This window comes from Mytilus galloprovincialis, chromosome 1 (genome assembly GCF_965363235.1).
Source record: "Mytilus galloprovincialis chromosome 1, xbMytGall1.hap1.1, whole genome shotgun sequence".
Taxonomy (NCBI): domain Eukaryota; kingdom Metazoa; phylum Mollusca; class Bivalvia; order Mytilida; family Mytilidae; genus Mytilus; species Mytilus galloprovincialis.
Window position 1 is genome coordinate 82,079,848 of NC_134838.1, and position 265,344 is coordinate 82,345,191.

General features: G+C 32.2%; 8 protein-coding genes and 4 long non-coding RNA genes across 14 annotated transcripts; 6 read left to right on the forward strand and 6 right to left on the reverse strand.

The window, feature by feature from the left end:
* Positions 1–686: 686 nt before the first annotated feature.
* On the forward strand, positions 687–61,106 carry LOC143085674 (uncharacterized). Its single transcript, XM_076262173.1, has 3 exons — positions 687–1,000; positions 58,087–58,177; positions 59,792–61,106. The coding sequence occupies exons 1-3, from the start codon at positions 808–810 to the stop codon at positions 60,189–60,191; spliced, it is 684 nt and encodes a 227-aa protein (XP_076118288.1). The 5' UTR covers positions 687–807; the 3' UTR covers positions 60,192–61,106.
* Positions 16,700–19,379, reverse strand: LOC143085683 (uncharacterized). Its single transcript, XR_012981401.1, has 2 exons — positions 18,496–19,379; positions 16,700–17,087 (listed from the first exon to the last, which is right to left on the reverse strand). It is a non-coding gene; the product is annotated as an uncharacterized LOC143085683 (long non-coding RNA).
* LOC143085690 (uncharacterized) lies at positions 46,666–48,672 on the forward strand. The gene is made up of 2 exons (XR_012981406.1): positions 46,666–47,100; positions 47,956–48,672. It is a non-coding gene; the product is annotated as an uncharacterized LOC143085690 (long non-coding RNA).
* Positions 61,107–83,696: 22,590 nt separating the features above from the next.
* On the forward strand, positions 83,697–86,156 carry LOC143047275 (uncharacterized). The gene is made up of 4 exons (XM_076220347.1): positions 83,697–83,806; positions 84,107–84,428; positions 85,022–85,308; positions 85,580–86,156. Exons 1-4 carry the CDS (start codon positions 83,795–83,797, stop codon positions 86,054–86,056), a joined length of 1,098 nt encoding a protein of 365 aa, XP_076076462.1. The 5' UTR covers positions 83,697–83,794; the 3' UTR covers positions 86,057–86,156.
* Positions 86,157–96,910: 10,754 nt separating this feature from the next.
* LOC143047368 (uncharacterized) lies at positions 96,911–99,595 on the reverse strand. The gene is made up of 3 exons (XR_012969544.1): positions 99,196–99,595; positions 98,210–98,331; positions 96,911–97,794 (listed from the first exon to the last, which is right to left on the reverse strand). It is a non-coding gene; the product is annotated as an uncharacterized LOC143047368 (long non-coding RNA).
* Positions 99,596–102,651: 3,056 nt separating this feature from the next.
* Positions 102,652–139,149, reverse strand: LOC143041844 (VWFA and cache domain-containing protein 1-like). The gene is made up of 24 exons (XM_076213947.1): positions 138,535–139,149; positions 134,321–134,451; positions 133,657–133,822; positions 132,831–132,957; positions 132,246–132,316; positions 131,605–131,820; positions 130,944–131,124; positions 130,209–130,370; positions 128,675–128,838; positions 127,543–127,698; positions 126,870–126,977; positions 126,057–126,177; positions 122,386–122,473; positions 121,122–121,205; positions 120,215–120,325; positions 119,445–119,538; positions 119,134–119,186; positions 116,863–116,971; positions 115,964–116,164; positions 111,244–111,406; positions 110,318–110,396; positions 109,287–109,742; positions 103,894–104,012; positions 102,652–103,205 (listed from the first exon to the last, which is right to left on the reverse strand). Exons 1-24 carry the CDS (start codon positions 139,045–139,047, stop codon positions 103,078–103,080), a joined length of 3,801 nt encoding a protein of 1,266 aa, XP_076070062.1. The 5' UTR covers positions 139,048–139,149; the 3' UTR covers positions 102,652–103,077.
* Positions 139,150–147,566: 8,417 nt separating this feature from the next.
* Positions 147,567–186,294, reverse strand: LOC143041851 (muskelin-like). 3 transcript variants are annotated; one of them, XM_076213969.1, is made up of 21 exons: positions 186,048–186,294; positions 182,698–182,767; positions 182,111–182,253; positions 179,167–179,255; positions 175,067–175,176; positions 174,220–174,357; positions 172,403–172,457; positions 171,634–171,708; positions 162,106–162,177; positions 161,398–161,510; positions 160,721–160,834; positions 159,993–160,150; positions 158,806–158,950; positions 157,103–157,232; positions 155,592–155,659; positions 155,266–155,342; positions 151,145–151,256; positions 150,466–150,543; positions 149,696–149,860; positions 148,953–149,013; positions 147,567–148,318 (listed from the first exon to the last, which is right to left on the reverse strand). In XM_076213969.1, the coding sequence occupies exons 1-21, from the start codon at positions 186,122–186,124 to the stop codon at positions 148,191–148,193; spliced, it is 2,178 nt and encodes a 725-aa protein (XP_076070084.1). In that variant the 5' UTR covers positions 186,125–186,294; the 3' UTR covers positions 147,567–148,190. The 3 variants fall into 3 exon arrangements, with proteins under 3 accessions (XP_076070084.1, XP_076070074.1, XP_076070092.1); XM_076213959.1 differs by having other exon boundaries at positions 157,013–157,232; positions 186,048–186,293; XM_076213977.1 differs by having other exon boundaries at positions 157,013–157,232; positions 186,078–186,174.
* Positions 167,513–170,632, forward strand: LOC143041871 (uncharacterized). Its single transcript, XM_076214004.1, has 4 exons — positions 167,513–168,257; positions 168,715–168,829; positions 169,330–169,431; positions 170,041–170,632. The coding sequence occupies exons 1-4, from the start codon at positions 167,615–167,617 to the stop codon at positions 170,579–170,581; spliced, it is 1,401 nt and encodes a 466-aa protein (XP_076070119.1). The 5' UTR covers positions 167,513–167,614; the 3' UTR covers positions 170,582–170,632.
* LOC143041865 (carnitine O-palmitoyltransferase 2, mitochondrial-like) lies at positions 186,293–206,476 on the forward strand. Its single transcript, XM_076213991.1, has 15 exons — positions 186,293–186,530; positions 188,664–188,713; positions 189,316–189,515; positions 190,461–190,520; positions 191,789–191,892; positions 192,456–192,589; positions 193,416–193,520; positions 194,872–194,969; positions 195,821–195,967; positions 196,577–196,697; positions 199,975–200,171; positions 201,397–201,566; positions 202,698–202,926; positions 203,523–203,711; positions 204,635–206,476. Exons 1-15 carry the CDS (start codon positions 186,465–186,467, stop codon positions 204,781–204,783), a joined length of 2,019 nt encoding a protein of 672 aa, XP_076070106.1. The 5' UTR covers positions 186,293–186,464; the 3' UTR covers positions 204,784–206,476.
* A 12,560-nt stretch (positions 206,477–219,036) lies between these two features.
* Positions 219,037–219,807, reverse strand: LOC143047424 (uncharacterized). Its single transcript, XR_012969551.1, has 2 exons — positions 219,707–219,807; positions 219,037–219,461 (listed from the first exon to the last, which is right to left on the reverse strand). It is a non-coding gene; the product is annotated as an uncharacterized LOC143047424 (long non-coding RNA).
* A 5,326-nt stretch (positions 219,808–225,133) lies between these two features.
* Positions 225,134–241,081, forward strand: LOC143041878 (histone-lysine N-methyltransferase SUV39H2-like). Its single transcript, XM_076214016.1, has 6 exons — positions 225,134–225,449; positions 228,363–228,439; positions 237,534–238,364; positions 239,107–239,259; positions 239,972–240,101; positions 240,569–241,081. Exons 1-6 carry the CDS (start codon positions 225,278–225,280, stop codon positions 240,943–240,945), a joined length of 1,740 nt encoding a protein of 579 aa, XP_076070131.1. The 5' UTR covers positions 225,134–225,277; the 3' UTR covers positions 240,946–241,081.
* A 19,162-nt stretch (positions 241,082–260,243) lies between these two features.
* On the reverse strand, positions 260,244–264,513 carry LOC143041888 (uncharacterized). Its single transcript, XM_076214026.1, has 3 exons — positions 264,379–264,513; positions 263,551–263,599; positions 260,244–260,946 (listed from the first exon to the last, which is right to left on the reverse strand). The coding sequence occupies exons 1-3, from the start codon at positions 264,442–264,444 to the stop codon at positions 260,399–260,401; spliced, it is 663 nt and encodes a 220-aa protein (XP_076070141.1). The 5' UTR covers positions 264,445–264,513; the 3' UTR covers positions 260,244–260,398.
* Positions 264,514–265,344: the final 831 nt, after the last annotated feature.

The window sequence follows — 265,344 nt, forward strand, 5'->3', positions numbered from 1 at the left end:
CTTTTTTTTTGTCTTTTCTATTTTTGCAATCACGTACTTTTTTATCAGGTGAATGTTGTCCATATTTCGCAATAGCCGTTTAATATATTCCTGGATATACACTTTGCAGTGTTTATGGAGACGCTCGGTTATTTTTGCAATTATTATACAGTTGCAATAATGTATAAACAGCAAATAATTACTGTAATCAAATTTAGGATGATAGGTCCTATCAAGTTATTGCTATTCAGTGTCAATAAACAGATACATATAGTTCAAGCAGAATATTTTCGGAAAATACAATTCTTTAAAATAAAGTTCCTTCACTTTAAGATTCAGGAAATAAAACTTCTTTTGACTGGTTATATTTGCAAATACCCCTGCTGAACTGCATAAATCTTTCTTATATAAGTATCAGAAAACTTGATAATGACTAAACATCAATGGAAGAGCGGCATTTTTATGATTTGACGTCATCTAAGTAGTTTGTTCAAATTGAATCCTAAATGATATTTTCATAAAAATACGGTGTTAATTTTATTTTTATCTACAAATTATATAGTACTGTTTGAAATGATATGTAGTTACGCAAAAATAATGGTTAGGGAATGGTTTTTAATCTTTCATTGATCGTCTTATTTCTATTGGCTTATAAAATCAGGTAAAAAAGATATTTAAACCACAACGGTTTTCATTTTTGTTTCAGGTATTCGGTACTTAAGTTTAAATATAATATCTGAAATTTAAAAGTCATAAATGCTGAAAATTTATTTTAATCTGTTTTACTGACTTGCATAATATAGGAAGTAAATATTTTCCGATTAAGAAATGAGTTGCACTTCAGTTTCAATATCTAATGGATACATTCAGTCAGCATTGAACTTATTCAACGTAAATGAAACAGTAACGTACGCATGTAATACGTTTTATACACTCTCCGGAAACGCTGTAGCTACGTGTAAAGATGTTAATGGCACGTGGTCAAGTACACCTTCATGTAAACTTGTCTTTTATGATAATGGTAAGTTCAAGAAGTTTATGTTTATTAGTTAATGTGAGAGATTTCGTGATTTCTGTTACCAATATGTAGCAGAAATATTTTATCGTCAATATGTTTACAAAAAATAAAAATTTAATAAAATTACGCCAGACGCGCGTATCGTCTAGATAATACTCATCAGTGACTCTCAGATCAAAACTTTTAGAAAGCCAAACAAGTATAAAGTTTAGAATAAAAGATTCTTTAATTGTTTTGTCGATTTGCAATTTTTTATGTCGCTTTATTTGAAACACTTACTGTTCATTTATCTGTCCAAAATCAGAAACCTGCAGATATATATAATTCGTCTGACTTTGTCTCTTTCATTGAAGAATAACTAACATTTTTTGAAAATTCATATTAACGTAGATTCTTTGAAAATTGCATACCATATGATACAGAGATAATTTCACAATCTTAAAGAGGTAGGGACAATTTGTCGGCAATTTGTTTCATTCGATAAGATAGGTAAATAATGTTTTAAATAGCCCGATAGATGCTATTTATAGTACATAAAAATACGTCACATCATTTATTTTCATACCTTGAACAGGTATTCCTACAAAAACAAGGCCATGACTATTGATTTTTTAATATTGATTTTATTTTATTATTAACATCCTTTATGCAAGGTGCCATACCATGTAACTTCTCAAGGAGCCAAATGATATCGAACTAATTCAAATCGTGATTTTCTCATTCTGAATATGTATATCTGTTACACAGTATTTGTCCTGGTCTTTTAAGGTTTTATCGTCTATAAGATTAGACAAGAAAATACATGTGCATGTATATATTTTAACCGCAGAACATCTTACATCAGTTGGTCATAGATCACCCTGTGTTACTACTTCATGTTGTATTGCCTTTTCTGTAATTTTAACAAATCGGCCTTTCGTTGTGATACAGATGCAACAGATTCTTGATGTTTTACCTACAATCACGATTTGTAGTGTAATTGATTTGTTCTGTTATGTTGTTTTATTTTTCTGATGAGTTATGTACCCGTGTATAGACGGTGGTAAAAATTTCAGTACTAGTATCTTTACAGTTTGTGATTTGGCGACAAAATTGTTGTTGACTGCATTTGTTACATATAATACCATGTTCAAAAAAGGTTTCGACGAAATGTGTTTTGTTGTTATGAAAATTGTATACAATGGCCTTATTTTAAGTTATGTGTATATTACACCCGTAACATGTAGGCTTAATTTCTATAGAATTAATTCTCGTGTTATTGGTTATGTACAGGCACCTACATCAGTTTGACGGCAGTTGTCCCTTGGATATATGTAATAACGTACACACATGAATAGAAAGTAATTCAAGAGTATGGACAGTCATAGGATTGCACACAATAAGCGATACATTGTTTTTTCTTTGATACACGTAAAATTATTTACTAGTACACTAACTGAATAGTCAAAATGAACCAAAATGACTCTATGAATCAAGCAAACAACCGAAAAAATATGATAGAAACTTTAAAATTTAATATAACAACACAAAAAAATGCAAAAGTTCTGAGCGAGGTTCGAACCCTTTCTTCAAAACCGTTATTTATTAGTAGTTCTGTGCTCTACTGGTGGAGCTACGGCGATTCTTATCATTATGACTCTTATTTAGAAACTATATTGGTACAATTTATCGATGTTACAATTTTTTCTTTAAAAAGTTGTTTTTTATGTAATAAGGACACACTAAACCAATTTCATTTTTGAAGTAAAAAGTAGTATGAATAACAACAGTCATAAAAAGCATTCTTTGGTTTGAAATGTCCTTCTTGGGGGATTCCCTGTTTTTTCCACATAAAAACACCCGAAAATCCGGATATTGGACTTTCATCCTTTTTTAGGGTTAAATTAACTATTGATCACACATATCATACTATATGTAAATCGAGATATTGATCAAAAAGCATTTTTATTTTTGGTTTTTATAGGAAAGTTTACTCTGTTGGCACTTTTTGAAATTGGCCCTTCTGTGAAAAAAATCCTCGGCATTATGGCCCTACCTCTTTAATTGTATAAATCGGCTTTTTATCAAGTAGATATTTACTAGTACATATATTCAACATTAGTACATACACGAAAGTTTGAAACAAAATGAACCCTAAATGCTTATTACAACTGCCTGTGTTTTGAAATCCACTGAGAGGTTACGAAATATTTCTAGTGCTGGTCATAAAGTAGTATATAATTGAGGATATGACAGACTAGCATAAGTGCATTTGTGTCACTTGGCATAGATTACCTTAGCTGAATTTGGCAAAACTTTTAGGAATTTTGGTCCTGAATGCTCTTCAACTTCGTACTTTATTTGGCCTTTTTAACTTTTTTGGATTCGAGCGTCACTGATGAGTCTTTTGTAGACGAAATGCGCGTCTGGCGTATATACAAAATTTGGTCCTGGTATCTATGATGAGTTTATCTATGATAGTCTTAATGGTGTGCGTTATTATCGATTGATGATGTTGGTGTGGGCTAGTTGAGGTACAGTAGATTCTTATCAACTATCAACTATCAGTGGTACAGTTGTATTGCTTGATGATACCCTTATGGTATTATGTTGTGCATTATTATTGATTGATGATTCTGGTATGGACAATCAGCGGTTTAGTAGATTCTTATCAATTAGTCGTTGCACAGTAGCTTCGATTGATGATATTTTTATGGACCAGCAATATTACAATAGTTTCCTATGATCTAGCAAGGATAATAATGTTTTAATGTATAATAACCTTAGAGATTAGCAGTGATATGAAGGTGTTCTCAGTTAATCATAAATTAAAAATACTCGCTTTATATTTTTCTTAAGTCCATTGAAATAACCAAACATGTGTATATACATTGAATATTTGACATAAGGAACATTAATAAGACGAATCTCAATACCATTATTGTGCTTTGAATGTGTAAGGAGTCGTCTCCTGCTGAATATTGCCAACACTATTCGATAAATTCGGGGGGATTTTAATGAGTACTTCCCTCAAATAAACAGATAAATGTGCTTGAATGTACATGTCTTCATGATGTGTCATACAGTGAAATATATGTATTACCCTTTCTCCATGGTATTTTCTTTTTTCTTTAAAATTTATCTAGTATTGCGGTATTTTTGCTAATACTTTTCTTTATATTTATTAGGGAATATTTTTATTGGAAGCATGTCTTCCCTGGTAAATTATGTATGCTTGAATATTTTATGAGCCTATGATTAATTGTATTTTTTAGAATGTATCTAATTGGAAAAGGGTGATGAAGCTATTTTACCTTCAGGGAAATGATGACAATGAAATTAAAAAAAAACCAGTACAATACATACAAATAAGATGTATAAAATATATAAGCTAGTTGTCAAATGGATTCTTGGAAATATGATTCTCAGTTGAATTTGTCGATTCATCTAAATCGTTAGATCAAACACTTTTCTCATATAACTATCGCAATTGAATGAATCTGCAGTGTATTCGATGTTAAATTCACTAAAATAATTCATTGGAACTTACCTTTTGCATTTTATCGGTATTTGATCTACTAATTAAAATACTGCTCTCCGTTAATTATTGAATATATCAACTGAATAATGAAAAGTACAAAAATAGATAATTAATTTGATTTAATTCATTGATGATTAATATAACTAGATACAATTTAATTTAAAGGTGGTTTTAAGGTTGTTTACGTTTTGTATTACTAAATGTATTCACTGGTATAATGCTATATAGGATCGTATCAAAGCCTATTTCAAACAACTAAGTGTAGATCAATAAATAAATTACAAAACCTTTCATGGTTGTTTAAACCTTGATTTGATGCGTTAGACCTTTTTATATGAGTTTAAACCAATTCATTTCAAATATTTTTAAATCTTTAGAGGGTAAATAATTGTGCTTATTAATCTTTTTCCGAAATAAATTTAGAAATGTAACCTCGTTGTTGACAGCATGAATACTGCTTCATAATATAAAATAGAATGTGGAAATGTGTTTTCCGGTTTATATACTAAGTCATATGAATATCCGGATATGTGAAGAATACGTCATTGAACAAGCAAATAGAAAGGAAAACAAAAAATTGTCTAAATAAGCTCTACAAAATATTTATTTCGTTTTGGATAATTATTTTATAAAACGTAACTAGAAAATGAAAAAGAAAATTTAAACACGTGGATGATATTGTTTTTTTACAAATTGATTTACTACAATTCTCATATTCGATGTTTAAAACTCTTAGTCGACTTCTTGTAAAGTAGGTAACACTTATTGATAAAAGAAGTGTTTTGTTTACTTTTTGCTTGATGATCTCATATTGATTTTTAACGCTTTGATTTTCTTTTTTATGTTTCGTCACAATATTTAGAAAAGTGTTTCAAACAAAGGTTGCTAAAGAAAAATACAAAATGAGTGTAATATTTTCTGGTTACATCGAATTTCTTTTTAACAAATCTATTCCATATGGAAGCTGTAAAATCTCTTTTTAAAAGTGCTGCAGTACCGAGCTTCATGTCTATAAAGCTCTTATCCTTACATTACGGTAGCATGTACATACAAAGGTACCTATAGATCCATACTTATGGAATTGACCAATATCGCAATATTAAAATGTATAGAGGATTTTCATTTGATGAATTATGATGTTAAAGTATATATACTTTTTATAATGCTAAGTATTTTGTAAATAAAACTATTTTGTTAAAAGATTAATATCACTACATTGTTAAATTTTATCATTAAACACCTAACTTCTCTTGTTTATTTAATTTATTTCGGACTAAAGGTTTTTAAGTTTATTAAAAGAAATTGAATATAGATTAAACATCTGTTTGATACAATCTCGCATGTGAAATATAAATTAATTCTAAATTAATTCTAAATTAATTCTAAATTAAACTAATATAAATACCATCATAATAAGCATCAAATACAAATGTAAATAAAGACATATTAATGTGTATTAATTTCATATTGGATCAAAGTGAACACTTTATTAGGGTTTGTGCTGTTTGAACTTTTATGTTTGCTGATAGGCCCTGCCAAGATGTTAACATATTAGTATATAATATGTCAGCCAAAGGACAATATTACGCTTAAAGCCCGATACTACATCTCTGAAGAGACATAAATTGTCGATATGAGAGTTTGGTACAGTAAAATTGCTACTGTTAAAAAAATAATGAGGATTTATACGTTTAACGAATGGAATAAAGTATCTACATTTATATATAAGAACTTTTAAATCTTTGTCCAGTGTGACTAACATAACCAAATCGATTACTAAATTTGGAAGCATGGTATAATCAAACTCGCAAAAGGCAAAACAAAAGCAATTAAATAATCGTGATATCAACAAAAAAAATACACTTAAAAATGTGAGTGAACGATAACCTTTGAAAGGTAAATGATAAACGAAAACTTTTGATAGGTAAATGGTAAACGATAACCTTTGACAGGTACATGATAAACGATAACCTTTGACAGGTACATGATAAACGATAACCTTTGACAGGTAAATAATAAACGATAACCTTTGACAGGTAAATGGTAGACATGTTCATAAAAATGATATCCATCCATAAAAATCTATAACATGTAAATGAATAATTTTAAAATCAACTTCTAAAACTCCACAAAGGACAAAAAATGTGGTAATCATTTAACAATGCATAGCTTTAGTACGTTTCTCGTAAATGATCACAATGTCAATTTAAGATCATATGTTAAGTAAATGATACAGATAGATACGATAAGTGTGATACGATAATTGTACCTAAACACATTTGAATTTTTAAACGCATGGCTTGCTCAGCTTTTTACAAAGTTATCTAAAATGTAACAGTCAAGTATTTATAAATATCACATTCTCGCATATGTATGGATAAAGGTGAAAATATAGTGATAGGTATGATATCTATAATACTAAAATTACGAGGTCCAATTTGTCAGCCGTCATCACGTAAAAACGACGAATCAAAGAATTCAACTTTATATATAACTAATATAGTACAAAGGTGTAGATTAAAAATTACACCACTCCAGGCCCTTTTGTTTTCCACGTAATTAATATTGCCAATAATGAAGAAGTTCCGGGTCGAGTCCGCTACCAATACCAATAGTATATCCACCTGTTACCTATTACCTTATCTGTACGTTCCGCATCTGACAGGCGTACCACCAAACGTTGTATTCAGGGTTAATATGCTATATACACGGATCATAACCACAGGGTTGACACTACTAAATTGTCAAATTGTTACCTATTGTAGTATTTTAATCAGTTAGACTTTCTAAGATAACAATACGAATACTAAAAATCTGGACTAAAAATAAGGCGTATAGGTACAGTTTTCAATTTGTTAGTGGGCATGACGTAAAACAGCGAGGCAAAGAATTCAACTTTACTTATAACTTATATAGGACAATGCTGTTGATTAAAAAATACTCCATTCCAGGACCTTTTGTTTTCCAAATAATTAATACTACCAATAATTGATAAGTTCCAGTTCGACGGATTCAAACAGAAAGATTTGAAAGCAGAGAAAACTGCGTATCTTATAATCGGCATGACTTTATCAGATGACAATACTAATATTAAAATAAGGCTTGCGCATAGTTATATACTTTAATTCAGTCACGGACCCGCGATATCACGGGTGTGTTCTAGTGTTATATATTACCGTAGCTGTGTTTGGCAATGCTCTTCAACTTCGTACTTAATTTGGGCTTTTGTTTTACTTTTTTTATTCGAGGGTCACTGTTGAGGCTTATGTATACGAAATGAGCATCTGGCGTACGAAATTTCAATTCTGATATGTTTGACGAGTTTATTTATAATTAGCATTTATTAGTCTATGCATACATATCAAAAATAAGTTAAGATAAAGAATACGAACTTCAAAGATTAAAACTATACCACCACACAAGAAAGGCGTACTTATATAACTTTAAACATATATCAGTATGTAGGTAATAATACATGAATAAATGTTTTCAGGATTTGAATTATGAATCCACCATTTTCTACATAAGAAAATGTCTGTACCAAGTCAGGAATATGACAATTGTTACCCCTTCGTTTGATGTGTTTGAGCTTTTGATTTAGATTAGGGACTTTCCTTTTAGAATTTTTCTCGGAATTCAGTATTTTTGTGATTTTACTTTTTTTTTGTCAAAACGTAATGGAACGTAGACTCTGAGGCAAACAATTAGGTTAATATGCTCGTACAAAGTACTAATGAAATGCAATCTGTTGATGCGAATGTCATACAGGTTTAGCGCTATAAAACCAGGTTCAATCCACCATTTTCTACATTTAAAAATGCTTGAACCAAGTCAGGAATATGACAGTTGTTGTCCATTCGTTTGGTGTGTTTTATCATTTGTTTTGGCCATTTGATTAGGGACTTTCCGTTTTGAATTTTCCTCGGAGTTCAATACTTTTGTGATTTTACTTTTTATAAAACATTCATGGAACTTGATGAATTCGAAATTTACAGACGAAATGTGTTTGTTTATCAAGCTGCGTGTAGTTTATACTTACATTTTCAAACAATCATTCATCATTTAATATTACAAGCATCGAGCTATATAACCATACCGATCATATGAAATCCAATTATAAAAAATCATGGGTTAAGAAGACGTTGAGGGAATTTTTAAGATTCCTACAGGATTATGGTGTAATATAACTAATAATAAGAATCTATTTCATTATTGTGCCACGTATTAATTGACAAACATATGCAATAACATTTGGTAAACTCATTATAGATATCCGGATTATTTTTTTTTGTTATGCCAGACGCGTGTTTCGTCTACAAAAGACTCATCAGTGACGCTCGAATCCCAAAAAGTTAAATAGGCCAAATAAAGTACGAAGTTGAAGAGTATTGAGGACCAAAATTTCTAAAACTTTTGCCAAATACAGCTAAGGTAATAAACGTACATAGAACAATCAATACCCAGCCATATACTTTGGCTTATGAGACACGTTGCACAAAATATATATACATGTTCTAAAAAATCCAATGATACTTTGAAATACTATATTTTTAAAACTAATAACTATCATGAGGTAAGAGTATTTTCAACATGATGAATAAAATTTATTTAAAAAATATTTTAAGATATTTTGTAAAAAATATTTACTTTCTAAAACTTCACACATATAAAACAAAATATGTGAAAAAGGTTACGTTAAGATATTGCGAAAAAAAATCAACTGATATGCATAATTTAGAAAAACAGAATGAATTCAAATAATTATTCACCGTTAAAACTTTAAGTAAACAATTTACGTCGAATGAAAAACGGCTAAAAAGTATGTAAACAATTTACGTCGCATAAAAACTAATACATATTAACTACTAATTTTAATTCGGCGCGGGACGTTTGCGCTTTTTCATACGACATTTGCGCTTTTTATTTTGGACACTTGCGCTTCAAATCATAGGACATTTGCGCCTTTTAAAAAAAGACGTTTGCGCTTTTGTAATATTTGATTTTTATGACTATCCTCCCCTTTTATCTGGGCTAGGGACCGGCAGGTTTGACCTTAAAGAGTTAAAGTTATATTTTTCCTTATGATTAAAAGTTTAAAAATAGCACATTTCATAGCACATTGATATATGTTTTAAAGTTTATATACAGCTAAAAGTTAACATTATAAAGACATAAAAACATGTGTAGTCATCACAGGTCAGTTTGGCTGGATAGCTGAAGCACAAGGAGTGAACAAATTTAGCTCTTGTTATCTGTTCTGATTGGTATTTCGCACACATTTCAAATAAATAATAAAGTTTCTTTTTCTCAATTCTAGACCGGGGTGCCTATTCATCAATGTAACGAATCTTAATGTAATTCACCGACTGTTGTTCAATGATATTCTTCAAAAAGATTTTTAAAATTGTATAGCAGGATGAGTCGAGTAGAACTGTTCATTATAGTGGGCATGGAAGGATTCTGGACATTTTATCGTACTAATGACAAATAAAAATTAAATCTATTAACGTAATGATTACTTCTCATTAAAATTACAAGTAGACGCCTATAGGTAAAAAGCGCAAATGTCCGGTCAAATTAATACAAGTGAATCAAGATTTAAAGCGCAAATGTCCATAATATTTGAAGCGCAAATGTCCTATCGTTTTACAGGTAAAAAAGCGCAAACGTCCTGTGCCCTTTTAATTGAACCTCTATTTCAAATTGACCTTGATGCCTTTCATGAATTTGACTAGTTCTAACGATTTTCAATTATAAGATTACTAGTATCAGATTAAACGAATAAAAGTAAATTTTAAATGTTTGTGCGTTATAACCTTATAATTAACATAACTGCTATCAGCCATGAGAAAAATAAGATTTCTATAAGGTATTTCGACATTTAAAAACTTCTGTCAAATCCTTGACATCGAGTTTGAAAAAAGTTGGTATCAAAACTTACAAAAAAATAATTTCGAACTTGTTGATAAGACAGTTTTAATATTTTCAGACGATTTTTTCACATTAAAAGTAAAAAAAAAAAAAAAAAAAAAATTGCAATAAACTCCATTTTATTAACTGATTAATTAACTACTAATTAGATTAACTGATTGATCTCATATCAGCTGTTGAAGCCTTTAAAGTCTTAAGAAACCTCAAATTAAAAAAAAAATATGCATATGTTTTTTATAACTAAATGGATAGTTTTCATTATACAACTTATGTACATATACTTTTTTCTGAGGAAAATTCTTTAGTTTGTCCACATTTAGGAGAAGTTTACTTATTTTTAATTGCTTCCTTGAAAGGAAGCAATTCGCCGACATATTTTCCGTATGCATAGTGACCCTCCTCGTAAAAATCAGGTGATCGCAATACGCATGGATCTGTCAATAAAATAAACAATTATCTAATTGTACATGTTAAACACGTGCTCAATTCCCATGTTTTTTTGTTATTTGTTTTCTATAAGGTGACAATCGGTAAACTTCGGCTTCAAAACACGACATTTAATGACCAGCCATATCTGTTAAATCATAACAGACAGAGAGAAAAAAAAATACGATTATACCATATATTTGCGTAAAAAATAAGAAAATCGTGTACAGATGACTAAGTTTATGATATGTACATGCATTGGTTTCAAGAATCAGATAAACTTTATTTTTCACCAATCACTCGTTTCATATGACTTTAACAATAGGTGTCAAAGTGTTTAAATCGCACCAATTAGTATATTACCTATACTACATGCAGAAATATTGTTTCTTGTTGAGCCCAAATCCAAATGGGTCGAAAAATATCCTGATGTTAGAGCAAGAAGCGATTCATTATAATATATTATCACCGAATCCAATACATCTATTGTTTATTCCTTAAAAAACAAATTACATGAGTCAAGTATTTCTCATTTGTAAAATCAATTTTAGAGGTCAACAAAATAATTAAAAGATTGTCTATTAACTGTTATTATATACCTATAATGAAGTGTTCGTGTTTCGAGTATATTTCAATTACAATGCAAGCAATACAAGGTTATAACTATTATCACAACTTTTGTAGTTGAACCTTGGTTATATGACTTATTAAACTGAACGGAAATATTAGAATTGGTCATACATATAAAATTGGTAGAACAGTATTTTTTAATCACTGTAAACTATTATGCTATATAGAGAAGTCAACTATCTTAGCTGTTGAACCATTTAACAATGTGAGTCAAAGTTTTTCAAATTGCACTATAGTTTTTTTAATAAAGAAAATGAATTTTAAAAAATACGACAATTATTTTTAATGTTGTTGTCCTGATATCTTATGGACTCTCATCACACGTTTCTCTTTAAATATTCATAAAAAGTGTACATTCGCATAGCCGAATATAATTTCTTTAAAAATTCCTACTCTATTTTTTTATAATCTGAAGAATTGTTATGCATACATAGCGTGACAAGTACGTCTTCTCAAGGTGTCTGAGACACTTTAAAAACTGCATCGTCATTTGTCCTGAGTTCATACAGTTTTATGATAATTATGCTATAAGTATAATGTTTCATAATATGCCTACTCATGAATATTTTACTTATAACATAAATGGTACCAATTTGTCTACACCAGATGCGCATTTCGACAATCAACAAATTATTTTAAAATCCAATGCTTATTAAAAGGATAAAAAGCTATAAACCAAAGAGGTCAAAAAAGATTAGCCAAAGCCGTGCAATGAATCAGAGCATTGCATGAGGGTGATACATTTCTAAATGTTAAACAATTTCGAAAATTTTGTAACAGCAAATTTTAATAACACAAAATCTTTATTTCCATGTCAGTACTAAAGTATTGGCTACTGGGCTGGTGATACCCTCGGGGACTATCAGTCCATCAGCAGAGGCATCGGCCCATTGGAAGGAATAACACAAACGGTACCAATTTTATATAGTAGCATACCCATTTCATACACTTTTCTTAATTAGATTCCCATGTCACAAACATACAAATCGTAAAAGAATGTAATTAAAAGCTGTAGCAATTATCTCCCGAACTATTAGTTGCTAGGGCAATGCCATCCATTTTGTAGTTATGTGCGAACTGCATAATTATTTGTTTATGTCTCCTTTCAGTTTAGAATACAAAAAAAAAATATTTTTCGCATAAAAAGTTTATGCTGATTTAGCCCTGCTTTGTACTAGACCGACACGCAGAGCCGAATTTTCAACATGATAATTCACATGGAAACAGTCCACATTACGACAAGCTAGACTAAGTATTCTACCTGGACACAGTATTCCGACTCCGTGCCGACCAGTCAATTCTTTTACCTTAATGCCGCTTGCTTAATAGCATTGACGAAACATTTTTTTGTCTAACTCGAGGTTCGAACCCATGACCTCCCGTGCTTGAAGCAAACACTGTTTCGTCTCCGAGGGTATCACCAGCCCAGTAGTCAGCACTTCGGTGTTGACATGAATATCAATTATGTGGTCATCTTTATAATAGTTATCAAAGGTACCAGGATTATAATTTAGTACGCCAGACGCGTATAAGTTTCCTGTTTACAAAACTTTGATTTTTTTTCCGAAAAACTAAGGATTTCCTTATCCCAGGAATAGATTACCTTAGCCGTATTTGGCACAACTTTTTGGAATTTTGGATCCTCAATGCTCTTCAACTTCGTACTTGTTTGGCTTTATAAATATTTTTGACATGAGCGTCCCTGATGAGTCTTATGTAGACGAAACGCGCGTCTGGCGTACTAAATTATAATCCTGGTACCTTTGATAACTAACCATGACAGCCACCGACGCGGTCAAGCTGAATAATAAGTTATTAAATTAAAATGCATATCGAGTAGGAAAATCTATTATATCATATTATCAAAATTTGTTTTAAATCATTTTATATCAAATTTTCTATTATATAAGTACGAAACCAGTGTTATTTGAGTTTTACTCGAACGAATTGTAAAAGATATACGATTGTAAATGAACAAAAATTTCGAAATTTACATTCATTGATAACTGAATAATACATAAACTTTATATCTATAAGTTGCCATCTTCGAAATATGGGATCCTATAGATATGTTCTCGTTATAGAATATTGCATGCCTGCATGCTTCTTTCTGCTTTTTTTAACTATTCACTGGATTCGACTAATAACCAGATTTTATTGTGATTAACAAGCCTTGTCACATGGAAAACTGCCAACAAAATGCAGGAATTTGCCCAAGTTGAAGGTTTGCAACGTTTAATTTATTAACGTTTCATAACATTCATGAAATAATTGCCATGTTACATAAGGCAATAATTTTGACAATAAAAAACCCAACACATTCAATGATAATTTCAATTTCAATGTCTGCAGTCGAAGAAAAAACTCAAATTGGTGACGTTTTTACTGAATAATTTAATTTAAGTGTACCGTTGTATAATATGAGTTTTAAATGACTTTTTAAATGACGTTTGTAAATAAAAGATACTTCACGACAGTACTTTGGTCGTGTGAGTTAGATAAATTGAAGTAGTTGGTATATTTAAACATTCAGTCAAGGTACCTACTTCGTAGACAGTAAATTTTAAGCCGCATATGCTTCTGTTTACTGTTTGAATTGTGACTTTAAAGGAACTGTCTGTCAGAATTTATTCGTGAAATCAATATATCTTTCGATCTTTAAAAAATCATTACCTGTTGCTATTTGTGAAACCCGATTGTTTTTTGAGAGACCAAAACTACATAAAATAAAGATGAAACAAACTTATACAAACAGTTTTAGATAAAAAGACGACAAATTGCATGATTGAAGATAGTCGTATTATACAGTAATGCTAAGTAGCGATACATGGTTGTATATGAACTTATGTGTCTATTATATCAGTTATACAATTAAAAAAAAAGACTTGGACTATGATACTTATCCATATTAGTATAACAGTCCCAGGAAAAGACAAGAATAATTGTATGCTTTAGATAGACACATCACCAGGTTAATTGATAAAAAAATCAATTTGAGTTTTTAAAATGTACGTGAATTAGGGTTTATTTAGAGAAAAAAATGTTTGTTTTCTGTGTCCATTACACATGTTTCTAAAATGATCTTATAAAACAAGAATTTATCAAAAATAAATGAATACGAATCGTTGGTAAAAAGGACAACACATGACAACGAAAACAGTTAAAAGTTGTTTTTTTTCTAAAAGGGTTGAACAATTACATGATTTATGAACTTGTTTATATAAGATTAAGCATTTACAACATGCCAATGTTGAAACACTACTTATTTCGTGGCACATAATATCCTCTATGATTATCAACCATGCAGTGGTATCACTCAGTGAAAATAAAATAACGTATGCTACATTTTTGTCCTAGTACCTGATATAACCTAAGTATTGGTAGTTTGTGTTTTTTGTCTTTATGTTAGTTTGTGTTTTTTTGTCTTTATGTTAGTTTGTGCTTTTTGTCTTTATGTTACTTGTACTTACAAACATTTATCTGGTGAATCAAGCCAATATAATTAACAATTGATTTTAACAGTCTACAATTTGGAGTTTAGTATGGCGTTCATAATCACTGAACTAGTACGGTGACAAATCAGGTAAATTTGAAAATTTTATGGACCGAAATACCTCACGGCTAATTTTGGTCTTATTTTGTAGATAAATATAATATCCTTTGATTAAGGCATGTCGTAGAGTGTCAAAGGTCAAAATGGGGGATTCGTATGTTCCATCAAATTTTTATATATCAAAACTTCTTAAGTTTTGATTGTTCTACTTTTTTGTGTAAAAAAAATACTATTGTTGATATATATATATATATAAGAAATGTAATATACTTTAACAGACTGTAAGATTGAAAAAAATGTCACATACATTTGAAAATCGCACAATTCACTCAATTTATATGATCATATGATATTAAAGTTTGGTGTCAAATAAAAGCTGATATATCGCTCTTTCATCTGTTACCAATTTTTTATCTGATATCTTCATTCCGGAATTTATTATAAGCGTTCCCATGTTTGAAAATGAAAAGAAAAAAATCCGAAAATCACACTTTAACGCGGTTTTACAGAACTGCACCGTGGGAAAACTCTACGACAGGGCTAAAATGAAAGTATAATGTTTACTCTATCTTCATGCGAATTTTCAGCCGTGAGGTATTTCGGTCCATTAAACTCTTTAAATAAGCGACTTTTTTCGATTTTTCACTCCACTATAGTATATATATTTGTTTAGGGGCCAGCTGAAGGACGCCTCCGAGTGCGGGAATTTCTCACTGCATTAAAGACCTGTTGGTGACCTTTTGCTGTTGTCTGTTTTATGGTCGGGTTGTTGTCTCTTTGACATAGTCCCCATTTCCATTCTCAATTTTAACTTTATTTTGTACTGTTACATCACTATCGATATGAGGTTAGAGGGAGGACTGAATGCTCACAAACCTGGAATTCAGCAGTTGTCTTGATTGCTGTCAGTCAAATTTGTTTAATCGTCGGGTTTCTGAATATACGATATTGGTTTTGCTCATTGTGTAAGGCTGTAGTTGACCCTATAGCTGTTTACATCCACATCATTCGGAGTCTTACGAATAATCGTCTCATTACCAATAGTAAATCATAGTTCCGTGAACACTGGACACTTTTAATTTGCAAAACACTCATTTGCAAATCCGCCGCCGCCTCAAACAAGAGCTACAATATCATGTATATAACCAAAATGTGCAGAATTACATGGGATTCAATAATTTCATTGGTTTTCTACAGTTACTTTCATATTTATTTTGCAATTTGAATTATAAAAACATGGGATTTTCAATATCCCATGGGACAGGGCAAAATCCCATGGGATTTACCATTATCCCATGGGATTTTGGTTAAATCCCATGGGATTTTTTTTTGTCCCATGGGATTATTGTAGTCCCATGGGATATTTGTTGTCCCATGGGACAAAAAAAATCCCATGGGATTTTTATTATCCCATGGGATTTTTAATATCCCATGGGACAAATTAAAATCCTATGGGATTCTAATTGTAAATATATAGATATAAATAAACAGTAATGTGTATGTTACAATGTATTCTATTTGGTAGTAAATTATTATAAGATGAATCTTTTTAATTGAATATCTTTTTTTCTTGGGAAATGTTAATTTAGCATATTGTTCTTTAACTGTTCAAAACTAAACTTTTAAACAACAAAGCAGATAATGTAAGTATCAATATATGTTTATTCATGAATTATAGAATACTTTCTTGAAACACAATTATTTGCCATTTGAAATCAATAAAAACTCTATTGTTAGGCTTAACATACTAGTAGCTATTTAAGTAAATCTATTTTTTCACAATATCCCTCAACACAAAACATTAATAGTTTCTTATCATCCAGCATTGTTTGATGGTATAGTCCACTTTTGGACATTCAGCACAGAACTTTGATATTATTGTGGTTTCAATATTTTTTTGAATTTAAAAGAACTTCAAATCATTGACTGAGTGATGAAAATAATAACTGATCCAACTTTTTTCTTTGAATTTATTCTGGTCTTGTTTCTATGTTTTCTCCATTTATTTTAGGTGGTGAATTTCAATCCTTCTGAAAAAGAACCAATAAAATCTAAAGTAATGGATTATACAAAATTGTTTTCATACATGTAGCAATAATATGATTTTCAATAAAAATAGCTATGCGGTATGGATTTTACTGATTGTTAAAGGTTGTCCAGTGTCATCAGTTGCTAACGGCCTACATCCTTTGGTCTCTGATGGAGGGTTGTCAAATTAGCAATATACCACATCTTCCTATTCTAATACCATATAACAATCAATTAATTTATTCTTCTTTATAAAATTTGGGTATTTTCCCAAGTTATATACATAATATATATATATACTGTAAATTCGGAATTAATGCAAGTTTTTTTTATTGCGAAAAATGCAACGGAGTTGTAAACGCAATAATTTAAACTCGTATTATGAAATATTTTATATGGATTAAACAGGATTTTTCAAAATTGTAAAATTTAAAATCGCATTTAAGTCTAAAATGACAGAATCGCAATAATAAATGCACGCAATAATTTATGAATTTTACAGTATAAAGATCAATGTTAAAAGTTAAAACTTTAGACAACTATAATAACATTCCATTATTCACAAGAATTTGCAATATATTATACAAAATGCAGACAACAGAAACAATATTTCTTTAAGCTTTTGAAGTTCAGACAGATTTCAATTTGTGTTTTATTTCAATGAAAAAATACCTTGAACATATTGGAAATTATAACATTGATACAAACAAAATATGTATGTTTTATCCTTTTTTTTTTGTATTGTTGGCTTGCTGTCTCATTTTAATATAAATTTAAACATACATCAATAATCTTCTTCTTTATTAAAAGTAAAAATGGGATATTTTTGATTTTGATATCCCAACACATTATAGTTCTATCACATAACTTATTACCAAGTTCAAAAACACCAATGTGTTTGATATTAATTTTAAGACATGTATAAATGTTCCAGACCATATCAGTATTCGGATCTTACTTTTATGGTCCAGAACTTACAGTCCCACCATATGTGTACAGTCAGACCATTTAAGTATACTTGTACTGTCTGGTACCAGCTCAACCAAACCTGTGTTTTTATTTTAACTGCAATTAAACTTTTTGTATTAATCTATTAAAGATTTCAGTTATGTTGATCTGTACTGTACATTTGTTTGTAATAAACTTGACCAACTTCTTAAAATTGGGCAGACTGTATGCGTACAGTCCAAATACTTGTTTGTTCTGGAACATAAACATGAATAACAAGCATTTGGCAGGATGTCATGCTAAAATCCCATTAATATTAGTACTAAATTTTGAGTATATACATGTAAATCCACAAGTTACTTACTGAAATTCATGGTGAACACTCACCAAAAACTTACAATTTAGAGGAAAGACTGGAAAGATGAATGCACTAACACTATCAAAACAGAGCATAAAACTTACCGAAAAACAAGATGTTTTACATTTATCCAGGAGCAGGATAATTGAAAAGTTGTTTTTTTCTTTCTCTGCTGTCCATCATATAACCTTTGAATTCATTCATGCAAAATATGAAAATCTGCAAAGGTAAGACCTAGAACCTCAACTTATCCACATTTTGAATTTTGAACTGCATACTTGTCCTTTTCATCTTGCTGACAACCTAAACATAAAAAAATGATAAAAACATAATTCTAGATTGAATTTGTGTTTTTATTTTTGTTGGTACATGTACAAACAATTTTCCCAACTTTAAAACGAAAACATCATCACCAAAGAGGAGGTCATACTAACCTCCGAAATATTTAAACAAACCGAAATTATTACTTGATTAAGATCTTGTCGTAAATTAATGGCATAGATACTCTTATTTTTGAAAACTTGATGTCTATTGCATACTTATATTCCTTTTTACGAGAGTATGCATATTAAGATGGACTCCATGGACTTTAATGTAAGCATGATTAATTTTACAGTCACTGACAGTTTTTCAGCTCTATGTGTACATTTTGAGAGAATCTTGCAATACTGTATATTCTGATATTCAGAACTTATTGTGAGGTTTTTATTAATACAACTGAAAGCTGTATCTCGTTTTCATTTCTGATACATATTTATGAGCTGAAGACCAGTGCCGAATTTTTCTCACTGCATTGAAGACCCATAGGTGACCTTCGGCCGTTGTCTGCTCTTTGATTGGGTTGTTGTCTCTTTGTCAAATTCCCAGTTTCCACTTCCCATTTTATATCATGTATGCTGATTTTTCTTAAATTACAATATTCAATCATGCAATTTTGTCTATTATTGAAAATACGATAAGCAAAAATAAATGCACAAAAAATTTAACATTGTTAGGCCAACTAAAATTAATTAGTAGATTTTCATCCAAATTTTTGAAAAAAATGGGGCGGGTGGGAGGATTTTATTTTTTAAATTTTATTTCATATGAAACCCTTTTGCATGTTTTGTGACGAGTTCTTCATATATGCAAGTGTAATAATATATCATGTATTGTTAAGGCCGTACAGTGACTTATAGTTGTTAATGTCTGTGTCATTTTGGTCTTTTGTGGATACATGTAGTTGTCTCATTGGCAATCATACCACATCTTCTTTTTTATATACACAAGTATGAGGAATCTTACATAATTTTTCCAATCCTTAAATGAATATATCTAATTGCGGCTTTAAAAACTTAAGAACAAAAACGTGTGAGAAATACTCTCTTCAGTTAGACTACCTACACCAAATGTATTTGGGTTTCTAAACAATGGTTTGTATTCCCATAAAATGAAGCATATGCATTGGTATGCAACACAATTATTATGAGTACAGAATAAAATGAAAACTCAGAGAGTGTTGAAAATAATAGGGTTGGTACTTTATATGCAAGATGAAAATGTAATTATTATGTAAAACATGAACTTTATAATAAAACAAAGTTGTTGTTTAATGACTCTTTTTGGGTGCATTGGGACATTTGCTGTTTGTCAACATAAAAAGACAGCCATGGGTGAAATCAAAGGGCTTGCATAAATAAAATGCATATGTTAGTCGACTTTTTAAATTCAATAAACGGTCATAAATCTGACAAGTTTGTGCTTGTGTTTCAATATCTTTAATCCAGTCATGTTTTCTGTATCAATGGTTTCCACGAATCTTGCGCTTTGGGTATCATTTACAGTTTAAATTTCCTGAGACAAAGTCATTGCATAAATGACAAAATTGTGTTTTGGTGATGATGTGTTTGTACATCTTACTTTACTGAACATTCTTGCTGCTTACAATTATCTCTATCTATAATGAACTTGGCCCAGTAGTAAAAAATGTTTGTAAAAATTTACAAATTTTATGAAAATTGTTAAAAATTGACTATAAAGGACAATAACTCCTTAGGGGGTCAATTGACCATTTCAGTCATGTTGACTTATTTGTAAATCTTACTTTGCTGTACATTATTGCTGTTCAAAGTTTATCTCTATCTATAATAATATTCAAGATAATAACCCAAAACAGTAAAATTTCCTTAAAATTACCAATTTAGGGGCAGCAACCCAACAACGGGTTGTCCGATTCATCCGAAATTTCAGGGCAGATAGATTTTGACCTGATAAACAATTCAACCCAATGTCAGATTGCTCTAAATGCTTTGGTTTTTGAGTTATAAGCCAAAAACTGCATTTTACCCCTATGTTTTATTTTTAGCTATGGCAGCCATCTTGGTTGGATGGCCAGGTCACCGGACACATTTTTTAATCTAGATACCCCAAAGATGATTGTGGCCAAGTTTGGATTAATTTGGCCCAGTAGTTTCAGAGAAGAAGATTTTTGTAAAAGATTACTAAGATTTACGAAAAATGGTTAAAAATTGACTATAAAGGGCAATAACTCCTAAAGGGGTCAACTGACCATTTCGGTTAAGTTCACTTATTTGTAAATCTTACTTTGCTGAACGTTATTGCTGTTTACAGTTTATCTCTATCTATAATAATATTCAAGATAATAACCAACAAGAGGCTCTCAAGAGCCTGAATCGCTCACCTGAATTTTTTTGGTTTAATCTCTCATCAATGATTATTTTGGCTTTTCAATTTATTTAAATGTTCTTTGAATCGTCCTATTTTCTTCAAAAGCAAAAAAAAATCATTTTCTCCTATGTTCTATTTTAGCCATAGGAGCTATGTTTCTTGACATACAAGGAAATGAAATATAAAATTTATACTAGATACTCTGAAACTCTGAAACTCATTTAGCCTAAGTTTGGCTGAAATTGATACAGCAGTTTCATAAGAGAAGATTTTTTAAAGTAAGTCAACATGGTGAACAAATTGTGAAAAAAGTCTTTAAAGGGCAATAACTCCTAAAGAGGTCAATTGACAATTTTGGTCAAAATGACTTATTTGTAGATCTTACTTTGCTGATCATATTTGCTGTTTACAGTTTATCTTTATCTATAATAATATTCAAGATAATGACCAAAAACTGCAAAATTTCCTTAAAATTACCAATTAAGTGGCAGCAACCCAACAATTGGATGTTTGATTCATCTGAAAATTTAAGGGCTGATTTGTTAGTCTTGTATGATTTTAAATTTTAGTTTCTTGTGTATAATTCGGAGTTTAGTATGACGTCCATTATCACTGTACTATTATGCATATTTTAGGGGCCAGCTGAAGGACACCTACGGGTGCGGGAATTCTCGCTACATTGAAGACCCATTGGTTGCCTTCGGCTGTTGTTTGCTCTATGGTCGGGTGGTTGTCGCTTTGACATATTCACCATTTCCTTTCTCAATTTTATTGACCTAATGAACATTTTTACTCCATGTCAGATTTGCTCTTAATGCTTTCGTTTTTGAGATATAAGCCAAAAACTGCATTTGACCCCTATGTTCTATTTTAAGTAACGGCGGCCATGTTTTTTGACGGATCAAAAATCAAAGCACACACTTTGTGCAGGATAATCTAAGGAACAACCATGCTAAGTTTTAACCAAATCCATTCAGTAGTTTCAGAGGAGAAGATTTTTTAAAGTTAGCAAATATGATGAACAAATTGTGAAAAATTGTCATTAAAGGACAATAACCCCTTAAGGGGTCAGGTGACAATTTTGGTCATATTAACATATTTGTAGATCTTACTTTGCTGATCTTTTTTGCTGTTTACAGTTTATCTTTATCCATAATAATATTCAAGATAATGACCAAAAACTGCAAAATTTCCTTAAAATTACCAATTAAGTGGCAGCAACCCAACAATGGTTTGTTTGATTCATCTGAAAATTTCAGGGCTGATAGATCTTGACCTAATGAACATTTTTACCCCATGTCAGATTTGCTCTAAATGCTTTCGTTTTTGAGATATAAGCCAAAAACTGCATTTGACCCCTATGTTCTATTTTAAGTAACGGCGGCCATGTTTTTTGACGGATCAAAAATCGAAGCGCACATTTTGTGCAGGATATACTAAGGAACAATCATATTAAGTTTCATTCAAATCCATTCAGCAGTTTCAGAGGAGAAGATGTTTGAAAAATTGTTAACGACGACGACGACGACGACGACGTCGACGACGACGACGACGACGGACGCCAAGTGATGAGAAAAGCTCACATGGCCTTTTAGGCCAGGTGAGCTAAAAACAGTACAATTTCCTTAAAATTACCAATTCAGGGGCAGCAACCCAACAACAGGTTGTCCGATTCATCTGAAAATTTCAGGACAGATAGATCTTGACCTGATTAACACTTTTACCGTTGTTAGATTTGCTCTAAATGCTTTGGTTTTTGAGTTATAAGCCAAAAACTGCATTTTACCCCTATGTTCTATTTTTAGCCATGGTGGCCATCTTGGTTGGTTGGCCGGGTCACGCCACACATTTTTTAAACAAGTTACCCCTATGATGATTGTGGCCAAGTTTAGTTTAATTTGGCCCAGTAGTTTCAGATAGAGAAGAAGATTTTTGTAAAAGATTACTAAGATTTACAAAAAAATGGTTAAAAATTAACTATAAAGGGCAATAACTCCTTCAGGGGTCAACTGACCATTTTGGTCATGCTGACTTATTTGTAAATCTTACTTTGCTGAACATTATTGCTGTTTACAGTTTATCTCTATCTATAATAATATTCAAGATAATAACCAAAAACAGCAAAATTTCCTTAAAATTACCAATTCAGGGGCAGCAACCCAACAACAGGTTGTCCGATTCATCTGAAAATTTCAGGACAGATAGATCTTGACCTGATTAACACTTTTACCGTGTTAGATTTGCTCTAAATGCTTTGGTTTTTGAGTTATAAGCCAAAAACTGCATTTTACCCCTATGTTCTATTTTTAGCCATGGCGGCCATCTTGGTTGGTTTGCCGGGTCACGCCACACATTTTTTAAACTAGATATCCCAAAGATGATTATGGCCAAGTTTGGATTAATTTGGCCCAGTAGTTTCAGAGGAGAAGATTTTTGTAAAAGATTACTAAGATTTACGAAAAATGGTTAAAAATTGACTATAAAGGTCAATAACTTCTTAAGGGGTCAACTGACCATTTTGGTCATGTTGACTTATTTGTAAATCTTATTTTGCTGAACATTATTGCTGTTTACAGTTTATCTCTCTCTATCTATAATAATATTCAAGATAATAGCCAAAAACAGCAAAAATTCCCAAAAATTACCAGTTATGGGGAAGCAACCCAATAACGGGTTGTCGCATTCATTTGAAAATTTGAGGGCAGATAGATCTTGACCTGATAAACAATTTTACCCCATGTCAGATTTGCTCTAAATGCTTTGTTTTTTGAGTTATAAGCCAAAAACTGCATTTTACCCCTATGTTCTATTTTTAGCCATGGCGGCCATCTTGGTTGGTTGGCCGGGTCATGCCACACATTTTTTAAACTAGATACCCCAATGATGATTGTAACCAAGTTTGGTGTAATTTGGCCCAGTAGTTTCAGAGGAGAAGATTTTTGTAAAAGTTAACGACGCCGGACGACGGACGACGACGCCGGACGCCGGACGCCAAGTGATGGGAAAAGCTCACTTGGCCCTTCGGGCCAGGTGAGCTAAAAAGTCCGCAGTTTTCCGTAATCACAGAAATTTGTGACATACCGCGATTTGCAGTCTTGGAAACAGCGTGTTTTTCGTAACACCAATATCTCACGTCATTCTCGTTATCAACCTTTACTCTCGGAAGAGGATGTTGTCATCATAGAGCAGCGGAAAGGTCGACTTAATCATTTTTGTTCAAAACCGAAATTTGAAACAGGAAGCTTTGAAGATGAAACGAAATTTTAACGGTTACCGGTAACGGGAATGAACGAAATCCGGAAATCGTAAATTTTATAAAATAAAAAAATTTGGGGCGGGACGATTTCAGAGGGGCGGGCGGGGATGAAAATCTATCAATTAATTTTAATTGGCCTTATATATATGTAAAAGACTTTTTTTTAAATTCAAAACAGTTGCCTACACTGTTAATTTCCTTGTTTGATTTCATATTTTTAAAGCCTTTATAGCTAGCTAGATGGTATGCCGGGGCGGATCCAGCCATTTTAAAAAGGGGGGTTCCCAACCCAAGACAAAGGGGATGATCCTATATTCATTTGATTTGTTTTATTGTCTCATACAAGAATATATATGGTTTGACGGTGGGGATCAGGAATCCTGAAATTTTTTCACCTAACCACTGGATGACAGGGGATCTCAACCATTTAAAAGTTTCTCAAACATGTGGGGGTGGGGGTGAACCCCATGGACTCTCCCTATATTTCCTTTGATTTGTTTTATTGTTCTATACAAGAATATATAAATATGGTTTAGGGGTGGGGATCTTGACCGTTTACAAGTTTTCAAACTAGAGGGGGTGGGACTTCACTTTTATTTTATTTCATTATTAATTTTATTGTCCCTGACAAGAATATATATGGTTTAGGGGTGGGGATCTGGATCGTTCACAAGATAATAGCACATTCTCAAATTGAACAGAGTGGGGTAACCCCCAAAGACCTCCTTTTAATTTCATTTGATTTGTTTTATCGTCCCATTCAAGAATAGATATGGTTTAGGGATGGGGATCTGGACCGTTTACAAGATAATAGTGTTGTGAACATTATTTCTAAACAACGTTGTACAGTTTCCCGGATTTTGCAAGCTGATGACGTTGATGAGGACTTTTGTTTTGGAGACGTTAGACACGGGGTGTGGTGAAGTAAGGACACGAAAAGAAAGGATTTTATAGTATGCTGTATTGAAGTGGTTTATAGAATATAGAGCTCCAGTGATTTAATACATCGGTCTGGCTTGTTATTATTCGTATATATTCAAATGAGCAATCCTTGGACATACTCTTAACTTTTCCGTCAGAAGAACTGTTCCATAGCATAGCATATATTTACGGACTTTATTCAGATTACCATTAAGTTTTCAGGAACTGTGACATTTTATACCGATTTGTGATCATAATTTTATATGTGTTAATTAAATCATCATTTTCTACAACTTTCTCCGTTATCTCAAATATTTGTAGCTGAACATTATAATTCTATTTTCGATATTTGTTTATGAAAAGAATCCACCGCTCGGACATTCCTCTTTTCATAACACTGGTGGCAGCGAACTTACCTACGTTTTGTGACAAGTAAATTGTGTTTTTAAATAAGATAAGAATAACGTTGGATTGAAGTATTTGAATACTGTATAGAAAGTTACCGTGTGCAGTATGAAGTGTGGATTTTACTGAAGCAAAAGACAACCGATTTTTTCAAAAAGAGGAGGAAATTGATATAAAAACAATGACAGATTCATATTCTCTTCAATTTGATGGAACAGGTTCATTTGAGGGATTTTGGATGCAGTTTTCAATTTATGCAGAACGTAATTGCTGGGACAATTATGACAAGGTTTGTTATTTTTTAATTGCATTGAGGAACCAAGCGTTAGAATACTCAGCACACTTGCCTATTGATATTCGTACTAATATTGAGAAACTGTATTCTTCTATGAAATGGCGATTTGGGGATAATGAAACACCCGGGATGTGCCGACTTAGACTGAGAAATGTGTCAAAATCGGAAGATGAATCTATTCAGGAATATGTTTGTAGAGTTGAGATTATGGTAAGGAAATCGTTTCCTGGAATAGACAATAATTTGTTGGTAAAGCTCACTACAGAATATGCTTTATCGGGATATACTGATTCCAGCGTAGCGTTGAATGTAATGATTAAGCAACCTGTCAACATTGGCGAGATTATAGAGGAAATGTATTGGCAGGAACTTTGTAAAGAGACTTTTCGTAAAGATACAGGGAATTCAAAACAACATGAAAATTTAAATAGTGACTTTTGTAAAAGAACGTGTGAAACCACGGATTTGCATTGTGTTTCGTCCATTAAGAAAGTGAGGACTTCTGTGAAGAAAATAAAGTGTTCAAAATGCAAAGAGAGAGGACATGTTAGACGGACATGCCCTAAAATAAAATTAATAGACCTGGTGACTGTTGGAAATCGTTTGAGGAAATGTATAAACAAACCAGAGATGAGAGACAAAGAACTGACATCTGGCAATATATTTAGTAAGGAATTGTGTTGTGCTAATGTAAAACGTTTGAAAGCATGTACTAAGAAATTCAAAATTCTTGATTCTAAACAGTCAGCCAATAGAATTAGGAGACATGGAGTTTGTTGTTTGTAGTATTACGATTATTATACATACGTGGTCTGATGACCTGTTATTTATTTCGAGGACGAAATTGTTTTAAAAAGGAGGGCAGTGTTGTGAACATTATTTCTAAACAACGTTGTACAGTTTCCCGGATTTTGCAAGCTGATGACGTTGATGAGGACTTTTGTTTTGGAGACGTTAGACACGGGGTGTGGTGAAGTAAGGACACGAAAAGAAAGGATTTTATAGTATGCTGTATTGAAGTGGTTTATAGAATATAGAGCTCCAGTGATTTAATACATCGGTCTGGCTTGTTATTATTCGTATATATTCAAATGAGCAATCCTTGGACATACTCTTAACTTTTCCGTCAGAAGAACTGTTCCATAGCATAGCATATATTTACGGACTTTATTCAGATTACCATTAAGTTTTCAGGAACTGTGACATTTTATACCGATTTGTGATCATAATTTTATATGTGTTAATTAAATCATCATTTTCTACAACTTTCTCCGTTATCTCAAATATTTGTAGCTGAACATTATAATTCTATTTTCGATATTTGTTTATGAAAAGAATCCACCGCTCGGACATTCCTCTTTTCATAACACTGGTGGCAGCGAACTTACCTACGTTTTGTGACAAGTAAATTGTGTTTTTAAATAAGATAAGAATAACGTTGGATTGAAGTATTTGAATACTGTATAGAAAGTTACCGTGTGCAGTATGAAGTGTGGATTTTACTGAAGCAAAAGACAACCGATTTTTTCAAAAAGAGGAGGAAATTGATATAAAAACAATGACAGATTCATATTCTCTTCAATTTGATGGAACAGGTTCATTTGAGGGATTTTGGATGCAGTTTTCAATTTATGCAGAACGTAATTGCTGGGACAATTATGACAAGGTTTGTTATTTTTTAATTGCATTGAGGAACCAAGCGTTAGAATACTCAGCACACTTGCCTATTGATATTCGTACTAATATTGAGAAACTGTATTCTTCTATGAAATGGCGATTTGGGGATAATGAAACACCCGGGATGTGCCGACTTAGACTGAGAAATGTGTCAAAATCGGAAGATGAATCTATTCAGGAATATGTTTGTAGAGTTGAGATTATGGTAAGGAAATCGTTTCCTGGAATAGACAATAATTTGTTGGTAAAGCTCACTACAGAATATGCTTTATCGGGATATACTGATTCCAGCGTAGCGTTGAATGTAATGATTAAGCAACCTGTCAACATTGGCGAGATTATAGAGGAAATGTATTGGCAGGAACTTTGTAAAGAGACTTTTCGTAAAGATACAGGGAATTCAAAACAACATGAAAATTTAAATAGTGACTTTTGTAAAAGAACGTGTGAAACCACGGATTTGCATTGTGTTTCGTCCATTAAGAAAGTGAGGACTTCTGTGAAGAAAATAAAGTGTTCAAAATGCAAAGAGAGAGGACATGTTAGACGGACATGCCCTAAAATAAAATTAATAGACCTGGTGACTGTTGGAAATCGTTTGAGGAAATGTATAAACAAACCAGAGATGAGAGACAAAGAACTGACATCTGGCAATATATTTAGTAAGGAATTGTGTTGTGCTAATGTAAAACGTTTGAAAGCATGTACTAAGAAATTCAAAATTCTTGATTCTAAACAGTCAGCCAATAGAATTAGGAGACATGGAGTTTGTTGTTTGTAGTATTACGATTATTATACATACGTGGTCTGATGACCTGTTATTTATTTCGAGGACGAAATTGTTTTAAAAAGGAGGGCAGTGTTGTGAACATTATTTCTAAACAACGTTGTACAGTTTCCCGGATTTTGCAAGCTGATGACGTTGATGAGGACTTTTGTTTTGGAGACGTTAGACACGGGGTGTGGTGAAGTAAGGACACGAAAAGAAAGGATTTTATAGTATGCTGTATTGAAGTGGTTTATAGAATATAGAGCTCCAGTGATTTAATACATCGGTCTGGCTTGTTATTATTCGTATATATTCAAATGAGCAATCCTTGGACATACTCTTAACTTTTCCGTCAGAAGAACTGTTCCATAGCATAGCATATATTTACGGACTTTATTCAGATTACCATTAAGTTTTCAGGAACTGTGACATTTTATACCGATTTGTGATCATAATTTTATATGTGTTAATTAAATCATCATTTTCTACAACTTTCTCCGTTATCTCAAATATTTGTAGCTGAACATTATAATTCTATTTTCGATATTTGTTTATGAAAAGAATCCACCGCTCGGACATTCCTCTTTTCATAACACTCTTCACCACACCCCGTGTCTAACGTCTCCAAAACAAAAGTCCTCATCAACGTCATCAGCTTGCAAAATCCGGGAAACTGTACAACGTTGTTTAGAAATAATGTTCACAACACTGCCCTCCTTTTTAAAACAATTTCGTCCTCGAAATAAATAACAGGTCATCAGACCACGTATGTATAATAATCGTAATACTACAAACAACAAACTCCATGTCTCCTAATTCTATTGGCTGACTGTTTAGAATCAAGAATTTTGAATTTCTTAGTACATGCTTTCAAACGTTTTACATTAGCACAACACAATTCCTTACTAAATATATTGCCAGATGTCAGTTCTTTGTCTCTCATCTCTGGTTTGTTTATACATTTCCTCAAACGATTTCCAACAGTCACCAGGTCTATTAATTTTATTTTAGGGCATGTCCGTCTAACATGTCCTCTCTCTTTGCATTTTGAACACTTTATTTTCTTCACAGAAGTTAGTGTTGTGAAACTGAAATGGTATTTGGTTAAACCTCGATATTTAATAATGATTTCTCATGAAATCTCATCCCTTAAGTATTATTTCTGTTTGCCCAATTTGTGTAAAGGTATGACAGACCTGGTAAAGCACATTTTAGTCTTGTTTAATTTATTAATCAACGTTTTTTGTAGAGTTTACTGTGTTGACACATTTTCCGCCAAACCGTAGTTCCATGTTTAGTGCAAGAGTTGTCGTTCTTTTCACAACAAAGAAGTTATTTCTGAAATACGGGATTTAATTCCGGGTGTGCTTATTGAAATATTGTTATTATGGAATAAAACTATTTATTGTATATAATTAATGGTCATGCATATTTGTCAGTGTAACGATCGCGTATACGAGATCCGCGAAATGTAAGTAATTACGGGAAATAGTCCGTGATATGACATCTTGGTTACAAACGTAAACAACTTGGTAAGTTGAAATTTAACTGTCCCAGAGATCGGATGTGTTTCGTTCTCCTAACCTATTTATTTCACGTTTGGCATTGTGAATTTATATAAGAAGTAAAGTTAAGCTATTTTAGCATTTATTTACACATCTTCAGGTATTAATTGTGTAAAGAGACGGTGAATTCCGTTACACATTGTATTTGACGGTGGCGTTTTTGCCGTGAAACTATTTTAGCCCAACCCTGGCCTAAGTTTGGAATTGTTCATTTTATTATTGAAACGTATATTTATCGCTATTTGTTATTTTTGTCTAAACACTGACATTATGCAGGTTCTTTGACTTGGTTTAAATTGTGTGAATTATATATTGACTTTGAAGAATTGAAATTAATATTCCTGCATAATAAATTATTTTATTTAGAACTCTTTGTTAATTTGCAGCCTTGTCTACTATTCCGCTCGGTAGTTACATTTTTACAACATTGGTGGCAGCGGTGTTATGAAAAGAGGAATGTCCGAGCGGTGGATTCTTTTCATAAACAAATATCGAAAATAGAATTATAATGTTCAGCTACAAATATTTGAGATAACGGAGAAAGTTGTAGAAAATGATGATTTAATTAACACATATAAAATTATGATCACAAATCGGTATAAAATGTCACAGTTCCTGAAAACTTAATGGTAATCTGAATAAAGTCCGTAAATATATGCTATGCTATGGAACAGTTCTTCTGACGGAAAAGTTAAGAGTATGTCCAAGGATTGCTCATTTGAATATATACGAATAATAACAAGCCAGACCGATGTATTAAATCACTGGAGCTCTATATTCTATAAACCACTTCAATACAGCATACTATAAAATCCTTTCTTTTCGTGTCCTTACTTCACCACACCCCGTGTCTAACGTCTCCAGGTTTGAGTATTAATTCAGAAATACTTGATTCCCGTTATTGTAGTGTTGAACCAGTCTTTATAGATGAAAGACAAATTATAGTTGCTAGGTCATTGGTTGATCCCTATAAGGAGACTATTCCTGTTAGAATAGTAAATGTAGAAAAGTATCCTATTAGAATTCGCAAAAACTATTTATTAGGTGAATTACATCCTGTTGAACAATTTGAGGTGTTCATTGACAACAATGCTGATGTTGAATTGTATGATTCGGTTTTATATAAAGATTTTTGTATTGGCATGAGTCAAGGGGACCTAATAGATACCCCAGTAATTCCTGAAAATTGGAGAAGTCCTAAAGTGTTGAGTACCAAAACTGATAGTTTTGAAATTGAGGCCGAAATTCCAAAACTACCAGATTTTCTTTCTGAACTCTATCAGAAAAGTTGCGAGAAAATTAGTGACCAAGAGCAAAAATTGAAATTAGCTAAAGTTCTATTGAAAAATCAGGGTGCTTTTGCAAAAGATAAGCTTGACTTGGGTTCTTGTTCCCTTATCAAACATAAAATAGATACTGCAGGGGCAGCACCAACAAGGCAACCTTTGAGACGTACACCTAAAAATTTTGAAGGAGAGGAAGAGGCATATTTGAAAGACCAATTGGAAAGGGGGGTCATTCAACCTTCTTCATCAGCCTGGAGGTCAAATATTTGTTTAGTTCGTAAGAAGGATGGGTCGGTAAGGTGGTGTATAGATTACAGAAAATTGAATGAGTCGACTATCAAGGATGCCTACCCGATTCCTAATATATCTATGTGCTTAGATTGTCTAGCCGGCGCTAGCATATTTTCAGTCATGGACCTTCAGTCTGGTTATTGGCAATTGGAAATGGCGCCAGAAGATCGACATAAGACTGCATTTATTACAAAATACGGTCTTTTTGAGTATACTAAAATGCCTTTTGGATTGTGTAATGCTCCTTCAACTTTTCAAAGATGTATGGAGTTAATTTTTCGAGGAATGCAATGGAAAACCCTTTTGATTTATTTGGATGATATCATAATTTATAGTTCAAATTTAGAAGACCATTTTAATAAATTAGATGAAGTTCTGGGCAGATTACAAAATGTTGGTTTAAAACTTAAACCTTCTAAGTGCGAGTTCATTAAAGATCAAGTTCTTTATTTAGGCCATACTGTTAGTAAAAATGGCATTAGTCCGAATCCAAAAATTGTTGAATCAGTTAGTAAATGGCAGGTTCCAAATTCAGTCAAGGAAGTCCAGCAATTTTTGGGTCTTTGTAATTACTATCGACAATTTGTTCACAAGTTTAGTGAAATAGCATCTCCTTTGAGTAGACTAACTAGGAAAGATGTTCCTTTTAATTGGTCAAGTGAATGTCAAAGTTCATTTGAAATAATACGCAAAGCTTTGTGTGAAGCTCCAATTTTAGCATATCCATTACCAGAAGGTCAGTTTATTTTGGATACTGATGCGTCTAATATTGGAATTGGGTCAGTACTTTCTCAAATTCAAAATGGAAAGGAAAAGGTGATTGCCTATGGGTCCAAAAAATTAGATAAACCACAACAACGGTATAGCGTGACCAGAAGAGAACTTTTAGCAGTCATAACATTCATACATCAGTTTCGCCATTACTTAGTAGGTCGAAAATTTTTGCTAAGGTCTGACCATGCATCCTTGAGATGGTTGTTTAACTTTAAAGATCCACAGGGGCAGTTGGCTCGTTGGCTTGAGACCCTTTCCCAGTATAATTTTGATATTCAACACAGACCAGGGGTTAAACACCAAAATGCTGACTCGCTTTCACGTCGTGAATATGACTTATCACTCTGTGATCATATTAAACAGGGTGTTAGAAATCCTGAATGTAAAAATTGCAAATCTATGGATGCTGAATGGGTAGATTTTAAAACTGATGTAGATAATGTCACTAATTTAAGTGATAACCCATTTGTTTCAAAAATTTGTGCTGTCACAAGAAGTCAAAATTCTAAGTTAATTGATTCAAATTGGCTTAGTGGGTACACTACAAAAGAATTGGAAAATTTTCAAAAAGAAGATAGTGATTTAGGGCCTGTACATAAATGGTTAGATAATAATTGTAAACCAAACAGAGATGAAATTGCTTCATACAGTCCACCAACAAGAAAATATTGGTTAAATTATGATCTTTTGATTACAAAAAATAATGTATTGTATCAGAAAAGATTGCAACCAACTGGTGAAAGTTATCAGTTATTAGTTCCCAAAGTCTTGAGGAAAGAGGTAATGACAAGTTGTCATAATACTATGTATTCTGCACATTTTGGTGTAAATAAAACTAAGGACAAAATTAAAAACTGTTTCCATTGGTACAAGATGGGAGAGGATATCCAATCACATGTAAACACTTGTTCTGTTTGCAATCGATTTAAGGCTTTAAATAGAAAACCTAAAGCGTCTTTACAGAGTTACACTGTGGGTTATCCATTGGACCGCGTTGCAATTGATGTTATTGGTCCTTTACCCCATACCCGTCAAAATAATAAATTTATATTAGTTATTGGAGACCATTTTACTAGATGGATGGAGGCGTTCCCACTTCCACACCAGCAAGCTGAAAAGGTTGCTGAGAAGCTTGTCCATGAATTTATTTCCCGTTTTGGTATTCCTTTGGAACTCCACTCCGATCAAGGGAGAAATTTTGAGAGTAAAATTTTTACAGAAGTTTGTAAATTATTGGAAATACATAAGACAAGATCTACGTCCTATAGACCTTGCTCTAATGGCATCATAGAGAGATTTAATGCCACGCTTGAGGGAATGATTAGAAGTTTTGTTAATAAAAATGCTAATGATTGGGATTTACATATTGGTATTTTAATGGCAGCCTATAGAAGTACTGTACATCCAGCTACAGGTTATTCCCCTAACATGCTAATGCTAGGCAGGGAGATTACTTTACCCCCTCAAATTATATTCCCTTTTCCAAATTGTAATGAATCAATGGAAGTTGAGACTTACGTGTCCAAGATGAGGTCAAAATTGGAGGAAATTTACCAATTAGCACGTGAACATCTCCGCTCATCTGCTGTACGACAGAAAAAAGATTACGACAGCCGTATATCCCAAAATCAATTTTGTAAAGGATCACTTGTTTACAAATTTAATAACATATTTAAAAAACTAAACGAAAGATGGTCTGGTCCATTTGTAATAGTAGATATTTTGAGTCCTGTACTTTATAAAATAAAAAATAGATACAAATCAGAGACTGTTCATCATGATAAGTTAAAGAAATATCAATCTGATGATGTTCCAGCCTGGGCTGTTGCTGTCCAGAAAGGAATGTAAGATGTCCAAGTCAAGGTACCTGCTGTCAATTATTTGTTCTCATTTCTTTCAAGTCTTTATTTTATTTCAGTAAAATGTCTGAAATTTATAATTGTAATTGGACTGACTGTTTGTACGAAGGAAATAAGAGGGATACAATTTGGCATATATTACTTAGCCATGTACAGGAAAACCAGGTACCATTCCATTGCAACATTTGTCACTTCCGGGGAAATACCAGAAGGAACATGGACAGACATATTCTATCTTATAAACCACACCTTGATAAATTGGAAGAACTTGGTATTCAGTCTAATAATAGCAACTGTATAATAAAATCTACAAACCCATATTTTGTGAAATTGGGCATTGACACATCATGTGATGCCACATACAAGGATCAATCATATATTGTTACAGAAGTTGTCGAATCAATCATAGAAATCAGGGAAGATAGCGGGGAATTTAATATAACAGATAATTCATGTCAGACTGAAGAAACATTTATAACCTTCAGAGAGCTTAAGGCTGAGGTAAATGTTATGAAAGGCAGTCACCAGGCTGAGCTTAATAGATTTGGGGACTATATCGCCCGTTTAGAGAATAGATTGAAAATGAAGGAAGAGGAGGTAAAGTTAGCGGAGAGAAAATTAAGGAAGGATGAAGAAGGAAGCAGGATACAATTAAAAGAAAAGGATGACTTGATTAGAAAACTAGAAAGAAAACTCAGACACAAGGATAATGAAGTGGAAGTTTTGAGGAGAAAACTAAGAGTGGACGAGTTTGATTCAGAGGAAGAAAAAGAAAATGAGAGGCCCAGGAAAAAGCTAAAAGGATATGTAGTAAAAAAATTGTTTTAGACAATATCTTGATTTTTATTTAAATGTCATATTTATGCATTTGTTACTGTTGTTGACAAAATTGGTTTCCGTAATCTTTACAAAAATTAGAAAATTAATTTTAAGATAATCTATAGATATTGAATGAAATTAGGTTTCATTTGGAGCTGTAATAATTTACCTTTTTTATTGATTCTTAATTTTGAATACCAATTTTGTCTTTACTTTGTCAAATATTTTAGTGTTTTAAAGGAGGTGAAGTCCTCAAACACTTTTCATTGTTATTGTGTATATATAGATTTTATGTGATGCTTAAAGGAGAAGAAGTTCTCAGCGTCAAACCTATTCAATGATATGTGGGTTGTTTTTTATTGATATTATTATGTTCAATAAGCATACTATTCTATTTTTGTTAATTGAGTTATAGAATTTCGGGGACGAAATGTATTCTTCAAGGGGGGTAGTGTTGTGAAACTGAAATGGTATTTGGTTAAACCTCGATATTTAATAATGATTTCTCATGAAATCTCATCCCTTAAGTATTATTTCTGTTTGCCCAATTTGTGTAAAGGTATGACAGACCTGGTAAAGCACATTTTAGTCTTGTTTAATTTATTAATCAACGTTTTTTGTAGAGTTTACTGTGTTGACACATTTTCCGCCAAACCGTAGTTCCATGTTTAGTGCAAGAGTTGTCGTTCTTTTCACAACAAAGAAGTTATTTCTGAAATACGGGATTTAATTCCGGGTGTGCTTATTGAAATATTGTTATTATGGAATAAAACTATTTATTGTATATAATTAATGGTCATGCATATTTGTCAGTGTAACGATCGCGTATACGAGATCCGCGAAATGTAAGTAATTACGGGAAATAGTCCGTGATATGACATCTTGGTTACAAACGTAAACAACTTGGTAAGTTGAAATTTAACTGTCCCAGAGATCGGATGTGTTTCGTTCTCCTAACCTATTTATTTCACGTTTGGCATTGTGAATTTATATAAGAAGTAAAGTTAAGCTATTTTAGCATTTATTTACACATCTTCAGGTATTAATTGTGTAAAGAGACGGTGAATTCCGTTACACATTGTATTTGACGGTGGCGTTTTTGCCGTGAAACTATTTTAGCCCAACCCTGGCCTAAGTTTGGAATTGTTCATTTTATTATTGAAACGTATATTTATCGCTATTTGTTATTTTTGTCTAAACACTGACATTATGCAGGTTCTTTGACTTGGTTTAAATTGTGTGAATTATATATTGACTTTGAAGAATTGAAATTAATATTCCTGCATAATAAATTATTTTATTTAGAACTCTTTGTTAATTTGCAGCCTTGTCTACTATTCCGCTCGGTAGTTACATTTTTACAACAATAGCATATTCTCAAATTGAAAGGGGTGGGGATTACCTCCCATGGACTCACCCTCCCTTCTTTCTTCCCCCCGAAATACCCCAATAATAAGCCCCAATGCACAGACAGTTCACAGTATTTTCCCTTGATTTACACTAAAGAATATACACTATACAGGTGTAATTTTTTTTTTAAAAGATAATACAACTGAAGACCACCATGACCACAGTGGTGGATCCAGAATTTTTCATAAGTGGGGCCCACCGACTGCCTAAGAGGGGCCTGCTCCTGCCATGACTCAGTGATTCCATATATAATCAACCAATTCTTTTCCCAAACAGGGGGCCCTGAACTCCTGATTCCCCCCTTTTTTTTCCTCATTCCAATCACCCTGATATAAATTTAGTTTTATCACTTACAATAGGAATGGTTTGAATTCCCCAATAATTCTTATATACCATAAATATAAACATATTTCATTTTTGATAAATGAAAGGCAAAAGTTTTCTATGGGTAGAAATGGATAGTGGGAAGCTTTCAGATTCACACCATGCCGGTGGCTGTGTTCAAAGTGCTGGGTTTTTATGACCCTCGTTGTTTGCGGACTAACTATTTAGGCCAGTGGTGGATAATAGTGTGCGTGCATTAATCTTCTATACCTTCTTAATCAATCTATTCAAATACTGACGGCAAGTGTTGTAATGATGTATCAATGTCTTTTTGAAATCACCGTGCTATTTACATGTGGGATCGAGAATGCAGGGGAAGGAAACTTGTCAATTATGTTTATTTCTAAGCCAAAACAAAATGAGCCGCCGTAAAATTAACCTTGGGTAATAACAGTGCATGTAAGGCTCGTCTCGGAGGGGTGTCTTTTTTTCTGTCTTCTTTTTATGCCCCACCTACGATAGCAAAGGGGCATTATGTTTTCTGATCTGTGCCTCCGTTCGTTCGTCCTGTTTCAGGTTAAAGTTTTTGGTCGAGGTAGTTTTTGCACGTTTTTGATGAAGTTGAAGTCCAATCAACCTGAAACTTAGTATATATGTTCCTTATGGTATGATCTTTCTAATTTTAATGTCAAATTAGAGTTCTTACCCCAATTTCACGGTCCACTGAACATAGAAAATGATAGTGCGAGTGGGGCATCCGTGTACTGGGGACACATTCTTGTTTTAGTTATATTTTTAATAACTTACACTTTTTTCCATTATTCTCTTTCTTTCACTATTCTTTATTCCTTTTTTTCTTTGTCCTTTGTTCTCTATTCTGTTAATTCACATCCATACCCTCTTATGTGTATGTGGACTTACTGTAGTTTATTTTTTAGTTCTGGCAGAGATATTAGATACAATATATATGTCTCTGGTTCTGGTATTATGCGATAAGTCAATTTCTTTTTCATGCAGTGTCATGAAATATAATGGTTTTATGCATATCAGCCAAGATTGTGCGCAACATTTTAATAAACAATTCAACACTATATACACGTTATGTGAATTTTATTAAAATCGACGAAGAACATGAATTTGGCAGCTAGTGCCCCTTAAACAGGTAAAGTTCAATTAACAAATTCTGATCTACTGGCATTCAACACCAAATTACTTACTTGCTGTATATTGATAAATGTGATTGATAAATGTGATTGTATATTGTCAATACCTCAACATCGAGAATACGTCATGTGAGGTGTTGGTCGCTACGTTTGATACGGGGTCAAAGGTTGCGGCTTCGAGACAGAGAAAAACATCCAGCTAGGTAAAAAGTGTAGAATTTTGTTTTTGAAAATTTGAGTTGTAAATTTTCCTAAAAAGTACTTAAATCCGTTCATCTAATTGTAAATTTTCCTAAAAAAAAGTACTTATTTCCGTTCATCTATTATGGGTATAAACTAAACTGAACAAGAAAAGTATTAGTAAACAGACAGAAAGTCCGACGTTGAATTAATTATTTTACAATTGATTGTTTAAATATATGAGAGAATGTTTTAGGCGAATTTTCTTTAATTACAGATAAATGTATTTTAGGAAATGATTTATTCTTCGGGTACGTCTAAACAACCGCTCAGGACCTCCTGAGTGCACTCAGGACATACAAAGTGCAAAGTGCACTCAGGACATACAAAGTGCACTCAGGACCCATTACCGTAATCATATCTGCACACATGATGGATGTTTATATTCGTTATACGCTTCTTATTTTAGAGTTAAATTTTGGTAGAAGTTGAAATCGCAGGGGCGGATCCAGCCATTTTAAAAAGGGGGGGTCCTAACCCAGGGCAAAAAAAGGGGGGGTTCAACTACATGTCCCCATTCAAATGCATTGATCGGCCTAAAAAAAAGGGGGTTCCAACCCCCCCCCCCGGAACCCCCCTCCCCCCTCTGGATCCGCGCCTGAATCGAACTTAGATAGATATGTTAATTCTTATAAAATAATGAGGGCACGTGTCACTGATTACACAACTACTGAGCCATAAATTATCCAATCAACAAAATTGATTGGATTATCTTTATTGTTTTTTAGGAATTGTATTGTTTAGTTCAGTTTTACCTTTAACATGAATTTGCATATAGAAAAAATAAAACATATATCTCATTCGATGTGCTTTTTCAGTTTATTTTTCATGATGACGGGTAAATTAATTTGTTGTGTTTTGCAGTTCACGAATAAAGAAAATTATTTTATAGTTGCGTTTTTTTTCTGTAACAAGTTCGATTTTTGTTTTTCAGTGTGATTCTTTTCTCTATCTCTCTCTCTAAATCAAGTTTTTAAACAAACACAATGTTGACTGAATATCAAATTTTATTACATTTGTATATCTTTATTCTCAACAAACCATTATACAAGAGAAGACAATTATGTACAATATTCAGTTTAACCTTAACGGAAATCTGTGCACGAAGACTTAGTCGTGGTTTGAACGGATTTCGTGTCAATAAACTGTCTTCGAAATAGTCTTTCTTTGTTAATGTTTGTGTCATTTTGGTCTTTTGTGGATAGTTGTCTCATTAGCAATCATACCACATCTTCTTTTTTAAAATTTCTCGATACTGCAATCTAACTTACATATTTTTTAGAAATAATTATACCCAAAATATCATAATTTTCAAAAAACGGAGACGAAAACGGAGACAAGTTCATTTTCAGAATTTATTTTCGCATTGAAATTCGTTTCAGGCTTGTGAAACTGGACAAAACGACTTTAATTAGAGAAAAAAAAACTTAATAAAAACGGATTTCTTAAAATATTCGTATAACTCAAAAATAAAATTCCTGGACAAGTTCGATAAAAATGAGAAATAACATCTAACTACATGTATATGAGTTTGATTGTTTGAAAAGTACGGCTTTTACCGTTTAGAACGGATTCCATATACAAAACTTTAATTAATATAAATTCTTTTAAAGTATGAACATTTATAATTATTTCCCTTTTCAAACTCGTGCAAAGAATTAATTACTGGTCCAGGACATGATAATAAAATTAAGAATAAAACTTAAAAATTTATGGAACGAAATTTTAATAAAAGACGAAAATCTTAAAACATCGTGATATTCATTCTAGACGTCACAATATTACTTCCCGCATGGTCACAATGTATAAAACAACAATAAAGATAATCCAATTAATTTTGTTAATTGGATAATTCATGGCTCAGTAGTTGTGTAATCAGTGACACGTGCCCTTATTATTTTCTAAGAATTACAAATTATACTAAATTTAACTCTAAAATAAGAAGCGTATAAAGAATATATGCATCCATCCTGTGTGCGATGACTATAAAGGGTCCTGAGTGCACTTCGTATGTCATGAGTGCAATCAGGAGGTCCTTCAAGCGGTGTTTAGACGTACCGTTATTCTTCTGGAAGCTTCAATTTTTTTCTTATCAATAACTTTTACACAAGGAGACATTTTTTTTTTTGACAGCATGAACCCCAGTTAATGAGCAAACACAAATTAAGAACGAAAATCGTTTACAATTAAAGTTTATAGAAGGAAAAAAAAAGGGGGGGGGTAATAAACAAATTTTATTTACGCTCACATACTTTTAAACAGATTTGCATATGTAAGCTCTTTATAGTTAATGTTAAATTATTTCAGGAGTTTTGAAAAAAGAGAATATTATATACAGTTTAATTTCGACTAAAATAGTGATTCTTTTTATAGATTTGGTACCTCAGTTTCGACTCAACATTTCATTTTGAATTGTTAGATGGCAAACTCTTTAGGCGAATATTGTATCTGTTCTTTATTTAATTATGGTGATATTGGCGATAATATTCATTATAACAAGGCCTTGTACAAATCCTTGATTATAGAATGTTTGGTAATATAAAAAGACGAAAGTAGACAAACCCTAATTATGCAGGGTTTCACAAGTTGATCTCCAAGCGGCCCACATTTAACATATAATAAGATCTATATTTTTCAACGTTTTCAAAATGAAATAACTTGAATTGAAAATTTCCCAACTGTGAAAATTTGTTATTTCTAAACGTCTTTAATTATTATTTCGGAAAAAAAAAATATTTAGCATATTCATATATTTTCATAATTTTTTCCGAGGAAACCTTTTTTTTTGCAAAGTCTACTTCTATATGTTTTTAACCATCACCAGCGACTTATTCTCTGCCATCACCAATTAGTCCTAATTATTAAAGATCAATTGCCCAAATTCAAATGATGATTGGTATATCGTATTGAATATGACCATCGGTCATCCGTGACGTATCCCAAATAACGACGCATGCCGATAGATAGATCATAGTTTATTAATTAGTGTCTCGCAATTTAAATTTCATCAAGGGGACTTAATTAAACCAGTTACTATACAAATCTTGAAAAAACGATGTACATGTACTTTTTAATATTTTTAAAACAAATTACGAAAACGTTTAGTGTAAAAATCACCGAATATAAATGTTTCTTTCTTGCAGGTTTTGGCATTTGTAAATAACATTAACGTTTTGGAATTCTAATGCAAAAGACAGTCGATTCAAACTGAAATAACTTCTTTAAAGATGGTTTAATTTTTTCAGAGACACATGTATTATATATGTCTCAATACATGTATTATATGTCTCTGATTTTATCAAAACAAAAATTACAAAATTATAAAATATGTTAGTTATCGAATGTATACCCTGAACTCTTACTATTATATATACATGTCCTAAGTTACTTAATGTCCTGTGTGCAACCAGGAGATCCTGAACGGTTTTTAAACGTACCATTATTTTATATGCATATATTCAAAGATGTTCTTAATTATATGCATACTAGGTATCAGTGGCGGATCCAGGGGGAGGGTTTCGGGGGTTGGAACCACCCCTTTTTTTGAACGATCAATGTATTTGAATGGGGACATATGGTTGGAACCACCCCCTCCCCCTTTTGTCCTGGGTTGAGACCCCCTTCTTTTCAAATGGCTGGCTCCGCCGCAGAGGTATATTTATATATATATGTGTGTACCAGCCCCTCCTAAATCTTGGGAAACAAATGGTAGATTATATAGGGAATCACGGAAGCATGACTGCACGTGACCCCTCTAATAGTGTGAAATAATGCCAATAGGTCTTTTAAAACACATCTTTATTCATACATGCATATATACGTTTTCTCACGGATTTGTTCATGCAATATTGGAATTATGTTTACTCAATGCGCAATTACTGAAGTTTATATTTGCTACTTTTCTTTTTAATTTCATATATTTTTTTTTTTGATTTTTTTTTCTTCGAAAAATTAGTGGTGTTGAAATAGGGAATGGACACAGATACCTTATCACATTTAACCAAAGAAATGTTGTATAATGTCATCAATCTGTATTACACGTAGACAGGATGTTCTCTAGAAAACTATACGTTATACACACCCGAGAATACACGCACTGTCGTAATGGAAAATTACTGTATGTTATAGTTACCTGTAATCAGCTTTGCAACACCATGTCATGACAGTTCAAAAAGATTTCTTCAAATCAAATTGGAATATTCATTTTTTCTGTAAAATTTAAAACTTTAAAAAGTAGACTTTGACAAAATTATGAAATAGAAAGAATTGAACAATTAAAAATCGTATTTTAACAAAGATTTAGATATAATTTTACAACGATCCTTAAAAAATAACCAAACAAACGTTGAATCAAACGATATGAACCTACGCAGTTTTATATTAAAATACTGACACACACCAGTTTGCCATCTCAGTATGCAAGGCAAGGGTGCTTGGTGAGGTGCTGGAACTTGATGTACATGTATCATTAAGTTAATACAGTTCTGTTAGTATTGACTGCCTTTTTACAGAGACTTTCTATTCTTACTGTTATCAGTTAGTATAGACGGTTCCTGGCTTAGAATGATTCTCTGCTCAGCAAATGGTGCGTAATTAGCATTTGAATCAAATTTCTTGTAGAAGTAAAAAACACAAATTAATGTATTTGACAACTTTATTCAGGAGCACAGTCTATATTATCCGGCGTAAATAACTTCGAGATTTATGTGGAAGTTTACTCTGCTGCTCGATCTATGCTAATCGATGTTCCAGTATATTTCATATTTATATTTATTCGTGAGGCCTCGTCATCGTTTATATTCACTAAAAGCACAGTCGCCTAAATATTTTATAAGGCGAAAAAATTGCGAAAATTGGGGGAAATAATATATTTTTAGTAGCATTATTATTTTAGAATCTTAAGAGGTTGCTTGCAAATTTAACTCTAAAATGAGAAGTGTATGACGATCTATAACGAATATATACATCAATCATGTGTGCAGATACGACGGCGACTATATAGGGTCTGCCATGAGTGCACTTTGTATGCCCTGCATGTGTGCACCCAGGAGGTCCTCCTGAGCGGTGTTTAGACGTACCGGGAAAATCTTATCTGATTCAGGATCAATTCATCGGTTACACTCCCCTGTCACCAGTGATTCTTTTTTGCTGACATTCTGAAAAAAAAGTATTGTGTAGTCCCTGTGTAAGTGTTGACTCTCAACTTGCACATGTGATTTTTTAACACTCCCTGGACTTCTGCAAAAACAGAAAGTCACAGGACATTCCGACAAAAAGTCACAGGACAAAAAGTCAAACACATGTCAAACTCAGGCATAAAGTAACAAAGTTAATAGGACAAAAAGTCACAAACAATTTGTTGACAATTGATTGAATATAAATGAAAAAAGATTTTGAAATATCTTCTTTTTATTACATATATTCATTTTTAATTTTAGGAAATTGTTCATAATATAAAAAAAGAAGATGTGGTATGATTGCCAATGAGACAACTGTCCACAAGAGACCAAAATGACACAGACATTAACAACTAGAGGTCTTTACGGCCTTCAACCATAAGCCAATATAAAGAAGGTATGGTATGATTGCCAATGAGACAACTGTCCACAAGAGACCAAAATGACACAGACATTAACAACCATAGGTCACCAAACAGCCTTCAACAATGAGCAAAGCCCGAGGTAAAGCCCATACCGCATAGTCAGCTGTAAAAGGCAATCATACTATATCTTTTTTTTTATATTTACATATTAAAAAATGCGTGCAAATGTAATCAAAAGCTGCACACAAACGTAATGATTTTTGTGCGCAAATGTAATGGTAATGTGCGCAAACCTAATGCACTGATTTATTTGTTTTTAATAAATTTTAATTTAAAGTTGCTATATCATGTTCATGTATAAAACTTCAAGAAAAATACAAAAAGAGTGTTTTCTTGTTCAAAGAAAAATAATCTCAAAACTAAATTGTGACTTTTTGTCCTGTGACAGTTTGTGACTTTTTGACTGTGACTTTCTGTCCTGCATTCAGATTGAATAGGGGAGTTTGGTTGACCCCGCCTCCCTCTTTCTGAGACTACTATCTCAGTGATGAGCTTTATGTTTCATGTACAAATGTATTGTGCTTGTCATATATATGTATGTTGGATAAAAGCTCTACAGACCTTTAATATGTTGTATTGTTATATGTATAACCGACAATAAATAAATAGCCCCTAACAAGTAAGAATTAGGTTACTTCTTTTTGTTTTTACATCTTGCATGGGTTTTAATAGCCCCGTATTAAAATTATGCCCCCACTTTAAAAAAGGGGGGGGGGTATACTGTTTTACCCCTGTCTGTCCATCCATCCTTGCGTCAGTCAGTCCGTCGGATGAATATTTTTCGTCCCATTTTCCTTAGGAACTACAATAGAAGGATTTCTGAAATTTGGTTTCAGGGTTAAATAAGTCAGCTATACTGTGTGATGCATTTTCAGATTCATCACTCGACAACTTCCTGTTTTCCCAACACTTGTATGATTTTACACATGATAGCCAAGTTGAAAGTTGAAAACTAACAACCTAATTTATGTACAAAAAAATTGAAAAACAGATATGTTACACATAAACAAACGACAATCACTGAATTATCGGATCCTGACTTGGAACAGGCACAACCATAACAAATTGGCAGGGTATAAGGAACTTTGAAAATATTTAGTTTTTGTGGTTTGGTCAATTTTCCGGATACTGTAAGCAATAAGGCCCCTTTATTTAGTGAATGAAATAATTGTAAGATGCACTTAGCTGTCTGTCATATTTTATATGAACTTGACCTCATTTTCATGCATGGTTCATTGGTCAATGAAACACTGCATTGTTTTGTCAGTTTATCATATGTTTAAAGTTACAGGTAGATTATATTTGGTAGATATGAAACAATTGTAAGGTGTGCATGTCTGAATGGCAGATTCATATATAAACCATGACCGCATTTTATTGTTCTTTGGTCAATGAGAAGTTTTCTTGGTTTTGTCATTTTATCAGGCCACATTTAAAAGAATGTCTGTTTCCCCTCCCCGGGTCTACCCTTTGTAAACAGACCAGGAAGGCAGGTTTTTTTTAGCTCACCTGACCTGAAAGGTCAAGTGAGCTTTTCTCATCACTTGGCGTTCGTCGTCTGTCGTCCTGCGTCCGTCGTCTGTAAACTTTTACAAAAATCTTCTCCTCTGAAACTACTTGGCCAAATTCTACCAAACTTGGCCACAATCATCCTTGGGGTATCTAGTTTAAAAAATGTGTGGCGTGACCTGTCAAACCAACCAAGATGGTCGCCATGGCTAAAAATAGAACATAGGGGTAAAATGCAGTTTTTGGCTTATAACTCAAAAACCAAAGCATTTAGAGCAAATCTGACATGGGGTAAAATTGTTGATCAGGTCAAGATCTATCTGCCCTGAAATTTTCAGACGAATCGGACAACCTGTTGATGGGTTGCTGCCTGTGAAATGGTTATTTTAAGGAAATTTTGCAGTTTTTGGTTATTATCTTGAATACTATTATAGATAAAGATAAACTGTAAAAGCAATAATGTTCAGCAAAGTAAGACCTACAAATAAGTCAACATGATCAAAATTGTCAGTCGACCCCCTAAGGAGTTATTGCCCTTTATAGTCAATTTTTAACAACTTTTCATAATTTTTTGTAACTTTTTTAAAAATCATCTTCTCTGAAACTACTTTGCCAAATTTAACCAAACTTGGCCACAATTATCATTGTGGTTTGTAGTTTAAAAAATGTGTCCGATGACTCAGCCTACCAAACAAAATGGCCGACATGGCTAAAATTAGAACATAGTGGTAAAATGCAGGTTTTGCTTTATATCTTTGAAACTAAGACATTTAGGGCAAATCTTTCAAGATTTAAATGTCCATCAGAATAAGATATATCCCCTCACAAATTTTCAGTTGAATTGGGCAACCTGTTGTTGGGTTGCTGCCCTAAAATTGGTGATTTTAAGGTAATTTTGCAGTTTTTGGTTATTATCTTGAATACTATTATAGATAGAGATAAACTGTAGACAGCAATAATGTTCAGCAAAGTAAGATCTACAAATAAGTCAGCATGATCAAAATTGTTAGAGGACCCCTTAAGGAGTTATTGCCCTTTATAGTCAATATTGAACAACTTTTCGTCATTTTTGTAACTTGTATAAAAATCATTTCTAAAACTACTTGGCCAAATTTAACCAAACTTGGCCACAATCATAATACTAGGGTATCTATTTAAAAAAAAGTGTCTAATGACCCCGCCTACCAACGAAGATGGCCGACATCAGTAAACACATTAACAGGTGAGCGACACAGGCTCTTGAGAGCCTCTAGTTTTTTTTAACTGGATGTGATTGTCATAGCATGGTCACATGAATGGTTTGACTTGTCCAGTCCAGGCCACTTATCTGTTGTTTGTGCTCAATTTGAGTGTATTTATTTAGATTATCAATCCTTCTGCTTTCAAGCACTTTCAAAAAATGGAAACAAATTATTTTCAGGAAAAAAATAATTTCTATTTTTTTGTGGAAAATGATTTTTTGACCTGGGCGCTTATTTTTGACCCGTGTGGGGGAGGGGAAACAAACATATTTTTAATTTTGGCCTTAGATTTTTTAAGCATAGGTCTACTTGTTGTATGGAATGACTACAAGGTATCATATAAAAAAAAGATGTCTGCCTGCCAAGGTTAATTTTACTGTGACCTCATATTCATAGAATAATGATAATATTCATGATATTGAACAGCAAGAATGATGAGTAAGTTGATGTTATATACAAATAAGACAAAATTTTCAGTTGCCTACTAATATGTAATACATGTAGTAGTTATTTTTGTCATTAAATGATGTTTACCCTTTTATGTGTAGGGCAAGAACATGAAAGATAAAGCGGAAACTATAAACAGAAGAAATTATCAACAAAATAAGATTTACAGAGGTCAACAAAGCCTAAATGGTAAGTCCACTGTTATAAAAAATTTTGTCCTTGAATAATAATTAAATATTTATTAAAATAAGATGTGGTATGATGAAAGAGAAAACTATCCATCAGAGTTCAATTTAGTGGATGTAAGCATTGTAATTACTTATTAGAGGCCATTGATGACCTGTAAGTAATGAGAAAACCCATACCCTATACATGTTATAGTAATCTATAAAAGTCAACACTAACCAAATTTGAAACAGAGCATCAATTCAAACGTCAAATATACCAGACTAATTTATAAAAACAAAAAATTATGAAAAATAAAAATGACGGGTATGAACCAACATCAACCACTGAACTATGTACAAGCTCCTGATATTAGACAGGTATAATATGGCTGGGTTGATATAAAAATAAGAAACACTTAGCAGTCTGATTTCCAATGAGACATTTCTCCAATAGAGATCAAATGACATTTAAGGAGGCTCTAGGGTATAACAATTTCAGAAAAATGTTTTAATATTTTTTTTTCATAACTCAATTTATTTATATCTTTATCATATGGTACACCAAATCATTCAAAACAATCAATTCGGTTTGGCCCCAGATGACTTTTAAAATGCATATATCATTGAAAAAGCTCCAAATTATCTCCCTTTGGTGCAAAAAAGCCATTTTTTGGCATTAAAAATGTAATATCTTATTTAACTCATCGGTGGCCTATATTTTTTATTATAATTTTAAATAAGCTGTAAAATTTAAGCGATTTCTGTAATTTAGTACTTGAATATTTAAATGAAAGTTTATCATATTAATCATAAACATGATAAAATAGCCATTTTATTGATCTCTTCACTGATAATTTTTGAGTTTGTGTATTTGTAGGTCAGAAATCTGGATTTTCATGGTCATCATTCACAGATCAATACTGAACGGAAAACTTAAAGCTGATATTTTTCTCCATAGTGCGACTTTTTTATTAATTTGAAATGGAACATGTTTTTTCCTACATTTATTTGAAAGAGGAAATTTCAACATGATGACTATAAACAAAAAGGAGTCATATCATCACGATCATTGATGCACAAGAACTTGATCATATAAATACAACAATGTAATTATCAATTGAAAGATGGAACGAATGAACAAGATATTAGAATGTTGTTGTCCAAATAAACTTGCTTTGTCTTCTCATTTGAATCTCTCCATTCAATAAAGATGTACAGAGGAAGATCTTTGAAGAACAGATTGAAAAAATGTTTTGTCTAAGAATTGCAGGAATATTCTAGTGAATGAAATTATTTATTGACTTCACTCTTATATAGTGGACTGAATAATTGTACATAGCAAGCTGTGAATAAAGAAAGCAAAAACTTTTAACAAAAAGTGTTTATATTATAAATTTGCAATTATAAGCATACTATTATGTACACCACAAAGTTATATATAATTCAAATTGTTTGCCTATACAAGTATTGCAATGAACCTATAACAAAGAAAATCTTACCTCATGAAAAGAGTGAACTATTCAGTCAGAATATGAAATATTTTTTCAGTTCTATTTTTCATAATAGAATAAACAAGACAAAGATTTCAAAACAATATTTTTTCATTTATTTAGAAATTTCATCATTTTGTTTCAGTGAAAGGACTTTATTCTTTGACTGTAAAATATTATTATTATACATTCCAAAATAAGAATAATATTTATTGTCATATAAACAAATAAAAAACATGTTTGTGACAAAATTTAAAAAAAATTATATATATGTATATATAAAAAATATAAAAAAAACTCGTATACATTTCAAACATTTTACTACCAAACAGCATTCATTGTAACATACACATAACTTTATATTTATATATATATATTTATAATTTTAATCCCATAGGATTTTATTTGGTCCCATGGGATAATTATAGTCCCATGGGATTTTTTTTGTCCCATGGGACAACAAATATCCCATGGGACTACAATAATCCCATGGGACCAAAAAAAATCCCATGGGATTTAACCAAAATCCCATGGGATAATGGTAAATCCCATGGGATTTTGCCCTGTCCCATGGGATATTGAAAATCCCATGTTTTTATAATTCAAATTGCAAAATAAATATGAAAGTAACAGTATAAAACCAATGAAATTATTGAATCCCATGTAATTCCGCACATTTTGGTTATATACATGATATTGTAGCTCTTGTTTGAGGCGGCGGCGGATTTGCAAATGAGTGTTTTGCAAATTAAAAGTGTCCAGTGTTCGTATTTTGAATTCATTTTGTACGTTACAAACGAAAATATGAACGGACAAGAGGACAGAAATAAACCTTATGTAAACAGAACAGTCATTATGAACGGACAAGAGGACAGAAATAAACCTTATGTAAACAGAACAGTCATTATGAACGGACAAGAGGACAGAAATAAACCTTATGTAAACAGAACAGTCATTATGAACGGACAAGAGGACAGAAATAAACCTTATGTTAACAGAACAGTCATTATGAACGGACAAGAGGACAGAAATAAACCTTATGTAAACAGAACAGTCTTAACTGTCTTAGATGAACTTTTTCAGATTAACTGCAAACTTATATTTCACAAAAAACTCAAAATTATTAAGCATGTGTATAATGAATCACATGCTACTTAGTGTTTAATACATGCAACTTCGGGGTTGATAGTTCGCTTGCCTCTGTTATGGTCTATTGGTAGTAACAGACCTAAAAGTTAGAGTGCAGATCGCAGTTTGTCTTTTCTTCTCTATTTCATACGATTAAAACAGCATAAAAAGAAATTTTAGTAATATAGTAGCATTCCGTTTGATAATAAGACCTTTTTTTCTTTCGATGTTTGTTAAAAGGGTTTGATTTTTGTGTGAAGCTTTCCAATAAACATCCCAGTTCCGCCCTAAGGAAATTGCTATTAAATGTCTATCATTCGTAGATGTTTTCGAACTGTAGTTCCAGTATTTATAAATTGCTTAGTGATTTCAATCATGTAAATTGTTGTTTCAGTATCTCTCCATGGTGAAAAATAAATATGGGTGTGATTTATAATAAACCATAAATCTTAGTGCAACATTGAAGCTTAAAAACTGTTGCATAAACTTAACCCATAGAGAACCGAATGATCCGTAAAACTGCCACTATATATGCATTAAAAACTTTATTACATATTTTCACACATGAAGAAAGCAAACAAACTTTAAAGGTTCAAACCGTTTCTTTACGATAATTTTGGAGTCACATTTAAATTAGATATACATTTAATAGTTATACCATTCGAATATCATTTTAATGCGCTTCACGTCAATTTAAATTAATACCCAAATTAGAAAGTTTGCTTTCTATATAATCAACGCGATTTGGTCACAGACATAATATTTTCATAAGGATAGAGAATCGCCAAAACAAACTCCGACAAACTGATTACGGATGACTTTCACTTGAACTTTTAATGTGAGGAGGAATTGAAACTGTTAGAAGCTTTCCCAAAACATTGATGTTATTTAATTTCCTATGATTATACATTCTAATTAGTGAAAATGAGTTGTACAACGCAGACTGTTTCTAATGGATATATAGTGGCATCACAAAATTTATACAATGTGAATGATACAGTTACATATGTATGTAATTCTTTCTATACATTGTCCGGAAATGCTGTGGCTACATGCTTAGATACGAGTGGCACATGGTCAACTATACCATCGTGTAAATTTGCCGCCAAAGATAATGGTAATGTGTTACGTTGGTTTTAAAAAAGCTTGTTATATCTGTAGATTTGCAAAGATATGTTTTATGTTTTCATCAATATGTTCTTGTGCATAGTTTTAATGTAAAGGAAATATTTCAATGGATAATTAGGAAATATTCCGTCATCTTTAAACGAATATGAATAAAAATTGTTAGTCCAGAATTTGCTAAAATCTCTTATGTTAAACACAAATATGATCTATTTTAAACATTTCATTGAATAAAAAAACCCTCATAATTGAACTTTTTGTAGCAATATGTATTTGAAAATTAAGAAATCTTTTTTTTATTATGAAAAGAATATCTAAATGAGAGGAGCTCATATAAATGATACAGCTTTATAACAAAATTCGAAGAAAATTCATCACTTTTCATGTGAAAAGAAAACGAGTATGGCGACGAAAACATTCAATATGAGCTATCTTCACATAATCAATTTTACATATCTATTTTTTATTCTCCTTTCTATTAACGTAATAGTACTTTTTTCGTTTAAATAATTACAAAATCTGAAAATTAGCAAAAAAAGTATCTTGAAAACAAGCCTTGTATTTGAAATACACGAAACAAGCTAAAGTTTCGCAAAAAGTATACTATAGGCGTATAATACATGTATAGGATAATATTTGATTTTGAAAAGAACAAGGTACGATTATACCAGAAAAAGAAGGGAAAAAACGCGAAACATTAAAATCTGATTGAGTATACCTCAACGAACGGCCCATTTTGGATTTGTAATACAGTGCTGATATCCATTTAATTAATTTGGATCTTAGTTATAGCGGAAATTTTCGCGGGAAAACTAAAGTTTAACATTCTAATAGTATGAAAAATATCGATTTCCATTTCATGTCATTGGGACCTCTGGTCTACTTTGGTTCATATAGTTTTGCTTGAACCAGGTGCCCCCTTTTTGCACCTTTAGTCCCTGGCTTTAAGAGATTCGTTTTATGTAATTTAGAGTTCAAATTTGGCACTTTTATTTCAGATGTTAGTAAAGTGTTCTCGACTTTACTTAACTATTCTTGCAACAACAAAAAATTGGGTAACGCAATCCAGAGGGTTTGTAGTCTTGTTTTAGCAACCAAACACATTAATATGGTTTTTAAATTAGACTTTCATTAATTTCATCAGTCTCAACCGAGCAATTCTTTTCATTGGATAATTGTATATGGCTAATGACTTTTTTATGCTTTTCGTGGATCATTTCATTCTAAAATGTAAACGCTTCAATATAAGTTTTTTATGGAGATATTAAGCAAGATAACTAAAAATAAAAAAATATAATAGTAGGCGTATACTATAAAGAAATACATAATATTGATTCTGTTGTATAGCTTAACTACACTAAAATAGTACATATGTGTTGTTATTGGCCAGATGGAACCCCCTCCGAGTGCTGGATTTTCTGGCTGTGTTGAAGACCCATTGTTGGCATACGGCTGATTTTTTTTTGTTTTTTTTTTTTATCTTTGGTCAGGTTGTTGTCCCTTAGACACATTCGCAATTTGCATTGTTAATTTCAAATATATACGAAAATGCTTTATTTACCATTATTTGCTTGTAGCAAGTAACAATTTGCCAAAATGTTCGAATAGTTAATTAGTTAAAAGAACAATGTTGTACTGTCATTCAAAACAAGAACAAATGAGGCTTGGAATGGGATGTATTGCGTATTTGTTAGCGCTCAGTATATAATTTTTTATAATTGTTTTCAAAACCTCAACAATTTGATATGGTTAAAAATGAACAGCTTTTTCCGAATGTGTTATCCCGACAAACGAAATCTATATGTACAAAGCCCCGAAACGTAACTGAATTATAACCTCATCTTAATTCAACTCTTTGACAGTAGTTTAAATAAAATTTCACAAAATGCACCGTCAAAACTGTACATCTGTCAAAAAAATTAAGCCTATTGATAAAAACTTTGTTTGCAGAACAATTTCAGTCGATTAACTCTTCAAAACAGTTTGATTATAGGGACAAGTACTTCAAAAAACGAACGTATGCAAATAGAACAGATGATCAGTGTTCTGAAGGAGGCATTATGTAATTTAAAATTACATCACGACACTTTTGTCTTGTCAAAATCGGCTTTCCGCTTTACCTTTATGCACTTAACCTCTTTATTCACACCGTAAAAATCTATAACATTTTTGGGAAAAAAATTATAACGTTCAAATCGTTCAATTGGTCACTGTTCAAGTGTATTCCATCTTGCAGTTCTCAGTTATTTAAAAGTATTTCTGATAGTTTTGTCACAATATTTTATAACGAATAAATGGTATAATGGATAAAAAAAACTTGGGTGTTTGTGTGTTTGTTTTAATGTATTTCCCAGATGTCAGACAAAACAATACTACACACATATTGTTTGCTGACATGAACATCATTTGGACACTGGCGGAAAGCTGTCTTATTTACAATCTTCGAACATCCCCTTATCTTTATATCAAGTTAAAGTTATCTAAGATGGCTTTCTATGTTCTTTTCGTATCTTCTTCTGTTACACAACCAAATGTTTTTTTCCTGAAATTTAAACTGAATCATAATGTTATGCATTTTTAATTGTAAAAGAAAGGTGCGACCATCTTTTTTCCCCTAATGACGTTTTGATGTTAATTAAAATTGAGAATGGAAATGGGAGAATGTGTCAAAGAGACAATAACCCGACAAAAGAGCAGATAGTTCAGCCGAAGGCCACCAATGGCAATGGGTCTTTAATGCAGAGAGAAAATCCCGCACCGGAGGCGTGCTTTAGCTGGCCCCTAAACAAACATATTAGTTCAGTGATAATGGACGTCATACTGAAATATAAAAAAGAAACTAAAATTAAAAATCATACAAGACTAACATAGGCCAGAGGTTTTTGACTTGGGACAGGCGCAAAAATACATATCATTGTTATTCATAATAAAGCCTTCGCATCGTATATGATAAGTTATATCATAATGTTTTAAGGAAGTACAACTCCTTCAATCATGATCGATGATTTTAAATTTTTAAACATGCGTTTGTTTCACAATGTTTTAGTACTCCTCGGTGTTATGAAATTCAAGGATACATTCGATTCGAGTTCAGAAAATAATTTCTGTCATAAAAGACATATTGAAGCCTAATTGATCCTTTCAAACCGTATAATGGTCTTACGTCATATAAAATATATAAATTAATTCTGTCTTAAGATTTATTTAATAAAATTGCATTTAAAAGAAGCATTTGCATGATTATAATTTGATAATTGACTGCATAAGAGGGTTTTAATATTTCCTTTTCATCATATGACAAAATTGCCAAATAAACATAAAAAATGTATCGACTATTATAAAACTGCGTATTGCACTTTGATCAAAATAGCGGCGGGTTATGAGAAACTTTATTCCTCTTTAGTCCGAGTTGAAATGATCTGCCATTAGCAGCAGTAGTTTCCACATTTCTAAGACATTGTGTCGCGCATCATTTTCAAATTTGAAAATCTACAGACGTAAAATAACAGTTTCAAAAATAGAAAATATGTTTACCCATTTGTTTTATAACGCAAAGCTAGGTGCTTCAAAAAATTGATTTAATTGTATCACGCATATGACGTCACATTTTGGTAGCATTAATGGTAGTTTCGCTGAAAACACTTCAGTTGTCCTCATGGGATTTCACTAATTAGAATTTAAAAAAAAAATGGAAGAAATAAATTATCCCTCTCTTGCAAATGAGTTAAAATATAACGCCATTCTACAAAGTTAATTACTAAGATCATACAATACTTTTCTCAACTCTTAATTCAACCGCATCTGAATATATTGGATAAGTCTCTTGACTATGGGCGGCCATTTTGTGTGTTGGTGGCCATTACGGATTTTTTTAATGGCTTCTTGACCAAAAATGTGTTTTAGCATCATGGCTATCACTGTACAAAGTTGTATGCTTTTAGTATACAGGGATCAATCAAACCAACATATAGGATTTAGCCTCTTGACAATTGGCGGCCATTTTGAATTTTGGCGGTCATAATGGATTTTTTTTCAGAAGGCTCCATATCCAAAAATGTTTATCAACATCAGAACTAACAATGTGCAAAGTTTCATGCTTTTACCATAAAGTGCTCAATTGTGCCAAAATATTGGACTTATCCACTGGACTAATAGCAAGATCCTTCCACGTAATAAAATACTTGAATTGCGGGAGTACAATTCGGTCAGTTATATTTCTATCACAGTATTTGCATGAAACCTTTAATATTGTCATGGTAATTAAGGAGACAACTTGTGTTTCTATATGAGAAGACCTTGGTTTAAAGGATTTACCAAAAATATATAAATATATATTATATATTCAATACAGATTTCCTTTGGTCATTTTTTTATCTAAGTTTTATGGTGCCGCAATGATTTTTTTACAATTTATGAATAAAGTCTACTCAATGTTCCTTTTTAAATTGAACTTAAAACGTAAGCTACTTGTTAAAAAATTGATAATAAAATTCTTAAATATAGTTTATGGCATCATTAGGCATCATTAGAGGCGAATGGAATAGTAATTGAGTTTAAACGCTCTATGAATATGTGTGTAAACAGAGACACATACTACAAATAAAGTGGGTGGAGTTGCCAAAACAAATTTTGTATTCTTCGATCCTTCGATCATATGCATACGTATAAGCAAAAGATTTCTTGCTTGCAAACTTTAAAGTATGACAAGGCCCCTTTTTTAACCTTCCAGTCCCGAATTCGAAAAAAACTTATTTTTATGACAAATTAGCATTTGGACTTTAGACTGTTAATCATCAGTAATTTTTTTATTTGAATTTTGCCCAACATTTTTACATAGTATAATAATTGATATTATACTGTTTATTTTTCTTCTTGTACCTATATATTTGTTATATTTTATTCCGTTTTTATTGATTAAATGTTTTTTCTGTATTTGTTATTTCATGTACTTTTTGTCTTTCATTGGACGACAACTAAAAGGGAAAATATTGATGTCTTGTAGTTTATCCAACCACATATTCTTCAAGTTTTTTTTACTATATCTGTTCATTGGTTGTATTATGTTAATATGTTTGTTTTATCTGTTTTGTGTTTGTCAAATGTTGATCTGCGTGTTGATGTACATGATGATAGTGTCAGTCGATGTTTTAAAACTTGTGTCGACCCTCGACAATTAAAATCGTCAAAACAAACCTTGACTCCATTTGGTCATTTGAAACAACAAAATCAAAATTTGAAAACGATCAATCGCTTCGATTAAATATTGAGTGCATTTCCTCATAATCGAGGACCATAGTGCATAAATGAATAAATGAAAAATTGTAAATATCGAACTTATTCATGACCTTCATTTAGTCACCAGTATCAACTCATTAGAACATGTAAAACATTGGTTGGAAGGTTCTCAAGATATGATAATTTAACGGAAAATGCATAAAATGCAATATTACAATCAGTCAAGGACCAAGAGTCCAGAACGCAAAAGTGAATATCATAAGTATCGAATAATCCTCCGTCAGTAAAAGCATATATATTAAAATGTGGTCAATGGTAGAATAGTTCGGAAGACTCTGAAGTAAAATTGAGAATGGAAATGGGGAATGTGTCAAAGAGACAACAACAAGGTAATCATGAAAACAGCTTCAGTCACATGTCCCGCCAACCCACCGTGCTACCTGAAATCATTAGCTGAGTTTTCTAACGGAAAACCCACACACAGTTTTACCCTTTCGTCTTGGATGGATAGTTGTCTCATTGGTAATCGCACCACGTCTTATTTCATATTCCATCAGATCAATTGATGTAGTATTCATAGTCGTACGCCTAAAGAATTGGTTGATAAGTTTCAGTCAAACTAAATGATCCTTGCTAAATTGAATATTACCAATAATTTAAACAAATCCTTTTATGTTATTCATAAATAAGCAAATTAAAATATCATGGGCTATACATTTATTCATATAACTGGTTTTAGGTAAATAGTTGTTTATGAAAAGTAATATTAAAATGTGATACGTTCAAATATTAGTAAAACTAAATATCACACTCAAAATTCAAATCGTTTTTAGAAACAAATTTCTAGTTATTTGTTTTTTTAATCATCTTGACAAAATTTTCTATGAATGAATCTTACATGAACTTTGTCGAAATAAATGTAAGGTCTTATTAGAATTTATAACCTAACAACTCAAACAGAATTCCGGTATCCAATTTTGCTGTAAGTGCCATATGGTCAAGGTGCTTTTAGAATTCTGATGGAATAGATACTTTAACCCTCTTCATTTGGTGTCAAAACGCCATCGAATGTTGCTGTCAAGTTTCTGAAATAATAATGGGCAATCTGCAACCAATCTCTGTTGATACAACATTATATCTGTAAAACGGAAGTTAGTATATGTATCAATGAAAATATTTTCCAAAAATAACATCAAATACAAAAAGAATATAAAAAAAAGAATATGTGGTATGATTGTCCATGAGACAACTCTCCACAAGTGACTCAGGTTTGTGATAAACGCTTCTACAAGCCTGCAGTTATATATTGTTCTTTTGCGAAATTTTGTGTAAAAAGATTTGAAATTAATAACGCGTCACCCGAAGCTCTGACGGTTTCAAATACACTTTACCTCTCACAAAGATTACTTATTTCAAAGACATTTCAATATAGGATTTCTATAACCCTGTAAGAAATAACTCTCTTTAATAGTAATGTTTTCTTTTTCTTGAGGTCTAGTTTTCAACCAACAGTTGTGGCTTTTGTTTCTACCTTTCTGTTATAGCGAGCACATATTGCGTAAGCCTTTGTTTTCTTGTTAAAGGTAAAGGTCATCTTATGTTTTGCTAAAACTGCAGGTTTTGCGTGTTTGATATATAAAACACGTAGTCCAAATTGTGTACATGTATAACTGGTTTGAAACTACCAGATGTTATGTCAGAGTATCATGTCTATTTGTTACTTAGAACTCGGGTGTTAGTGGTCGTTGCGGTTTATTGTACTCTCAAATGTTTTTGGTTTTCAATACTGCTATACATTATATATTTCAGTGTTAAATGTTATTTCGTATGCTTCTTTTTCAATGATCGTCCTGAACATGCATGCATATTTTCCAATGGACGTTAAGCAACGAACAATCAATCAATCTTTTTCACTTAAGCTTATCATATAATTAGGAGTACAGTGTTTTACTCTTGCTTTTCAGTTAGTTATTCGTTTCATCTACTGCTTATCATGATAGTTATAAGATCAATATTTATATATTTTTCAGTATGGTTTTGGATGACAGTTGGTCTAGCCTCGTTGTTAGCACTTGTTCTACTACTCTTATTATTGATAATAATCATACGGTATTGCTGCTGGTACGTATACAATATGATAGTAAACTTGGAATATTTTTTAAGAAAAGTTAGAAGCAAGTCCTTCAACAATAAATGCACGACAAAATCTAAGACGACTCAGTCGCACATATTTTTCAGAAAAAAAAAGCTTTCGAATAATTGTTTAATTTTCAACGTCATTTATACTACACCTTTTGCCGTCTTCGATTGTTGAAATCAAAACATACTATAAAATGCAGCACATTTAGTTAAAAGACAACAATGCATGTTGATTAAACTGATTCACATGAGACAGAAGTGGGCCGAAAATAAGAGAGAGACAGGCATCCCATTATAGAATAGCAATAGGACTACACCTCGATATCTAAATACAATTCGCTTTCCCGATGAAGAGAACTTTTAAGAAACATTTAAACTAGTTGTCTTGGTTATGAATTAATTTAACTTGTGCGTGTTAAAAATTATGAAACATCAATTAAAAAACAGTTTACTATATAAAAAAACCAGACAATATCTTCTCCAACGTTATATATCATTACCCCAAACAATATGTCAGGCCATTAGCGGTATAGTCAAGTGTTCAACTATATTTTAAACCTTTATATAAGTTGTGATTGTGAATTATTAGGCACAGCAAATACTAGTTACTAATTTCTATGAAGACATGAAGAAATATCAGCTTATAGATGAAGTAAACAAACATACATGCGCTTTATTAAAGTTCGTTTCAGCGATGAAATGATCGAAAAATGCATGCATAATACATACTGAAACAGTTAATAAATTATACTGACACATTTAATAAATTCTACTGAAACAGTTCATAAATTCTACTAAAACCGTTAATCTATTTCAACATAGTTTTGTGTCTATACTACTTATGTCCAGCCTATGCAAATTGCTCGAATTCTTGATTTATAGTTATTAAAACCTGTCTTGATTCATTATCTTTATTACATCATATCAAAAATGAATAAACAAACGTTTTCCATTTATTATATAATGATGTCATTTTTTGTACGAAAGTGATTCAAATCAAATATGCTTTACCTACACGAAGTTTACCAACGAAGTTAACGGGTTATTGATATTCACAATAAATATGTGTTTACATTTAAAATCGTCTGTTTTCAAAACCAGTAACTTATTTAGAGTATCGATCAGTATGGTTTCTCAAGAAGGAAACATTCGAAAATGACAGCACCTGAGATCACCCTAACCCTTTTTGGTGGGGTTTGTGTTGCTTAGTCTTTAATTTTCAATGTTGTGTTTTTTGTTCTATTATTTTTCTGTCTGTCTTTTTCTTTTTTAGCAATGAGGTAGTCAGTTTATTTTCGATCTATGAGTTTGACTGTCCCTCTTGTATCTTTCGTCCCTCTTTTAAAAATATTGAGCGACCTCGATGGTTCAGTTGTCTTAGTATTTCAATCCTAATTGACTAAGACATTCCGGTTTTCTCCACCAATAAAATCTGCCCGGCACAAACTTGCCACAATAATGCTGAAAATGGCATTAAACGCCAATCGATCAATTCAATTTGATAATAATATTATTATATCTTATAGTCACAAAAAAGACGTGTCTGAGTTCTCAGCAATCAAATCAAATTAATAATATTAATATTATATCTTATAGTCACAAAAGAAAAAGTCGGGTGTCTGAGTTCTCAGAAAGCCAGGACCGATACGGGGATAGTTGTGGTCCATGCTGTGGCTTGGTTGACTATAAAGGATGTTGTTCCCTTAGTGGATGCTGTGGATTTTACGGATGCTGTGGGGGATTTTGTGGAGCGTGCCGATGCTGCAGAGAGTTTCCAGGCGACGGTGACGGTGACTCGGGCAGACACAACAGAAATTCCAATAATCATTCAATGAAACGTGTGAAGAAAAAAGTATCTGTTAGACAAACACAAACGTCACCAACACCAACAGATACGACGGCCATTATAGAAGAAAAGAAAAAGATAGCTAAGGTCCTTAATGCTTGGATGCCTCACTCCCATAATGTTCGGACCATAAACACCAGTACAAAATAATTACGAAATAGACCTTTAATTTCACTTTTAAAAACAAGACGTAATGTAAAGTATATTAAGTTAATTGGTAAATTTTAACTTTAAGAAAAGTAACCGTAATGATGTCTTATCAATCAATTAATGCTATCAAGAGAATGAATGTAAATTATTTAAAAAAGAAGACATATATATTATCGAATATAGATTTTTCTAAGTTTAATGTACCTAAAGCATTATATAATGACAAAGAAGCATTTTCATTCATTTGTTTTCGCTCTTTGTTGTCTTGCCGAGCACTGTTTGGTTATGGTGATTTTTTACATAGATATAACACTCTTATTTCCTACCTTAACTGAACTTCTACATGCATCGCTCTTTCTTGGTCTTTTGGTATATTTCAGCCATAACATACACAGGCAAATTTTGTTAACTTGAATTTCACGTGAACTTTACAAATGGAAATTAGTATTTTTCATTTTTTTTAATTAGACTTGAAAATTTAGATGCTATTTGAACAACTTTATTTTAAAACAATTCACGTAAAAATGCATGTGATTTTCAAATGAAATTCATGTTAGTTTCACATGGGATTCACGTGAAACTTACATGAACTGAGTTAATGTTAGTTTCACGGTTAAGCTCGTTGGAGGTGAAATAAACGTGAATTTCACTTGAGATTTACATTAAACTTTTCTTAACGTGACATTCATGTGAGTGAAATTATCCTGTGTACACTGCAACATAACATTCTTCCTTGTAATTCTTTCAGTCTTTTATTAAACTTTATTTACAGATGAATGACGTATATATCATTTCAAATCATGTTGATTCCTCACAGAATGCTCCAGTTAATACAAAATCTTTTCCAAGAGTATATAAATCGCCAACAACGAATTCACAAACGCCTCGTGAGCAGAATGAAAGCATGACATCGGAGAAAAATTACAAGAAGAAAGCAAAGGTTTTAAAAGCATGGATGCCCCATTCACACGATGTCAGAGGGATAAATACAAGCACAAAATAACGGCTCTAAGACTTCCTCGGCGCTGATGAGATTAAAATGACAGGACGGGTGCTGTACTGCTTGACATTGTAATACAAGATGCTTAAAATATTTAATTGACAATTTGGATTATGCTTCAAATACGTGACGTAAAACAATATCTATATATAAATATATAATATTTGTATTATTACGACGAAACCCATAAACGGTTGAAATGTTCACAGTGATTTTATGAGATCAATCATTTAACTTTTAATTGGTTATTTCTTTTTTAATGTTCCAATGCTTGAAGAAAATTGAATTGGCTTAAAGGTGGGGAAAATAAACATGACCGTTAGTTTTATCGTTTGAATAGTTTGACATTTGTCATTTCGGGTCATTTAATAGCTTGCTTTGTGGTACTCATTGTCAAAGACCGTGCGATAACCTTTAGTTGCCAACTTCCGTCCTTTCGTCTCTGGTGGATGAGTTGTCTCATTGGCAATCATACCACATCTTCTTATTTGTATGATTTTGAAATTAACTTTAAGCCTACCGTGATGTAGTTTTCCGAAAAAAAATATCAATATACTTATCCTCATTTTGAAAAATTTCAAATCGAGAGGTAACAAATTGACAAAAATCAAATGTTTGAAAAAGCAAGAAACAAGGAATGGAATTCTTCTAAAAATTTCTTTTCAAAGTCTTTTGCATGCTTATACTTTTTGCATCTTTTAAAATTATAGCCACATGTTTGCAGTATTTATATTTGCTCTATAATACTCAGAACTTCTAATTTTCTATTCTAATTTTACAGTAGATTTTTTTGTTTTTGTTATTTTATCATCTTTGTTATGTTACTCTTGTGAGCTTATCTGTTTACACCAGGGGCGTAGCTGCCGTTAGGCACTTTAGGCACGTGCCTACACAAAATTTTTCACAAATATTTTTTTTTTGTTAAAAAAAATAATAAACAACGTTATATGTATATGAACTCCAGTGAAGTTGTCACAACTCTAATTATCGAATGTCATGTGTACACTAGTCTCTCGTCCTTAGTGAATGAATCATTGGATAGAATTGAATGTTTTTTTATGTGTGTACCTTATATAGAAACTATAAACTAGAACTTTGGTTCAGATCATTTCAATTCTATCAACAAAAACTTGAATGAACCTAAACTTAGACACATGAATTTTTAATTAGTTGTTGTTAGTTTTCAACTAGCTTTCCACTTTGTCTTCACCCGACTTGCCAATGTTGGTCGTCCGTTTGGCTGTGCAGGATGTATAAATACGTAGTCACGTTTGGTCAGAATGGGGACATTTAATCTTAATATGCCTAGTTGTAGAGAGAATGCCACTCTTTGAGGAGTTCGTGTTGGTCTACTGAAAGGCAAAGTTTCTGCTCTTATCCAATAGTCCCTCATTTTCCAATGCATGGCATTTTCAAATTTCCAGACCTTCGTCCTGTACAACACCTATTACAGGACTAAGCTCCCTGTTGTGTTTATTGTAAATAATCAATTTGGTTTTTTTTTGTTCTAAACTTGCATAAATATTTTACACTGGATGTTTAAAAATCAATCTATCAACTAGATTCCAGTAGTTTTGAGTACTCTCAGATCTAAGAGTAATGGCCACAATTATTCAAATTCCTAAGCAGGTAGGGATTTTACAGTAGAGCGGAATATAAAGAAATACGAACTTCTTGAATTTTGTTACGTTAGTATGAACAGAACAGAACTTTTGCATTAGGCATCGACTATGTGTGTATGTGTTTGTGTGGCTAGGGTGAAGCTTTTAAGAATCAAAATATTGATGGTTGGTGTCTTTCTAGCCAAAAGGATACTGTTATTATATAGTAAAATATCAGTGTTTATATGCACGTGCCTTTTTTTTTAATGAAGGATCGTCAATATGTACTATCCATTAAGTTAAACGTATATATCGATCATAACAGAATAGATTTAAAAATACCAAACAGGGTGTACTGCTTAATTAAAGGGATACGCGGATCTATGATGGGCAGTACATATTGTAAATATTTTTTTAAATATTTGATTTTCCAATTGTACTGTGTTATTTAATTCACCATTCAGATGTTATGGTAAATTATTCATAATTCTTCGAACTTCGAACATGTATATTATAATTTTCATGATCAAATGACCAGAACCCCCCTGAACCCCTTACCAGGGCCCTGCCCTGGACCTGATGGGGGCCGTACGCGGCCCCCAGACACCCTGCCGATTTGTGCCTACAGTTGAATGCATGCCTAGCTACGCCCCTGTACACAATTGTATATAGAAATCATATGCTACGTAATTTATTGGGTATAATTCAAATACTGTTCAATTTTAATCTTTCTAACTATCTATTTATTTATTTGTTTGTGTTTGTATGAAATAAATTATAAAATTTTTTGATGTTTGAGTCCGACTCGAATATTATGCCATGATGTGTAACGGGGTTGCTTCCCTTATAACATGTAGTAGATACATATGCCATCCGTAAACGATCGAGCAATGCAATCGAAGTATATGTACTTCTTTAGCTCAGTCGGTTAGAGTGTTGCCTTGTATTACAGGGTTCTCCGGGTTTAGTCCCGGAGGTGTCAAAGTGATTTTGTATAATTAATCATGCTCTTTGGTTACACATGTTAGTCATGTTAAATTAGTGAAAGTTTCGTTAGGGACAGTAGCTGTCAAATTCGTGTTCAAATTTTATATTTCATTTATTACATACTAAAACGTTTATCCAAATTATAAAATGTCCTGAAAAGAAACAATAAACAATGCTATGATAACCATTGATATCACCTCCAAAGACATAAATAAAACATTAATAGAAATGATAAAAGACAGACACAAGCAATGATCGTCTAATGACGATGCTTCTAGAATAGATATGTTGTATTTCATGTCTTAGACAACAAACAAATGTATCAAAGTCATCTTTTTGCCGAATCGGTGAACGAAATGGTCATTTTTTCGTCTAAAATGGAAATCGTATTGATAAAAAAACACTTTGTAGAAATGATGTCACATACATGAAATCCAGATGGGTAAATATCAATAACACTTCAAAAAGTATTGACATATTGAGCTGATTAATAATCATTTTATCTTTGAAGCCATTTAGTAACCATATATAAGATGCATATAGATTTGATATGTTTGTAAATTCTTGGAACTTTGGTTAGATTTCTTTTCTATGAGCGTTCGAACACATTCGTTTCCTTTCAAATCATAAATTTGCTTTGATAGTGTGGGATGAATTAGTACTAGTATAATGTTCTGTGTTTTAAATTTTTAATGAAAGTTTCTTGTACTATACGCTGCTTATATCGATATAGTTAATCAAACTTAATTTTTACATACTTGTCGTTTAAAAGTAATGAAGAGTCGAGCCAGTTTTTAAGCAAAAATCTAAATGATATGTGTATAGAGGACTACTTTTCCACTTTTAATAACCATCTATAATTAATGAATATCATCTGCGCAAAACTTCCGTATGATTTGTAACAAATATAACTTGCTTTCATCGACACCAGGGTTCGTTTTGACATTTGCATGTTGATATCAAGTTAGATGAAGTAATACTGTACTAATACGACAGTTCGACAATTGTAACTGAACTCCATAACATAAGACCAAAAAATGGTGAAGAAAACTAGATAAACATTTGGGACCAAAACTCGAAAAAAACATCAATTTTATGGACCAAGTCAGAAGAGTTAAAATTATTTGCAGTCATTACTGTCTAAGATATTATCTGCAATCTTAGATCAAAGTTCGACTCTTACATTACTTTAAAACGACAACTCTGCACATGAATGTGTCTAAAACTTCTACTTTATTCAAAATAGTCTTTTGTAAAATTAGCATCATTTTATGTATTTGTATATATGTAAACGTTTATAAATATCATTTATTTGTTATTTTGTTAAGTTATTATCTATTTTTATATTGTCAGAATGCATTTAATTCATTTAGAATGCTTGTTGTTCGTATTTCTTTTTACGATCAGTATTATTGAATGTTCGCTGTATAATTTTATTTCGTATTTCCTGTCTTTTTATAAAAACTGTATAATTTCTACTTTATAATAAATGATTCGTCCATTACTGTCATTATAAAGTCTTTGCGCCATAGGCTAATTGTGCTTTTGAAATAGTAGGACTCTATAAAGATATCAAGATGTGGGATTACTTCCAATGAGACAATTCTCCACCAGAGACATACAGAAGCAGAATAAATCAAATACGGTTCAGCTTACTACCTTCGACAATGAGCAAAACCCATAACTCACTGTATGATTACGCATGCAGATTAATCATACAAAAAAAAACCGAATATGATTTATGGTTTTATGTGCTAATTTTAGTTGAATTAAGGAAACAAGAAAATGTGGCATGATTGCCAATGAGTAGATTTGCAATTTGAACTGTTATTCAAGACTGATAATACTTTTCAGATTAAAAAAAATATCTGAAAAAAGTAGCAATGGCACAAGCATCAAAGAATAAATGCTTTAGCCTAAGTAGACAAACTCGCATATAGTGGTAAGCCATGTTATTTCCGAACCATTTATCCAATTGAATATGCTTCTATCAAAGAAATTATTTCGTATATTAAATTGTTAATATGATGAATTATTTCAAACATTTAAAAAAAAGATATGTTTGCATTTATCTTTAAAGTACAATGTACAACAGCAGCTTACAACTTCAATAAGATGAAAAATGTGCAAGTTTTAGACGAGTTAACTTGCTGTGCAGTTTTATCTAATTGTTGAAGGACATACCGACATAATGACATATATTCAAGCCTTTGATTGTTCATCTGGATAAATCAAAATAATAAAATTTTATTTTATTCTTGACTTGGCCTTGAAGCCCAGAACCATTGGCATTGATTTTTAATCTGCAATGTACAACAGCAGTTCAGCTCTTCAAAAATGATGAAAAAAACATTTTATTGATATAAAATGACTATAAACCAATTTATTCATGGTATGGCATCAATATTTTTGATCTGAAACTACGTACTTTTAAATGCGTAATTCGTTAAAATTTGATTCGGTTTTTTTTTCTCGAAAATAATCCCAGGTAGACCGTTATCAGAGCCCGACCTTTTTATGTTATTGTTAATCCGTATCTTACGTATAGATAGATCTGTGTCTGTTTTTTCTCCTCTAATTTACTACACGTGCTGTCAGACCACCAATTCGAAATTTATATAAATTCAACCAAAGTTTTCTTAAAAGTAGACCTTATAAAGTTTAACTTCATAGAAATTAGTTTATCCTGAATTGTGCATGTAATGTATCACCTTTCTACATGCCAATTGAAAACCCATGTTTAAAATCTTCTAAGACATAACTGCCTTTCTGAAGACAAGACAAATGGAAGTTTTTAACGACCTTGACTGGCTATACAGCCCTTGCACGGTCGGCTGAAGACAAGTACATTCAAGAACATCCTATATCTATACTATTAAATCTATACTATTAAACGAGAAGACCACATTTTGTGTGTTACTTCTCTTCCTTCCACAATAAATTAATCATCATGCCTCTGTGTTCTTTAGGTAACATGCATTTGTCATCCATTCTTATGACCATTGAGATTGAGTTATTTTGGGAGAAAAACAACAAAATAGGTGTCCGGATATTGTTTCCGTTATCAGACTGACTTTTAATCATAAATAAGACTTCCGGTTTTACACCCTGCTACACGCAGATGGCAGTTAGGTCCGCTGCTGTATGCCCTGAGGTAATCGGTGCCCTCAGGTAATCGTGGCAATAGTGCCCATATGCGTAGTAATAACATGATCTAAAAATAGAATAAACTAAAAATACATCATTGTACTTTCTATTTCGACTGACAGTATATGTGCGAAAAATAGGAGAAAACAGGAACACATATAATTTTTTACAATAAGTTACGACAAATAATTCACGAAAAAAATCCAAATATTTGGTTTATTTGTGATCAGTGCAACGTGAACAGATTTTTATTTAGTGAAACGTAAATGACTTAAAATAATTAAAAAGAAAACACTTTTTGAATGGCGATTTAAACTTTTATAATAATAGTTGTCAAAAACTGGTTTCATAGAGACTTATGTAAATAAATGTATATATAATTATTTAAACTAACTATTAAATAATAAAAGTTATCCACACATGCATAAGGCAGCAAACATTTGATTTTCGGGGGGGGGGGGGGGGGGGTTATGGATTTTTTTTCTTCGGCGAAAAACAATATTTTGGAGACAGGTCGAAAACATTTTTTTTCTTTCATTTCAATTTTAGCATTACATATAGTGGCAGAACAATTAGAAACAAACTTTTAAAAAAACATAGCCCCCCCCCCCCTGAAAATGAAATGATTGCTGCCTAAGTTTCGTGAATGTCCTGTTGAAACTTTGACTATCATTGTGTTTGGTAATATATGACACTTACATATGGACAGATTACGCATATATTGATTTTGGTTACTTCTTTTAAAGTAACATAAGTAGAAAACGATAACATTTAATAGATAGGTTAATGAAAATCAGTCCATCTTGTCCGACTGCATGAGGGGCGGCGGCGGATCCATCCATTTAAAAAAAGGGGGTTCCCAATCCAGGACACAAGAAGGGGGTTCCAACTATATGTTTCCGTTCAAACGCATTGATCTCCAAAAAAAAGGGTTCCTATACCCAGAACACCCCTGGACCCGCCACTGTCCATTGTTCAACTACTAAATTGTCTGTTTTACTTAATAGTACACTTGGTACAATAAAAAACCTGATAATAAATTGTTCAAATAAGGCCTTTGAAAATAGTGGAATTAATTACTTTTGGAGTGTCAAAAACTCGTTGGAAGTACTTATTCAACAATACTTTTAGATATTTGGATGATATATTGGCTCTCAATAATAACGACTTCCGTATGTATACTAAAGAAATTTATCCTGTAGAGGTTACTTTAATTAAAGCTAATGATAACAATGACCACTGCCCTTTCCTCGATCTTGATATCTATATCATAAACGGGAAGATTAATACAAAAATTGTTGATAAGAGAGATGTTTTTTTCATTTCCTATTGTCAATTATCCATTTGTAGATGGTGACGTTCCCTTGTCATCATCTTATGGTGTTTATATATCTCAACTTGTACGATTCTCTCGTGTATGTAACAACGTATTAGATTTTAGCGAGAGAAATTTATGTATTACTAAAAAATTATTACACCAGGGTTTTCGATATCACAAACTGGTCAAAACATTTACTAAATTTTATCATCAGTATAAGGAAATAATTCGTAAATATAACTCATCATGCAGACATCTTATACGTTCGGGTATTTCACATCCAATTTTTTATGGAAGTATTCTAAATAAAGAACAAAAATGTCAGTATTCTCCTCAGAAACTAACAAAACCTTTAAATAGACTTATTAAAAAGGGATATAGTTACGATACTGTTGTCGGGTCATTAAAGATTGCATATTTTGGCTTTAATATTGATTCACTGATACAGTCTTTGAATCGAAACTAAACACATCTATTTCTAAAAAACAGTTGTTGGCATGACACGGGTTATGTTCTTCTCATATATTTTATGATAGTATGATACTAAACCCCTAACGGGAGGGATTGTGCCTGATATTCATATGATGAACACATAATCTTTCAATCAGTTTAATTGAGGTAAGGAGCTGGCATGTAAGTTAACTGCTAGTAGTCTGTTGTTATTTATGTACTAATGTCATTTTATTTATGTTCTTTTGTTACATCTTTTGATATCGGACTCGGACTTCTCTTGAACTGAATTATAATGTGCGTATTGTTGTGCTTTTACTTTTCTACACTGGCTAGATGTATAGGGGGGTTGAGATCTCATAAACATGTTTAACCCCGCCGCAATTTTGCGCATGTCCCAAGTCAGGAGCCTCTGGCCTTTGTTAGGCTTGTATGATTTTAAATTTTAGTTTCTTGTCTATAATTCGGAGTTTAGTATGACGTCCATTATCACTGAACTATTATGCATATTTTTAGGGGCCAGCTTAAGGACACCCACAGCTGCGGGAATTCTCGCTACATTGGAGACCCTTTGGTTGCCTTCGGCTGTTGTCTGCTCTATGGTCGGGTGGTTGTCGCTTTGACATATTCACCATTTCCTTTCTCAATTTTAATAACTATGTTTCTGATCTAATTTTGTATTCTATAAACGGCATCTATATATTTACACTACAAATCTACAACTCTCAGTCTATGGCTACACGTGCTGATCTTATCTATATTCATGCATAATAGTCATTAACTGTGTATGAGTATCAAAATCGTATCATACGCGATGATGACCAGCCAGTACACACTGTAAGGATTTTATTCACCAGTATTAAAAAAGAGAAACATTGTAGTACGAACAGTAATCTATTTTTTTTCATTTGACATTACTTTGAAAGTAACGTAGTTACAAGCACAGGTTATATAGTATATAACTGCTTTTTAAAATGTTAATTGTCTTTATCAATCTTATTTGAGAGATGTTGGATATTTTCAAGGAAAAACCTCACATCTCCAGTGGACTTTTGTACATGGTCAGATAACCTTAGGTCATCTCTAAATTACTGTGTATTTCCTGTATATCAGATCATATCTATGATTGCTCACATGGTGGGGTTACCTCAGGTCACCTCTGTATGATTGAACATTGTGAGGTTACCTAATATTACCTCTGTATTGCTGTACATGGTGAGGTTACTCTGTATTACTGCACATACTTGTATTACCACACTTTGTATAAACTTTACAAAACACTATTTTTTTAGTTTTCCTCAGAGCACTTCTGCATTTCTATACATGGCCAAGTTCACATGTTAACTAATGTCATTTCTTAACTACTGTATATAAATATGTAACCTCAGAATACCTCTGTATATAAGAATATGTTGAGGTAACATAAGGTCACAACTTCATGGTCATTGTACCAGCTGCATGTTACCACAGATAAACTTTGCAAAACGCTAATTTTCTACAAACCTCAGGTTACCACAATTGAATGTTCATAACTCCCTTCGTTAGCTTAATCAGTCCAGGTTACATCTATGTTCTTTTTTTCACGGACAGGCTACCTCAGGTCATCTGTAAATTACTGTACATGACCAGGTTACCTCAGGTCATCTGTAAATTACTGTACATGACAAGGTTACCTCAGGTCATCTGTAAATTACTATACATGACCAGGTTACCTCAGGGAACCACTGTACTACTGTGCATGGTAAGGTTACCTCAGGGAACCATGGTACTACTGTGCATGATCGGGTAATTTCAAGGAACCACTGTTCTACTGTGCATGGTCTGGTTACCTCATGAATCCATTGTACTACTGTGCATGGTCAGGTTACCTCAGGGAACTATTGTACTACTGTGCATTGTCAGGTTTCTTCGGGGAACCATTGCACTACTGTACATGGTCATGTTACCTCAGGGAACCACTGTACTACTGTGGATGGACAGGTTACCTCAGGGAACCACTGTACTACTGTGTATGGTCAGGTTACCTCAAGGAACCACTGTACAACTGGGCATGGTCAGATAACCTCAGGAAAACATTGTACTACTGTGCAGGGAACCTTTGTACTCTTGTGCATGGTCAAGTCTCCTCAGGGAATCATTGTTCTACTGTGCATGGTCATGGTCCCTCAGGGAATCATTGTACCGCTGTGTATTTTAAGGTTACCTTAGGGAACCATTGAACTACTGTGCATGGTCAGGTTACCTCAGGGAACCATTGTACTACTGTTTATGGTCAGGTTACCTCAGGGAACCAGTGTACTTCTGTGCATTGTCATGTTACCTCAGGGAACCACTGTACAACTGGGCATGGTCAGGTAACCCCAGGGAACCATTATACTAATCTACAGGGAACCATTGTACTGTGTATGATCAGGTTTCTTAAGTGAACCATTGTACTACTGTGCATGGAAGGTAACCTCTGGGAATCATTGTACTACTGTGCATGGTCATGTTACACCAGGTAACCACTATACAACTGGTCCTTGTCAGGTAACCTCAGGGAACCATTGTACTATTGTGCATGTTTAAGTCTCCTCAGGGAAACGTTGTTCTATTATGCATGGTCATGGTACCTCAGGGAACCATTGTACTGTTGTGTATTGTGAGTTTACCTCAAGGAATCATTGTACTACTGTGCATGGTCAGGTTACCTCAGAGAACCATTGTGCTTCTTTGCATTGTCAGGTTTCCCCAGGGAACCATTGTACTACTGTGCATGGTCAGGTTACCTCAGGGAACCATGGTACTACTGTGCATTGTCATGTTACCTCAGGTGACCATTGTACTACTGTGCATGGTCAGGTTTCCCAAGGGAATCATTGTACTACTGTACATGGTCAGGTTTCTGCAGGGAACCATTGTACTTCTGTGCATTGCCAAGTTACCTCAGGGAACCATTACACTACTGTGCATGGTCAGGTTACCTGAGGGAACCATTGTACTACTGTACATTGTCAGGTTTCCTCAGGGAACCATTGCACTACTGTACATGGTCATGTTACCTCAGGGAACCACTGTACTACTGTGCATGGCCAGGTTACCTCAGGGAACCATTGTAATACTGTGCATTGTCGTGTTACCTCAGGGAACCATTGTACTACTGTGCATGGTCAGGTTTCCCCAGGGAACCTCTGTACTACTGTACATGGTCAGATTACTTCAGGGAACCATTGTACTTCTGTGCATTATCAGGTTACCTCAGGGAACAATTGCACTACTGTGCCTGGTCAGATTACTTCAGGAACAATTGTACTACTGTGCATGGTAGGTTTCCTCAGGGAACTATTGTACTAATGTGCATGGTCAGGTTACCTCAGGGAACCACTGTACAACTGTGCATGGTCACGTTGCCTCAGGGAACCATTGTACTCTTGTGTATGGTCAGGTTACCTCAGGGAACCAATGTACAACTGTGCATGGTCAGGTTATTCATAAAGATAGACAAGAATGAGATTTACAGATAATTTAGTAGACTGAATTTTTTTCTGAACTCATTTTTTTCTGTTTGTTTATATGGTGAATGGAAACATAAATATAGACTTTTTAAAAAATCTTGCATCTTTTGGGGATATCATTCCAGGAAAGTGGAAGGATATCATGTTTACTTAAAGTGGTGAGGTCTAGTAAAAATAGCAAACAGAAAGTAGAAAAAAATGAGTTGATTTCAGGATTGCGTAACGTTTTATTCTTCGTGGCAAGACCCCCTTTTTTCAATTAAATCACAATTTCACTTTGGTACATCCATGATATGAACATGAATTTTTTTCTAAGATTAGCTGTTTTGCATGTGAGCCTATGCAGCAGTCAATAACAAGACTGCAACCTTATGTTTATTTGATTTGAATCGATTATATTTGTTGTTATTTTTTGGGTTACCTGAGGTAATCCTGTTATGAAAGAATACTTCGTAGATACTTTGCTGGTATATGCATTTATGCTGTAATTACACAATTTCTTAATTTAAAATGTAGGACTTCATAGATTTGTATTGTTTATGAGATTATATGTAAATGTTACACGAGTTCACTTGAGTTAAATGGGTTGTATTTGGTGTTATTATTGGGGTTACCTGAGGTAACCCTGTCATGAATGAATACTTCGTAGATACTTTGCTAGTCTTTACATTAATTGTAATAAACCAACTTATTTATTTTGAATGTAGGACTTCATTGAAGTTATATTGTTTATGGGGTATATATGTAAAGTTGATCTCAAATAACTTCAGTTAAGTGGGTTATATTTGCAATTATTTTTGGGGTTACCTCAGGTACCCCTGTTATGAAAGAATGCTTATTAGATAGTTTGCTAGTGTAAACATTTATGTTGTAATCAAACAATTTCTTTATTTCACATGTAGGACTTCACAGATGTAAATTGCTTACGCGATATTTAGAAAACGCGATCTGTCTTAACTCGAATTAAATGGATTATACCTGTAGCTATTTTATGGGTTATCTGAGGTAACCCTGTCATGACAGAATACTTAGTAGATACTTTGTTAGTATATGTATTTATGGTGTAAAAAAACAACTTCTTCATTTTCAATGTAGGAATTCATTGAAGTTATATTGTTTATGTGATGTAAATGTAAAGGTGATTTGAATTAACTTGAGTTAAATTGGTTGTAATTGCTGTTATTGCTCGGGTTACCTCAGGTAACCCTGTTATGAAAAAAATATTAGTAGATACTATGCTTGTGTAAACATTTGTATTTTAATCACACAATTTCTGAATTTAAAAATGTAGGACTTCATAGATTTGTATTTTTTATTTGATTTTATTGTTATGGTTACCCGAGGTTATGTAAGAATACTTAGTAGATAGTTTTCCAGAATATACATTTAAGTTGTAATAAACGATTTACTTTTTTTTTTTATAAATTTGAACTTCATAGATGTGTATTGTTTATATGATATTTAGGAAAGGCAACTTAAGTTAACTTTATTTGAATTGATTATATTTACTGTTATTTTTGGGGTTACCTGAGGTAACCCTGTTATGAAAGAATACTTCGTAGATACTTTGCTGGTATATGCATTGATGTTGTAATTACACAATTTCTTAATTTAAAATGTAAAACTTCATAGATTTGTATTGTTTATGCGATGTATAGATATATGCTACCTGAGTAAACTTGAGTTAAAAGGGTTGTATTTGTTGTTATTATTAGGTTACCTGAGGTAACCCTGTCTCTAAGGTAACCCTGTAATGAACGAATTCTTCTTAGATACTTTGCTAGTCTTTACATTAATTGTAATAAACAAACTTCTTTATTTCAAATATAGGACTTCAAGAAAGTTGTATTGCTTATGTGATGCACATGTAAAGGTGAACTCTGTTAACTTCAGTTAAGTGGGTTATATTTGTAATTATGTCTGGGGTTACCTCAGGTACCCATGTTATGAAGAATGCTTTTGAGATAGTTTGCTAGTGTAAACATTTATGTTGTAATCGGACAATTTCTTTATTTTAAATGCAGGACTTCATAGATGTGTATTGTTTATGTGATATTTCTGAAAGGCGACTAAAGTTAACTTGATATGAAAGAATAATACTTATTTCTATTTCATGGGTTACTTGAGGTAACCCTGTCATGACAGAATATTTAGTAGATACTTTGCTAGTATATCCATTTATGGAGTAATAAACCAACTTCTTCTTTTTAAATGTAGGAATTCATTAAAGTTATATTCTTTATGTGATGTATATGTAAAGGTGATTTGAATTTACTTGAGTTAAATAGGTTGTATTGTTGTTATTGTATTGGTTACCTCAGGTAACCCTGCTATGAAAGAATTCTTAGTAGATACTTTGCTAGTGTATAGCTTTGCATTGTAACTCCACAATTCTTTAATTTGAAATGTAGGACTTCATAGATTTGTATTGTTTATGTGATGTATATATATTAAAAGGTGACCTCAGTGAACTTGAGTTAGATGGGTTATCTTTGTTGTGATTGTTATGGCTACGTGAGGTAACCCTGTAATGAATGAATCCTTCGTAGAAACTTTGCTAGTGTTTACATTAATTGTAATAAACAAACTTCTTTATTTTAACTGTAGGACTTCATGAAAGTTGTATTGTTTATGTGATGCACATGTAAAGGTGACCTCAGTTTACTTCAGTTAAGTGGGTTATATTTGTAATTATGTCTGGGGTTAGCTCAGGTACCCATGTTATGAAGAATGCTTTTGAGATAGTTTGCTAGTGTAAACATTTATATTGTAATCGGACAATTTCTTTATTTTAAATGTAGGACTTCATAGATCTGTATTGTTTATGCGATATTTCTGAAAGGCGACTTAAGTTTACTTGATATGAATGAATAATACTTGTTTCTATTTCATGGGTTACGTGACAGGGTTACCTCAGATAACCAAAACAATCACAACAAAGATAACCCATCTAACTCAAGTTCACTCAGGTTACCTTTAAATATATATACATCACATAAACAATACAAATCTATGAAGTCCTACATTTCATGTAGGACCAGGTTCAACCCACCACTTTTATTCCCCTTTAAAAGTGTCCTGTACCAAGTCAGGAAGATGGTCATTGTTATATATTGTTCGTTTCTCTTTGTGTTGCATTTTAACGTTGAGTCGTTTGTGTTTTCTCTTATTTTTGAGATATTGAGATAAGACGTGGCACGGTACTTGTCTATCCCAAATTCATGTATTTGGTTTTCATGTTACATTTGTTATTCTCGTGGTGTTTTGTCTGATGATTGGTCTGTTTCTGTGTGTGTTGCGTTTCGATGTTGTGTCGTTGTTCTCCTCTTATATTTAATGCGTTTCGCTCGGTTTTGGTTTGTTACCCCGATTTTGTTTTTTGTCCATGGATTTATGAGTTTTGAACAGCGGTATACTACTGTTGCCTTTATTTACCTGAGGTAACCTGTCATGACAGAATATTTAGTAGATACTTTGCTAGTATATCCATTTATGGTGTAATAAATCAACTTCTCCATTTTTAATGTAGGAATTCATTAAAAAAAAATTATATTGTTTATGTGATGTACATGTATATGTAAAGGTGATCTGAATTAACTTGAGTTAAATAGGTTGTTTTTGTTGTATTTGTATTGGTTACCTCAGGTAACCCTGCTATGAAAGAATTCTTAGTATATACCTTGTAAGTGTATACATTTATATTTTAATTACACAATTTCTTAATTTAAAAATGTAGGACTTCATAGATTTGTATGGTTTATGTGATGCATATATATTTAAAGGTGATACCTGAGTTTACTTGAGTTATATGGGTTGTATTTGTTGTTATTGTTATGGTTACCTGAGGTAACCCTGTAATGAATGAATTCTTTGTAGATACTTTGCTAATGTTTACATTAATTGTAATAAACAAACTTCTTTATTTCAAACGTAGGACTTCATGAAAGTTGTATTGTTTATGTGATGTATATATATAAAGGTGACCTCAGTTAACTTGAGTTAGATGGGTTATCTTTGTTATTATTGTTATGGTTACCTGGGGTAACCCTGTTATGAATGAATCCTTCGTAGACACTTTGGTAGTGTTTACATTAATTGTAATAAACAATCTTCTTAATTTTAAATGTAGGACTTCATGAAAGTTGCATTGTTTATGTGATGCACATGTAAAGGTGACCTCAGTTAACTTCAGTTATGTGGGTTATATTTGTAATTATGTCTGGGGTTACCTCAGGTACCCATGTTATGAAGAATGCTTTTTAGATAGTTTGCTAATGTAAACATTTATGTTGTAATCAAACAATTTCTTTATTTTATATATAGGACTTCATAGATGGGTATTGTTTATGTGATATATTGGAATGGCGACTTAAGTTAACTTGATATGAATGGATAATACTTGTTTCGATTTAATGAGTTACCTGAGGTAACAGTGCATGACAGAATATTTAGCAGATACTTTGCTAGTATATGCATTTATGGTGTAATAAACCAACCTCTTAATTTTTAATGTAGGAATTCTTTGAAGTTATATCTTTTATGTGATGTATATGTAAAGGTGATCTGAATTAACTTGAGTTAAATAGGTTGTATTTGCTGTTATTGTTTTGGTTACCTCAGGTAACCCTGCTATGAAAGAATTCTTAGTTGATACTTTGCTAGTGTTTACATTCATATTGTTATTCCACAATTTTTTAATTTGAAATGTAGGACTTCATAGATTTGTATTGTTTATGTGATGTATATATATTTAAAGGTAACCTGAGTGAACTTGAGTTAGATGGGTTATCTTTGTTGTGATTGTTTTGGTTATCTGAGGTAACCCTGTCACGTAAGAATACGTCGTAGATAGTTTTCCCGAGTATACATTTAACTTCTAATAAACCATTTACTTTTTCATTTTGGACTTCATAGATAAGTATTGTTTATATGATATTCAGGAAAGGCGACTTTAGTTAACTTCATTTGAATGGATATTTGTTGTTATTTTTTAAATAACATGAGGTATCTCTGTTATGAAAGAATACTTCGTAGATAATTTGTTGGTATATGCATTTATGCTGTAATGACACAATTTCTTAATCTAAAATGTAGGACTTCGTAAATTTGTATTGTGTATGCGAGGTATATATAAATGTAACCTGAGTTAACTTGAGTTGAATGGGTTGTATTTATTGTAATTATTGGGGTTACCTCATGTAACCCTGTCATGAATGAACTTCGTAGATACTTTGGTAGTGTTTACATTTATTGTAATAAACAAACTTCTTTATTTTAAATGTAGGACTTCGTGAAAGTTGTATTATTTATTTGATGTACATGTAAAGGTGATCTCAGTTTACTTCAGTTAAGTTAAGTGGGTTATATTTGTAATTATGTCTGGGGTTACCTCAGGTACCCATGTTATGAAGAATGCTTTTTAGATAGTTTGCTAATGTAAACATTTATGTTGTAATCAAACAATTTCTTTATTTTATATATAGGACTTCATAGATGGGTATTGTTTATGTGATATATTGGAATGGCGACTTAAGTTAACTTGATATGAATGGATAATACTTGTTTCGATTTAATGAGTTACCTGAGGTAACAGTGCATGACAGAATATTTAGCAGATACTTTGCTAGTATATGCATTTATGGTGTAATAAACCAACCTCTTAATTTTTAATGTAGGAATTCTTTGAAGTTATATCTTTTATGTGATGTATATGTAAAGGTGATCTGAATTAACTTGAGTTAAATAGGTTGTATTTGCTGTTATTGTTTTGGTTACCTCAGGTAACCCTGCTATGAAAGAATTCTTAGTTGATACTTTGCTAGTGTTTACATTCATATTGTTATTCCACAATTTTTTAATTTGAAATGTAGGACTTCATAGATTTGTATTGTTTATGTGATGTATATATATTTAAAGGTAACCTGAGTGAACTTGAGTTAGATGGGTTATCTTTGTTGTGATTGTTTTGGTTATCTGAGGTAACCCTGTCACGTAAGAATACGTCGTAGATAGTTTTCCCGAGTATACATTTAACTTCTAATAAACCATTTACTTTTTCATTTTGGACTTCATAGATAAGTATTGTTTATATGATATTCAGGAAAGGCGACTTTAGTTAACTTCATTTGAATGGATATTTGTTGTTATTTTTTAAATAACATGAGGTATCTCTGTTATGAAAGAATACTTCGTAGATAATTTGTTGGTATATGCATTTATGCTGTAATGACACAATTTCTTAATCTAAAATGTAGGACTTCGTAAATTTGTATTGTGTATGCGAGGTATATATAAATGTAACCTGAGTTAACTTGAGTTGAATGGGTTGTATTTATTGTAATTATTGGGGTTACCTCATGTAACCCTGTCATGAATGAACTTCGTAGATACTTTGGTAGTGTTTACATTTATTGTAATAAACAAACTTCTTTATTTTAAATGTAGGACTTCGTGAAAGTTGTATTATTTATTTGATGTACATGTAAAGGTGATCTCAGTTTACTTCAGTTAAGTTAAGTGGGTTATATTTGTAATTATGTCTGGGGTTACCTCAGGTACCCATGTTATAAAGAATGCTTATTAGATAGTTTGCTAGTGAAAACATTTATGTTGTAATCAAACAATTTCTTTATTTTACATGTAAGCCTCATAGATGTGTATTGTTTATGTGATATATCGGAAAAGCGACTTTAGTTAACTTGATATCAATGGATAATACTTGTTGCTATTTTATGGGTTACCTGAGGTAACCCTGTCATAACAAAATACTTAGTAGATACTTTGCTAGTATATGCAGTTATGCTGTAATAAACCACTTTCTTCTTTTGTTATGTAGGAATTCATTGAAATTATATTGTTTATGTGATGTATATGTAAAAGTGATCTGAATTAACTTGAGTTAAATAGGTTGTATTTACTGTTATTGTTTGCGTTACCGCAGGTTACCCTGTTATGAAAGAATTTTTAGTACATACTTTGCTAGTGTATACATTTATATTTTAATTACACAATTTCTAAATCTAGAATGTAGGACTTCATAGATTTGTATTGTTTATGTGATTATATATAAAGTTATCCCAGTTGACTTGAGTTTAATGGTTGCATTTGTTGTTATAATTGGGGTTACCTCAGGTAACCCTGTCATGAATGAATACTTCAGATCATTAATTGAACTTTTATATAAAAAAAAAAAAGTTTATAATTTTACAAGCCATCCCCACCCTACACGTACATACGAAATGAACGATCGGTGAATACAAATAACAAAATCATTTGGGAAGTTTGTTGACATCTTTGGTATTTGGTCACATTAAAATTTGGTATTAAGATGAACTATATTTTCGTGCATATTTAATCAATGACGCATTACCATGATTACCTCAGGGCACCGATTACCTCAGGGCATACAGCAGCGGACCTAACTGCCACCTGCGTTTTACACATGCACAAGAACAACCGATCGTATGATAGATTACAATGAAAAACAAATAAGCCAATCAGAGCGTTCTCCATATCATGGCTTTTAGATCGCGTTTATCTACCTGTAAACTACGATTATACTACTATAATATACAATACAGAGACTCTCTGTATCCTGTCTTCTTTTTTCTAAAATATTTACTATCTAAGGGGTCATACCAGTTGCATATATATATATATTGAAATAAGTAAAACATGTGGAAACAAGAATGTGTCCATAGTATACGGATTTCACATCGGCACTATCATTTACTATGTTTAGTGGACCGTGAAATGGGGTATTATCTCTCATAGGGAACATATTTACTAAGTTTTTAGTTGGTTGGACTTCAACTTCATCAAAAACTACCTCGACAAAAACTTTATACTGAAGCGGGACAGACGAACGGACGAACGAACGAACGGACGAACAGACTAGAAAACATAATTCCCATAAATGGGGCATACACATTTATTGTTGAAAGTGAAAGTAGTGATTTGGCCAAAATGAAAGTAGATATTAGAGGGAGGCAGGACTTATAAGGGACGTCGGGATCGGCTGTTTTAAGCTCGGGATTTCGGAATTGATCTTTACGAGATGCGGGAATATTATTTTTTTAATTTCGGGATGCCGGGATATGAATTTCGTTAAATACGCACCTCAGGATTTCATGTTTTTAAGCCTAGGATTTCAGGATCAGGGCCCCTCAGACCACCCCTTTAATGAGTCTTAGTCATTTACACGAGATTCAAATCCTACCATTGGCATGTAAATAGGAAATACACTGATGGATAGAAGCACATTTTATAAGAATAGTAATGGTCTATAAGCAGTTTCATTTATTTCATGTTTGAAGCGGTGCAAATGTTTAATTCAATTTGAATTTTACCAAAAAATGCATTGTAGCAAAGGGGAAGAATAATTGTGGTATAAGGCCAGAAACATGAAAATTAATTGAATGTAACAGAAAGAAACATATAACAGACTTTGGAAAAAGGAAAAAGGCTTTTGATACCTTATATGAAATTCTCCAGTCATAATATCTTTTACAAAATTACATCCTATTTACCTATTTACAAGCTGTATATGCCCGCGTTTTCGCGTGTGTGTTCTAGTCTGTTTTAAAATACCGAATGTTAACGTTCAAAAACGCATTGATGATCGTGACGTTACAAGCGTTCAGTCAAAAGAGTATTTTTTTGGCAAATACCACGGCAGAGAGGGTAAAAAAGGCATTTCCTTTTTACATATACCCCGGCGGCGTTAAAAAATGAACGATATTCATTCGATAATAGTAAATTGGTGAAAAATACACTGGCTATCAACCAATCAAAATCCAGGATTCCTACATAAGGTGTAATGTATACTAAAAATACCCTGGTTTTCTTAGCATACTATGAAGCGCATTCATCCTCACTTTTTAATGCAAACTCATAGATAATTTATATTTGGCCCAAAAAGGTCTAAATATATTTTTCTTTCACCAAAAGTTTCATTTCCGCAAATTTGTAAATTCATAGAATAATAAATATGTGCGAGCACAACAGCAATATGCTACGGAAGCGTATTAGCGCCACACATTTTTTTATTTTTAAGGTCTTTCCTTTTTCAAAAGGGAAAGACCTTACTGTATTTCTTCTGTTTATTATTATTATTCTTCCGCCAAACTTTGACGAAGTAAGCAGCCTTAACCGTAAGACGTGTCGCTTTCATGTTCACACTTTGTATCCGGCGGTGTCATGAATACCTATCCGGAACTCACCCTGTGAGTCGAAATATTTTGTCGGTACGGAGTAATCCCTCCGAAACCCAAAAAACCTTGTTATCATCAACCTTAATACTTTCAGAAGTGTTGTATAGTGGAAAATGTTTGGGTCATTAATGCGCTACTTTGTTACATTTTGACCAAAGAGATTTGACCTTTCTGTAAGGGTTATAACCCCTGTTTTAGGTTTCTGAAAATAGAAAATCAGCTTTTACTATATAACCAAAGGTCCTAGACCCATGGGGTCTTCAGCAATGACATTGGGGACGAATGTATCGTGTCCCATATAGCGAATTGTGTGTTTTTGACCTTATTTAAAGGATTTTCAGTGTGTTTTAAAGCTTTTTAAGGTCGACCTTGATCTTTGACCTTACAACTTTTTAGTCGATATCTCAAAAACGATTGTACTCACAGAAATAGTAAATAGTGAAAAACGTTGAGGTGGATGAGATGCAACTTTTTGACATTTGACCGAAGAGATTTGACCTTTCTGTAAGGGGCATAACCTGTGTAAGAACTTTTCAATACATTCTATGTCTATTGGAACATGTATTTTACATTACAAAAGGAAAGACCTCTCAATTGTTCAAGAACAATTGACATTTCAATTATTTTTATTTTTCTTCTGATCTTTGCGTTTTAACGCAAACAATTTTTTTTATCTAATTTCTAATTTAAGATTCAAAGGAAACAGCCGTTATTAATTGAGGAGGCTGTATATATTAAAATTGATCACCTTTGTAGTAATTGTAAAGTAAAATGCTTGAATAATTAGAACATATCATTGACTAATAATGAGCAGAACAATATAAGAAGATGTGGTATGAGTGCCAATAAGAAAACTCTCCATCTAAGTCACTATTCGTAAAATTAAATCATCACAGGCCAAAGTACGGTCTGCAACACGATGCATTGGCTCACACCGAACAGCAAACTATAAAGGCCCCCGAAAAATATATCCATGTTACTACTAGTATATATATTACAAAGAAAATTGAGTAAATGGAGGTTATACCGAAGAAAATTATCAACCCTGCTAATATAGCTATAACCGAATATAAATATACTTCCAAAGTAAGCTCTCGTTTGAGAACTGTGTAATGTTGGTTAGATTCATACACGCTTCCCTTTGGCAATGAATGTATAGAATGAAGATGTTTTATTAATAAAATTATGTTATCTTCATTCAAATTGCTACCCAAACATCTTAAAAATACTTCACTATATTTAAATGGAAATTCAAGGTTTTCTCCCCTTTTGTATTTGAAATCGGTATTTCTCCACAACCAAACAAGTAATTGATCTGGGTTCTTTTGATTTGAGATCACCGACCTATGACCTTGAAATCGAGGCAAAGGTCAAAGGCCAATTTGACGTTCTTAATTTTGACCTTTGCTAATAATCCTTTCTTGTTCATTATAAGACAATTAAGTCATCTGCATATACCTATTAATCTTATTTTTTTATATCAGTTTGAAGTACCAAACTACATCAACAAGGAGTGACATTTTCTAACATCGTTTTTTTTTTAATTTCATTCTTATTATTTAGGTGGAAAGACCTTCAATTGTTCTCTGAAGAATTGGGTTTTAATTTCTATAGATAGTAAAGTCCATCTTGTCAGTAATCTTTCAAACTTGTAAATGGGTGGACAATTGGTGAGTACAGCTAGCTCAATCATTAACATGTGTATGTAAGATGATCGATAAAATAGTTCAAATTAATTATAATTTTTTTTTATAAATATAAAGATTAATTTTTCATATGTTTTTGTATAAATACGCCCAAATGTAGTAACTTTTCAACAGGTAAATTACGCGCAAACGTAATGCGTATTGTCGCAAAAATGTGTAATTTTTTTCTCTCGCGCAAATGTAGGACCAATCCACGCAAACGTAACGCGTCGAAGTCTACATGTAACAAGTATCTTAGTTATTAGTTAAATTGAGAGTTGTCCGAGTCATTCGCATTCATACTACATCTTCCAATATCTCTTTGCAAATTTTGTATCAATGGATGTGTTCAACTATTTACTCTGCGTATAACATTAATTATTTAATCAGAAAATATTCAACAATTAGCATCGTTTTTTCAGGTAAATAAAAGTGATTAATGAATTATAAAACACAAGCTCTTTAATTAAAAAGTTGAATGTTCATTTGAACTGTAATCAGTAGACATTTAATTAATCAACTGAGCAGAAGTGTTCATCTCAACTGATCATTTGATTAACTCAAAGCCATACCTCAGAACTAAATGTAAATATATAAACCTGCATTTTAGGGGTTAGTTATCAATTCCTAAATTCTGAATTTAAGACAATCTTATAGAAAAAATACCTATATTAAGGAATATAATTCAGCATTGACAAAGAAATACAAGATGCAAGAAAAGGTGAGTTTTATTATATGATTTTAAGCTAATCTAATGTATTGTTCTGCGGAGTTCTTCGTGCATACTTTATACAGTGTATTATTTTAATAAATAGCAATGCATTTCTGTGAAAAGAAATAAAAACAAACTAAAAGTTACTTTTTTGAAGAAAAGTTATGAATCTTGTATGTAACAATGATTGTACTTATTGTTTAGATAATTTAGTTATTAATGCACTTGGTGTTTGTTTATTGGGTTTCATCCTTAAAAAAATCGTCTTTATTTAAACGATACATAAACGATTTTTTTATATTTCCATAGGTTCTTCAATTGAATTTCCAGAGTGAAGTGTCGGAAGAAACGACAGTGCTGCCTTCTCTTAACAACAAATCGTCACAACTTACTATAGATATACCTAGAGACCCATTACAGGGCAACTTCCTGTCCTTACACCAGACCATGCCTTCATTTTCAACAAATCAGTTCACAGGACATATGATGAGCCAAAACCTGTTATACCCAATGGTACAGACAACAACCGATGATTGTGCGCAAAATATTTCGTCAACACAGCAGATGTGCAATGTACAAAAAATAGAAGGAAACACTAGTTCATCGGAGGAAGACTCTGACAGATCGTATGGTAAGACTATATTTTATTTGTAAAATCTGCTTATTGCTCTGAGGATATCAATGCAGGTCTAGTTTATTCCCCTCTAATTTAGATTCTAAAATATAAATAATAGAGAATAAAGGAGACTGATAAGGATAAAGAATAGAGAAAATGGCCTAAAATTTAATAATAAGTTACAGAAATAAAGGAACTCCATTCAGACCCTTATTATTCAGCACCTTATTTTTGTCTATTCTTTATTTTTTGTCCATTTTTGTCTATTCCTTATATTTCTGTCCATTATTCTCTATTCTGTTAATCCCCATCCATAACCTCATGTGTGGGAAGGATTTTCGTAAGCAAATGTCAATTCCTTTATTTCAATTTGTTTTCTTTATGATTAAATACTCTCAATTTATGATACAAATTATCATAATTTGTATAATTCCTTTTTGTCACATTCAATCAAGCTTATCTTATCGTTTTTTTCTTTTAAATAAGATTGCATACGTTTTTCTTTGAAAGTCTAACAGTAAAACAACTTTAATGTTTTAATAATTAAGAGATTTTTTATTCAATGAAAAAATGCATATATATTTAATATTATTTTATTTTTTCTGTAGACAATGAAATGAACCGACAAGTGCCACGAGAAAGCGGAAGTGAACTTGAACTGTCCTCGGCATCTGATTGCCTAAATACTAGAGACACTTATTCGATCAACAGTTCATCAACAAATAAATCGACTTCCCAGTCTACAGACAGTAGAAAACAAAAGAAAAATAGAACAACTTACACATCAAGCCAAGTACAAATGTTAGAGAGGTCCTTCTACGAAAATCCGTATCCGGACTCTGCTAAGATTGAAACTATGGCATTAGATCTAAAAGTAGCCGAACCAAATGTCAAAGTAAGAATTCACTGATATATATATCTGTTTTTTTTATTATAATGTTTTAAAGATTTGATATTTCGTTTTTTTTTTCTTTTACCTTGTAGCTGTATATACACAAATTCACTGTAACATATATATAACGATTTTTTTTTATTAAAAAATGTTTACACTAAAAATTGGATTTCAAATGAACGCGGTATTTTAGTCAACAAAAGGAATTACGAATACAAGTAAATTAACATTTTATTCACATGCTTTACATGTCTCTTTATATTTTCTTCTCCAGATTTGGTTTCAGAATAAACGGGCTAGGTGTCGTAAACGCACCCAAGAGAAGCCACAGCAGAATGCAATGCCACACATGTCGCCGATGATGCCACCAATGGGACCGTATGGAATGTTGCCACCTCATCACCCCATGTTACACGGATCCCCGGCTAATATTATGCCACGTCCGTTTTTCTATCCGGGACCACCCATGGGAATGCATCCTCACATTCCTACTTCGGCCTTCACGTCAACTATGAATCAACATCAGTTGCCAGGTATTCAACTAGATGATCGCTTTTCAAGTTCACCAACTTCATCAACACCATCGCCAAGGTCGTCGACGTCCTCATCGCCAAATTCGTCTGACAGTCAAAGTCCCGAAACAACAAGACAAATATCACACGTGCAGCCCAATATGCTACACTTGAAGCAATACATGCCGTTGTCTTATCCATATGGAATGTGTCCGCCATTTTATTACGGAGGATGTTGAAATGAACTACCTTAAGCAATATAGTGCCAAAGCATGCCGTATTTCATATTTGTAAAATAGAATGCACATGTATATATGATAAATAAATTATTATACGTATTGATCTCTAGTTTAATATATATGTATACAAAGAACAGAATTTCTGTGGTTTTTTTTTCTATAAGTTAAATCCTAGCAATTTTACCACTCTATGATTGTGACTGATCTTATTTATAACCCTTCTAACATCGCGGTTTCAGTAACATACAATGAGATGACAAGTCAGCAACACAACGAAAAATATATCTTAATCATTCAGGCTGGGTCTTTAAGAGATTTTAATTATTCACCAGAATCACAGTCAAAGAAAGATCTGCCATTAACATACATTTTTTTCTAAAAACAATAAAAACACTCAAATAGGCCATATGACAACTACTAACGAGGTTCCTGACTCAAGACATGCACATGGAAATGTTGTGGCTTAAATTTGTTTTCGAAGATCTAAACCCAATGCCCTGACCACTGAATCACGGGTAGCTACATTCAACGTATCTAAAATAAGTTACAGTACAAGCGTATGCAGCACTGATCCGCAATGTTGAATGTTTCTTCAACTGATCAAATGTTGTTTGACGAGTGTCGAAGGAAGAAGGGCTGTTATATATACATGTCAGTTTTCTAAGTTTGGAAATAAGTCACATATTGATAAAAAAAAAAAAGTGGAAATAAGCATGTACATATATACAAAATCTAATAATTTAAAAACTTTCAATTTTATGAGTGTTCAACATAGTTCTTAGCATGTTATAATTCCTCAAAATATACAAGAGGCACTTGTCGTAGAAAAAAATCCTATTACCCTTAATATAACACAAGGTACTGAACTTGCATTTAAGAAAAGGCTTACTCGAATAATTCAAGCCCTTACCATCTCCGGTTTTCTCCACCGTTCGAGGCAAAATGATACAATAAATGTATTTTTCAAAAGTTTTTAGCATAATTAGGAAGTCACTTTACATATTTTGACTTTTCTAAACAGTGTTCGTTATGTTTAAAATGTTTTTTTTTATCGTTAATATGAAAATATATTATACTGTTGTTTTTCTCCTTTGTCGAGTCATATGATAGAAAGATTTTATATCGTATGTAATTACATTTGGTGACATCCGTTTTTGGATTCCTACTTGAGAAAGGATCAATTATAATATCATGTCAAGCTGTTATTTTCTCCATTGTTGAAGCATAGGATAAAAAGATCATAACATGTCATTTTTCATATCAGATGTATTATCAGCCCTTGAGCCTTCGGCATTTTGCGCATTTCTTAAATTTGAAAATTATAAAGTTAATAAACAAAGACGGACATCAAAACATGAGAAATTTTATTTTACAAGAAGCATATTTGTTAATCTGCAAATTCGTCAATTCTGTCATCTCAAAAATGATTTTTGCAAGCGATTGAGAACTTTAGACAGTTGGTAATTTAAAAGGCAGGGTTTTGTTTAAATCATTCGCCACTTAGGAGATAACTGTATTGTATTTTAAGCCCCGACGGCATCAATTGGGGATTTGATGGTCGCAAATTAAGTTTACTGGCGACGCGTTAATTCCACGTGGCCAAATGTATCTTGATAATTGGAAAAAAAGTGAACTTCCTTTGGTAAAATATGTTTCATCTAAACTTTAAACAGTCATGTATCAAATATACATTAATATCATTAAAAGTGTCACTTTCTTTGCATCATGAATTATAGATAAATGAAATAGATGCAATAGGTTCATGTTTATGAATTGTTAACATAACTCACGGTTTTCTATTTGAGAAAAAAAACCTGACACATCATTGCTTCTATAGATCAATGCAGTGACATATTTTACGCAGTTTATGTTCTTTAATGCATTTTGAGCTGTTTCCATATAATTTATTTATTCGACTGACGTCACCTTCTACATTATATTTAGAACTGTTTTTGTTACAACTTAAAGTTGCTTCGAACATACCATCTCGAAGTTCCGTATTGATACTTATTCTGTGTTTTGAATGCGTTACATCTCTTGACAGTAACTTCACAGATGATACTAATGACTTTAAATTTAATTTTAAACAAATGTTTTCGTGATTTTTCAACAATGTATTTAGATGAAAAATGAAAAATGACGCTAAATGATTTTTCATTGTACTATTATCTATAGCAAATAAATGATAACTGCACGTGCAACAGTGAGGAGGTATTTCAACATCCACACATGGCCTCTCGAGTGGTTTCTCGAGTCGTGAAACAACGATATTCCATATTTATGTTTTCGTTTATAATCCTGGGGTGGTGTTCTCGAATCTATCTTAGGACTAGGACGTGTCCTAAGTCCATCTTATGACAGGTATTTATCCTAAGTCGTGTTCTCGAAGCTCTCTTAATTTACGATATATCGCAGTTTTTGTCCTAACTTTAGGACACCTAATTAGGTGTCTTAGGATCATCCTGTCTTCATCCTAACATAATAAAGTTTGGATTTCGCTTTTTGTTAATTTTTTACATGAAGATTAACATGCAAATGAAGCGCACCATCGGTTTTGACTCGTATATAAAGAAATAAGGCATGATTTTAAACTTTGAACTTCGTTTTTACGATTACACTACCAACTCAATTCTCATTTCTAAACAAGTTTTTTTCCAGTTTAAATTACAATCCTTTTTGATATAATTTTAGTATTACATTTAAAATCATAGATTTAATTCTTTAATTGTAATTATAAAATTCGTAAACAATTTTATTAATTGGTTTAGTCATTTATAAATGTTTTATCAAAAAATAAAATTGACGATTTAAAATTTCGACTTAGGATATGTTTATGACGTCCTAACATAAGATACGTCTGAGATAGCTTCGAGTTACAACTTAAGAGTGTCCTAAATTGATCCTAAGTCCATCCTAAAATTGGTCTTATCTATGACCTAGGACGAATCTTAGGATACTTTCGAGAACACCACCCCTGATCTAACAAATGAAGCAAAGTCGAAAACATATCAAAATGAGTAGTGATGCGCCTAGCATTTCTTTCAAGATTAATAATTAAATTAATGTACTTAGTTTTAAACCATTTTGGAACATATATAAACATCATAGGCAGCCTTTCCTCCATTTGTATGATAACTGTCGTCCTTACATTTCCAAAGAATGTTAGAAATATATTGTTTAGCAAATCATTCTCATATGATTTTCTAAATGTGTTTTATGTAATTATATTCAAATTTCTAAGACCTTCTAGATCGTTGTGAGACATTTTTACCTGTTGTGAAAAGGAAAAATAATATTTATTCCTCAAGTTATATCATGCTAGGTAATACATTCTCTGGTGAAGTGTTTCAGACGAAGACCTACCATGGATGCAAATATCCCTGTCCGTAAAACCTTTCTCGTTGGCTTTATGGATTGGTCTTTCATAGTAATCCGTTGGTTGTCGTTTAAAGCCTTTTAAAGGATAATGGAACAGTCCTATAGAAGGCCAATCTTCTGCAAAGTGAGTCCAATATCCAGCTTATGAATAGTTATCACAAATGAAGGAACAATTGTCCACTCCTTGTTTACTGTCTAAGCATGATTGATTTTCATAGAATCACCTCCAAGTAACGGCATCATGTTTGGCATAGTATTGTCTCTTACTTTTTTACTTACAATAGCTCTTAATGTGTCTTTGGTAAATGTCGCAACGAATTAACTCGGGAATCTGCATCAACCATGACAAGTAAAACATTCAAACGATCTTTTATATCAAAAAGACTATTTTGTTTTGACAAAACAGTTGACTGTGCATTAGTTTTTCTATTATTTATAGTTGTGTCTCTACCTTCTGGTTGTTTTCCTCTGCTATTTGTCTCAAGGTCGTTTTTCACCTTATTGATGAAATGCATATGAAAATTTTCAGAAATAACATCTCCAGAAAAGTTGTAACATTCAATTTACAAACTCATCCTTTCTATCAATAAAGCGACAACATGGTTTGCTTCGTTTCCCAAATTCATAACTATCTTTCTTTCTGTCAATTGGTTTTAATCGACAGTAGGATAAACTTTTAGGCTTTCTAGTCTGATTCAATAACAATGTGTTTCCTCAGATATATGTTATTTCTTTCCTATCGTCACACGTATCAGCCTTTTTGTTTAACTTTAAGAGATGCTTCGTGTCTATATGAAACGGATCCACATTAAGAATTTTACATTTTTCAAAATCGAATAGAAATTTCCGTTTTACGGGACCAATTTAAAAAAAAACATTTTCAGCAACCCCTGCCGCTGTGAATATTTTACTGCTCCCATTAACTGAGATATGTCTGTTCTTATCAAAATGGTAAAGATTGCAGTAAATATAGTAATAAGATACCAGTATAAAAGACAGACAAAACACAAATACTAGTTTTTTAACGCGTTTTAACATCCTCAAAAATGACTCTCTAAAAATATGGAGTTTTTGCATACAATAAACAGTCCTTTCTAATTTACTTCAGACTTGTAAAAACTGACTGAAATCGGACCTTTTGTTCTGTACCGTAGGTTGTTATGTTAAACACAGTATCAACGTTGATATCTGAATACATCTATGTAAGGGTCATGTTCAGTGACCTTTCAGCAGCAAATCAAATGTCAACAATACAAAAGTTCTGTTTTTTTCGTATACTGTAGTCTATCAGAGATATTGTCGGGTAAATTACAAAATATTTCCGAATATAGTCTGGAATCTCTGCTCAAACCATTTAAATTTAAGAAGTAGTTCTGGGGTTGAAGTCATAAAACTTTGCTCAGTGCTTGGAACACAAAAATCATGCTCGTCACATGGAATCCAGCATTTTGATTGGTTGATTTTCGAGTACGAGTACAAAAAACTGACTCGAAAGTTTTATGACCGCAAGGCCAGATCGTATGCACAAACCAGAGTGTAAACATTCCTCAACATAGGAAAACAATAATGTTTCCTCGTTTTATTCATTTTTATAAATACCTTATCATCAGAACAATGATGAAATCTGTTTATCTTTGATGCTGTGAAAATTTTAACGACCATGAAAAACAAATCCAACGGAGCAAACTGGCAAATCTGACTTTAATCAGTCTGAGAGGTCAAGATATGTAACTGATGTTTTCTTGATTTCAAGTTCGAAAGAATTGATTTATTGATTGCTTAATGTCCAGTGGCAAATATATATTTCATGCAAGTTCAAGACGACCGGAGGAATAGACGTGACTATCATAGTTACCAAACAAAAGTTAGAGGATAATGGTAGCTCATTTTCTTTTATCTTGAGAAACATTAATACATATCCATCAAATGAGATTATTATTTTTCAGTGTATCAGTACTCTATACCAAATATTACACGTACTGTTATAAATTGCTGAAACCTTTTATATTAAAAACTGAAATTCGTAGGACATACAAATGATAAGGGCGACAAGGGTCCTGTTTGGGCCCCCTCTAAATATTATTTTATATGTCATGTTGTAACTCTATACCACAGATCTTCTGAAAATGGTGGCATGTTGGGTTTATCTCGCATATTCTGTTACCTAGCAACAGGTAGAATGGTAGAGATAAACTCATTGAAGATCTTCATTATAAAAAGCAACAAACTGCACGGAAAATGTCAAAGAAAAATCAATCTGAAATATCAACAACAAAACTACAAACAAATAAGTGTAAATTATCACAAGCCCTTTTCCATATTGGCCCTGGTATCATCCCGAGATTCCAATATCGGCCTCGAGGCTTTAGGTCTTTATAAGTGGCGCTCAGATAAAAACAAAGCTAGAAAGCCAAAGACAAGCACAAAGTTGAAGAGCATTGAGGACCCAAAATTCCAAAAAGTTGTGCCAAATACGACTAAGGTAATATATGCCTGGGATAACAAAATGTTTAGTATTTCGAAAAATCTTATATAATTTTGCAAACAGTATTTATAGAAATGACCATATAATTGATATTCATGTCAATAACGAAGTGTTGACTACTGGGCTGGTGAAACCCCCGGGAACGAAACGTCCACCAGCAGTGGCATCGACCCAGTATTGTAAATAGTTATCAAAGGTATCAGGTTTATAATTTGATACTTTCAATGTATAAATAGTTATCAAAGATACCAGGCTTACAATTTGATACGCCAGGTGAGTAAAAGTTAAAGTATTGTTCGTTTTGAAAAACTATTCCATTTTTATCAAAAGGCAAAAAAACCAAACTGATTTGAATAAAAAAATGTTTACTAGTAACACAATAATACGAACCCCTTACAGAAAGAAAGAAACAAACAAACAAACAAACAAACACACACACACACAAATTAATCATTCAATGGGGGAAAGACCGTTTACAATTGCTTTTTTTATTTTTAAAACAATTGATTTATATTGTAAAACGGCGTTGTTAACCATTCGTATGTACCGTTTTTATTAAAAAAAAAAATGTCCCCCTGGGACCTCCTTTTGCCCCCCCCTTTTTTTTATCCTCCACTGTCAACTGTTGAATGAAGCTGTGTGCTATCTATCCTTTCAACGGAGAAGAACGACAACTCTTTTTTTTTCTCTTTGAAATTGTATTTACATAGATCTCTTCTGAAAAAAATTTCTACATGCTTGTTATCTGATATACTCTGTCGAATCGACCTCAAAATTTGCAGTCAGCAGGGCATACATGTATTAAAACTTCACAAAACAATGTGGTGCAGCTACCTCCCACGAATTTCCGTAGAGAAAAGAAATTGCAATGACGTAAACATCGTTTGCTAGATCCGTAAATCTAAATGAAATCCTACAATAAAATGTCTGCTCCTATATTATAATAAAGTCTGTGTTACAAGCTGCTGTTGAGAAATGTACATTGTAAGAAAATAATCAATAATCGTGTTTTAAAGTTACACAGGATAAATTAAATCCAAAGCATGCACTGCTCGTGAACTGTGATCGAAACGTCAATTTCCTACAACGACAAAAGAAAAACATCGTGTGTATTCCCTCGTTATATACATGTTGTCTTTCTAAGTCAAAAAGAAAGAAATATACTAAGTTTTCGCTATTATAAAGCCTCGTCACGTGACGCCACAACCTAGCGCGACAAAATAGCGACAAAAGTCGCGCGCGGGACCTGAAATAAAATAAAAACTTTCCTAACTAAATATAAGACTTAACCATGCCAAGAGCCTTCGTTAAAATTCTGCAAGTATCCCACAGAGCAAATTACATGGATGATTAATATTGACCATTTGGTATATGGCCGTGTTCTAAGCGACACGTACATAAAGGTCATAAATTAACTTGTTGAATGAAATCAATCTGTATCTACTAATGGGTGCCGTAGGAAGTCCACCGGAATTTTTAGCTAGGATTTCTTGGCATGATATTTTGATACATGGAAAATATCCCTTATTTGCGAAACTATTTCATATTTGGTGGTAGTGCCCAACGTAATGAATATATGACCAACTATCTTAGTTTAAGTCGTACTTTAATCGCTTACACTTAATCTTAGCGAAAACATATTGTTACCTAGTCCTAGGATAAAATTATGTGGCAACATTAGACCTCCCCTTTATATGCATATAATGCAAAATATTTTTAATGAAGATATTTAGCGCGTCAAAAATCATCTTAAAATTGTACATTTTGTCTTTATAAGCATGATGGTGTCGATAAAAAAAAACAATTGCTGTCAGAGCCAGACAATGTGTGCATAGTGTTATATTGTTTTTTTCTTATATATGTTTTTGTATAACAAAGTAGGCTTTGTCCCTCGCATTAAACTGATATTTGTATCTACGTCGTCTTTTTTATCAACAAAATTTAACCTTATTATTTCAATGTGTCTTTGTGTACCAGTCGGTGTATTAATCCTGAAAGAGGCAATTCCCTAAAAGTTGTAAACGAAGGCGACCATAGATTACCGCTGTTCAAATCTCGTAAATCTATTAGACCTGCAAGAATAAAAAAAAAGAAAACAGGGAGAACAAGTGAGTTGACACGTTGAAAAATAAAATCACAAAAATACTGAACTTCGAGGTAAATTCAAAAAGGAAAGTCCCAAATCAAATGCCAAATTTGAAAGCTCACACACATCAAACAAATGGATAACAACTATCATATTCCTGACTTGGTACAGGCATATTCTTATGTAGAAAATGGTGGTTTAAACTTGTTTTTTTAAGCTAGCTAAACCTCACACCTGTATGACAGTCGCACCAAATTCCATTATATTGACAACGATATGTGAACAAAACAAACAGACATATTGGGTAAACAAGAACAAGGTGGAATTTAGACCAAGCATATTAACAAAAAATATAAAAAAAGAATAGACAAATGTACCATGATAGTACAATAACACAATGACGGGACATATATGTTTTAAAGAAACATGAAAAAGCATATAGACAAAGCACAATATCAAAAATAAAAGACAAGCATATAAAATGTTTCACAATAGCAAAATAGTACAGAGCCACGTCATATGTTTCAAGGAAACACCAAAAGGCACATAGACAAAGCACATTAGCAAAAATGAAAGAGAAGAAGTAATATTAAAAAAGACGAATAAAAGAATAGTATAACAAGCGTCTCCTGCTATGCAAACATTACCAATCCGAATTCACACACGATCAAAATGTCTTTATGATAAAGAGTAAGACACAATCGATAACATTACAAATTAGACGAATGTATTGATATCTAATGATCAAAAACACAAAACGCACGTTGCTAGTGAGTTGTGATACGAACACACCTTATCGCTCAAACAATAACTCAAGATGGTGACTATAAAACTTGTGAAGTGTCGATTAGTGGTAAATTGTTCTTTTTTTTTTTTTTTAACTCTGTTGGAGAATATTTTATTTAAGGAGCATGTCCTAGGGGTTTATGAAGTCCGTTTAGTGTGAATTTGTACTAACACAACGTATTAAGGTTTATGTACCCTTCTGTAGCCATTTTTGTACGAACTTTTCAAACTTCAATTGTATCAAAACTACAGATATAATGAATAATAGAGATAGACCATTTTGTACATATTCCAAGGGGAAACTTGATGCAAAGCATTATTTTTTACTGTTCCATTGCATTTAATAGAAAAAGAGGACTTTGTGGCAAATAAATCAAGATTTTTATAGAAAATCCACAGCCTTTATCCTTGTACTCTCATATTTGGCAATTTGATGACTGATAGATATATGATTATTGCATGCAGTGCTAGCATTGATTTCCTTAAAACAAGTTTATAAATGTAGTTATTGGTTAAGACAAGTATAAATATGGCCAAAATCAAGTACACCTTTTAGGGTGCGCTCGACTTTAGTGACTCAGCACGAGGTGTTTTGGAATTTACAGGTTACTTAGAACTTTTTGTAAAAAATAAACACTAGCACATCATAGAAAATCAAGTTAGTAATTTATGTTTCAAATTTTATAACAAAAATCTCTGTATTAAAGGCTGTGGATTTTCTATAAAAATCTTGATTTATTTGCCACAAAGTCCTCTTTTTCTATCAAATGCAATGGAACAGTAAAAAATAATGCTTTGCATCTAGTTTCCCCTTGGAATATGTACTAAATGGCCTATCTCTATTATTTATTATATCTTTAGTTTAGATACAATTGAGGTTTGAAAAATTCGTACAATAATGGCTACAGAAGGGTACATAAACCTTAAATAAGATATGTAAACGCAATATGATGGAGCTACGCATTTAAAATGAAAGATGACAAGTTATCACGTTAGTCATAGATTGTAGTTTTAAAGTCGTCCTGTCAACGTTAATGTGTACCACCTAACAGATGTTCCACTAGAAACTTTGTTACAAACAATGCTATAATCTTATTGGAACAAACATTCTGTACCATTTCTTCCCTTAATACTGTAGTATTAATTCCAGTGGAAATAATATTCCAGAATAATTTTTCCATTGGAACTTATATTATGAAGGAACTTTTATTTCTTGACAGTCAATCTTGGGCAATTGATAAATATATGAAGCATACCTTCTACTGCATGTCGGAGGTAACTTCAATCTCAGCTTCATTATGATAAGTAATTTTTTTTAGCACTCATTGCATTGTGGATTGTTGAGTGACAGAACATCATCAATATATATGAAAATAAAACTATAATACTTTGCAAGATGGTCTTTATTTTTGTCTTTTAGATGGTTATGTGTATTAAAAAAACAAGTCGGCTAGTAGCTGTGGAAAAGAAGTAACCATTAAAATATCGAGCGACTACTGAAATATAAACTCACTCAAATCAAGAAATATGTTGCCGATCAAATATTCAGCATATCAATGATGTATTTGGTGTGTATTTGATTTAGGTATCTGTTTTGTTCTTTACAAAGTCAGATTTTTCTACAAGGAACTTACTATAGATCTACGTTTTTCATATTTTATGCTCTGTAAATGAGGTAACGAAGCCTTCTATCAATAGAGCTAGGGGGAAAGATGGGTAACGCATAGAAAGATTAATGCAAAAATGGAACGGATGTATAGTAGATTGCCAAATAGGACTCTTAATGGTCAATTTGTTCAATTTGGTTAAAAATAACAATTTTTTTTTAACATAACGTTTAAAAAGATGATTCCGTGTCATTGCATATGACTATGTTGAAGATATACTAGTACTTTAACAATTATACAAGAAATAAAATCACATGTAATTTTGGTGATTAAAGGGGCACTAGCTACGAGATATACAAAAAACTAAATTAGGATTTTTTTTTGTTAAATCATTTATGAAAGTGAAATAGTAAAATACTAATTCGCTTTTAGCAGCAACTGAAGTATGGCTCAATTTTGACAAAATAAGCTAAGAAATATTGAAGATTAATTATTAACTTGCAAGTGAATCCTATTCATGTGAACTTCAATTTAATCCCTTAGCTAGAGATGGATTACGCATAAATCGTGCATGATCAGTCTTTTAAAGGAACAGAATGTCAATATTGAAAGTGAAACAAAGGTAAATCATTTGATTGACTAATTCGATCGACAAAAAATATTCTTATACCGGTAAAAAATAAGATTAACATATATTTTTAATTTATGATATGAAATTAAATAGACCTAGTAAAATCCAATTGCACGATTTCGCTTAATCTATTTATATCTATATTTGTTTATATACCTTATATGGTCATCGGAGGGTTTACGAGGTCAACTCGATAGTTAACTAGATGGCGTCTAGACTAAAATACACACGAAACGAAGCTACAAATTATCGATCACATGCTCTGTAAATTGTTTATTTTAGACTTTTGATAAATTTGATAAATGTTTTACATTGATATCAATCAAATGTGAAAATTTGAGTCAAATCAGTGAACATGAAATTGACAGCTAGTGCCCCTTTAATACCAGTGTTACAAAAATGAAACTTTATATTTAAACAATGACAAACCTTACATCATTATAAATATGTTAATTACACAGGTAAATGACAATATTTTTCGATTGATTGGTTCCTTCTTCAGGGAGTCAAACAAAATCATGTAGAACAATTCTGAGGTCAAGTTCTTTCAATACTGTTACTTTATTGACATAATATATTTAACTTAAGAGAGCAGATTCTATTCTGATTCAAGTTGGTTCATTAAGGCTGGCCTTTTAATACAAATACTATCTCATCTGTACCATGTTTGTTTGTGGCTATACATTTGTAGTGCCCATTGTGTTCTCTTTCAAAGCTTATCACAGTTAATCCAGTTTTCGTTGGTTCAACATTGTTGTATGTGGTCTGAAAAAATTAAATGTATTTTACGAAATAATTTAGGCATGTAAATATATTACAAAATTAAGAATACAAAGAACATGACTGTGTATGTCCCATTTCTGGATTCTCGTCAGGTGTTTTTCATTAACGTGTGTGTCAATTAAAGATTTCAAAGTTTGACATATATTGTAAAAGATCTATACTAAAAGAATTTGGTCTTTCCATGCAGGGCTTAAACAGTTGTTTCATCAATTGTGTATTGTTGACCTCTATATTTCTTTTGTGTTTTTGTGTTGGATTGCTGTCTTATGTACATTCCACAACTCCCTTTATGAATATGATAAAAGTTCAGTTGCAAAACTTTTAATGATACATTTTGACTTAATTTAAGGTTCAACATGATTTTTTTTATAAAAGCTATAGTATATTTTATTCCTACCGTAGTCAATGTACTAATTCTTGGATATGGATTTCCTATAACTATACAGGTAACATTAACTGTCTGATTGTAAGTAATTATTTCTGGTGCAGTATAATTCAAAACTTTGGGTGCAAATTCAACTGAAATAAAAACCAAAACGTGATAGCATGATAAGCTTCCGTTTTCAGTAAAGGATTGCAATTGAATCTTTTGTCTTATTATTTTCTGATATTCGATACAATTGTGATGGAAATATCCATGTTATTTGCTACACTCTTTCTTATTTGAAAGAAGACATTATTTATCATACAGAAAGAAAAAATAATTCACAAATACAGAAACACTTGTTTATGCTGATTATTTAAAAATAAAATACCTTTGATAATTATCTGGTAGATAAATATGTATTTTGATAAGAAGCAAAGTTAAAAAGGCAATACACACATATCGAAAATAAAAACCAATAAGGGATGAAAAAAATATGGTATCTCATTTCTTATTTTTACTTTTAGAAAGAATTTACTAAAAGCAGAGACATATAATACAATGTATTAAATATCACTGCTAAAATCTATCTTTTCATTTTGTTTTATAGATTTTATCGTTCTATGTAGGGTCTCAAATATCCTTTCACCTGTAGAAACCAACCAAATGGTGGAATGGGTATGATATGTTAGTAGATGTTAAACAAGACCATATAATTATTTACAAGTTCTTTTAATAAAATTAAATACCATACTGTTACATAGTATATTACATGTTCAAGGGTTTAGAAGAAAAAAAATGCTCCCATACTACCATAAAACAGCTTTTTACTATAAAAAATATCATGATATGTCAAACTTCAATCAATTCAAGCCTCGACACAGTGTTTATGTAGAGTTAACATTGAAATATTCGCTGACTGTACAGTTTCTCGAGAATCTCATTCATAAAAAAGTTATCTCCTTTTTTTAATATTGAATGATAGAATCCCATCCCCAATAATCTTAGACTTGCCTTACCTGTACCAGTGTACACAATATCCCAGTTGTTGTCTTTTTGTATCTTGTCAAGATTTCTAGTAGGATCAAGGTTATGTTTCCAGCACATTTGTAATACTTTGTTATAGCTAATCGATGCACAAGTATTGTCAGAATGACATAAACTTGCACATGTTATTCTCGTTCCTTCAAAAGGTCCCTCAGCATCTACAGACTGGTCATACTTAACAGTAGCAATTGAATTGTAATAATTTGAATGCATGTCTAATGAATTAGTTAATAAATATTGCATCTTAAGTAAAATCAAGTTCATGTTAATAATCCTACCAAAACTTATCTGTAATTTCATTATTATTTTGTTTTTTTTTTTAGTATCAGTACTTGAATGTGAAACTGATACCTTCCAGAAGACTAATATATGTTTGGAGCATTCTCCCATAATGCAGTTCATTTTCATAATTAGTTCATTGATAAAAAGTCTTCTGACGTCTATTTATCTAATGGTTTCAAATATGATTTATTAAGTTTGTGTTGTTTTAATTAAGATACTTTTATACAAATAAGATTTGAGTTTGACAGCTGACAACTAGAATATTTGTAAACATTATTCGATAGGTAATCCTGCACGTCATTAGTTAAGGGTTAAAATATGAAGTCGAATAATAGGGTTGTACATACATACAAAATTATTAATGATTGGGAAGTATAAACCTCATTCAAAAAAATCAAAATGAACAAGTTAGTCTGAAAAGTAGAGCAATGTTGCTTCTCTCCTGGCGCCAACTTTTCTGCTTATGTTTTAGAAATTAAATGATATCATTAAATAAGGGGTACTACAATAAGTTTGTAACATGAAATAAGATATGAAAATGAAACAATGAAAAATTACCCTGTAACAATATATCGTCCGCACTAGACGTTAAACAAATTACAATCATTCTATCAAATGTTTATAAGTTTTATCAAAGGTGAGATTTCGTGCTCCCACCTTCAAATCTGTGTTTTTACGTATTTTTCATATACTACGGTAGTTTTATTGGTTAAACATTTTACAATATAATTTCATTCTACGGTTGAGCTCTACTAATTTTGCAGATTTATGACATGTTTCAAGTTTCTAGTTTTATTGAACAAATCTCAGACAAAACTACAACATGTAATATGAGGCACCATGAAACACACATATTAATGAATACAAAAATAAAACACAAGGTACCTAAGTTGTTAATATACGATTCTTCACAATTAGGAAAGGTCAAAGTGCGCAATAAATTAAGTTTTGTTTTCAATAAGTTTTGAATATCTTATTTATGAAGATATGAACCTCATATGCTAGTGTTTACGTATGGATTTCCTCACAAATAATGGATATGTAAATCAAAGCAAGATAACTTTGAACAGATGGCACACTGGTAATTTGATTTATTTTTAATAGATTGTAAACGCGATTTGTTCGAAACTTAACAAATTGTTGATGAACCTATAGCAAGAAGTGTATAACTAGGACTTTTTCTAAAGGTCAGTATAGACAATTTCAAGGTGAAGATATTTTGATTGGTAATTATAATTTAGTGTACTTTCGCAAACTGAAACAATTACGTTCCATCAATAAGAGCATTACAACAAACATGACCAAAATGACTCAAAACAAACATAGTAAAATGCAAGTTTTGTCAATAATATTGAAAACCTCTATATATATATATATCTGGCCTTTGTATGATTTTTAATTTTAGTTTCTTGTGTATAATTCGGAGTTTAGTATGACGTCCATTATCACTGAAATAGTATACATATTTTTTAAGGGGCCAGCTGAAGGACGCCTCCGGGTACGGAAGTTTCTCACTACATTGAAGACTCATTGGTGGCCTTCGGCTGTTGTTTGCTCTATGGTCGGGTTGTTGTCGCTTTGACACATTCCCCATTTCCTTCCTCAATTTTATATAGAGAAAATTTCACAGGGACACACTTTACCAGATTGAGACATAACCCCCGTTTCCATTCTCAATTTTATTTTGTCATTTTAATATGTTGAGTTAACCTTTTTATAGCTTATCATACTGTATGTGTTTTGTTCAATTGTTGATATCCGTATCGTGACCTATCGTTGTTCACATCATTGTCATTTTGAATTGATGATGAGTGTGCTATTGACAATCATTCTATTTTTAATATGTACCACCTGTGACAAGTATTTACTATGACGATATATTTTCAATTAAGTTCTCGTACTATGGAAAACAAAATGTATTTCCGTAACCATGTGCTTTTTACTACAAAATTATTGTATTGACCCATGTATGTTATTTTATTTAACGCCATTTCGTCTAACGTTATAGTTTTCTTTCTGATATCTCCCATTTTTGTTAATATTGCATTTATATTGTGTCATAAAGCAAATTTATTCGTTCAGTGTTTTTTTTTTAGTTTCTTAATATGTTTATTTGATTGAGTTATAAAAAAAGGACAATGTGGTATAATTGCCAATGAGACAACTTTCCACAAGAGCCGAACATGACGACGCAGTAATTAACAACTATAGGTCACCGTACGGACTTTAATAATGAACAAAGCCCATACCGCTTAACCCATTCCAATTGATATTTCATAGTGTGTCTTTCTATGTTGTAATGTGACACTACTACTTAAGGTAAGGGTGCAGGTTGGTGCCTGTTAAAACGTTTAAACCCGCTGGGTAGTTTGTTTGTACCTGTCCTAGGTCGGAAACCTGTTGTTCAGTTGTTGTTATTTGTTGATGTGGTTCATATGAGTTTCTCGTTTTGTTTTTTATATAGATGAGACCTTTGGTTTTCCTGTTAGAATTGCTTTACACTAGTCACATTGGGGCCCTTTATACCTTGCTGCTCGGTGTGAGCAAAAACTCCGTGTTGAAGGCCATACTTTGACCTATATTTTTACACATTGTGACTTGGATGGAGGGTTGTCTCATTGGCACTCATACCACATTGTCTTATTTCTATTCATGATATATGTCCATACTTAGACTCCCCCTTCTGACAGTAAACCTTTAAAACCCTTGCTTTAATAATGTCACATTCGTTTAGAATTTCGGGTGTATAAACACCTAGCTACAGCCGATCTAAATGAGGGCGTTTCCAGAATTTCTGGTGCGTGCGATGCTCTATTAACACTTAAACAACTCATTGAGGGGTCGTATGTGGCATGCTCTAGGGAAAATATGTTCCCCTTTTAAACATAAAATCACTTTCCAGTTGCAGTCCATAATATCATCGCCTCTTCATCCTGGTCGATGTTCTAGTTAAACCTATACGTATTGTTAAATGTTAATTTGCTTTTGTTCCAAAATACATTTAACATTTGCTACTGAGCGTTAAGCAAGCGAGCAAAATATAATCAATCCTTTAGTTTGTTGTGATCGCATGTGATGAAAAAAAATTGTTCAAATGAATTTAAGACTATTTAGAACAATTTTAAACAATCAATAAAATACTAGCACTTGTTTTTACCTTTAATGTTTTTGAAATTTTAAACAGTTCTCTGAAGTTTTTAAGACATTGTAGTGAATTAAATATTATCAACCCAGTTCTGTAACTTTGTTTTACATGCTTATAAAAATATTTTCAAAAAATCAGAATTGTACATATATAGATATAAAAAGATGCGCTATGAGTGCCAATAAGACAACTCTCCATCCAAGTCACAATTTGTTAATAGTAATGGCTTACACCAAACAGCAAGCTATAAAGGGCCTAAAAGGATCTATGCACCTTTTACTTTTCTGTTACAAGAATTCGAAAAATTATGAATGAAGTTAAAAATTAATTAAATGTAAAATGGTCAGTTTAAGAGTAAAAATGTCTTCATTATACAGAGAAGCATAAGATAATTCTATGTTAATTTGAGTGTCTGTTTATCACATGATTAATCAATTTGTCCATAAGGAACAGATGTAGCTGCTGGACCTTTTGATGTTATTATTTCCTCATTGACTTTGCTGAACATGACTCGATCCACCACACTGTTCCGTCGGACATATTTGCCTGCTTTAGCTGAAATAAACAATAGAGAAATTTTGTCAGTTGTATTTTATGTTTAAAAATACATACGAGTGAATGTAGATTTCTATAACTGACAAAACTCACAATAACGGCGCATTTATTAGTGTATAAATTTCAGTAACAATGCGATGGTATATAGTGTAGTATGCTTGTGGAAAAAACTATGTACGATGAATATTGTGGTATTTCAGTGTGCAATTCACAACACTTCAGAATGTAAAGGCTCTTTAATATATATAAAAGTTTTTTTTTTCTTTTGTGTGCAATTTTCGAAGCATAAAAATTGTTCAAGCAAATTTGGTATCAAACGTTATCTAAAGATGTGGAAAATGATCTTCCAATACACCGTATTTAATACGATGTTTACAGATGTAAATGTCTGGGTTAACGGAAGGTGTTTAGTCAATAGTGGAAATGTCTTCTAGTTCCAACATATTTTATGTTCATAGAAACTACTCTTGTGTAATACAGTTAAATGTATACTGATTTATTAGGCGGTGATTCAGAAAAATATTTAGCTAATAAATGAAAAATGAAAGAAAGTACTTGAAATAACAGTACTTGTTACATTTTTTTTAGGACTTGTACAAGTTGTTTTTCTTTATAAAAAAATAATTTAAAATTTGAAAGTAATTGTTAAAGAAAAACTTTATTTGTACAAATATAAATGTTCACTAACTGTTTCCAAGAGCTTTCTGAATATTCTTTCCATAAAACCTCCAAGCAATAAACGCAATAAGAGCTGCCAGTATTATAACAGCCAGAACAAGTCCAACTACAAGACCTGTATTATCTCTCCTGAAAAATTCAAGTTGTTTATGTTTATTGAGTGAAAGCAATGGATTAGCAGTAAATATTGCAAAATGATTGAATATGAACCAGTTGAATACCGTGCGGTGACCAATAGCTGTTGATTTCTGTGTCATTCGATCTCTTGTGGAGAGTTTTCTCGTTGGCAATAGTACCACATCTTCTTTTTGATATCTAGTACTCGTTGTCAGTGTCAAAGCTGGGGCTGGGACTTGGAAATAATCAAATATTCACACTTCTTTTTTATATATAGATTTCAGTTTTATTTGAGTATCAATGGATCGCCATCCTCCTCTTGTATATGTTCACCAAAAGGAAAACGAACATATCTTTTTTCCTGGGTTAGAAATATAGGGGTGTTTAAGGAATACAGGATGCATTTCACTGTTTAGGTCATACGATGAAGTTTTGATCCCGTATTTACAGTTTGATGAAAATTTTCGTGTCGGCTATTTTTTGCCTGATTAATTAAAATATGTAATAAAAAAATATACCTTCATGTGCTACTTTTTTAGTTAAATGAGGTGGAAATTTTGTATATTTGCTGAAAATTCGGATTTGTGGCCGTATTTTCCCTTTCGAAAGAAAGACATAACTTTTTGGTTCTAAAAGATAAACACAAATTGTTTTTTGTTAAATAATTTGTAATTTCTGTATTTTACAAGTATCCTAAAAAATTGTGCATTTTTTATGCAGAAATAACTCATATTTGTCAAATGGTCATGAATTGAGAAAAAAACGTCATTTTTTGCTGTATATTTATCAAAATTAAAAAAATTGCACTATTGACAGTTTTATAAAATTTGGTCCACATAGCTCGTTAACTCGTGCAAGATTGGGAGTTTAGCGAAAAACACCGATGCCTATGAATGTATGAAATATGCATCGTAATTGTATTTGAACAGTTGCGTTTACTGCCAATTTGAAAGTAAAACATTTCATCCAGAATGATCTACTAGAATATTGTCAATGATGAATTTAATATGCAGAAGACGCAAAGTTTCATTATTCTTCCATCATTTATTTCTGTTATATTTATTTTACCTTTTTTTCAATTTTCCTTTTTTTTTTTACCTTTCAACCAAATAATGTTATTTTTATTCTCAACTTTATTGCCTTTTTCTTTATTCTGTTTTTTAGGGGTGGGGATGGGGGGGGGAGGGGATGTTGTCTTTATTTTTTAATTTGTAAACCATCTCATATATCTTGAATTATTTCAAAATACTTCAAGATATATGAGATTGTTTACAAATAATCTATGAAAATGATTATATACTCCCATTGGTCTGCACAAAAAAACTAATATACACTTCTTGTCTCTCTTCTTATTTTTTTTTTAATTTCCGACACATTGAACCCATCAAAGATACAAGAGTTGAGTTTTGGCTTCGAAAAAAAATTTCAAAACAGTACTAGACCAGAGCAAGGGATTCAAGCGTTATACGCCATTCTTGTGCATTCTGAAATTGAAACAGTTTAAAAGTTACATATTTGTTTATGGTATAAGTATGACCACATCAGTGATAAGTCATGGTAACACAGATTGGTAAATAAGATATAAATGATGAAAAAGAGGAGGATTCATTGGCGAATTATATACATATTCGGGTTGAAAGCATGTTAATACGATATCAATATTTATCCTGCTTGTACAGATCGGACATCCTGACTGGATTGTTTAGCATACTTGTTCACACGGAAAAAGTCGAAAGGCAGATTTATCACCTAAATTTGTGTAATAGAGATAAAAAAAAGACTTATACAATAATGCAGACATGACTGAATATTATGCTTAATTCAAACTAACAAGAAAAACGAAAAACAAGAAATAAAAGTTTACGTGAATTAATAAAAACAAATTGTTAAGCATTTTGGTATTGAAAATCACGACGTCAAAGGAAATAAAATGACGTTAAATATATCTTTTTTTAATTTTCTTTCATCTATACTGTCTCGATCATTACAAATTAACGGTAAAATATTACATGCTGAAATTTATAGGGTGGGTAGAATACACTATGAGGATGTTCCATGTATTTTATTAAAAAGTTTTGATGCAATTTATATTTTATCATTTTTTACTCTGACGTTGTGCGCTTTAACGGAGAACCAGTGTAGCAACGTCATTACCTCCCCTGTAACTGTATCGTATGCCCTTAAATGATGTATTCCAATTAAGGATGTTTAGTATAATGTTCTTAACTGTTTTAATGGCTACAACAACAACCTATTTCCGAGAGTTTTATATAAATATGTCCATAAACTGGATAACTGAAATAAAATATTTAAACGTTTAGTACATATAATACCTTTAACTCTACGAATTTTAGCGTCAAAAACATTCCATATTGCACGGCTGGTAATCTACACACGCAGAACATTTGGTTCTGCAATGAAAACCGTGAGAGAATTTTCCGGTTGTGCTTGAGTGGATTAATTGTCACCGCTTCAAAAGGTATGTACATTTCTAAATCTCAATTTTCTTATTCAACTGATCAAAATATTGAAAATCAGAGAATGCTATGCTGTGGTGAATACTTAAACGAAGAGATACATGTATCATTCACTGTTGTACGTAGAGTTGAACTCTAACAAAATCAGTTGCCCCACGAGAAATTGCCTTTAAAAGTGACATTTCAATTTTGAAATGGTTCTATTTACAGACCTGCAAGTTCAAATTTAGTTTTTTTTTATGGCAATGGGTATGAATGTTATTTTTTGCGGCTTGAACACTGTTCGGTGTTGATAGACGCCTAAATAATTCCAAAAACTACATTTTTTCATTTAGTCATGCGTGAGGGGATCGGTTCTGATTGAGGACATCGCGAATGCGTGAGGGGAAGTACAAATTATATCTTTATATTCAAGCTAGGAGTCATTGAAACTTACCTAAATTAGGCTACATTTTTCATTAAAAAACACATTAAAATTATTATGTGTGCTTAGAAAAATTTATGAGATTGAGTTATGAAATAAATTGTGGGAACATAGGTTTAATAATATGTTTCACGAAGAATAGAAACAAAAAATGTTGTCAACGATAACCAAAAATACTGTAGAGATGTTGGGGAGTATCTCATTCGTCTTGATTCGTCCTTTTCAAACCACTCAACAATGTCCAAAAACAGGTCGAATGCAATGGTGTTTAAAGGAAAACGTCCTCTCTGTACTGATGAAAAAAAATCAAAAATCTTTCCCTTTTCCCTACGTCTGAGAGTTTATCTAAAGCACTTTAAAAAAAACTTTATATTCTTCCTAAAGGTCTTCCATGTGGTCTTTCTCGTGGTCTACTACGTGGTCTTCTTCTATGAATTCTTCGTTGTCTAATACATGCTCTTCCTTATGGTCTTCTCGAGATTATCTTGGCTTTCATCGATGTTCGTGAATAATAAATTCTGTATATCTGCCTTTTTTGTTTCGAAAATTTCGTGATTTTGGGTGAACAGATTACGTCTAGTATTATATAGGTGTGAAAGTTTTGATCGGCGATATACTTTTCTTAAATATATGTGGTGATCTCTGTGACGTATATTTGCCGCGACAGGACTACTCCCATAGGGTTTATTTCGCTTCGAGGGCGGGGATAACTTGTATCTCTGTGGCTATTTGTAGAGAGACAATTTTAGTCCTCTTTTCCTTTTTCCTTTGAACAATGGCAAAGGAGTAGGCAAGGACCGATTTTGGCCTCAAATTTCAGGTTCATCTGACGAAAGATTTTGACCATTTTTTAAACACTTTTAGTGTCTATTTCATTTGATTCAACTAGTTTATGTGAAAGATTTGAACTGATTTAGTCATTAAAAACGATCCGATTCAAGCTTAAATATGAAAAATCTACCAAATATGCCGAAAAATGTCACTTTTCAGATGGTTTTTGTCAAAAATGAAAGTGGCCGCATCCGTGTTCATCCTCAACCTTTATATATGTTATGTATTATCATAAAATACGACTTACATTTCAATATTAAGGATGAACACGAATGCGGCCACTTTCGTTTTACACGAAAACCGTCTAAAATTTAACTAAAATGCTAGAATTGTGAAGATTTCAGTAATTTAGCATGACTTAATGGTGCTAGTACCCGATATATGTGCATTGTATTGTCAAAAACAGCCCATATTTATGTAGCAGAAGCATTCTACTGTCCAATAAATAACTAAACGTTTACATTTTAACAATTTTGTAAAACTGCTATATTTTGGGGCCAAAAGGGGGTCTTACCGGACCTACTCCTTTAACAAACAATTAATAGTTTGATTTCATTGAATCAGTGATCAGTTTACATCTATTAAAGTATAAGGATAAATCTGTGCTTTGTAATCAGCATTGATCACATTTATTGAGTCACCAAAAGTCACAAAGCCAGAGATTAAAAAATGTTTGTCCTTCCCCTCACGCATTCACGATGTCCTCAATCAGAAACGATCCCCTCACGCATGACTTAATGAAAAAATGTAGTTTTTGGAATTATTAAGACGTCTATCAACACCGGACAGCGTACACGCCGCCAAAAAACAACATTCATACCCATTGTCCGAAAAAAAAACTAAATGTGAACTTATAGGTCTGTAAATAGAACCATTTCAAAATTGAAATGTCACTTTTTTAGGCAATTTCTCGTGGGGCAACTGATTTTGTAAGAGTTCAACTCTACGTACAACAGTGAATGATACATGTATCGCTTCGTTAAAGTATTCACCACAGCATAGCATTCTCTGATTTTCGATATTTTGATCAGTTGAATAAGAAAATTGAGATTTAGAAATGTACATACCTTTTGAAGCGGTGACAACTACTCCACTCAAGCACAACCGGAAAATCCTCTCACGGTTTTCATTGCAGAACCAAATGTTCTGCGTGTATAGATTACCAGCCGTGATTGTCTAATTAGAGGCAGAGTCCTCAACAGAGTTCATCAACGGTCTGATCCTAACTACTTTACTATTTCTGGAGCAAGTTGCTTTATTCTGTATATTGATCAACTCGTAACGACAATAATGATTTTTGATAATGCAAAAATCACTTCTAATAACATATGCTACATTTATATATTTTTACAGTAAGCTATGCAAATTTGATCAATGTTCGAAAAAATTGGCGGCTATATCTAACATATATCGTTAAACGACAGATGTAACTAATGACAGTCATTTTTGTTCCAAATAAGGTTTATTGGAGAGTCGACATTTGAATTTACATGAATATTTTCATTACAAATCATGATATAATAAATTATAACACACATGCACATAGATACATACCCTGATTTTGTGTCTTTTACTATTTTCAGGGTGGGTGCAACGACCAATGTTGAAGAACCAGCTATTGATGTTCCTAAGGGTGTTGACGATTTAGTTGACCCAATCTTTTTTGTTGGAACTGGTGGTATCTTGTGTGTATGTATTGGTTTTGGTGGTACCTTATGTGTATGACTAGGTATTGAATTGGTAGAAATGCCTGTTAAATTAGTTTTCTTGGAAGGTATGTTTGGCATTTTGGTGGGTAAGTTTGGCATCTTCGATGATAAGTTTGGCTTCTTTGTGGGGCCAATTGGTTTTTTGGTGGGTAAGTTATGTTTTTTGGTTGGTACGATTAGCTTCTTGGTAGGTGTTGTTTGTGTAGCTGTTGTTGTTACTTCGTCATATACGCATAATGGGAATTGAAGAGTTGCCTCCCATTTACAATGTACCAAGGTGTTACATTTGTTCTCCTCCTCTCTACAAAAATACAAAGCATAATATCACTTAAAACATATAGAATATTTTCGTATTTTCTAACCTTCTATGATTTACTCTTGCCTACATTCTATTGTTTTTCTATCTCCCTCGACAATATACATTTTTAAAGTGTTTTTAATTTAGTGTTTGCTTTTCTAGTAAATTCTTTTTCAATAATTCACTGGTATGTAGGCATTTTCGTTGTTTTTTCGTTTGAATTGTTACCACTTTGTCATGTCGGGCATTTTATAGCGAAATGATTTTTGCTCATTGTTGAAGGTGTTATTACTGCTTGAACCAACATTATTTGCCTCATTGTTAGATTGTTTTCTCAAAAACGTTATACATCATATCTGTTTTATATTATTAACTAAGATTCATGAATATGAGATATATTTGTGTATTAATTTCTCTTCTTTTGTCTTTATTATTTACTATATGCTATTATATTGAATAGTAGAAGGAGACTTTTAAACAAACAAAAAACAAAAATGACACAAAGTGTGCTAAATATTGTAACAATTAACCCTATTATGTTTAACAATGTTACTTCAGATTTATTATATTTGACTCACATTGCTTGGCACGGTACTTTACAGGGAAGTACAGGTGTTAATTGTTTGACTTCTGTTAGTTTTCTAAATAATGGTTCATCTAAAGAGAAAATATTTTTGCAATTTATTGATGTCATCGTATTCGTAGCCCTGAGTAAGTAAGAAAATTAATCTGAGTTTATTATTTGAAAACAATATGTCTTTTGTTTTTAAGATCCAGTGTCACCTATTAAAGGCCCATTCGCACCGTTCTCTGACATCATAATTATGAATAATAATCTAAAACATCACATATTATTTTATTCACTTATGTTTGCGCTTTTGTGTGTATCTGAATGACACTCCATCTATGTGACAGTTGTTGTTCATTCGCTTGATGTGTTTTATCATTTGATTTCGCCATTTGATTAGGGACTTTCCGTTTTGAATTTTCCTCGGAGTTCAGTATTTTTGTGATTTTACTTCTTACTTTATCACTAGCTGCTCGAGCAAATAGAAAATATCATGAAGGTCAGATGATCGAGAGTCTTCCCTCGTGATAGTATGAAAAAAACTCATTGAAAGTGTAAGACCGGAGAATATGTTCTAACAAACTTATTAATGGTTTGAAATTTACGGGATTTATATGGGATTTACAAGAGAACATAAAGCAAACATTTCTAGCGAACTAAAAACAACACTCCCTCTTAATTAGTTGGATATACAGACATAAAATTGTTGAGTAGCACCATTTTCAAGCATTTAGATGTATACATTTAGTGATTCGGTAGATGCCTTTATTTTAGTAAATTGGTTTCTGATTTTCAAGTTTTGTAGGAAAAAAAAGAAAATATGATAGTAAAACCAAACACCAGTGAGTGTAATCACTCCATATCCAAATTTGCATGAAGCTAAATGAATGTATTATGGCACACCACATTTAATACATATATAAAAGTAACACGTACAGTAGCATGCTGAATGAGGGAAGTTTGTAGAGTTGGTATCATCAAACTGACTTGAACACTGATCAAAATCTACTTCACAGTAACACGGACATTGACATGATAGCTTGTCCCCATTAATACACTGGCTACATTTAGCATATGGAATGCCACACGAATCACATACCTGTAGAAAATTAAACATACATTTAAAGTGTAAAAAACGAAATGGTCATTTGTAAAGAAGCAACTGAAGATAATAGTTATTCTAAAAGGGTTTCCTGGCGTCTGATTTTTTTTTTTTTGTGTATTTTCTCCTTTTATTTCCATTGTTATGCAATATTATTTTGATTATCAAATGCCCCATTTAAGATCATAAAACACCAATGAGACAACAAAAATCACAATTAAAAAAAGTCGACAGCACAATGGTCAAAAATCAATTGTGTGCCAAACGAACACTAGATACCAACACAATATAGCAAAACTCCAAAATAAATTTTAAAAGGAGAAGTCCATAATACTGAGATATTTAAACGTTATCAAAAAACGGAACGAGTTAAAGACGACTCCTATTTCTGACTTTTTACAAGCATTCGCTGAGGAAAACGGTTGGTTGCATCTGGTTCTATAGCTATCTTAACTTTATTTTTATGGCAGTCGTTATGAGTTCCGTTATAAAGACAAAATAACAAAAACAGGTCAAAAAGATAGGTTCATGTGATTGTAATTTGGACCAAAAACTGTGTAAACATACATCACAGACATGACACACAACAGACTAAAGAAGGCAAATAAACATACAAATACGTCTAAAAAAGACGCAACAGTTTTGTAGCAGAGAGACAAATTTGAGACGTGAAATTGAAAGTTCACAATAAGAAGTTGAACGTATTTCTTTTGTATGAAAATTAAGTTCTTAATCGATATATTGCCAATTTCTTACGCAAGCCAAGATATATGAGATATACTGAATGTCTGTTGCATCCTACATTTTAGTACGATGATAAAACACTTTGATGATGCGGTTGATGGGTGTTTCTCGTTCTCGTTTTTAATATAGATTAGACTGTTAGTTTTCCCGTTTGAATTGTTTTACACTAGTAACATTTTAAGGCCCTTTATAGCTTGCTGTTCGGTGTGAACCAAGGCTCCGTGTTGAAGACCATACCTTGACCAATAATGGTTTACTTAATAGATTGTGAGTTTGATGGAGAATTGTCTATTAGGCACCACATACCTATATCTATCTGAAATGTGTACTACTGAATTGAGAAAGTGTTCATAAAGTAAGAGATCTATGGCGATAAGAATAAAGATGAAATGGTGAAATAATGATATTATTACTTAATACAAATAATTAAAGACGATATCAGAGGGGAAATCAAAATTCAGATGTTGAAGAAAGACTGAAAAAATCATGCCCTACAGAAAACAACGAACAGACAAACAACAGTCTACAATACTAACATGACTAAGTACTCTTAATTTACAAAAGCAAAAATTAAGTACACAAACAGTAAGAAGAAATCGAGTGTTCCTGAAGGGAAAACAGTTAATGTTAATACCAAAAAGTTAAAAGCTCACATCAACAATCTTATAAACCACCATTCAATGAATTTAATGTGTTGTATCACAATAAAGCGCACCAGGCAGTGCTGAAGTAAGAGAGGGACGAAAGATACCAAAGGGACAGTCAAACTCATAAATCTAAAACAAACTGACAACGCCATGGCTAAAAATAAAAAAGACAAACAGAAAAACAATAGTACACACGACACAACATAGAAAACTAAAGAATAAACAACACGAACCCCACCAAAAACTAGGGGTGATCTCAGGTGCTCCGGAAGGGTAAGCAGATCCTGCTCCACATGTGGCACCCGTCGTGTTGCTTAAGTGATTATAAATCCGGTAAATAGTCTAATTCGGTAGGTCATATTCATGAAAGGGAAGGGGATTGTAGTTACGACGTAAGGAACATATCCGATATCATTTGTGAAACGGTTATTCCATAACGGTCAACCAACTCGTGATGGCGTCCGTAAAATTTACGAAGGGATGATTTCAACTTCACCATTTGGAACTCTTGGTTTAATAGCTTCCTTGTGAGCAGCAAACCTCTATCAAGAAAATCATGATAGGAAATGCAAGCACGGGAATATCGTATCAATTGGGAGATATATACCCCGTATGCAGGTGCTGCTGGAATGTTGCTACTTAGAAATGGAAAGTTCACAATTGGAAAGCTGAAATCATCTCTTTTGTCGTAAAGTTTTGTTTTCAACCGACCCTCATTGTCAATTTCTAGATGTAAGTCAAGATATGAAGCCGACTTAACTGTATCTGTAGTATCCTTTATCTCTAGTTCGATTGGATAGATGCGTTCCACATAGTCACCAAATTTTGAATTGTTTAGTGAAAGAACATCATCTATATAGCGGAAAGTAGAGTTAAAGGATATTGCTAACTTCTTATCTTTCTTCCTAAGAAGTTCCTGCATGAAGTCAGCCTCATAATAATAAAGAAACAAGTCGGCGAGTAGAGGGGCACAGTTTGTTCCCATTGGAATGCCGACAGGCTGTTGAAAAACACGTCCTCCGAACGTAACAAATATGTTGTCAATCAAGAAATCAAGCATCTTGATAATATCAGTTTCAGAGAATTTTTTGTTTGAATCAGAGTGATTCTTTACAAAGTAGGATTTATCCCTCCCTAAGACAAGATACTTGTATCTACGTTGGCCATTCTTTTTTATGAAGCAAAGTAATATCAACTATTTCAATTTGTCTTTTAGTTTGGAATGTGGAATACTTGTGTACAGGGTAGAAAAGTCAAATGTTTTAATACTGTTACAAGATGAAAGAGAGTTAGATTGTATGTACTCTAAAAGATCTTTTGAATTTTTAAGTATCCACATCTGATTCACGTCACCTCTAGAATAGGCAGTTTCACAATAACTTTGAAGCCCGTCTTTGATTGCTGATAAAATAGATGCTAATAATTTAGAAAGAGGTTTCGTGTAGCACTTGGAAGACCCAGCAATATACCGGTGTTTGTAAGGACACTTATGTAGTTTAGGTATCCAATACAGTGATGGAAGATCCAGTTCTTCATCTTTGGTTGAAATTCCAAAGGAACATAGAACAGACCTATGATTATCCAGGATTTCCTCTTTGGTAAGTGTCGTGAGGGTATATGTTGAGTTTCCAAGTGAATTGTCAATACCTAATTCGTTTATCAAGCAGTTGATTTAGTGACTTTTACACACAAAAACGATGTTATTTGGGGCTTTATCTGCGGGGACAACAACATATTTGTCATGGAGGTCGGATAGGTGTTTTGCAACATTTGGGTCTTTAAAGATTGACGTAGCATGGGCATTGATGGACCCATTCAGTTTCTTAATTCTGATTTGTATCAACGACCTCACTGCCTTCATCCATTCGGAAAGAGTGTCTACGTCTTCCTTCTCGCGCTTAGCCCATTGCCTGGCATAATCCTCGACTGAATCCATCAAAATTTTAAAGTTGTATTTCCAATTGATGGATTTAGGCTCACGATATTTGGGACCTTTCGATAACACATTTCGTAGAGAAGTGTTATTAACAATGTTAAGGTCACCGGTAATAACGTGGCCAGCAGGATTATATGTGAATTTGGAACTAGCACAAGTGCAATCAGGAGGTTTAGACTTGAAGTCGTCAATATCGAGATCCTGCAAAACGCGTTTGTAATTGAAAATTTTAGTTGCAATAGGTTTGGTATAGGTATAAGAAATTATTGGTACAGACTGGTCTTTGAAATAAGGAGGTATTTTCGATTGCACTAATTTATGATGAAGGATATTGCCTAGGTTGACGCCATCGAGACCTTTGTTGGCAAAGGAAAGATTAAGAAAAAATCTTTTCTCTTTTTCATCTTTTCCAATGCGAACTGGCTTGAAAAGTCTGTGACTTGCAATATCCGAAATTATAGCTTCAAGTTTGTATTGGTTTGAATGAGGGTTTGTAACAGTGGATTCCAAACATAAATTGAACAGAGAATGAAGTTTTGAAAGGGGTAATGAATAAAGTTTCGTGTGAATGTGATGAATACCTAACGGCTTTTGTATGAATGGCAGCAAGTCATTAATAGAGACATCATGCAGAGAAGGTGATGTATAATGACGATGACCATGACTGCGTCTACGTCGAGGAGTCGAGTTGAAAATATTCATCACATTCACCGAGTTACACGAAGGACTAGATAGAATACCTATACCATCAGTTTTGTCATTGTAGATGTCAAGTAAACTATGATAAACAAAACGGATTTTTTCAGTACCACTCTATTTCATTGATAAATTATAAAGAAACTAAGCGTTTTACTTTCAGGGGCAGTTGTCCTCTGATTATTATATTCTCTTACGTCCCTTTTGGTCATAAAACTCTTCACGACTCTGTATTTATACAGTCGGGTCTTTCATTTGATTTGGATTGAGAGTTTCTGATGAAGGGAAATTCAAACAAATCTTCGACCGCAAGAGTAACAGTTCATTAGATAAATTTTAGGTAAGAAAACCTTTATGTTCGCCATTTTTTGTTGGTCTGTTCCGGTCTGTTTTCGCTTGTCGGTCCTTCTTCGACTAATGATTGTATTGTCTCCTTGACATTTCTAACTACTTTAAGTTTTTTTACATTTAATATTGTGTACTTCGTCATTTTAATCTCGTATTTTTCATTATAGTAAAACGTTTAAATACCTCTGTTTGATGTTTTGATTCCGTACATTTATTTTCACCACGCCCATTAACAACTAATATAAACAAGTTTGTCCCATTTACTGCTCCAATCACATATTGTCTACATACATCGGCAGCTGTCACATCATGTTCTATTACTGGTATTTGTAACGAGTAAGATAACTCATGGTTACCTTCTGACATACTTGTACACCAAACTTGCTAAAATATACGAATAAAAGGTGAAATGTGATATACACCAATGTACGTGTATCAAACAGTTACTCAACCAAAAATAAGATACCTATAGATATTTCGTTATTTTAGGTCCTTTTATTGTCATATACTAAGTAGTTCATCGCGTGTTTAGGTCTTGTTGTTCGTTGGCTCTTAAAGGTTTTTGGTTTGGGTTAAAGTGTTCCCGATTAAAGAAAATCGAAACATACTCCTCCGATGCACGAAATATTACTATTATTTTCAAAATATTCGAATAAACTAGCAAATTTGCAAATATTAACAATATATGAATCAAATTTTTTATATACCTTTTTACTCAAATTTAGTTTTACTCAAGAGATTATTCACCCACTGTTGAAACCCATGGCCATGTTGTACATAGATTGAAACCATGGTTCTATGTTCCAAACTAGAAGGCCTTTGTGATCTAATTTTATTTCAGACTAAAATTCATCTAGCACATATAACAATGATTAAACAGATTTTGCAATGTTTCCCATTGATCATTAAAAATCATGCTTTACGACGATGTACTAACAAATCTACACTGATATTTTTTTACAAATATAAAATTTTCATAAAACATTTACTGTGACGCTATCTTTTTTTTTATTATACGATTTGACCATATAATGCTAGTATCACCCGTTAACATCAACCTCAAATTTCCTTGAATATATTACCTTAAGAAGTTTTTTTCTAATAAGCTGTGAAGCTAACCAAGGAAATTTGTGTGTCAGATGGGAGGTATATTTTCCATTTTGTCTCTCTGTTCCAAAGGTTAGAAAATATCTACAATTCATTATAATATTTTTTAAATGCATACAATTTTAAATGTTAATAAAAGCAATAAATGATTAGAGTACTTTAAAATTATTCCAGCAAGGGCTTATTATAAGTTTAAGCGTTCTGTAGCTTATAAAAAAAAGTCTGTACTAAGTCAAGAATTTGACTGTTGTTATTCATTCGTTTGATGTGTTTGAGCTTTTTGACTACGGACTTTCCGTTTTGGATTTTCCTCGGCTTTCGGTATTTTTGTGATTTTACATTTTAATAGATGTTCGTGTTTTGCCAAAACTTTTAAGAGTATTAAATATGGAAAAACTGGAAAATGACAGTTGATACCCATTCGTATGATGTGTTTAAGCTTTTGATTTTTTCTATTTGATTTGGGAAAAAGTAAAATCACAAAAATACCGAACTCAGAGAAAAATCCAATCGGAAAGTCCATAATCACATGGCAAAATCAAATGACAAAACACATCAATAACGAATGGACAAGAACTGTCATATTCCTGACATGCACCTTCAAATGCAGAAAATGGTGGATTTAATCTAGTTTTATAACGCTAAACCTCTCACTTTGTCGACAGTCTCATCAAATTCCGTAATATTTACAATGATGCGTGAACTAAACAGACATAATAAATAAATAGTCAAAATATGGGTACAGCAGTCATCATCGTGTAACAATTTTAAACGGAATTTCCGTTTTAAATTTTCTTCGGAGCTCCGTTTTTCTGTTACTTAACTTTAGTCCGTTGCTGATTGTCTTGTGATCCATGTTATTGGTTTGCTTTTTCGTAGCATTAAAGCTTTATTTCCCTTTGTTTTTAAATTCAAAGTATTTTCTGTTTCTAAATTTCATAAATTCAAATGTGACATAACGTTTGCCTTTTCGCCATCGTATGTGACGTCATTTTTTTTTAATTGCGTTGACGCCTGGACTGATTCGGGTGTGTCTATGCTGTATTGAACTTGGCATCATGTATTCGGGTTTAGTTTTCTGTAATAAGTTAATACTTCAGTTTCATTATGAATATATCTTTCACATTCATTTGTTAAAATTTACTGTTTGCAATAGCATGAATCGTTCTATATAAAAGTGTTCTTATCCCGGGCATAAAAACAATGCCGTATTTGGCAAAACCTTTTCAACTTTTGATCTTCAGTGCTGTACAACTTTGTACTTTTTTCACTTTCGATCTTTTATATCTGGGCGTTATGTATTCGGGTTTAGTTTTCTGTAATTAGTTAATACTTCAGTTTCATTATGTATATCTCTTTCATATTCATTTGATAAAATTTACTGTTTGCAATAGCATGAATTGTTCTATATAATAAGAATGTTCTTATCCCGGGCATACAAACAATGCCGTATTTGGCAAAACCTTTTCAACTTTTGATCTTCAGTGCTGTACAACTTTGTACTTTTTTCACTTTCGATCTTTTATATCTGGGCGTCACTATTGAGTCTTGTGTGGACAAGACGCGTTTTTGGCGTATTGAATTTTAAACCTGATGCTTTTTGTTATCTATTAATCATGCTTTTCTTTGTCTAATATGGTCTCCTTTTTATTTGTATTGTAGTCCTGTAATATTATGTTGTCATTTCAATGTTATATTTAACTTTGCCATTAAAGTGCGAGGTTTGGCATGCCATAAAACCAGGTTCAACCCACCACTTTTATTCCCCTTTAAAAGTGTCCTGTACCAAGTCAGGAAGATGACCATTGTTATAATATTGTTCGTTTCTGTGTGTGTTGCATTTTAACGTTGAGTCGTTTGTGTTTTCTCTTATTTTTGAGATAAGACGTGGCACGGTACTTGTCTATCCCAAATTCATGTATTTGGTTTTGATGTTATATTTGTTATTCTCGTGGTGTTTTGTCTGTTGCTTGGTCCGTTTCTGTGTGTGTTGCGTTTCGGTGTTGTGTCGTTGTTCTCCTCTTATATTTAATGCGTTTCCCTCGGTTTTAGTTTGTTACCCCGATTTTGTTTTTTGTCCATGGATTTATGAGTTTTGAACATCGGTATACTACTGTTGCCTTTATTTCTAAAAGATTTTAAATAGAGCACATTTTAACGCATCCAATAAATACAAGTATTGTAGGGTTGAATAAAGGAAACTTATTAATATACTTCCCTTTTCTAAAATGATATTGTTTATTTACCCATTGTTATCCATAATATGACACTCTAAACCTTTCATTGTACAATCTTCTACCTACAAAAATATATTAAAGGCAAATGTCCAAAAAAAAATCGATAATTTTTACTGACATATTTAATAATATTTTTTATATAAGTATGTTATAAATTATACTGCTAATACTGATGTGTCACCAATGTTGTCTTTATTGGAATTGAAAATGAAATGTTAAGAAACTATCTATATATATCCTAATTACAAATCATATTGCTATGGGTAAAGATTCGATAAATTTCTCTATAAAATGCCATACGTTTCCCTATACATACATACGTTATTTATTAACATAGCTGTTAGTTGACTATGTGTTAAAGTAGCTCCAACAACTCCCTGTAATGATGAAGCAGCAACTGTGTCTTTTCTATCACTGAAACAAATGTAACATTTACTGACAATACACCAACTTGAGAATGAGAATTAGAGATAAAAATATTGGAACGTGTTATTTGAGTTCAAATTCGATCTACTAAGAAAGTCTTTAACACCCCTCCTACCACAGACAAATCATATATGCTATTCATTCAAAAACTACAGCACTATCATTTATATTTCCACTTGTTGCAACTTGCCAGAATAGAAAAATAAAATGATAAGTTTATCTAACAATATTAACAGTCGTGATAATATCGTTGTAGCTTAGTTGTCTCGATTTTGGGAATTCGTATGTTTTATCACCGACCTCGTCAGTCCAAAGACTTGAACAGTGGTGTTTGCTCCTTCACCGCAAACCACGCCGCATTATGAACAGAGACCAGGGACTGATCGACTCGAGTTAGCAAAGTGTGTCTGGTTAGGTTGACATGTTTACCTAAGAACTATTATTTTGTAAATTGCCACACTAAAATCCAGTTCATCGTCGTGTCTAGTTGTAGGGTGAATATCCATATTAATTAACGTTATATTATTACCCTGAATTTGCATTTAACTTGCCACTATACTTTAAACAGACTTGGTGCATCATTTTAGCAATAGTAATTTGTATCTGCATAGGAACCTTTGAAGAAGAAAGCCTACACCCAAACACTTGTCATTTATAGTCTTACATATTTTCAGAAAGAGCTCTGCTTAATATCATAACATCTTTTGTAGTAAATTCACTGATTTTTCCAGATGTAAACACAATGTCTTGAAATCTTGCTACACTTTTCTTGTACCTGAAAATATATTTCTTTCTCATATAACTTTTTATATATATGTATCTGACGAAAGAAAAGTATACGTTGAATTCTATAATGTAAGCTAGATAGAATCATAATTGTCCTACAATCACTACAATTTCATTTTCATCAAATAATTATTTTGTTTTAAACTCAGTTGTGAATTTTGTTTATGTTTTGGTTGATATATCATTTGCTATACTTCTACCATGTATCTTCTGTTAATTTAATCAAATGAACGTTTCGGTTCCGTGAAATATTATTTTTTCAAGATATTTCTGAATTCGTTAATAAATGTATATTTAAATTAAATCAAAGATGACAGAAATACAACTAATAAGCCAGTGACTATGATTGTTCAATAGACTATATTCATATTACATACATTAAAATCCGGAGTTTATAATTGTTTGACAAGTTACCTTTTGTGGTAGGAAATTCTGGTAGTCGGACAAGTGAGACCTACTAAGAGAAGTTAAATAAGGCTAACAATCGGTGCAATTTGGAGGGAAAACAACTGTTTTATCTGGTTTAGTTTTTTTTAAACTCGACTTAATCATCGGAAAACAGTGTATTTTCCTTTAAATTGCAACCATCGTAACCTTGATTCTACTTTTTTAGTTGCTCTTACTTGACCGAGTACCAGAATGTCCTACCACAAAGTAGGCAACATGTCGAAAAATTATATTCTCCGTAGTCAAAAGGCGGTAATGCAATCTTTACCAGTTAAATTAAATTTAAAAAATCCCTTTTGGCCGTTTATAAAATTTTCAATATCTGAATGAATGATTACCATGTGTACTGAATGTGGTCAAATGTGTTGGTTAAGGCTACCCCTGGATACATTCTGAAGACTCCAGATGGTGAGCCAAAAAATCTGAAAAGTATAATGTTACAATATATAATGTGAGGGGATAAAAAGCTAAGTCGAATTTTAAATTTCACGAAAAAAAATTGTGACAAAAAGTAGCAATTCAATGGGTATTTCCAAAATTCAATAAATTAACGTAAAAAAACAACCTTATAAAAAGTCTATGTCGAAGATCTGTATCACCGAAACTTCAAAGCGAACGCTCGCTGTCGAATGAATCAGAACGACCATGAACTAAACACATATTAAATATTGTTTTCAAAGTATAGGGACTTTGAATTGCTAGACCCTACTGTCAGAGGTTGATTTTGCTGAGAAAAAAACATTTTGTTCTAAAGAAATGTGGCATGATGGCCATTGTGAAAACTTTCTACCGAAAATCCAAAGGATAATTGCAAACTTATTTGAACAATCATTGCTGAAAATGTTTTAAAATATATGTCATACAACATTGTTGATTTAAAACCGCGACATATAAAAGAGGGACAAAAGATACCAGAGGGACAGTCAAACTCATAAATCGAAAATTAACTGAAAACGCCATGGCTAAAAATGATAAGGACAAATAGACAAACAATAGTACAAATGACACAACATAGAAAACTAAAGAATAAACAACACGAACTCCAACAAAAACTAGGGGTGACCTTAGGTGCTCCAGAAGAGTGAGCAGATCCTGCTCCACATGTGACATCCGTTGTGTTACAAATCCGGTAAATAGTCATATTCGGTAGGTCACATTTATAAAAGGGAAGGGGATTGTAGTTACGACGTAAGGAACATATCCGATATCATTTGTGAAACAGTTATTCCGTAACGGTCAACCAACTCGTTATGGCGTCCGTAAAATTTACGAAGAGATGATTTCAACTTCACCATTTGGAACTCTTGATTTAATAGCATCCTTGTGAGAATCAACCCTCTATCAAGTATCAAGAAAATCATAATAGGAAATGCAAGCACGGGAGTATCAATTGGGAGATATATACACCGTATGCCGGTGCTGCTGGAATGTTGCTACTTAGAAATCGAAAGTTAACAATTGGACAGCTGAAATCATCATATAAGTGATTAGGTCCTCTGACACTAATAATAAACCGACACCCAATGACAGAAAACTCAAGTAATTCGTTAAGAATCTGCTGCGTTTGATGTACATTCAATTTTTTTTTCTTCTGATATTTACCTTTCTATAACTTTATTTTTAGAATTTCTCCAGTAGTCTGTCAAACTTTGAGTTTCAATCAAGGAATGCCATATCTCTTTTTTAAGCCCTATCAAATAAATAAGGAAAAAGTTTTTGTAGAGTTTGTGGTGATTTGGTGTTAGATATATGGTCCTTGTTTAGTGAAAAAATATAAGTACAGTGATAATGGTCGTCTATAGTTTTCTATTTAAGGGATTTCTGGATTTGTTTGTCTTTTCGTCGAATTTTGTACTTTTAGATGGCATCTACGACTTCAAGTTCTGAATACCTTTGAAGTATCATCTGCCTCCTTTCATAATCGTTTATCTCACTTTGCTGTCTCAATACTTGCTATCATAGTTTAGCGAGGAGCCATTGTTCATATTTATATATAGCTAGCGTGTTTCAATTGTCAACAGAACATTTCATTTTAAATTCTTAATACCGGTCTTTCAATGGTAAAATTAATTGGGTTTTTAAATATTGTAAAAAGTTTTTTGCAATCAGAAGTCCTATTTTTGTTTCAGATCACAAATATCTTACTATGTGAAGAGTCACACTAATTCAAACGTCTGATACATCGGAGATATAATAATAAAACATCCCTGAATTGTTGAAATTGTATCAGATTAATATTTCAACATACAACTATTTGAGCACCACACTTCAGTAACTCATATAAAACAGAATTATTCATACACAATCGTATCAATGACAAAAAGAAAAGACATCTTTGCAAATTTTCTAATTCCTTTTTTCGATATAGGAATGGTATCCTGTTACCAAATAGTCAATCTTTAAGTGGAGACTTGCATCAAGGATATCCAGATAAACTTGAAATTATGAAACTACAAAGTATGATTTTTATTTGGATCTTTTTTTTTATATTTCAACGCAGAATAACGACTACAAATGCGTGTTGCTGACAAACTTGTTGATTTTAGCTATCCCATTTTGAGTATCAATAAAGGCAACAGTAGTATACCGCTGTTCAAAACTCATAAATCCATGGGTAAAAAACTAAATCGGGGTAACAAACTAAAACTGAGGGAAACGCATTAAATATAAGAGGAGAACAACGACACAACATTAAAATGTAGCACACACAGAAACGGACTAAGCATTAGACAAAATCCTATGTGAATAACAAATATAACATCAAAACCAAATACATGAATTTGGGATATATAAGTACCTTGACACGTCTTGTAGTAATGTGAATTCACACTCAAAAATAAGAAAAAACAAACGACACAACGGAAACACAACGTTAAAATGTAACACACACAGAAACGAACTATAATATAACAATGGCCATATTCCTGACTTGGTACAGGACATTTTTAAAGGAAAAAATGGTCGGTTGAACCTGGTTTTGTGGCATGCCAAACCTCCCTCTTTTATGGCCATGTGAAATATAACATTAAAATGACAACACAACATTACAGGACTACAAAATAAATAAATAGGAGAACACAATTGACAAAGAAACACACGAATAATAGCTAACAAAAGGCAACAAGTTTAAAATTTTAATACGCCAGAAGTGCATTTTGTCCGCACAAGACTTACCAGTGACGCCCAGATACAAAAGTTTGAAAGCCGAAACAAGTACAAAGTTGAACAGCATCGAGGACCAAAAGTTCAAAAAAGTTGTGCCAAAAACGGCCAGAGTTTTATGTTAGGTACCAGAGCATCCCTATTATTTAGAATAGTTTATACTTTTGCGAACAGTAAATTTTATAAAATGACTATACAAAAGATATTTGATAAAACTGAAGTATTAACTAATTACAGGAAACAACCGAAATACATTACATAACCCGACAAAATAGACACATACGAATAAGTTAAAACCTCAACGCCAAGTGACGACATATTTGAAATTGTAAAAAATGACAAAAAAATGACATCCCATTTGAATTTGTAAAACAGATCATCAAAAAATTAAAAATTACGTCACATTTGAATGAATAAGATAGAATTAGGATTGATTTAAGATTATATTTGAACTAAATACTGATATTACATTTAATAACAATGCACATTTCAATACTTATTAATAGCAAACTAAGGTAGCAATTAACTATATTATATAGCTATGTCCGGTTTGTTTTGAATCTAACTTCAAACGTAAAACATCGTACAGATTACGTTGAACAAAAATGAAATCTAACAAATGAAGGCGGTGATGTTTAGTCCCATTGTATGGTGTTCACATGTATCAATTAAAACGTTATACGCGTTTTTGTTGCATAACTCACAATTGACGTTTTTCGCGTTTTTAGATTTCTTGATAACAGAACAGTTTTCCAACCTGTATATTCAGTAATTGCAATGTATGTCCTGTTTTTTTTTAATTTAACAGCGTGGGAATTCATATAGTGGGTAAAAGGTAAATCACAAAAATACTGAACTTCGAGGAAAAAACAAAACGGAAAACCTCTTATCAAATGGCAAAATCAAAAGCTCAAAGATATCAAACGAATGAATGTATGTAGAAAATGGTGGGTTGAACCTGATTGTATAGCTAGCTAAACCTCTCACTTGTATGACAGTCGCATCAAATTCTATTATATTGACAACGATGCGTGAACAAAACAAAAACATAATAGGTAAAAATGTCAAAAATAGGGGTACAACAGTCAAAATTGTGTTATAAACTTTATCCCTATTAAAACCATCAAGTATGTAGCAAAGAAGCACAAAAAGGCATATATCAAATTTAACAACCTCATTCATTGTTTTTTTTATTCTGACGTAGAATCGCGCGTATGACGTACATCAGTTGATAGGAAACATTTCTTATTTGTCACATTCATTTTCGAATCGTTTCCCTGAGAATTTGGCTTCTATCTTCATTTGTATATTTTTACTGGTTTTACGCGATTTAAACACCTATAAACTACTGTTGTTGACAAATTCATTGTTTTCGATGTTTATAAACATTGACTAAGCTTGGCGATTCTGGATAACATTTTGACAATTGTTTATTTATAACATGTACAAGTTTTTGTCTTCACATTCACTGTCACTTGAATGACAACAATGTTGAGAAGAGTATCTTCTATATAGAAAAAAAAACAATGTCTAAAAGAGAGATAAAAGATAAAAAAAAAACATGACATAATCAAACATATCATTACTTCACACAAACTAACGATTGGACAACATGAACTACGTCAATAACAAACTCAGGTGATTCTGAAAGGGAAGTAGGTTCTGTTCCAATATTTACACCGTCAACATACTAATTGGAATTAAAAATAAAAAAGTGATAAGTCGCACTTGGTAAAGTCTCAATCAAAAAGGAAGACGGGGTTGGTGTCACTACAGGTAAAATTAAGAATAGAAACGTGAAACTTGTCAAAGAGAAAAGTAACCGACCTTAGAGCAGAAAATAGTCCAAGGCCACCAATAAGTCTTCAACACAGCGAGAAAATCCCGAATACGGAGGTATTAGTACATATCCAAGGTCAACTGTGACACAGGTTTTATATAGTCAACTAAATGATAATTGCGTTCGTAAATCTCAGAGGGAGAATTCAAATTACCATTTGGAACCGTTAGTGATAGTTTTCTTGTTGCTGACTTAAAGAATCAGAATTGAAATCATAACACAATTCTCATAGATTTCTATAAATTTTCAATTCAATGTGAGAGTAAATTACCTTCTTTAATAATGCTTGTATTATTTCTACCAGACAAAAAATCCGATATGGTTCCGATTTTAGATTGGGTTTCCTCTGTAAACTTATATACTTCTGAATCAACAAATACAGATGGCGAAAGCTGCAATTAAATTAAAGTCATCAATATCATCAAGCTGTAATTGTTGGTAATATGCACATTCATGCATGAAAATAAACAAAACAAAGATAACAGTAAATAAATAAACTCATCATAGATACCAGGCCTCACGGTCATAAAACTTTCGAGCATGATTTTTGTACTGAGACTCGAAAATCAACCAATCAAATTGCTGGATTTCATGTTTCGAGCATGATTTTTGTGCTCCGAGCACTGAGCAAAGTTTTATGCCTTCAAGGCCAGGACTAAACTTTATATATACGCCAGACGCGCGTTCCGTCTACAAATGTGTAGCGTCATCGGGCTTATCTCGTCTTTCATTTTACATCTTTCATCCCATTAGGTACTATTGTATACTTACTGACTGGGTATGAGTGGAATAGTAAGCTTATTGTTCCCGAGGTGCAACTATTGCCCTGAGGGGTAGCCGGGAAAATAGTTATATCCGAGGGAACAATTAACTTACTTCTCCACAAATATCTAGTCAGTAAGTGTTTTATTATACTGAAAGAGACCACAGAAAATAAATATCGGGGCTAAATCAACTATCGTAATTTAAAAAGCAGAAACACAACCATATTGTTTTATATTAACTTCACATATATTCTGAATGGTAAGGCTACGTTATACACTGACGTCAACCCTAGTTAATCTGTTAGTATAATTACTGTTACCTTAACTGTTGTAGCAGCTGTTGTCACAATGTGACCATCTATAGAACATACTGGAAAGCTGTGACTGATATCTAATCTATGGTATGGTGCGTTTTTTATATCGATACCCTTAAATGAAAAATGAAAAATGAAAAATGATCATGTAAACGTCTTTGTAAATATAGAAATGACAATTGAATACAAAAGTGTCCTAGTTCTGGAACTTATAAACGGCATTATATACTACCATTGTGCACCATAGAAACGATGATCTAAATCTGTTTATGTTGTGTATAAGTTTGGTTTTTTTTATTCGTAAACAGTTTAAACGTATACACTTTCTGTATAAAACAACCGCATGTTCATATCCATCATTTTTCCCCATTGATACACTTTTGAAGATAAAAATTGGTATTGAATTTTACCCACAAATTTATAACAATAAAACTATAAAATTGGGGAAACCTAATTTGACAAGATTCTATCTATTTTAAGTTATAACACCTTAAGTGTAAATACATCATAATTATTAACTTACATAAGCATATACATGTACATAAAAAAAATAGTTTACCAAAAATCTCAATTAAGCAAAAAAAAACTTTAAAGAATTCATAAATAGAGCTCAACCACTTTAAAAGTCAAAATCCAGATGTATCTGAATGGTGTATAAGTAACAGTGTATTATAATTACCGGTGGGATTGGCATCAGTTTTGGAACTTCACTATCTGAATGAAACATAACCATGACCATAACAAACTGTGTACCATCTAGATGTTGATACATAATAGTTGAATCTTGGAGTGGCATGTCTAAATTACTCATAAACGTACTCCTTCCAGGTTTTGTCTGCAATAATATATTTTATCAAAATTCGAAATATGTTTTACTGTTGTTTCTGTAGTAATCCAGTACATCATTGATTTTTAGTATATCTTTTAATACAAAGTCATTGAGTATACTTTAAATAGAATAAAGCACTACATTCTTTGACTAGAGATAATAATACGTGGGGTTTTCTGTAGTTTCTTTTCAAAATTGAATCAATAATCGAATTTGAAATTGAAAAATCGTTAAAAGGTATCTTTGACCTTGGTTATGATATAGATTTGGTTTTAGTATGTCGCAGGGTAAAATATTTTTGAAGGTGCAAATTCTCCTCTAAACCTTAGACAGTGGTGTAACAGTACAGCATAAGAACAAACTTGTGGAGATTTGTGTCATTGTCAATCATACCACATCTTCTGAGCTCAAGTCATCCGATCGACACAATGCAAAACCACAACATAGACCGGATTTAATAGGGTAAACATCCCTCACAATAAAAAAGACACAAAGTATAGACCTTAAAGTACAGAGCCATCAAAAAAAGTTACTGTATCTTAAACTAAAATATCAATCAGTACACAGACAACATTCGATGTCGATGGATTTTGGAATACAGATGTCATTACCATTCAGAGAAAACATGACATTGCGCAATGCCAAATTACAGGTATCGACAGATAACAAACTCGTAAACGTGCATATGTATATGTGTATAACAATAATAAATAGTATGGTTTTAATTTACTTATAACACAATCTTTATTTATACCAATAAAAACAATATTCAAAGATCTAGTTACAGAATTGAATTGGTAACCTTTCAGAATAAGCTTATTCAAAGGAATGGTAAGTTTACCCGGATTGTCTCTATAAACAGCATCCCCGTAACAATTTGGATGTGCTATTCAGTTTGAAATAAATTTTCTTCTTGGTTTATTTTCAAAGCGATATAACACTCTTAACCAAGCTTTAAATAAAAGTACAATTTATTAGCTACCTTAGCAGAAAAAGATCCGATATGTCCTTCATTTGTAATCTTCTTAATTTGTTCTTGACTTAAATTTGGTTCCAGTGTTTGAATTGATGGGAAGATGTTATCATCTTCTTTAACATGTTTAGTGTTAGCTGGATCTTTAAGTTTCGGGTGAAGTAAAACATGTCCTGTGAAAAATAAACACAAACTCACTATGAATAATGCATATGGTCAAAGTTATAAAGTTTTTAAAACCAACTGGAATTCGAATATTAGAAAGCCTATATAACAGATTTTACATAGTTTTAAAGGATCACAATGTTTTTCAGTGCGACATAGTGCTGTTGTGTAAAATGTTGCTAGGGATTGCATGTTTACGGGAAATTGCATCGATTAACATCATTAAATGAATTGAATAGATGTGTATTGTGAAAGAAAATAAATAAAGTAAATTACTTTAGAATTTTAGCTTTTGTTGATAACGTCCTTCTTATGAATAATTTGGGATAAGTAATCCTTGTTTTTCCAAATCTAACTAGCTAAATAAAGGCAACAGTAGTATACCGATGTTCAAACTCATAAATCCATGGACAAAAAACAAAATCGGGGTAACAAACTAAAACTGAGGGAAACGCATTAAATATAAGGGGAGAACAACGACACAACACTACAATGTAACACACACAGAAACGGACCAAGCAACAGACAAAATCCCACGAGAATAACAAATATAACATCAAAACCAAATACATGAACTTGGGATAGACAAGTACCGTGACACGTCGTATCGCAATGTGAATTTACACTCAAAAATAAGAGAAAACAAACGACGCAACGTTAAAATGTAACACATACAGAAACGAACTATAATATAACAATGGCCATATTCCTGACTTGGTACAGGACATTTTTAAAGAAAAAAATGGCGGGTTGAACCTGGTTTTGTGGCATGCCAAACCTCCCCTTTTATAGCCATGTGAAATATAACATTAAGATGACAACTCAACACTACAGGACTACAATATAAATAAATTGGAGAATACAATTGACAAAGAAACACACGAACAACAGCCAACAAAAGGCAACAAGTTGAAAATTTTAATACACCCGAAGTGCATTTTATACACACAAGATTTACTAGTGATGCCCAGATACAAAAGTTAGAAAGCCGAAACAAGCTAGTCAGAAAATGGCAAAATGTTAAAAATCAAGTGTACACATATGAATCTATCGAATTGGGAAGATTAAAGAACTTTTAATGGTTGGTTTGGTGTGAAATTGGTCTTTGAGAAACTGACCTTATCTCATCACCTTATCAAAGTCTTTAAACTATTTTATATTAGATTCCCTAGAACAGAATGTATTGTTTTTATCTATCTATTCTAATTTGGTATCTTTATTTATTTATTTATTTTTTCATCTTTATCCTTATGAAAAAATTAATCTTGTTGGATCTACAAAAAATGTTTTTTTATAGATCTATAATCATGTCGTGGTTGGCTTTTTTTTTTGGGGGGGGGGTAAAAATATATGAATTGATGGCACAAATAAATCTGACCATGTCTTTTCTCCAATAAAAATGCATAGCTGTGAACACCAAACACAAAATCTTCTATTTCTGTAAACATTGTTTCCATGGAAACATCTATGGCAGCAGTTCCAGTTACTGAATTATTTGATGATTTATCAATCACAGGTACACTTATTGTCATTTTCAGACCTAAAAAAGAAGTTGCATTCGCATCAGTAATTCAGTACAAACATAGAAATAACTCATACCAATTTAATACTAATGTTGTAGATCAATCATAATGCTTTATATAAATATCATCTAATAGTTCAATTTCAAAATTTGAAATGTGTCTTTGAAGTAACCCTCATAATGTAAAATATAGATTAAAAGTTGAAGACGTCAAATGGACAATTCACAAAAAGCATTGAATACAAATGCGTCTAAACAGAAGAGGCAATGTTGTTTTACGTCCGTTATGTAAAAGAACCCAATATGCCTCAATTTTTCATGATTAATCGTGTTTGATTCTGCAAACCAAATCAAATGCATTCACTTGGGTTATCGATCTGTAAATAAGTAACTATGGTAAACAATTCGTGTGTTGTGTACGAGCTTTTAATTTTGCCATTTGTTTCAGGACTTTCCGTTTTGAATTTTCCTCGGAGTTCGGTGTTTTTGCTATTTCCTTTATACATTATTTTATAATGAACTACAATAATTTTGCATTAAAACGTTCGTTTTACATTAATTTTGGACTTGATATGGTGTTTACGTTTATACCTAAGTTGTCTTCAATAACAGGAGCTATGACTGAATAATCTTTGTCAGTGTTTGTAGTGACTGGTAAACTCGATGTGAACTCTCTTGCAACACCTGTAGGAAAACCTTTTAAATCAGGAAAGAAATGAACTATTCCATTTTGATTAATGACTCCTGTTGGTCTTATTGATATATTCAAGCCCTGCAAGTTAAAAAATATTGTATTTTATTGAATACTAATCTACAGCATTTCAAAGTCAACATTAGCTAACATTTTTTCAAATATCCGGTAGCACGTTACCATGAATTATGGTTATTTCCATATCTACTTGCTTTTGTAATTTTAAAACCACTGAAAATGAGGTATGGATATAAGAAATAATATAGAACATTTACGAAAAAAAATAATCAAATAAAAAAGTACAACACTTTGTAAATTTCGTGCGTCAGAAGTATTTCTCTAGATTAAACGTCATCAGAAAGGATCACAATCAAATATTTGAAAGTCAATGATGTATAAGAACTAAATCAGTTGAAGATCTATATGACCAGAAAGTACCTAAACATGAAAGCAATACTTTTGATATAAATTTGTGACGTAAATCATTATCTACGCTGAATTTCAAAACTGCATTTTGCTCATCAACTCACTTTCTTGATAAAAATACAAAAAAAAACTTACTACAGGCCAGTTTGGTACATGCTGTTCTGCAATGTTCGTGAGAATATGTTTTACTTGTTCAGTACTGGGCTCAAGTGAAAACACAACATGTGAAATGCTCCTACCAACAGCTTTCTGGTGATTTTCTATCATTGTAAACAGTTTTGTTGTGTTAACCGTTGGTGTTTTACCATCGGTAATTAATATAACTATGTCTGATACAGATGTGGGATTATTCTGAAATTGACAAAAATGTTAAAATTGCATAACCTAGATTAATACTAAAATAAGGCGGTGGGTTAACGACTGTTAACATTAGCTCTAACCATGCATGTCATTTCTGTTTATTATCATTCTCTTTATATTAATTCAGGAAATATTGTTCGTATTTACGTTGAAACAATGTCACTGAACTAAGATTCGAATAAGCTACCGATTGGTTTTGTCTACTTTGGTCGAAATTTTGGCCGATTTTTGTTTTGTCAGAACTGGTTTTGAAAGAAAAACCCTTACAATATATTTACAAAAGACAGAGACAAGGTCACAACAAAAAATCGTGGAAGAAAAGTCAAAGGCATTTTAAAATTATTTACGAACATTGAAAATGTAGTAAAAAATCACATATGCTTATTGACCAAAACAATTCTCATTACATTAACTACCTGTTTGTCCAAGTTCTCTCTTTCTAATAATTTGTATGCAGCTTCCAATCCAACGCTGTAATCTGAGAGTCCTGAATAAAAATGACAACTTAAATTTATAAAAATGATATAAAAGATAAACATTGCCGGTATTATAAAAACAGATGAATTACAAGTTTCATTACATATGCGCCCAAAAAAAATCATTACGCAAACGTAAAATATTGTAAATTCCAAAAAACACGCAAGCGAGAGGTTTAGCTAGCTATAAAAACCAGGTTAAATCCACATTGTTTACATAAGGAAATGCATGTACCAAGTTAGGAATATGAAAGTTATTTCAATTTCCATTCGTTAGATGTGTTTGGGCTTATGATTTTGGCATTTTGTAAAAGACTTTCCGTTTTGAATTTCCCTTGGAGCTCGGAATTTTTGTTCTTTTACGTTTGATGTATTGCGGTTAATATCAACAGTAAAACATGAATATTGAAATGAGAAAAAAATACTTTAAATTCTAAAGGAGTATTGTCTCAGTCGGTCTTTATAATATCAGACAAACAAATTGTGCATTTTCTGAGAAAGATTTATATACATATCAATATTTACCTCCAGATTTTCCCATAGTTGTTACAAATTCAGATAGGATATCTTTATTTCTTTGATTAGCGATGAATAACTTACTATTACAAACTTTTGTCATCTGAGCTGTTTCATTGAAAGCAATAATGTTAACCTGCAAAATGGTTTGGCAATTGAGAAAAAAAAGCCTGATAAACTGAAAGTGTTAATGTCAAAAACATTTTAGCAATAACTATATAAAAATTAACGTTATTTATATATAGATAAAGAGCATAACAGTTTGCACGAACAAGGAACACGAACACAATGAGACAACAATAGTGTTGATTACTTTGGTTGGCGGACCTCATAATTCTAATATCTTGTAATGCTTTCATACGACCTGGGTTATTTGTTTTAAATAGAAATTGAAAGCATATGACAAATTCAAATAATTCGTCTTTTAGCCAATAAATCAGTTGATCATCAGCTGTATGGACAGTTATTAATTGTTGAATAAAGGTAATTTTTGTGCCATGTACCATCTAGCAATCAAAAAAACTCAACCCCAATGTTTTCGTAACAATTGTGTATATATATGCTGTAAGGTCGACTGAAGTTATATACATTGAAAGGCTAATAATGTGATACCATAACATAATTTAAGTACACTCCAGTCAACAATTTGGTTTCATCTTTTAAGTCATTGCATTTCGTAAACATAACATAAAATGGACGAATGAATGAACTTAAACGTGAATGAATGCATTCTAATAATCTTATATAGTTTCAAAATACTAGTATTTGCATATTAATATATTAAAAACAGTACGTTTTAAAATATATTTTGTGTGATTTTTCTTATCTTACGTACCTTATCATTAGGTGTTAGCGTATGTAAAGTTTCTTGGACAGCTTCTATAACAATTTCACTAAATTTTCTCCCCTGACTATCGACAGTTCTTTCTGTGTTTGATCCTACATCGTATACAACAACAAGGTTTTTCTCTGTTTTAAGATGTTTTACAGCAAACCAGTCTCTGAAATAAACATCAGTAGTTTGATTCAACATTTCATTCTTGTCTTTCTTGGTTTTATTTTTAACCAAAGTATTTAAGCGATGTGTAATACTTCTAGATTTCCCCATGATTGTATCACAATTAATAAATAGCAAAGTTTGTCTTAGTTATAAGTATATACCAAGAACGACACAGTGTTCTTACATTCATTTCCGCAATTGCACTGCTTTAAGTTTTAAAACATTTTACAAAATGGCTGGTTTCTAACGTATTATTTTTCGGATAATATAACCAATGATTGCTTTTAAATAAAAGTAATAAAAATATCAAAAAACAGTTTTCAAAATTGACACTTTTATTATGTTTTTGATTACCTAATAAGAACAAATTTTGATTTGTATTAATCATAATCAAAACAGACCTTCCAAATGGTACTCCTGGTTCAAATCACTATTAAAACCGTTTTAACTTGAGTCGACCAACAGACATTTGGAACAAAAATACTGCGATTATACTTACTCTGTTAATGGACTGATAATATTTCCATTCTTGTCACATTGATGACTGTTACTGTCAGGATATTCAACAAAATCTCCATCTATATCAGCATAGTACTGCCATAGTACACTGGGTACTGTTTGGTAATTATCCTAAAAATCAGTAAAACAAAATTTTCAGAGATTTCGACCAGCCGCTATTCCTTGCCATGATGCACATTATTTTGTTCTGTAGTTAATATAAAAGGTTTATTAAAGAATGTGTTTGTTTGGTTTAAATAAAATTACAAGATGTTGACAATTCTAAGGTTTCCTTTGACATTCGATGAATTCGACTCCCTAGGGTGATAATAGAAGAAATAACCTCTTGTCAACATGCATGCATAAACTATAACATCAATCTATTTAGTGACAGTTCATCATCTATAGTGTTTGCTATGTGGGTTTTGGTCATTGTTGAAGGCCTTACGGTCCCTGTTATCGTTCACATTATTGTAATTAGTCTTTATGATAAGTTGTGTCATTGGCAATCATTGTTTTTATTTAATTTGAACCGGACGTAGGTATTGTAAATGAAAATACTGCAAATCTAAATACATTTTAATATAAATCATTCAAAGCATTATCAAATAAACTTCACAAAATGTGCAGGCATTTTGAATATTTATCTAAAAAAGGGTCACTTCCCATGTTATTTATTTCTCTTACAGAGACAAGGTCGTAAAACTTTAATGAAAACAAGTAGAACTTAAATTAATAACAGTCATGTATTACCTAATAGATCAAAACTAGGGTGTTTTTAGCCATTAAGAAGCATTTATAAACTGATTTAATGCCAAGAAATGTGACATTGATAATGTTTTCAAAAGTTTACCCTCGTTTTACACATATGTTATTATACATGAATTCTATTAAAATATCGGCTAAATTTTGATAAAATACCCTTCTTGCGAAACAAATACAATATTGTTAAACAAGTGTTTCTGATTAATACGGAAGCGTATTGAGGACATAGTAAAATAAAATTGGCAGTGAACTTTGTTTTCAAAGTTGAAAATTTAATATTTCAAATCTTAAAATTTCGTCTTCAACTCGAAATTCTAACTTTTTCAAATCTCGAAATTTTTACTTAAACTAAAAATTTTAATTTTTTTAAATCTTAAAATTTTAATTTTCTAAAATCTTCAAATTTCGACTTTTAAAAAAATCTAACTTTTTACTTTTAAACACTCGAAATTTCGTTTTTATAAATAGTCGAAATTTCGACTTTAGACTAAAAAAAAGATCAAATCTCAAAATTTTTACTTCCTAAAATCTTCAAATTTCGACTAAATGTTGAAATTCAGAGTTTGAGAAAACTCGAAATTTGTAGTTTAAGAAAAGTCGAAATTTCAACTTTAAAATCTCATAATTTCAACTTTTAAAATCTCGAAATTTCCTCAGTATTTATACGTTTGTGATTATCACATTCACAGTCATTTATATCAGCAAGCGGAGAACCATATACATCATTTATTACATGCTGCAGATGCATGTTTGTCAGTCAGCAGTTCTATATTTATAAACCTAGCACAAAATGTAAACACTTAACTAAAAAAAAAAAACATACGGGGTTCAGTATGCATATACTTTAAGAATATTTTAAAATTTGAATATTATTCTCAATGTATAACAGTAGCTAGTGTATATATCAATATTGTTTAGAAATTATCTGTATAGCAGTTTGTCTAAAACTGGATTACAGTGATGGGCAATACTGGATGGTAATAAAAGTTTTGAAATGATTACAAGTGTTCAATGTTTCAAATATTTGTAATGTCGGCATATGTTGCAATAACCGCAATTTCCTATAAAAACGTGGATATCGGATACATGTATACGATCAACATCATGAAATATCTTTCAATTGAAATTTTGTTTCTTACTTCATTAAAATAACTGAATGGCGAAAAAAGAATTTGTTCACCGCAGAATTACAGTAAAATTATAAAGCGTTTAAAAATAGCGTTGAAAGAAGATATGCCTTTCGTTAACACAAGAAACATTTTGTAAAGTAGTCAGCTGAATCATATAGTCATGCTAAAAAAATTTGTGTTAGTGTTTATTGATGTAAAAATCAACATTGTACACCAGTCTTCTCCTAAATATGTTACTGTGATGTGAAGTTTAACCTTAGAAGCCCCTGAACAATAGCCGTTATCGCAAATAGATCCCTGTTAATACACATACTATAAAAACTTCGACTTTCAACGCTTTAAGCATGATATACAACCAGAAAGAATCAAGATAAGTGTATGTGTCGCCTTTAAGTCCAACATCTTATGTATTAATTGATCATCGTGATTTTAAAATGTTTTTCCTACGTAAAGTTTTGACCATGGGAATTGCCAAGCTTTTGTTAACACTAATTCTGCTGACTAAGTCGATACTTGATTAAACAAGAATTGATATAAAACCTGTGTTTCAAATGAAACAAAATTCCATTGTCATGAGGAAATTCCTTTACTATCTTTACCGTCCATCATGTATATATAAGTGTCTGGATTGAAAAAGAGGGATCCTTCGTTTCTCTATTCTTTATTTTCTTATACCATTTTTCATTATTTTCTACGACCTCATTTTTCTCTATTCTTTATAATTTAGAACGCCATTAATTTTGTCTCTATTCTTTATGATTTAGAACCCCATTATTCTCTATTCTTTATAATTTCGAAACCTAATATTCTCTATTCTTTATATTTGAGAACCCCATTATTTCTTTTAATTTGTTTGGCCCTTTATTCTGTTCTTTTTGTTCATTTTACTTTATCCTGTAAGCCCATTACATACCCTCATGTATTATTTGATAGATATTCTGGGATGGACGATTTTCAATTCGGTTCAAACATGATAAGATTTCCTCCCATTCTTTCTTAGTTTCTGTGATCTTTGCAAATGTTTCAATTTTGGCATGCCGGGCCTATTATTGCTGACTATATAGTATGGGGTCTGTTTATTGTTGAATTTCGTACGGGAATATATATTTGCCTTTATACACAAAATGTTGACTATGGTGGACAGATTTGACTCATTGGCAATTATACCACTTATCTTAATTTTCACATTCATGTTTATATGGCCTGTTGTACTTAACATTAATGTTTAAGTTGACTGTTGTACTATTCATTAATGTTTCTGTTGGCTGTTAAAATAAACATCAATGTCTATGCTAGATATTAACGTTAATGTTTACTTTTATATTATACATTGATATTTGTCTTGACTGTTGTTATTGACATTTTTTTTTTGACTGTTGAAGTCTGCTGTACTTAATATTAATGTTAATGCTGACTGCTGTACTAAATACTAAATATCAATGTTTATGTTGACTGTTGTATTATGCATCATTTTTAATGTTGGCTGTTGAACTAAACATCCTGATGAACTAATTAATCCTCGTCTAGACCTTAGTGTTACTGTTGACATTTGTTTTGAACATCGACGTTTCTGTTGGCTGTTAAAATAAACTGCAATGTCTATGCTGACTCTTGTTCTAGGCAAAAGTGTTTGGTTTGAACATAGATGTTTTTGCTTACTGTTCTATTAGATATTTCTGTGTGTGTTGACTGTTGAACTAACTTAAAATATTAATGTTAATGTTGTACTAAACATTTATGTTCCTGCTGTTCTTTTTTTTCTAGAAAATTGTGTGTATGTTTGACTTTTGCACTAAACATTGACTATTATTGGTGTTAATGTTATATTTGTACAAGTCAAAGATGTTTTAAGTGCTCTACGAAACATCAATATGTATGTTGACTGTTGAACTATTCATTTAAACTAATGTTGACTGCTGTATTAGGAATTGGTGTTTTTGTTGACTGCTGTACTATTCATTAATGGGACTCAAGCTGTTTTCTTGGTTTTGTGATATAGGGAAAACCAGGGGAAGGGGAGATGGAAACAGAACGTAATTTAATGACAGATTGCAACCAATAAGAAAAAGTAAACAGAAAACTGTGAAATTTTGTTCGTGTTCTATATTACTGTTTAGATGGTATCACATGTACATAAGACACTCAACAAATGAGTAGAGTAGTTTGTATACATGGAATAGTACTGCGTATTGCTGACAACTATATTTGTTGTCAATCAACAGCTTACTTATTTGAAACAAAATTAACGCATTACATAACATTTTCATTCTACTTGACAAATTACACTAAGATTTGACAAATTACATCAATTTAAACTAACCTTGAATACTGGAAATAACTTTTCACTATCAATTTTTGATATTGAAGTTGAATTTCTGGAACCAATACATAATAAATTTTGGTTAACGTCTTGTCGGAGCCGTCCTTCGTATAACATCCCAGGAACAGGCCCGCTTTTACAACACCTTGCAATTTTAATTCCTTGATTTAGTTTTGTTTTTGTCTCAGCTGAAGTTTTGATTTTAAATACAGCTGTTTTCACTTGGAAAAATCTTTCTCCAATTTTTTGACACATATCCTGAAAGACTTCATTTTGTATGTCTTTCGCGAGAGTTTTGCTAACCTTGGTCCGTCTATGATTTGAAATATCCCGTTGTATCGTTTGTGGTGATAGAACATCATTGGAGAATGTCATCAGAGTCTTTGAAAAATTGGGAATCCAAGTATTTTTCACAACGTCTGGATCTAATTTTACTCCAAGTGATAAATCAGTCTCAATAATTAAAACTAGATACAAAATACAATGAATTATAATTTGATAGTATTTCGCCATATTTTAGCTGTTATAAGATTATGTCATATTCATTAATAAAGATAATCCCAAACTTCTATTCCTTCTCTTTACTTTACTATATGTACACATAGTTATTCTAATCATTAGTCTCCTGGCAAAACCTCAATTTAAAATAAATACTGATTAAAGAATTTCTTTAAAAGTTATCATTTAACTATTTATCAAATATGTAACAAGTCAAAATAATACAATTGTCGTGTATAGTCGAGGCATAGGTATTCACAAGTCACGGTTTCTATTATGATCATATTCTATTACACTGATTATCTGTTCTTTATATTCGCGTAAGGTAACACGGAGACAATCACACGCGCTGTATAGATACGCGGCACTGAACAATCATCACAGTTGCAGGATCATTTTTTGACTTAAGATTGTGAATCAGTTTGCTCTTCCTGCACTTAAAAATTTCGATACCAGGACATGGGAATGATACAGATTTTGGCGGACTTTTCTCAAACATGCAGGCGAGAGTGAAATATAACAACAAGAGCTCTTACGATGACAATGGAGCAATACCACTTGTAGAAAGCTACATGTATGTTCTAGCATACCATAAAATGGTTAGCCGAACAACCATGAGCTTCTAGCCTGGCATTGTCAAATTATCGAAAACAATTGTTGCTTTTATCAGAGACATATAATACATATTGTATTATATGTATCTGCTTCTATTAGATATATATAAAAACTTTTTTAAAGTCATATGAAACAAGTGACTGGTGAACAATAATGTTTATCCAATTCTTGAACCAATGCACGTATATATCATAAACTTAGTCTTCTCTGCACGATTTAATCATTTTTTACGCAAATATATCGTATAATAGTCAATCTTTTTTTCTCTCTCTGTCTGTTAGGATTTAACAAATATTTGCAGCTTATTAAATGCCGTGTTTTGACTCCGAAGTTTACCGATTGTCACCTTATAGTAAACAATAAACAAAAAAGCATGGATATTGAGCACGTGTTTAACATGAACAATCAGATAATAGTTTATTTCAGTGACAGAGCCAGATTTTTACGAACAGGTTCACTCTAAGGTCACTTTGCATACGGAAAATATGTCGGTGAATTGCTTCCTGGAAGCAAGCAATTAAAAAGTAAACTTTTTCTAAATGTGGACAAATTAAAGAATTTTCTTCAGAAAAAAAGTATATGTACATAAGTTTAATATTGAAAACTATCCATTTTGTTATAAAAAAAACATATGCATCATTTTTTTTAATTTTAGATTTCATATGACTTAAAAACTCATTCGACATTCAGGGACTTTTCTCAGAAACATATCTAATGTACCTCGAAACATATCTAATGTGCCTCTGTCCTGAATGTAACAGGATTTGTTTTGTGACTGTGATTTGAACCAGTCTTTGTAATTTTACTTATCAGTGTTTGTATATGTGTTTCCGATAATTCTTCTATTTCTTTTGTTATCTTTGCCTTAATATAACTATAATACTCGCCATATGTGAAAAAGGACTGGTCCCAAGCCGCAAATCTGATTTTGTCTAATGATATTGGCTTAAATTGTCTGTTTTGCAGGTACCGTTTTGCAAGGGTTTAGGTTTTTTTTAGTTTTTTTTTAGCTTGCTATATTATTTTGGTTTAGCTAAATTTTCAGACCTTTAGTTGTTTGCGTCCTATTGTCTTGATGAATAAGTGTCTTATTGTCAATTATGCCAATTTAAATCGATTTATTTGAATATCTAACCATCGGTAAGGCATCTTATGTCGGGAAAAGAACACTTTAGTCGATAGTCTATGGCAATATAAATACCAGGAACAAGTGTCCAAACTTGTTATACTGCCAAAGACATTTCACTTTATAAGCATTACAAACGCCAAATATATATAATTGACCTAATGTTTGAAAGATCTGAGAAACAGTACCAGCTATCACAACATTTAAACTCTGTTCAACGCTATTCTTGGAGATATGTACTTTATTTGGTTGAAACATCAGTTTGAAGTAAAATTGGTGAAATAATCATGTAGGGGTTATCTTTATCAAAATAGTTAAAATTAATATAATCGACATTGCATGAATTTACCAAAAAAGAAGGGGGAAAACCACAAACAAATGTTTAAAAAAAATATCAAATGAGTTTTTGTTAAAATTCCATACAGTGTTCCGTCTGCATATCTTATAACAGTCTTTGTGACTATAGTTTTAAAAGCTTATATTGATAAAGATATTCTTTTCAATTTGATTTATAATAACTAAATAAGAGTATCTGTGTTTACGGGTTTTCATTACAACTGATATCTCTATCTAAACTTTTTTTTTGCAATTGTTTATATATTGACGATATCTGTTCTTGGCTAAATACAATTTTTGCTGTTTGCTGCTGCCTTTATTTCAATGTCATCTAAATAATGTGCAATCAAATTCTAAATTCTTTATCTTCTTTCTAAAAATAACATTTACTTTAATAATCCTAAAACCAAGTCATAAATTATGAATCCAAGGGGGCATATTTTATCTCCTGTCGACTTTCAATTCAGTTGAAAATTTCCCAATCCCAACCACTTAAATTTGTGATTAATTTATCAAGTATTATTCATTGAAAATCTATAAATTTTAAGCGTATCATTTATTCGGTTTATTTATTTGTATACAGGGTAAACAATTTCTCACATAAACAAATATGGTGGTATGAAACACTTCAACGGAAGCACGAAACGACTCTACACTTTCCAATAAATTTCAAAATTTGATGGAAAATAATTGTTTTTTGTATAATACCTCTAGTTCTAGTAGAATCTATTATCGGAATGAATTAAGGAATTGCGTATATTCCAAATACAAGTTTCTATATTTATCCCTTGCACTTCAACTATACTTATATCCTCAAGTGTAATAAAATCTATTAATTTTCATTTATGTGGCACCTAATGGGCATTATGGCAAACGATATAATTCAAAATAGAAATCAGAGAAGGTTCAGTCACATGCACATTCTAACATTGACCAGAATTAATATCAATATAAGCTGGGTTCCAGAAAAAAAAAATAATCAAGGGTGCTAGTTACAAAAAGTTTGGGAGGCTAATTACATTAAACAATTAGGAGACTAAATAATATGGGGGAGAATGACACGCTCTTGTTATGTGGCTTGCAGTGGGTAAACTACAAAAGAGGGGATGTGGGATATAGGGAGTAAAAAGTGGAATCTCGGGGAATATGGAAAGATGAGAAAAAAATTTTAAAAAAGGGAATTGGAAAATTGGCATCCCGTGTCTCTCCCACAAGATAAAAAGTGTAGAAACAACAGTCTAAGGTCAACTCCACCGAACGGAAAAACTTAGTTTTACACTTACAGACAAATTTCGATTGAATTTGTTTCAATGGCGGGATCAAAACCATAGTCGTTTTATACTCAAATATATGTTTAGACATGATTTCATATTACTGTAAAATGAAATGGAAATCGTGATTATCGCTATATTACGAAATTTTCCTTTGATTTTGCTGACTGTTAATTTTCCTTCTCAGCGGAGTCGATTGATATGAAAAAATTATCGCTGGAATCTATATATAAGGAATATAAGAGGGCACGTGTTGTTGTCAATATGTAAATAGCGATAAACAGATTATCGTTGGTCTTCTCAATTCGATTGCTTTTTCTCACTTTCGCCGTTCCGGCTCAACCGAGAAAATCAATCTCGTTGAGATGATTCACGATAATCTATAACTATACATATTGTGGTTGATGGCTATTAACATAAAATAGCAAATTTCTTTTAAAAAAATGTTTTGAACACAGGCACTTGTCTCAGAATTTTTTCTTTTATATATACTTTAATGTTATATTAAGGTATATTAGGGGGGCTCTGAGACAAGTGCTTGTGGTTTTGAAGGACATTTATAACCATTTATAACCAAAATGCAAAATGCAAAAAAAAAAAATGCATATGAAAGGCATGAAAGTATATTTCTGTTTTGGTTAAGAATGTCCTTCTCATAAATATATTTTGATGAATGTTCTTCTCATAATTATTTTTGAATAAATACCAAACAATTTGCAAACCGTCTAAACTCGGGCATTTATAGTTTTGGTCATCAGTTTAAACAGAAACCATAATATTGCCAAAACCTGATCTTACATACAAGTACGGATTGAAAGACTTTAAAAAAAAAGGACCTGTGAAAGTGGACCAATTGCTTCATATTCGTACTGGTCTTAAGTAATAGACATAATATTCAGATTAATTACTTGACTAATACCTACGTCCAGCGACAACAATTACCTGCATATTTAGATGATCAACTAAGAATGAATAAAGCATGTTTGTACTGAAGATTAAACCGAAGTTTAAAAGTGCAACATTGCTGCAGTCCTATTTTCGGAGGAGATAAAAACACCTTGCAATCCTTTATTCTATAAATAATATTGCTGTAACCCAAAACCTATCCTTCCCATGAGGCATTAAACATTCAAGTTTGCTGATATTTTGATGCAAGTTAAAATAAACACAACAAAACCAAAAGTTTGCCAAATTTCATGCAGTTTATAAGTTACTGTAACTAATGTGATCTTAACATTGAACCAATTGATTCTAAATTAAAGTGTTGATCATCATCACAATGGGCATTAACAAATTAAGAAACCCAGAATACGAAAAACAAACTTTATCAACATATCTCAAAATAGCTGCTGTGGATTTACCCTTTAACATGTTTGTCCCAACATTATTGACCAAATTGGTAAAAGTTCGACATATGAATGGTTTTACACTAGTAATTTTGGGGCCCTTTATAGCTTGTTGTTCGGTGTGAGCCAAGGATCCGTGTTGAAGGCCGTACATTGACCTATAATGGTTTACTTTTTTAAATTGTTATCATGTGTCATTATAGATGGAGAGTTGTCTCATTGGCACTCACACCACATCTTCCTATATCTATATACGATTCAAATGATAACATCAAGAAACAAAAAAGCTATTTTAATATCGACCTTCGACACATATAACACCAAAGTCGATAGTGGTCTTCCTCATCATATGATGCATTATTGTACAAAGTTGGGCAATATTTAGACATTTGGTTCAAAAATAACATCCGAAAATAAAACAAAATAAGTCTTTCAATAGCAGCTTTGACATTACCCCTTTCAACTCAAATTCAACACGAGTCTTCTTCGTCCCATGATGCACTGTCCACTTGGTCCAGTCGAGTTTGGTTAAAGTTGGACATCTGGTTAAAACGTCAAATTTATCAATAGAACTATGACCTGTAAGATTCAAAAGTTGACACCAAGAAACCCATTTTTTTTTTTGGTCAGACATCTTAGTCTATGAATACCTGCTGTTACCTTGACCTGTTGTAATCAAAATCAAATAGGAGTTTCATCTTCCAATCCCGCCTGGTTCCTCAAACATGACTGGAGATATGGACACCATTCATTATATTATGAAGTTTTATAAATTGATCTTAATGTCATTATTAAAAAGGAGTTTACTTTAAATCCAATCTTTCCAAAATGAAACAATTATGAGATTCTGCATTGCTGTTTTTTTATATTGAGTAACATTGGACTTGTATAAAAGCTACTTTGGATTCATTATTCAATGGATGACAATTTTTGATGGTTTAGAGGGAACTTGTCAACACGAATTTAAATTGCTTTATATGCTTGTATGCATATATTGGTATTACCACCAATTAAAGTATCAAATAAAAAGCAAGTTTTCCTTATTTCACAAACATAGGTAAACACAAAAATTAATAAATCTACAGTATTTATTGTTTTATAATTAAAGTTGTATTGCTGTATAATTGTGAGAAAAAAAACTTGATAGGTTGCACTTCTCTAAATATAGACAATGCAATTTCCAAATGGAACTCCTTCAACTGCTAATACTGTACCAGTTTTACTGTCAAGTCTCAAAAATGAATATATCCTAGAATGGAAAGCTCATATTCACTATCATTTTTTTCAAAATGGTCAAAATATAGGGCTGTGCAGCATCTTTTCAACATTTATATGTGACAATCTTCTAAGATTTCAAACTTGTACTTAAATTCTGTTCAACCCCTACCTTTACTTTTGGTCTCTCTCAGAATTCAAGGCTGCTGCTAATGCTATTTTTTTTTCTATACTGGTAACATTCCAAATTAATGTCTCTATGAGATGAAACATAGAGAGATCATATCTGGTAACCAGTACCTAAACAGAATAATTTATCTATGAATATCATCTCCCCAAAAGAGGCGTGGTTTGAGAAACAGCTGTATTTACAAAGTGCAACCTTTACATTATAGGATATATCTATGTGAATAGTAATTACACTGGTTTTAAAGATATTCATGTGGAAGAACATTGTAATTGTATAATGGAAGTTGTTCTTCATTTGGAGAGACATTCTGCTTGTGTTGCTGTTCTTTATTTGGGATGACATTGTGATTGAATTGCTGTTCTTCTTTTGGAAGGATATTGTGCTTGAATTGCCATTCTTTATTTTGAAAAGCATTGTGTTTGAATTGCTGTTCTTCATTTGAAAGGACATTAGGCATGATATCCAGTTCTTTATTTAGAAAGACATAATGATTGTACATGTATTCTGTTCTTCATTTAGAAATTTATTGTTCTTGTTATCGTAAAGTCGTTGTATCGGACACAAATTAAGGCTTAGTAAATAAGAACGTCTGCTTGCAATGATACTTGTATTGAACTCTGAAAAGCTAACGTCACAACAATGGTGACGTCGTGTACAATAGAGAACGGTAGCGGGAACACCTCATGTGTAATTCTTAACACTTGTACATTTTTGTACTACTGTTCTTCATTTGGAAGAAGAATGTGCATGCATTGCTGATTTATATGTGGAAGGACATTACACTTCTATTGCTGTTCATTATGTGGAAAGACATACACTTCTATTGCTGTTCATTATGTGGAAAGACATACACTTCTATTGCTGATTTATATGTGGAAGGACATTACACTTCTATTGCTGTTCATTATGTGGAAGGACATGACACTTCTATTGCTGTTCATTATGTGGAAGGACATTACACTTCTATTGCTGTTCATTATGTGGAAAGACAAAGTACTTGTATTGATGTTCTTCCCTGCAAGGACATTGTACTTGTATTGAAGTTTTGCGGTGCAAAGACATTGAAACGAAATTGATTTTTGTTGGAGAACATTGTACTTTTGCTGTTCTTAATTTAAAGACACTAGAACACATCTGCGAATTTGCAGGCATTTAGAGCTTGGCTGAAAGTATGTAAACTGTTGTATAGGATGAATTTTTGTAACAGATTTTATGTCTGGAGAATTTCAGAAAAGGTATCAAAAGTCATAGGTACTTGGAGACAGGAAAATTATTTAAAGCGACTCTTCTTGTTTTCCAAAGTCTTATTTTTTAGCATACTGTTAAATTCCATGATTTTCGCGTTTTTGTATACTATGAACATACGTTTATTATAAAAAAAAGTGTATTTGCTATAAACTATCAATTCCAAGTTTCTTCTCCACGGCAATCACTTAGAGAGCCTCTCTATATTATAGGAGTATAATCATAGTATGCATGCAGAATAAGGCAAAAATAATTGTCCTATCCCCAAGTAATTATGAAAATTTTGTTCAAAAGTTTAAAACTGGAAGTCTTGTCGGACTTAAAAGTCAGTCTGATGATGTTTTTCTCCCAAAATAACCTAAACCGAATAATCATAAGAATGGACGACAAATGCAACTATGCATGGTACCTATCAGACACAGAGGCATGATGATTTATTGCGGAAGAAAGAGAAGCATCACACAAAATGAGGTCTTCTTGTTTAATAGTATAGATGAGCAATGAAACCAGCTTTTTAAGGCTCATTCAAGGCAAAATTTGCCTTCACATATCTTAAATGTTTTAATTACATTACATGTATCTTCTTACTTGAGCAAACAGAAGCCACATATGACACAGGATCTGCTTACCCTTCCAGAGCACCTGATTTAACACCAGGCTTTGGTAGGGTTCATGTTGATTAGTATTTTGTCTTCTATGTTGTGTTTTGTAGATGTATATTTTGTCTTTTGATTGTTTTTTAGCCATGACATTCACAGTTTGTCTTTGAGTTAATAGCTCACAAATCCCTTCCACATCTTTCATTTTTTCATTTGCATTATACTGTTATTGAACTGTAGTTTTTCAAGTAGTAAAATATTGTACTCTTTTTTTATATTTTTCATTTTTTTCAGTTCAGATAGATTTAAAGTGAAGATTTGAAATAATAGCTGGTTGCAAAGTAAAGATTATAACCCATATAGTTGTTTGTGCTAGACAAGCCTAGAAAGGAATCATGAACAATATTAAACTGCTACTGCTAATTTTTTTCTAGATTTTTATGATGAACTTCTTGTTTAATAGTTTATTCTAATAACTTGCTAATGCATTTAATGAAATATAAATGTCCCACATGTTGTCAAATAATTGTTATGTCAATCATTATCAATGCAATCACACTTGTCATATGAGACAAATAATACAGACAAACATTGATTCTTTTATAATTGTATTCATTCAGTAGTCCAGCACCAATTTTCTTTTTATAATTTTTTAGTACTATAGTACACAGTATCACAGTATAAGGGTTTCATATTCCATAAAAGAATTCTAACATTCAAGTGAAATGCCATAAATATACTGGTATCAATTCATACACCATTAAACTGGTATCCAGTTAGACACCAATAAATTGGTATCCAGTTAGTCACCAATAAACTGGTATCCAGTAAGACACCATTAAACTGGTATCCATTCAGACACCATGAAACTGGTATCCAGTTAGACACCAATAAACTGGTATCCAGTTAGTCACCAATAAACTGGTATCCAGTTAGACACCATTAAACTGGTATCCATTCAGACACCATAAAACTGGTATCCAGTTAGACACCATTAAACAGGTATCCAGGTAGATATCATTAAAAAGGTATCCATTTAGACACCATTAAACTGGTATCCAGTTAGTCACCATTAAACTGGTATCTAGTTAGACAACATTTAACTGGTATCCGGTTAGACACCATTTAACTGGTATCCAGTCAGACACCATTAAACTGGTATCTATTTAGACAGCTCAATTGCGTACATCCAGGATGTTATTAAAAATGCCACTGTTAACAAATAGGTATCATATCAACTAGATTTTCTTTTGGTTGTGTCATATCATCAGGGAAAAATGCCACAAGTTCATCAAACAAATTAGTCCGACTTTGGTAATGGTCACTCATTACTGTTATAGAGTCTGAAAAATAGATATCAACAAATTAACACACTAATTTTGTAAAAAATATTTTCTTTGTTCCAAAAGATTATGCTAAATGAATGTTTTATATATAAGTTTTGTATAATTGGCTTAAAAAAATATCATGTGATTCTGTGATTAAATCAATACTTCTGATTTTTAATCATACTTTTATTATCAAAATTCATTAACAGTTTTTATTTTTACAATGACGATAAAATTTAAAGAAAGCAAAAGACATGCAAATTTAAAGCAAATGGTGCTTCTAAATAAATATAAGCTGTTCTGCATTACTTGTATTAATTTCCAAAAAATCTTATTAAAAAAACATCATTTAACTACTAATCATTCAGTTATTGGTTTCTATGTTGTATTTGTGAACTGTCTGTTAGTCTTTATCTTTCTAAGCCATGGCATTGTAAGTTAATGTATATACTTTTTGAGATGGAATGCCCCTTCCATATCTTTTGCCTATTTTAAATTTTACGTTTTTTATATTGGAAATTTCCTATATAATAACACCAGGGCCAACAGACATTTAAATATCAGTGCATGTGCAAATCCCCATGGAACATTTTTTTGGAAATCAGTTAATAACATTGTATCAAGTTATAACAAAATATTCTGAACTCACCATCAAACATTTCTTCATCTTCATTATCAGTTTTAAATAATGTTGATGCCAGCTGATGAAACTGTAATAACAATATATGTATGTCCTATCAATGAAATGTATTTCAGTATGATTACATGTTTATCTTGACCCAATGTAGGATCTTGATTTTTATTTTGAAATATCTACTGAAAAGTTTTGAAATAACTGTATAAAAGTATGAAGTGTTATATTTGCATACTGTAACATTTGTAAAATAGAAATCCTTGAATTCACATTTTAATACAACAAGATATCTGACATAAACTTAGTCTTCTGTGCCGATTTTATCATTTTTTACGCAAATATTTCATATAATCGTCAATTTTTTTTCTCTCTGTCTATTATGATTTAACAAATATGGCACCTTATTGTAAACAATCAACAAAAAGCAGGGATATTGAGCACGTGCTTAACATGTACAATCAGATAATAGTTTATTTCAGTGACAGATCCATGTGTATTGCAATCACAAAATTTTTACGAGCAGGGTCACGCTAAGGTCACTTTGAATACGGAAAATATGTCGGCGAATTGCTTCCCTGGAAGCAAGCAATTAAAAAAAAGTAAACTTCTTCTAAAAGTGGACAAATTAAAAAAATTTCTTCAGAAAAAAGTATATTTACATAAGTTTAATAATAAAAACTATATCCATTTTGTTATTAAAAGCATACGCATCATTTTTTTTTATTTGCGGTTTCATATGACTTTAACATCTAACAGACCTCTTGTTTTTCTTCTTCACTTCTATGATCCACTATTTGGGCTAAATCTTTTTGTAAATATTCCATGGCAGCTTTTGGATATCGTTCCGCCATTTCCTGATATCGATGCTTCCTTATCAAATACTGACATCGCCTTAATAAGTTCTCTGCAGAAGGTCTTCCTAACTAATTTACAAATTAAAACATGGTTACTTCTTTATTTTGTACTTGAATAACGATAGCTGTATCATCATTTTGCGTGCTGATTGTTTTCCGTCTTTTGCAGATTTGTTTTTCTTCTTTTGAGGAGTTGTAGTGCTGATTTTTAACAGATGTAAATCATGAATAAACTTTGAGTGAAGGGACTTACCACATTACAGAAAAGCATTGCAATAAAATTGAGAAAGGAAATGGGGAATGTGTCAAAGCGACAACAACCCGACCATAGAGCACACAACACCTGCTTTATAGATCAAAAGAAGAATGATTTGCTACAAACAACTCAATTTCATAAATTAAAATATTTTGGCAGCTTTGAAAAGTTTCTGATGATAAGTATTACCTACTTTTTGTAATTTGTTTGATAAACAAAATTCGTTTTCGTCCCAGTCATATAATAATTACAGAAAATAAGGAATTTTGTACCAAATCATAATTTTATTTCATTTAAGGAGAAGTGAGAACAAGCAAATCATACATGAATTATCACAAGATGATCAAGTCATCAGAAAAATGGAAAATAGCTGAGAATTACAGAGTTGAACGTAAAAAATGATCAAGTTTTTACTTACTTTTAATGACCAAAAATCATCTAGCCTCATTTTAGGTAAGCTTTCCTTCCCTGGATTTCCACCAAATAAATAATGCACCTAAAATATACAAGATGTAACTTATGAAAGAGATATATGCTTGCATCCTCTTGCAAAATAGCAACATAATTAAAAAAACTGAAATCTGAGTGGATGTAAATGAACATATGAATATCTCTTAAAAAACTACAAAAATATACATACCTATTGATATATTAAAGTATCATACACATAAATATACATATATATCATAAAGAGAACATACCTTTAAGTCTTGTGTTTAATCATTTCAGATGCATAAATGCCAGTGCAATGGAAAATCAAATATTTTAAAAGAGATTGTTTTGGATACAAAACTGTTAACTTATGGCAAATTTGAACATTCAAATGAATGAAATATTGGCCTTTTCAAATATGCTCAGGATTCCCTTAAAGGTCAAACAGATTTCTTGTACCCTCATAGAGTGTAGTATTGGAACTGATACAGCCCATCATTATCATCAATTTTATCAACATTAGTGTACATCAAAGCAAGCAATGATATTGAAGATATTAAATTTGAACAGATAGCAATAATACACAAGGAAAAAAGTCGTGAGTATTCTATTATCTGGCTCAGAAAAAAATAAGTCTGTATCAAGTTATTATTCTATTATCATACCTTTTTAATATGATCAAATACTAGTTGATGTGCAAACCTTGGAACAGGTTCTAAATGCTGCATTTTTGTCCAGTATTGTTGACCAGAATTTTCATTTTTATAAATGCATGACCTAAAAGAAATATAAAAGATAGGAAGATGATATAATCAAAGAGCAGATTGCTCTGAGGGATATGATTGCCATTGATTTCATTGATACATGTTTTAGTATTATTTTCAAAAATAATTCTTTGTATTATTTTCAAAAATAATTCTTTGTATTATTTTCAAAAATAATTCAACTGCACATGTAAAATACTCTAAAATGTAATTTACGTAATCTGAATAGTTATTCAACTTTAAAAATAGCCAATCCTCGATACAAGTGTATGAACAATGTACTTATTGTGTTTATTTTTGTACTATCAATTCCATGTTGACTTTCCACAGCAGTCACAGAGAGTGAGAGAAGGTATTTCACTTCATACCTTATCACCTATTTTCCTACGTGAATTCTAGGTGGAACCCCATTCCTAACTCTTTTAATATTTAATTTCCGTTGGGTCAGTGGGCATGACTCCTTTCCATACACATTCCTCTGTTTAAATTGAGATAGGTTTTAATATAATACAAAGTCTATCGACAGAACGAGTTAATTTGTCTCAACGTATCATTTGACGAAAGTTACTTACGGCAGGGAGACAACTTGAAACGATAATATGGAAGACTCCATTTTGGCTGAAGGGGTGTTCTAGTTACATCTTTACGTTGTGGACTACATTTATTTTAATTTAAATGATGCATATGATTTAAAATTTTGCAACAACAATAACCCTCAATAGCAGACAGACATAGAAAGGATCTCGTGAGTTTCAAATTAATCATTGGAGTGGGGAATCCAGAGCAACCATTCAATCTGATACCCCTTCAACTCAAGACAAGAGTGCACACGCTGAAATGTCTCGCCTTCTATACTAATCATTGATATTATGTTGATAATCCTAAGTATAAAGCTAAGCTTTATAACAACTGTACAATAAACTTAACATTAACCAAGATAACTAAACAAAGACCAATGAAACTTGAAAATGAGGTCAAGGTCAGATGAACCATGCCAGACAGACATGTACAGCTAACAATGCTTCTATACAACATATATAGTTGACCTATTACTTATCGTTTAAGAAAAATAGACCAAAACACAAAAACTTAACACTGTGCAATGAACCGTGAAAATGAGGTCACAGTCAAATAAAACCTGCGCGACTGACATAAAGATCATAAAATATTTCCATACACCAAATATAGTTGACCTATGGCATATAGTATTAGATAAAAATTCGTAAGGGTTCCACGGAACCCAGTGTCTCGCCTACTTTTGCTGTTAATCGCAGACTCAACAAAAATGAGGAAAGACATCAATAAAAATTTCCCTCTCGATACTGTCTTTTGATTGAAAGATTAAGAAGCTTCCAAGTTTGGTAAAAAATCCAGGATAGATTATGAATCTAATAAATGTTTTATAAACTTTAACTGCAGACTGTATGTAATGTTAACTGGAAGAAAAACTAAGTCCATTTATAAGTAAAATACGGAAAAAGTGAATTTTTTTTTTCACAAAATTTACTTCTGAATAATATCTTATGATCAGAAACAAGCTTTTGTCTAAGTTTGGTAGAAATCCAGGATAGTTTAAGAACATTATAAAAATTTTAAAAACTTTAACCACAGAGTGAATGTTTTGTTTCTGGCAAAAAAACTAAGTCCATTTATAAGTAAAATACGGAAAAGTGGAAATTTATTTTTACAAAATTTTCTTCTTGACACTATCTTATGATCATAAACAAGCTTCTGTCCAAGTTTGGTACAAATTAAGGATAGTTTATGAAAGTTATTAAAATTTTAAAAACTTTAACCACAGAGTGAATGTAATGTTTCCTCGCAGAAAAACTAAGTCCATTTATAAGTAAATTACGGAAAAGTGGAAATTTATTTTTTGCAAAATTTTCTTCTTGATACTATCTTATGATCATAAACAAGCTTCTGTCCAAGTTTGGTACAAATCAAGGATAGTTTATGAAAGTTATTAAAATTTTAAAAACTTTAACCACAGAGTGAATGTAATGTTTCCTCGCAGAAAAACTAAGTCCATTTATAAGTAAAATACGGAAAAAATGGAATTTTATTTTCACAAAACTTACTTCTGGATACTTTCTTATGATCATAAACAAGCTTCTGTCTAAGTTTGGTAGAAATTCAGTATAGTTTAAGAAAGTTATTAAAATTTTAAAAATTTTAACCACAGAGTGAATATTTGTGGACACCGCCGCCGACGACGGAATGTAGGATCGCTTAGTCTCGCTTTTTTGACTAAAGTCGAAGGCTCGACAAAAAGACCAAAACTCAAAAACTTAACTTTGACCGCTGAACCATGAAAATGAGGTCAAGGTCACATGACATCTGCCCGCTAGACATGTACACCTTACAATCATTCCATACAACAAATATAGTAGACCTATTGCATATAGTACGAGAACAGACCAAAACACAAAAATTTAACTATAACCACTGAACCATGAAAATGAGGTCAAGGTCAGATGACACCTACCAGTTGGACATGTACACCTTACAGTTCTTCCATACACCAAATATATTAGCCCTATTGCTTATAGTATCTGAGATATGGACTTGACCACCAAAACTTAACCTTGTTCACTGATCCATGAAATGAGGTCGAGGTCAAGTGAAAACTCTGACAGACATGAGGACCTTGCAAGGTACGCACATATCAAATATAGTTATCCTATTACTTATAATAAGAGAGAATTCAACATTACAAAAAATTTGAACTTTTTTTTCAAGTGGTCACTGAACCATGAAAATGAGGTCAAGGACATTGGACATGTGACAGACGGAAACTTGTAACATGAGGCATCTATATACAAAGTATGAAGCATCCAGGTCTTCCACCTTCTAAAATATAAAGCTTTTAAGAAGTTAGCTAACACCGCCGCCGCCGCCGTCGCCGGATCACTATCCCTATGTCGAGCTTTCTGCAACAAAAGTTGCAGGCTCGACAAAAACTATATGCATGTGCATAATTACCTAAACAAACCCTAGACTTGTGATTTGTAGCAAGGACGTATATTAAATGTTGATTAAACGACCTCCATTTATTTCTGGAAGTACAATATCAAATTTCAGTTTCATAGCGGTGACATATATGAAAACACCACTTCAGTTCTTGTATGACAGAAATAGATTTATCGATCGGAATTCAGAGAACTCTCGCATGTTATCAAAACTGGGGAAATCCCTCTGACATGTTTCTAAATTTATAAATATTGCTTAATTCTGATTTTCTGTGTTGTTAAAACACGCATACAAGTCAAGGGAAATATCGAAACATGAAGATTATGAAAAGAACATTATAGGACAGTTGTTTAAATTCAGTCCTTTTGTTTTTTATACCATTTAAAGCAAGACAATCTCAAGAATCTGAGATGTTCCCTGATGTTTAGAATAAAACGGTTGACGTGAGGGCATGCATGGCCCTGAGTCAATGGTATAAGTCTACAAATTGCTTAAAAGCAATCGAATCCCAAAAATCTTAATTGATGGCATGTGAAAGTATCTTCTCTATGTGAATTTCAAAAGTTAGAAAGAACTTTCTTTTCTGAGGACAGAATTATAAAAATGCTAACTTTTATTAGAATTTCAAGCAATTTCACTGAATGCCAAATAGTTAAACAGTTGGTTCTGCCCCTGCCACCATGGTATCGTTGCTTCCAGAATTAAAAGTTGATGACAGAATTCTAACACAAACATCTGCACATGAAATCTGCCAATAGGTTTGCAGAAAAATCTGTTTTGAATCTGAGGTCATGAAAGAAGAATATATGACAATAACAATTTGCTGTCATAATTGTAACCAAACTGTTTTCAATGGTGATACCCAGAAATGGACTCATCAGAAAAAAAGGCTATTCATGACCTCTTATATCTGTCATACCCATACAGGTACAGGTTTAATCTATCAATCCAATCTATATGATTTTATGCTTAAACGATTTACTTTTATTAGTATCATACATACCATCATATAGATTTTTTTAATTTTTATTTACTTCAGATAATCTTACCATTTATTTTTATTAATATCATACACCCATAGAGAATTTTTTACATTGTCCCTTCTGTCTTTATCTTTACTTAAACCCTGAAAAAAGATGATGTATAATGTTACGAAATATATGAAAAGAGCTCATATTTCTAAAGGCACTAAATATGTATTGAAATCTGATAACACTGAACGCCAATGGAACTGTAGAATTTGTTTGGTGTTGAACTGTATTCACTTTTGTCAGGTTTGTCATTTAAGGGCAGAATCATAAAATAAGATAACTTCTGTTAGAAAATATTTATGCACTAACAATTTCAGTATTTTAAATTCAAACATGTTACTTACAGACAAAACATGTATTTCATCTTTATCAGGGTCTATAGTGGCTCTCTGCGTAAATCCTGCTGCTGGTACTGCAAATATAGAAAAACTTTAATAGTAATTTAAGAAGTTTTTAATAGTACTTTCCCAGGGAATATAGTTTCACTTGAAGGTATGTGTACTTGACAACCATTTCTTTATAAAATCTGAATATGGATATAAAGCATTATACTTGTAAATCTGACAAAGTGCCGTTTTAAATAACTTAACTAGAATGTCTTATGGGCTAATTTGGTAGAGATATAGAATCTCTCATTTTCAAGAACACTACAAGCTTAAGTCCACAAGAAACTATTTGGCCATATATGGTTTTAACTGACATTGCAACTGCTGCTATAAAATTAAAGGTGTCACTTAAATTTGATGTTATGTCAGTTAATATGTACAAAAATAACTCATTTAAGTTTAGTTTGTTATGGAAGAGTGATGCAAAACTATGAAAACTGTGAAAGAAAAGCATTTAGTTTCAATACTTATTAAAATACTATTATAAACAGCCATCCTTTGTGGGTCTTTTTACAATATAGAGGTAAAAGTTATAATATATACAGATATCTACATGAACTTGTGTTTGTATAATGACTGATTAGAAATGACTTTGAAGTTAGCCAACAGAACCAATCTTCTATTTGTATTATAATCCTTTTCATTTAGCTAAAACATGGTCTTCCATACTAAATTGTACAAAATCACATGTTATACAAGTTTATTATTTCCTTACCGGGTACCTCCTATACATGTATAATTAAAGTGCCCATGTTTAGGTTATAAACATATATTTACTCAAATGATGATAAAATAAGAATGTTATGATGAAAGGTATGATGAAAAAGAATCACAGCAAAGAAATTAAAACCCAACCACCAAATGTTAGTGTATAGTCATCCTGTATCCCTGTACACCATTATTGCAGTTATCTCGAAACCAGTTGAAATCAGTTCATTCCAACAATAGTAATACTTGCCTAGAATTTAATAGAAGTATTATTACTTATAAGAAAATTTGACTGTCATCTGGTCATTACTTAAAAGTCAAACATGTTCCAATAAATGTTTCCGTCACAATTCAAAACATTTGACTTCATACTTAATATTGTTGCATCATGCCAGAAGTTTATTCAGAGATAGGTCTAGGGTCATTCATAGCAAATTCAGCTTTATACCCTTAAGTGAAAATATGTCTATTCTTTGTAACATATATTACTGCACAGAGCATGGTTATTTTCAACTGGATCCCTACTTTTATTTCTACTGTTGAACTGAATGATCTACAAGGTAACCAGTCAAAAGCATATTAGGTGTGCAGAGATACATGTACTTTGTGATAGTGTATAGTTGAAAACACTAAAACGTTCAAACTCTGTGATGTGATGACCCAATTCTCACCAGAAGTCTTGACGAAGTCTTTCAAGACATGACGGTAATATGGATGATGAACTGGCTGATCAAATAATATGGATTGTGATGATACCGTACCCCCTTGAGCATCCTTTTTGGTTCCATCCACGATCATATCTATCTGACCTGTGTCTATGTTGTATGTTAGAAAATCATTCAGAAACTCTTTTGATCTTTGACCAGCAAAGATATATAAACATCTCTTTCTCTGAAAATGAAATATCATCTGTCATGAAAACAACAGCAAACAATTTTTGTCATGCATGAATTAAATCAAAATTAAACAAGAGTGCACACGCTGAAATGTCTCGCCTTCTATACTAATCATTGATATTATGTTGATAGTCCTAAGTATAAAGCTAAGCTTTATTACAACTGTCACATAAACTTAACATTAACCAAGATAACTAAACAAAGACCAATGAACCTTGAAAATGAGGTCAAGGTCAGATGAACCATGCCAGGCAGACATGTACAGCTAACAATGCTTCTATACAACATATATAGTTGACCCATTACTTATAGTTTAAGAAAAATAGACCAAAACACAAAAACTTAACACTGTGCAATGAACCGTGAAAATGAGGTCACGGTCAAATAAAACCTGCGCGACTGACATAAAGATCATAAAATATTTCCATACATCAAATATAGATGACCTATGGCATATAGTATTAGATAAAAAGACCAAAACTCAAAAACTTAACTTTGACCACTGAACCATGAAAATGAGGTCAAGGTCACATGACATCTGCCCGCTAGATAGGTACACCTTACAATCATTCCATACAACAAATATAGTAGACCTATTGCATATAGTATGAGAAAAAGAGACCAAAACACAAAAATTTAACTATAACCACTGAACCATGAAAATGAGGTCAAGGTCAGATGACACCTGCCAGTTGGACATGTACACCTTACAGTCCTTCCATACACCGAATATACTAGCCCTATTGCTTGTAGTATCTGAGATATGGGCTTGACCACCAAAACTTAACCTTGTTCACTGATCCATGAAATGAGGTCGAGGTCAAGTGAAAACTGTCTGACAGACGTGAGGACCTTTCAAGGTACGCACATCACAAATATAGTTATCCTATTACTTATAATAAGAGAGAATTCAACATTACAAAAAATCAACTTTTTTTTCAAGTGGTCACTGAACCATGAAAATGAGGTCAAGGACATTGGACATGTGACTGACGGAAACTTCGTAACATGAGGCATCTATATACAAAGTATGAAGCATCCAGGTCTTCCACCTTCTAAAATATAAAGCTTTTAAGAAGTTAGCTAACACCGCCGCCGTAGCCGCCGCCACCGCCAGATCACTATCCCTATGTCGAGCTTTCTGCAACAAAAGTTGCAGGCTCGACAAAAAATGTATTGTAATTTTTACATTGTCTTCATAGCATGCTACTTTATGATCAAAATGAAGCAAATATAGGTTTGAAAGTGCTTCCAAAGCAATTTTCCATAGAATTTACATTTTAAAGGGTCATTATTCTTGTACAGGTAATTCAGGCACCATAGACTTTACATTTTTCATACAAATTCTGAAATTTGATCACAGCACTTTGTAATTATTGTACTGTGAATGGACCAACAGACTGACAACAGTATTCCAGAATATGTCCCATCTATGACAGGCATGTAAAAAAAAAACTATGAACCACCTATATATGCAACATTCACACTTTTGATCATTCATTCTACACCCTAGGGATTGAAGTGTAAATCTTGCATATATTTATATTATGTTCTGTGAAATAACTTACTGGATGGAACAACATAGAATGTCCTATTCTAGATCTAAGTTGTTCACAATCTTCCATCACCAGTTTCCATGTATTTGTAGGTATATGGTAGGCAAATAAACCACTAAATATTGGTTCACTTCCCCTTTCTCCACCTTCAGTTGGACTGAAAACAAAAATAAATATCAAATATCTATAATTTACATTTCCATTTTTTTAATATCTGAATTGAAAGAGTGTATTAAACACAATTGTTTATTTTTCAAATAATAAAAAATTTGTAAGGGTTCCACCTAAGCCCAGTGTCTCGCCTACTTTTGCTGTTAATCGCAGCCTCAACAAAAATGAGGAAAAAAAACAATAAAAATATTCCTCTCAATACTATCTTTTGATTGTAAGAAGCTTCTGTCCAAGTTTGGTAAAAATCCAGGACAGTTTTTGAATCTAATAAATGTTTTAAAAACTTTAACTGCAGACTGTATGTAATGTTAACTGGAAGAAAAACTAAGTCCATTTATAAGTAAAATACAGATAAGCAGGTACAAAATTTTAACAAAATTTACTTCTAGATACTAGCTTTTGATCTTAAACAAGCTTCTGTCCAAGTTTGGTACAAATCAAGGATAGTTTAAGAAAGTTATTAAAAATTTTAAAACTTTAACTACAGAGTGAATGTAATGTTTCCTGGCAGAAAAAAATAAGTCCATTTATAAGTAAAATACGGAAAAAATAGAATTTAATTTTAACAAATTTACTTTGTATACTATCTTATGATCATAAACAAGCTTCTGTCCAAGTGTGGTAGAAATCCAGGATAGTTTAAGAAAGTTATCAAAATTTCAAAAACTTTAACCACAGAGTTAATATTTGTGGATGCCCCTGACGACCACGATGACAATGATGGAATGTAGGGTCGCTATGTCTCGCTTTTTTGACTTAAGTCAAAGGCTCAACAAAAATAACTTACATAAAAGTTTTATCAATCACTGTCACTTGTTTCGTTTCAATGTTACAAAGTAACAGAAAGGTTCTACTTGGTCAACTGTGCTGCACCTATCACAAGTCAGGAACCTTGTCCATGGCTGTTTTTAATTTATTCTTTTAGTCAAATAGGTAATTGTGTGTTAATAATAGATCTGCATAAGTGTATATTGCATTCATTCATAACTCGTTCAGACTTAGCAACAAAAGCACTTGTCATATCTTACCTTAGTAATACTCTTCCACCAAACACAAACAATGTTCTCCTTTCAACATCTATTGCCATCTGGTGGTCAAACACTAGCCTTGGTCCACCCATGGCATGTGTATCCTCTGTTATCAATGTCCATTTTCCAGAACCAATATCATACATATAAAAGTCACTCTGAAAACAAAATTTAGATAAAGGAGGTAATGATGAAAATTCTTCATTAATAAAGATATGTATCTATATTACTATTTTTCAATTATTGAAGTTAGAAAATTCTATTTGAGTAAAAGAAAATTTGGGGTAAACATCAATCAGACATGCCATGTTCATAGTAAGCATTTTATGACCTTGTACTGTGCATTAAAATGGACAGTGAAATATTTGTTTAGAGTAAAATTCAAGGTTAAACAACACCTGCAAAGATTGCAAAAATTAGATCCAAGCAAAATGTTCCCAATAAACAGTAGCTTACATGAAAATACTGTTATAGTGATCACTTTAAGTTTTACAATTTAACATATAAAATACCATGATTTATCAATCATGTAAAATCTGTAATTTCACATGTGAAATAAATCCAATAATTTTACTTCTATGACCACAAACAAAAAAAGGTATTTTAAGACTTGTAGATTACCATTACAAAATTGAGAATTCATGTGTTGTTCCATCAATTGATGAAAAATTTACTATATTATTGTAAAATTCTGGGATTAGTTATTTCATAATTACCATTGAACCTACCTTGAGATTTTCTGTTGTCCTCATAGCTGAGTCTAAATATCTTCCAAGGGTAAATATTTGTTTTCTCTCATAATCAATACAAATTTTATGACACGATCTAGCACCAGGACCACCCTAAAAGATAATTTATAACATCGAATTAATTGCAATCTTTTAGCAGAATTAGTTATAATATCAACAATTTTATCTTTTCACATTCTCGCAATACATTATAATGTTACTACAACTGTTAGACAAATGTATACTTTTCTAATGAGCATCAATAAAGTGTAAGCTCACCAGATATGATTCTGAAGTGAATCAGAATCAATAACTGGCTCTGTTACCAAGCAATAGATTGTGCAAATTCTCATAATTTTTTTATTATACAGGGAAAAGCATTTCTGTGCAACTAGAAATTGATGAATTTGAAATAAATAACAAGAAGAAAGTTTATATGAAATCCTTTGTGACAAAAAAAGAGAAAAACATTATCATTACGCCAATTTTCTTGATTCACAACAATTTGAATTTGTCTAGTGAGCACCACCTATAAAACTGTTAGGTCCAGTGATCTTTTTTCACATGTTAATGTGTTTAGATGCATGCGAGAAATCTTGAATTATTTAAAATTTTCAAGGTTTCGAAAGCAGAAATAGGACTTTTTTTTTATTTCACCAGAATAAATTGTTACTTACCTCTAATTGTGTATTTCTAGATAAACATGTCCATTCACGAGATGGTACATGATACATCCACAGGTCTGCTAAATCATGGTTACCATCCCAACCACCAAATAAATATAAAGTTTCTGTAAGACATATGACAAAGGTAAATATATAACAAAGATCTTAAATCATAAGATCACTACATCAAATTATTGAAGATTTTTTTTTAAACAAAAATATAACTTTATTAAAGTAGCATTAGCTATGAGATAAAAAAAAAAAATAAAAAAATATATTATTTTCCCCCATCATTAATGAAAGTGAAAAGGTGAAATACAAAGATGTTTTTAGCAGACAGTTTGGTCAATTGTGTCAAAATAAGCTAGAAACATTACAAATGAATAATTCACTTGCATTTCACCTCATTAAATCTGTATTTATGTGACCTACAATTTAATCCCTTAGCTAGAGATGGGTTACACCTAAATTAGGTATGTTTAAATAAATATAAATTTATAAACGAGAAAACTATCTACCAAAATGGAAGGCAAATTCTCATGTTTTTATTATACAAGGAAAAGCACTACATTGTATCTAGAAATGAAGAAATAAAATGAATTACAAGATAGCTTTCATCAAATACTATTTTGTCCAGGTGAGGTAAAAACATAAAAAAAGCAGTTATCTCAAAAGGAGTCTGACCGTAAATCTTTACAGAGGAAACAAATATGTCCTTACCACTCAATACATCCACACACATCTGATGTCCACCTCTCATACCAGGCCTACTATCTACTAAACTGTCATTTGCTAAAAAGAGAAAATAACCATTACTCATTAAAACAGCATACATTGGAATAATTGGTTTTCACCACGGGGGGGTAACTTCCTATTATTGGGTATACGGGGATGTGCCAAAAATATGGGTCATAATTTTGCGAGATTTTATATAGAAATGACCCTCCTTTTTAATGACATCCTATATTAAAATGCATTTACGTTTGATAACTGTATATTGATTTGGGGTATTATCTACATATCATATATAAATATGCTATTGAGAATCTTACATTATTAATGGTCAAGTATTATATTAAATTGAATCAATTCATTTGAAAGTTCATCTTTCAAATAAGTTCCCAAATGAACCCCGGAAATTTGTCTCCTGATTGGATCTTCAATAACGTTTTGACGTCATTTAATCTATGACGTCAATGTTTAAGTACACAAACACAGATCAATATTTCCAATATGGAGTTCGGAATTCAGTTTGGTGACAATGAAGAACCCATCCAAGCAGTTTTTATTGATGAAGATTGTGTTTTATTTAAACTAAGACAAATAATTGTGGAAGATGGCTTAAATGTGCCGGATTTTTTTAATTTTGTTTCTAAGCAAGGCAATATAATTTCAAATAAACAAGAAAAACGGTTAAAGGTGACATCTGTCAGTGACGGAGAAAAAATAAAAATTATGGCTTTGGACTTTTACTGCAGAGACAATGAACTACAATCTACTAAGGTAAGTCAATATTCACATCAAACAGTGGTACACCTGTTTTACCTGTTTACACTAATATACGAACGTCATATTGGCAGAAAATACAATATTTATTTGTGCGGCAGCGAGCTTTAAAAACACGAATATTATGGAATCGCTTTTTCATGTTTCGTACTTGAGCATCGTCGAAGGTTTATTGTCCCCTTTTTAGCCATGGCGTTGTCACTTTGTTTTAGATTTATGAGTTTGACTGTCCCTTTGGTATCTTTCGTTCCTCTTTTAAAATGTGTTTTTATCCTGCGATGTATAAATTCAATCATCAGTACATGATTTTCAAGTGAAATCCAACGGTATAAGGTCCACGTCACGTAATTAGGTCGTTCCGGCCCATAGTAAATAATGAATAGATACTATTAAAATCGGAGGGATTTGTGACATATGGGACTCATGATATCATACACACTATCAATTACATAAATATATATAGATATAAAGGAACAAACACAAATATTTTGAGGGCATTTATGGTTAGCTTTTGATAAACAAGGCCTTAAAAGATGTAGAATTGTCTAAAGAATGTTTGTTTATTTGGTAATAGTTTTATCTTCAGTTGATTTTGTTTTCTCTCTATGTGAACATGTACAATATTTTTTTGTAATTTAATTTGGTTGAATATTTTAGCGAATTTCTGAACAGAAAAAAATATTTGTGATTATCTTGTGAAAAAATTAAAATGATCCACACAAAAAAAATATAACCAAATAAATATATATATATTAACCCTTGTTAATATTTTTTTAATTGGGGCCGGATCGACTTGGGCCAGATCGACACAGTGGATCGAAATGAGACGGCAAATCCAACAGTCTAAAAAATGTTGATCGATTGAACGCGGCGTACACCGAAAGCACCCTTATGACTGGTTTACGATTCCTGTTATTGTTGTGCTCATGACGTCAAACTTTCTTTGTTTTTGATATATTCCACCACTATCCGGAGCACCACAGGATATCGGTGAAAGCAACGGGATTTTAAAACTTTTAAAAGTGCTTGTGTCGCCAGTGTCTTTTGCATGTGTTTATATCTGCACTACACAGTAGAGTATAGTAACAAAAAGCAGTTTGTATATACATAACTCACCACCGATAACGACACACGTTATATATAGTATACATTACGCACTTTTTTTTATTACGTCGCCTTTCATTTCTTGCCATAGCTCTGTCAGTTTGTTTCCCACATTTGAGTTTGATTGTCCCCTTGATATCTTTCGTCTCTCTTTTACAGATTAAAAGTTAACCATATACGAAATGAACTCTAAACTCAAAGTGACGAAATGTTTATCTATTCTCTTCATACACTGATAAAATGTCTACTTCTCACAAATTGATAAATTTACCAGATGAAGTGACAACTTGCAAAAACGTTCAATGAAACAGCTCACGGAAACTTCACAATCTTTTTGCAGTGGTTATACATACACGTGTTGTGTTTTTCTGCTGTCATGCATCAGGTACCATGCAAGTACCACACTTTACATACGATAATAACATGAATAACATACATAAATATTTTAATCAAATGCTTTTTATATGCTTGAAATCCATCTATTTTAAAACCTTATAAGGTATTATACCTGCAATATCAAAACACAGTGAATCAAACGAACTGAAAAAGTTTACGAGATCGTCGAAATTTGTCGGCATTAGCTATCGAAAATTTAATGATATTTCAATCTTTTCAACCTTAACTGCAGGAAGAAGATGTGTGCAGTGTCAATGACATCCAGACATTCCTTGATCAAGTCGGAGAAAACATGAAGCCAAATATGGAACATGAAATTGATCAGGAGAAGGTAATTACAATTAATTTGAAATAATTAATAAAATCCTGTTGATTTGTATAAAATATATACATTTTGTATTGTAAGATATGACCAACCAACTTGAACACTGTTACTTATACTATAAAAAAAAGAAGCTAGGAGTAATTTTATTTAATTGTCTTACATGTAAATATTGAACTAATTTGCTATATAACCTTAGCCTTATTTGGCATCACGTTTTCAACTTTTGCAATTTTGGGTCCTCAATGCTCTTCAACTATCTACTTTTTTTGGCCTTACAATTATTTTGTTTCGAGTGTCACTGATAAACGCGCGTCTGGCGTAGTAAAAATTATAAGCCTGGTACCTTTGATAAGTAGTTATAACATGGTAGGACGTGTGTCAATCGTTAATGGCACTTTTATTAATCTTTCTATTATCTTAAATTTACAGAGTAATAATGATGATCATGGTAGTAAAACTGATGATGAAAGGGATGAGAATTGTGAGAATTATACAAGTACTGATACTGAAAGACACAATCCTTTTTTACTTTCAAGTCTGAAGAAATTGGCTGTAAGAATGGAACAAGAACATTATATTGAGCATAATGTTGAGGTTTCATTCACAGTACACGAAAAGCAAGGCAAATTTAAAGTCCATTGCTCAATATGCAAAACGGTTATAGCCGCCGGACCATTATTTCAAAAACTCCAAAACCTGTCAGTACATACCAAATCCAAAACCCATCAGTTCAATATTGATGAAATGCTTCCATCAGACAAAAAACAGAACAAGATTGCCGCTGTATTCAAAGATGTTGACTCAAAGTTTAACAACATTTTTGTATTGAAGGGGGCACATGCTGTTTGTAGAGACTGTTTAACTGAAATATCACTCTTACCTGCTGCTGGCGATCCAATGCCACGGGTGCAATTACATGTTGACAGTAAACAACATAAGAAACTGAGCAATAGAACTTATTCCTCTGGTAGCAAGAGAATTGAGTCTTTCTTTAAACCAAAACCAAAAAACGACGATGAGAGCTGACTAACCGTTCCTAATTTAACCAGAAGAGTTTGCCAAGGCTTTTACAAGAACAAAGTCACATACCCTGGTTCAAAAAACTCGTGTATTTACAACACAAAGCTGTTAATAGACGACAGTAAAACTGGAGTTGATGAAGGGAAGGACAGCTGGTACCCAGTACCATCTTATAATATGACTAAAATAACGGAGAATGGACCTATCACTTATGATGGAACTTTCAGGCATATGAAGTGTACCGGTTCTATAGTATGGCATGCTGATGAAGATGCAGACATGTGTGAATATTGTTCAAGAATACCATCCCTCGAGTCATTCAAAAGAAGACTTCTCCTTAGACAAGACAAATCAACAACAGAAGGTGAAAGGGATGCAACAAAAGTCAGGTTTGACTATCTTACCAAGACTGAAAAACTTAAAAAGTTACGAGACCAGGCACAGGAACTTGAAAAGAAAACCTCAGAAATATTTTTTTTACAATCTAAAAACCTACGACTCCAACTGAAAACCCGTTCAATTAAAGAAAAGCTAGAAGAATTTTCGAGGCGAGGTGACATGAAAGCAATAACACACAAACTTTGCAAAGCTCATAAGAAAGGACTTTTTAAAGACAAAAACGTGCTTTTAGACACTATAGAAACAGTTTCAAGGACTTTGAATGTAATCGGAAAAACAGGAAAGCGATACAAGGCATCCGTCAAAGAGTTTTATGAAGTCTTATTGATCTGGGGAGGACCACGCCTTGCAAGTTTTGTTTCCATGAATCTGCATGGCCCAGACTTGTCCAGTATTTACACTTGGCGAAAACTGAAAACTATATCCATCACATCTGACTCCACTGAAAAGCTTTTTCACAGATATGCAGATATGTACAAACAGATCAAATTTGCTTTAGGGATCAAAGGCCAAGTTCCTTGTCTTTTAGCAGAAGATGAAACGGCCATTAAAGGAGAAGTTGCTTATTCCCAGACATCTGATGAACTGCTAGGGTTTTGTGGAGAAAAAACGGAAAACCCAAAGGACCATGTATGCTTTCAGGACTTCAACATAGTGATTGGAAATGACATTGACTCATATGAAAAAATGAGACTTGCATTTGAACATTATACAGTGGGCAAATTTGCAAGAGCCATTCTTATAAATCCTTTACATGAACATCTTCCTCGACTTGTTGCCTTATTACGTCCAACGTGCAATAGATTTACACACCTTGATGTGTATAGACAGTGGACAACTATTGAACAGCATTATGATGCAACATTGCAGCAATCTCTTGGACCTTTGATTGGACATAGCTCAGATGGTGATTCCAGGAGAAGAAAATTAATGATGCAACTTATGTCAGTTGACCTACCACCGTTGGATACATTTCAACCTATCTCATCTGACCTGGGTTTTTCCTATAAATGTAGAAAAGTCAACACAGAACATGGTTATATGATCAAGCAAATTGGGGACCAAGATGCAATTCACGAGCACAAAAAACTGATCAATCCATTAGATCATCCAACAAGAATTCTTCAGATTGGACCAGGTTTAATGGTTCATATGCATCATATTAACCTCCTAGTAGAGCATGTTCCTGTCATTGAACATGGACTGAATAAAGACCACATACTACGGCGGGATAGGCAAAACTGGAAACATGCACAAGAGCTAACATTTTTAAAAGTTCAGTCATGTTTACAAAGATTGATCAATGGAACTTACGAAGATTTTCCACCAGAACCAATACTTCGAGGTACTCATGCATACCTCAAGCTAGTATGGCACTATGTAGAGATCTTCTTTAGCCCTGTTGCTACACTTTACACAAGAATTAAGTATGCTGGTTTTTTCGTTACTTTCCTAGGAATATGGAGAAACTTCGTGAACATGCATCCTGGCATGAACTTAAGATCCAGCTTTATTACCCGTGAGAGCTACATTGATGGTATGATATCAGCACATTTTGCAGTCATGTTGATAGTTTATTTTAGGGACAACTTTCCTTATTTAGAATGCCGGCTCGATTTAACTGGATCTGACTGCTGTGAAATATTTTTTAGTCGCCATGGACAGTGGGTTGGCAATCGACACAATTTTAATTTTGGGGACATGCATAGAAACGTTTCACACATGATTAGACTCGAACAAATCCAGTGTGATCCAGATGGTCCAAAATTTGCAAGAAATCATATTAAACAAGAAAATGTTTGGCATAAACAATATGACATGGCTAACATCCAGAAAGTAGACTTAACAAATTATCCACCACCAGGAGATGAAGTAAAAGCATGGAAGGAAGGAATTGAAATGGCACAGCAGCTTGCAAGGGATCTAGGTATGCTACCAAATTTCTTCCATGGTGGAAACGATGGTCCTGATGATCCTGACAATGACTGGTTCTATCGTCCATTCAAAGATCCAAGTGATTTGATGGAGAAAATGATGATTGAGGAAGATCTTTGCAAGGATGTATGTGAAGAGCCAGTAGATGAGAAAGATGATGACAGTGCTAATCACAAGAATGGTAAAGGTAAATATATACTCAAGAAAAGTCGAAAACTATTGATTATTTTTCATTACAATATTATTGTATTTGCTGTGTAAAGGTTTTGATACAGCTTGTCACGGACTTAGAAGTTGCCCTGATAAACATCGTTGTGTTTGATTACTGATAAGTTTATGAAGGTCTGATGTTCCAAGTTCTTTTATTTTCTTGAAAAAATAGAGATTCCAGGAATTATTGTTCAAAATATGATGTCATGAACAACGATTTGCTCCAGTAAGATGTAACGGTGACATGCGATCAATTTCTTTTGAACTGTTTGATTCTGAAACTCAAAAAATCTTTTATACAGTAACATTATTTTAACAACTTTCGGACATCTTGAACATATGACTGTCTTTAGAATTCTCTGTATTTTATTCCTCAGAAACAAAATAACATGATGCATATTCATCTAGTTGTATAGTGTATATATATGTTACAGGAAACGATGCTGACAGTGACGCTTTACGCTCTATGTTTGATGACCTACTTGAACAGTGTGAACTTGAAGATGGGAATAGAGAAACTGAGTCTTCGTCCAACTCTCCACCAAAAAAGTAAATATGCAATATATCTTAGAGAAAAAGATTTTGTCATCATTTGGTGTTCGTTGTCCATCTTTTCATATTTTAATCTCTTCTGAAACCACTGTGACAAATGGAACCAAAATTTACATCAAAGATCTATGGAACAGCAAAGGGTAATGTTTGTTCTAATTGCCGAATTCAAAAATCTTCTCTGAAAAAGCAACCAAACTTAACAGTAAGTGCTAGGGTAGCGTTATAGGCTCAGCTTACTGACCTTCTTGTTTACTGTTCAATGAGATTAAAGTTTTATATAGATACATTTTGTTAGTAAAAATAAAAATTATATATATATTTTATTATTGCACTAAGATTGTTAAAAAAATGCCCCTGACATGTTCATTAGATGTATGCTTGTATATTCCTATTCCTTAAAGTAATTTCCAAATTGAACTTTTAAAACGTACTTGTGGCAAAAATATTTTGACTTGGTACTTGTTCTAATTATATTGTTATTTCATTTATCACTAAAGGAAAGTTTCAGCAACAGTGGATGTTCCTAACTACGGCAAGCAATACAAATCAACTTTAGTCACTCTGTTTAATGAACATGGGCCTAAGTTGTCATATGACAGGTGAGTTGAATATTATGATTGATTGATTGTTTTTTGCTAAAACTCCAGTCACAACTATATAGTGCATAATCAGGACAACGTTGTATTATGCAATTTTACAAAACACTACATTTCATTTTTTACCTTTAAAATGTTGACAAAATTCATTCCTTTACGGGCTATTTAAAAGTGGTAAGTTGCGGGAAAGCAAATATAGTAATATGAACGCTACACAAAATATTGTACTGCTTCAACCCTAAAATCAATCATGTCCAAATAATAGTATAAAAAAATTGAATATGGGGATGAATATACATGAAACATTAAAACATCATAATATTATTCAACAAGTAAAATATACATCTGAAGGTAACTGTATGGTTCTAAACAGTCATAAAGGAAGTTCAAGAAAGTCTCATATTAAGTGAAAACGACCATACGGACAACGCCAAAATACCGTTAACTACCAAAGAACAGCTATTCCGTAACAATTATAGACTTTGCAGTATTAACTGTATGATTTTCATAAAGGATTTTTAACAAAGCAATTTAAAAGTTTTTTTTTATAATAAATACTTATCACTTATTATCTGCATTTACATGGTTGATTAGATATTGTTAATGTTCCAGGCTTGTAAGAGTGAGACAACGTCAAGAAGCGCCAAATGATGAAAACAATCCAGAAACTGGAATAATGCTATATGAAGACTATGCATATTTAGATGAAGAAAGGGACAATAAATTTAGTGTCGGCAGGATTCAACGAATGATCAAGACAGGTCCTACTAGGTGTAAAATAGAGTACAAGAAACCTATCAGTTTCTCTGCCACTGATCTCAATGAAATTGACATCATTATTCAATGCTATGACCAAGCTGGGATGAAGTTTGCTATAAAAGAAGACATGTGTATTTCCATCCCTGCAAAAAGAATTTTGTGTGAAATTAACTTAAAATACAACAAACAATTAAATAACTATGACGTAGATGATCATGAACTTCAATCCATAACAAACTTTGCTCTTGGACGAATACGAAAGAAAACCACAAACAGACAATCAAACAACAGACAGGCTATTAGGTCTACAAAAAACATCTCTGATGAAGGCAGGGTGGAAATAGAGGTTGTCCCATCAACAAGCACTGATGGGACAAGGAGATCTCAGAGATGAAGAAAGGCCATATTTTATGAGACATTATAACTTTCATTGACTTTAATGAACTGTATTTTGCAATAAATTAGTCCAAAACTAAATTTTCAATGCATGAAATAAAACATTTTAAAACAATTCTACAGCTAATTCAATCTATTCTTCTGCAAATCTGATTAAATTTGCACCTTTCTGCATGGAAGTATCTGATAAAAATATCATTCTGATCTAATTTTACACACATACATTTTTATGTCATGTCATGTCTTGGTGACAACCAATTATTTGGATTTTACGCGTATGTATAACGATAAAATATATGTGCACCAAACGATGTCAAATTCATATATAAAAACTTAAGGGTAGCTGGAATATTTATGAATTATGAGTGACGATGAGTTAGTGCTTATATAAGCATGGGTCATATTTTAAATATTGTATATAAGTATAGGTCATTCTTTCTTAAATATTTATATAACTATAGGTACTGAATTTCAGTGAATGTTATATTAAAATGGGTACGTTTTTTGAGGCAAAAATGGCACACCCCTACCAAAAAAATATCGAAGTTACCCCCCCGTGGTTTTCACATACATCATTATTAAGTTTAATCTAAAATAAAATCAATCTGCACATGACAAAAAGAAAAAATTTATAATTTATTACCATTGGAAAGTTACCAATCTTTATGCAAGTTGTGGATACCTATATAAATCATATCTTACATTGTTCATGAAACATTTAATATTAGAAGTAAAGAATTAACAAAGTGATGAAACATTGCAAATAACAGAATACATACAAAGAATTTAAATATTTCACCAACTTCTTTTTTATCAATTGTGTATTCTTGCATTGATTTCATAAATAGTTTAAACTAGATTATAACTAGAAACAGAAAACCTGAAGACTGTTAAGGAATGTGATAAAAATTTGAGTGTTTAAATTTCTGACCATATTTGGGAAATCACTTATCTATTCCATTGTTCATTTCAAATATATCTCAAAAACACTATTATATTGTATAAAAAAATTACCAGCTGCATTAGAAAGCTGCAATAGATGTTACTTACTTTTAATTACTGGCTCAATGGGTGACCATAATGGTTTATAATCTTGTAAACTTATATAATGATGAAATAAACCTTCTGAAAATAACAAAGAGCGATATATTACACAAACAGAATAAATAAAACAATAATAAAGACAACAACACCCATCAATTACCCCATGGTAAGAATTTATTCTGGTCCACATGTTTCACCAACAAGGGTGGCGTCTTCAAGACTTCAAACTGAATAAATATAAAAAGAGAAAGGGAAGAAGAAAAGTGAAACAATCTTGTCTTTTGGTGTTAATGCAAATACAAACAAAATATTGACTTATTATATGTGAACTCCCTTTTAAAAAATGTCTTAATCAAAAAATCAATAATGCATGTAATGGTTGATACTGTTGTCAATAAGCATGACTAAAACCAATTTTCTGCTTCAAGTGAATGTCATCACAAATAACCCAAATCTATGAAAGTTAGTAAACTACTTCACAGAGACAAAGAAATATTTAAGTTATGAATTCATACAAAAAGCTTATATATTCATCTGAACATGTGAGTTACCAGAACTTGAATAATTTCATTTTCATTTGAATATTCAAATCTTTTTTTTTAAATTCTAGACTACTGGTAAAACATGTAATAAGAGTACATTTTTTAGGCCTTTTTTTGTTGATATTCATTAGAATATTGAATTACTCTTTCTTGTTTAAGCAGTATCAATTCCTTTTTATAAGGATAAAACTATTCTGAACAAACCATATGAGTGTAAATAAAAAATTACAAACCTTCACAAGCTCTATACACTAAATGTTCACATGCATCAAAATCACCATCTTTAACCTGAAAATACATTGCTATGTTTAACAAGATGATAGGGCAAAACAGTTCAAACTGTAATACACATAATATGGCACAGGCTTGAAATCTAGGGTTACTCGGAATTTTGTCATTCCAAGATGTAGTAATCTTGATATTTTCATTACTGTTCAGTTTTGTTTTCTGTATGAGATCTAACACAAGTATTTTATATTTTCACTTTATCAGCAATTACCAGCCTTTTCTGGAATAGTGTGTTTGACTTTTGCTTTCACTGGTGAAAAACTTAGAATTTTTATAACGCCATCTATACCCTTTCTGATTGCTTTGAAATGTTAAGGCTGAGAATCAAAGACCGAAAAGGACATTGAAAAACCAAGCTATGTTCTTACGCTTATAAAGTGTGTTCTAATATCAATATTTTACAAGTTTTGTTTGCAGGTCTGTATATATTGGATGCTTAATACTATTTTTACTTAACCAGTTTTGTGGGTAACTCTGTCAATATTGGATGTTCTAATACTATTTTATATTTTACCAGTTTTGTATGTAATTCTGTCAATATTGGATGCTCTAATACTATATTATATTTTACCAATTTTGTATGTAACTGTCAAAATTGGATGCTCTAATGCTATTTTATATTTTACCAGTTTTGTATGTAATTCTGTCAATATTGGATGCTCTAATACTATTTTATACCTTACCAGTTTTGTATGTAGTTTTGTCAATATTGGATGTTCTAATACTATTTAATATTTTACCAGTTTTGTATGTAGCTCTGTCAATATTGAGTGCTTAGTACTATTTTATATCTTACCAGATTTATATGTAATTCTGTCAATATTGGATGTTCTAATACTATTTTATATTTTACCAGTTTTGTATGTAATTCTGTCAATATTGGATGCTCTAATACTATATTATATTTTACCAATTTTGTATGTAACTGTCAAAATTGGATGCTCTAATGCTATTTTATATTTTACCAGTTTTGTATGTAATTCTGTCAATATTGGATGTTCTAATACTATTTTATATTTTACCAGATTTATATGTAATTCTGTCAATATTGGATGCTCTAATACTATTTTATATTTTACCAGTTTTATATGTAATTCTGCCAATATTGGATGCTCTAATACTATTTAATATTTTACCAGTTTTGTATGTAATTCTGTCAATATTGGATGTTCTAATGCTATTTTATGTTTACCAGTTTTGTATGTAATTCTGTCAATATTGGATGTTCCAATACTATTTTATATTTTACCAGTTTTGTATGCAACTCTGTCAATATTAGATGCTCTATTACTGTTTAATATTTTACCAGTTTTGTATGTAATTCTGTCAATATTGGATGTTCTAATACTATTTTATATTTTACCAGTTTTGTATGTAACTCTGTCAATATTGGATGCTCTAATACTATTTTATATTTTACCAGTTTTATATGTAATTCTGCCAATATTGGATGCTCTAATACTATTTAATATTTTACCAGTTTTGTATGTAACTCTGTCAATATTGGATGTTCTAATACTATTTTATATTTTACCAGTTTTGTATGTAACTCTGTCAATATTGGATGCTCTAAGACTATTTTATATTTTACCAGTTTTGTATGTAACTCTGTCAATATTGGATGTTCTAATACTATTTTATATTTTACCAGTTTTGTATGTAACTCTGTCAATATTGGATGCTCCAATACTATTTTATATTTTACCAGTTTTGTATGCAACTCTGTCAATATTGGATGCTCTAATACTATTTTATATTTTACCAGTTTTGTATGTAACTCTGTCAATATTGGATGTTCTAATACTATTTTTGTTTTCTTTTCTAAAGCTTCATAAGCCTCTAAATACTGTCTCTGTCTAAAGTGTTTTAAACACAATCGTATAGCTTCTCTTTCTCTAAACTGAAAGTAAAGTAATCGTATAAATTAATTGACCATAAAATCAAAGTGTTGGTATGCATTGAATGGAAAAGATTGCTTTAATTTATCAGTGGGAATTAAATTGAATATTGCATTGTATAAAGCATGTGGTTGATTTAACTACAATTCTGTCTTTTTGTGTTTCTTTGTTACATATTTGTTTGTTTTTATGGTGATTAAGACTATAACAATAATGACTGCTGTACCCTTATTTTTGACATTTTTACCTATTATGTCTGTTTGTTTTGTTCACACATTGTGGTCAGTATAATGGATTTTATGTGACTGTCATACAAGTGAGAGGTTAAGCGCTATAAAGCCAGGTTCAATCAGCCATTTTCTACATAATAATGAAAATGCCTGTACCAAGTCAGAAATATGACAGCTGTTACCCATTCGTTTGATGTGTTTGAGCTTTTGCCATATGATTTAGATGTAAGTATTTTTGTGAAATTGAATCCTGCTCCTTGCAAAAGTTTTTGTACTTTTCTTGACAACAACATCGTTTTTACTTGGAATATCTTAGCATCTACTTCATTGATAAATTTCTGGAAATTTTCATAGATAGGACATATAGAAAGTTATGATCAATGTACTACATTTTGTGTATCTAAAAGGTAGTGATAAACCTTGAATGATTCAGATATCAAGTAATAATTAGGTCATATACTACTTCATTGTTGTAACTTACATTATTGTACCAATGCATTGTTGGTTTTACAATATGCCAGTCTGAGATTCCTTGTAGTTCTACATACCAAATACTGAAATTAAAACTAGGTCCCCACGACTGAATTGGAACTGAAAATATGAAAATACTGAAATTAAAACTAAGTCCCCACGACTAAATTGGAACTGAAAAATATAAAACTCTATAAACAGTAACAGTAAACATAATTCACTAAAGTGTTGAAGTTCATAAAAGTCTCTCCAACCAAATGAATAAAAAATAAAAGGTATATCTATGTGATAAAAGTTCTGTTTAACACTGTTTAAGTTTAATAAAATCAATTTGCCTGTTTCAATGAGTGTGTAGTACAACTGACAAGTACATAATCCCAACATGATTATGAAAGTTTGTAAAATAAATGTATGGTGCTTATACTTCTCATCTACACTGTACTTGTATGTAGCAAGACCTGTCACACCATAATTACTTTATATAGAAAGCTGTGTGTGTCAACTGTTACCATGACAACAGAGAGATTTACTGTCTGATTCCCTCCAGGATTGGAATCAGTCAACTTGCAGTTTGTAAAAATGTATTTATGCTTGTTTTATGAAAAAGCAGATAGTTTTGGATTTAGAAACTTGTGTCAAATTCTCAATGACAATATTTCTCAAAACAGTCAGAAACAAGGTTATTTCAACATTTTAAACCTTTAATTTACGTTTTTTGGCAATTATAGAATTTGTTGCAGATAGACAATCTTATTTTAAGACCTGCAATATTAATAATCATAATACACTATTTTTTTTACATTTATTCTTAAATTTTTGGAAAATAATTTTGTAAAGCCCCCATATGCTTACTTTAACCTTATTAACAATTAAACAACATAAAATTGTGCAAAAGAAGGGTCACATATTGAATTTTCCAATCAAAATTTTAAATTTTGGTCAAGCAATTTTTATGTCTGCACAATTCATATTTCATTTAGATGAAAATCCCCTTTAAAAGTGGTCAAACCCCTACATGAAAACCACAATACAATTAAAATTAGAAATGATGTACATCTACATCCTTTTTTATCATGCTATTCACTTAGTATAAATCTCCAGTGAAAAGGTCAAGGAAATAATCACAAAACTGAAGTTTGTAAAATAAATGTATGGTGCTTATACTACTCATCTACACTGTACTTGTATGTAGTAAGACCTGTCACACCATAATTACTTTATATAGCAAGTTGTGTGTGTCAACTGTTACCATGACAACAGAGACATTTACTGTCTGATTCCCTCCAGGATTGGAATCAGTCAACTTGCAGTTTGTAAGAATGAGTTTATGCTCTTGAAATAAAAAAAGCTGACAGTTTTGAATTTTGAAAAAAAAAATTCTCCAGAATTATTTTTGTCAAATATTGTCCACGACGAAAATTTATACACTTAGAACTTGTATTGTCCATAATTAACAGGTTTCGCCAATATAATAACTGTTGCAGAAAAAAAAATCTTGTTTTAAGTAAAATTGAGAATGGAAATGGGGAATGTGCCAAAGAGACAACAACCCGACCATAGAGCAGACAACAACAGAAGGTCACCAACAGGTCTTCAATGCAACAAGAAATTCCCGCACCAGGAGGCGTCCTTCAGCTGGCCCCTAAACAAATATATACTAGTTCAGTGATAATGAACGCCATACTAAACTCCAAAATTGTACACAAGAAACTAAAAGTTAAAATAATACAAGACTAACAAAGGCCAGAGGCTCCTCACTTGGGACAGGTGCAAGATCTGCAATTCTTATTATTATATGACTTATTCTTAACTTTATTCTAAAAGTTTGAAACATAGTTCCTTAAAGCTTCCACATGCTCACTAAAGCCTCATTAACAATGAAACAATAGTTTAAAAATGACTTATATATTTGCCATAAACAGTCTAGTAAATAGTCCCAAAACGAAAATTTGGAAAATAAATGTATGGTACTTATACTACTCATCTACACTGTACTTGTATGTAGCAAGACCTGTCACACCATAATTACTTTATATAGCAAGCTGTGTGTGTCAACTGTTACCATGACAACAGAGACATTTACTGTCTGATTCCCTCCAGGATTGGAATCAGTCAACTTGCAATTTGTAAGGATGAAATAATAAAATGCTTTGCTAGCATAGCCTAATACGACCACAGAGGTTGAACCCTGAACAGTTTGGGCAAATTTGGACACAATATTCAAGCTTGATACAGCCTGAATTTGGATTGTGATCAAATTTTTGACATAGTATAGGTTTCTGACACAAAATAAATGTCAAGATCTTACAAATCTATTGTGCAATACTGTGCAATTAAAGATTTCTTCTTGAAACTTTTCAAAAATTTGAGATTTGAAAAAAATTTGAAATTTTTTTTTTGAACCACTTAAAACAAATTGTAACCCCCAAAGTTTTTGTTTACCACCACACTCTATATACCCTCCTTAGTAGAATGTAACTTTGTAATACAATTTCAGAGAGATACATACACTTAAACACAAGTTTTTGTCTGGAAACAAGAAAATGCTTCTTTTTGGCCTTTTTGGGGCCCTAATTCCTTCATAAAATGGGCAGTACCCCTAAACTCAATCTTATCCTTCCTTTTGTGATTTAAGGAACCTTGTGGTATAATGTCAGAGAGATCCATACACTTACACACAAGTTATTGTCCAGAAACTACAAAAATGCACCATAACCCCCAAAATGAATCCCAACATTCTACTTGTGGTATTACACATTGTGGTACAATTTCAGAGCAATTGAAATGCTTATACACAAGTTATTATTCTGAAAGTATAAAAAAATCTTGTTATAGGCCCCTTTTTGGCCCCTATTTCCAAAACAGTTGGGACCATCAACCCCAAAATAAATCCCAACCTTCCTTTTCAGATTCATTCCCTTAAACTCAAGTTTTTGTCCGGAAACCAAACGTATCTTCGGATGACGCAAAACAGACGACACAACATCATACAATGATAAAAAAATGCGATCGTATAAAAAAAAAATTGCGCTCATATAAAAACGTTTTGAATCTTTTAACTTTTTTTTTCTACATGACCATTATTGTCAAAATAATGTAAACAAGGAAAACTTCTACACTTAGAACTTGTGGTATCCATAATTTACAGGTTTGGTCAATATAATAATTGAATCGTTGCAAATAGCAAATGGTGTTTTAAGATCTGCACTTCTGATTAGCATAAGACTTTTTCTTAACTTAATTCTATTAAAAATATTTGGAACATAGTTCTTTAAATCTTCCACATGCCCACTAAAGCCTTATTAAGTATGAACCAATAGTTAATGACCTATATATTAGCCATAAACAGTCTAGTAAATAGTCACAAAAAAGAAAGTTGGAAAATAAATGTATGGTGCTTATACTACTCATCTACACTGTACTTGTATGTAGCAAGACCTGTCACACCATAATTACTTTATATAGCAAGCTGTGTGTGTCAACTGTTACCATGACAACAGAGACATTTACTGTCTGATTCCCTCCAGGATTGGAATCAGTCAACTTGCAGTTTGTAAAAATGTATTTATGCTCACCAAAGTGAAAGCTGACAATTTGAATATAGATTTTTTTTCTCCAGGACCAGTTTTATCAAAATAAAGTCAACAAGAAAAATGTCTACACTACTAACTTGTGGTGTGCATTATTAACTGTTTGGCCAGTATATTAATCTGTACAGATAGCATAAACCTTATTAACAATGAAACCACATCTTCATGTGTAAAAGTATTTTCCAATCAATATTTCATATTACGTTTAAGCAATTCTTATGCCTGAACACTTCATATTTCAGTGATTGAAACCTAAAGGAAAATGCAGTAAAAGGTATATTAAATCATTCCAAAACAAAAGTTTGTAAAATAAATGTATGGTGCTTATACTTCTCATCTACACTGTACTTGTATGTAGCAAGACCTGTCACACCATAATTACTTTATATAGAAAGCTGTGTGTGTCAACTGTTACCATGACAACAGAGACATTTACTGTCTGATTCCCTCCAGGATTGGAATCAGTCAACTTGTAGTTTCTTAAAACCTTCTAATACTCATAAAATCTTTTCTATCTTACCTATTTTGAGGTATTTACATGGAAAGTGATTTCCATCTATTTCATGTTTTATTGGAAAGGATTCTGGTATATGGTCATTCTTTAATCCACTGTAAAAAATGAAACTGATCATGTAAACATTTATAAGTACAACAATGTATAATATATATCATTTGATAATTCATTAATTCCCACTAAATGGTATACATGGTATAGATAAGCAAAAATATGGTTTTTGGTGAGACAATTGAATTTTTCATTTCATCTTTTTAATTTCTATTTGATGACAGGTGCACAGAAAAACACTTTTTATTGAAAACAAAAATGATTCAAAATGTTAAAAATTCCGATATAGATATTGTTTTGAAGATCAGAACAGATAAATACTAAAAATTTATATATTTATTGATGCTATACATTGTATAAAACTATAAATGGATGACTATTCATGATATGTGTGTTAATATATACATCTTACTTTAATACATAGAACCAGTATTTAGCAAGTGTATGATAATTTAAAAAGCTCTTTTCTTCACAAAACTAGGGTATTTGTATGTATGTTTGGTGTTTCTACTTCTCATCCACACAGTACAAGTGAATAGTGAGACTTGGCAAACCCTAGTTACTTCTATAGCAATCTGTTTGTGTCAACTGTTACCATAACAACAGAGACTTTATCATTCATTTTCTGATATCCTCCAGGATTGGAATCAATCAGATTGCAGTCTAATTAGAAAAAACATATCCTATGTGTATAAATCTTGTCTTATTTATATGTATAATGTGCGACTGACATGACTGAGTGTATTTGGAAACTTCCACAGGATTAAAGGGAAACTTCGCAAAAAAATCAAAAATTGATATTATGTCCATTCTATATAGAAATGCTCAAATTTATAGATATTAAAGTTTTATTCCGCTAGATAAGAGATCACCATCGATTTTAAATTTAGAGTATCAATTCTCTGCGTTCCGCCATTTTGTCGTCTTCCCCGATTAAAAATCAAGATATGTCTATAAACCACAAAGGACCAAAACTATAGTAACCGATGTAGTCGTAATTGCGTGTCGATATCTTGTCAATCGTACGGTTGTTTTATCTGACAAACTAACTTGATACAGAACATGTTCTTATTTTTTTAAATAACCATAGTCTGTTATTTTTAAACTGTTAATATTGGAATTAGTTAAAAAGTCAAAGTTTAAATCATAAATAAGTGTTCCGTGAAAACTGTTTTCGTAAATCTAATTCGTTTATAATTCTTTAAAGTAATAAATTTTATTCAAATAAATTCGGATCTTCCATCATCTGATCACCAGCACGACTAAAGATATTACTCCCAAAGGTATTGTGAGGGGTGTGAGGTGACATGTCCAGGTATTCAAGCGATTTCCTGTCGGGCTTGCAAGTTCATGCATCGTTTCACTTCTGTAGGTATTGATCAGTGTACACAGCCGATAACTTATAACTCTCCATTTTGAACTATCAGGTGTATAAATTATAATATACATCTCTGTCTTGCGTGTCCGAAAGTGATATAATATACTAATCATTATTAAACTCGTACGCTTGTTTATAAATAACATTACTGGTGTAAAGAATATTATTTATAAAAATATAAATAATACAAAAAAAAAAAAGATTTGATAAAATAAAAATCTATTTACATTTTTTTTCCAAGGTTTAATTTGGGAAAATTTAATATATACTCGTTGTCAATAGTAAAGGACAGATTGGAACATACCAGAAATATTGATTTAAAAAAAATGTACGCACTTGTCGACGATTCATTTCTACGCCTGGGTAGAAAGTTACGGAGCTATATCGCAATTTAAAATATATACATGTATACATTGAACATAAGAAAGAAACATACATTTTGTGTAAATTGGGGTAACAGTTTTGTAAATAGACTAGTCCACGTATGCCAACAGTATGTAATCATCGAATTAGATAGACTATTGTATACCAAAAGAAGAAGAAGATGACCAATTTGATTTAAATATAGGTCGATATAATAACTTGCTTCGGTTCATCGAAGTTATGAACATAGTAAAATCACAAATTTATATATCAATTAGATCGTTCTCCAATAAAGGAAGAAATTCGACATCATCACAATTGTTCCGACATTCATGTACAATCTAATTTAAAAAGTTACATGGCTATCACTTACTTTTCGTTGGTTAATAGCTACACCAAAAGTCGTCGATGCGCTTTAAATAGCGTTATTAGATGGTTAACGAACAAGACTTAAATGAGATTAATTTCACTCCCGGCATGCTCAAAGACTTAAACTACGTCACATAAGTCAGGAAGTTTGATAAAATAAAATTCATTATTCCCAATTTTCTCCTAGTTATTACTTTTCATATCGAAATAAAACTTGGTGAATATGTTTTTTATGGTATTATGAACATAATAAGATGAAAAGTGAAAAATCGCGAATTATCCCTTTAACCTCATTCTCATCCATATTTAGTAGCTGAAAGGAATTTCTCTTTGCAATTTGTCAATTTTAATCTCCTGCCAACAACATGAACAAACTTTTAAGGATTCCCTCTGATGGTAAAAAAAAATGACGGAACAAGTTACAGATTGGATTAGCATTTGGATTTTCCTAACATGACCAGAAACCATGAAAACTGTTCGATATTACAAAAAAGTATGTACTTTCAATTATGCCTTTCAAAATTAAACTAAGATTTGATTGAGTTTTGTCTTTCTGTTTATTATGCAGTATTGCATTTTCTTTTCTTGTTTCTCCCTTCAGAACATCCCCCCTCCATTTTATTTAAGACATAGTATAGAGTAGTAGTATGGAGCATTAATTAATAAGTTCTTGAGTAAACTTCTGACTTGTGAATTACCTGTAATCAAATGTCTAATCTGTCTATCATTGTCTATTCTAGTACAAAATGTATTCAGCACAAATCCTTCAACATCACAGAATGTACTAACCTTTCTAGTAACTGGAGCATATGACTTTCTGATATTCCACCAAATATCTTAAACTTCTTCAAATTACATACATGTGTCTTTTCATATTTCCCAAATGTTATTGTCTGTACAATGCTTGGTTTATCTAATTTTAATATTAGGAACTGAAATAAAAAAATATAAGAAAATTAACTCAAATGCATTATAACATAACAATCATGACAATTAAAGGAGCAAATTTTAAAATTTCTAAAACATATATTTTTTATTAAAAAATGAAGGGAACATTGGTGTTATTTGATCAAGAGTTGTTTCAGGATACCATTGTTTAAAACTGTCATATTTTCTTCTTTTCTTGAATTTCTTTTGCATACATGGACAGCATTGCTATAATTGAATGTTTGATATAAATTGTCTGTGAGTGTCATATATAGATGTCCTAACTTTTCATAAAAATTTTCATGGACAATTAAAATATCATGTCCCTTCATATCATGCTTGTCTTCAAAATATTGATGTTGTTTTTTTTTAGAACAAATCACATATCACAAATCCCATATAAATGTACTAGTAATATCATTCAAGTGACAATGTGAGTAATCACTGACCTGTGGTGGATGATTAGAATCTGATGACCACCTAGACGACTGGTCTGTTGGCTTATCAAGGTAAATATTTCTACAAGAAATAGAATACTATATAATTTTTATGGTTCCAAAGGTTACCATTTAACTGCATGTAATTGAGATAATGATTCACTTAAATTATCAGCACACCACTTTGTCTACCAATAATTGTAACTCAGTGAAGGTCATCACTATGTAGACATCAAATATTTTGTTTAAACAAGTTAAAAAGCACCAGTAGTGCATTCCTAATACATTTTTTTTACTTTTGTTTGTGCTGTTGGGTGTCATTGTCAGGCTAAGCATACCCCAACTATTTTACTGTACTTCCTGGAATGGCAGGATATGTTATAACATTGGAATAGTTATGTTAATAAAGTATATATATTTATTCATATATAGAGATGAGAAAAGATTCAAAAAAACAAATCAAAACAATTCCTTCAATTTATATAAATTCATATATATAATATATATACAAAAATATATATTTAGCTTTTTTTTACATAGAACATCAATAAATGTGTTCAACTTTTACTCCAACTATGTGTACTTTAAGCTACAAAAATATTTTTTGTCATGCATCTGATTTCACCTTGATAGATGCACAAGCCTGATGAAGCTAATTAATGTATAGCGCAATATTGAGTATTTCTATTTAAAATCTAATAGAACTATATATTAATTAGCATGTGTAAGTTATATTCTTAGACATTTATATAATTTTAATTTAGTAACTGTATCAGGTTTTTTTAACAAACTGATTACTGAAAAATTATTACACCAGGGTTTTCGATATCACAAACTAGTCAAAACATTTACTAAATTTTATCATCGGTATAAAGACATCATTCGTAAATATAGCTCAACATGCAGACTTCTAATATGTTCAGGTATTTCACATCCAATTTTTTATGGAAATATTCTTTATAAAGCACAAAGGTATCAGTATTCACCTCAGAAACTTACAAAACCTTTGAATAGACTTATTAAGAAGGGATATAATTACGATACTGTTGTCAAGTCATTAAAGATTGCATATTTTGGCGTTAATATTGAGTCACTGATAAGGTCTTTGCATCGGAACTAAACACATTTATTCTAAAAACAGTTGTTGGCATGACACGGGTTATGTTCTTCTCATATATGTTATGATGATATGATACTAAACCCCTAACGGGAAGGATTGTGCCTGAAGTTCATATGATGAAATCATAATCTTTCAGTCAGTTTAATTGAAGTCTGGAGCTGGCATGTCAGTTAACTGCTAGTAGTCTGTTGTTATTTATGTATTATTGTCATTTTGTTTATTTTCTTTGATTACATCTTCTGACATCAGACTCGGACTTCTCTTGAACTGAATTTTAATGTACGTATTGTTATGCGTTTACTTTTCTACATTGGTTAGAGGTATAGGGGGAGGGTTGAGATCTCACAAACATGTTTAACCCCGCCGCATTTTTGCGCCTGTCCCAAGTCAGGAGCCTCTGGCCTTTGTTAGTCTTGTATTATTTTAATTTTAGTTTCTTGTGTACAATTTGGAAATTAGTATGGCGTTCATTATCACTGGACTAGTATATATTTGTTTAGGGGCCAGCTGAAGGACGCCTCCGGGTGCGGGAATTTCTCGCTACATTGAAGACCTGTTGGTGACCCTCTGTTGTTGTTTTTTATTTGGTCGGGTTGTTGTCTCTATGACACATTCCCCATTTCCATTCTCAATTTTATGATCCACTCCTAAATAGATTGAATGTTGATTGTTGCTATTTTAAGACATTACAATGTATATTTATTCATATACATGTACGACATGTACAAGCAACCAAATCTTTGTAGCATTGTCATTCCAAAAACATACAGGATTGATGTTCTATAGGTGAAGGCCATACATGCAATCGCCTGTTGTTGTTTACATCCCGACATCCTCAACAATACCTCTAATCCTTATATTTTTATCATGTCAGATGAAGATGATGAAAAATACTCATATTACTCAAAATCAAAACATTGGAATCTTTGCCAATGTTCTGTCGGCTTACATATATATACAAATGTACATGTGCTTTAAACATGTTATAAGAAATTCAAATTTTAATTTCCTTACTTTTAACATTGTTTACAAGTTGGGTGGGCTCTTCTGTGATTTGATACATGTAGTTATTGAAAACATTTTGTGAATGCAGAAGTCGTAGGTAATCACAATTCCGTAATGATAGCAGTGCTGATTGTCAATTATAAGAATTTAATTTTCTGAGTAAATAATGCAATATAGCATCATATTTTCCCATATTTTTCTAACCACTCGCTTGGCATGGGAACAGAGACAAGTGCCTGTAATTAATACACCTTATCACTATTTGTTCACCATTACTGGACAAAAATGCTGGACATCATATGGGTTTCTGTCAAATTAGCTGTCATAATACAAAATATCTGAGCCACTATGGAAAAGTGATTGTTGTATGACCATGATGACGTTAATAGTTCAAGCGGCACAGATTCTCTGGTCAGCTGGGACCAGCGATAAGGTGTATAGTCCCAGGTCCAACCATTTGTCCTTAAGGCCTCGATGACAAAGCTGAATTAAATATCAAAATTTTTGAGGGGAGGGGGGTTTTCTATTTATGCACACCAAACCATGGCAGTATAATCAGTTTGTTGAATGTGGCCATTGTCTGGCAGAAGCAGAAAGAACATAACACCCAGTTTCCATTGCATTAAAATATAAATTGAGTTCTACATCTAACAGATTTTTGTAGGATCAGATCGTCCAGTTGCAGGCACAGGTATTTGGGGCATGGACCCCCCTTTTTTGGACCTCTCTAAAAAAAAATTGTTTGGTGTTTTTTTATTTATTTTCAATTTTCTACAATGTATAAACATATATCAAGTCTCAACAATCCATTGCTAGTCGATTGCAATAACTTTTTTACTATCCATATGAGCCCCAAGTGAAAAAAGAAGCTCATACGAGCCCCAAGTGAAAAAAGAAGCTTCTTTTTTCACTTGGGGCTCGTATGGATAGTAAAAAAGTTATTGCAATCGATTATTGCAATGGATTGTTGAGACTTGATATATGTTTATACATTGTAAAAAATTGAAAATAAATAAAAAAAACACCAAACAATTTTTTTTTTAGTGAGGTCCAAAAAAGGGGGTCCATGCCCCAAATACCTGTGGTTGCAGATGGTCATGTATATATGCAGATTTGTAGTATTGTACTGTTGCGTAATTTTGGTAAATAATTTACTCATATTTAGTGTTTCTAATTACACAAATCTTTTCCTATCAATTTCAAAATTAACACAATGAAAAATATGTGTGACACATACTCTGGTAAATAGTTGTATGAAAAACTTGACCAATTTTTTATCTTGTATTTCAAAATTTCTTTTCCAGTGTCTGCCATACTTGATCTTCACTGCGTGATATTTTAAGAAACCGGAACTCAGTGATTGATATACAATTTTTTTTTTATGATATAAATAGAATGCAGCTGTCCACTAAACATTGAAATACAATCAAATTATGATATATAGTTTTGTCTAGTCATTTCAATTTCCATCTATTTTCACGGCTTCGTCACTTCTTTAAAAAATATCATTCATAGTTCCGGAATCATTATCCGTCTTTCGTTAGAAATTAGAATCATTTTCAAACTTCCGTTGCCGACCGGTGCAAAGTTTCAACTAAAAAAAGCCAAAGATCCCAAAGTTTTACTACATCAACCGATCTTAGATTGTAACATTATGTTACAAAGCAAAATTTTAGTTGGGAGAAACTACTTGCAGTCATCATGCCTTAAACAGAGAAAGGTTGTCTATCTGGTTATTGAAGTGATATGATACTCAACTAAAGTGTCAAGTTTTAGTTTTAGTTTTATGGAACATGATGAACTTATAACTATTTTGACCCACCATCACTTGACAGACACAATAGTTTGCTATACTAAACCTACTGACACAATACAACCATAAGCCATATTTTTTTTAAGTCCAAGCAAAGTGGAATTTTATCTCCATGAGTCAGCAAGACTAATTCTGTCTACATAGAGAATATGAGATTGTTCTAATACATCTTTATATCACTATTTGGAAATCTGTCCGGCTTTTACCAGAGAAACTGCCCCACTTGAACTATTGACGTCATACAACAACCACTTTTCCATTGTGGCTTCATGAATTTTTTATTATGACACTAAAATTTTATTGAAACCTTTTTGATGTCTACTTATAGCAAATATACAAATGGGATAAAGGTGTATGCTCATACAAACTATTCTTTATAGATTTTCTATTGCCTTTTTAGTTTAATTATACCCCATGCAACGAAGTTGTGGAGGGTATAATGTTTTTGACCCATCCGTCTGTCTGTCAACCAGTCCTGTTTCTTGTCATCGCAACTCCTCTTAAACCACACAACAGAATTTCATGAAACCTTTTTAGATAATAAGGACATACTATGTAGATGTGCATATCGATAGGAAATTACGATTCAATTTGTTTTCTAGGAGTTACGCCCCTTTGAACTTATTTGCTACAATATAATACTGCAACAGTTTTTTTTAGATAATAAGGACATACTATGAAGACGTGTATATCGGCAGGAAAATATGATTCAATTTTTTTTCTAGGAGCTACGCCCCTTTGAACCTATTTGTTACAATATAATACTGCAACAGTTTGTCTTCACAACTCCTCTGAAACCACACAATAGAATTTCATGTAACATTTTTTAGATAATAAGGATAACTATATTGTAGATGTGCATATTGACAAAAAATTAAAATTCAATTTTTTTTTCTAGGAGTTGCGCTCCTTTGAACTTATTTGCTTCAATATACTACTGCAACAGTCAGTCATTGCAACTCCTCTGAAACCACACAACAGAACTTCATGAAACCTTTTTAGATAATTAAGGACAAACTATGTAGATGTGCATATCCACAAGGAATTATGATTCAAATTTTTTTTCTAGGAGTGACACCCCTTTGAACTTATTTGCTTCAATATACCTCTGCAACAGTTTGTCATCGCAACTCCTCTGAAACTACACAACAGAATTTTATGAAACTTAGTAGATAATAAGGACATACTATGTAGATGTGCATAATGACAGGAAATTATGATCCATTTTTTTTTCTTATACAATTTTTTTTTCTTAAAGTTATTTTATTTCTCAAGTGACAATACAGGGTATGTGAGTGAGCTCACCAGGTCCTTTAATTGTTAATAAATAAAATTACTTTGCAATCAACATTAAAAGTAGATATATAAAGATGTGGCATGAGCATGATGAGACAATTCTCCATCCATGTCGCAATTTGTAACAGTAAACCATCCATCATACATGTTTGTCAAAGTACGGTACTCATAATTGATCCATATAGTATTGAATTTTAATTATCCAAAACAACATGTCAGACAGCTTTAGTTGTTTAGTAAACAACTTTGAAAATGATCATGATAAGTTTATACTTGTTATGATAATATTTTTGTAAAAAGAAAAGAATCTGGTTTTTTTCTTCTCAAAATTCTTATGCTTATGATTAATTTTTTAAGTCATGATCAGTGCAAATTGAAGAAGACAAAAAGTGATTTTTTGTACAAATATAAAAGACCTGCATCATTTGTAAAAATGTATTCCAAATAAAATTATGATAACACAGAAGTATAAAATTTCTGCAAAATTAGTCAACCGAAACAAGAAGACAGATTTAAAAGAAAACAAGATGTTTAAGAATTGGGAAATCGAAAGTACAATCAGTACATGTATATGCAACAATAGATTAATACTTTATGAGATTGAATTTTAATGTGGTAGCCCATCAGGCAAAAGGCTGATTCATTTATCACACCTATAGACATAAACTGATTAGTCTGTTTGAATTAATGTGAAGATTGATAAACACATAAGAGCCTTCATTTATAGTTTGTGTCTTATTTCAGAAATTGTGTAAAGATATAGTTAAAAGGATTCCACAGGCAAATCACTACAGGTAAATGTGTAAAACAGTTTGATTTTTTTTTTTCAGATAAAAAATGTACATGTTTTATTTTCTAATCCATTGTTGATTAAAATGATATACATATGCCATTCAAAAAGATGAGTTTTATTATACTCAGAACTATATGAATATCTAACCAAGTCATTTGCATGTCTACTGAGTTAAGACATGTAATATGGGTTAAAGTCATACATGTACATGTATGAAACTTCAAATTAAAAAAAAATGGATGCATATGGTTTTTTTATAACTAAATGGCTAGTTTTTATTATAAAACTTGTGTACATATACATTTTTATGAAGAAAATTCTTTAATTTGTCCAAATTTAAAAAATATTTGTTTGTAAATGTTGACTTCCCAGACAACAATTTGCCAACATGTTTTCAGTGTGTAATTAAAATGTACCTCAACATGTATAAATCCTATAATCACAATTTGCAAGTGCGAAAGGAAAAAAAATAATTTGAAAAGAGAGTCAACAAACTTAAATATAGCTCCTTTAAAGATATAAACTATATATTATTGTACATATTAGTCATGTGCTTACCTGAATATCTATGCTTCTTTGTTAATTGTTTATTATTTTTTACAGTACTTTGTCAGATCCTGACTTTCTTCATGAAAGTATTGTGCCAACAGAACATTTCCAAAAAAGTTTGCCTCGTCTCCCAATTCCACCATTAGAGAAAACATGTGAAAGATATCTTGCAGCACAAGAGGTTATACTTACTCCAGAGGAGCTCCAGAACACAGCAGTTATTACAAATTACTTTAAAAACCATGATGGACAAGGTTGTTTACTAATCAGATATGAAATACTTTGTGTTATTTAATTCATAATTTCTATGACCATGTTCAAGTGAAATTCTGTTCATACATTTTGTCATAAAACATATAAATTTGTGATAATTTTCTCTAATCTTACCATATTCCCAAATTCGTTAGATCATTAGCTAAAATAAGGTATGTCAATGAATTTTTAAGAGAATGAAAATATTTGACTTTGCTGTAATGTAAAGGGTCAGTTGCATATATTTTTCGATAAACATGCTACTGATATGCTTTTACTGAAGTTAAATTGTTTAAGGAGATACCAAAGGAGTAATAAAAGTCAAAATGTAAAACAGACAAGTGATTAAAATACAACACAGTGAACTAAAGCTTTATCTACACTAACCCAGCAAGGGATACTGCAAAAGTATAAGCAGCTTCTCATGCGGTATGGGCTTTGCTCATTGTTGAAGACCGTACGGTGACCTATAGTTGTTAATGTCTGTGTCATTTTGGTCTTTTGTGGATAGTTGTCTCATTGGCAATCATACCACATCTTTTTTATATCTTCTCCACTAGTGGCACCTAATCTGTTGCTCAAGACAATTTAAAATCTGGTGTCAAGTGGCATTCAATGATGTCATAAGCAGTCAAGAAGATAATAGAATTGTGGCTTAGACACTTTGAACTTATCATAACAGTTTTAGTAAAATAAAGTTTTTTTTAATAATTTTGTACTAAAATCAGTCTCTTTAAATTCCAAGGGTACATGGCTTTTGATTTTTAGATGGGTTAGTGTTGATCATTACATCTTTTTTCTATTGTTGCTGTTGATATCTATTCAACATGTTCAACTTTTGTGTTGCCGTCTCTGTATTCTGACTGTTTAGGCATCATACCAAAGTCTATTTCATATTTGTTGAAATCTTACTGCCAGAAGTAATTAAAAGTTTTCTTATGTTTTAGAACTGAACAACATTTTGATTGCTGAAGACAAGAAAAACAAACATACCAGCTATGTGACAGGTAAGGCAAGAAAAAAAAACACAATATAATTTTGGGAAAAATTAATAAATATAGTTTTATCTACTTTTTATGACAGTTGATTTAGGACAAAAAAATATAAAATCACATTTAATGAATGAGTATACAAGTTAAAACAAACACATTTTGTAAGAGAAAAATCAAGTGAAATATTTTGTTATAATTACATTAGATTTATGTTTCATTATTATACATTATTCTGATTGGCTACACTGCAATCTCGCATTATTCCTTATCCAACTTCATTACACGATAAAATTTATCATTCATGATGACACGAGGTCTCACAATAAAGTGCACAGGTAAATTAAATAAAAACGATAAAAATCGTGTTTTCATGATCCTACTTAAAAATGTAATTATAGGTATTGAATGCTTCTTTTTGTAACTTCATCGCTTCATACAAAATGTACTTTGGTCAACACTTTTACACCCTAATGAAGTTACAAAAAAAATGCTTTTCCACTTGACAAAAAAGGAACACAGAAGTTAGATCTGGCAAAAAAATTAGACAAAAAGGAACACAGAAGTTAGATCTGGCAAAAAAATTAGACAAAAAAGGAACACAGAAGTTAGATCTGGCTAAAAAAAAATAGACAAAAAAGGAACACAGAAGTTAGATCTGGCAAAAAAATAGACAAAAAAGGAAAGGAACACAGAAGTTAGATCTGGCAAAAAATTAGACAAAAAAGGAACACAGAAGTTAGATCTGGCAAAAAAAATTAGACAAAAAAGGAACACAGAAGTTAGATCTGGCAAAAAAAATAGACAAAAAAGGAAAGGAACACAGAAGTTAGATCTGGCAAAAAATTAGACAAAAAAGGAACACAGAAGTTAGATCTGGCAAAAAAATTAGACAAAAAGGAACACAGAAGTTAGATCTGGCAAAAAAATTAGACAAAAAAGGAACACAGAAGTTAGATCTGGCAAAAAAAATTAGACAAAAAAGGAACACAGAAGTTAGATCTGGCAAAAAAAATTAGACAAAAAAGGAACACAGAAGTTAGATCTGGCAAAAAAAATAGACAAAAAAGGAAAGGAACACAGAAGTTAGATCTGGCAAAAAAAAATAGACAAAAAAGGAACGCAGAAGTTAGATCTGGCAAAAAAAAAAATTATCTTGTATGTCTTTCCTTTATAAAGAATTTTATATTTCTTAGAAAGAGTAATCAGTATTTAAAAATACTCTGAATTCTTTAATTTGAAATCTTAATATTTATTGTTTTTCTTTTTTCTGTTTTGTTGACTAGAGGCATGGTTTGATATGTATCTGAAAGCCAGAGAATCAGTAGTGCTGAACTATAATCCATTTATAGTGTTCCATAATGATCCTAAACCAGAATATCAGAATCAGGTAAAAATATCATATATAATGTATTTTATTTTTTTCCATGGATGTTTTGCATCAACTTGGAGCAGATGGTATGATGAAAAAGAAATAATTTCATTGGGTTTAATGATAGAGAGAAAAAGTACAAATGTAGTTCTATAAAAAAAAATCATATTTTGTATGATTTTCATAGAGACAACAATGTCGAGGATCTGAACAACCTCAAAAGGTTACATTGAAGCATACAACAATAATTTAAACACATGCTGTAAAGTAAGCTATAAAACTATAAAATGTAAGTTTATATATTTTTTTTTTAAATATTATATTTTTATGGCAGTTTTATAAAAAAAAAATCCAAAGCTGTTTGTTAGCAATTATTTTACTTAAATATGGCCATTTGCGAATAATAACATTTACATTACTAATTTAACTACACCAGATACACATTTTGACAATAAAGTCTGATCTGACCAATAGGACAAATAAAAGATCATAAAATTAAACAACACTACCAAACATGACTGTAGTTACCACATTGAACAATGCTGTGAATTTTGCATATAAAATTAACATTTGAATTTTAGCTGCTTAGAGCCACAAACATGTTAGTGTCATCCATGAAATATCTGAAGACATATAGATCAAAAGTTTTAGAACCAGAAGTTTTCCATCTGAATCCTGGTAAAAGTGATAATTTGAAATTTAGAAATTTTGTAAGGTATGGCATTCTTATATTTGTAAGGAAAGTCTTTCAGGGGGAATATGGATCATACATTGTTTTTATCCTAATAGTATATATAATGCCTTACACATTGATTAAACAAATTATTTGAATTGGTCACAGTTAGATTATTAAGCACTATTATGATGCAATGCAGATATATGATAGATAATTAAGAATATGAATTGCTGTACATGAAATATTTATACCCCTAATTACATTCCAAAGTGATAATACAAAAGGGATGATTTAGTTAGGGTTGTAGGAAGAAAGGCTTGAAATAATTTATTATATCTTGCATATTAAAACAGGTAAAAATGGAATAAACCAAATATTTAACAAAACATTTTTAACAAAACAACAGTCCACACCAACCATCAATACTAGACTCCCAGAGAAAAACAACAACAAACAACACATAATCTAGATATCTTGACTTGGTTCAGGAACAGAATGTGGTTGGATTTAACCAATTTCAAGTGTGTAACCCCCTTCTTTTCTAATATCTTGATCATACATGGTAAAAATAAAACACAAACATATTGCTCAGTGAAAATCATCAACAACACTCCCAACAGGTTTTCTGAAGTCAACAGTAGTCAGGTTACATTTTTTCAATTGGCAGAGGGAGAAAAATCTGAATAAAACAAGGTAACTGTAGTAGATACTAAAAATCTTCTTTAAAGATGATAGGTATAGATGATCTATTACCTTCAATGAAATATGTGTAATTTAAATTAAAATGTTGAAATCAAATAGGAAAAAACATCTGACATCACAGTCCATGATCAGAACTCAGTTTGTTATTTCATTTTCTTTGTAGAAGGTTACCCGAGTTAATATCCTGGTATGGCGCTTACTGGTACAAAGCATTTCCCTTAGATATGAGTCAATATTTTAGATTATTCAACTCTACACGAATACCAAAGTAAGAATAAAAAACTCACTGTAATTGATAGTGTAAACAATATTTTATTTTGAAAATAATAAGGTAAACATTACAATATGACAGTGTTGTTATGATGGGATTGAAAAGGAGTGAATTTTCACTTTGACAAATTCAATCCTCTCTTAGAATTCTTGAAAGAGAACAACCTAAAACAACATCAAAGATTGATCCAACTTGAAAGTCAAGTCTTGTTATTCAACTCATGGGTCTGGTGATTGCTTGGACAATCACATTTGTACTATGAACCAAATCAATAGATTTATTTTCTACAGACAGTAACATAAGAAAAAAATTGTAAAGGTTCCACGGAACCCAGTGTCGTGTCTACTTTATGAATCTAACAAAACATTTTAAGAACTTTAACTGCAGACTGTATGTGATGTTAACTGTAAGAAAAACTAAGTCCATATAAAATTAATATACGGAAAAACAGGAAATATATATTTACAAAGATTACTTCTAGATACTAGCTTTTGACCATAAACAAGCTTTGATGGAAATCCATGATAGTTTAAGAAAGTTATTAAAATTTTGAAAACTTGAACCACAAAGTGAATGTAACGTTAACTGGCAGAAAGACTAAATCCATTTGTAAAATATGAAAAAAAATCCTTTTTTTTTTTTTTTACAACATTTACTTCTGGATACCATCTTTTGAGCATAAACAATGAGTTAATCAATGTCTGACAGTCTGTGCCAATCTGTTTTTGGGTTTGTCTGACTGAAAAAGAAATTTGAACTTTTCTATTTTGTATGCAACTTATAAATCTTAAAAGTTCTATCTGATTTTTTGTCTTGACATTTTGTTGGTCAAACAGAGTTCGAAATACACTGGTCTTCTTTTGTGAACCAACAAGTACTGTGATTTGTGAATCACAGTGTCAAATACAGTTCTTGACAGTCTAGTTAGTTATTGAGAAAAACCCTTTCTTTTTGTTATAATTAGCCAAGATTGAATAATGATTACTAGTGAAAGTTATGATATATTCTTGTACATTACAGACACCATTTGTTCTGAGGTAGAAATTGACTGCTAATAGATCATCACCACTACGCTAGCTGCTTAAGTTCTTACTCCTGTCATGTGCTCAAATTGTTATGTGCACTGAGTCAATTTATGTTTGTAGGAGTTTTTCATTTACTTTCTAATTTTGAAGATTCAAAAATGAGATAATATAATTGGATTTGACAGATTTTTTCTATAGAAACACATTTCTAGGGAAAAAAAATCAGCTTGATATGAAGTTAGATTAAGAATTTTTAGTATGATGTTATTTGAAGATGTAATTATACATGTTATAATTTTAGTGCTATTTTGTGTAATTTGTAGACATGGTAAAGATGAACTATTTACAGATGAATCAGCTAAGCATATTCTTGTGATGAGGAATGGAAATTATTATATCTTTGATGTTTTTGATAGAGATGGTAAGATACAAAACCATTATTAGGTCTTAATATAATAATAAAAGTTGATTTAGAACAGCTACGGCGGAGTGGGGAAATATGATGGATTCTTTTCCTGTGTGGGTATAGATATGCTATATTTAGGTCTTCATATAATAATAAATGTTCATTTAGAACACCTATGGCAGAGTGTGGAAATTTGATGGATTCTTTTCGTTTGTGAGTACGGATATGCTATATTAAGAATACTATTTGCTTTAAACAGTCTGGTTTGATATGAAAGACATGATATTAGATATTAAGGGATATATTCCTCCAGGGTATTTTTAAATCTTCTAAATGAAAGAGAAATTTGAGTACAGTTTCGTGAGGTTGATTTTAAACTATCATTTATTGATGATTAGAATTTAAAAAAAAACTAAAACAGATTTTAGTGATGCATTGTGTTATATGACATTTGAGATTTCAAGAATTTTTCTTTACACAAGGTCAGCTTTACTGTTGAAACAAAACACTGCAATATTTGAACGAAACTTTTGCTTTTCGATTTTGAAAAGCAAATATTTGACAAAAATTTTGGTGTTTTCTTGTTTTATTTTCTGTGATGTTGAAACTCAAACCACAATCATATTGCCAGAAAAAGATGAATCCAAATGTTGAACTCTACAAGAAAAAAATTATAATGGCTTACAATAGTTAGAAGCTTTTTATCCATTCTTGTTGTATAATTTTAGAAGGTTTTATTGTCGATAAAGTAACTTTGTTTTGAAAAAAAAACAAAAAACTGTAGTGAGCCATGGGGAACAAAACTGAACATTATATACTACTACACTTATTGGATCATTACATTTGATTAAATTTCTTTCTTGCAGGAATGGTTTTAGCACCTGATGTAATGATGGCCCATTTGGATTATATTCTAAAAGACAGTCGACCAGCTCCTGAATATCCTGTTGGAGTTCTGACTTCTGAAAATCGTGATACATGGGCTACAATTAGACAACAACTCTTAAATTCAGGTATTTATGTGTATTTTGTCAACAATTGTTGAACAATGCCATGACAAAAATTAGGCAACAACTTATAGCTTCTTGTATGGATTGTTATTTGATTATTTGATTTAAGTTTTTGGATTTTCCCACATTAGATTTTGATTCAGAATACATTTTTTTTTAAATATCTTGTATGCATTAAAAATTGCCAGAATTATGCAACATTTTTGCAATTCAAAACACCTTTTTGTCCTTAAGCACAACATGACACAAATTGTTTCATCAGTCAGTGATCGATGTCATACTTAATAGGATTGATTGTCATCATGCATAGTTTTTTAACATAATTTTCATATTAATGATTATTTTTAAGTAAAATATCATTCATTGTTAAAGTAATTCAAATTAATGTTTCATCGTGAATATATGTTGGTAGCCAAATTTTTTGCAGTCTTCACACTTAAAACTATTATGTTAAGCTGCAGTGAACATTTTGCTATGGTGTAGTAAAGTTGTTTAAAGTAGGTAAAATAACAACAGAAAAAATACCTTTAAGCAATTTTGTATTCCATTTTAACCAAGGATCACAATTCACGAAGTTGTGATGTCATTTTCATTTTTTTCCTTTTTTTTCAGGCAATGAGAATACCCTACAGCTGATAGACAGTGCAGCTTTTGTGTTGACATTAGATGATTGTGCTCCTACAGATCCTAATGATATCACTAAAAACTTTTTACATGGTGATGGAAAAAACAGGTGCTCTTATGAGGGTCTGAATGGGGGGGTCTGTTATTCTGTAAACATTTAATTTTCACCCCTTTTTTCTCTAATCTTCAAAAAATAAGTCTATTCTTTAAAAGTGATTTTTTACGCATAAAAAAAGAGTAAAAAACATTCTTTCAAATGAATGAGAACGGTAATTTCCAAACAACAGCAAGGCTTTCATTTGTTTCTCAACAATGACGTATTGATGTGTATTGTACTCCATGGTTAAAGTGCTAGTTCCTTGAAGTAACAAGTCAAAGTTCTCATCAGTTCTTTACAGTGATTTTGACTACATATATGAAGATGTGGTCTAATTGTCAATGAGACAACTGTTCAAAGAGACCAAATGACACAGAAATTAACGACTATAGGTCACTATACGGCATTCAACAATGAGCAAAAGCCAACCGCATAGTCAGCTATAAACAGGGGCGGATTCAGGTTTTTTGAAAGAGGGGCCGTAGTTTGTAAAGATAGCCGAGCGGACTAAAAACATAAAATAAGTGAAATATGCATTTTTTAAACGGTTCCTGGCGTGGGGCATGCAAATTTTGTAGTTGCTGGTAAGGTGTAAGGGTTGGACATTTTTAAATGCTGCATCTTCCTATCAATTTATATCATTAAATGATAGTTTGGATCCAAGAGCTATGTACTGATACATTTAATGTGTGATTTGTCAGTAAAACATAGGCATGGAAAATTCTCGCACGTTTGTTGTAAGTTAAGTTAGAATAACCTCATAGGGTTCTTGTTGTTAACAAGATATACGCTGGGCTATTCGATTGAATTTGAAATACAACCGACACGAGTTAAAAAAGACAAACAAGAAATTTTTATCCAAATGTTTGGTTGATATGTTTCACTCAACAACATTAAGGGAAGTAAAGGGTTCCAAATCAATAAAAGACTAAGAATGAGTGTGAAATGACAACGAATTTATGAATGCCCACCGACAAATGAAGACATAAAGGCCACACCCAGCAGGCAGGTTGCAGTCTGGTCTTGAAAAAAGTATTCCATATATCAGTTCGGCGAAACAGACATTCTGGTCAGACATGAAAACCCCTGTTACCAAAAAAAATGCCTGCTTTTAATCATCATGTTTATTTAATGCTAAATAATTCTGTTGGGAATTTTCGTTTCTAATAGCAAAAAAGTGGACAAGATTGTTCAAAGTTTTGCGTCTAGAATTTTTGTTTAAGGCAAAAATCAGAGTTAATTTTTTTTCTCTCAAAATATATCTTAGACTGTCTCCTCAAATCAAATGGTTCGTACTTACGAATTTAAATCTATATAGAGCTTATACTGACTGGGGATCATTATTCAGCTATATTATTTTAAAATAGGCTGGGGCGTTTGTGGTTAAACATGTTTCCGTAGTTAGATACTATTGTTGTGGAACTTTTTTTTCATGAGAGTGCTATAGAGCATTACTTTTTGTTAAGTGGAATAGTGAAATAGAAGTCAATATGTTCTTGCTAAATCCTGTGTCGCTTTGAAGGTGTCATGATTGTCATCCTCAGCCTACGCAATGTGTTACTGTAATTTGAATTTCAAAATGACTGAGAGACGTTTTATTCGACGCACTGCAGGTCAACTCCACCATATCGAATCACATGACTTTGATAATCAGTAAATTCCAGCGAAAAATATAAGTCAAGAATTGTCGTATAAAAATTAAATAGTAGTACACGGGAAATGGCAAAGTTCACCATGTTCACGAAGTCTAGTCTGATTAATCATTTAAAAAAAACAAAGTCCGAGCAAATGGGGGGGCTGGTGGCGGATCCAGAAATTTTCATAAGTGAGGGCCCACTGACTGACCTAAGAGGGGGCCCGCTCCAGTCACGCTTCAGTGATTCCCTATATAAGCAACCAAATTTTTTCCCAAAAAGGGGGGGCCCGGGCCCCCTGCCCCCCCTAAATCCGCCTCTGGCCACTGAATTGAAAGTCCGAGTAGAAGTATCGGAAACCAGTTCACATTGACTGAATCCTATAGTCTGTTATCACGAAACCAAAAAAAGGTTTACCAAGTTTGTTCACTTTTATCATATTTTTACAATGATAATTTTGATAATTTTCTTTAAATTTTAAGAAGGGAAAATTCTGTTAACAGTTAATTTTTAGCGTTTTCTTTTATTAATCATTCAATATTCATTATATTTTTAGACCACACATTTCTCTAATCTTTATTTTTTTCCCCCATTATTCTCTAATCTTCATTTTTTAAGGGCATTATTCTCTAATCATTTAACCCCATCCAAACCCTCTCTTATACTACAAATGCACACCTTTCTTCACTTTTATTTTACATTTGTTATTTTAATGAATACTTACCTAGTAGTACCATTAACAGTGATAGGGTCATGAAGGGAGAAGTTAAAATTTTAAACTGATGTTATAAAAACACACACAAAAAAGAAAAATAACAGCATACCTTACAATATATCACAAATCCAATAAAATGATGAAAAGGAAACAGATGGTAACATATATTTCATTGATGAATACCAACATTTTTCTTATGGCACAAATGCCACTCATTAGAGAAACTAAGACTAGATAAAATCACTACTAAATGCTTTGTTTTGCAAAAGGCCATGTTTTGAATGCAATAAAGAAAAACAATAAAGTCCTTGAAGTATCTTTCTTTTTGACAAGGAATGTATAGCTTGTGTAAATCTTAAGTATTCATTTGATTATACATGTATCAACAGAAAAATTATTCCATTGTACTAGACCATATTTCTATTGCAATAAAGAAACAGAGTAAAATACTTGAAATATATCTGTCTTTTTTTAAAAAGGAAACTATATTTTGTGTAAATCTTGAATATTCATTTGATAATATTATCACAAAAATCATTCCATTGCACAAGACCATATTTTCAATGAGATAAAGAAACAGAGTGGAGTACTTGAAATACCAAGTGAAAGTGTTGGTTGTGTAAGCTTTGAAATTTCATTTGATTATATCAACAAAAGCATTCCATTGCAAAAGACAATATTTTCAATTTCAATAGGTAATAGAAAGAACTGTAAATGCAGAAATCATTGTGTGCTTTATTTTAGGGATTGTTAAACAAACATCTATGAACTGGAGTTTAATTATTGTGATTGAAAAAAAATGCTGCATACAAAAAAAAGTTATCAAAAGTTTTATTTTTGTGACTTCTATTTCATAGCAATTTTTACAATAATAATAACTTCACAAAATATTTGAAATTCTTATGTTTATAGTACTCTATTTCTTTTTCTTTTTTTTCAGATGGTTTGACAAGAGTTTTTCCTTGATATTTGATAAGGAAGGTGTTGCTTGTGTGAACTTTGAACATTCATGGGGAGATGGTGTGGCTGTAGTCCGTTATATTAATGAGATATACAAAGATTCAACAGAGAATCCTAAAGTACACCCTGACACTAAGCCAGCAACTGTTGATTCTTCTCAAATTGTACAGTGCTTAGGTAAAACAACATTAATGTGAATTGATAAAAAAAAAAGATGTGCATGTGTTGCTTGTATTGTAGTGTGGCTTGTATTGTAGTGTGTTATTATAAAAAAAAAAAGATAATAATAATATTGTGAATTTCTTAACCTTGACCTTAAATCTTAAACTATATGTTTTTGATAATAAGAAAAACATAGGCCAAACCTAATGTTTACAGGTTTAGAAAAAAGATGGTAATTAATTTGTTTTCCTCCAGTTTAAGATACTTAGTCTGTTAGTTGTTTTTAGCTCACCTGCCCAAAGGGCACCACTTGGCGTCCTTTGTCTGTCGTCTTGTCTGTAGTTAACTTTTACAAAATTCTTCTACTGAAACTACTTAGTCAATTTAACCAAACTTGGCCACTATCAACTTTGGGGTATCTAGTTTAAAAAATGACCCGTCCAACCAACAAGATGGCCACCATGTCTAAAAATAGAACCATGGGGGTAAAATGTAGATTTTGGCTTGTATCTTTGAAACCAAAGCATTTAGAGCAAATCTGTCAATGGGTAAAATTGTTCATCAGGTCAACATCTATCTGCCATGAAATTTTCAGACGAATCAGACACCCCATTGTTAGGTTGCTGCCCCAAAATTGTCAATTGACCTTTTCAGGAGTTGTTGCCCTTTAAAGTCAATTTTTAACATTTTTTAGTAAATTTTTGTAATCTTTTACAAAGATCTTCTCAACTTTATCTACTGGGCCAAATAGAATAAAACTAAGCCACACTTTTCAGTAGGGTATCTTGATTGAAAAATGTATCTGATGACCCTGCCATCCAACCAACATGGCTTGCTATATAGATGGGAAAATTGTTAAAAAACAAAATTTCAAATGGTCACAACTTGAACACTAATTTAAATAATGATAAGGTGTCTTCAGTAATTATTGTAAGATTACACTGGGATGACCTGCTTTTAATTTAACTACTGGGATGACCTGCTTTTAATTTAACTACTGGGCCAAATTAAACCAAACATGGTCTCAATCAATTATGGGGTATCTAATACTATTTATTAGGATTTAACCTTATTTTACATAATTTCCAAAACCACCTGCATCAGGTGAGCGACACAGGCTCTTGAGAGCCTTTAGTTTTTAATTTTATTTGCCTAAAGCATAAAATTTAATATAACTTAAAATTGATACTGGATGTTTCATACAATTCACCATAATATTGTTCTGTTATTTTCTCTATAGATTTCACACTAGATAATAATGTAAAAGAAGCTATAAAAACAGCCAAGATCAATTTTGATAAACATGTGGGTGCTTTAGATCAACATCACTTGGAGTATTTTAAAATAACAAAGAAGACAGCTAAAGAATTCCGCATGAGTCCTGATGCTCTGATGCAGTTAGCTATACAGGTATTTTAACTGTGGATTCATTTATTTTAGTGGGTACCAATTTTCGTAGATTGAGGAAAACTTGCATATTCGCAGATATTTGATTTCCTGGTATAAAAAGTCAGCATTTAATCACAGCAAATTTGCAATTTGTTGAAATTTAACGAATCCACAGTATTTTATTGAAAAATATGTTATGATCATAATTATCAACCGACAATGAAAGATAGAATTGATTGAATTACTTTACCAGTTTCATGAGCAATTTATTAGTTAATTCCCTATGTTCCTTTAATTCCATATTAAAAAGATACTAGTTTCACAGAATACTGCTTGAGTGGTGGATATAGATTCTATCTTGACATTTTGTAGGTTTTGAGCTTTTTTCAATGTTAAAGACCTTTTTTCAACTGTCCTTATGATGAACAGCAATAAAAAGCACTGTTTCTTTAATATTTTAGATAATTTGTAGTAACTCGTTGGATTATTATCTGATTTGAATCAACAACTCACCATTTATTTTTCCACTAGCTAAACAGAAACTTTATTTACCAATTAATTTTATGGAGACTAGTTTTTAAGAGAGTTGGTTTAGGTTATTTTTCTGAAGAATATTGTGTAAAACCTGATTCTTTCATGCCATTATCTACAGATATTTCGAATCTCATCCTGTCAAAATTGCCTGTGTGAGATATTTCCATGTGCTTGGTTCATTGTCCATCTGGTGTAACGTTGTAATTTTTTCCGGTATTGTTGTTTTTATGTTTGATATTTAAAATTTGTCCCTATACATTAGACAAGCAAACAAAATATTTGAATATGTAGCTATTATCATAAAAGACATATTTTCTTAATTGGCATACTACAATTAATATGGTTAATTTGTAGCTATAAATATAACATGTTCTTTTCAGATGGCCTACTACAAGTAGTATGGTAAATTTGTGCCTAAAAATATCACATGTTCTTTTCATATGGGCTACTACAAACAATAGGTAAATTTGTAGCTATAAATATAACAAGTTCTTTTCAGATGGCCTACTACAAGTAGTATGGTAAATTTGTAGCTATAAATATAACATGTTTTTTTCAGATGGCTTCTACAAACAATATGGTTAATTTGTGCCTATAGATATACATGTTCTTTTGCAGATGGCCTACTATAAACAGTATGGTAAATTTGTTGCTACGTATGAATCTTGCAGTACAGCAGCATTTAAACATGGCCGAACTGAAACAATGAGGCCTGCCACAATGTACACTAAACAAGCTGTTGAGATGATATGTAAACAAAATATCACAGCAAGTCAATTAGAATTAGGAAAAGCATTAATGAATTGTTCTGATCTTCATAACAAGCTAACCAAGGATGCAGCTATGGGTAATAATACATAGTATTTTTAATTGAATTTTGTTTGAATTACATAAGTTATCGGTATATATTTGTAACAGTAGAAATGTTCTTAAAAGTAAAACTAAGCCATTGTTTAATTGAGTTTTAGATTCATTGAAGGTAATATAATTTTTCAATGAGGGTGAAATTTTAATAGAAAAGGTGTTGTGGAGAATGTTTAAGTGGGCTTCCTGTGGGTCTCTCCATGAACAGGATCATGAACTGTGATTCAAAATGATTATAGTAGGTATCTGGAATTAGGCAATAAGAATGGCAATGTGAATCTCCACAGGGATGCTTATAACTGTTCCGGACAAGATCTTTGGCCTCTCCTTTCAAAACCTTTATCTTCTAAATTGTGTGGGGTGGATAATTGCAACAATTACATGGCCCTTTTTGTTTTTCATTATTTATGTTCTTGCCAAATAGGTTTAGTTTTTCTTGCCATGTACTTACATTTCTAACTAAGTTTTTTATGTTTTGAGAAGGATTGCCATCCACATATATTTCCATGTTTGTATAATCTTCTTGTCATCTTCTTGATTAACATTCTAACATGTAGGTTTAATTTTTTTCTGTTGTAGGTAATGGCTTTGATCGACATCTGTTTGCTTTAAGAAACCTAGCTGAAAAAAATGGCACAAAAACAGAAATGTTTTCAGATCCAAATTACGCAAAGATCAACCATATTATCCTGTCAACTTCTACTGTAGGTAGTCCTGCTATCAATATAGGAGGCTTTGCTCCTGTTGTTAGGGATGGCTATGGAGTAGGTGAGTAAATATTGTGGAATTTTATTATCCATTTTCATTAAATGGAATTAACTCAATATTAGTTATTACACCTGGATAAGATATCAAACTTTCATGTGAAACCCCCTGTTTGCTATCATTAAGAGCCAATAAATAACAGTTCCTATCTTCTTAACTTGCATTTAATATTGCCTTTAGTTTTATACTGTTCTTGGCGTGTTAAAATTATCTTGTAACTTCAAATTGAGTATAAAGCTCGAACATTGAAATAATGAATAATCAACTTTTATTTTACAGCAAAATGCTTTAAGAGTAGACTAGTCAGACAGACAACCAATCTATCTGTCTGTACAACTAGACTAAGCTAAAAAAGAGGGTAGTATACACAAGTAACTTTACCTCATAATGACTTCACTGTTCAGCTAGCAAGCTAGCTAGTCAAAGATATAACCTTTACCTTCACACTTGATGCATTTTGCTGTAATGTAAAAAAAATAATGAGATGTGGTACAGTTGCCAATGAGATAACCAGAGACTAATGACATTGATATAAGCAACTAAAGGTCACCATACTAACAACATAGTTAGCTTAAAGGAACCTAGCTGAAAAAGTTCAAATAAAACAGAAATGATTTCAGATCCATCCTACAAAAAAAGAACAACCTGTTTAGGTCTTTTAAGCACAGTTGAGCTTTTGCAAACTCATAGTTTACTTTGAAATGAAAACAACTGATAACAAAATTGAATATGGAATATGCTGTAAATAGCAGAAAGCACATAGGAGATATAGGAGATTTCATTTGTATATAATAAGTTGTGGTAGCAGTGGTAGAACATTTATTATGCTGAAATAATTTCTCTTTCCTCACTGAAATCTGTTCAAAATAATGGGCCAGTTTGGTCGTTTGAACCTTGATTAATTTTCTGATGTTTTAACATTTCAGGTTATTCAATAGAAGATAACAGAATAGGATACAATGTCACTAGTTATCCTCCTGACACAAATGTCCAAGACTTTATAGAATGTCTTAGTGAAAGTTTAGATGACATCTATGAAATATTCCATGGAAGAATACCTAGACAATCATCATAATGATAGTGAAGATGATAGGATCAATTTATTTCTTTAAGAAAAATCCTTTATATTCAGCATATGAAGGGACCATATTTTTTATCTGTTTGTCATTGATACAGAGATAAGCTATTTATTGTAAACATATTTATTTAATATATGCAGTTATTTCTTTTCCTCACTTTAGGGGTTTCATTCAAAATATGATGAATTGAAGATCAAACTTTGAACAAGTATTTGTTATTGTGTAATCATTCAGAGTTATATTATAATGTTATTTAGCAATCATTGCATATTTAAGTGAGTACAATCTAATGAACACAGCTTTATAAACTGGGAGGAACCTGCCCTCATTTAAAATATTAAAGAAAGGTGTTCAAAGTAAAGAAAATTACTAAAATTTCTATGGTTGACTAAGATTTAAGTGTTTTATGCCTGCTACGCGTACAAATAATGAACAAATCTTTTTTCCTCCTTTAATATGTTTATCTGACAGTATATTTTGCTTAAAAAATTTATGATTAAAAGTTTTGGTAACCAACCCCTTACAAAGTAAACTCAACTTTTCATAGAACTGGACAAGTGAATTAAATTCAATTACCTTGGTACAAAGAACTTACAACATTTTTAATATTTATATTAAGGATGAATCATCCAAGAATATGTTTAATAGACCATATTGTAGAGGAAATAGCAATGTCAATTAATCAGGATATGTATTGTTAAGCTGAGTCAATATTAAAGTAGACACCATTTCCTTATTAAAGAACTACCTATATTTGTTTCAAATTTTAACTCTTTTTTTTTTTAACTATACTCCACTGAATAAACCAGACTAAAAGACTGGATAATCTTATCTTATGGACCATTAGGTGCTTTTAAACAAAATGTTGTTGTACAATTTATTTTACAAGGATTATCTTTCATTATCTGGAAGCCTTGAATATTATTATGCAGTTACTTTGACTTAATATTTTGTCAGGTTATCGCAGTTCAGTGAATGAAATCATGTTTCATAATTTTAGATTAGGAAGGTATTTCAACAGGCACAAATGTTATTAAGGACGTGTTACTTAACAAACTAACCATTTTGAAAGTCATAAGTAACCAAATTTGATAAACTCAAAAAAAAACAAAAAAAAATGCCAACTCTTTCAAGTTTTATCAGAAAATATCCACTAATGGGATTTCAAAGGCATTTAAACTAATGAAGCAGGCGGTATGCATAGAAATATTGTTATGTTATACTGACAGGGAGATAGGTGTTAAGCATGGTTGTAAACTACTACCAGGGATATGTTCAATATTTAATGGGCTTTCCTTAGGTCTCTTACATTAATACATAAACATGCTCTAGTCATTGATTTTGTTTTGCCATAAATTTTGCTCACTGATTTCCTGAAAGATAAGTTAGATTAAAATGATTCAATTGCATTTTTAAGTGCAAAAAACAACAACAACAAAAAACTCATACCTCCATTTTAGTGAACTTTTGCCACCTCAATTATTTTTTAGGGGATAAATAATTTTAACCTTTTTCTAACTTGCTCCTTTAACTGCCTCCTTCAAATTCTAACATTTGAACATATATTGTGTATTGCCTATAAGGTATTTGAAATGTATTAGATATGGAAAATGTGTATTGTTAAACAGAATGTGTTATTTTTTTTCTTTACCTTTTAGATATGAATTAAATTTATATTTATATACACCATAATAATTTAATGTTTTACTCATCTATTTAAAAGTTTAGCAGACACAGCATCATTATTTGTTTTACTCAACTGCATGGAAAATCTGTGATACAGGTCACAGATGACCACAGATTTATTCCATTTGTTGGAGTGACAACTCTGTCCTTTGATCCTCAAATCTCCTCATTTATGACATCATCAGGTTTGTTTTATCACCAGATATTGATGTAAAATTAAGGAATAACAGTACTGTAGTTGAAGAGTTGCCACCGTCAATTTTAGATTTGACGGTCGCAAATGCAGTTTTACTGGCAATGCGTAGCGGAGACAGTAAAACGGAGATTTGCGACCGTCAAATCAAAATTGACGGTGTCAACTCTTCAACTACAGTACTGTTATTCCGATTCTAATGCATTACAAAAAGGCAAAAATGTGATAAAACTTGAATAAATGTCTAAATTTGTCAAATCTGCGAAACTTCATGAATGATTTTGGCACAAAGACGTCATGGCTAAACGTGACGTCATACAAATGAAAACTTACAAACTGGAGGTTATTACGTTACCTGTACGCTTCAAATTCGGATAAAATTACATTAAAACGGCGAATTCAAGGTAGGTTTTGTTTTATTTTCAATTATATAATAGTAATCGAACATTTGTTGATTCAACAATTCAAAATGGCGGGTCCCTCCTTAGTTACGCCTGGTCAACTGTGGATTTGACGGCAACTTTTAGCCAATGAAAAAAATTGTTACATCCAAATTGCATTAGAATGAGAGGTATGACGTGTGGCACTGGTGTAATAATAACTTGATTTTCTTTGGGTTGATCAGCTTCATCCCAGATTATTGAAAAGGGTCAGAGTTGTTAATTATTACTTTTCTGTGTTTTCGTCTTTTTTATTGCAGTGTTGTTGAAGTTCGTTTTGTTTTGATTTTTAGCTCACCTGGCCCGAGGGGTAAGTGAGCTTTTCTCATCACTTGGCATCTGTCGTCGTTAACTTTTACAAAAATCTTCTCTTCTGAAATTACTGGGCCAAATTAAACCAAACTTGGCCACCATCATCATTGGGGTATCAAGTTTAAAAAATGTGTCCGATGACCCAGCCAACCAACCAAAATGGCTGTCATGGCTAAAAATAGAAAGTCAGGGTAAAATGTAGATTTTGGCTTATATCTCTGAAACCAAAGCATTTAGAGAAAATCTGACAAGATAAAATTGTTCATTAGGTCAAGATCTATTTGCCCTGAAATTATCCTTTGTTGGGTTGCTGCCCCTGAATTGGTAATTTTAAGAAAATTTTACAGCTTTTGGTTATTATCTTGAATATTATTATAGACAGAGATAAACTGTTACCAACAATAATGTACAGCAAAGTAAAATCTACAAATAAGTCAATATGACGAAAATGGTCCGTTGACCCCTTAAGGAGTTATTGCCCTTTATAGTCAATTTTAACCATTTTTCGTAAATTTTTGTTATCTTTTACAAAATCTTCTCCTCTGAAACTACTTAGACAAATTTAACCAAACTTGTTCACAATCATCATAAGGGTATCTAGTTTAAAAATAGTGTCTGAATACCCCACTCGCGAACCAAAATGGCTGACATGACTAAAAATAGAACATAGGGTTAAATGCAGTTTTTGGCTCATATCTCTGAAATCAAAGCATTTAGAGCAAATCTGACTAGATGAAATTGTTCATGAGGTCAAGATCTATCGGCCCAGAAATTTTCAGACCATTTAGGCAACCCTTTGCTGGGTTGCTGCCCCTGAATTGGTAATTTTAAGAAAATATTGCAGCTTTTGGTTATTATCTTGAATATTATTATAGATAGAGATAAACTGTAACCAGCAATAATGTACAGCAAACTGAAGTAAGACCTAAAAATAGGTCAACATGACCAAAATTTTCAATTGACCCCTAAGGAGTTATTGCCCTTTATAGTCAATTTTGAACAATTTTCATAAAATTTGTAAATTTTTACAAACATTTTCCACTGTAACTACTGGGTCAAGTTCATTATAGATGAAGATAATTGTAAGCAGCAAGAATGTTCAGTAAAGTAAGATCTACAAACAAATCACCATCACCAAAACACAATTTTGTCATGAATCCATGTGTGTCCTTTGTTTAATATGCACATAGACCAAGGTGAGCAACACAGGCTCTTTAGAGCCTCTAGTTTATTGTTCCCCTTAGTATCTCCTCACCTTTTATGAGTTTCCCTGCTTTTCTGCTTTTAACATTGTTGCAAACTGTTTTTTTATCAAGTATTTTCCACACATTTACAGAAGAATAATTAAACCAATCCTTTTCTTCTTAAGAGCACTTTCTTAAGAAAAACATGAGATTAGATTTTCTAAATTTTCACTTTTAGGAATTTTGGTCCTTGATAAGTTGAAAAATACTGATTCATATCCTTTGTGTGCAAACATTTGAGAACAACTAAATGAGTGGGGTTTTTTTTGTTTTTTTTTTTTAATTTTAAATTTGTATATATTGTTTCTGCTGACAATATGGATTTTTGATAATTTTCACTGCTGGCACTGTAGTCCTAGGTTAGTTGAAAAATAGCCTGTTCTAGTCTTTTATTTGAAAAACTTAAGATAACAAAAATACCAAACTCCAAGGAAAATTTAAAATGGAAAACCCCATATCAAATTGTAAAATCAAAATTCAAAACAACTGTCATATTTCTGACTTGGTACAGGCATTTTCTTTATGTAGAAAATGGTTGATTAAACCTGGTTATATAGTAAGTTAAACCTCTCATTCTATGACAATCGAACAAAATTCCATTTAATTGTCAGCATTGTGTGAACAAAACAAACAGACATAATAGACATGATAGGTAAAAATATGAAAAATAGGGGTACAGCCAACAACATTGTGTTATGATCCTAATCATGATCCATCAAATTTCAATATACTGTTAATTCAGAAACTTAACAGTGGCACTTTTACTGCATTTATCAAAGTAGATACATCATTGATTTGTTTTGCACAAACTAAGTTCTGCAAGAACATTTGAATCTAAAGGCATTGAAAGCCCAGGATGCATATAACAAGACAGGCATGATGAACTATTGTAAAACAAAAAAATCAGTATTTGGCAACTAATGTAAAGTAGGAATTGAAAGGAAACAGTAGTTTATCAATGTTCAAATCTTTATAATTCATTTATATATATATATATATATATATATATATATATATATATATATATATATATATATATATATATATATATATATACAAATCAAGTTAAAAAAAAATAATCAGATGCAAGTACTAGTAACAATTTTCTGTTGTGCATGTGAGAATAGACTCAATTATAATGTCACAGGGAATAAATGACAAATGTATTTTTGTTACTTATTTATGTTTCATATCGTACCAGATTGTATAATTTAGCCCTGAATTTAATTATATCCAACCTTAATCAGAACGAATTATGTGTCATTAGTCAAGGCCAAGGCCACACCATTGCATAATAACATTTGAAAGTACAATTGAGCGAAATATTTATTGTATTTGGTATATTATAAGATCATGTGATATGTAAACTCAATTTGCTATAACTTCCAATTTTAAAAATATAAAGAGAATAACAGTTTATAAATTTAATGCTTCTAAAATTACTTATTAGTATCTAGATTTACCTTAACCCGGAACCCCTAAAACAAAACATTTGAAAGTCAAGGTACTTGTGAAGAAACTAGTATACTAGTATGACAAATTAAAAATGGGCCTAACTTTAAAATATCTTTTAAAAAATATTTAATGGATTCAGGAAATTTATATTATGAATTATAGAAATAGGGAAGCCAGGACTACTGGGGTAATGAAACCAACGAGATCAACAGGCAACCAGCAAGGTCATCAACACAGTGCTGGTCAATAATTTACACTTTATTAATCTGTTGCATCTGAATCAATTTTAAGGATTGTCTTTCTTCTGGAAAGGGCAAATCAAAACAATTGTTAAGCAGGGATGATAAAATATTAATGTACTATATAACTAAAAAGAATAGCAAAAACAGTCTAAGGGCAATTTTTCCTGAGGAAAATGTAATCTTAGTTTCATGGCTTGACTATATGCTGTTATTAGGGCCCCGCCGACTAAGGCGGGTCGCCCTATAGTGATCAGTCTGTCCGTCCGTCCGTCTGTCCGTCCGTCCGTCCGTCCGTCCGTCCGTAACACTTTAACTTTGTGTCCGCTCTATATCTTAAAAACCGTTATGATTTCAAAGTTTATACTTGACATCCATTTTAACCAACACCAGAGGGTGTGTCATGATGTATGTAAAACTTCCTAGGTCAAAGGTCAAGGTCAAAAACTTTGGTTTCAGTTGACAACCCTGTGTCCTGTGGTGAAGATCGTGTCCGCTCTATATCTTGAGAACCGTTATGATTTCAAAGTTTAAACTTGACATCCATTTTAACCAACACCAGAGGGTGTGTCATGATGTATGTAAAACTTCCTAGGTCAAAGGTCAAGGTCAAAAACTTTAATTTCAGTTGACAACCCTGTGTCCTGTGGTGAAGATCGTGTCCGCTCTATATCTTGAGAACCGTTATGATTTCAAAGTTTAAACTTGATATCCATTTTAACCAACACCAGAGGGTGTGTCATGATGTATGTAAAACTTCCTAGGTCAAAGGTCAAGGTCAAAAACTTTAATTTCAGTTGACAACCCTGTGTCCTGTGGTGAAGATCGTGTCCGCTCTATATCTTGAGAACCGTTATGATTTCAAAGTTTATACTTGACATGTATATGAACCAACACCAGAGGGTGTGTCATAATTTATGAACGATTGCCTAGGGCAAAGTTCAAGGTCAAAAACTTTGGTTTCAGTTGACAACCCCATGTCCTATGGTAAAGATCGTGTCCGCTCTATATCTTGAGAACCGTTATCATTTCAAAGTTAATACTTGACATGTATATGAACCAACACCAGAGGGTGTGTCATAATTTATTTACAACTTCCTAGGTCAAAGGTCAAGGTCAAAAACTTTGATTTCAGTTGACAAACCCATGTCTTATGGTAAAGATACAATTTTTTAATGCACATTATTCACAGCGGGGCCCACAGAGATGGCTCCCATCTCAATGATATCTAGTTGCCTTTGACAAGATCTGGAATGGTTTTTATACAACCGCAAAAAAATGTTTGCCGTCGTATATATATATTGGTATCACGTCGTCGTCGTCAGCATCGTCTGAAGACAGATGGTTTCCGGATGATAATAGCTTTAGTATAAGTAAATAGAAGTCAATAAAATTTTAACACAATGTTTATCACCACAAAAGGAAGGCTGGGATTGATTTGGGGGGTTTTGGTCCAATAGGTTTAGGAATTAGGGGACCAAAGTGCCCCAAAACATTCATTTATCTAGTTTCAGGACAATAAGTTGTGTATAAGCACTTCAATTACTCTGAAATTATACCACAATGTTCATACCATTAAGTAGAAGGTTGAGATTTATTTTAAGGGTTATGGGGCAAACAGTCTAGGAATTAAGGGCCAAAAACAAGCATTTTTGTTTCATAACAATAACTTATGTTTAACTGTATGGATCTCTCTGACATGGTACCACAAGGTTCCATATAATAAAGGGAATGCTTGGTGTCAGTTTGGGGTTTATATCCCTGAACATTTAGGAATAAGGGGCCAAAAAGAAGCATTTTTCTAGTTTACAGACAATAACTTGTGTTTAAAAGTGTATGGATCTCTCTGAAATTATACTACAAGGTTTCTTACTACAAAGGAAAAGCTGGAATGGAGTTTTGTGGTTCTTGCTCCAAGGGGGGTTTCAATAAATGAGGGGCCAAAAAAGGGGCCCAAATAAGCATTTGTTTAGATATCAGTTTAAGTATATACATCTCTCTGAAATTATATCACAAGTTTCCATAATACAAAGGGATGGTTAAGGGGTAATGGATCAAATCATTAAGCAATTGGGGGCAAAAAGGGGGATCAAGGGTTTTTCTTGTTAAAGGACAATTTAGACAATTTAAAAGCAGTGTAAGGGAGGTAATCCAATTAGAATTAAAATTTAAAAAATACTGTTATATATATGTTTGATTACTTGATTACCTACCTAACACTTCTTGAAAATTATATTAAGGAAGTGATAATTGTCTTGAGATGTGTAGCTGTAAATTTATTTTTAGAAGTTACTGTTAATTAATAATAATTTTAATTTTATGATGTATTTAAATGAGTAGTTATTGTTGTCAACTTAATTAGAAATTTAATTTGGGATTATTTTTGAAAAAGGGATTGGAGGAGGTAAAAAATAATGTTGAGAGGGGTGTTGGGTAAAATTTTTCTCATTTCATATTTCAGAAATTGAAAAGAATTTTTCTTCAAATATTTTTTTTTAGGTGCTTATATTCAACAGTAAAGTGTATTGCTGAAAAGCAAAAAAAAATAATTTTAAGTTCATTACACCACATTCATTCTGTGTCAGAAACCTTTGCTTTGTCAACTTTTTAATCACAATCCAAAGTCAGAGCTTTATCAAACTTGAATGTTGTGTCCATACTTGCCCCAGCTGTTCAGCGATCGACCTTTGCGGTCGTATAAAGCTGGCTCTGCGAAGCATCTGGTTATAAGTATATATTATTTTGTCCTCGAATGTCTCTTAAGGTTTACCACTTAATTTTTGTTCAATATAGCGGGTTTATAAACAACTGTTTTATGTGAAGAAGGTATCGCTAGGTAACAAAAACATGTTAAACATAGTATTTTCTTCAGAAAATGCATGCCTGTACCAAGTGACTTAGTCCGGTATATGGCAGTTGTTTTTCACTTGTTCTGTTGGTTTGTAGGCTACTAGGCCCGGTATATGGCAGTTGTTTTTCACTTGTTCTGACGGTTTGTAGCCTACTAGGCCCGGTATATGGCAGTTGTTTTTCACTTGTTCTGTTGGTTTGTAGCCTACTAGGCCCGGTATATGGCAGTTGTTTTTCACTTGTTCTGTTGGTTTGTAGCCTACTAGGCCCGGTATATGGCAGTTGTTTTTCACTTGTTCTGTTGGTTTGTAGGCTACTAGGCCCGGTATATGGCAGTTGTTTTTCACTTGTTCTGATGGTTTGTAGCCTACTAGGCCCGGTATATGGCAGTTGTTTTTCACTTGTTCTTTTGGTTTGTAGCCTACTAGGCCCGGTATATGGCAGTTGTTTTTCGTTTGTTCTATTGGTTTGTAGCCTACTAGGCCCGGTATATGGCACTTGTTTTTCGCTTGTTCTGTTGGTTTGTAGCCTACTAGGCCCGGTATATGGCAGTTGTTTTTCACTTGTTCTGTTGGTTTGTAGCCTACTAGGCCCGGTATATGGCAGTTGTTTTTCACTTGTTCTGTTGGTTTGTAGCCTACTAGGCCCGGTATACGGCAGTTGTTTTTCACTTGTTCAGTTGGTTTGTAGCCTACTAGGCCCGGTATACGGCAGTTGTTTTTCACTTGTTCTGTTGGTTTGTAGCCTACTAGGCCCGGTATACGGCAGTTGTTTTTCACTTGTTCTGTTGGTTTGTAGCCTACTAGGCCCGGTATACGGCAGTTGTTTTTCACTTGTTCTGTTGGTTTGTAGCCTACTAGGCCCGGTATACGGCAGTTGTTTTTCACTTGTTCTGTTGGTTTGTAGCCTACTAGGCCCGGTATACGGCAGTTGTTTTTCACTTGTTCTGTTGGTTTGTAGCCTACTAGGCCCGGTATACGGCAGTTATTTTTCACTTGTTCTGTTGGTTTGTAGCCTACTAGGCCCGGTATACGGCAGTTGTTTTTCACTTGTTCTGTTGGTTTGTAGGCTACTAGGCCTGGTATATAGCAGTTGTTTTTCACTTGTTCTGTTGGTTTGTAGGCTAGTGTTTTATTTTGTCAGTTTTTATGGACTTCCCCCATTTTGAATATAACCTAGGGTTCAGTGTTTGTCTTCTGATTATTTTAATTTTTTTTTATCAGCAGTGTTTACTATGTCACAACTTTTCATAATTTCTGTTACTAATAATTTGGCTTTGCAACTGTGCCTGGCGTAAAAATTTGTATCCTGGTATATCAGTATGAATATAGACTTTATTTTAGGTTTTCTCACCGAGCGTTTCACCAGCCCAGTAGTTGGCACTTCTGTGTTAACATTAATTATTATTTTTCAAAGTCTAAGGATTTTCTACCACAGATATAGATTCCTTCGGTTTTGTTTGACAATACCTTTCGGAATTATGTGTCCTCAATGATCTTCAACCTCGTACTTTATGTTAACATTTTTTATCCGAACGCCTCTGAAGAGTCTTCTGAAGACGAAAACGGCATCCGGTGTACAAAATTGTAATCCCAGGAGAGTATATGATTAGTTTACTTGTCAACTGAGTCAAATCTATCTTCGTTTCAATTCTTACACAACACCAATTAGTGCTTTCGTTTACATCAACTGAAACGGGTTGTTAAGTGTGTCTTACTAATCAGTTCACATACACGATATTTCATATACTTAGTATACTAGTATACAACGATCATAAGCGATCATATTTCTAGTTGCCAAATTCCCATTTCTCAACGGTAACATGCATACTCCTCTGTCCACTCGCATGCATGTTTACACTGTATGGACTTCATCAACAAAGGTGTGTCCCTTATACAACTATGAGGAATAGCTAGGATGAATAACGACTCGCATCGATACTACATAAATTCCCCATCACCAATTGGTTAATCTGGTGTGTCTGTCTTAACTCAAGTTTTCCCTGTATTAGAACTAAATAATAATACCAGATATGTGTCTCATCTGTAAAAGGGTTGTGGACTTAGTGTGGACTCGCATGGCGTATAATACATGCACAGCAGAGACTCTTATCCTGCTGATGCACCGGTCTTGTTGTATGTAGGGTTCATGCGATCACTCATTTTTAGATCAAGTTAAATTGATAGATAAAAGTTCAAGTTAAATTCAAAATGTGGAAGTCCATAAAAATTGACAAAATCAAACGGCATCAAACAACGGAACGAGTGAAAAACAACTGTCATACTCCTGACTTAGTGCAGACATTTCCCGATGATAAAAAATTAAGAAAATGAATTTATAACGTAACTTTACGATATGTGTCAGTGTCTTAACTAACTAATGACATGTTTGCCATTTCTTAGATTGCGGTTTTACATCTATGTCGTATGTCTGCTAAGCAACGAATGAGACCTATTCGCAAATATAACTTGTATACCGAGTGTGAATTTGCATTGCTATACGACGTGTTTCGGTACTTTGTACATCCAACATTCGTGTATTTATTTTTGATGTTTCTTTTATGGTTTAGGTTAGAGTCTTATGGTTTGTTGTCCAAATAATAATACCATTGCCTTTATGAACAATACCTTCATTATTATGAAAGTTGCTTTGACTGGTTTTGTGAAAATAATTGTATAAAGTTCGAGATTACATGTTCGTTTCGTTAGTATGTGTGTCACTGTTTGTGGTGTCTGTCGTTGGTGGAAGATGTTTGTTGTTGTTCTGTGGTTTCCATGTTGTGTCGACTATTATATTATTTGTTCGTGCGTTTCTCTGTGATGAGTGTTCGTGTGTGTTTTTGTGCTGTATTTGTGTAACGTAGTCATTTAAAGCGGGAGGTCTGGCTAGCCATAAAACCAGGTTCAATCCACTTTTTTTTCTTAAAATGTCAGGAATATGACAGTTTTTATCAAATAGTTCGATCGCGTTTCTATGTATGTTGGTGTTTGTTTCAGTTGAACTTCCGTTGTCCTTTTGTTCCTTTATTTTCCTCTTGTAGTTGAAGTGTTTCCCTCGTTTTAACAACGGTATATACTACTGTTGCCTTAAGTACCTTTTGAAGATTCGTATCAAATTATCGTAAGATCTAGGTCAAACGAGTCATCATTTTCCCAGCTGACATTTTTTTTTATTCAATTGAGATCAATTGATTCAATTCAAGTCAATTATTTCATGTCCAAAACCTATCCTGATTATTTTTCAAAATTGACTCAAATGATCCGTATAATGCAATTTATACTATTGAATCACCTGAACTCGACCCAGTTATGAGGTCACACTAGTCAAGTCTTCTCGTTTATATTTCACATGTTCAATTGAATTGGTACACCTGATACAATTAAATTAATTCAACTTTGGATTTCAATTGAATCAATCGCTTCAATTTGAATTTCAAGTATCAATTAATTAGAATGAATTGAATGTATCAACTGAAGTCATCTAATGGCTTTAGTAGTTTGTCAAACGAGTTGTTTTTTTTTTTTTTTGTTCTGTTTCATATTTTCGATATTTACCAAGCTTCTTACAATTATTTTTTGAATCCTAACAGGACAATAAAATGAATCAATCGAACTCTAGATCTTAAATCAGTGCAATCAATGACAATGTGGTGAATTGCCGGTTAAATTGACTGAATTGTATCTATTAAAATCCTGTACAGATTTTGCTTGCTTGACTTAATTACTTGACATCAAGGTTGTTTCAATGAACTGAATAAAATGTTTTAATTGAACGCCAATGATCAACTGTTTTTTTAAATGATATCGATTGAAGTTTCGTATTGGTTTACGGACTTGTGTGACTAGATTTGCCTCTTGACAAGGGCTATGTTGCCACTAAGGAATTTGGTATGTTACCGATGAGAAATGGGAAGTTGACAATTAGAAAGTTTGGGTTTTCAATAAGATAGTGGAAACTTTGTAACTTCCAAGCACTGTTATGTAAATTTACAAATAGGATCGAAATATGTATGCCAACCATAGTCATGAAGCTCAAATGGTCCAAAACAGATAACAATTCAGTGTTCTTGGAACCTTTTTCCACCAACGATAAAAAACTATGATAATTGAGAATTAACTATATTTATCAAACAAAAAAAAAGTTGAATATGTCAAAAGGTGTTTCGTTGTGTTCCCTGGTGCCAGAATCTTTAAAAAACGTAACTTATGATATTATTCCGACTAAGAACTTTGAGTTCTTTCGTTTCGAAAGTTTATTCGTTGGAGGTGTCTTAAAAATAATTCATAAAACCCTTAGCTGGCCGATTCACGGTGACTGGTATTATTATCAATTTGAATGCATCGTGTCAGTGGCGATTCCCGAAATTTTTAAAAAGAGGGGTCTATTGACTGCCTTAGAGGGGGACCACTGCAGTCGTGCTTTATGGATTCTTTGAATGATCAACCATTTTTTTCTAACAAAAGGGGGCCGGGCCTTTGCCTTAATCCGCTTCGGCGCCGTGTGTCTATAGTTTATGTCACCAAGAACATCGTTATGACGTTGCTGTTGGTTCTTTATTTAGTTAAATTCTTTATGTTTGCGGGATAGGGAGCTCAACACACAAGTTTTGGCTCACGTTCGGTATATCCGTGCAGTTGGAGTTTGTACCCTCAACTTGTCTCAATAAGATAAGATGTAGCAGGTAATTACAGATGTTAAAAGACATTTTATCAGAATATTGAAATGTATAACATATTAACATATATATGATATACTACCCATGGATATACTTATTCTTCCGTGAAATTGACAAATTATACATGCAAAATATTTTCTAAACTCTGTCAGATACATTGCAACACAAACATGTGTGGTTATGAAAGATTTAAGAAGATATTAAGTTATGTAAGATATTTTTCAAAATATGTTAGAAAAAGATTAATTATGAAAAATGGTTTTCTCTTTCTTTTTATGTTAATCTTGAAAATTTTGCAGGAAAAATTACATGTCCCTGTTATACTTTCATATATACAAAATTATCCTTTCTGTACGACAGAAAAGAATCCCCCTTTTTTTACATTTGACCTGCGCTTGAATCCTTATATTAACTTGAATCATCTCAGTGCACGAAGTGGACCTCTTTTTTTTTTTTTATAATTTTTGTCTTTTAATTTATATAACGTGGATAATAAGAATATAGAGGCATCATAAATATCTAAACTATTGTAGTTGTAATATTATATTCTGAGTAAGAGCAATTAAATAGTTATCAAAGGTACCAGGATTAGTAATTTTAAGGCAGTGGCTATTTTGCCGGATTGCCGGCTCCGGCAAAATAACCATCTAAGAGTTTGAATATCTTTCGCCCCTCGTTTATACACTGTAAATCTAAGTGTTCATAAATAGAACACTGCTTGAACGCTTTTTTTGTAACACTTTTTGAACGTGTAATGGTGTTCCAAATGTTTACACTAGTGTTCATCAAATGAATATGTGGTGTTCAGTTTTTAATGCCTTTGTGTTTAATTTTTGAACAGTTGATGTTAGAGACCTTAACACTAGTGTTCAACGATTTAACGTGTCCGAATGTTCAAAATCTTAATACGTCGACGCGTTCAACAGCCATGTAACACTTTTTGAACACACAGAACATGTTTAAAAACCAAAATGTTAAGATTCAGAACACCAGACGTTTACATTCAGAACAGTTGACATAGGTGTTCAAATTCATGGTGTTCAAATGTGGAACATGTTCTATTGTTAAGCGTACATAGTTTTCCATAAGAACTAAACTTAATTAAACCGTTATAAAAACTATACTCAATCAGGCAAAATACAACAATAAAACATATTTTAACAAGTAATTCTTTATATAATCAAATGAGCATATATGTAAGAAAAGTACACAAGAATACCTTATGATATCACAAGTAACAGTCAGTGAAATCACATACATAATGTTTTTAGGTTGACTTAAATATATCACAAATAATGATTTTCCCCTACATGTACATGACAAGATAGTTGCTACATCATGTGTATCCTAACCAAAAAAGCAATGTAATAAGAAGACAGTTTATGATATAGATATTTGTCACAATGAAAGTTTAAAAGTTTGCAAATTCCAACAGTTCTTGTACGATCACATACAATGTACGCTCCACTTTTCAGTGCGTCTTCACTTAAAGCTATCAACTGGGTGGCATTTTATTTGTTGTTATTAACTTCCAATGTCAAAATCCTCCACAACAAGTAATGTCTATGAGCCTATATATCCTGCAAAATAAAATTTAAAATTAATAGAAGAGAGTTTAAATTTCACAAAGCATCAAATTATGCAATGGTTGTTATGCATGCTTTAATTTTGATGTATACTAGAGTACAAATTGATATTCTATGGCAGTGAAATGCAAGTGTTGACATTATAAATTACAAAAGTCGATTTCTTGACCTAAGGTATACAGATATAGAAATGATACACTTATATAAGCTAATATATATATATATATATATTGTTATACCTTTTTGACATCTTTCTTTTTTTCCAACATTTTATAGCATGCAGAAATGACCTTTGTGGGATTATTGGCTACCGGTTCCTAATTCAAACATTTCAATCTAACGATTCCTGCAAAAAAAAAAAAACGAATGCATTTTCTAAGTCAAAAAATGTGTTCCAAATGTTCACACTAGTGTTCATTATTTGAATGTGTGGTGTTCAGTTTTTAATGCCTTTGTGTTTCACGTTTGAACACTTGATGTTAGAGTTCTTAACACTAATTGAATGTGTGGTGTTCAGTTTTTAATGCCTTTGTGTTTCATTTTTGAACACTTGATGTTAGAGTTCTTAAGTTAACACTTAGTGTTCAGCTAATATACGTGGATGTAAAAAATCATCATTTATTCCGTATAACAGACAGACGATCACAGACTGGTTTTTCATCAGTTTAGGAAATCATCAGAACAAAGCTGACAGTTATTTACGTTTAATCTAAATCCTGTTCTTTAATTCGTCTTATGTTGAATATTGAAAATTTGGATATAACAGTTATGAATATTTGACAAATATATATCTGACATGAGAAAATAACAAGGAAGCCATAGAACTACCTATAGAGATTATCCTAACTTGTTACTCACTTCTTTCCTGTTCATGTGGGATAGAAGTCACTTCTCCAGTTCTCTTCCTTATGTGTATCCATTCTGTGTTTAACCGCCTAAAACACCAGCTGATATCTGTTTCCGGTGTTTGGTACCCTGGTATATTTTTTTTTAACGCAAGGTGTTCAAAATTTCCAACGATTTGAACATTTAATGTTAATAAACTGAACGGATCATGAAATAAGATAAACATCGACATATTTTTATTACGATATCTTCATAACAGGCCTCATTGATATGCATATAATTATGTCACTTACAAGTAAAACTAGTAATAATAATCAAAAAGGTTCATAAACTATACATATATGCCAGCTTGGAAGTTTAATATTTCACAAGTACTAAATTATTAGTAAAAAAATCACAAAATCATCATCCTGCGTAAACATTCATATTTTTTAATGAATTTCTTTGTAAATTTGCCAATTAGAAGGATAGAAAATCGGACAAGCAACTATCTTTTTTTTAAATCAGAATTTGAACACCGGTGTTCACTGTGTCTGAACACACATGTTAATATTGTTAACACAAACGTTAAAACTTTGAACACGTCTCTAAGCATGAACATATGATGTTAAAATATTGAACATTCAGTGCACAAATTTTGAACGCGTCCGGACGCGTCAGGCGTCAGGTATATTTACAGTGTATGCTCCGGCAAAACAGCGATTTATACACAGTTTTGCAATTTTGCCGGTCTAATTTCAGATTTTTAATCAAGATTACTAGTATATGAAATATATATGTTTAAGGTAACTATTTATGCACAAGTGAGTGCAGTTTGAGGTTGTTGGGCGTTTCAAAACTAATAGGATATTTTTTTATTAAGTTTTAATCAGAATGTCGATTTTTAACATTGGTTCGTATGCTTTCACGCTTATGCCGTATATTTTATATTTTTATAAAGAAATATTTTTAGTTAAAAAGTTTTAGTATCATTTTTGTCGAGCCTTCGACTTTAGTCGAAAAAGCGAGACTAAGCGAGACTACATTCCATCGTCGTCGGCGTCGTCCACAAACATTCACTCTGGTTAAAGTTTTTTTAAATTTTAATAACTTTCTTAAACTATTTTTAATTTTTACTATAAACTTGGACAGAAGCTTATTTATGATCAAAAGCTAGTATCTTGAAGGAAATCAGTTTGTTAATATTTCAAGTCTCACCTGTGTATCTAAATTTTATTTATAAATGGACTTAGTTTTTCTTCCAGTTAACATTACATACAGTCTGCAGTTACAGTTTTTAAAACATTTAATAGGTTCATAAACTATTCTGGATCTTTACCAGACTTGAACAGAGGCTTCTTACAATCAAAAGATAGTATCAAGAGGAATATTTTTATTGTTTTTTTTCTCATTTTTGTCAAGTGCCTGTCAAGCCTGTGATTTATAGCAAAAGTAGGCGAGACACTGGGTTCCGCGGAACCCTTACAAAATTTTTTTAAATATTTTTAAAAGACAAGTTTTTATAGAGACTGTAAAGAATATCCATTTTAATATGGCTTTTGCACGTTTTCTATAAATGTTTAAAGAAGACATAGACCTAGTTGTATAGAGATTTCTTATTGAAGTGCAAAAGCCTGCAAAATAGCATCTTCACTAGCCAAGGGTTACGATCCACTCCCGTTCTCTTCACGGTCGGTTTTTTCGACTTATAAAAACTCAATGGTCCTCTTCTTCTCATTTCACACACACCCTTAGAACTGAAGAAAAAGAATCATCAACTCCAAATGAGATAAATAATGTCTCAAAGAACACTTTGAAAAATTAGCTAAGACCAATTCAAATCCTGCTTTCAACACTGATCATGATAATCTTGTCAAGTTAGACGTGGAAACCATTGTTAACATCTGTGAAAACCAAGAAATAACAATTCAACTTGTTACTTCAACAGAAATCACAAAGCGCATATCTATATTAAAAAGAAAAAAGGCTGGTGATGTAGAAGGCTTAACTGCAGAACACCTTTTTATGGTGGCACAGAATTGACTGAATTTCTGGTTACCTTAATTAACAAAATCTTTTATACAAAGCATGTACCTGAAATCATCAGAGCTATGTATTAGAGCTAGAATCGAGGGTACACTAAATAAACAACAAAACAAACTTCAGAAAGGTTTCACTAAAGGTGCATCCTCGATTAATATTGCTCTTCTCATCTCTGAAGCAATCAACGAAGCCAAAGATAAAAACGAGTGTCTCATTCTAATAACTCTGGATGCAGAAAAAGCATCTGGCGTGGTTGACCATATACATCTATTTTGGAAATTATATCACCAAGGAATTAATGGAGGATCATGGTTACTAATTAAGGAACTATATAACAAAACAACTACTCAAGTTAAATCTCAATGATACATCTCAGAAACATTTGTTAATGAACAGGGAGTCAAACAAGGTGGGATTCTCTCTGCCAATTTTTACAAGGCTTATAACAAAAATATTCTAGATACTCTTGAATCCACAAACATTGGAATTAAAATTGGAACCAATTACGTGGGCTGCCCAACGTGCGCAGATGACATAATGCTATGTGCTGGTTCAGAACATGATGCCTCAACCCAACTCCGCATCATTGAAAACTGTACCAAAAACGATCGGGTAAAGATAAACAGCAAAAAAACTGCAATTCTACTGATTAACAAGAAGAATAAAGATATAAATCTTCAACTTTTCACTGAAAAAATAGATGAAAAGCAAATTATCAAACATTTAGGTATTGAAAGACGAGAGAAAAATAATCCAAATGTAGAGAATAGAATCTCTGCTGCAAGAGCTACAATATATTCACTATTAAGTGCAGGATTACATGGAATAAATGGTATAAATCCACTATTATCGTATAAACTATGGCGGACATACGTTATACCGAGAATGCTCTATGGAATTGAAATTCTCAACATTACTAAAACTGATATCTAAAAATTAGAAGCTTTTCAGAAAAAAACATTTAAACAAATTCGGTCTTTACCACAAAGAACTGCCGATGCTGCTATCTATATCTTGCTCGGAGCAGAATCTATTGAGCAACTCATACATAAAGCTGTCATTTCCCTATTTCTAAGAATATCAAAAGATCTCAACTCAATTGAGTGTAAAATTGGAATTCGACAGCTAGCAACAAAAGGCGATAAATCAAATAGTTGGTACATAAACGTGGACAATATACTCAAATCTTATGATCTTCCATCCGTACATGAGATTATACTAAATCCAGAGAAAAAATGGAAACGATTGACTCACGACGTCTTAGACAAAACCTGGAAAAATAGATGGACCGAAATTGCTAGAAGCAAAACAACACTCAAATACAACTGGAACTTTAAAAATCCAAACTTCTGTTGGAGCAGTGTCAGAGATCATAAAAGAGATGTTAGCAAAGGGATAATAAAATCCAGGATACTTACAGGAACTTACAAAACCCAAAGTATTACCAACCGATTTGACGAAACAAAATCTGCAGATTGCAAATTGTGCATGGTAGGACATGAGGATTATAAACACTTCCTAGTCAAGTGTGAAAGTCAGAATTGTGTGAGAAAAATTCATCACAATAGACTAAAATCACTACTGGAGGATAATCATATCCCTTATTGCAGTATAATTAGTTCTGATGAGGACCTTCTCGAATTCTTGGTTGACTGTTCTAGGAACAACCATATAACTGTGTCTCAGCAGAGAGACTTATTCATTATCACTGAACTATTATATATTTGTTTAGGGGCCAGCTGAAGGACGCCTCCGGGTGCGGGAATTTCTCGCTACATTGAAGACCTGTTGGTGACCTTCTGCTGTTGTTTTTTTCAATGGTCGGGTTGTTGTCTGTTTGGCACATTCCCCATTTCCATTCTCAATTTTATTAGAACGAATCTGCAAAGACTGGATCTATGCATTGCATGCTAAAAGAGCCCAACTTTTGGAAAACAAATGAAAAATCAATTAGAGTTCGGTGCTTAACTTGCAAGTGGCTGTCAGTCATGGGAAAGTGTAACATGTAATATTCTTAATTGAATACTAAGTGATATAACAAAGTACTTGGTAGTTAAAATCATAATTAGTGCATATGAATATTAATTACCCCTGTAAATAATCTTGTAGACCCAAAATTGTGTTGACAAACTCTACTGTTTTATTTAAAACTAATTTTTATAGTTTATTTTTATCTTTTACCATTTTAGATTTTAAGTACATATAACTAAATAGGAAACCACACTAGTGCATGAAATTACCAAATTACCCATTGCTAATACGGATTAGTGAATTCATTTCACTTTCCTTTTGCTAAGAGAAGTTTAAACAACTGACAAGTAAGTATTTTTATCCATTTTAAAATGTATAGTGTACATACAAGTTCCTGTTTTTAACTAATTTAGTTTTATCCTATTCTAACTCTGTTACTACTATTTTTAAATTTTAACTAGTACATAAAATTTGAAAAAAACCGCAACTTTAAAAATAGATAATTTTTTTTTAATTGCGGTGACCCTGCAGATAGGGTGGACAGAAGAAGAAGAAGAAGAAGAATATTTTTTCGGTATGATAACATATTTGAATTTAATTTTGATTTAGAACAGATTTAAAATTATTAAAAAAGGGGGTGTCTTTTCATATATATTCGCGCAGCCAGATTTTTTTGCTGTCGTTGCAAATTGGAGAGATAGAAAGTTTCAAACAAACAAATTTATAGCCACTAATCAACGCCGGGGATGGTTAGCGTGAAAAATAAGTTATAAGGGGGACAACTCCTAGGACAAAAGTGTTCGACCAATCACCTGTCTCCACAAACGGGAAACATTCAAATGCGCGCCATTTGTTTGATCCAGTGGTTAACTTATCTTGGCATCGTAAATGGTGACAGCCAGATATTTTCAGACAACCATTAAAGATCAACAAATTTGAAACAACTTCTAAAAATATCTATATTTTCTACCATGGAAGATGAGATTAAAGACGCACAGGTGTCCTGTCTATCAGGAATTATCGATTTGCAAAGAGCGTGTCAAAAACAAAATTTAAAACTTTCAGCCGAAACAAATCAGTATCTGGTATATTTGACACTGAAAAAATTGGGTCCATTCGTTGCACAAAAATTGATCAGCAAACGTAAGTTTATTGTTAGTTTTAAATACATCTGCATTTGCGATATTTAGTTTTGAAGTTCGACCGGTCTTCAGGCAGACAACTCTGCATGATTTCAAATTTTTCCATGCTCATGCTGTGGAAAAGTAATTGTTTTCAATCAATGTAGAATGCATTGCACTGAGACTCTAGGGGGTCGATGAGTTTAAGATATGAAAATTATGTATTCAGTAACACTGCTGTTTAAATAGTGTTGACAATTCAAATGTTCTATGAAAAAATCCCTTTTGTATTATGACATAATAAAAGCCAATAGATATATCTTCAAGGTATCCATACAGTTACTGAGAGATGAGTGAACAAAATGACTGATCGTTGATCTGGGTAAATGACGCCATTGAAGTCAAAAGTAAAAGCCTTGCGACATAAGTATTTTGTAGCTGCAGAACCGTAACTCTTATGGTCCTTTATTATTGTTTTTCCCCGCAAATAGTAAATAAATAACATCAGGAACTAAGAGCTACGGTTCCGCAGCTACAGTATTTTGACATAAAACAGGAAGAGTTACGATGAAAATTATGATGTTTATTATATGATAAAATTAAACACAACTGCTTTATTTTTTTAAACTGTTGCATTGACATTTTTAGTAGCAATAAGTTTTTATGATCCCTTATGTAGCCAAGTGTATTATGAAATTTTCAAAGTGCAATATCAAAAGAGCAAAAATACTGAGGGTGTGCCATTTGTACAAACAAAGTACATACTATATGGCCTTTTTATAGGAATATTATTTATTGTTAATTGCATTTAATAGAAAATGTGGGAATTAGTGGCAAATAAATTCAGATTTTTGCAGTAATTCCAGACTTTTGATACAGAAATTTCTTCTAAAAATTAAATTTTAAACATAGACTACTGACTTGTTTGTCAATGAGCTAGCTTTTATTCAGAATATTTAAAGTCCTGAACAACCTTTACAAATTGTTTTGATGTTAAAAAAAAAAAAGAAAAGAGGAAGTCATTAGGTTCTATTGCGTGCAATTGAGCAGCAATCCACTCCAAGCACTGTACAGTCTGCACGGTTAGCCACTAGTCCGATGCCCCAGACTAGTCAAATTTTATATGGACTAGTAGGTTATTGGAATATTGGTCTTGTGACTAGTAAATGTAGTGGAAAAGAATTTGGTGCAGACTGTAAGCATGTATTTGCTATATTTTTTTAAGTTGGCATTCTTTCTCCATACCTGATAACTTGATGAGAATGATCTGTCAGAAGATGGTGGTTTTGAGAATTATGTTCCGCAAGTCATTCAGAATTTATTTTTTATTTGCAGTCTGGTTCTGCGTTATTTGGTTTAATTCAAATTTATGAATCATGGATATTATATAATACAGTGAGCCCCAACAAGTCTTTAATAAAAGATTTTAACTTTTAATGTTCAGTTTTTAAGATTTCTGACAAATGTTGTGCCCAGTATTATTTATCAATACTCTGTATCTGTAACAACTTTACCTGACCATATAGGAAAATAGGTATTTAGTCGGATCTTAACACGTACTTGTGATTTGGTTAAAACAGGTTTTGTTCAAAATATACGAAGAAATGTCGAAATGTTCAGGACTTAATTAAATCCGTATTTCGGTAGGATGGTGCAAGCATACGATTTTTATTGCGTCTTACACTTTGAGAAGCGAATAATCTCCAACTACTTTATTCAAATATTGTGTAAAAACGTTAATTTTGAGCTATGAAAGTCAAGTGGCTCGAGTATTTTTCTGAGGAAGATTTAAAAAATTGCAAAGAAATATTTTTACATTGGGTTAGCTTTCATTAGTCTTAACTATCTATAGATTAACAACTTTTGGTTATATTTATAATTTAGAATCATCATTGAAGGTGGGGGATGATTTCGCAGATAATTAATTATATTGATGTGCCATTTGTATGCAAGAGTGACATTTCGTTGGATTATGTGCCAATTCGAAAAAGTTATGCGAGTATTCTCTCCCCTTAACAGGTTCATTATTTTATAATTAAGTTAAGGTTTCTGATATAATTTTGAATAATCACAAAATGTATCAATTCAATATATTTCAGTGTTTGTTATTGGTGTATCAAAAACATTGATGTACGAATATAATTTCATAAATTTGAAACGTTTAAAATGATTACATACCAATATAAAGAACCGTTCATCATTTTTGAAAAAGACTATGAACGAAAATCGATTTATTTATCTTCCCTTGGTGACAGATTGATTGGGAAATGAACCAGCGTAATATAATGGTAATCACAGAGAGGGACCAGCAAGCAATTTTTAATTGTAGCTTATTCAACGTTAAAACAATTTTCCACTATAAACGAATGTTACTTTATACAAATATAAGGACTTTGTTAGCTAAATCTACAAATTTTATTAGATATTATGATTTTTTATTGCAATAGATTAATATGCTAGTATCTGTATCTGTAGTGGTATGTGTAGAATCCTGTTTAGGCTTTTATACATCATGTACATATACACATGTAGAGTATCAGACTAAAAAGGTAAAAATCAACAATGTTTACTTGGATTAGTGTGGTATTGATTTGTTGTGCACTAAATGGCAATGCATATACACAGCTGGTGTTATATAATATATTGCAAAAAAAATTGCAACAATAAGACACTTCTTGAATTATAACATATGATAAACCAAATTTGCTGAAGGTCATTACAAATAATTACGTTTCTCATCCTCTTTCAAATAGCTAGACATGTACATGTAATTATTTGATTAATAAATTATTTTCTGTTGCATAATTACGATAAAGAACATGCAAGACAACACAAAAGATACATTTATATGTGCATGTACACATGGATATGAATGAAATCAATGAGACAGCAATCATTGTTAACAAATAACAAAAATATTTTTTTCTCTTTTCAGTTGTTGAAAAGGGAGAAATAAATTGGGAAGATGGCCACTGGGAAGTTGAACAGATCATTGACCACTGTGAAGATGAGGTATGAAATTTTCTATTTCCTAAACTTACACAATTTATATTAGCTATAGTAATTCAATGAAAACAGGTCTTCTGACAATTGGTAAATGTCCAGTTAAATTTTGTTCAGCTCAGTTGTGCAAATGCAAAAATTATTTGATAGGGAAAAATTTTAAGAGTTATGTTTCCAGTCATCTTAATTAGTTCATCTTTAATGATGCACATTTTCTTAACGCATGATTCTCTTCTAACATTGTGCCTGTGCGAAAGAAATTTAAAAAAGAATCATAAAAAAAATAATATTGGCCATGTTGACATCCCATATTGAAAAAGTGAGTTAGTACTGAATTTCTAAATTATTTGCATATTACAGGGGTGTGGAAATATTTGTTGTGAGCACTTGTCCCCGGGCAAGTAAAACCTAATTTTTTACTTGTCCGGAAAAAAATTACTTGCCCTGATGATCCTAATAAATATTGAAGCATTTCTTGTTAGCTAATATATGATTCTTACTTAGCACTGTTGTGCATCACAAACAAATGAAATCTTTTTATTAATATGTGTAAAATTAGGAAAGTAGGAAATGGGTTGACATCAATTGGACAGAAACCTAACAACAAACCAACCAATGAAATGACATGTAAAGGACAATTTTGCAACAGTTTTTGAATAAAAATTATAGCCAGTAGGTACATATACTAAATTTAAGGACAGTGATTGAAGAAATGTAAACTAGATAAGATATAAACTATTGATTTTGTGGTGCAACGGTTTCTCTCAACTGACACACTTGTTTTTTCTTGATGATTTATTATTGTCTTGATGGGCAATTAAAGCGTCCCTTTTATTTTCCACTTTGACAACAAATAATGTTGACCTTTCATCTATAAATAAGACTTCATCTATAAATAAGACAAAAACTTAATTTATTTTCCGAATTTCCATAGATAGCCAGGGGCAATGTGATATCCACGATGTCTGAAATTTTCGCTTCCGTTTTTTTTTTTTTTAAATACTCTGCGTCTTCCATTTGCATTTAAGGTTTTCTACTCGACTCATGACTCTTTTTGTCTTGCTTGCCCACCTTTTTATTAAGTATTTAATCTGAATCTCAATACAAAATTTAAAGAAATGACACTTCCGGTAAATGATGGATAAAACCTCATCGACGATCCCGGGTCAATGGACAAAGCCAATGCAATGTTACGCGACTCGGGTTTGCATGCTTATTTTTATTTATTTTGGTAATCGATCTATTTCCGGTATCATGTAATATTTATCGTCATGAACATTGATGTTTTTACCTGCTGAACATTGGTTTCTTTTACATAAATTAAACATCTTTATATGTTTTGAAATTAATTTTATGTTTTTGTTGGATTTGAACTTTGTCTTGTATATTTTTTTACTTGTCCACGGGCAACCAAGACAAAAATAATTACTTGGTCGGTTGTTCAAATGTACAAGTCGGGCGAGTCGGGCATAGCATTTCCACACCCCTGTATTATTGAAAAAAGAATAACAGCATGCTGTCTGATGATTAATTGATTATGATGTTCTTATTTGACTAGGTTTGCACACGGTGTTGTCTGACTTTCTATCCATCAGTCTGGCAAATCTGTTTTCCACTTTTTTCTTCATGCTTGAAGATAATGAATTGATATTTGGTGTATATTTGTTTTATGATGACAAGTTACAGATGAAATTCAAATTTTGTACTGGTTTGATGATTTTGTGCAGAGTTATAAATGGTCCTAATTGACCTTTGACTTAGAAAATTCACTTAAATTATCCGTTTTCAACACTTTTTTACGTCATGCTTGAAGATTTTGACTTGATATTAGTTATATAGTTTACACCATGATAAGTTAAAGATTAAGTTAGATTTTTGTTCAAATACAATGAATATTTAAGTGGCTGGTGTCTATGTATCTGTCTTGCCAGACAATACTCACAGATATGCTCCCAAATATACATTAAAATTTAAATATAACTAACACTCCCGCGAAATCGCGGGCATTCAGAGCGTAGTTTAAAGTATGTGAAGTGTTGTAAGAAGAATTTTGTAAAATACTGAATGACTGGAGAATTTTAGCAAAAGTATCATAAGTCATAGGTTATTGACACAGTGTAGATACTATTCTGTACGCTTTCCGGAAGTCGCGATTTTCGAAGCGAGAACTTTTTGGATCACATTTTAAATTTGTCGGATATACTATATTAAACGGTAAGATGTTCATATGTACATTGCTTAATGATTAATTCAGCTGACATCGATACTCACAAATGGTTTATAATTAAATTTAGCACATTCATTATTCGTATCTTTGCCTTAATTAAGAGATTATCAAGTGCATCACTAAGGAAAATCAGTTGGTGAACCTAAAAACAATCTTTTTGCACTCTTACTGTACAAATTAACGTAAAATCCAGACTTAATTAACTAGATAAAGTGTATTTTAAGTGGTGGTAAAAGTTTCAGCCAGATCTTTGAAGCCAGAAATAAGAAAATTACACTTGTTTGAATTTCTCACTGTACGATCAGTCTCGCTTGTATATTTTGAAACTGTATGATCAGTCGTTATTTCACTGTATTCTAGTAGTGATTTCATAGTTATTTACGATACATTAGAAGATGGCATTTTTCTAAATAACACAAATATATTTTAATAAATTCACATCCTGTAAACTTTTCAAACATGTTTTAGCTTGATAGGGTGTACTCGACTTATTACATTAAGTATAAGGATGTTTGAATGTGGCTGAAATAAGAAAAAGGTTTGTTTGTTTATAGAAGTTTCAGAAATGTCCTCCGTTTTACTTAAAATTGTACAAACACACAGATTTAATAGTTACTATATAAAAATGCATGAATTTACAAACATTCGAGGCCGTACTGTAGCCTATAATTGATCACAGTTTCTTCACTTTGTTTTGGATGTAGATCTGTCTCTTTCACACTCAATTGTACACCACTTTGTGAGGCGATGGTTTATAGTGATAATGAAGTCCGTCTTTCCGTTTGTCCGTTGGACCGGTACAACATGTTTCGCCGGTTTTGCAAGCGCATCTCCACACACACCACTTAATATACATTGGTGTTTCCAGACATTTTTAAATGGAGAGGGGGTCCAATCCAGGAGAAAAGAGGATTCCAAATATATGTTCCCATACAAATGCATTGAAAGTTAAAAAAAAGAGTTTCAAACCGCCGGATCCCAATTTTCTTGAATCCGTCACTGGTATAACTATTAATTATTTTTTTCTCGGATTCCGTATCATAAATATAAAAAATGTAAAAAAGAAGATGCGGTATGATTGCCAATGAGACAACCGTTCACAAGAGATCAAAATGACACAGATATTAACAAATGTAGGTCACCGTATGGCCTTCAACAATAAGCAAAGCCAATACCACAGAGTCGGCTATAAAAAGCCCCGAAATGACAATGTAAAACAATTCAAACGAGAAAATTAACGGCCTTATTTATATAATAAAAGGAATGTATTTCTGATTTTATAAGAATATTTTATGGGGTCTCTTTATATAAGATACGGACTTGAACATTGCATTATATGGGGGCACCCATCAGATATTTTCAACCGTGACCTCCAAAACCAATTGTTAAACTTTTCTAAAATTGCTCCATTTGTAATCTATTAAAGTATGTATGGACCTTCTATTTCGAATATTTTGTAAACATATTTTTGATGTTTCTCTATCGTAAATACGGACTTTGTCATTACCTTATATTGGGCGTACCTATTTTATATCCACAACTTCCTTCAGACACTTGTCATAACTTAATGAATCTTTTTTTTTCAGATTCCTTATCATTTAATTCAATTGTGTACCTCTTATTTTGGTTTTTCGAAAAATCATCAGTTTTTTATTTCCATGATATGGACTTTTCCATTACCTTATTGGGTGGTACCCGCTTACTATACGCAACTTTCAAAAACTTACCATATACTAGTATTAATAAAACTTTCTCATATTCGTTATTAAATGATGCCCCTGTGCACCTATAATTTAGTTTTTCTGGTGGTTTATTTTTTTCCAAAACATGGACTATAGAAGTGGCGGGGTATAATTTCGTTAATTCTTTCCTCAATACCTAAAGTTTTTTAACAAAGCTTTCTCCATCTATTTTTTGTCATTTTAAAAGAGACAGGCTTGATGTATGTAATCACCAATTGATCAACGGTAGACGGTGTAAATAGTCTTTAAAAATGTAATAGTTAAACAGATAACTGCAACGACACACTAATACAGTCCACAAGCGAATCATGTATTGCTTTTTAGGCATTTGATTTTAAGTAAGACTGACAGAACAAAAATTAATTTGCCGTCTACAAAAATCATCAGAAATATATTTGTATTGTCTGATGAAAGAAATTACACGTTATAGTTCCATGGACACAATCATAATATCACATAGACACATATATACCTTCAAATTGCCGTTGTTTTTCAGTCAAGGTCGTTAAAAACTTCCATTTGTTGTTGTTTTTTTCTTCAAAATCACGACTGGTCATACAGACAAAAAATCTGAAATCGCTACTAGAATACAGTCAGTTTTAGACTGATCGTACAGTAATTTATTTTGGGTTCCTCAAGGAAAGCATATTTTTTTATTTGAAATACGAACATTCTACTTAAATACGGTAGGAATATTGAAACAGTATATATTTTACTGTAAACTGATGCAAATATTCGCAATAAAAGATTATCTGCTTTGTACTACGGGAGCAAAATTGTCAATCGATTTCACTTTTTTCTATGAAGTTGGTGTGATGCACGCGAATATTTTATATTCTACTGCATGTTTTTGTTACAGTTACTCATATTTATGATGTTATACATACATTTAAGATGTGCAAAGCACTTTATAGATATAGGAGTAAACAAATGATGAGAAAAAGCACCAAAACAAAACCGTTCTGTTAGCCAGTTTGAAATCCTCGCTTCGAAAATCGCGACTTCCGGATAGCGTACAGAATAGTATCTACACTGTGATTGAGGACAGGAAAAATTTTTTTTTATCTCTCCACCTGAATTTCCAAAGTTCCCAATTTTCGGTTTTCTATCAATTTCAATATGAACATACATTTAGTATGTTAGGCCGAGAAAAAAAAGATCGATGTTTCCGGTAACCCGACCGACCCTGTTTTTTAGCCCCGACCCTAACTTTTTTATTGGATCTTCAAAAAAAAAAAAAAAATTGTATCAACCGACCCGTTTTTGACACAGGCTTCTGCATAGAAAGCCAGTAAAACATTTTATTAATGTCAAAAGGTATTCCAAATAGGTTAAAATCCAAGAAATTTGCACAGCAGGTGCTTCAAAAACATTGCAAATGGCACACTTCCGGTTTGTGAAACTAATTACGGATCCGGACTTGGAAAAACCATGATAATTTTCCGGATTTCATTTACGATGTCAAAAAAAAAAAAAAAAAAAAAAAAAGAATTCCGACCTACCGACCCTATTTTTAGTGTTGGATAATCGTTTGAAATTACCAACCAATTATCTATTACAATCGTTTGACAGCAATCAACCGACTATCGGTTATAATCGCATCAGAATACTTTGCCTTTTTTTTAAATGAAATCATGCATTTTAGTCTCATTGGTCATGTCTAATGTGTATATTCCATTTCATTGCAGAGTTTTATATGTTAATATTTGATCTTCTGTTTCCTTTTCATATTTTATTTAGCAATTATAAAAATGAATTAATTAGAATCCAGATTCAGATTGAACATATTTTATCTCATAATTACAACATTAATTACCAAGAGTGACACTAACTTTTCTAAATTTCAATGGTGTAACTCACATTATAATTTCAATAACTTAGCAGTATAAACATTTGAATGTTTCACAGTAAGAAAAGATATATATATAAAGTATTTTACTTTAAGAAATTTAAGATTAACAGAAAAAAATAAAACAATGCATTTGCATTGAAATATATACAGTAAACAAAGAGGATCCAGCCAATGTCTGTTAATTCGTGTAGAATGCTTTTTTTTTCACTTTATGATCATCATTTTTCTGTCAATTGTGTCAAGCGAGCGTCTGAACTTTTAATTGCAAAAATGCGGAATTATTACATAGTTGAACCGTATCCAATCCGTGATTCTAATGTATTTCAATGGCGGACAAATTTCAGAAAATTTACAAACATAAACGATGTTTGACAAGCAATTTGGGAAGGAATATGACGCTTTTGACGCTACTAATGGATAAAACATTTATAAAAGGCAATTTGCGACACGCTCTAATGAAGTAAAGAAATTATTTTGTCTAAAATCTGAAGGATTTCATGTACGCTCTCAAGTAACAAGTATCCGGTATTGAGAGAGTATTTCATACAAAGTTATTTATTTTAAAGATCAATCTGTATATATATAGTCAATACTTTTGTCACGTTTTAAAGGGGAAAAAATGGTTTTGTCTTTAATTATAGGATGTTTGACATTGTTATTGTCATCCACTGATATTTTTTGTTGCAATTTGTTTGACTGAGCAAATAAAATTCAAACCGCAAACGGACCAGAAGTTGATACGCAAAAAGTTCGGAAACTATAGCGACAATCGATTGAACAAAATCCCAATCGATTATCGACATCGTGAGGCCCAACCAACTGATTTCCGACTTATTCCGATCATCGGAACAACACACTATTTTTCAAAATGATGTTACCGGAAACACATATCTTTTTTTTTTAGGCCTTATGAACATTTAAGTAAGGAACCTGTAATTCAGTGGTTGTCGTTTGTTTATGTGTTACATATTTGTTTATCGTTCATTTTTTGTACATAAATAAGGCCGCTAATTTTCTTGTTTGAATTGTTTTACATTGTCATTTCGGGGCCTTTTAATGCTGAGTATGCGGTATAGGCGTTGCTCTTTTTTGAAGGCCGTACAGTGACCTATAGTTGTTAATCTCTGTGTTATTTTGGTCTCTTGTTTGAGAGTTGTCTCAACATGGCAATCATACCACATCTTCTTTTTTTTTGTAATCAATGTATTTTGTAAAAGATTTTATGACTGGAGAATTTCAGAAAATGTATCAAAAGTTCACATGAATAATTTTAAGCACTTATCTGTATATTATGAACATTCATTACTATTTAAATAAAGTGTATTTACTGTATATTCTAAGTTTACTAATCAATCCATGGTGGTCATTGATATAGTATACAGACCCAGTGATATTGTTGTCTTTTTTCAAAACTACCTCTACCGTTTTTTTATTGGGGAAAAATGCATATTTTTTTATTGAAATTGGGAAATTTGTATATTTTATTCTAAACGCATGCTGACCTTTGCTGTCTTTTTTGCACTGTTTTTTCATGTATATTTTGGTTGTCAGACATTTTCAACCTGAAAGGTACTTTTCGGAGAGGGGAAAGAAACAGAAGCAATGATGGTACTTAATGCATTGAAAACTTCATGTGTTACAAACACCATGATGATTCTGATCAGAAAACCAGATCTCAAAAGTGCTTTCTTAGACCCCGTTCACACTACCTTTTTTTTTAATCAATCTAATTTGATTCGATCTAAATAAAACCAGTTAGCGTTCACATTATCTTTAATCATAACGATCTCTATCGGTCTAAACGGATCCACTGCGTTCACACTACAATTAAAAACGCAATCGATCTAACCTTTTTACCCGTAAAACTGTAAACATTGTGTATAAATAGAACTGATTTATTAAATTCATCTATTAATACCCTGACACACACACTTGAAAAAAAAATGGATAAAGTTATTGTTTCTCCTGAATCAGAAGTTAACATTTTGGTACAGGTGTTATTGCCGTTATCTTTAATTTAAAACGAAGTTACAACACGACAAAATATTGCAGTTCCTGAAAAGAAAAAAAAATCATCACAAGAATAGAAGACACATATTTCGCAAATCTATGCGATGGCGAAGTCAAAATGTTTCCAGTTTGTTTTAAATGTATGTAAACAGAGAAATATGGGTTAAACAACGAACCTCTGAGAAAGTTTTGGCGCTGTACATGCGCATACGTTATTTTCGATTCAATTGTACTAGTTTAAACCGATCTCTGCGTTCACATTTAAAGTAAGATCAGTTTACTTTAGATCGATTCAAACTAAACTACCTCTTTTGGTGTTTTAGTTTAGACCGATTGAAGATCATTTCAAAGAGTTCACATTGGCCCTTAAATCGATCTAAAGTGAACCGGTCTAGTTTAAATCAATAAAAATGTCCTAGTGTGAACGGGGTCTAATATCAAAATAATAACATGAATACGATATTTACAAACATTACTACCAATGCCATCACTGTTTGGGGAAAATGTAAAACTTTTTGGGAGGAATTTTAAGCCATTTTTTTTTAGTAATTGGGAATTTTCTCTAGGGGAAAAGGCCGAATTTCAGCTGTAATTTGAGGCAAACAATATCACTGACAGACCCTCTATTTAATAAACTCGGTGACCGCCATGGATAGAAAACTTGAAAATGATAGCAGATAAAATTCTGAAAATACACTTTATTCATAGTATGTGTATGTTCAAAGTATACAGAAAAACGCAAACCGGAAGTCTAATTTGACTTAAAATTTCATCCAGTGACGAGACAATATCCAGATGCCTTTTTTCTCGTTTTTCTCCCAAAAAGAACTCAATCTGAATAATCATGAATGGATGACAAATGCGACTATGCACTGTCCCTATAGGACACAGAGGCGTGTTGATTAATTTATTGTGGAAAGAAGAGAAGCGACACACAAAATGAGGTCTTCTCGTTTAATAGTATAGATGTTGCTGTTTTTGAAACTGAAATGCAAGCAAAAACCCTATGGTACTGACTTGATAATACATGTATATATAAATTTTCCAAGGATCATTACTACTTTTAGGATACACAAAATATAGTGCATTGATCATTCCAAACATCTATCCATTGACATTTCCAAAAATTTATCAGGGATAAATTAAAGCAATTTTTACCAAGCACTCTGATTTAAAGAAATTACTGCTGGAAGGTGACTTAAATTTTGTTAATAAAAAAGGTTTGAACCCTCACATCATTTTGAAATAAACTGTAAATCACAATTGTTTTAGGGAGAAGAATATTATCTTATCAAATGGAAAGACTGGAGTAATGCACACAATTCTTGGGAACCAAAGGCTAATTTAGAATGTACAGATCTTTTGGAAGAATTTCATGTTAGGGGTACCAAGAGAAAGTTTGAATATGATGACGTCCCAATTTCCAAGAGAAGCAGAGTAGATGAAATTTTTCAGAAACTTAAACCAATGAAAGGGAAAATATCCCCTCTTCAGTTGCTCTCTGTCAGTAGTCCAGTTAAAGGTGGAAAACCTATTTTCAAAGGATTGATTGCTACTGGTGGAAAATACAAACCAAAATATAAACCTTCAGCAGGAAAACCATTAAATCCTAGATCCAAAGCATACAAACAAAAGAAAGTGGAAATTATTAAAGCACTCAAGGAATGGCAAGTTCATTTAAATGCCATCAGTACAGATCCTGCTGGAATAGTTGTAGAAAACAATATAGATCTTGAGGGTCCGCCAGAAAACTTTGTATATATCAATGACTATAAGCCAATGGAAGGAATTATCATACCAAATGATCCCCTTGTAGGATGTGAATGTGACAGTTGTTTAGATAATAAGAAAAAATGCTGTGTAACACAGTGTGGATCAGAGTTCGCTTACTACAAAAACAAGAGACTAAGAGTACTCAAAGGAACACCAATTTATGAGTGTAATAAACGTTGTAAATGTGGTCCAGAGTGTCCTAATCGTGTTGTTCAGTTGGGAAGAAAATGCAAACTGAGCATATTTCGGACAATCAATGGTAGAGGATGGGGTGTGAAAACTCTACAGAAGATTAAGAAAGGGTCTTTTGTTGTTGAATATGTTGGAGAGGTAAAGTATACTTTATATTATGCATTGCTGCATTTTCACCTAGTCACTGGAAGTTCAGCTAATGTATTTCATTTAAAAGAAAAACTCCTGATAATATATAGAAACAATATAAAAATTGAAGTCTGACGTTTACCACTGCTGATACATGTATGACCTCAAATGAATTTTTCTTTTATTAATTTATGCAAAGATTTCTTACAGCTCTCTCAGCCGGAAGATATATTTTAATACCAAACCGAACCAATGATGCTGATGGACAACAAATTAAAGTGCAACTGTTTTCAGCTGTTTCTTTAGACAAAAAAATTATATGCAACTTACATGTAGAGTTAAAAAAGAATACAAGTAACTTTTAGTCTGAATTGTGTGCATTTGCTACAATTTAATGGGTACAATGAAAATTATCTTGTAATAAATTTTATGTTGATTTACCTCAAGGAAACTACTGCCTAATCAAAATAAACATACATGCTACATTTTAACATCCGAAAGACATTTTCAAAATAGGGGAAATTTAAAAAACAAAAAAAAATGATATTATACAAAAAAATCTGCAGAGATACCAGGATCATTATTTGGTATGCCAGGTGTGCATTCCATCTACATACACCTCATCAGTGACCCTTGAATCAAACTATAAAATGAATATTACGAGAAATAGTAAAATTGACCTAGATAAGCTGCATGATTCACTTGAGGAAATACGTAGTAATGGCTTCTAAACTAATGTGATGTTTTGCAGGTTATAACAGATGTGGAAGCAGAAAAACGAGGGAAGTATTATGATGCTGTTGGAAGAACCTACCTCTTTGATCTTGATTATAATGATGGAGACTGTCCATATACTGTTGATGCTGGTTACTATGGAAATGTGTCTCACTTTATCAATCATTCAGTAAGATATTTTTGACATTGAAAAGCTTGAGCAATCTTTCAGCACCATATACTTTGAGATTAATTGTCTCTTGCTATCTAAATTGACAATTAAAGGGCAATGTTGAGATCTGCACTCAATAAAAGGGTGTGGATGAGTGACCTGAATGGATTTTAGGCAGCCAATCAAAAAGACTTGCACATCATCGGATTTGGATCTTTCACACAGGTGAAATTACCTAGACCTTAAATAATATGAATCCTTTGAGGATGCTTGAGCCCTTAAGTTTTAATTTCAAAAACAAATACTGCATAAGTATGACTTGTAAGTCTCTAAAATTCCAATTCCATTTGACTTACAATAGAGTCTATACACTATGAAAAATGATTGGTACTTTGATATAGTCTACACTTTAATAAAAATGATGGAAAGTGTTTGTCTACTATATAGACTTTTACTATACATCAGAGATTGTAGGTTAACAGGTATGTTTACTTTAAGTTCAAAAATGCTTCTGTATCAATGACACAATTTCTTTTGATAGAGCCAAGTAAAAGATAAACTAAAATGAACCTATTTTAATTTTTTAAAAGTTAACCAGGTTATACATCAATGACAATCTTTACTGGGAAAGATGACAAACGTAATATGTGAATTTATATGAGGTAAATGTATTATCTAAAAGCAATTTACAAATCAAGTCCACTTCAGAATAATAACTTATCTTTTTCAGTGTGATCCTAATTTGGAAGTATTTGGAGTGTGGATTAATACATTAGATCCAACATTACCAAGGATTGCATTGTTTTCAAGGAGAGACATAGATAAGGGAGAGGAATTAACCTTTGATTACATGATGACAGGTATGTTTAGTCAATTGTTAAGCCCAAAACATGATGTCTGCCTACATTTTTGCACATAATGCCCAAATATATATAAAAAGAATAGCTAAGTTTGCCTATGATGGGTCTGACATTTGCTGTCGTTAATTCCCCAATATTCCTTTTAAACCTTTTGTTTTAGGATGATAAGAAAATGTTTCTCTTCAATTTGAATTGATATAAAATACAATATCTTTGGTACTGATATACAATTGAGATTTTGACAAGACTGAATAAAAGTGAACTTTTAAAAGTTGATAAATTGTATTGTCAATACAGGTTATAATTATAATCCAGCATTACTGAACACTCAACAGGTCACATAAAATTTTACATTAAAAAAAAAAGTCACAAAAGTATTGATAGGTTATAGTTATAGTTGCAATTTGATCTTAAATTATAAGTTTTGATTGAAGCATTTTTTTAAAACTTTTTTTTGTAAATTACAGGAGATACTACAAATCAACCCCCAACACTTGATCAAGTAGAAAAGGATTTAGCAGCAGAGTTCCTGAAAACACCTGTGCTACAGACTTATCCAGACATGCCCGAGGGTGAAGGGGATTCATTAGAGGTCACCCTGGAGGAGAATGACACTTTACCAGAGTTAAAGCCTGATGAGGTCAAGGAAACAGGAGATGCTGCTGACAGTAATGACAGTAATGACAGTAATATACCAGAACTATCCATCGAGTCAGATGAGGTTTTTGATGAACCTCCAAAACTTGAAACACAAAAAAGTGAACTTATTCCAAAGTCATTGACCGATCAATATAGAATTGTTTGTCAGTGTGGTGCAAAAAATTGTAGAAAATATTTGTTTTAATTGTTGATTGTTAATAATCATTAGACATTTGTTGTTTTATAATGAATTCAGATCATTGTTTTAGTGTACTCACAGTTGTGTTCAGAATGGATAAAGATAAAAAATATATATATTTGAGAAAGACTTGGTTTTGCTCATGTTACTCAAAATGGCTTTGGTATTTTAAGAGGACCTTTTTATTTTGATTGAGAGTTTTATTTCTTAATTGATTACTAGTCATTGGTATGTTATAGTACCGCCACATTATAATTGGCATTTAAGAGAATGAACAAAATTGACAACTTCATATATTTTTTCCAAGACAAACCTGTATATAAAAATATGGTACAGAAAATGTAGGCAAGAATGATTTTTAAAGATACAATTGTTCTCTAATTTGATTGGTTATTTGCATACAAGTGTTATAAACTTGAACAAATGATAGTGAGGTTTTTGGCAGCAATTGCTGACAGAGATATGATTGCTTTACCAAATTTTATTTACCAAGAGGCAGCTCTCTATGAATTTAAACATTGCAATATTTATTTTGAATTTATATATAGCAGTAAACTAAACAGCCCAGATGTTGAGAAAATTTGAATTTTTCTTATAGCTTTTTGCTGGATGTATTTGAAAGTTCAAAAGTTGGTAATAGTATGTGGTATCAAAAAGATAGGAAAACATTGATCAAATTAAAATGTTTTCTTTCTGTTCTGTATAAAATTCATAAAAGTTGTAAAGTATGGTATCATCTCATAATTTACATTATTTATACTTGAAATTTAATTTATTATCAAATTTCTCAGGACCTACTTTTTTTCTTTTTTTTTTTAATGGAATTGAATAATAATATTGAACATGAAACATAGACCTGTAACAGGTAAATAATTGTTAATTGTATATAGAAATTGCTTGTGTATATATTAAATATGTTCATACTTTTTGAAATACTGCCATAAAGAAATTGATGTTCCTATTCCAATAATAATATATATATAAAAAATACCTTTACAATTGAATATCAACATCCAGTTTTAAAACATTTATTATTTAATTTAGCCTTTATTCCTTTAATTGTCAAACTTCATAAATCATATGGTATAAACACTTTTTGGGTTGACGTTTGAAAAAGTGTGAAATAAATCATATTCTTATCCCACTTACAATAAAAAAACAATCTTCTTAAACTTTTTGATTTGTTGTATTTTAGAGAAAACTTATTGTAACCGATTTGAATATACAATGTGTATTTTAACTGAATTATAAACATGTTGGTGAAAAAGGTATCGAACAGGTTTTGTAATCACTAGGAATGTTAAATGTATGTATGTGAAGCTATATTGATTTGTTTTGTTTATAAAACCAAGAGTTTCTCAGATAAGTGGGGTGGAAATTATATTTTAAATTTTATCGATGATACCCATCTATTTGTTAAATTTAAAGCGACTTTTAGATAATTTGTAGATAAATAAACATGAAATTTATAGCATATCTGTAAAAAGTAGTCCCTCATTGAGAATTATTAAATTTTGAGATGTTTTTGTGTTGCCAATGACAGCATCCAACTGTGATTATCTCCCCCTAACAATGGTAGTTGTATACCCTTTTAAAGTTCTATCCACAACTATTTCATTAGTATTTAAAAATAATGGTGGAATTTAAATTTCACAATATTCTGATTGTTTTAATGAAAGTTTTAAAAATAAAGTTGCATAATAAAATGAGAATTTTGATTGTACAATCATTTTGCTATCTTTTTGAAGGTGTCTTGAATAAATTCATTTTATTTAGTGAAAAATATTTAAACAAGACTTTTTTTGGGTTTGATTTTTTTTCAAATAAAAAAGGGAGTCAACTAGATAAATTTGATTTCAAAACCAATAATATGAAATGAAGTTGAATGTTTTTAACACATATGTAATTTATTCTAACCAAATAAAGTTGTAGATAGTGTAGTATATATAAATAGAAGATTGGATTTTAAGTTTGTAAGGAATAGCAGTTATGAAGGGATTCGATGATCCAATAGTGCTATGTAGACCCCTAAACTTACAATACATGTATATCGCTCTGTGATTGTGTTTTATTATAGATAAATGTGAACATTAATCCAGTGTTTATTCTTTTTGCATAAAAAACATGAATGTTCACACAAAATATAGTGTATCAGTAATAAAGTATTTTACTTACGTTTATCGGGCATATTTGATTTAAGGCCTTCAAACTTCTGTATTTTGAAGAAGAAATAAGTCTTCCGATTGCTCAACTTTGTGATCTTTCTGCTTGCTGTGAGCAACAATTTTTTTTTTACAAAGATGATGATGGTTGCTGAAAATCTTTGGGCATAATTACAGTCAATCCTCAATAACTCAAAAGTAACCCAAGTAGACTTCTCAAATTATCCGAGGTCACCATTTCAATAGTGTGTAATGGTTAAAAAAAACATTTTATTGCATCTGTCTGAATAAATGATACTGGAAAATAACTGTTCATTTCCTCAAATATACAGAGAAAATTGTTCACTTTTAATACACAATATGTCAATATTTGGAACAGAACTAGTTGTGAGATTCATTTATTTCTCCTAAACCTGATCTGCTGGTGTCCTATGAAAAGTGTGTTGGTTTACACACAAAAAACATGGAGTTGAATAAGTAACTCATTATTTCAAATGTCTTCTTTTGCTTTCATTTTTCTTCTACTTCAAATTTTGATTGATCAGGGTTAATTTAGATGTTATTTTTTTTTTTTAAGAAAACCCCAAAATAAATTCCTTCACCAGAGTTGGAAATGCATTGAACAAATGTCTTAACTGACAATGACTTGAAATACCTTGACACAGGTTACAGTTTTTTATTGAAAGGTTCAACTAAATATTTTCTGATCAGCAATTGACCATTTTTGGTGAAATATTGTAATTATGACGTGTTTATGACCATCAAAAGCAATGAATGAAATTTGTTTAGAAATTTCTAGACATCTTTCTATTCATTATTTGATCAATAAAATTAACAATGCTCAAAGGTTGAATTAAATTTTTTTAATTTCTGAGATTAAATAGTGGCTCATTGAGTCATTTTCACTTTGTATTGATTTTTCGAAATGGAGATAATATTGTACTACAGATATAATGGGTTTAAGTGTATTGAAATTTAAAAGAAATCTACTTAATAGTTAAATTAAATAGTCCTATTGCATTTTTCTTATGAATAATGAATTTTCTTTTTGTTGATCTTTCAGGTACAACTTTGTAAGAAGAAATTAAGTAATATTTCATTGTTTTATTGCTTTTAATTATAATACCATTTAGAATTGTTTCATGCATATTTTTGAATATATTCTATTTTAATTGATTGTCACCTCTTTTTATCAGTCAATTGAATTAAAAACCTAATAAAAAAATATTTTGTTATTTTTAGTCACCACTTAAAAGGCAGTCCTAGCTACTGCCATTACTTGGACTCTGTCCCTGTTGTCTTTCAAGTTTATTGAATGTTTTAAATCTACTGAAGTAGAAAGTTTTTCATGTTGTATTTTGGTTGTTTTATGTCTCCCCTGCAACTACCATCTTGGAAGGCAAGATATAGGCGCTATTTTCCAGCAACTTTGATGGCGTAATCAATTGTTAAGTATTTTTGCTGAAGTTAATTTGAAAGAAACCACTGGTGATAGATTAATGATTTTTTGTATGAAGTTTAATTTCTATCAATGCATATCAGTTTGATGACTTTTTTGAGGCCCTGCACCCTAGGTCATGTTCTAGTGACTTTGAATAAGAAGCAATTTTCAATGTAAAGTTTCTGCTCAAGTTAGTTTGATAGGAACTTTGTTGATAGATCAATGATATTTATTTTAATATAAAATAGAAGGTGTGGTATGATTGCCAATGAGACAACTCCACAAGAGACCAAACGACACAGAAATTAACAACTATAGGTCACCATACCACATATTAAGCTATGAAAGGCCCAGTATTAACAAATATAAATGTAAAACAATTCAAATGAGAAAACTAAAGGCCTAATTTATGAGGGTTGTAAAGGGTTATTTTCGTGCAACGTGATCGCTGTTTTTTATTTTACGTTCAACATGTTTTTACTTTTTTATTTGACGTTCAGTCGTGCAAGACGGGTGCCTCGTTCAACGTGTTCTGCTTATTTATTTTACGTGCATCGTGATTTTCAAAGTTTTATTTAGCGTGCTCGGTATTTTTCAAATAAAATTCAAACACTTGGCAGGGATCGTCAAGAGATACTTTTTAGCTCACCTGGCCCAAAGGGCCAAGTGAGCTTTTCCCAGCACTTGGCGTCCGGCGTCCGGCGTCTGTCGTCCGTCGTCCGTCGTCGTCTGGCGTCGTTAACTTTTACAAAAATCTTCTCCTCTGAAACTACTGGGCCAAATTTAACCAAACTTGGCCACAATCATCATTGGGGTATCTAGTTTAAAAAATGTGTCTGGTGACCCGGTCAACCAACCAAGATGGCCGCCATGGCTAAAAATAGAACATAGGGGTAAAATGCAGTTTTTGGCTTATAACTCAAAAACCAAAGCATTTAGAGCAAATCTGACATGGGGTAAAATTGTTCATCAGGTCAAGATCTATCTGCCCTGAAATTTTCAGATGAATCGGACAACCCGTTGTTGGGTTGCTGCCCCTGAATTGGTAATTTTAAGGAAATTTTACTGTTTTTGGTTATTATCTTGAATATTATTATAGATAGAGATAAACTGTAAACAGCAATAATGTTCAGCAAAGTAAGATTTACAAATAAGTCAACCTGACCCAAATGGTCAGTTGACCCCTTTAGGAGTTATTGCCCTTTATAGTCAATTTTTAACCATTTTTCGTAAATCTTAGTTATCTTTTAGAAAAATCTTCTCCTCTGAAACTACTGGGCCAAATTAATCCAAACTTGGCCACAATCATCTTTGGGATATCTAGTTTAAAAAATGTGTGGCGTGATCCGGCCAACCAACCAAGATGGCCACCATGGCTAAAAATAGAACATAGGGGTAAAATGCAGTTTTTGGCTTATAACTTAAAAACCAAAGCATTTAGGGCAAATCTGACATGCTGTAAAAGTGTTTATCAGGTCAAGATCTATCTGTCCTGAAATTTTCAGATGAATCGGACAACCTGTTGTTGGGTTGCTGCCCCTGAATTGGTAATTTTAAGGAAATTTTGCTGTTTTTGGTTATTATCTTGAATATTATTATAGATAGAGATAAACTGTAAACAGCAATAATGTTCAGCAAAGTAAGATTTACAAATAAGTCAGCATGACCAAAATGGTCAGTTGACCCCTGAAGGAGTTATTGCCCTTTATAGTCAATTTTTAATCATTTTTTCGTAAATCTTAGTAATCTTTTACAAAAATCTTCTTCTCTGAAACTACTGGGCCCAAATTAAACTAAACTTGGCCACAATCATCATAGGGGTAACTTGTTTAAAAAATGTGTGGCGTGACCCGGCCAACCAACCAAGATGGCCATCATGGCTAAAAATAGAACATAGGGGTAAAATGCAGGTTTTGGCTTATAACTCAAAAACCAAAGCATTTAGAGCAAATCTGACATTGGGTTGAATTGTTTATCAGGTGAAGATCTATCTGCCCTCAAATTTTCAGATGAATCCGACAACCCGTTGTTGGGTTGCTGGCTTGCTGCCCCTAAATTGGTAATTTTAAGGAAATTTTACTGTTTTGGGTTATTATCTTGAATATTATTATAGATAGAGATAAACTGTAAACAGCAATAATGTTCAGCAAAGTAAGATTTACAAATAAGTGAACTTGACCGAAATGGTCAGCTGACCCATTTAGGAGTTATTGTCCTTTATAGTCAATTTTTAACAATTTTCATAAAATTTGTAAATTTTTACAAACATTTTTTACTGAAACTACTGGGCCAAGTTCATTATAGATAGAGATAATTGTAAGAAGCAAGAATGTTCTGTAAAGTAAGATGTACAAACACATTATCATCACCAAAACACAATTTTGTCATGAATCCATCTTCTTCCTTTGTTTAATATTCACATAGACCAAGGTGAGCGACACAGGCTCTTTAGAGCCTCTAGTTTAAAAGCCGTAAACCAATTATATCACTAAATTGGGAATAACATGTAAAACAAAGAGTTAATATATACAAGAAGACAGTGACTCAGTCACAAAAGGTTCAAATAAAAGTATTTATTTTTCGTGCAACGTTCATTACACAAATTATTTTTACGTTCAACGTGAAATTATGTCTTATTTCACGTTTTTTTCGTGCAAGCACCCCCCTTTACCACCCTCGTTTATGTATAAAAAATGAAAAATAAATTAAAGCAAAATTACTATAAGTACATATCAGTTTGATGACATTTTGATGCCCTGTAATGGTTTAGTGACTTGCAATTAAATACCAATTTTTAGCTCACCTTTCCTATAAGGAAATGTGAGCTTTTGCCATTACTTGGCGTCCTTTGTTGTCCGTTGTCGTCGTAAACTATTTCAAAGATCTTCTCCTCTGAAACTACTGAACCAATTCAAACCAAACTTCATCTGATTGATTCCTAGGGTATCTAGAATAAAGTTTGTGTTTTAATTCCCATTTCATCAAAAAACATGGCTGCCATGGCTAAAAAATAAAACATAGGGGTAAAATGCAGTTTTTGGCTTATAACTCAAAAACCAAAGCATTTAGAGCAAATCTGACGTGGAGTAAAATTGTTTATCAGGTCAAGATCTAACTGCCCTGAAATTTTCAGATGAATCGGACAACCCGTTGTTAGGTTGCTGCCCCTGAATTGGTAATTTTAAGGAAATTTTTGCAATTTTGGTTATTTTCTTGAATATTATTATAGAGATAAACTGTAAATAGAAAAAATGTTCAGCAAAGTAAGATTTACAAATTAGTCAACAGGTCTAAAGTGGTCAGTTGACCCCTTTAGGAGTTATTGCCCTTTATAGTCAATTTTTAACCATTTTTCGTAAATCTTAGTTATCTTTTACAAAAATCTTCCCTGAAACTACTGGGCCAAATAAAATCAAACTTGGCCACAATCATCATTGGGGTATCTAGTTTAAAATTGGGTCCAGTGACCCGGCCAACCAACCAAGATGGCCGCCATGGCTAAAAATAGAACATAGGGGTAAAATGCAGTTTTGGGCTTATAACTTAAAAACCAAAGCATTTAGAGCAAATCTGACAGTGGGAGAAATTGTTTATCAAGTCCAGATCTATCTGCTCTAAAATTTTCAGATGAATTGGACAACTGGTTGTTAGGTTGCTGCCCCTGAATTGGTAATTTTAAGGAAATTTTGCTGTTTTTGGTTATTATCTTGAATACTATTATAGATAGAGATAACCTGTAAACAGCAATAATGTTCAGAAAAGTAAGATTTACAAATAAGTCAACATGACTGAAATGGTCAATTGACCCCCTAAGGAGTTATTGTCCTTTATAGTCAATTTTTAAAAATTTTCATAAAATTTGTAAATTTTTACTAACATTTTCCACTGAAACTACTTGGCCAAGTTCATTATAGATAGAGATAATTGTAAGCAGCAAGAATGTTCAGTAAAGTAAGATGTACAAACACATCACCATCACCAAAACACAATTTTGTCATGAATCTATCTGCATCCTTTGTTTAATATTCACATATACCAAGGCGAGCGACACAGGCTCTTTAGAGCCTCTAGTTTGTAAAAGATATTATGTACCGAAAATTTCATAAAAGGTATCAAAAGCCCTCTCCCTTTTTCCAAAGTCAGATATTTTTTTTCCTTTCTGTTAAATTTAATTATTTTCGTGTTTCTGGCCTCAGACTACAATTATTCTCCTTTTCCTTTGCAACAATGCATCTTTTGGTAAAAGTCAAATTGAATTAAAAATTTGCACCGCTTCAAACATGAAATAAATGTAACTGTTTATATATAGACCATTATAAAATATGCTTCTAGGACATTCCATCAGTGCCTTTTCTTTTGAGAGCCTTGTTAACATGCCAATGGTAGGATATGAATCTTGTATAAATGACTAAGACCGACAAAGGCTAATTTGACCGTCTGTCCCGCTTTAGGTTGAAGTTTTTAGTCGAGGCAGTATTTGACAAAGTTGAAGTCCAATCAACTTGAAACTTAGTAAATATCATGAGTGCAGATGTGGCATCCGTGTACTATGGACACATTCTTGTTTCCACATGTTTTACGTATTTTTATATATATATGCAACTGGTATGACCCCTCAAAGAAAACAGTAGACAGAATACAGAGAGTCTCTATATATTAAAGTAGTATAATCGTAGTTTACATGTAGATAAACGCGAAAAATAATTGTCCTCTTTAAGGAGGTATAATAGTTGTGGTTTTTGCGATCTAAACACCATGATAAGGAGAACGCTCTATTTGGCTTATTTATTTTTCATTTTTGTTATCTATCATACGATTGGTTGTACTTGTGCATTTTTCAAATCGGATGTCTTATCTATGTCTAAAAGTCAGTCTGGTGATGGAATCAGTATCCGGACTTCTTTTTTGTCGCTTTTCTCCAAAAATAACTCAATCTGAATAATCATAAGAATGGATGACAAATGCGACTATGCATGTTACTTATAGAACACAGAGGCATGATGATTAATTTATCGTGGAAGGAAGAGAAGAGACACACAAAAAGAGGTCTTCTCGTTTAATAGTATAGATGACAAATGCGACTATGCATGTTACCTATAGGTGGCACGGTAGTATTTCCTGGCCCATAAGGGATAATGATAGCCTTTTTAGAATTTTCACCACTTTCTAACACTGCAAAAATTCTACATTCACAGTTAACTGAAGTACTTTCATTTTACTATTCAGAAATGAATTTGAATATGTATCATGACCGTTTACTTTTTTTGCTATTTTTAAAAACCTAAGGCCACTAGTACTTTTAGGTATTTTATGGTGCAGTGAATACAAAATTTAAAAAAATTCTCAAAAATTCATTTTCATCTGTATGTAAAATTATTTCATATTTTTCTACACCTGATTCATCCCTCAGTTTGTGAAAGTATGTTCAGTTGATACTGTATTTTTTGTCCAATCACACTGTTTAGATACATTTACCTAAGTAGGGTACACAAAAGAGCAACCTAAATTCTGGAATGCAAATACTACCGTGCCACCTATAGAACACAGAGGCATGATGATTAATTTATCGTGGAAGGAAGAGAAGCGACATACAAAAAGAGGTCTTCTCGTTTAATAGTATAGATATTGAAATTTTTTTATGCGTTTTTTTTTTTTTTGTCTCTCTTGACGGAGTCAAAAAGTGGCTGCGGCGCCAATACTATTTGTTTGTGATAAGGTCTAGTTTATGGTATTTGGTATGCAGTTGTAATAGCATTGGCACAACTCATTACCATGGAGATTATTTGGCCCGCCCCCTCTGTTATGGTCTATTGTCTGTGAAAATTTTGCTTGGTTTTTATGTATTTGTGATTAGGTGGGTTTATTGGGAACCACTTGTGGTAATTTAATGATAATTGGTATGCAGTTGTATAAGCATTGAAAATAATAAATAACAGAAAGAACCAAGAGCAAAGTTCAGCCCTATACACCAGCTAAATATGAAAACGTTAGTATCAATAAAATCAGGACCGTGGACAAAAACCTAGAAACATGTTATAGAAAAATGGACAACAATTGAGCAGAAACATCAAAACTACATCCTAGAGCTATCAGCAGCTGCTTATTAAGTTATAAAGGGGATAGAGACATATAATTTGGACAACAAGCTCTTGCCAAAACATCAGCATGATGCATCAGAACATCACTTTCGGTCAGAAATAGAAGTATCAACCGACAACTTGATCGTATCAATTTATTCCATGCAACATCAAAAGTAGAGGTTAATGGCCATGGTATAGTACTCTTCCTGTCAAACATTGAAGATATAAAAGAATGAAATCTAGAGGGAACTGTAAGATATATAACAAACAGATAAAGGAACAGACAAACATAATCAAGAGAAAGGAAGCCGATATAGAAATAAAAGCAAAACAGGATGAGTCATTCGTAAAAACAAAAGTTCATCAGCCTAGTATCCAAAAGGGCAGTATGTATACAAAACACAGAAGAAGAATTTCTAAATAACTGGAATAGAACCATTGAATGGTCAGAAGATGGACCAACACCAAGTCAAGATACAAGTGCAGTCACATGTCTACTATACATATGCAATCAGACAACACAACCAGAAATATCCATAGACTGCATGCGGCCAGCTGTTTCATTATACATGTGAAAACATTGATCCTGTAAGGGTAAGCCAAACTGACGAAGAACAGTATTCACCAAGGAGTTGTTCTATTATGGACATGGACGTGGTAAATATATCACTGAGAAGCAATAACTCAATTATAGATACAGAAGAAATTATATTTGTACCTTGTAGGTACAGAAGAAATTATATTTGTACCTTGTAGGTACAGAAGAAACAATACCAATATTAAGTCTAGAAGAACAAGGCTCGACAAAGGAATATAGTGAAATGGCCCATATAGTTAAAAACGTGCCAGACAGTAAATCTAATGACAGTTCACTTAGAAATGGCATGACGAAGCACCGGATGAGGATGGAATTTCAGCAGAACACTACAAATATGGGTTGGATGAGTTAACTCCCTTTATAGTACATTTGCTAAATTTAATTTTCACATATCTGGATGTACCAATCTTCCTAAAGACAGTGATTCTTACACCAATCATGAAAGAAAAAGGCAAAACATTACCATCTAGCTATAGATGAACAACTGTAACTAAAAACTATATATTAAAAGTAAACTGAAGGATAGAGTTGACTATAAAAAATGCAAAAAAAAGCATTTGACAAACTAAACCATGAAATCCTATTCAACAAGCTGTAACATTATGGAATAAAAGGAAAACTCTGGATACTACTGAGAAACATGTATAAAACATGAGCATTAAGATTAAATTGGAAGGTCAATGTACAGAAGATGCCATAGTGCTACAAGGATTTCAACAAGGTGCAAAACTTTCTACAACGCTATATAAATGCTACCAAAAAGTCATACTGGATAGCATTTTTAAAAAGTGGACTTGGAGCATGTTTTGGTGTTTTGTACAAATCCCTGCACCCACATAGGCCGATCACATTGCTGTCATGGCAAATAGTACTGTAGACGCACAAGGAATACTAGACATAGTACAGCACCATACAAGCAGATATCTCGTTAAAATCAATCCAACTACATAGATCTACAATGCAAAAAACCTCAAACACATCAACATTGTATTCGAAGACGATGACATCAATATAACCAATGAAAAAGAAACTAGAAAAAGGGCAAATATCTCAGAAAGAATAAGAACCGACAGAGCAATAATATACAGCATTCTCGGAGCTGGTTTACATGTCAGAATGGGGTTCTCACCCATGGTCGCATACAAGTTATGGAGAACATATACCAAGAAGCATCTACAGACTTGAGGTGATGAACTCACTTGCAAGAGAAGTGAATATGCTAGAACTTGTAGGGAGAAAAATCCTCCGTCAAATTTTAGGGTTTCCAAATAATACAGCAAATATGACTGTCTATACCCTGGTAGGAGCAGAACCCCATCACATTAGACAAAAAATTATTTAACTTCTTCATGAATATTGTTCGAAATTCAGGAACCCTAGAATGTGAAATTCTGCACCGACAAATAGCATTTTCAGACCAAAGAGGAAAAGACTATCAACAGAGTGGGAAAAACCCGATCAAAATACAATTTGAAATTTTAGAGTAGTTACGACATTATCATAGAAAAAACACTTTAAAAAATCAAATGGAAAAGGCAAGTAGTAATAAAGATCAACAAATACTGGAAAAATGAATGTCATAATGAAGGAATCGGGGAAAAAACATCACTTCGATACATAGAGATACAGAAAATCATTAAATGAAGCTCACAATATATGGAAAAGCGTGAAAAAACAATAGTAAAGATGTGAAGGCAGGAGAAATAAAAGCAAGAATAAGTACTAAAACGTGCATATTCCAAGAGGGTTTGGATGGGGTTAAATGATTAAAGAATAGGCACTGGCTACGGTTACATGGAAATGTAACAATAATAAAAATATTATTGTTACATTGGAGACTAATTGCCGGAATGCAAAGTTGGGTGAGGAACCGATTAATTACAAATGTAACAATAATTACTGAGGCTACGGTTACATTACGTTATTGTTACATGAAAAACAGAAATGTACGCTAGATCAAGGACGTATCTAATATACGTCCTTGGCTAGATTGACTAAACTTAATCATCTATAGTTGCATGCGCGTAGCTACGTTTACGTCAAAACGCCCGGGCGTACACTTGAATTTGGTAAAACAAAATATTTTCATCTAAATATTATTAAAAGAATTGGTTAACAGTACGTCAACCTTCTAAGTCTTTCTTCAATGGCTTGTAATTTCGAATAGAAATGACAAAATTGGTGTCATATTTATATATTTGTTCATTTTTGTCGAGCCTGCAACTTTTGTTGCAGAAAGCTCGACATAGGTATAGTGATCCGGCGGCGGCGGCGGCGTTAGCTAACTTCTTAAAAGCTTTATATTTTAGAAGGTGGAAGACCTGGATGCTTCATACATTGTATATAGATGCCTCATGTTACGAAGTTTCCGTCAGTCACATGTCCAATGTCCTTGACCTCATTTTCATGGTTCAGTGACCACTTGAAAAAAAAGTTCAAATTTTTTGTAATGTTGAATTCTCTCTTATTATAAGTAATAGGATAACTATATTTGATATGTGCATACCTTGCAAGGTTCTCATGTCTGTCAGACAGTTTTCACTTGACCTCGACCTCATTTCATGGATCAGTGAACAAGGTTAAGTTTTGGTGGTCAAGTCCATATCTCAGATACTATAAGCAATAGGGCTAATATATTTGGTGTATGGAAGGACTGTAAGGTGTACATGTCCAACTGGCAGGTGTCATCTGACCTTGACCTCATTTTCATGGTTCAGTGGTTATAGTTAAATTTTTGTGTTTTGGTCTGTTTTTCTCATACTATATGCAATAGGTCTACTATATTTGTTGTATGGAACGATTGTAAGGTGTACATGTCTAGCGGGCAGATGTCATGTGACCTTGACCTCATTTTCATGGTTCAGTGGTCAAAGTTAAATTTTTGTGTTTTGGTCTGTTTTTCTCATACTATATGCAATAGGTCTACTATATTTGTTGTATGGAACGATTGTAAGGTGTACATGTCTAGCGGGCAGATGTCCTGTGACCTTCACCTCATTTTCATGGTTCAGTGGTCAAAGTTAAATTTTTGTGTTTTGGTCTGTTTTTCTCATACTATATGCAATAGGTCTACTATATTTGTTGTATGGAACGATTGTAAGGTGTACATGTCTAGCGGGCAGATATCATGTGACCTTGACCTCATTTTCATGGTTCAGTGGTCAAAGTTAAATTTTTGTGTTTTGGTCTGTTTTTCTCATACTATATGCAATAGGTCTACTATATTTGTTGTATGGAACGATTGTAAGGTGTACATGTCTAGCGGGCAGATGTCCTGTGACCTTCACCTCATTTTCATGGTTCAGTGGTCAAAGTTAAATTTTTGTGTTTTGGTCTGTTTTTCTCATACTATATGCAATAGGTCTACTATATTTGTTGTATGGAACGATTGTAAGGTGTACATGTCTAGCGGGCAGATGTCATGTGACCTTGACCTCATTTTCATGGTTCAGTGGTCAAAGTTAAATTTTTGTGTTTTGGTCTGTTTTTCTCATACTATATGCAATAGGTCTACTATATTTGTTGTATGGAACTATTGTAAGGTGTACATGTCTAGCGGGCAGATGTCATGTGACCTTGACCTCATTTTCATGGTTCAGTGGTCAAAGTTTTTATCTAATACTATATGCCATAGGTCAACTATATTTGGTGTATGGAAGTATTTTATGATCTTTATGTCAGTCGCACAGGTTTTATTTGATCGTGACCTCATTTTCACGGTTCATTCCACAGTGTTAAGTTTTTGTGTTTTGGTCTATTTTTCTTAAACTATATAAGTAATAAGTCAACTATATATGTTGCATAGAAGCATTGTTAGCTGTACATGTCTGCCTGGCATGGTTCATCTGACCTTGACCTCATTTTCAAGGTTCATTGGTCTATGTTTAGTTATTTTGGTTAATGTTAAGTTTATGTGACAGTTGTTATAAAGCTTAGCTTTATACTAAGGACTATCAAGATAATATCAGTGATTAGTATAGAAGGCGAGACATTTCAGCGTGTGCACTCTTTTTAAAGCAATTCCTTATGTACTTTGATTCGAAATGTGGTTTGCATTTTTTTTAATTATAACTGTGTAGATGTAGGTTCAGTATGTGGTTAAAGTTTTAAGATATCAATAACTTTGTCAAACCATCGTATGATTTTACGATAGCTGGACAAAAACTGTTTATGGTCAAAAGAGTATGCAGCGCATCATGACGAAATAATATATAATGGATTTTTCAACGGAATTACTTGGGAGTTTTTACACTCTGAGGTTAAAATTTTGTACATATAAATTACTTTGTAAAACCGTGGTCGAAGTTAATGAAACTTTCACAGAGGAAAACGGGTATGGCGCAAGAATAAATTTCCATCCTGAAATCTATGATGTCGAGTTAATTTACATGATAAATTTTAGACCTCCATATTTTGTCATGAAACTTGCGCTGAAATTAACTGAAAATATTTGATTTGTTTAAATCCTGTAATGGAATGATAAATGAATAAACTTTTCGCGGGGAGAAATTTCAGGTGAGAACCAGGGTTCCATAGAGAGCCCTTTATACATTTTTTAAATTGCACCTGAACAACTCAGAAAATTAATCATTTCATGTTCATTTACGATTCTAAATAAACAATGAATAGATTACACATAAAAAATAACCATTTTGAATCTAAAGAATGTTGTTATTAATATGAGTTTTCAATGACAGGAATGGTATGTCATTCTCGATAGTGTTTAAACTTACGGCGGCTTAGCACCCGCTCATCTACTACCAGTTTGTTCATTGGCCTGGACCCAATAGGGCCTAAAGGCCCTGACCGAGGTTCGGGCGTACACGTTAAAATGACCTTGCTACGCCACTGAGTTGCATTGCTTCATTCTTTCATATGTACTAAACAATACTTGTAATTTAATACTAATATTATTCAACAAATGGTGTACAACTTGAATAGTTTTACTACGTATTAATGGTTTTGATGTTCTCAAAGATACTACTCAAGATTAGGAGTGTGACTGTCAAAGGCGAAAAATATAGTTCAATGGTTTCACTTTTTTAAAGTATTTAACTGCACACCTACTCTTATTACTGTCATTATACTTTGGACCAATTTTGTTTATGGTGAAAAAAATAAAACTGGGGATGCGTTTTAAACGAAACTGAAACAATATCAAGACATACATTTCATACAGCTTTATACCTTGACGCAAATTGATAATCAAAAGCAAAGTTTGCTAACTGTAACTTAAGTACTAAGAAATTATGTATGTACACGTATCCGTGGAGGACGTAATTTCGTTCATCAAAAATGTGTCGGACTTTAAAAACAACTTACTTGATTTGTAGAAATTGTCATTGTAAATAAAAAATTACAGTAAATAAATTGTATGTTATAAATGTATGTAATAAATGTCCTCAACTTTTATTATTTAGTGCATATTACTAGTCCCATCGTACATTGCTTTTTTTCATGTAACAATAACGCAATGTAACCGTAGCCTCAATAATTATTGTTACATTCGTAATTAAACAGGTCCTTACCCAACCATGCATTCCGGCATTTAGTCTCCAATGTAACAATAATATTTTTATTATTGTTACATTTCCATGTAACCGTAGCCAGTGCCTAAAGAATAATGCCCTTAAAAAATGAAGATTAGAGAATAACGGGCAAAAAAATGAAGATTAGAGAAAAAAGGGGTTAATTTTTTGAAGATTAGAGAAAAAAGGGGTTAATTTTTTAAAGATTAGAGAAAAAAGGGGTGAAATTAAATGTTTACAGAATAACAGACCCCCCCCCCCCCAGACCCCCCCCCCCCCCCCCCAGACCCTCTTACAAGCCAATAGAGCTAAGTGTTTGATCCGAAGTCAAACCTATATGTACAATCTGTGAACAGAAAAATGAAAATCTAGAACATTTTATTCTACACTGCAAAGAATTGGAGCAAATAAGATCTGAATATTGTTAAAAAATTAAACAGAAAATGGATGAAATCGATACCTCAACATACAAGAAGATCATACAACAAGGGAATTAACTGCACCTCATAATGGACTGTACTAGCAAGGAAATGAACTGTTACTCAACTGTGTATGAAAGCATTGAAACTCTAGCTAGAAATTTGTGCTATGAGATGCACATGCTGCGCACAAAAAGGATAGAAACTTGACACGCGAACATTCTTGAGATTATTTAAATTCTATATACTTATTTGTAAATATATCCTGTTCGTACTTAACTTTTTCTTACACTTCAGCACATCAAGACTATTATTTTTGAAATTTTATGATGACAATCCTATGAAATAATTATAATATTTATTAATTATTATTGCTTAAAGTCATCCATCTGTACATAATTAATAATTAAAATTCTTTATGTTTTGATGTATATATATATATACTTGATACAGTTATACCCTATGGTTGACTTGGAAAAGGAAAAAGATCACTTGATCTTCTTCCGACCGGCAGTAAAACGCTTGCCAAAGTTGGGCGTCCGTTTGGCTGTGCGGGATGTATCAAGTTTGCAGCCACATCCGGTGAGAATGGAGACGTTAAATCCTGTGCCTCGTGTAAAGAGAGTGCCACGCTCATTGCACGTTAAGAACAGGGGCGGATGCAGGAATTTTCGAAAGGGGGGTGCTAACCCAGGGCACCCAGGGCAAAGGGGGGTGCAAAACATATGTCCCGATACAAATGCATTGATCGGCAAAAATAAAGGGGGGGGTGCGCACCCCCGGAACCCCCCCCCCCCCCTGGATCCGCCACTGAAGAACCCTTGCAACAAGTCTTTAAAGGTCGCGTGATCTGTTGCAAGGCAAAATCTCAGTCCCTATCCAATATATCCTCATTTTCCAGTGGCATTAAAGTGTCCTTTAATTTTTAAATCTTTAACTTAAGAAACAACCGAGACAAATTGAATCAAAATTGCCAACAAACAGCATTGGGGTATTTAGTTTTAAAAATGTGCCAACCAACATTTCAAGCATCAATTGTGAATAAAAACATAAGATGAGCGACACAGGCTCCTTAAAGCCTCTATTTTGAGGCTTCATTGAACAATGTTAAATTATTCCAGTTTAGTCCTTTTCTCAGATGTTTTCAGCCAAACAGCCGCTTTTAATATTTGATGTATAGAATGATGTTTAGGTGTACATATCTGTATAAAAGAAGTTTTCATCTGACCTTGACCTCATTTTCATGGTTCATTGGTCAATGTTACGTTTTCATTGTTTGTCCATTCCTTAGAAAATTTAAGCAATAACTATGTATGGTGCATGGAAAGATTGTAAGGCGAACAATATAAAAAAAAATGTGGTATGATTGCAAATGAGACAACTCTCCACAAGTGACCAAATGACACAGAAATTAACAACTATTGGTCACCGTACGGCCTTCAACAATGAACAAAGCCCATATCCATAGTCAGCTATTAAAGGCCCCGAAATGACAATATAAAACAATTCAAACGAGATTTGACGGCCTAATTTATGTACAAAATACTGAACGGAAAACAAATATGTAACACATAAACTAACGGCAACCACTGTATGAATTACAGGCTCCTGACTTGGGATAGGCACATGCATACAGAATGTGGTGGGGCTAAGCATGTCAGCGGGATCCAAACCCTTCCCTAACCTGGGACAGTAGTGTAACAGTACAACATAAGAACAAACTATAAAAAACAGTTGACAAAGGCTTAACTCATCAGATGGATACAAATACAAATACTACACAGAGTCGACATGGCCGGGTATTTGTATATCCCAACAACAAAAAGACACTAAGTACAGATCTGAGAGTACTCACAGTTACTGACAGCTGGTGAGTTCAAAGCCACTTACAACAAATAAAAAAAAATCTGTCTTGCTTGTTGCATCTGATCTCTACCTATTTTTCATGGTTCATTAGTACATGTAAATGATTAGTTTTCAGGGTTACACATGTATCTGGTTTTTTTTTTATTCGAAAAAGCCATAGGTAAACTGTATATGATCATGATGTACATGTTGTATGTCAGGGTTCATCTGACTTTGACCTCAATGTCATTCTAAAGGTTCATTGGTCGATGTTCAAGTTTCATATAAGGGCTGTTCCTTTAAACGTGGTCTGTGTTAATTTTACCTTTGGGACGGGGACCAACTGGGGCTATATTTTTAAATGCCATACATTTGGCGGTTGCTTCAAACATAACTCATTCAATATCAACCTAAACATTAAAAAGGAGTTACGTTATGTGATGTGATGTTATGTGAAGAGGTGAGACTTAAATAAGATATTGTCTTGTCTTATCTTGTCTATGTTTTTTTATGGCGTACTGTTACACCACTGTCCAAGGTTAGGGGAAGGTTTCAGCGCTCATAAACATGTTTAATCCCGTTACATTCTGTATTATTCAGTGGTGATTATTGGTTCATGTCTGTCATATTTAGTTATAAATTATTAGTTTGTTTTTCTCAATTGAATTGTTACATATTTTTCATGTTGGAGCCTTTTCTGACCGACCATACGATAAGGGGTGTTTTATTGTTGAAGACCGTATGGTTGCCTTTGTCTTTTTGCTTACATCAACTTATTTGAACTTTTGTGGATAGTTATCTCATTGGGAGTCATGCTACATCGCCTTATTTTATTAACCCATCTAAATACACATTTAGACTGAGGCCTCCTCTATGGTAGCAGTTTTGCCTTTCATGTGCAAGACTGTTGGGGATTTAAAGCTTTTTATATTAAAAAGGACTATAAAGACTCTAACATGTCAATTGTTATTGGCCACATTTTGATTACATTTACTAGTAAGCCGTTCCCCATATGAGGTCAATCACGCGAACCGAACGTGAGCTACCTAGGTATGATGTATATAATAGCCTAAAGCAAACTATTACATATACTCGAATCAATGGCAGACACAACTACTGGGATAACCATTTACAAGTTCTTTTGATTTCTCTGTGAAGTATTTACGACGGACTGAATCGTAACCAATTATGTACTAGGTGAAAACGAAAGCACTTTAATAAGATAGTAATATTGATTTGCAGGTTTATTTTTGACATACATGTACATATTTTGACAATTTAAAATCGTTTATTTTTGTTTACATTTTTATAAATGTTGCATCAGAAATCACTTGTCTACAATATCATCAGTTTGTAGTTATTTTTTTTAACGAAAATTTGAATAGATTAGCCCTCTCTTTTGTTTAACATTCGAATCAAGTCCAAAAGCATCGATTCTTCTTTTGCAAAAGGCCCAGATCCTCCGTTTGGTCTTGGACGTGGTCCTTGTTGTCCTGTTGGACGTGGACGCACTGGACTATCTCCTGTTGGGCGTGGACGATTTGGGCGTCCTCCTGTTGGGCGTGGACGATTTGGGCGTCCTCCTGTTGGACGTGGACGATTTGGGCGTCCTGCTGGACGTACCCTCCTTTCAAATAGAGCTGTTGGTCGTGGACCCTCTGGACGTCCTCCTGTAGGACGTGGACGATTTGGGCGTCCTGCTGGACGTACCCTCCTTTCAAATAGAGCTGTTGGACGTGGACCCCCTGGACGTCCTCCTGTTGGACGTGCCCTCCTTTCAAATAGAGCTGCTGAACGTGGACCCCCTGGGCGTCCTCCTGTTGGACGTGGACGCACTGGACTATCTTCTGTTGGACGTGGACGCTCTGGACGATCTCCTGTTGGACGTGGACGCTCTGGGCGTTCTTCACCACGATTAATTATGTCCGCTTCACCTGTAATTTCATTGAATAATATTTATTTGATTTATTTATCACATAACAAACCAATGATAAATGAATTACGAATGTCTGCATTTCTAATAAAAAAAAAGACATTCACATTTTGTTCAGAAAGTCCAAATGTATCATATAAACAAGAAGATGAAAATTTAAGTGTTTTCTTAAGCATTAACATTGCGAATACTACAGTAAAACGTGCAATGAACATTTTCAACGATCTGGTAGGCATTTTAGGTAAAAAAAAGATATATTAAAAATTATAACAGGGTATTACATCAATGATAACTATTTATAAGATTTATCAATGACATAGCACGTGTACTGATTAATGTAAAAAACTAAAATGTCCTTCATTCTTGTGTATGATATAATAAAATGCAGTTTTTGGCTCATATCTCTGAAACCAAGGCATTTAGAACAAATATGAATAGGATAAAATTGTTCATTAGGTCAAGTTCTATCTGCCCTGAAATTTTCAGACCATTCAGGCAACCTGTTGTTGGGTTGCTGCGCCTAATTTGGTAATTTTAAGGATATTTTGCAGCTTTTGGTTACTAGTATTTTCTTGAATATTATTAGATAGACATAAACTGTAAACAGCAATAATGTACAGAAAAGTAAGACCTAAAAATAAGTCAACATGACCAAAATGGTCAATTGACCCCTTAAGGATTTATTGCCCTTTATAGAAAATTTTTAACAATTTTCATAAATTTTGTAAATTTTTACTAAATATTTTCCACTGTAACTACTGGGCCAAGTTCATTATAGATAGAGATAATTGTAAGCAGCAAGAATGTTCAGTAAAGTAAGATCTACAAACACATCACCAACACCAAAACCCAATTTTGTAATGAATCCATTTGTATCCTTTGTTTAATATGCACATAGACCAAGGTGAGCGACACAGGCTCTTAAGCGCCTCTAGTTCTATATTTTACAAATTAGATATAGGATAAAACCCAATTAATTCCTTTCTGCACGGATGATTTCGGCGGTCAGTATATAAAAAAATTAAGGCGCGCTTAAATAGTTATCCCACGATGACACACCAAGTCCGAGTGGGATAACTATTTTACATCCCAGCTGTTTTAGATTAGACGAAAAACCATTTACAATTCATAAAATCTAGTTAAGAACGCCACACAACCATTATAATATACTTTATACATTACTATATGATTTATACCCTTTTTGACCCCCGAACACGATGAGTAGATATCAAATAATGTCAACTCGCCCCACTGGCCAATCGGCCCAACCTATATCGCCACTTTATGAAAACAATCGCCCACTCTTGTTTACCGACTCGCCCCACTTTTGAAGAAGTGTAAAATCAAACTAAACAATCACTGACAACTCACTTATTAAGGGACGACATCAAAAGATCGATGTAGGATAAAAAACTTAAATCAAACAGTTTGGGGGGGGGGGGGTAAAATTCTGCAAGTTTTGTATTTCTAAAATCGATTTTTACATATATTCCTATTGGTAAATCAATTTTTCCCAAATTAATAAGTTAAGAGGGTGGTGTGGGGGTCAGTGAAAAAACTATGTGAATTAAGTTTTTTATCCTACATTGAACTTTTGATGTCGTCCCTAACGAAAAGGGTTTAAACCCCACTGAATACTGGTCTGACAACTCGCCCTACTTATAAAAATATCTTGCTTCCTTTAAGTATGTTAAATTACTGACAGTTTGTATCTAGTCGTCCTGGTGTAGTGTTTGTGTCGTGCCTTGATATGCTAAAGGTCTCGAGTTCGAATCCCAGCATATACACTGGATTTTATTCTACATGAATTTTGATAGTCTTTTCCGTATGATTGTATATTTAATTATAAGTTTTATAGTAGATTTGACATTCCCGCCAAAATGTTACAGAACAAAGGAAAGCATGCATAACAAAGAAACTCAAACTGGGGTGATCTGGTAGGGGTGATCCGGCTCAAATCACCCCTGTTGGAAGTTTAGAACAAAGGAGCTGGGATGTAATGACCAATGCGAAGTTCGTAACGAGATAGTAAGGACAAATTTAGTTTGACATGCTATTCCCTACCCTCCCTCCTTACATTATTATAACTTTCTCCTTTCGTATCTGCTTGTGTATGGTGACATTTGCTGTATTTACGTATGGCTGATTGTATATATATTTATGTTAAAGATGTTAAAATTAAATATGATCTTGTAGCGAGCTCACAACCCTATACTGACGTATGGCTGATTGTATATATTTATGTTAAAGATGTTAAAATTAAAGATGATCTTGTAGCGAGCTCACAACCCTATACTGTGTTTGGTTTTTGTCTACAATATTTAGTTAAGGTAAACTTTATTTTCGGAGGATAGAAGCGAGGAAGAAAATAAATTGTTTAAATAGGTTTATAATTTTTTGTACATTTGTTTTTGTACATTTTTTTTGTGTACATTTTGTGTACATTTTTTTTCTCGAACGAAGTGCGATGACGCTACACAAAAAGAAAATACCTTACAACACTCTATATTTAGAATATTCAACAATTAATACAATACAACATAAAAAACTTTTTAAATGTGCTTATTTATTTTCCATACAGCACCACAGAACAATTGATACATACGTTCTAGTCCTTTCAAAATCCTGTCTAGTTCCCTTTCCTCGTCAAAGTTCTAAAATAAACAACTGTAAAATCAAAACCATGACAACTATCTTTACATTTACATACAATGTTTATAGAAAATATCAGAGAACAGATAGAATAACTGTAACCTCTTTTCTGCCGAATATAGGGCGTCTACATCGACAGACTACCTATACCCTGGTGTAGGACATTATATGACATTATGTTACTAGATCAAGAACAACTCAACAATCGGTCCAAATAATCCCTTTTTTTTTTACAACTTTTATATCTGGAAGTATGCTTCAATGATCAATGGTCCACATTATATCTGCATTACATATATTTGGTAACACTTTAGAGATCGTGTTGTGCTTTGAATACTTGCGGTGAAGTTTTGGGCGAGGACGCTAAATTACATCATAAGTAAATTAACAATTTGTGAAACTTTGAATTTCTTATTTCACCAAAAGGTACCACACGAGGTTTGATAGTACACATGATCAACTGTTGGAGTTGCGCTCCTTGGACTCCAAAAATCGGTTACAACCTAATGAATATTCATATTCATGTTCACTAGTGTTTCCGGTTTTTGTTTCGCGTGCCATAAAACCCATTCGTTTTCAGTTTAGATTTTTGAGAAAATTATGTTATATATATGTTATATGCTAAAATATAATTATTTTTTTTTCAATCATTAATGAAAGTGAAATAGTGAAAAAATAATTAGCTTTTAGTTCATTTTGTCAAAATAAACGAATAAGCAAGTTTGTTCGCAATACATGTATTGATAAGCAACAAAAACCAAGAATAAAAACGAATACTTGCCTTGCTATGAGCGTCAGTCAATAATACACAGGCGCACAGCGCCACTAATAGTAACGTCCACTTCATTATGTTTGGCCGGTGTTCTTGATTGTAGCTGGACAGGTTTAAGACTTTTATACCTGGTCAGTTATTTCAATTGTGACCAATGTCACTCCATGCGTGATATTGTTGGTTAAATAGTTGAGACGGACGATTAAACCAAAAATGTGTAAGAATATATAACAACAAAAGAAAAGACTGACCAAAATCACGTTTTCTGTTCATGATTTACTTTTCTTTCTTTTTTTTTCTTGGCCAATTACGATGGTCCGTTACAATCAGTGTGTATCAACTCGTGAGAATATATTTATTGCAATTAAGTTTTTATGTTTTTGTCTTTGAAAATCTAATTCGAAATTAAATATAAAATGTTACTACATGTATTATCGATATATACATAACTATATAGCGCAATTTTAAGCTCATTCAATTCAATTCAAATATTTCATTGTCCAAATATCTAACGTACATATTTACACAAAGGGATTGGACAAAAGGCAACGCCTATACAAATCTTTTCCCAAAACAAGAATGATTGAATAATCTTATAGTAAAGGATATTTTCCCACCTATAGGCAAAAGACCAAAGGACCAAGTTAGCTTTCTCATCTCTACGTCGTCGTCCGTCATCGTCGTCGTATGTCCGTCGTCGTCGTCCTTTAAGTTTTACAAAAGTCTTTGAATAAATATGATCAAAGTTGTCCGTTACCTCTTTTTAGACAGTAATTGTCCTTTCATGATGAGTTTTTACTCGAACTGAGTGGCTATTGTTGATGATACGACTGAGTGACCCGCTATTTTCCCTCAGTTTTTGACGTCCATGACCAAATTACATTTTTAAATTCATAAATGGAACTATACACGGAGCAATACCATTCTTCATTCTTATCTGATGAATTTTCGTCTTGGATGTATGGTTTGTGATAT

Coding starts and splice junctions, on each gene's coding strand:
- LOC143041851 (XM_076213959.1), bottom strand. CDS start 186,124: ATGGCAGACACTGGAAAAGAAATTTTGAAATACAAGATAAAAAATTGG. Junction 179,256..182,110: donor ATGCTCCAGTTACTAGAAAG/GTTAGTACATTC, acceptor CATTTTTTACAG/TGGATTAAAGAATGACCATA. Junction 172,458..174,219: donor CAGAGTTACATACAAAACTG/GTAAAATATAAA, acceptor ATGTATTTTCAG/GTTAAAGATGGTGATTTTGA.
- LOC143047275 (XM_076220347.1), top strand. Junction 84,429..85,021: donor AGACTCTGACAGATCGTATG/GTAAGACTATAT, acceptor TTTTTTCTGTAG/ACAATGAAATGAACCGACAA. Junction 85,309..85,579: donor TAGCCGAACCAAATGTCAAA/GTAAGAATTCAC, acceptor TTTCTTCTCCAG/ATTTGGTTTCAGAATAAACG.
- LOC143041844 (XM_076213947.1), bottom strand. CDS start 139,047: ATGGCGAAATACTATCAAATTATAATTCATTGTATTTTGTATCTAGTT. Junction 132,958..133,656: donor CGCTAACACCTAATGATAAG/GTACGTAAGATA, acceptor ACCATTTTGCAG/GTTAACATTATTGCTTTCAA. Junction 130,371..130,943: donor TGTTATTGAAGACAACTTAG/GTATAAACGTAA, acceptor CTTCTTTTTTAG/GTCTGAAAATGACAATAAGT.
- LOC143041871 (XM_076214004.1), top strand. CDS start 167,615: ATGCATCCTGGCATGAACTTAAGATCCAGCTTTATTACCCGTGAGAGC. Junction 168,258..168,714: donor TAATCACAAGAATGGTAAAG/GTAAATATATAC, acceptor TATATGTTACAG/GAAACGATGCTGACAGTGAC. Junction 169,432..170,040: donor CCTAAGTTGTCATATGACAG/GTGAGTTGAATA, acceptor TTAATGTTCCAG/GCTTGTAAGAGTGAGACAAC.
- LOC143041865 (XM_076213991.1), top strand. CDS start 186,465: ATGTTACAAAGCAAAATTTTAGTTGGGAGAAACTACTTGCAGTCATCA. Junction 188,714..189,315: donor CCACAGGCAAATCACTACAG/GTAAATGTGTAA, acceptor TATTTTTTACAG/TACTTTGTCAGATCCTGACT. Junction 192,590..193,415: donor AAATTTAGAAATTTTGTAAG/GTATGGCATTCT, acceptor TTTTCTTTGTAG/AAGGTTACCCGAGTTAATAT.
- LOC143085674 (XM_076262173.1), top strand. CDS start 808: ATGAGTTGCACTTCAGTTTCAATATCTAATGGATACATTCAGTCAGCA. Junction 1,001..58,086: donor ACTTGTCTTTTATGATAATG/GTAAGTTCAAGA, acceptor TATATTTTTCAG/TATGGTTTTGGATGACAGTT. Junction 58,178..59,791: donor ATCATACGGTATTGCTGCTG/GTACGTATACAA, acceptor TATATCTTATAG/TCACAAAAGAAAAAGTCGGG.
- LOC143041878 (XM_076214016.1), top strand. CDS start 225,278: ATGGAAGATGAGATTAAAGACGCACAGGTGTCCTGTCTATCAGGAATT. Junction 239,260..239,971: donor CTCACTTTATCAATCATTCA/GTAAGATATTTT, acceptor TATCTTTTTCAG/TGTGATCCTAATTTGGAAGT. Junction 240,102..240,568: donor CTTTGATTACATGATGACAG/GTATGTTTAGTC, acceptor TGTAAATTACAG/GAGATACTACAAATCAACCC.
- LOC143041888 (XM_076214026.1), bottom strand. CDS start 264,444: ATGAAGTGGACGTTACTATTAGTGGCGCTGTGCGCCTGTGTATTATTG. Junction 263,600..264,378: donor TGACTGACGCTCATAGCAAG/GCAAGTATTCGT, acceptor TGTTTATTTTAG/AACTTTGACGAGGAAAGGGA. Junction 260,947..263,550: donor GATTTTGAAAGGACTAGAAC/GTATGTATCAAT, acceptor ATGAAATTACAG/GTGAAGCGGACATAATTAAT.